A 288,358-nucleotide genomic window follows, 5' to 3' on the forward strand; every position below is an offset into this window, starting at 1 on the left:
CAAAGGGTAATTCACTTGTACTCCTGTTTAGAGGGGAACTAGCCTCAAAGTAAACGGCTCCTTGTGAGGTGGACAGGATCTGCTTCACTGGACCAGATTGTCTCTTCTGCTCCTCCCCTCAGCCGCTCTGGCTTCAAAGCGCAGGCACGTCTGCTGGCCTCATGTATGTAGGTGGCCTTCTGTGCTGGGCCATATATTTATATATGGATCTGAAACAGTAAAATGGCTGCCCTGCATGTGTGGACATTGTAATATCCGCCTCTTCAACAGTAAATGGGTGCTGTGCGACTTTTCTTTGTCACAGGTATCATATTTGTAATATTAAAGAATCTCATTCTTCTGCAAGCTGTGTCAGAACGCTTTCTGTTTCAAAAGGGAGAATCTTGTTAACTTTTCCCAAAACGTATGTCCGCCATCAATTATTTAAATTTCTTGCAAACCTAAAAATGTCCTTGGTCGATTGCATCACTTTTGTTTTTGTCTTAATATATAATCTTACTAGCACAAACGATTACCAAATCTAATTTCTAAATAAACTTGGTGCAAAGTCCAAATTATACCAGGCATTAGTTGCCCATTACCTAGAAGTCCCTCCAGTTTCCGTCACGGAAGTCCCCAAAGTAGACTTATTCTTAAGGAAAACAAAATCAGTGGTAGCATAAATCTGAATCTTGCATGTGGTTTTACCAAAAGGTGGCCACAAAACTAGAAGCCCAATAATCCGGAATTCTGGGGCTGGATTGAACACATTTTGGGGGCTTGTGCTTCACATGGTAGCACCTATCAGACCACTGATCACCACAAGGGTAAATAGCGCACTCCGACATCCTGTCACTGCATCAAGCTGTTTGAGAACCCATTGGCTCTGCTTCACTCGCCTGGTTTTCATAAGCAAAAGACAAACGCCAGACTGTTTGCTTTCCTTAGGCCTTGCGCCAGTGTAGTGGAAAGATGAGGCTGACCCCAAGGGAGGGCTTCTCGAAGAATAGAGGGGAATCACACTCTGCCACCATGCAGCTTTGCAACCTCCACTCCTCTTTGCTGGCATTGAGATTCAATAAATTGTCCAGAGCAAGATTGATCTCAGAAAACTCCAACATTAAGGAAGTGGGTTTCTGTTGCCCCGAGAGAGCTATCAAAATCTCAGATGTCTCCAGAGATTTAGGGGTACGATTCTCTACAAGCATAAGCTTCTTCTTCGTATGCATTGGCTGGAGATCTTATCCTCCCAACAAAAATCAGAAACAAAGTTATTGAACCTACTCTTATGCTTAGAAGACGGAGAGGACAAGTCAAACACTGGAGTGCTGGAGGCTAACAGCATCTTGCATTGGGAGGACAGACTGTCGGATATGCCCAAGGCTGACATGCGTCAAACTCAGAACAATTTAAGAGGCCTTAATTGCCAACAGAACCTGTGCACCATTTGTGTGCTATGTTTTGTGTGCACCATTAAGTTACATTATCTCAGCTGTAGCCGAACACGTTGGGTACAGGACTTCAGCTGCAACCGTTTGCAATTTTGCCAGCTTAATAACAAGGAACTGGTGCGTTTACTGTCAGAGCCAGTCGGCACAAACCACAAAAGGTCATTTGGCAATTTTGAGCTGCACACTGCTGAGTGTTACCTGATAAAATCACCAAAAGAAGTAACTATTTAACAAAGATTTGCAAAGGTCACTTGTTTAAAGAACGAGCCAAAATTGCAGCCAATTTCTAATGGTTTATCCTCCACGTTAACCTCCTTTATAATTGACCATATTAGAGATCCCTGTTTACATGGCATATTTACTCCTATACATAAATGTGATAAGACAAGTGCAAAGTACAATCAAAGCACATTCCACACTACAAAGGGCAAGTGCTGTAGAAAACTTAGAGCCCCAATCATCTCTTCCCTTGATGCTTAAAAACACAAAACAGTCTCTTGATTACAGATAGAATTCATCCTCCTGAGATCCAACACTGGCCTGCCCATTGCAGACACCTACATCAATGCTTCCTCCAGACAGACTATCACTGACATCCTCTTTGCAGTTCCTTCTTCTGACCTTTGGATTCCCCATATGGTCTCTTTCCTATCCCCCTTTTCTTCCTCACCCATTACTGGTGGCACCAGATGGGAAGTGCTCTTGGCTCACTTCAAATCCAAGTGCACCATTAATGTCTATCACAATGGCACTATCATGGCCCAGGACTCTCAGCCCAACCTCCTGCTTGACAGGCGTCTCCCATCTCTCATCCAATACAACCCCTGCAATCCTGCCATCCCTCCCCCCCCCCCCAGTGGTGGCACCCCACTGCTGTAACCCCCTCGCAAATCATTTAAAGGGGGCAACCAGCATCACTTAGCTACCCTCAGTTCTCGCTCTATCAAACACTCCTCTGACATCTGTCGCCTCCTTAAAGACCTTGACGTCCTTGCTCTCACTGACGTGGTTCAAGGCCAGCTCTGTCCCTACGTTTGACACTCTCCTCCGAGGGGTACAGGATCCTGTCCAATCCCAGGCCCTCCCTGCCTGCTGGCAGTGTGGCTCTCCGATCTTCCCTTAATGGGTTCCTGCCTCCATCATCCCCACTCAAACCTACTCATTCTTTGAAAGCCTAGTCTGCAGGCTATCTGTCTCGCCTACCTTCTCTCTCACTCACTACCATCTAGAGGCCCTCCTGGACTGACCTCACCCTTCCTCTCATAATGGGCAGACCTGTCATGCTCTCTTCCCCCAAAACGTATCTTCCTGGGGACTTTAACATCCATCTTGACTTTCCAGATGGGATGTATACGAATTTACCTTTCCACAATTGATCGCGAAATGAAGGTCATTTAGGACATATATGCAGGGGAAACCCCACGCAACCCCCACTCAATCCGAAAACCTCTTGCACCCCATTACACAATCCCATTATATTATTTATTACCATATATATATATATATATATATATATATATATATATATAGTAAAATAAAGGTAAAGGAAGATATTTAGGAAGAGAGAGTTGAAGGTATTTTGGCCCCAGGCCCCAGAAGGCCTTATGTACAACACAGAGGGTTTTGAACTTAATCCTTGCAGCCACTGGGAGCCAGTGTAGAGATTTCAGTCCTTGAGAGATACAGTCCCTTGGCTTGAGGCCAAGGACAAGTCTTGCAGTCCTGTTCTGGATGAGTTGCAGAGGGCGGAGAGTAGAAGCAGGCAGATTTAGATAGAGGCTGTTACAGTAGTCCAGCTTAGAGAGAACCAGGGCTCTGGAGACAGTGAGCTTCTGGGGGAAGGAGAGGAAGGAAGAATACCTCTGAGGAGGTGCAGCTGGTAGTGTGACTTCTTAGCGACGTCAGATATGTGAGGAGAGAAGGAGAGTGTGGAGTTGAAGATGACCCCAAGGTTTTTTGCCTTGCAGGTAGGAGCAGGAAGAGGGCCAAGAGAGGCCGGCCAGAGAGCTGCAGAGAAGGAGGGAGTGTGTGTGCCGACGAGTAGAATCGCAGTCTTGCTGGCATTGAGGCAGAGGTCATTGGCAGCACACCATTCCTGGACAGCAGACAGTCAGAGATGAGGGAAGGAGAGGTGGCGGCTGAGGGTAGCCTGAAAATGAGCTGGGTATCAGCCGCATACCACTGAAAGTTGGGGCAGAGAGCGGCGATGCAGTGGTCAAGGAGTGCCAGATACTGGTTGAACAGCCAGGGAGAGAGGTTAGATCCCTGGGGGACACCACAGGTGGAGAAAAAGATGTCAGAGAGGAAGGACCCCAGTTGGACCTGGGAGGGTCGATTGGAGAGGAAAGAGGTCAGCCACGCCAGGGCCTGACCAGTGATACCCAGGTTATCACAGAGACGGTTGAGCAGGATGGCATGGTTGACAGTATCAAAGGCAGAAGAGAGATCGAGCAAAATGAAAACACACGGAGTGTTAGAGTCAAGGTTGGAGAGCAGGTCTTCATGGATGTTCAGGAGAGCAGTTTCCGTGCTTCTGGCAGCTCTGAGGCCAGACTGATGGTCATGAAGACTACCAACAGATACAGCATGGAGATTAAGCTGGGAGATGGCCAGTTTCTCCAGGAGCTTGCCCAGGAAATGTGTGATGGAGATTGGGCGATAGTTAGCCGGGCAGGAGGGGTCGGAAGAGGGTTTCTTAAGAAGAGGGTGCACAAGGGAGTGCTTAAGGGGGGATGGGAAGACTCCAGAGGCGAAGGAGTGATTGCAGAAGTCAGCCATGGCAGGAGCCAGGGAGTCGATGTGGTCCTTGATAGTTTTGGAGGAACAGGGGTGAACCTGTTTTGACGAGACTTTCATAGATCGGACTTGTCTGGAAACCTCGTCAGCAGAAAAAAGGTGAAAGGCAGAGAAGGAGGGAGGAGAGGTGGCTGCAGAAGGGCCAGAGGAAGAGCAGGGAATAGAGGGAGGGAGGTGATAGGAGGAGAGAGGACAGGATGTCCTGAGTTTTTGAAATGAAGTGAGAGGCCAGTGCCGTGCAAAGGGCCTGGGAAGGCACAGGCGAGGTAGAGACTGCAGCAGGATTGGCCAGTTCCTTGCAGATTTTAAAGAGTTCAGCCGAATTGTTAGATGCCGCAGAGATGCGGGCTTGGATAAGGGCTCTCTTCTTGGTGAGAACGGAGAGCCGGTATTGCCTTTGGAGCAGGCGGTAGGCCAGTTTGTCAGAGGATGAACATGAAGCACGCAATTTCCTCTCAGCCACCCTGCACTTGAGTTTTAGGGTGACGAGATCTGAGTCATACCAGGAGTTACATTTGGCTTTGGGCTTCAGGTGGATTCTCATGACAGGGGCAAGGATATCAAGAGTATCAGATATAGCAGAGTGGAGAGGTCTGTGTCAGGGTGGGAGTCAGCCAAAGGGGGTCGGGGGTGAGAAGGTGCCGGCGAAAGCCTCAACTGACACGCGCTTCATGGGTTGGATGACCGAGAAGGGGGGTGGCAGTGATGAAGGTGGCTTTGCCTGAGGGGTAGGGAAGGTGAGGTGGGAGGAGAGGAGAAAGTGATCACTCCAGGAGAGAGGAGTGGAGAGAGGGACAGGTCTGAAGAGATCAGAACATCGAGAGTGTGCCCTGCAGAATGAGTCGGGCCAGATGGGAGAATGGTGAGTGAAAGAGTCGCAGAGGTCGCGAAAGAGTTTAGTGGGGGGGACAGGAGGCATCCAGGTGGATGTTGAAGTCTCCAAGAAGGAGGAGTTGAGTGGTTGAGGCCAGGAGTGAGGAGGAGAGGTCCGCCCACTCAGAGAGGAAGGAAGAAATCCGACCAGGTGGCCGATAGATAGTAACCACAGTCAGGGAATGGCTTGGCAAGAGAGAGCCTGCAGACGAGGCATTCAAAAGAGGAGTAGGCCTGCGTAGGAATGACAGAGGCAGGAATCCACTTAGGTAAGATAAGGGCTACGCCACCACCAGAGTGGTTGGGCCTGGGCGCAGAGAGGATCTTGTAGCCATCAGGTAGGAGTGTGCCGAAGCTGGTGACAGAGCTGGCCGTAAACCATGTCTCAGTGAGGCTGAGGACATCTAGGCCAAGTTCTTCAAGAAGGCGGCAGATGTCAGAGGAGTGTTTGACAGAAGAGCGGGAGTTAAGAGTGGCAATGTGGAGAAGGTTGCCCCCCTTGAAAGACTTCCGGGGAGGGGTACAGATCAGAGGTGCGCCCTGCGGAAGTGTAGAGAGCGCTCAAGAGGGGACAGAGAGGGAGGTAGAGGCAAGGTAGCCAAGGAAAGGGGGAGGGGACAGCAGGAGAAGAAAGGAAGTTGACAAGGTGTGGAAAACGTCCATCAAAGAGATGAAGGTTGGCCTGAGGGCCTTGGACCAAGACAGTCCCACTAGAGTAGACATTAATGATGACCTCTTGAGGATAGGAAGGAGGCCAGGAGGGAGTCCCAACGGGTGCCACCATTAATGGGAGAAGAGGAGAAAGGAGAGAGAACAGACCATATGGGGGGGTCCATAGATCAGGTGAAGGAGCGACAAAGAGGATGTCAGTGAGAGTTTCCTTGGAGGAGGCACCGATGTAGGTGTCAGCGATAGGGAGGCCTAGGTTGGAGACCAGGATGTCCTTTTTAAACCTTTTCCTACCAGACTTAGTGAGGAGAGCAGGATAGTCAATAGAGAAACAGTTTGAAAAGATAGGGGAGACAGAGAGCACCATAGAGTAGGAGGGAGGTCAGAGGGGTAGACAGACAAGACAGAGAGACAAGTGCGCAGGAGAGAGTGGGAACAAGACGACGGCACTAGGGGAGCGAGCATAAAAAGGCACCAGGCATACCAAGATAGGAAGGAAGACAAATCTAAATTTGAGATTCCTAGAGGGAGAAAAGGCCTAGGTTCCACAGTGCAATTATGTAGGTGGTACCGTTACAATTTACGCTGCCTAAATTTGAGAATCCTAGAGAGGGATAAAAAGGCCTAGGTTTCACAGTGCAATTATGTAGGTGGTACCGTCACAAACAATTTACGCTGGCTAAATTTGAGAATCCTAGAGAGGGATAAAAAGGCATAGGTTTCACAGTGCAATTATGTAGGTGGTACCGTCACAAACAATTTACGCTGCCTAAATTTGAGAATCGTAGAGAGGGAGAAAAGGCCTAGGTTTCACAGTGCGGTAATAAGGCAGGCGGAATTTGCAAGTAGAACAGCAGAGGATTACAGCTAGTGAGCAGGAGGTCGAAGGGAGAGGGCAGGCGCCTGGCGTCTCCTGCGGACACCTGCAGACACAAACAGGAGCCGCCCTTTGCCTGAAGGGCCCTTAGTTGTGGGGGCTCCGGGCAGGGGGCTGCCCAGGAGGGTGAGTTAAGAAGAAGAGAGATGTGCGAAACCAGGGGTGGGAGGGTGGTGGGCAGGCAGGGAGGCGGGAGGGAGGAGTGGACCAGGAAGTGGCTGCAGGGGTGTGGGGAGGGGGAAAATAACGTGCGTTCGGAGCGCATGAACCAAATTTAAACAAAGAAATTAAGCACTCACAGGACCCTGAGCATCGGATGGGGCCTGAATCTGCTGCTGGACTGCCGGCGAGCTGCTCTCTCAACGCTATGCTCTCAGAAGAGGCGAGCGGGGAGAGCAGCCGTCGGGTAGTCGAGAGACTATCAAAGGCACCAATCAGAGGGGGGGGGGGTGGGCGGGGAGGGAGGAGTGGACCAAGAAGTGGCTGCAGCGGTGAGGGGAGGGGGAAAACAACGTGCGCTCGGAGCGCAGGAACTAAATTTAAACAAAGAAATGAATCACTCACAGGACCCAGAGCATCGGATGGGGCCTGAATCTGCTGCTGGACTGCCGGCGAGCTGCTCTCTCAACGCTGTGCTCGGGACCTCTCTACATCCAGCTCTCTGTATCTAAATACCTCCCTGTCAGAGTCCTTCAGTCCTCTGGCTCCAACTCTCTGCAGTTCAAACGTTTCTCCAAGCAGAGACTGAGAGGTAGATCCCTCTCCTCGACTGGTTCCTCCCTCTGGAACAGCCTCCCTACCCCCCCCAGACGTAAGCTAGTTCTTCTCAAGTTCCAGAAACTTCAAGACTTTCCTTTTCTCCTCTTCCTTCCCCCTCTCCCTCTCATGCTAAATGCTCCCTCTGCGACTGGGACCTGGTCCCTTCAGAGTCATACAGGGGCCAGACCACCACCCTGCCATTCCCTCAGCATCCCCTGCCAGCACTTGCCCTCAGGATCCCTTCCCCGGACCAGCCCTAACCTGGTCCACCCTGTCCACCCCACTCGCCCCAACCTGTTCCCCCTCCCCCTCCATTTTCCCCCCTGGCACTTGCCTTCTTGTCCCCTCAACACAAGCACCCCACTCCTGCACTTCTCCCCCCCCTTGCACTTATCACTTTGCCTTGCACGGTTGGATTGACACAAGGCCAATATAACCGTTTTTGCTGCTTTGTTTACTTATGTAAATCCCCCCCCCGCCCCCACCATCCCCCATCCCCCACTCCACTTGTCTTGTGGTGCCTGGAAACACTTGTGTATAGGTGCCATACAAATGTTCAATAAATAAAATAAATGCATGTATCCAAGGGTACACCCAAAGCAATCACAACTTTGATGTGTGATTTTTTCCAGGAACCGTACAGTTGCAACATGGTAATTTCCTAGCTAAGAGAGTTAATTAAGTCAAGCAATACAATAAGCAATCCCCAGCATATGAATATGGATGCAAGCATTTATTATTCTGGTGATGCTGTACGGTATGGACCAAAGAAAAGTACATTCTCATACGTCTCAGGGTTACTTTTATCACACCTTCCATCTTCCTCCCGTTTTGCTGTAGTCATCCAGAGTGGGGCGGCTATGCACAGACGTGGGTCTTGTGCTTGCTAGGCCCAGAGATGTAAGCTACTCCTCACTGATGAGGCCCAACAAGGCTGAAACATGTTTGGGGATGCTTGTGATCTGGAAGGGAAAAGGGATGTGACCTAGCAGGACTGCCCCTTTTGGGTTGGGACCAAGCCTGATTAGCATATGGTTTTTTCCTTTTGTAATGTCTTGGCAGGCGAAGACTGATGGTCTGGAGGGTTGCCCACAGCAATGCTAGAGGTTGCAAGCCAAGGTAGCTACAGCTGACACCACTTTAGCCGTTTCGACACCCATACAAAATGGCCCGTTGACGGCATTAGAACGGCCAGCACCAGAATGTTTGAAATTCCCGCTTGCTTCTGAGCTGCCCATCTGTGCTGCGTTGTAAGAAGCTGTTAAGTAAAAGAAGAGTGACCGTTTTCAGTATTCGGTACAAAGACAATGTAATCAGAAAATATCAGTTCTCGGATCGGATGAATCTTGGGGTGCATAATGTCCGGAAAGGGTTAGCAAGGGTCTAAATCATTAATTTAAAATAGGTGTTAAACAGGAGTGGCAGCAGACACAGCCCTGGCACACCCTCTGCAACACCCAATAAAAGACTGCTGGGACTCCTTTGAGTCATACATTATCCAAATACTTGTCAACATTGCTCTCTTGACATATAGATTTTGTTGGTATAGATCAGGCTTGCCCAATATGCACCCCCGAAGGCCACAGTACGGCCAGTCAAGCTCTTTTCTCTGGCCCACATGAATTGTAAAACAAAGTAAACGTGATGTCAGAGAGGTTTACTTTCTGCATGTTCCACTACCTTACGTGTCGGTACCACATTCATTCATCACCCGGTTTTTTCCGCGGCATATAAGGGGTAGAGTGGAGAATAGGGACTAAATAATAGGAGAGGGAGAGTTTTGGGGAGGGTGACCCTCAAATAAAAACATTAAAACATTTGATTCGTTTTTTCAGGCAAACATTTTCGGCAAAAAAATGCATCGGAAAAAAAAAACTGGGGATGAATGAACATAGAACCTACAACATGTTAGGAAGTTATTAGCTGGAGCAGCAGAAAGCGCAGCCATCAACGAGTTTGGGTCTTCTTTCGATGTGCTCAGCACTGTGCACCGCATACCTCTGACTTCGTAACCAGTGTAGGTAATCGGATAGGTCTGGCAGACCCAATGGTAGTCAGCACTTGGCAGAGTCATGTAATTTAACTCTTGGCAGAAGGTGGATGGCACTTGGGGAACTTTGCATTTGATTTAACTGTGGCATGCATATGAAAGCATCTGGACATGTCTTTACTTATGGGGACTCTTAAGAGAAACTGTCAGAACATTTTCTGAGGCATTTGGGGCACATTACCAGGGTCGGAATGGGCCATAAAATTGTCTTGGGCACCAATGAAAAAGTGTCCCACAGTTGCAAATGGCAATTCATTCCTTTTGTGACACTGAATAGTACCCAAGGGGAAGTTCTTTGATAAAATGTGATGCAAATTGTGCATTTTAAAGAATATTTATTCAGCAACACTAGTCAAAACTACTAGGCTCAGTGAAGTAACTCAAACTGGCCCACGTTGGCCAGAAAAGTGGCCCAATTTGACTCCAAAAAAGTATTTTGTATGTTTTGCTTCGGCCATGGGCCTAGTGCCCTATAGGCCAGTTCCAAGCCTGCATAGCACTGCACATGTGGGAGGGGATGTACCGTACATATGATGACTACCAGGCATGTGACGCAATAACTAGCATATGGTTGTGTTCCTTGAGGTATTTGAAGTTGGACTTTGAATGTGATGGCGAGGGCTGCATGTGTGCTGGTGTCAGGATGTACCTTACCTCTGGGGATTATGCAAGGATTATGAAATACCCTGTCACAGGGCGCTTGGAGGTATTTGAGTCTACGCTTGGCAGTGCAACTGCACATGTGGGGATTTACTTTGCTTAAAATGAACCTAACAGACATTGGAGTAAATAACTGGCATTCGATGGCACTCACTGTGGCATTTGAGGTTGCACTTGACATCTGACTGACTACAGCTGCACGTGTGATGACCCTTACATATGAGTAATCTACCAGGGATATGAGCCACTGTCTAGCATTAGAGGATATTATTAGGGCATTGGAAGTTGGATGTGGTATATGTAGTGGGATAACTTGGCCCTGTGATGCAGTATAATTTTATTGTTGCTTTAACATTGTTTTTATTTTCGATTTTAAACCAAATTGCACTGCATTTTATTGTTGCATCCTGTGATATTGTGTTAAAGATTACGTGGCTTTGCTTCCTTCGCCAATAGTTAACTGGTATATTGTTCAATTGTGCTTGTTTGCCCACTTGGGAAAGGAATAATCATGATCCGGCCCCATGCTGAAATCGGTTGGGCAACCCTGATATAAAAGGTTAAACAAAAATATCCGCACCAACAAGAAACTTTGCTGTTTGCCACGGTTAACTGGCAGGCGATTGGTGCGTTCACCTCTTTTACTAAATCTAACAATGCCGGCAAACTGGCAACAGTGCGCTGCACAAGCCCACTTTGCATTACGTTACTTGAATAGTGACTGAAGTATAGCCTTCATACACCTTCAACTAGACATGTTTGAACACCATACCCTGTCCACTGCCTTAGTCTATATACGCTGTGGACGAATTCTTGGATATCTACAAATACTAGAGAAAGAGGCACTTTTTTTTACTATCACATGCTTATCCCATACAGCCTGGAGGCCAGTCCTATTGAACCAAACCCTTATTAAGAGTCTGCTTTCATGTGTGGCAATAAGACAGTGTGTTGCTCTCACCAAGGGTCAAGCGATTTAAAAGTAAGTGCCATAAATCTTCCCAGTGGGTCTAGGACAGTATCTGCCTGTAGTTTGTAGGGTTTTTCCCTCTTCTAAACTGGTATGATTGTAGCTCTCGGCCAGCATTCAGAAACATAATCACTAATAAGCAAAGCAGTTTGGATCCTCTCAAAAAATAGTTAAGTATTCATAGTTCTGATCGAGCACACTTCATGTCAATTGCGCACTCTAGGCCACTTCCCTGGAAGCCTGATGCACGAAAGCCTGGTCACGTTGCGCGATGCAGTCGGTCGGGCTTATGGGGTAACGGCCTCGAGAGTGTTGGTTGAGGCAGCAGTGGCTAGGGGAGTGCAGATGCGGAACTGTGCAGTGAAGGGGTAGAGATGGTCTTAAAATGGACATGGTGTAGGAGGGAGGTATAAGACCGATCTTGAGTGGGTGGTTTTCATAGGCTGCCCGCAACACCAGTCTTGTTTGCGGTCTTCGGACCCAAACCCTTGATTCACCAAAAATCTTCTGTCTTCTGTTGAATCCTGTTTGCAGGGTTGGTCAGAGCCAGTTAAAATGTATCGACTTAGATAATGTCCCCTGAACGCATCCCCTTTTGACACCCGTTTCCTCACACCCTGCTCTCCTTTTTCTTAGGTAACAGAAATCTTGTTAACGTTATTTTGGTCATATTTGACCGAGCCTCTGCTTGTATTGGGGTCAGGAAGCATCTCTGGCAGATAATCAAACGATACAGAAGTTGAGGATTAACTTCTGAATTGATATCATTTTAGTTAGCAGGAAATGTTTACATAGTGTTGGATCCAAGATACCAAGGGAAGCGATGAGGCATAGACAACAACTTCATGGAAAATAGAGTTATTTTTGGTTGGCCAGACACTGGGTACAGGTGAGTGAGGGGATATGGAGGCCACACATTTTCAAAATGATAACCAGAGATACAAGGTGAGCAAAGTTGGTGGTGCATGAATATAAAGAAAAGAGTACAGCTAGCGGCTCTATAAGCACACTTCAGAGAAACGGAGCTAGCACTGAAAACCTACCAAACAAAAGTAAGGAAATCAAAGCATACAACACAAAGTACATTTGTACAAAAACTTTATTAAGTAAAATAAAAAACATGAATCTCAGCACAGAAATCGTTTTTAGTTTCCGATTTGCAGCCAAGCAGTAATAGCAGGGAGATTAGATTGGTAGTATGGAATCAGCAGAAACTCTAAACGCACAGACTTTGCTTCTAAGAAAGTCTACAGCCTGGCTTGGTATAAGGCTTCATTGTAAAAATCGGGCTTTAAACACAAGAATCTGCCTACGGCAGGAGCCTACAGACTTTGGGTGTGCATCTGACCACCCCCGGAGATGGAATGTAGGACAGGCCTAGTTTGCAGAACATTGGAAGGACACAACAGGTATGCGAAAAAGTTGGTGGTTTCCAGTGGGTAATAATTAGAAGTTCTCGTAGTGATGTAGGAAATGGGCCTGATCCCGCTTGTTCAGCTGGCGACAGGCTTTTTCAACGTTCTTGGTCATCCCTGGGGGCCCACAACTGAAGACTCCAATCTTGCGCACCTGAAGGAGAAGACAATGTTTAGGATAAAGAGACAAAGAAGCAATGATGCTGCATTGGTCAATTTCATGGGTGATATAATGCACTACACTTTCCTGGCCTTCGCCCAGGTTACATAGTGGTCTTGTGAGGACGAAACGGTAGAGCAGACAAGCGGGATAGATATCAACATCCTTCACAGTGCAACCTTCTTTTGAAAGTCACTGGTACAACTACAAGAAATGTATTGTTAATCTCCTTGGACTCCAATGTAGCATGTCCTACTGTGGGCAACCACAGTCACTAATGCAATTACCTAGTAGGCAGACCTTGCACCTCACAGCTACTAAGCACTACTCCTTAAGTAGCTTCCCTAAAGAGCTATGCCAGGTTTCTTTTTGAGGTTCAGCAGACTGTGGCAAAGACGGATGTTGGTGTGGAAATCGCCATTAAAAACTACCTTGAGGCTAATGGACTGAACAGCTTTGGTCAACCAATTGTGTTCTCTTCATTTAAAGCTTGATTTATTTTCTCACTTTAATTTTAAACTTCCCATGGACCTTTCTTTATGATCCACAATCAGAAAATGTGCGAGAAACCACATGTTCGTTATCCATGCATCCAGTAACAATTGGCCCGAGAATAGATTTGGTGTGTTTTGAAATTTAAGAATCTGATTCATGGCTTTGAGTAGCTTGGCGATCACATTGAAAAGACAGCAGAAGGGAAGGACGAGGGCCATTGGTTAGAGGAAAGTTGGGGATAGACGAGAAAAATTGCGCGGGAGAGAGCAAAAACGAGAGCGAGTGTGAGAATAATCTGCGCCCACTTTGGGTGGTGAGAGTATAAGCAGACGGGCATGCCTTTGAGCAGGGATCTGCAACTGTTGACCCTCCAGATTTTTTGACTACAACTACTGTCAACCCTACCCGGCACAGACAAGGGTGAGGGATAATGACGGCCACATGGGATCTTGATTGCAGTAGCCTCGTGTAATTTATACGTGCACTCTTACTTTAAAGGACTGGCAGTGGTTCTTAAAACAAGCACGCACACGCGTGCATTACGAATTACAGTTGCACGTTCATTTGTGTGGTTAACATGCACAAATTTCATTTGACAGTGTTCTAAACATCCAGATTGACAGAAAGCACAACTGGAGCAGTAATTGTGGATTTAAATACAGAGCACAAACAGTACTGCCATCACTCTCCGCGGCTATCATTTTACACACTCAATTATTCATCCCCCTCGTACTAACTCTCTAAGCTCGCTCACTCACTCACTCTTCAGTTCCATGGTTCATGAGAGAAAAGCAGGTGGATTATCCAAGATTGTGAATCCATGGACAATGCCACTTTCTGTGCCAATCTGGAGCAACACGGATTACCTAGTCCCCTTTCTGTTTCCTTTTATGTTTCATCCAAACCAGTTAAGAGTTTCTTCCTGGATTTAAGGAGCACCATAGTCATAGTTCAGCCAATGCAGAGCATGGCCCACCATGACGTGTGATTTTTTTCACTATAGGCGAAGTCACATGTTGCCGACCCTCCCACTTAAAGAACGGTCTACAAGTGCTCTGTGTAAGATAAAAGTGGCTCCCCACTCTTGGTGCACCCTACAGGGATGTTTAATATTTCTGTGCACTGGACCGGTCCTCTGGCAAACCAAATATGAGCATGAGGGGAAGAGATCTGCAACACATTGCACCTGGGGCTATTTGACGTCACACTCTGTGCTACACTCGCCACTCTTGGAGACCTAAATGGAGGGGAATGGACTGGTTGAAAAAGCAGGCGAATGGAGCATGTTCCTGGATGGAGATTTACAGACTTTGTCCTGACAGTCTGCCATACTGACCTCAGGATGAACTTCCTGCAGAGAATCGAAGAACTGAACAAAGGGCGGCCTTCCAAAGTGCGTGACGGAGCGCAGCCCCGTGAACAAGCTCTGGTTGAGCACCTTCTGGAAATGGCGTTCACAGATGTACTAAAAAGATAAACAGTAAAAAGATTAAAGGAGGTGCCCAGGTGACATCCCACGTATGCAAGAACCACCTTGTTCCTACCTTCAGATGACTCAAATAGGTTTTGCTCCCCTTATCAAGCTAGATAATAGAACATCATTCAAAAGACCTTAACCAATTGGTTGTATTGTGTCTGTATTTTTAAAAGCTGGCCGATCAGTTGCCCGTTACAGCCATAATGTAGGCAAGCTATTTTAGAATTCAATTGGATTGTCACAATGGAATGTGAAAAACACAAAGGCTGCCTGTCCACAAAAGTTCAGACACAATATGAATACATATACCCCACTTGCATCCTCCCACCTCTCTCAAGGACTTGGAAGAGAGGTTCTGGTTGAATACCAATTGCCTGTTGCCTAAAACGCTACAGACCACTTAACTCTGGGGCAAACCCATTTTTACTAGCTTTGTATTAAACGAGAGGCTGTGATGCCACCCATGTACCAGCAAATGTGCTTAAGACCGTACACACTCATTTCAGTGTGAGACCTCATCCAAAGTCAATGAATTGACTTGTCTTACTTTGGACTTGGATTCAACATGCATGAGTGGAAGGCATGTAGCTAGCCTGTCAGCTCTGTGACACACTTGCTGGGTGGCATCTACACTCCTGTTATCGCTTAAGACCAGGTGGGGCTACACTCTCCTAACCCCTAAGCTCTATGTGTCACGACATACAGTTAACAGACCATCAAGTGTATGTTTTCAGATCATTGCGCATGAAAACCAGTTCATGAACTGCTAGCTCAAAATCATTGTGAGTATATTGGAGCCAAGAGGCCCTGCATAACATTAGTGACCCATTTTGTTCAGATCAGTATGAATAAGCAAATTGAATTAACATATGGCCACTGATATTCACATCCACATATACTGCTTGTAGCCATTGGTAGAGTTTAATGCAATACAGAAACAGTTATGACAAAAGTAAAAGCTGCATCTGTCCTAGTAGCCGACACATGTTTTCTACATAAAGCCCTTCTTCAGGGCTGGTCAGGTAAGCTTAAGCTGTGTCTCCGGATAGCAGAGTCTCCTTTGACTCCATGGAGGTTACCCAGCATCTCTAAAAGTTACTAATATCTACAAAGATTTTATTAAAATACACAAAAACGTGAATTGTATTGGCTTATATTACTTCGGCCATCCTGCATGCTTATGCCCTGGGAACAAATCAGAGTTAAGCTTTCCTTTAGCATATGGCGGCAGAAGCCATCCACTAGTAACAGCATTGACAGGCAGGATTTTAAATTGAAATGGGGCCTTTTAACAATGGTCACAGGCACATGAAACTGTTTTTTGGTATGACTTGCATTGCAAATAGCCTCACTGGCACCCACTGTCACTGATACTTAAGCCTTTTAACACGCCCAGGGCTCAAAGTTGAAATGCACAATTTGGTAAAACCGCCAGTTTATCCAGTCTCATCTTGCTTCTAGAACTAGTTTCCTAGTCCACACAGAAAACAGATAGAGAATTTTCTGAGGGTCAGGAATTGATCCCACAATCACGCACACTGGAAAAGGCCAGACACACCATAGTTATCAAACTACAAATGAAACAGTGTAGCTTCTTAACAGAAGCCTCCTGGGAAGGCAGGCGCCTATAGAATTTGACTAGGTACAGCAAAATTACAGCTCCCTGGCTTGACAGACATCGGGTAGTGTGCTTTTTAGGTTGACTCAGGTTGCATATAGTGAAGAGGTCCTAGTGCTAGACCCAAGCCCTGAAAAAGAAGGCTGTGCCATTAAGACTCCATGTTTTAGGCTTGTCGGGTCCTGTGCCAAGCCCGGCCTCACATCAAGCCTTGATAACTTTGGAAGCACCCTGCATGCTTATGCTTTACTTTATCTGAATATTTTGGTTGAATGGAATTGTGTTGCATTAAATCGTTTGACAAATTATAAGGTCAATCAAGAGCTTGTGCTTCCCTTTTTGCCCACTTTGGCATCAGTACCCCGATGCCCCGTTAGATCAGCCTACCAGCATGGTGGTTCGGAGGTCGAACTTCTCAGCCAGCTGGGTGATGTAGATGTGGACAGACACAAGATCATTCTTGTCGTTCTCTTCTAAATCTCGGATGATGTCTGCCAGCCACTCAAATTGGCGCTGCGTACGAGTCACCCAGATGAAGTAAACCTGAAGACAGAGAAGAGCAAAGATTAAATGCTAAAACACTATTTTCAACCATTGAGCCAATAAATCAGATCAGATCCCAGTATGTGAGCACTTTGTAAACATTTAGACAGAATATTGTAGATATTCACGGCTGAACCTAATGCTTGCCATGTTACTCTGGGTCCAATCATAATATCTACACATTGTCACAAATGACCCCAGCTTTGTTCTAAGACTCATTTTAAGACTCATTTCGGTACACAGGATTTTAGCATCAGTATAACATCCAACATTCGAGTCTTTGACCCACTATAATAGTGCTACATTTTTTTACACTGTCTTAGTATCATCACACGCCTACTTTCTCAAACAGTCTTAAAATCATGCTAACACGCATGCTTTCTCATAGACAGACTCATTAGCACCTGGGTGGTGGGAGCCAGCCAATCAGCTGGCTAGGAATGCGGGCTTGAACCACCGGTGTAAGCTCGCGTTCCAAGCCACCCGACAGCCGGCTCCCCCACTGCCATTTTATCCCCTGCCCCCTTTTTTATTTTTAAACCCCTTTCCCCCCAACTTACCTTATTGCAGCTCTCTGCTACAGAGCCCCAACTTCCCTTTCCATGGTGGCCATGTTGGTAAAGGATTTTCCTTCGTACAATGGGACGCTGCACGCGTCCCTTTGTAGGAAGGAAAATCCTTTTTTCTTAGCACCCATGGTTGGCGCTTTGGTAGCCCGAGGTGCTAATGGCCTTAACACCTGATTCGGCACACCGGATCTGGTGTTAACGACACATTCTACCACTCCTGCATCCTCGCAAAGCGTCTTGGAATCATTCTAGTTCTCCTGCCTTCTCACACAGAATCTAGTTTTAGGATCATTCTTGCAATCACACTTTCCAACACAATTTTAGAATCACTCACATTCTCGCATAGCGTCTTGTAAGCCTTCTAACACTCCCTTTCTCTTAGACGGAACAAGTTACTTACCTGTAACTGTTGTTCTCCAGCATGGGTCTGGCATGGATTCACATGCTCATGAATATCCCCCGTCAGGCTGGGAATCCTCGGTAAAGAAAAATCAGTATCAGTTTCGTTTCTGATCTGTCTTTCGTAGTAGTAACCAATCACTGATCTCTGCGTCATACTGACCACAGCCAATGACTGCCCTCTCCCTAAGCCCCGCCTCTGGCAGCCATCCTCAGATTTGGTAGCACGTGAAGCGGCAGTATGACCAAGTGAAGAGCCGCAGAGGGGTAGGCGGGAGGGTTCGCATGTGAATCCATGCCAGGCCCATGCTGGAGAACAACAGTTACAGGTAAGTAACTTGTTCCTTCTCCAGCATGGGGTCTGGCATGGATTCACATGCTCATGAATAAAAGAATACATAGCAGTACACACATGCACAACCACAGGAGGTGGCAAAGGCTCAACATTAAGCATTATATCCAAAACTCAACATTAAGCAATTCTTACCTCCTCACCAGGCTCACCTTAGGCGAACAGGTTGCGCAGCACTGCTTGGCCGACCCTGGACTCCTCCCTGGAATCCCGTGAAGGTGTGCGTCGACCTCTACGTAGCAGCCCTGCAGATGTCCAGCAAGGGCACACCAGATAGGAACGCCGTGGTAGCTGCGATCGCTCTGGTGGAATGGGCTCTCGGACAGCCAGGCAGCGGTCGGTTTGCCAACCGATGACAGTACATGATACAGCCGGAGAGCCATCTGGAAATGGAGGCCTTCGATAGAGCCTTCCCCTGATTGACAGGTCCAAAGTTCACAAAAAGTTGTGACGTCTTCCGAAAACACTTTGTGCGGTCCACGTAGAACTTCAGCGCTCTAGCCACATCCAGCGAGTGCAAAGTCCTTTCAGCCGGCGACGGGAAGAAAACAGGCAACACCAAGGGTTCGTTGAGGTGGAAGTCCGACGGCACCTTGGGAATGAAGGAGGGGTGCGTCCTGAGCACTACCCTCGTGTCGTGAAAAGTCAAGTACGGGGGCTTGCAGGAAAGGGCCTGGATCTCTCCCACCCGTCGTGCGGAGGTGATGGCCACAAGAAACGCTGTTTTCCACGACAAGAACTTCAACGGAGCCGAGTGCAGAGGCTCGAACGGAGGTTCCATGAGCTTGGTCAGCACCACATTGAGCTCCCACGCCGGGGCCGGAGCCTTCACCGGCGAGAACGATCTGAACAGTCACTTCATGAATTCTTTCACTAGATGAGACCACAAAGACGTCCGCCCCGTGGTTCTGGTGTATCGGGAGATCGCAGCAAGATGAATCTTGATGGACGCGTACGCCAGTCTAGCCTTGGCTAGCGTCAGTAGGTACGGCAGTACCTTGGGAGCCGTAATCCGTAGAGGGTTAATCTTCTGTGCGTGGCACCAGACAGAGAACCTCTTCCATTTGTGTCCATAGCATTTAAGAGTTGAGGACGCCCTGGCCTTTGCAAGAACCTCTGCAGTCGGCCGGTATGTCGTAGCCTCCAAACTCTAACGCTGCAGGAGCCAGGCCTGCAAGTTCAGCGACTTTGGGTCGTGTTGTAGGATGGCACCTCCCCCTCCCTGGAGAGAAGATCCGCGTCCACTGGCAGCTTGATTGACGGGGACGCTGACAAGTCCAGAAGGTCCGTGAACCATATCTGCCTCGGCCACGCAGGTGCGACGAGGATCATCCTGCACCGTGACCTCTTGAGCTGGTTGATGAGCCGGATCAGCAACGGCAATGGAGGGAATGCGTATAGAAACAGGCCCTCCCAGCGGAACGAGAAAGCATCGCCCATGCTCCTCGGCTGGGGAAACCTGCTGGCGAACCTCCGGCACTTGGAGTTCGTCGCTGTCGCGAACAGATCGATCTGGGGTGTGCCCCACCGTCGGAAGAGGCGGTCCACTAGATCCTGTCGTAGTTCCCAATCGTGGCACGAGCGCAGCTCTCTGCTGAGCGAGTCGGCGATGGTGTTTTTTATTCCTGCCAGATGAAACGGCAACAGAAACATCCCTTGGGCGACGGCCCAATGCCACAGATCCTGCGCCTCCTTGGACAGGGCTGGGGATCTGGTACCGCCCTGCTTCCTGATGTAGAACATGGTGGTGGTGTTGTCGGTGAAGATCCTCACCACCTTGCCCTTGAGGGACGGAAGAAAGGACCTGAGGGCCCAAAACACTGCACGGAGCTCCAGGACGTTGATATGGAGGGACTTCTGCACGCGAGAGGCCTTTGGCTTCCGACGGAGATTTTCGGTGTGCGCTCCCCACCCTTCCAGGGAGGCATCCGTGGTCACTGTCTCCTGGTGGCCGGGGGTCTGGAAGTCCATGCCCGCCGTCAGATGCGCGCGGGTGCCCCACCAACGGATCGCTCGTCGGAAACTCTCGTCGAGTGTGATCCTCTCCTCGAAGCTGCCCGTCGTCTGGATCCAGCGCGCGTCCAGGAACTCCTGCAACGGGCGCATCCGGAGCCTGCACAGGCGGATGAGATAAATGCAAGAAGACATCATTCCGAGGAGGGACTTGATGGACCTCACCCTGGCCGCGTCCGAAACCAGCATCCGCGGCACCTTGCCCAAGATGGCCCTCGTCCTTTCCTCCGACGGAGAGGCCAGAAGCGACACTGTCGAGCTTCGCTCCCAGAAACAGTGCGTCTTGCGCGGGCACCAGGTGGGACTTGGTGTAGTTTATGGAGAATCCCAGGTCCGTGAGTAGTTGGACGGTCCTTGCCGTGTGCTCCACGGCGAGCTCCTTCGTCTTTGCTCGGATGAGCCAGTCGTCCAGGTAGGGGTAGACGTGGATCCCCTCTAGGCGCAGCCGCGCCGCCACCGGTGCGAGGCACTTGGTGAACACCCTGGGTGCCGACCTCAATCCGAAGGGAAGGGCTCTGAACTGGTAGTGACGCCCTTGGACCACGAACCTGAGAAACTTTCGGTGTCCCTTTAGAATGGGGATATGGAAGTAGGCATCCTCCAAATCCAACGACGACAGGAAATCGCCCTCCTCCAGTTGATCCAGGACGTGTTGGAGGGTGACCATCCGGAACTTCTGTGCCTTGATGAATTTGTTCAGTCGTCGTAGGTCCAGGATGGGACGCCCTCCTCCCGTCTTCTTCTTCACGAGGAAGTATCTTGAGTAAACTCCGGAGCCCCGAAGCCTCTTTGGGACGAGCTCGATGGCGCCCTTCCTGAGCATCGCCCTTACCTCCAATAGAAGTTGAGGGACGTGATGTTCCTTCCTGGCCACAGGGGGGACGTGCGGGCACCTCTTTAGAAACTTGAGCGCGTGACCCTGAGCCAGGGCGTCCAGCACCCAACGGTCGGTGGAGATGGACTCCCACACGCTGACGAAGCTCGCCAGCCGGCCTCCCACTGGGGTGCTTCGGTGGGGGCCCGACCCCACGGCCGGTTCAGTCCTGCTTCGACGAGGCTTTGCCGCCTTGTCCTCCTTGGCGACGACGGCGGGGTCCGCCCGACTTGCCTCATCCCCTGTAGGCTTCCTGTGACGACGAACGGGCCGCTTGACTATAGGTGGAAAATCCGCCGCTGGAACCTTTGGAGGCACCCTGTTTGCCTTCGCCGCTCCGAAAGGGCGGCCGTCGTCGCAGGCGAACACCAAGAGCCCGGGCCATCTCCGTGTCCGCCTTGATGGCTTGTAGGGAATCGTCCACTGTTTTCCCAAACAGGTTGCTCCCGTCGAACGGCATGTCCAAGACTCTGGTCTGCACGTCCTGACGGAAGTCAGTAGCCTTGAGCCATCCACGCCGCCTAAGGCACACGCCGTTGCCCAACTGGCGAAATCCAGTGTCAGCAATGTCCGTCGCTATAGTAATGGCGTGGTCCGACGCCACTTCTCCTTCCTGCAAGATATCTAGGGCCTCCGCCCTCTTGTCGTCTGGTAGGAAGTCCAGAAGGGGGGCGAGCATGTACGACAACTCCCTGTCGTAGCGGGCTACGATAGCCAAGGCGTTGGCAGCCTTAATCGTCGTCGCTGCCGATGAGATGATTCTGCGTCCCATCGGGTCCAATTTCTTTCCCTCGCCGTCCGACGGGGAGGTTGACGTAGAGGCCGCGGCCCCCCCCCCCTGCTTTCTTCCTGGCCACCGCGGAGACGACCGAGTCCGGGTTCGGCTGTGCTCGAAGGCACAAGGGGGTCGTGTCCGGGATCCGGTACTTCTCGTACCGATCCCTTCTAGCCGGCGTTGTGGATGGGTTCTTGAGGAGGGAGAGACCCTCATCCCAGATATCGTCCAGTAGAGGTACAGCGAGGACCGTCTTCCTCTTGGTCTCGCGCCGTTGATAAAGGAAACCTTCCTTCTTCTCTTCCGGGCAGAGCTGGAAAAGCTTGGATGCCCTGGCGATCATGGCGTGAAACGATCCAATCTCGTCGGGCGGGGAAGCCCGGGTGGGAGGTGACGACGGGAGATCCTCGTCGTAAACCTAGTCTGTACCCGTCGCGGCCGTGTCAGTCCCCGTATCATCCCCACGTGTCGTGGACGGGGAGGAGGGCTGAGCAGGGCGCGATGGTTGAAAAGGAGGTGGAGGATGAATCCTTCTCTTAAGAGGAGGGCTCCCAGAAGGGCCTGGCTCCGGGTCCCCCCTCGGGAGCGGTTCCTCCGTTGGTGGTAACGGCAGTCTCGTCCTCATCTCCGAGCATAAGGACTGTATAGCCAACACAATGGCCGCCGAGTTGTCTTGCGGCACTGGTTGAGGGGGTTCCGACGGGCGATCAGGAGCCCCGTCGGTACCCTCGACGTTCTCGTCGTCTCCCATGTCGGGGTCCCTCCCGACAGGATGGTCTTCTTCCACGCTAGCGCCGTGGCCTAAGACTTCGATCAGCTCCTCCTCAGAGGTTGAGGCCGAATCCACGACTACCTCCTGCCCCCCCTTTTTCTTCTCCGTCGGAGGTTTCACGGGGGTCCTGTCGATGGGCATGAAAGAGTACTCCCTCCGCGGTGGCAGGGAGATTCTGGGCCCCGAGGTCGCCACCACTGGTGTAGCTTCCACAGGCTGAGCCAAGGCCGCCGCGACTGTCTCGATAGAGGCCTTGGCCGGATGGATCAAGGCTTTCACCACCTTAGGTGCGCTCACCGCCTTCTCCTTGGGGGGAGGGTCACCACCTCGCTCCCCCTCCGATGGGGCCTTCGAGCATGACCGGGGTCTCTCCAGGAGCTTCGCCGGGTGCTCGGCCTTCCTCTTACCCGAGCCAGAGCGTTGGCTCGTGGTTGATGGCGCCGGGGAGGATGCCCTGCCTGGCGCCCGTAGAGCCTGACCGTTCGGCGCTCCCGGTGCCAGCGGACTTGCGGTGCTTGGCCTTCTGTTGGACCCCCGTCGCTGGGGCGCCCTCAAAGGTCTTAGAAGACCGCTCGGACTTCTTCTTCTTCTTCTTCTTCTCGCCTGGCGGGCTCTTTCCTTCCAGCCAGTTGGCGAGACGCTGATGGCGGTCCTTCATGGTCCGCTCCGACATATTGCCGCAAAACGCACAGTCCTTCTCCACGTGCGTCTTGTCTTCATGCAGGCAGTAAAGGCAAAGGGAGTGTTCGTCCTCCTTAAAGACATTCTGAAGCTGGCATCCAGGGCAGACCCTGAACAGCTTTCCGGGCGTCGAGCTTCCCTTCTCCTGGGCCATGCTCGAGAAGGGCCTGAGAAACTTCTGGAGTCCTCCAAAAGCGTGGCTCGACGAAATCTTCACCCTTGAGGGGCGTAGAAGAATCCGACACGGGTCCCCGTTGATCGGATAAAGAAACGGTGGAGCTTGAGGCTCTTTTGACCAAAAAAGAGAACATTTTCTTAAGAAAAAGCGCAAAAAAAAAAAGCACTAACACTCGAGAGCAATAGCACGAGGATCCCAACACTTGAACGTGCAGTAAAAATCTGAGGATGGCTGCCAGAGGCGGGGCTTAGGGAGAGGGCAGTCATTGGCTGTGGTCAGTATGACAGATCAGTGATTGGTTACTACTACGAAAGACAGATCAGAAACTAAACTGATACTGATTTTTCTTTACCGAGGATTCCCAGCCTGACGACGGGGAATATTCATGAGCATGTGAATCCATGCCAGACCCCATGCTGGAGAATACTAACACTCTTGCTTTCTCACCCCGAGTCTTAGAATCATTCTAAAACTGCTAATTTCTTACACATCTTTGTAGTATTATAACTCACTTTTTTACACTGTCCCAGTATCGTTATATGACTAACCTTTTTAAACCAGTTCTTAGTATTATCTGAACACTCAAACCGTCTTTCACGGTACCACTTCTTATAACAGTCATTGCCTTACACATTATACTGGTATCATTACACTAGTCACATTTTCTTACAAAGAATTTACTTGTATTCACACAATCGTTTATGTACACAGGATTTTTTCTGTCAATATGACTATCCCATCTTTTTATACAGCTTGTATTCCGACACCCCTACTTTCTCACATGGGTCCTTGGCATCATAAGTCTTTAAATTTCCCCATTACAGTTTGTGGTATTTCGGTGGCAAATCAGCCAAAATACCACCAAAAGGAATTACTTTTACCACCACTTGGCCTTGCAGATTTAGAAATGGTGGCAGGCAGTGTAAGTCCCCATTAGGACTCCGGGGGGATTTCCACAATTGATTGATATTTTATTTCTATCGCGCTCGTACACAAGTGTTTCAGAGCGCGACAAATTACCCCTGGTGGTAATTCCGCAAGCAGGGATTTATGCGACTTTGCTGTTTAGGGGTAAGGTCGAGGATTTACCTCCAGCATTTTACAGGATGAAAATCCTTCCAATTTACCACCAAAGTTGTAGTACGGTAGTGCAGAAATGCAGTGGTAATCAAGTTACCACTGCATTACTACAGTTTTACCCTGCACAGCCATACTCGTAAGGAGGCCCTTGCCTTCAACAGAATTTAATGATGGCTGCTAGTTACCTCCTTATTGAGGATCTTGGCTTTGTTTACCACTCATCTCAGTGTAGAACATTTCATTTTCTGTATACCACGGTTTTCCTTTTCATGCAGAACATGTGTCATTAGCACACCATAATCATTTTACACAGGATCTTTGTAGTGCAAGATCACACTCTGCTTACCACATAGGATTTCATATCCCCCTCACCATCTTGCATATGTTCTGGCCTTCATTTGATCACACCCAACTTCATACAAAGCGCAGTGGTATCTTTATTCAATACTCACCCTCTTACATGGGGTCTTTATATCTCTATATCACACACCCCTTATCTCCAAGGATCCTTGAATCGTTATTGCACCCCTCTCACAGAGGAGCAATGTATCATCATATCACTCTCACAGAATCATTGCATCATTATACATCACTCTCACCATCTTGCACAAATATGGACGCCATCATACCAATCTTGCCTTTATTCAAGGGATCCTGGCATCACCATCTTGTATACAATATGGACCTCATAGCACATCCACCTTCATAGAAAGAACAGTCATATTTACAACAAACTCACCTTCTTACACATGATCTTGGAGTGGACTGACGATTTGAAAACCAGATCTTTGAGGATTGAAGCGAAAGGTGTTACCCCAATACCTCCACCCACCAGAACTGACACTCCAAACTTGTTCCATTCTTGATGTCCCTCCCCAAAAGGTCCGTCCAGGTAGATCTACAGAAATACAGCAAATACACATTTGTCAACAATGAGAATCTGATTTAAGGGTCTTACATTTGCCATCGCCACTGAATCTAGTTTTTCAGTTAGGTTTGAGGAGAATCCTAAAGGGGCGGGGTATACATATACTGCTATTGGACTAAGTTTGTCTAGGTGTACAATAGTCCAGATGTGAAAAATTCTGCTTGCCAGGTACTTGGGCAAGGACAAAAGTAAGACAGTATCCATAAAGTATTGTGGCAAATTAAGTGGTCACCAAATTTACAGGGACAATAACACATGAGTATACATAATATAAGAACAGTGTGTGCATAATGCACAGGTTAGGGGGGGATTCAAGAATGCTGCAGAACCACCAGCACACTCCACAATGTAGGGTTCATAAACTTAGAAAAAGAACAAGGGGGTGTAGATAATCTAGGAACATGAATAGGGGGCTCTTTAAATGTGGGACAAGAATAAAAGGGATCATAAGCAATTTAGAGTCAGGAAGAAACGGGAGGACAAGATGCAGATTCATAAAATAATGGGGCAACCCGAGTGTGGGTTTAAGACTTAAGGAGTAATTAATGCAACTGAATAAAGGTGGAAGACAAAGCAACACTTTGAATTACCTTGGGGTAAGCTTCCAACTCCTCCACGCTGTCGGGGGAGTACAGCTCTCGCAAACGGGTGGTCCAAGGGCCGGCAGCCCTGATGTGAAGGCTCAGTGTGTCTTCATGGGGGGCAGATGTCAGCGTGAATGGATGGTACTCGTTGGTTCCCAGGGAGAGGCAGGCGATTCTCACCCACTGTCCAGACTTGTAATCGAAATCCTCTGGCCGCTGGAATCTGAGATTGGTGACACCTAGGAGTTGAACAGTGATGATATCATGTCATGCGGTACTCAAGTGCCACGGTTTAATTCTGGGGTCTCAAGCCTGACGCTGCTTCTACGTTTGCGTTTGACTTTACCCATGAATGGCCACTGCCTAGTCAGCACAAAGCAGCTCACAGACCATTAAGTGCACAGACTAATGAGGGGCACCAGCATGATGCTGCCTGAAGGCCTCATAGTTGGTACGAAATTATGGCATTGCAGGCCAAACCACCCATCAACCTCAAAAGGGCACCGAGACCTGCACTTTGGAAGCCAAATGCTGCCAGTTTGATGTCTTTCCCATCAAGATGTACTGTTTGTCCTGCCTCTCCTGGTTTGTCTTGGACTCTCAAACATAGAAAAAGCCAGCCTTCCTCAAGCTCTATTCGGTTTAATGTCCATTCAGAATAGGATGCCGAACTCGCCTACCACGACCCCCACTTTTTGAAAGAGTTTCTGGCAAAGAATTGCCCCATCTTGTTCTACAGCTATTTTCTGGCAAAGAATTGCCCCATCTTGTTCTACAGCTATTTTCAGAGCGTGTGCATCTGAAAAATGCTATTGAGCCTCAACCTCCGAATTGGTTCAACCTTCCAGACCACATTCTGGTGAATAGTCCAAGCCTAAATACTGCTGGAGGTAAATACAGCTGGAAGTATTTCCTAAAATATACTCTTTTGAACGATTACCACTACCCAAGCAATACCACTTGCTTTTTAAATCATTTGCACCTTTATTTTGATGGTGGAAATGGATAACGTAGATTGGTGGGTTAAAACTGCTGTACATTTTTTTAAATTGTCAAAATGGTCAATTCGCACCCTTTCCTGCATTCATGGGACAGGGTGGTGAGGCGTGGAATGTGCCCAAGACAACAGATGCACCCCCATATTCAAGGGAAGCGTTTGCACCCTCCATTTGCACAGATTGAAAACTTCAAAGAAACTTCTGAGGACATTTTTCAATGTATACCGCCATCTCTGGGGGGATGGGGGGTGGAAAGGAGAGCATTTTCCGAGTAAAAATTACACTGTGGAATGTCGCAGTATTTCAAGGCATAAATTAGCTTTCAAAAATTGATTAGCAGAGTTTGCTAATTAAAATGTTCTTAATTAGCAAACACATTTATTGGATTAGCAATAGTGTACTGATCTTTTTAAGGTCTCCAGATGGTATTTGTACCCAAGACATAAAATGAGCAACAATATAGCAGTTGTGTATACCGCTGAAGACATAAGTGAGATGCGGGTCTGTAAAATGTAAATGTTAGCTGCATGAATGGACACAAGATCTCATAAAACAGCTCTGAAAACAGTTTAAAGTGAAAGGCTCTGTGTAACTGGGTGCAGTTGGTGTCGCGCAGGGCAGTGTGTGTATTGCCTGCTTGTCCCATCATTTGCTATGCAAGGAAAAGTTCAGAGGTTTTGTAAATCAGAAAGTTCACAATGTTAAAGGAAAGCCATAACCAGAGTATATAGTATGGTGTTGCGGCTAGCAGGGTAACTGTCAACTTCAGGTGGACAAGAGGGCCCTTGCCTTTTATTATATGAACGGTTGTCAATGTAGCATTAAATAACACTTTCAGGGGAGGGTAGGACCTCTAAAGTTCCTCAAGCCCAAGCCAGGCAAGCATGAGCACGGAATTCCAGCTCTGCACACCATTGAAAGCAGTATGTGTCACTGTTAGACTGATTTAGAGCCCCATCTGGGGTGCTGAAACCTTGGTTTGTTTTTAAGGGACCAGGCTTTGCAGAATTCCTGCTTCTCTTAAAAGGAAATTCCACATGTCCGCAATTGTAAATAACTATTTCCAGGATCTGGATGTGAGCCAGGAGGCAGGCATGCGAGTGGGCAGGGATGGAGGAGATGGAGAAGTCGAGGTGTGGCACTCCAGTGGAAACTTCTCCTGGGGCACTTCCTCCAAGGACAGGATGAAGGCATGAAAGGCGGGCAGCTAGTTGCAGATTCCACTTGTGTTCACAGCCTCTCCCGCAGGTGGTAATATATAATGTAATTATAACCATAGAGCAAAGTGAGCTCTTTAGGCTAACTACAGTGCATGGTATTGCATTAGATGTGTAGATGTACAGACTGGATGGAACGATTGATCACTATTTTGCATTACATTTAGTCAGCTTTGTATATTAATTATGTATGGGTAAAGTAAGAGTAAGCAGAGTGGATGGCATAGACTGAACTGAGAACATTAGGTGGCATATTGTAGTTTGCGGCCATCTCATTTTTGGGGTAGTGGGTATAAAGCAACAGGGTGGTAAGATAAAAAGTGAAGGAGTTTGGGTTCAGCTCCTGGGTGGAGCACCTGTTGCACAGATAAATGCAACCAGCAAGTCACAGAACTAGTTTTGCCATAAAAAGCATTTGGCTGCGTGATCATGTACATTTTCATAAGTGTTCACTCGTCAATATGATGCACCTTCGCCAAGAAAATAAAATTTGACAGTATGCGATTTAGCTACACTAACCAAAACTTTCAAGAAAAACAGACACAGCAGTTTCTTCCATTATCAATACCGTAATTATGCATCATGAATCAATTTTCATTTTTAGGACTGGAATTGCGGGAATATCTGTTAAAAAATAGGAATTGCAGGAATGTGTTAAAAAAAAAGTTAAAACATACTTGTCTTTGTGAAACAGGATAGCGTTAGCTTAATGAAAGTATCATCTGGATTACTTCCGATTTAAAATTGTTTAAAAAAGAAGTCACTTTTTTTGCCTAACATTCAAACACAGGCCTTTGGTAATTGTAGTGAAGGAGATTATTTCTGCTGCACTTGGTTTAGCCCCTTTGAATTTGCAGAAAGGAATGCAGAGTGACCCGTGCTTTCATTAAACGGTAATTTAAATAGCTAGCTCTGCTAGTGTCAATTTAATTAGCAAACCTACACAATTGCATACCAAATTGCTATGCAACACTGTTTATTTTATGCCTTGCATTTTCTGCTGGCAGCATTTCCATTAAATGCTGCCAGAGATATGTAAAACTCCAAACATGTAATTGAGAGGGAGTAAGTCAGCATTTGGAAAATACCCATGTTTCACCAGTGAGCCTAAATGGGGATCTTATTTTTTGTATATGCAGGGTATTTTAACCCTGCCCAAATGGCATACTTGCCCATTTCAGTGCTGATTATTTTTTGCGCAAGATGGCCCCCACCATTGCGCCTTGGTATGACCAGCATCTTTAGCTATCCCATTTAGGAGTAATTGGCCCTCATTAGGACTCCGGCAGAAAACCATGGTGCTACTAGCACCATGGTCGATATCGGAGTCCGCCATGGCGGAATGGGGAATTACCACCCCATTCCAAGGTTGGCGGGGCGGTAATTCCCCATGCCACCATGGCCCCTCCCCATTCCCATTTTTGCGCCATAGGGCATAATGGGAATGGGGAAGGCGGTAAGTACGGTACCGCAAATTGCGGTACCGTACTTACCTCGAGAGTCCCTTTGCGGGCCCCTACTTTAACGGCTGGTCTAGACCAGCCGTTAAGGTCGGGTCCCGCAAAGGGACCTCATAGTAAGGCGTTAAGGGTTTAACGGCGCCGACACCTTTTACGGCGCCGTTAACCCCCTTAACGCCTGGGTCCTAATGAGGCCCATTGTACTACATTTATGTTACACTTTGCAGTGGTATTGGGTGCCGAAGTGGGGTGACGATATGCTACACACATGTTAGAGCACAGAAGCTTGAGGAGCTGCACGTGTGCAGTTCTGGTTCAGCCTGGCCACCACAGGTGTCAGAGTATAGGTTGATTCTCTGGTGATAGTGGTCTTGAATCCAGTGGAGTTGGTTTATAATGCTGGGCAAAAGGTAAAGATCTGTACGACTGGAGATTTGAATGTCCTGTGGTTTTGTAAAACGGGCAAAACAATGGCTGGGCAGTCATTGTGCAGTCCAGCCCCTGTGGGAGCGCTCCGCCGATAATACAACTTACACCCCCCCCCCCGCCCACCAACCCCCACAATCGTATAGCATGAAACAGGCATTATTCCTCATTGCTGCCTCTTCCTCGTTTACTGCTGCCTGACTCTACACAATCAAAAGAACAAAAAGCAGGACTCATAAATGAATTGTCATCACTACACATTTAGAACCTACGCAACTGCAGCACACCAAGCCCTTTCAGCCTATTGTGCAGAAGCACACACTAATGTTCTGAGGCCACAGGGCGGTTCATGGTTCTGTGAGTAGGGAGGAAGATGTACCTGAGGGGAGCAAATCTGCTTTCACGACGCATATCTCCTGCTTCTTCCTGCTCAGGCTGATGAGTTTATCTCCCACGTAGAAGATGGCAGGGACAATCAGGTACAAGTAGAAGCGGGGTTGTTGGATCAGGGCATAGCTGCCATGGATTAGCGTCTGTAAAACAGAGCAGACTGCAGATTACATACAATACACATACAAAGGATGTCTGAACAGGTGCAGTATCAAGCCTTTGGGATTACAACAGTGGAGAGTATTTATGCTGGCAGACAGTGGCATGCATGGCATCTCACATCCATGCCATAGAGCATCCACAGTCCTCCTTGGCTTCCGTTAATCAACGGGCCAGGTGCGCTTTATAAATAAACAAAATACAAATATAGGTCACACTTTCCCTCCCAAATAAGCCTTTCTTTAAATTTGGAAAATCTGTGTAACAAATATGAATATCACATCAACAATACTTGATTGTCATCCAACTTAGTGGCCCAACTAGGTTTCAAACCTGTGCCTGCAGTTTGCACAAGGATCTCTGAAGCAAGAGCTCAACTCGCAGAGCGACCTTACATACAAAATGGTAATTATACTTTGGTGAGAGATGAAGGTGACTCAAAAATATAAACCTTCTGGTTCTATACACAACGTGTATTTGGCAATAAAATTAGTAGAGACTGTTTACGGGCATAGTAATGCTGTTCACATTACCAGAACATACAGCACCACATAAAGGTGGTGCGTCAACCAGAAACCACGGAAGCTTATGCGTCGGAAGTGCCGGGACGCAAAGACGTACATGACGGCCAGTACAACCAGAAGTAAGACTCCCGTCATTCCTGTAATGAAACAAAACATTTTCAGTTAAGTCATGTTTTCATCTTTTCAGAAAATCAGAAAGTGAGTAATCCAGGCTCTAACCGGAGTAGAAGCCCGCATTCTGTGATTCTCTTAACTTCCCAGCCAATCAGCAAGCTTGCAATGAAGGCTCTAACCGCCAGTGAAGGGTGCATTCCAAGATTACTTTTGTGATGGGCACTGGTCAAGGAGCCATGGATAAGCTAAGCCACAGCAAGCCCCAGGTGAGGTGGTATTCTTTTCCCGTTCACAGTTTCTAATATCGTTGGAGGCCTTAACAACGGGCTACATTATGTGCCAGGTCACCACCTTCTTCATTGGAGGACCTGGTCTTAGGCTCAGTACCACTTACTTGGCCATTGGTCACCTACCACACAATAGAGCCCTCTAATGCAGACTGCAACGGTTCATTGTTGCACACCCAAACTAGGGGACATTTTGTGAGGGATAACACCTGAGGAGTTGTCACGAAGTACTTACGAGGACTGGCATTCCCCAGTAACAATTGTGATTGCCAAATAGTAGCATAGGAGGCTCTAGGTTTTGGACTCTAGAATTGCCTTTCCAACAAACATTGCAAATTGTACTTTTCGTTGTCCCCTCGTTCATTGTAAACCCAACTGTTTATGGGGATCCCCACGCACCCTGTTTCACCAGCCTCTCCCATTACCCCCGCCTTCTCTTCCCTTACTTTTTAACTCTTTACACACTGCCTGATATATTTTGGGGGGCTGACAAAACTGGTCAATATTTTCAAGAAATGCATGTTTAAAATGGCGTTTCCCCCATGTTACGCTCGGACCATGTAGTGCCATTTTATTTTCCTAGATTGCATGAGTGGAAGGAGGTGCTCTGACTCAGTCGGAGCGTTTGTGAAAATTCCAAAATTGCACTCGGGTAAACCAGGCAAGTGGAGCCATTTCTGGAGACGCTGACCTCTTACCTGAAACCTATTGGTTTCAAATCTCACGTGGACTGGGTAGACTGACAATATTGCACCTCTTGTGAGGTCACCCAATAATAGTGGATGAGAATGTACCTCTGCTCGGATGTTATTCTTTCACACTGACAGTAGATGGTAAACCAAAATTAAGTTCAGACACCATTATAACGTGTTCAGGTAAAAATACGTGTGTCGCCTCAATAAGACAGTAAAGGACATTGAGTAGGCTCCCATAAAAACCCTTAATTACTAGTTAATAAATGGGTGCATCTCAACCTGAAAGCTTATTAAAAAGGCCTCTTCTGAAATGACCTTTGAGGGTGTTCTCTTGGCATACGTGGGCACAGTTTTTACAAATGGCTATGCTTTTTTATAGTAAACCCACTGTCCACTTAATTGGCTAATGACAAAGCATTGTTGTCCCCTGGAAAGTCAAACGGCCTCACTACACGTTTTGCAGCATTACCTTTGATTCATGCAACGATGGTAATGAACCAGAATATTTAGTTATTCCAGATTTTGCAGCCAAATTGGTCTCCGTTGGGGACATGCGGTATTACTGCTTACAGTAACACCATATGGGTCATTACAAGTGGAGGCAAGTCCTCCACTTAAAACCTGTTTGTTTTTATACACATAAGGGTTGCAAAAATCTTAACTACCAGCAGTATTACTGTTACTGCACAGCTCATAATGAGATATATATATATATCCAATATTGTTTCCCTTTGCAAAAAGGTAGCTTGCATCATTTTGGAAGGGGTGCCTGTCTACAGTTGATCACCCTGCCATTGAGGGCAATTTGAAAGGCAAACACTGAGTAGGTCTTTTATTTTCCTTACCTGGGACTGTCTCGAAGAACCACCAGTAGTACTTCTGCGGCTGGTCAGATCTAGAAAGGAACAAAATGGCGTCATTCACCTTTTGGGCTGCTAATTCCTGCAGTGGCTGTTTTTTTATGACTCCTGCAAAGATTCAAAGTGCTCCTGTATCTGCACTCAATTAAGAGCATTGCTAGAACCAGCTACACATTGGTTAGCTAAATTTTGTGTATGCTACGATGTGCACGTGCAAGCATTGGGCTGCGTGTCACTTAATTGACCCATCAGCATTGTACAGTTTAAATAGTTTGGGACATAGTGAGAAATCTGCATAGTAACATATTAAACAAATTCATGATAAAAATTAAATAATGAAGTTAAAGGGGATCCATTCTGATGATACCTTTAAAGCGACTAGACGCGCCTCGACATAGAATCAGAAACATGCAGAATGGCAGCATTGTGTTGCTTCCCATGTTCCAAAGGCAGCTCTTTGCTAGGCACACCGCAGTCAGATTTTAAAGGACAGCGAGAATGTAGTCATGTTCAGGGTAAGTGTACCCAAGCTGGAAAAACTCCTACATAGATTTCACTGCCATGCCCATGTATCCGAATCAGGGGTAGCCAATCTGTGGCTCTCCAGCTGTTTGGCCTATGACTTCCAGGATACATTAGTATTCACTAAAGGGAGTTGTACACATCGACAACAGGCTGCCTGTCGCGGACCTTAATGAAGACGCTTTGCTCAGGTCTAGATCAGTGGAAGTAGCATTCTGGGCAAAGCTAGGTAAATTATGTGCATTCCAGGGCCAAGGCCAGTGATGGCAGGTGCACTGGGAGTACAGGGATGCAGGGAATGTCATCGTTGGGTAGACGTACTCCATGAGATGCATAGGACGAACAGGGATAAATTGAGGCCACTGTCCACTATGTTACCTGAAAAACTGGGAATGCTCTATGGAATTCCCAGAGAGAAGCGGCCGGTATTCATGAAGCCTGTATTCCAAAGCCAATCCGTATTTAGCCAGCCATGATAACTCAGGGCTGTACAGAGTTTTAACCAGGGGTGCTGCATTGTGAAAACCCCCTAATGGATCCTTTGGGGAAGGAGAACAATAAAACCAAAACCACACCACTCTGCGCCCACAATGTGCAACCAGTTTATTTACTTTCAGCTCTTACCCATCATTAACAAAGACATTGGTGAACATGCAGGAGAGGAGGCTGAGGGGGCTGACAGAGAATATGTACACGTTGACCACGTGGCCCGCGGTGTGAAGAACTGCAGGACACAAAGAAAGACAACATTGCTTGTACATCAAGAAGTGCACAGGAAACGTTTACGCATGCAAAATAAAATACAAAATTGAAAACAAAGTATACGACTACTGATTGTCTGCACCCAGATTAATTTAGGTGATTTCCTTGGTTTACTCCAACTGGAGACAACCAGGTGACAGAAACCTACTTGAGAAGACGACGGCAGCCATGGCGATCCAGCGATGGAAGTCCACGGCCGCATCGAAGGGTATGTAGCGGTTCAAGAAGGTCTCGCGCAGGAAGGTGATGAGGTTCCGGCACATGGTGAGCAGGATGTAGGAGTACATGAAGGAGATGGTGGCTCCGGCACCCCGAGAGATCATGATACCGATGAAGGTGGTCTGCGAAATCCCAGACGTCGGGGACGCAAAGCCGTAATCTGCAGTTGAGGGAGGCAAGTTGGAGAGAGGTCATTGCAAGCACCGGTTCCAAGCACAATGGATCTACAGCTACAATATCTGCCAGGGAAAAGGGCGTTTGATTTTCTGGTTTAAAATTTGCAAAATACTTGGTGTATGATCTCCATTCCATTCAGCCTGGTCCAGCTCATGGGCTCCTCTCCTCAATCCCAGGTGGTTGATACGCGAGTGGAATCTCGCATGCTGATAGACGATATGCCCCCAAGTGACCTGAGTGCAGAGTGCGTTACCTGCCAGAAAAGAGGTACCCAAGCCAACTGAGTGTGAGGCAATCATTTTAAAACATACTTTTGTTTGGGTTTTAGTTGGATTTTATTTCAATTTTGAATGTTTAATGGTGGCAATAATGACCTGGGGGTTCATATTTTTCTCATTCCTTGATACCATGAGGCATTATGGTCAAGGAATTACCTCCCAGTTAGTCATTATTGCTTAAAGCAGCAGTGCACCAAACATCAGCCAAGTTGTCTGCTTTTTGGATCTATTTATCCATTGCTCCCCTTTAAGATGGTTCCTATTTAGTTTAAGCTGACCTCTTATTTTCTACGTGCACACTATTTCGAATGAAGAGTTAACTCAAAATTGAGTTAACACAATTTTGAGTCTCTCAAATTGTATTTAAAAAACACTTTAGAGCGTCTCTCTAAGTTGCTTACTAGTTTTGGAACTAGTTGTGGGCTCGTACGAATAAACACTGTTCTATATTGTGGCCTATATTTGATACTTTCTAAGTTACATCATTTTTTACCCATGTGAGGTGCTAATTTCATTTAAAATATTTAAAGGAATTCTGGAATCAGAGAGCAAGAGATGACTGTTTTGCTTTCATCTAATTTCTTTAGAATTCATGTTGGTGGTACTGCTGCTTTAAAGAAATGCCCTGTAGGTGCCGCTCACTAAAATAAGTTGCTGTATTATACGCTCTTTGGACTCAATGAGGAACGCTTCTGCCAGCACATTGCTAACCTAGGGCTTATTTCTGTGATGGGTGCCACGGCTTGCTGGTAGTACCAGGCACTGCCGTGTTGGGTGTGTCACTGTACCCGACAAGGGTGACAGGGCAGGGAGTGGGTTAAATGAAGAGATATGCCACTGTTGGCTGTCACAAAATGACTTAACGGGCAAATCTGGCTCTGAGTTTTAGGCACTATTGGGTGGTAGAACGGGGATGAATGAACATCTGGAGAAGCATCCCTCTGAATTAGTAGTAGCGCTATACAATACAGAAAGAAGGGGTTGGCTTATTTTAGTTGCGGCACATCTAGGGAACATTGTGTTGGTTATCTTGGGTGGGAGGTTAGTTTGCGGATTGTTAGAATTTGTTAGTATTCGTGAAAACTACAAGGATTGATGTGGAAGCTGGGATTCTATTGAAATTGGGAGGATTCAGAACATTACTGTGTCCTTGAAAGCCCGGTTGAGTGGGAAACCGTCCGTTACAAGTCAGATTTCGCCTAAGTTGGACTGGTGTTGTCACAGCCGAACCAGATATGAAGAGATCTATTATGAATATAGCAAATTTCCTATTATCCAGTCGACTTCTGGCTGCTCTATTTCCCTTCTTCTCCATAGCATCACAGGCAGCAGTATAAGCTTTCCCCACACCTCAACCATGCTCTGTACTTCCCCGGTCAAAAAGTGAAATCATTGTCCAGCCTGCCCGCTGAGCTGATTCTGGGACGTCCTGCCTAGACTACATGGTTACTTGGTGTCAGCATCATGGAGTATTTTTTGAAAAATTGGCCCTGGGGACAGAATGGGAAACACCAGAGCATTTCAGAAGCCCTGCTTCGAACAGCATCCTATGCCTCATACAATTCAGCCTAAATTATAGAGTTGAGCCATTCAGTCCCTGGAACACGGGCCATGCTTGGTGCGGATACCACCTCTAAAAATAAATATACATATTAGTGAAAGGTGTTTTACTCTGGGCAAGGGAAATAGTTATGAAACGCTATTTGAATATCTTTACATCACTTTATCAACAATTGATAACATTTCCTTGACTTGTTAATCAATTTGTTTCCTTCTGCACACTTTTTGTTGTAATTCAATGTTAAACCTTTTAAAAACTCAAATTTTGGTGCTGTTTGAACAATGTGTAAGCTGCCTCGGAGTAGAAAAAAAAAATGGAGGTGCTGATCAGGTACAGACTAGACAGCAAAACTATGAGGACATACAAAAGCCAATCAGGATCGAGGGCTTCTGGACAACAAGCGCCATTGTAGCCGTAGACCCCGATTGCTCTCAGGATTCCATGTGCAGAAGTTTTCAACACTGAAGTGGAGCTCTCAATTCTCTCACGTGCCACAACATAAACATAAAAAAGGACTCCTGTGGGCAGGTCGCCAAGTAACAGACATTCAGCAGCCATGTTACAATGACCTTGATGCATGGTTTTTTTTTCGTCTTTCTGAAACTACACTGTCTCCCTTCAGCGCCCGGCCCCACAGCCAGGAGCTAATATAGCTTTATAGACCTGCAGCGAGGGCCGTGCCAAGCGTTGTGGGCGCTGAAGACAGTTACACGAGGGCCTGTAACGAGCTATGAGGGACCATAACGCCCGGTACAGACCAGGCTGCAGGTCTATAAAGCCATCAGAACACTCTGTTTAATTAGAGTACAATAAATGAGAAATGTTTAAAGTAGAAAAAAAATTCAAAAATGATAATTATTTTTTAATATATGCAAATATAGGGCTGAACTACTTACAAATTACTCGCATGTCATTTAAAAATCAAAACTGTAATACAGCTATTTTACCCATATTTACAATCTAGCTGTAGCTTTTATTACCAACTGGTGGGGTACTTACATTTCTCCAGTGCCTTCGTAGTATTTTTCTGCAGCCCAACGTGTTTTTTCTTATAACATGGCTGTTACAGTGCAGCCATATAATGCTGTCGGGGAACGCTGGGATGAAGCGTTCTGAGGGGCAGAGTGAATGTTTAAAATCCCCACATTTCATACCAATGGGGGATGAAGTCTAACTAGTGCTGCTACTCATAACTGCCCGCTCATGTGGGTGTTCTAATGTGTTACAGTAAAACTTTTTTGGATTGTGACAAGCACATATTCACGGCCTTGCATGCTGCGAAGGCTACACAGCACACAGAAATGTAACTGTTTCAGTTCCGTGTGCCGTGTTGAAATCAACTGCTGCCGCCTCGTAGGTAAGCTTTGCTTACATTTTTCCGGGCTGTAATCAATCTGCGGGCTATACCAGTTCATATAGCCCACAGATTGACCAATCACGAATGTCAAACACCTTCTACGGTGTTCCTATTAAGCATTATTGCCTGGAGCCCCAGCAATACTGCTCGTTAAGAGCCCACAGCCCCCTCCCTTTAGAACCCTTGCTTCACTCGGGCCTATAAATCAGGCTTCCGAATGAAGAGTATGCCTAGGGCTTAGGCAATATTGCCTAAATATCATGGGTCTAGAACATTCTAGACTTCAAAAATAAATTTGGAAAAAGAAACAATTAAAAGAGCTCTTGATAAGGCAGACATACAAAATGGACAAAATATCTTGTAGCACAAGTCGGTAAAACGAGTGCCAATTAATCAAAGCTTATTTCTCGATGGTTGGCATTACGTTAATGGCACTAAAGAAAGGAAGCGGTAATGTTGATGTTGTCAAGTAGCAATTTAAATTATGCAATTAACTTCAAAACTTTTTCAAGTAAAACTATATCAATATGAGGATTCTGTGAGTAAAGCAGGGACTTGCATTAGTTCAAGAAGAAAGTTAACATTGAGGTAAGGAAATAAAAATAAAAGATTGAAACACCTGGAATATATATATATATATATATATATATATATATATATATATATATTCTTCGTGGGTATAGATAAAACACGTATATATGTGTATACATACACATACAACTAATACATAGCTAATATATGCACATTACATTTATTCATGTATGTACAGCAGGCAACATACTTTTAGATATCGGAGTTCTTTCAAAATATAATGAAATATCAAACATTGCCCTCCATTGCTTATGGAAAATAAGAAAAACTGGTTCTGTTTGTAGGCATTATTATTGCATTTGAGCGCTGACCTAGTTTCGAGAAGCAACAGAGCACTTTTCAGAGGCATTAACTCAGGCATTATCTGCATTTCTTTCCACGACAGCCACTAGACTTCATATTAGTAAAATATTTTTGTGGATACGACTGTGATGAAGTGTGGTAAGTCACTCATGTTTGATAAACAGATTGCGTGGTAGGAGGTTTGGGTTTTAGCCGTCCAAATCAGGACCTAAAATATATGTTCAATGTAAACTGTATGCAGACTATATGTAAATATATCATTGCACACTACGAAATAGATTCTATGTTACTATTATCAAATCCAACAACCCCCACCCCCCCACATGGGACTACGGAGAGATTGAGTGGATCCCTCTATTCCCTAAGGAATCTGGCTCCCTTTCGAATGGAATGCAATCCAAAGAGTTATGTCTATGAATCCCCCGCACCCGCTTGAATGTTTGGTCTGTTTAGGGGAACAAAAGGGTCACCAGTTTCTCGAAAATGTTTGAGGAGTTACAGCAATACAGCGTGACCACCAGGAAAATCCACATTGAAAGGAACTTGGTGCCAGGAGCCAGTGAGGTTGATGTATTTTGGTTGCAAGTGATGCCGCCATTGTGTGAGAAACATGGTGCACTGAAGAATATCAAGTTAAGAGCTACCCTGTAGCACTGTGGCCTGACTGGAGTGTGGTAGGGCAGAACACTGATAACAAATCACCAAGTGGTGCTTGACTCATCCTGCATTGGGATACAGAACCAATCGTACCCTAGTCCTACTGTGTACAAAATCTCATAGCCTGGTGCATGCCCACTGTGCTTCAGACCCCCTTCCTTTTATCTCAAGGACTGGCTCCCACCTCTCACCCTACTCCCCTTATGCTTACCCTAAAAGGACTAAATACTCACAGTAGGCCCGCTCCACAAACAGTCCTACGGAGATGGCATAAAACAGGACCACGCAGACAATATGGCGACGGTAGTTTTCGATAAAGCGCTTAAATTGCTGGATTTTTTGGGCCACTTTGCCCTTGGGATATCTTTCCCTCCTGGCTTCTGTGTATAAATGTGGCAGCTGGGAAGATTTCCTGGAAAAGAAAAACACATAGGCAAAGCAGATGAAAGGAGCAATATTCTGCATGGGCATAGTCAGAGAATGGTTGGAGGAGGCTGATAAAGGCGGGCAGATACTACATATATGCATGCAGCGTGGACTGGTCCAACAACTGTCCTGGATTACATCCACTGAATCTGCCTGGAAAATGTGGATTTAGACCAGTCCCACAAAAGTAGACTGTCAAAGAGGACGAAACAAGTGCCATGAAAAATAATTGTTGGTACATACTTTTTGGGGAACCGCTTCCTGATTTCCATGCCTTCCTGCTCCACAATGGTGCTTGGCATTTCTGGCGATAACGAATCTCCATTTGGGAATGCACTACAGAAAAATGAACACTTAAAGCCATCACGTAATGTAACTACAACATGATGTTTTACAAACATACTAATGCGTGGTAGGGGATGCTGTAGAAAAAAAAAAAGAGGGTAGGTACACTATCCAATAACTTCTTCATAATGAGAGAGGAGGTGAATCAATGGAAGCAACCACTCGAAGCGTTAAGCTTTCTATTTCTCTTGTGGGGCTTGGCGGTAATTCAAAACCATCTTGTATAGTTTGCATTTCCAGGAGACGAATAGTGCATTACTTGACTTTTATCCAAATAATTATAAAGTTAATGAAAGAGTAACATACAAATCTTGGGAAATGATGAATAACAGGGCCTTCTTGCACCAAGTGAACCCTCCCAGCCCCCCATCTTGTTTTATCTATGTTGCAAATAAGCAAAACAAGGTGCAAAGAGGTCCTGTTGCTCTTCCCATGCGGCCATATTGAATGTAATGCCCATAGTCTTTCCCACCAGCGACAAACAAGCAGAGGTGCATGACGAGCTGGATGCAGGATGTCCACTTAGGAATGTGATGTCAGGCCAGTAGAGGCTGACTTCCGAGCAACCCAGGTGCCCAGTTGTCCAATAGTGGCCTTTCCCCCACCACAGTGACCTTGCCGGTGCAGCTCCTGTCCAAACCTCTATCTACTGAAGATCCTTAAAAGTTAGAAGTCCGTAAAATGCATAGGTTCTTTAGTTGCCATCAAATTTGCTGAAGGAACCTAGTTATTTGTCTGAAGGTTCTCCTGCCACCAAGAATTCACCTTTCACGTATGCATTTTGTTTTTCAAAACGAAATAGCAAACAGGCAGTATGCATTCTTCAAATGATAACTTTATTAGGGGAACAAAGATTTGGTTTGTAAGCTCCAGGAACAACCGAGGCCCCTTCATAAATTAGTTCTGTGACATAGTGTCCTAAGAGAAATATCCAATCGTCTAATAAATGAATCATCCTTTCAAAATGGCTTCACACCTCTTTTCGTGTTTGTCTAGCTAAACGTGCACTCCATCATAGGTTCAGATTTGTGTTGCAAAGTTCTGAAATGCTTCCTTAAGTTGGTGCAAGCGGCGCGTGACGCACATGTAATATGGCACACCACATTTCCGAGCACCTATGCCCTTAACAGGGGACGAAGCCCAAGAGATTTATAGACGGGAGCGCAATTATGTGACCACTGAAACAAAACATAATGGTATCTATTTTTAATTTTGCCGCGAAATTGGCCGCCAAGTGTCGACATTTCCCTAAAAATGCACCGTCAGACAATCACACACTTTCCCCAAATCTAGGATTGGCAGTAATCTATAACTATACCCCTCCTAGAATATTTGGAGAAAGAATGCTAGGGCTACCTGGCGACTTTTGCACTGCAACATTATCACATGGAACCAACATAACCACTCTCAGGTACACGAGAGGCCTCAGTGACTTGTGCACCATCCCAGAGCACAACACTTATAATGACCTGTTTACAGAAGGCTTCAGTGACATAGGCGGTTTTGTTAATGGACATTTTGTAATTGTCCCTGCCTGGCAAATAAATGTTTGCAGAGTTATAAAATGTGACAAAGATTACACCATGTGTAATCCATAGTCAACCATTACAGGAGCCTAACATCAAAGCAGGGGGTAATAAGATACTCGGATGCCTGGCAGCTTACTCAATAGGAAGAAGGTATATGGATTGGTGGAATTAAAGCTGAAGGAGCATGCAGGTAACGAGAGTTGAAGGTGGGGATATGATTAAGAAAAACTTGACGGTGAACGAGGCTGTGAGCGAGAAAGTGGGCGTGGGAAAACATCAGAAGAGGGGAGCTATGATGATGAAAGGCATGCAACGAAGGAGCAAGACAATTTAGTTAGAAAGATGGATGGAAGGTTGAAGATGGGGAGGCAGTGAACAAGAGAAAATTAAAATGGAGCACCATGGAAAAATACATCTGGGAAATAACGGATAGTCAAGATTGTGAGTAATGTGGGATTTGGAAGAATGGCTCCTAGTGATTGCATCGAATGCAAACGTTTTGAAAAAATGCATTGAAAAAATGCATTTAATTTATTTTTTTTAAATGGGGGTTGCCGCAACCCCCGTTTTTTTACCCCTTAATACCGATCATAGTTAAAAAAAAAAAAAAAAACTTTACCTACAAAAAAAATGCGTTTTATCGATGCATTTTTTTTCAAAACGTTTGCATTCGATACTATGTATTTGATGCAATGCCTGGATACCGGAAAAATGCTGAGGATAGCAATGGGAGGAAGAGAGAAGTATGAGGAAAATAGTGGAGAAAACTCAGAATGAGGTACATTGCGAAAAAGAGTGAGGTGAAAGTACAAAGAGGAGTCAAGCTGAGGAGATCAAGGTTACAATAGGATTAAGACGAGAGTACAACAGAAGGTGCTGGTGAGACTACGGTGGAAGACCACTATGGCTGGAGGAAACACCCAGCCATGTCCAGCATCAATATTTTGCCAGGATCGATCCTACTAAATCAGACGCTCAACTATGAGGGTTTTCCTCATCATCAAGTTCCCCCTATTGCTCAACTCCGTCAAATAGCCCCTGCAAGAGAATATTGGATCCGTCATTGAACTCCAAGAGTACAAGACACTATGCAGCCTATTTTTCCACTTACTCCCAGAACATGCAAGAAGGGGAAGGGGCATATTCAGCAGTAACAATAGAACCAGATAGTCATTGCTCTCAATTACCTGCCATGGCAAGAAGTTGTTGGGCACAACTGTGCGTGCATCTCATGCCTCTGGCATGTTTCTGGCCAGCACAGAATCACAGCCGACTAGGTGGTTTGGTGCATGCATGGTTTGTACTGTGTTTTTTCGAAAGACAGAAAATACACAATAAATATGTTCAGAATCACCTGAAATTCAATTACTGTAGGTAATAGACTGGCCTTAGTTGTTTCGACACCTTACGTCAGTCCTTGGACTTTATCTGCAAACTAATCTCTCAACTTCTCAAATGTGGCTTGAAGTTATTTATCAATCGTTCTCGGTTTTGAAAGCTTTAGTAAGAGACGAGGATTTTACTTCTGGTGACACATTACTGTTTGTGTGGTTTTTTCATGTTTCACAACAAATAATGGCCAGACTTACTTGTTTAGAGGTAGGGCATTCTTCGATGTTGCCGACCTCACCCCACTGTGTTTGTCAACAGAAATATCACCCAAAAAACTGTACAGCTTCAATATTTTGTTTTTGATAAATTGACGCACTGGTAGTTTCGATCAGCTTCTGACATAGTACTATTAACAGTGAGTATCTTCTCTGCATACACAGTAGGCCCGTGCCATAGAGTGGAACGATGACTACCGCAGGCACAGGCATCCAATATCTTTGAGCCCCCTGCCGCAAAACAGGAAAGCCATGCTGTTGAGAAGCGCATAGGGCAGGGCAACTTGGCAGAGTGGTACTTACTCGGTCGAGAATTCATTGCGGCCTTTGTCGATGAACGAGACTCGGTTTATTTTTTTCTTGAAGAGGTCCTTGTTCTCAACCCCTTAAGAAACCAAATACATTAAATGTTAATGACTAAGGCCAAGGCCAGTTGCTATACACACCGCGCAGAATGAGAAGACAAACATGAGCGGTTAGGCTACATTAAACGATAGAGGTCCGAGTAGAGGCAGTAGCAGGACAACTCTGCCCTTTAATCCTTGTAACCCGTTAGCATTATGTTTTGAGTGACAGGGAAATTACCAACATGTCCTAGTGGCACTGCGTCATCCCACAGCACCATAGCACGATTTCTATGCCCCGTTAAGAATGTAATCAACCAGGTGTAGGCAGTGAAAGCCCAACCAGCTTGCCAGATCACATGGCATAGTATAAAACAATGTTAAGTGACAGAGCCGTAAACAGAAGATCTTACATTTATTTTTACATTGATCAAGTGCGCTTAACCTCGAGGCATCTGGGCGCTGGTTACAGGACAAAAGCATGGTCAAAACGAGGATGGGCTGGGGATAATATGAGAAGTCGACTAAAGAGTCAAGTTTTTAAACGTTCAGAGCGAAGAGTGAGTGGCAGGGAATTCCAGAGCCTAGAGGCAGTGACTGGGAAGCTGGAGCTTCCTACTCGTGTATGCTTGAATCTGGGAACCGTGAGGGAACGGCAGTGGATCTTTGTGACAAGTATGCTGGGGCTGTGTTGGTGAGGGAAAGAGTTTGTAGTTCAATGTGTTCGCAAATCGGAAGCCAGTGCAAATTTCTTCTGGCAGCTGAGATATGCTCATTTTTGGAAAGACCGACGGCAGTACAGAGGGTGTTCCTTTTAGTAACTTGCAATTTGTTGATGTTCCATTCAGTGGTGCCTGCAAGCAGAGCGTTGCAGGAGTCTAATTTGGACCCTATGATGGCTTGTGTGATGGTAAGGTGGTTGATGGAGAGCAAGGGTCTGCTGGCATTTATATGTTTTATAGTGCAGGCGGCAGGGGATGCAACAGCGCTTTCTTGACGTGTCATTTCTAGAGTGTCAAGTTAGATTTGCCAATGTTTATACTGTCAACAAGACTGGAATTGTGATTCCGTCTATCACAAAGGATCAGTAGGGCTTGGGTGCCTACAAGTAAGATTTCAGCTTTTTCGTCATTCAGGCAGAGGAGAAGCCATCCAAGCCTGGAAGATTTCGTAGATGGTGTGGAGTGTGGTGGTGTCCTGCAGGTAGTCTCCTGTGAGGGGAAGGAGGATGTGTGTCATCAGCATAGTTTGGGTATGTGATGCCAATGGCATCCAAGTGATAAAAGAGGTATCGTTTAAATGTTGTGAAGTATGGGGGAGATGCAGAAGCCTTAGCAGGATGCCGCAGGCGACTGGCAGACTCACCAGCGAAGACTTGAGTGGTTCATTCAGCAGGAAAGGAGGCAATCCCTTTGGTTGCACTGGGGAAAAGTTGGCAGCAGTAGTCTAATGGTGGCAGAGGGTTGGGGGGGGGGTTGTTGAAGGCAGCAGAGCAGTCTAGTAGAAGTAGGAGGGCCAGGTTGCCCGAGTTTCTGATGTAATACAGTTGATTTGTTAGACCCATAAAGGCTGATCAGTACTGTATCCAGGGCGGAAGCCCGATTGGTGGATGCTAAGGATGTGATTATGTTCAAGGTAGTCTTAGATCTGGAGGTAGGCTGCTCGATCTAGTTTTTAGGAATAGAGGGATGGCGGTGATGGGACGGTTGTTGGCAGGGATGGTGGGGTCGAGCTATGACCATAGGACCGTCATGCTCGACTAATTTGTCTCTCCCATCTACGTTTAGACCTAGGCTTCTCTTTTTCACTGTAACCATGTTCTCAATCAAATAGTCTAGCTTTACGTTTTAACTGCTCATAACTTTCCACTGCTTTAAAGCTGGAAATGGAGACGTGCCAAACAATTGCTGAGACAAAGTAACATTGCACCCCTGTGCCCAGCACGGGGGGAATCTTTGCTGCTGGTAGACACAAACTGACATCCCCTGCTGCTGGTGTCCTTGCCGACCACCTAGAGTTGCTAGAACTAGAACCACCCTTACACATGCGTCCCCAAGTATGCTAACTCATGGCATAAACACTTCAAGACTCTGCAAACTTACACACGCGGAGACAAAGACCCGCACCAAACTACTTTCTTGGGTGTTGAGAGACCCAGTCAGTTGCCCCCGAGCTGCGTGTATTTATTGGACTGGCAGGAATTCACGGTTAGCTTGAGGAGACAATCTGACCGACAAGAGAAGGCAGTACTGGAGGCCACAAATTCTCTCAAACCACAACATCCTCCCATGTTTACAGTTCCTTTCACTGGGTACTTGCCAATATTTGCAGCGTGCCTTCGTAAACATCTTGGAATTAAGTAGCCATGGGGACTTGGCCAATAGGAACTCATCTGTGGGGTATGTCAGCCTTGTAGCTACTGCATCAAAGCAGCTGGATTTGTCTTTAGGGGACGCAATCATGGTGATATGTACATCGAGAATACATTGGGTTCAGGTCCGCAAGTCACTTAAAGCAAACTCTCAAAGGTCTTGAAATGTAGCCTTTACTGTTTTCAAACTATCTGTAATTTGGCATTACTAATGGCAATATTTATTGCATCACCAGTTAGACCCTTATTAATATCAGTGTAATTCAGTGTGCTGCAGTTTAATGCAAAACAGTAATTATCTATCCATTAAATGTATATCCCAGAGTCAAAGTGTTGAAGTAAAATGTAGTGGAAAAGTGTTGCCCTATGCTATGCCCCCTTCATCCTGCTCCCCACTAACTACATACCCACCCTCACCCAATTCAAACCCCACACCTCGGATCTGCCCTTCCTTCAGCCCACAACGATGCGTTAAGACTACCAAGACTGAAGAAAACCGTGAAAGAAAATGCATTTAAATGATTCCCATTTGTTTTGGTCAGTCTCCCCTACAGCATGCAGGTTTATGCACCCTCCTCATTTCAATCACCCATCATTCACACCTCTTAAGGGACATTCCCAGGACTATAGTCACATACCTGTCACATGACCTGTACAGACAGCTGTGCCTGCAGCAATTCATGCTTAATTGCACAGATCACTACCGAGCCAGGCTTTGTGGCGGCTCTGGAATGGGCGTTATGTCTAAAGCCGTCTATTCAAATAAACAAAAGAAATCCAGCAATTGAGATAACTGAATAAGATGCAAAACTGGTGCATTACCAGCAAGGCCCAGGTTCGAGTCCCCTGTAGGGGAGAAGTTTAAAATAAAAATAAAATAAAAAGGGTACCCTACCCTGCCGTCTTGGAACAGTGCTCTGGGCAAAAACTGAAAAGTAGGAGAACTGTATACCCTTAGGTTCCCGCCCCCTTCGTCTCTGTGTATAGCACACTCGCATTGATCTGCATAGGCACATGTACGTTTTTGTGGGGCTGATAATTCAGTTATCTGGGGAAGTGTTTAGATTCTACTGAACAAATTCTGTGTGCATATTAAAAATAATGCAACATAGTAACCGTCATTTCTGAGGCTTGTGGAATCTGCTTAGATCACATGCTTCATATATCTGGGTACCTTTGTCCCCCTTCTAGCATTAATGGATGTAGAAAACCCAAGAGAGCTCACCCAATGTTGGATATCTGCCATCTGGCTGGTAAGGGCCTGAGGAGGTACTGGCCATGATGTGCAAGGATTAGTCAAAAGGAGTAATTTGTGGACACACTACGTTTATCTGAAGAGTGTGAGGGTATCTCAGACATACAAGGTCAGACCCTCCTAATGTAGACACCCTCCCAATATGTGAATACACTGATCACCCTCGGCATCACCCTGCCCTGAGATAGCAAGCCTGGCCTGACCTTGGATGCAGAGGGTAGTGCAGCGCAGCACATTATCGTGGTCCTTCAGCATGAAGTGGAAGTCCTCAGAGGTGAACTCCTGCTTGGTCTCAAAGCCGGCCCCTCTCAGCATGCAATCGATGGCCTGCTCGGTCTGCTCTTTGGTCAGGCCATTGTTGGACAGTTCGATGAAGGACCTGGAAGGAGAAGCGAAGCCTTGAGTGTCAGTGTCAAGCCAGCGTCAGTCATTCCCAACAGGAGATGTCTGGGAACAGCTAGGAACCCCGTATAGTGTTTTTACATGCCTCATTTCTTACGGAAGTAAGTGCACTGATTTGCAACTGTTTTATAATTTACACGCATTTAATTTACAGTTGGTACTGGAAAATTACATTTTCTTGTTGGAGACTTTCTTTGGGAATTCTGCCACTTGAAGCCTCAGTTTTATCATGGAATTAAAAGGCTCTGTTTGGGGTTCAAAAACTACGGCTTCAAGAACCTCAGTCCCTCCATTTCCAGTAACAATGACAATCCACTTTAAAAACCCTACATAAATATTAGGCTTTTTCCAGCTTCCAGACTTTAAGTCAACCCTTGCATGTGATCAGATAGAAGCAGGAGGTCAATGGTCTTTGCAACGAATATTTTCCATCAAGGGTCTTTTCCATCAAAAATTCTGCATCGAAAAAATTAGCATCGAATGCATTTTTTTTAAAATGGGGGTCCTCCCCCAAACACCCATTTTTTTCACCTTTTAACCCTGTGCCCCCAAAAAAAATAACCCTTTAAAAACATGCATTCGATGCAAATCCCTCGATGGAAAGTAATCTGAGGAAAAGTCCATCGATGGATTCACCAGATACCGAAGCAGGAGACCATTAGAGGTCGACAATTGTAATTCTGACTATTGATGAGCCATTAACAATGGGTACCAACTTGACCTTTGAGTCTCTTTTCAAAATCTAACCCAGTGAGGGGCAACCTGCAGCCCTCTAGGTGTTTTGGCCTAAAACCTCCATGATAGCCAACCATTGACTGATGGCTAGGGCTGATTAAATTCTAGACCAAAACGTCTCGTGGGAGTCAGACCACCCACCACTGAACCACTCTCCACATGTTTTGCAATTCTCTTGATCTCTCCATTCACTGTGTTGGCCAAGGCTGATGGGAGTTGGTTACAAAACAACTGGAGCAACAACGTTTGCAGACACTTTCCTTGGAGAATATGAATGTAAGTACTCAAGAGGCAAAGAGAAGCTTAGAGAGTATACACATGAATAACGAAAGTGAATAAAGCACTATGCAGAAACAAAAACACATACGTTGTACATAGAAAGAGAAACATGAAAATGAGATCTACAAGTGCACATTGGTAGACAGCAAAATAAACAAATTCAACAAGAGGCAGTTACAAAAAATACAAATAATCACAAGATAAAACAGAAAATGTTATATATCAAAGATATACATTGTGTGGAAAGACACCCAAGTAGTTGGTAGAAGCAGAACAACCAAAGAAACAAGTGATGAGGAGAAAGGCAAGGCGGGGGCCGACAACCAAGTTGGGATGATCATCAAAAGGGGAAATATGTGAAGAAGAGGCAGACGATCAGACAAAGGCAAAAGAAGGGAGCAAAGGAGCATATTCATGAAGACATAATGGCAAGAGCATGTAAGGTAAAGGGTAGGTGAACTAAGGAAGGCAGAAATGCTTAATGATTAAGATACAAATGAAGAGAAAAATCAAGGAAACAGAATTTGGTGATGCACGTAAAAAAGAATTACAACACGAATTGTGCAGAAGTCCTTCATAGATTTTAACATCCATAATGTTAAGTCTTCAAGTACCCTTAAGACGTATGTGTAGGTCTAAAGCAGTGGTCTTCAAACTAGTTATGCCAAGGCCCCCCTGAGCAAAAAATAAATTGTTCGGGTCCCCCCTTCCCTGCCCCTCTGTGTTGGGGTTATTTTTTGTGTTGGGGTTATTTTTTAATCAGACAGATGGCTGCGGAATGCGTGGTGTCCATACAAGAGCACACTGGAATGTTTTGTATATGTGACTGACGAGCATGCCATACTGTGCCCACACTTAGACATAAAGCAATCAAAGAAGTTGCCTCACATTGTAAATCCACTAGGCCAAACACCCCTTCTACACTGCCACACCATGCTTTTCACTGGCTGCAGGCCAGCAATAATAAGAGATGCTAATGCCAGCTCTGTTAGATAAAGCATTGGCCTGCTTTTTTGCCGAAATAACCCTAGAGGCCTGCGTAATATTGAGTTAGTGGCTGAGGATCTGTGGACCCTGTACCATGCAAGAAAACGGTTTTCTTTAAACCGTTTCATCAGTTTATTACTGGGCAGGCTAAAGTTTGTAAGAGGTACAATCCTTACTTTGTAGTCTTTGTATGCATGCTTTATTGTGTCTTTTGTACTGTATCCTGCCCTGTCTGTAGATATAATTCCCTAAATAGGTTTCTGTATTGGGGTTGGGCATGCCCACACTGAGACCCAACCCTTCCTCCTCTAAACTTCTTCAGAAACAAGAAGCAAAAGAGCCCTTGTTCCCCATTTGAGTGGCTGATGTAGCAGCCATTTTATACTTGCTTCCAAAAACGTAAGCCGTCCCAAAATAGCATGTATGGTTTATGGTTCCTAACATTTTAATGTTAGGGTGAGTATTGTGAACCGTGATGTGAGCAGCAAGCCATGCATCAGTTATGAATTTAGAGATTCACACATACAATGCTTTCATCACAGACTTGCTTATCAAATGTAGTGATCTCTAATCACTGCTATAGTCCAGAAATGCTCTGGGATTTAATGCAAGACATACAGGAATCTTCATTGGTGCCCTTTGTCCCCCTTCCCACTCTCAGAGAGGTATTTCGAAAGAGTACAATAGTGTTTGACTGTCAATCTTGGAATGATAACCCATCAGAAAATAATTCATATGGTTAGTCTAGTATTGCTCCTTGCGAAACACAAGTGAGGTGGTATGAACAGAACACCTGCAACAGAGGGCCAGGCCAGTGGACCCTCAGACCCAAGTAGGCTGGTCACACAGCATTGGGCCAGTACGGACAGTTTGAAACTGCCTTCAGGCAAGGCCTTCCCTAAGAGCAGGTGACAGAAAAACATTTACTTGGGCAGCAACAGCTGTGTTTTCACCTTAGAATTCTTTTGTAAAGAACTTGAATTACAATGTAATGGAACCAGCTTAATTTATAAAGCAATTATTTATTCATATTGAGGAGGTGTTTTGTCACACCACACAGGTGTAGTTTGGGAGGGATTTGTGCCATTCGATGGGTAGGTGGGGCGCATTCTAATGTTTGGCCCTGGGCAGCAATTTGGCTAGAAACTGCCCTGACGTTGAGCAGGTCGCCAGAAAGAGCGTGAACAAACAAGTGGCAAACGTGTTTAGCCGTTCACAATGTTTTTTATTGGTGTGAGGGTTAATCCTGCATTCCCATCCATCCAATAAAGCCTTACTTCATTAAAATGGCCTACGGGTTCACACTTTTATTACACCAGTAACCATTTATGGCAGAAATAAAGCCATTGCCTCTCAGTAGACTGCTTTGAAAACATACTGGCCTGCTAAGGTTTGACCTTACTGCTTCATAGAGCGAGCTCAAAGAGACCCCCGGAGGATGAGTGTACAGTGGGGAGGGGCCAACAGTGGGTGGAACGACCATGGGGATTAGCATGACCATGGGCAGTGAATGGGTTGGCATATAACCAAACACCCACAAGACGTGTGTCCCTCATATGCCATCTCCCTCCTACCTGTACTCGAAAATTCTGGGATTTGCAAACCCAGTTTGAATCAGCTGCGCCGCAGTACTAGACTGCCATTAGTTGTGTAGGAAAATAGTTGGTCTGAAAGCATGATTTCTTAACACCACTGATCAGTAAACATTTTTTAATTCTCAGGTGATGTAGGGGGTGGGCTGAGGGAGCTCATGTATTTAAATTTTTTAAAAAGGGACTGCCACCTGTTCAACTGTGGAATGTAGACGTGTGCTAAGAATGAGCCGGTATCCCATTTTCTATTGCCAGTCTCCCTGCTCGAGCACACCATGTGATCCTCTGTGCATCATTTGAACTTGTTGTGCTTTAGTCCCGTACCGTTTAAACTTGGGAGCACATTGTAATTGAAGAAAAACGCTAACATTTGCCATGTGATCCTGCACATAACATTTGAACTTGTGCTTTACTCTAAGAAGTGCGTTTTTAGATTTCCTTTAAATTGTAGACTTGATGCTGCAACACTGGGCACATGGGTTTTGCGATTCAAAATTCTAGGTGTGTACTGTAGCTTGAGAAGGTTGGTCTTCTGGTATTCATGATATTTCTCTGTAAAGAGTGAATCGCAAAGGAGTTTTTTTTTTTAAAGAGCCCTTTTCACATTCTTCCCTTGTACATTTTTTAATGCCATTAGTCTATTCTTCATGAATAGGCTCTTAATGGAGCCTGGGGCCCCACAAAGGGCCGGCCCCTTTCAAACTAAGCATGTGTGGCAGGGGCCGTGGATCGGGCTGCTGCTTGTTGATGAAGCAGCAGCCCGATCCTTTTGTAATGTGTCACGTTGTTTCTTTTTTTTTTTCAGGCTGTGCCGTGTGGTTATGGTTAAGGTGCTAATCCCATAGGAAGAGCACTTTTTGTGTGATTATATATATATATATATATATACACACACACACACACACACACACACTAATGTGCCCTCTTTACCACATCCCCAAACTCTGCCAACAGCTAGAGGGAGATTAATTGGCCTATTACCGTTCAAAATGTGCAAAAAACACCTTTTCCTCTTTCACTGGTGAAAGTAATAAAATGGCATGAAAGAAATGCTAGGGATGTACCTGAGCATTTGGACAAACTCTTCCTTCGAAAGGGATCCTTTCTCATCAATGTCATACATGGTGAACATCAACTGGCATTTTTCTTCTGGGGTGCCTGATAATTGACAAGAGACAAAACAAGTGAGATAAGCAGCGATGGTTAGGTGTCCTTCCTCAACACGACTCTCAGGATATGTTCATAACTCCAGCGAGCACAGGGAACCGGGATTACCTTTGTTTGATATCCCCAGCCAACAATCCTAATTTTTGCCCTTCAGAAATTCTTGCAAAGAAATAAACCCCAAAATCAAATCTCTAAATGGTAAACTATGAAAACCTTGGCAAAAACGTCACTATAACAATTGAAATTGCTGCCTCAAAGACATACATTATCAATTTTACTTCGGTTTTAAAGAGTTCAAGCTATATAACGTTAGCACATATTGTTAACTTTGTCATCTCAACTCCTTAAATAGCAAAAAAACCTTGCATAAATTATAAGGTAGTTTTGTTTGTTGCTAAAGTGTAATACATGTCAATTTCAGCAAATAATTCAATTTTTCAAATTCCTAAAGAAAGTGGTAATTTAAAAACTAATGTTGGGCTTGCTTGAAATTTTTTATATTTAACATGTTATCACTATCTAGTTAACATTTCAATTTATTAGTAAAGCGAACACTTTTGTATACCAAATTTCAGCAAACAATACCAACAATCTCGGCATCTCGAAACACCTACCACTTCACAACAAAGAAGCCCAAAGTTTTTAAATATTCCAAAACTTCAAAGCTATTACGACTTATTTCAATGGTTACATCTGTTTTTTTTTGCTGAAGAATGGTAGAATTTGACCCCGACTAGGAGCCTACACTACGGTTAGCCATTATGCCGCAACAACAATGGCCTAGTTCTTTAATAGTAGACCATTGTAAAGTTATTTCACCCCCAGCCCCCCACAAACCCCCCAGTTGGTTTTGAGGATTAGGAGCGCAACAATCAAGGGTAACGATTTGCTGAATCATGGCGTGCAGAAGCATGTACCGCCCTGCGTTGATGGAGGAACAGCTGCTATATCACTTTGGTTTTGCTTTCACCAGGCTTTGCTGAAAACCTCATTGTAGCAACAAGCTTCAAATCCCTCCGATTTCCAATTTAAAATGAGGTTCTTGCTTCTCTTTTAAAGTTAAATAGGCTGTATGTGCAGCGCTGGCGTCTTAATCTGTGCTGTTTTTAAGACCTTTTCTCAGATGTGGATTCCTTTGGGGCTTCTCTTTGTTTCCTCAGGTTTGTCAGGGTCACCTATGGGAAAATGTTGAAGGGACCAACAGTGAGCCTTGCAATCTTCCAGTAACCTATATTGAAGATGTGTTATCACATATCTATTTAAATGCCATTCGCGGCTTTCAAAAATACTACTGATGGGTTTAGTTTACTTGGAATTACCTCAAAGTACCTGCTCACATTATCTATTGTTTTCTGCTAGGACCCCAACTAAGGTTAACATTTTTCTTTTTATTTAACGTGGTTCAATTCTGAATGCTCTGCTAAAGTCGGTATAGGCCAAGTCAATGTCACTACTTTGTCCAACAAAATTCATATTTCTTGCACAAGCAACTGGAACCATTTGTCATGCTATCCTTTTCATAACCCTGATGTGGCTCTTGTGAAACAGATTACATGTGTGTGCGCCCTTCTAATTTCTCTTAGCCTAATATTCACATGTTCCATAGTTTTTAAATACCACATTGGTCCTTTTCCAGTCATCTACCTCTTTTTTATTGGGTATTGGTTTATACAATTAAACCTTTCACAATTAATTTATACATTAAAGAATAAAGCTTGCAATGATCAGCAAAATAGGAAAATCACACATCAACCCACAGTTAGAACAAACTGATCTTTACCCTTTTCCAGTAATTTCTTAAAATGGCTGCTTGTGGTTATGCTCATTTCCGTCCCTAACACTTAGTATCCTCGGATTTAGGTGACCTGGTTCAGGGGGTTTTACATGCTACGCTTTTCAATACATGTTCACTTTGTCTTTTTTTCTGAAAAGTCCTTCTTTTAAGCTCAATGTTCTTTGGTTTGAGGCTCAATGTCTTTGTTGTACTGTTAAAACTATGAAGAAAACGTATTCATAGTCTTGTCCTGATGCACTAAATGGGTCAGCCGGAGTTTCCCCTTAGGGAACTAACAACTGCTTTTAGAATGTGTCTTGCTTTACCTGTATCAATCAGCTATTTAACCAGATTGTCAAATCTCTGCCAAGCTCAATCTTTTAACTTTCCATAGAAATCATAGGCATTATATTTAACAATGCGTTTAAATATTGTTATATATTTCTGCATTATCTTATTTCATTTACAAAATTTCAATAAACATTAAATAGAAATACAGGCCCCTTCTATAGCATTCATTTGTGCTGAATATTGTATGCAGATAATTTGTGCCACTTTTATCTATTTTTTGCAATATTCCTCAGATAGGTTTCCTTTGCAGGGATTTTTTTTTGCTGCATCATGTGATCCACTTTTTCTGAAGACCGTAATATGTGGAAAATGTCTTAAAATGTCTCCGGTTTGTCAAACAATGCCCCTTTGGAAGACTTACCTATATGAGTCATTAATGTGACAAAGCCATAGGTTTGCGGTCTGATTGTGAATGGGATGATAACATTTTATGGACCAACATGAGTGAGATACTGATGTCAGATATATCTACAAGCTTCAATAATAATTCCGTGATTTATATAGTGCTGCATTCTGGAATCTTCCAATGTATATGCTCTTCAGTAATCAGAGCCACGATTTTGCCACTCATGGTACTCCATTTGACCATGGGAAGATGAATGGCACAGACGGCCCAACAGCGGCATCAAAACCATGTCACAAGGCACTGCTCCATTTCCAAATCTTAAGTGTTGAGAACTTGAGCTGTTGCCCCAGCCTTTTGGACGTTGCTACTTTTGATTTATACTTGACAATAAGTCCTCTGAGGTTAAAAGCTATGAACTATATCTTTAACATTGGTTTATATCACCTGAATATATCTAATAAAAGTCACCAATTCTTCCTCAGAGTACTCTACTTCCCTAGACCAACAAAGTGTTGAACTGCTCTCTCCTATTGGGACATAGATTCAATTCGTTTTTGTACATGTTGCAAGTGCCCTGTGAGTGAGTGACATTGACACTTAAATGGGAGACAAATTGTCACTGTTATCTTCTTTATCACCAGTTATCCTTCTTTGTATATCTTTATTTAATTGGTTACTCGTTATGTGGCCCTCCAGATATTTTGGAGTTCAACTCCCAGATTACGAGAGTTGTAGTCCTCATTTCTGTAGGGCCACATAATGAGTAACCAAGGTTGTTCCTAATTTCAATAGTTCTCATTCCTTTCAAGTAGGTCACTTAGTAGTACAAGCTTTTTCTGTTTTTGCACGAGTGAAACAGCAGCCAATTCTAGTCCGTTAATTTACAGCTTGAGCAATCTCCTTCTGAAAGCCATGCTGCAGACTCCCTTTCGAGCTATGGTCTGTGAGATAGTAGGACTGGTCGCTAGCGATCCCGGGACTATCTTGAAGAGAGCGCAATAACTTCCATTTCACTTGTGATCAACGCTTCCTGTTGCTCAGGATGGCGTTTGATGCTACTTGTGGCTCTCACCTTTCATGAAGATCACCAGGATATCCATGAACTCGCGGAAGGACAAATAGCCATTGCCATCTTTGTCGGCAAGCGAGAACATTGACTCCACAAACATGGACTGCGGCTTCAACCCCACAGACTCAGCAAACTCAGCGCGGCTCAGCTCACATTCCAGGGCCTCTCTGACTTTCTCAGAAGTTGCAGAGGGGAGGTCCCCAGCATCTGACCGGTCAATATCCAATACCTGGAGTGTTAGAAAAACACATGCAACGCAAAATCAGGGATGCAGCAAAGACAAACAGGCACAATGAAAAAGCCTAAAGATTCATCCTAGGAACGCCAATATCGTTCACCTGAAATGTTTGAGAAATACATGAGAAGCTGTGAGATTCACCCTAAAAATATGAAATTGGGAGAAGTTATTCCAGGGATATATCCTAGATATGGAGGATGTATAAGTAACACCCTCCAACCAAATAGAGGCAATGAGATTCATCCCCAAAACAAACCTACGTATGTACTTCTAAACTCAAGAACCTCACTGCCTTTGTGTTGTCACTTCTGATGGGCAAGAACACCTTCCAACAGTCCACTAACAAATAAGTAACTGTATAATTCAAAATCAATACATTTAGAATGTAACAAATTTTATTTATAAACATACATCAATTGATAAAAGCACTTCAAATCTAGTAAACATTACACATGATTTCGAACAAAGTGACAAGTGCATATCTTAAAGTGCAAAACTACATAGAAGTTAAAAAAGCAAACAATCGCTTACTCTACGGAGTCAATTACAGTGCAAAACTCTTAAACTGCGTTGGATATTGAACCGAGAACTCCTAGCATTGTTGATTGATCACTTTACTCTTGCTCTTAGATAAATGGTCGAGTCCTTCTCACATGCAGAAAAAGGTTCTAACAATATACATATCTTGTTGAACACTGTTCTACAGTTCAGCATTCTGTACACCCTAGCCATGCCAATATATGACCACTACTGAATTAGAGCGGCACATGAGAAAAGAACATCTTTAGCACGTCCTGGACCCATAGCGAGTGGGGCAAATGTGAGACCAAAGAACCTAGTACTTTATCCTAGACAAAGGAAATCATTTGAAAAAATCCTATGGATTATTCCTAAACTTGAGAGCTTTAAAACCCTTTGGCCATAAAAGATATGAGGTACCATGAGCCCAAAAGGCGTTTGTTCCAGTATTTTCCTCCACAGATTCAATTTGGTTGCACAGAAGGTAATGCAGCTGGTTGAGTTTATGTAATGTTGACTGCCCTGTGATCAGGATTTGCCTTTGCTAAGCCGTGCTCTACTATTACTGAAGCATACTGCAGTAGAAACTGGCTCCCTGTAGAGGTGTTGAACATTTGCAATAAGGAGGGGTCATGGATGTCCCTGGGACTTTCAGAGGCCTCACAATTGCGTTCAGTCATAGACCCAACAATCTGAATCCCATGGGGTTCTGGTCAGACTGAACCATTCCACTTTCAGGGTTACTCTGGCCCTCTTCCAAAAAGGGGTCTGGGTCATGCAATGCATAAGTAAGGTTAGTGTGGATGCAGACACAGTGAGGGCATCTGCACACAGTCACGCCACACCAAACATCTGTGGAGAGCCTGATAACTCCCACAAGGTCCGGTGCAGTCGTGGAGTAGTCTAATCAGAGGTAAGGGAGGACTTCTGGATGCCCTGGTAAGGTAGTGTGTAAAGGAGCCACTCCTTGTCAGTGTGCAGTGCACTGCTCAGCACATTTGATTGCATCATAATAAGCTTAGTTACTGCTCAAAGAAACTGGAGTCTTGAGCTGGTTTGTGTACTGTGGCCACCTGGCTCCCTAGCGAGAGGAATATATAAAATAGACATTTGCTCCAAGTATCACAAGCCACAGCATGTATGATTGCAAAAAAGATGATATTGAGGTCCTGGAAGTTGAGCCTTTTAATATTGATGAATAGGTGGAAGAGCTTCTTACTGTCTCGATGTATGAGAAAGCCATTTATAAATGCAAAGATGAAATTGGACAATTCTGGGATGTTTGGGGGTATTTTCTTGATGTTTATGGATAATCTTGATCTTTCATTTGGGATTATTGTGTCTGATTCTGTGGATTGCTATCATCTGTCATTGTTCATGGTTGTATACATTATACTTCTGATGCTCTTGTATTTGCTGTATGAATTTTTGCCTTCTTCCTGTTTTCTTGTTTCTTTTTTTACCTTACATTTTCTTTTCCTTGTGTTTCTCTATTCTTTTCCCTTTAATGAGTTGCTTAATAGTAGTTTATGATTTGTTGTTTTTGATACTGCTAACTGTTTACTTTTGCTGTTGATTACTGTTGTGAAAATAAAAGTTTTTGAACCACAAGCCACAGCACCCTTTCGACAAGCACCAGAGTAAACCTTAGAGGTTTCCCCTTGACCTGTCAGTCTTCAGCACTGGTTTGCAGGCACCTGAGTGAGAAATTACTTTAGATAGTCCTCCGAAATTTCAGACTTGACCTAACCTGGCACCTCCATGTGTGTCGCAATGACAATCCGTGTGTGGAGGAACCCTAGCAAAGACTGCATCGTCAATATCAACACCTATAAGCTTCTGGAAGACTTGATCTGAATCCCCAGGAACCAGGTCCCCATCACTGCTCTTCCCACTCATTCAAAAAACATTAATGTTTGTTTAATAAATAGAATTGGGGAAAAACAAAAAAGGCTTTATTGTTGGAATCTTCCCCAATTGCGCTTATAGTCAATAGTAGCATGGAATTTGCTCAAAAATACAATTCTCCTAAAATGTGCTTAATTGTTAGATGTATTTTAATTATGTTTTTTTAAGGTCTTTTACCTTAATGTAATGCACTGGATCTTTTTTTGTAAAGGCAAAAGCCATGCAAATGAAATATGACCCGACTTTCCAAATATTTTGCGGTTGAAAACCATTTCAAATATTTAAGGCATATTTGCCAAGAAAAATCAATAGTGGGAGACCTCTGTACAATGCATAATACAATAGAGCAGGAGTCTGCGACCTGTGAAATGTTTTGGAGTACAAGCCTCTGGAGTCTTCCAATCCCCCCTTAAGCACTCCCTTGTGCACCCTCTTCTTAAGAAACCCTCTTCCGACCCCTCCTACCCGGCTAACTATTGCCCAATCTCCATCACTCCCTTCCTGGGCAAGCTCCTGGAGAAACTGGCCATCTCCCATCTTAACCTCCATGCTGAATCTGTTGGTAGTCTTCATGACCATCAATCTGGCTTCAGAGCTGCCAGAAGCACAGAAACTGCTCTCCTGAACATCCGTGACGACCTGCTCTCGAACCTCGACTCCAACACTCCGTGTGTTCTCATTCTGCTCGATCTCTCTTCTGCCTTTGACACCGTCAACCATGCCATCCTGCTCGACCGTCTCCGTGATAACCTGGGCATCACTGATCAGGTTCTGGCGTGGCTGACCTCTTTCCTTACCAATCGACCCTCCCAGGTCATACTGGGGTCCTTCCTCTCTGACATCTTTTTGTCCACCTGTGGTGTCCCCCAGGGATCCAATCTCTCTCCCTGGGTGTTCAACCAGTATCTGGCACTCCTTGCCCACCGCATCGCCGCTCTCTGCCCCAACTTTACGTGCTATGCGGACGATACCCAGCTCATTTTCAGGTAAACCCTTGGCCTCCTCTCCTTCCCTCATCTCCGACTGTCAGTCTTACTGGCATTAAGGCAGAGGTCACTGGCGGCACACCATTCCTGGATAGCAGACAGAGATTCTACTCATCGGCACACCCACTCCCTCCTTCCCTGCAGCTCTCTGGCCAGCCTCTCTTGGCCCTCTTCCTGCTCCTACCTACAAGGCAAAAAACCTCAGGGTCATCTTCGACTCCACACTCTCCTTCTCTCCTCATATATCTGACGTCTCTAAGAAGTCACACTACCAGCTGCACCTCCTCAGAGGTATTCTTCCCTTCCTCTCCTTCCCCCAGAAGCTCATCATCTCCTGAGCCCTGGTTCTCTCGAATCTTGACTACTGTAACAGCCCCTATCTTAATATGCCTGGCTCCACTCCACGCCCTCTGCAACTCATCCAGAACAGCACTGCGAGACTTGTCCTTGGCCTCAAGCCCAGGGACCGTATCTCTCCAGGACTGTAATCTCTACACTGACTCCCAGTGGCTGCGGGGATTAAGTTCAAAACCCTCTGCATTGTCCACAAGGCCTTCTGGGGCCTGGGACCTAAATACCTTCAACTCTCTCTTCCTAAATATCTGCCTTCCCGAGCCCTTCGCTCATCCGTCTCCAACTCCCTCAGGGTCAGCCGCTTCTCGAAGCAACGAGCTGGGGGTAGATCTCTCTACGCGGCAGGGGCAACCCTCTGGAACAGCCTTCCTGCCCCCTGACAATTGAGGAGAACCATCTCCGGTTCCGGAAGCACCTCAAAACCTTCCTCTTTGCTTCTGCTTTCTCTCTCTCCCTCTCCCCTGCTAAATCCTTCACTGAAACTGCAACTGGGCCACTCTCACCAACCTCGGTCCCTGGCCCAGCCACTCTCCACTTGCACTGCCTTCCTGGCAACCCCTGCACTGCGGGACTGTCTCTGTATCCCTACAGCTCCCCCTTCCCAGCACTTGTCTGCACTTACCTTGCACTTGCCACCAGCTGGCCCTATTTATTTATTTTTATTCTACTTACCCTGTACTGCACTCCCCCCCCTCCCCTTCCCCTTGCATTTTTCCCTTCCCCCTACCCCTGCACTTGCGCGATCTAAATGACACCTGGCCTAGTAGGATCGTTGTCTGTCTTCCCCTTGTTCCCCCTCCCCTCCCTGCCTCTTCGCGCCTTGAAACACTTGTGTATAGGCGCGTTACAAATGCCATATCATAAGCCCCAGAATCGTTCTCTAGAGCTGGTAAAATGGCCCAGCAGGTTAAATGCTTGTTGCTGTGATCTGTCTGGTCTGCAGGTAGCAGGTTCAAATCCCGGCAAGGCCAACTCAGACTTCATCCTTACGAGTTTGATAAAGGAGTACCAATTGCATACCCCTGTAGCAAAGAGTTTGTAAATCAGGTGCGGAATGGCCTCCTTCATTGTATCGCTGAAGTACATTTCCTAAACATTGGCTGCCTGCGACAGATTGAAGGCTAGGGTTGCATTACACCTCATTGTGCCAAAAACCTGCCAACATTGATGATGGACACTAATAAGCTCCCAGTGCCATGTTGCATAGAATACAGACACCGGCTGCTAGATTCTGCTGGCATTTACTGAAGAATTACTGCTCTAGTTAGAGACCACCACAGGAAAAACCGTATGTATTGTGCTTGCGGTACAGACATGGTAACAGCGGGCTCAGTATGGAGGAGTCAGGATTATTGTGCGAGTTTAAGGACTCGTTGGTTCTCATCAAAGGCCTTTGGAGTGCACAGCTCCAGATGGAAAATGCAATTCCGCTCTTTCCACCCCATGCATACATCTAATGTACATTGACGTATGCCAATGTAGTGTCCGGTTTGTGAGAGGTTATCTTTGATGTGTGTATTAGTATGCCATACTGAACTATATTTTACAATCAGTGATGCGATGCGTTGTATGATGTACTCTATACGCTGGCGACATTGTTGCTTCCCACCTTCCGGAATGTAAAAGGGCTATCCCAGTAAAGCTTTAATTTGGAAGAAAAAGTAATTCGTGCATTATACACGTTTCATAAGGAAAGCTTGTGCTTTTTTCAGTGGTGCTCTCATACTGGCAAGTGGAAGAGACAACTGTTCTAAGATTCAGAATCAGCTGTGTCTAGTGAATGTCCAATACGAAATGCAAATGTACCCTGCATTTCAGATTGCAATACACAAACCCTATTTTTCAAGGCACTACAAGTGAGAGGGAAACATTTGTATATACATAAAGGGTGATGAGACATCATTGATAGCCAGTTTCTCAGCGATAGGGACTGAATGCGAGGGACACGTTTGAAATTAATCGGACAAGCAGCTGATCTACTAGAGAAATATTTGGACCTTTATATCCAAGAATAAGGAGGGGTTAGAATACTCATCACGTTAGATGTCTTGGTTACCTGCGACAGGGAGTGCCTGAAGAAGGTCTCAAGGATTTCGCTCCTCTGCTGTTTCGTGACTGCTTTCTTCAGAAGGTCTTGTTCCTTCAGCTGCGATATGCTTAACGCGAGGCCGTTTGTCTCGAAAAACACTCTCAAATGTCCAGTGAATTCTACTCGATCAGCTTCCCCTCCGAAAAAGAGCACCTACGGAAAGATAGAGGAGTCAGGTAGGACAAATTACGCTCGTCAGCTGTCTCCCTCTCCCTCTCCCTCCCTCTCCATCTCCCTCCCTCCCCCTCTCCCTCTCCCTCTCTCCTGACAGAAGCACGTATTGGAAAAAAAATACTGCCATCTTGACCATGGGGGTCACTATGTTTTTATGGTCAAAAGTAGATTAAGGCACTAGGGGTGAAGGAGTTCCCAGAGTTGGATCAGCGTGCACTTGAAGACACAGATTGTCATTGCACGGAGGATGCAATGTTTGTGGAGTGGTGAGGGGAATGGGGATAGGCTCTGCAAGGGGTTATTACAGACCTTGTAAGAGGCCAGATCATCAGGGTGTAGGTTCTTCAATTGTGTTGGATAGTGCATACCTTTTACAAAATAGTATTTGTTGCATGCTTTAGCAAATGTGTGTTAAGTAGCACTACCAACCATTCAGTGGCCAGCACACTAAATAAGCATTGCCTTATTGCTCACAGAAAATAGATTATACGTCTTTGGCCCTTTCCAAGAAGAAAGGGGATTTTCAGAGACCAAATGGTGTGTATTCCCAGAAAAAGAAGCTATTAAAAAATGTAGTTGTACCAACATTATAAACTAATTTTTTTTAAATGTATTTTATTAAGCAATTTGTTATCGAACAAATCCCAGATCATATAACTTTGGACTAACATTTAGTACGATTAAGTCATTCTTTCGTTCAATCACCACCAACCCCCAACCCCTACCCTTCCCTCCCCTCCTCCATCCCTCTCTCCTCCCCTGAGACAGGAAGAGTCAAGTTTAGCTCTTGTACAGCTAGGGTTTTACACACTCCAGTGAGGAGTCGGGCATCACCACAACTTATTTGTAGATATTCAGGAATGGGGGCCCATTCCATTTCTCTGCTTGGGGAGAGCTTGTGGAGGGCCCCCGTAACGTTCTCCACCTCAGATTTCTCTGGCTTTAAGGGCGCATGTTCTCTGTCGGAAGGTTCTTCAATTTCCAGTTCATTGTTAGGCATACCCTGGCTGCTTGCAACAGGAAGTGTAGCATGTGTGGGAGCCGTGAACACCGGCCTTTGTGTTCTTATTTTTTTAAAAAAAACTTTTAGAATTTCCAACAAGATCAAATAACCAACACAAGTATACATACATTTTGCGATACATGAAATATCCTAATAATCGTGGCAAAATTAACCATACTTAAAGAGAAACATATCAATTATTTTATCATAAAACTTCTATATACATTTCCCCCGCCCATGTTTGATGAGCACTAAAACAAGAAAAACGCACACATCACAAAACAAGAAATACTATAGACACGCCCACAACTCTCCAGACATACTAGTAACTCAACCCAACTTACATATGTTCGCTCTCCACAAACCACTCAAAAACTTGCCCTCTGCCATATAACTAGCTCTTATTAACATTTTATTATGTTCATTTCTGATCACTTCCAGTATATAAAATGTTGTCATGACAAGAATGTTATACTTCCTTTACGGAGCAAAGCAAATTATCAAGACCTAGACTAGCCATATCAATTATGTTCTGATGGAAATTCTTTGATTGTATCCTTTCAAAGCATCCCCATGATAAATGTGAAAGTGACAAATGAGTAAATAAAGCACACTGGGCTTGGTGGTAATTTAATTTTTCACAACACGGATTCTAATATTAAAGTGCTTGTAAAAATGTATATTCATGCGGACAGCATCAAAGTAAGGATGCAAAAATATAATGGATATCTGGTGGATTTTGGAGGTTCTCAGATTATTATTATTTTTTTTTTCTTTTTTGTTTTTTTAACAGGAAGGCTTATAGGGGAAGCTGTTACTTAAACATCCTTGGAGAATTACATAAATGGGTTGTTCGTGTCAGTGGATCTTTAAGATTAAAGGTTACTACCTATAAATAGGTGAATTCTAGAAATGGTTAGCATACCAAAATTAAAAAGGCAAAAACAGCCTAAGTGAAGTATTTCCTGAATGTAAAATCCATCGCTCTATAAGTGCTGAGGACGAGTATGCTCATCCTATTTGCATAGACGTGCATAATAGCCCAGCAGCTAAAGGGTTACATTGAACCTTAACTGACGCTACACCCCTGTCAGGAATTCAGCTCAACATTATTGGAGGAAGTGGAGAAAGTGTCATTCACGTTACCAACAATGGAACGCAAAATGGCGCCTTCTCAGCGACATCTCCACAACACACTTTACGCTGTAGTCTTTTTCCAACATAGCAACCGCATCTACCCATTCTATATCTCATCTCTATGGTTTGGTAAAATGCATCACTTCTGTTCGCTGCACAGTGTTTTGCCTGCGTTTCTCCTTCGTTCCAGCCACTTGCCTCCTGAGACTTTTCTAAACAATTCTAACCCTTTTTTCCGCACGCTCCACGCATTCTGATCCGTGTCCTTTATTGACTTATTCTACCTTACCTTGCTTCTAAGTCTTTTCTCCTCCTCTGGGTTTCCGGGAACTCTTCCCTTCTGTGTTTTGGTTTCCTTTTCTTCCTGCATCTTATCCTTGCTTCGTTTTCTCTTTTGCTCTCTTCCACTCCGGTCTGTTCCATTCCGGCGTAGACTCTGGCCGGGCTTCTTCCCGCATCTGCACTCTTACCTGAGTGTGTTACACTCCACCAATCCTAGCAGAATTTGCCTGCTTACTTGACTCCTTGTATCCATCGTACTTTTCTACCTGCGGATCTTACAGTCTTCTACAGCATATACCGGTGGACTTGGAGTCACCATCTTCCAGGAATTGGTTTTGGGTTTTCTTCCCAACAAGAGTTTCCCAAGGGTGCTGCCCCCCAGGGTGCACCGAGTCCAGTTTCTGGCCTCTGAACACCTTCGGGGACACACCCACTGCATCAGAATCGATTCTATTTATCTGCTGTTCCAGACAATCGTGAGTACTGTTCCAAATAGTAATAACCCCTCCTTTCCAGCACCTGCCTTAACCATAACCTGGACGGAAGCTACCTAGTTTTTAAAGCATGAACCAGTTCCAGGTCAGTGCTATGTGTGTATCGGAATTCGAAGCAGACTCTTTCGAAATATACGCCCCAAACAGTGTTTTTTGGGGGGCTTTATAGAAAACAGTGCCAAAAATACCAGTGCAACATTTTTAAAACAATATAAAGATTAATAAAACTTCACTAAATTTGCCATGAGAATTTGGATGTGGCCAGATTAGTTGCGTGATAAAGCCAAAAGATATAGAGGAACATTTAAAGTGTCTTCAACTTGTGACTCTCCAGACTACAATTCCCATGACCCTTCACCATTTACTATGCTGGTTGGGGCTGACAGGAGTTGTCAAAACCATCTGGAGCGCCATTTGTTCCAGACGCCTGAGCCCCTACCCCAGCACTAGAGACAGACACCTATGAATTCAGCCACCATTATTACACGCATTCATACCTGAAACCATTTCTCATCCGCTCACACTTAGGTCATCTCATTTTAACATTCACACAGCTACATATGGCATATATACACCCAAAGAAATAATTCCCCATCAATCCCTCAGATTTCTCATCATTCATTCATCAGAGCATCCATCCTTTGAGCATTCAGCAAGTCAATCGCTTGCATTGGATACATGTGCGGGAGCTGGAGTTAGAGGTGCATATGTCTGCAAGGCAGACTCTACTCTACATCCCGCCGAGCTTTATATATGGCGTATCATGAATATAGTTCATAATAATATCAATCATTACAACACCAACTATTAGCAGGGTTTTGGCAAGAAGCATTGTGTATAACCCTGATATCATCCATCCATCCATCCAAACTCTCCATTACTTGCCTATGGTTGATTGTGGTCTTAAAGGAGCACTTTACAATGATCTTACATACCAGGTCGTACTCTTTAGGGATCTTCAGCAGCAGGGCCTTGCAGCCTTTATCACTAGACTGGATCACCTCCACCTGTTGCGAGGGATGTAGGTTGATGCTTCGAATCACTGTCCACCTGCCGTCCAGGACTTTGATCAGATGATTCGCTTGAAGCTGAATAAAGACCTGCTGACTGGACACTCTTGGACCGCGCCACTCTAAGGCTGAGGGGGGAAAAAAGAGAAGACATTGGACCCGTTAGTAGATTGCAAGTTCCAGGAGCCTCCTACACGTTTCGTGCATGTCCTTACACTTTGTCTCCAGATTTATTCTTGGGGCCTCAGTCCTATTTCACCCCTATGGCCATCCCACATAGTTTTAATTCATTAGCATTTCTGTTGCTGCCACTTCTGCTGAAATGGTATTCCATGGCGCCTTTACTATGCGCACTAAATTATGTTTTTGAATAATGCTCGTAAACCTCCAGATTTTAAGGTCATATTCAGACTCCTAGTTCTTCTCATCTACTGAAAATATGTTGCTACTTCTATTGTTTTTGCATGCTTTAAGAGTTTGAGTAACTCTTGTCTCCAATCCCTAGACTTCATTAGGGTATACATATTTTTAATTCAAACCTCTACATGCACAACTTCCTCTTTAAGAGATAATTGCATGCGCCTTTCTCTGGGTAGAGCCCTGTGGAGGGGTGGTCTCCAGAACTACACACAAGCCATAAGGTGAGGCCTTGCTAAGGATGTACACAGTGGTAGCACAAACTCTTCTCCTGCTCCTCAAGCTTCTACCTCCTACCTCCAAAACGTACCTCGGGCTCTCATTGGTTACCTTTTGAAGGCAATACCAACCTGGTCAATTTTCAATTTGGTGATTTTTAGAGACTCCCCTCCCATGAATTACTTTTAATCAGGATCTCTCGGTTCTTATTGCATGTGTTAGACCTTTGTTATTTCGCACTAGAACAATCCTTTTCAGCTTTTTCCAGATCATTGAAAATGTTAACACTATCCGTATTACAATAGATATGGGTGTTGCCATCAAGCCAGAAACTCCCATGACCACTGCATAGCGTGGCCAATCAACCATTTGTAAACTGCAGTCGGAGGCGCAAGTATCCTCCATCTACAGTATGTCACATCTGCCCAGCAACACAAAGAATATAGAGAATAGTCCATAAGCTTATTCTGTTCTATAATATATGTTATTTATAGCGTGCTTAATACCCAGAGGTTTCTAAGCGCGGACACGAGGATCGAACATCTGTTGCTCCGTGTTGTCTTGCTTCCAAGGCGAGCACGTTGCCGCTGAGCTATCCTCCCGAGACGACAAGTGGTATAAAAGTATAAAACACGTTGTAACTCGTTACCTTCCACTCCATCGGAAGATCCCTGTCGCTTCACGCTTTGTTCCTTCTGCTTCCTCTGCATCTTCTTGAAGTCTCTTTTTCGAGATTTGGCAACGATCCAGGCGACGAGTAAGCTCACTGCAGGAGACAGGGAAAGCTACAACAATCAGGGCACGAGGTCTCGGTACGGGTGTGCAACGCTTATAAAAGCGACCTCTGATGGTGAGGACCTTGTCTTACTTAGCCATGCGATTGTGGTCAAGGGCAGCCCACAGCATTACCCCAGCACAGTTAGGCCAGAGATCACGGCACCATTCTGTGGTAGCCAAGATTGGGCCCCTTCCCAAGGGCCTCCTCAGCATTAACCTCAGCGTGCAGCAAATAAGGAGATTAGAAACAGGCCGATGGTAAACCAAGCTTCTTGAAATTAGATGGCAAATACAAAGCATACAGAGTGGGTAGCTGATAAGCAGGAAAATACAGCAAGACAAGTGTCCAGGCAGTCAGCACATGGAGCTCAGAGGGTCCTTCCCTTAGAGCACAGGTTATATAACAGATCCTAAGCAATTACTTATATATTATACCGGTTTCACAATGTGGGGTGTTCATTGACATGACATTGCAGACATTTGGCAACCTTGTGACAAAACCATGTGGGTACATTGTGTTGCAACATAGATGAGCAGCATTCGCAGAAACAATATTGTTATCTTCCATATATGTTGCTCACGATATACCTTCAAGAGAGCAAACGAAGATAAGGTCCGACATGTCCATTTGCCTTGCTACAAGGTGTCTAATCTGCACCAGGCGGGATTTGGGCATGTCAGAGGAGCTGGGTGCAGACGGAGGCAGAGGATCTGAGGCCTACATGTACGAAAGAGAGCCTAATGTAGCATAGCATCACATCCTGCCATATCAAAACAAATAAGGATGCCTTCTTCCAAATCCACACACATTGCAAGGTTAAGTCCAGAAGCGCTGGATCAGACACAATAAGAACGTGTAGTATATCCGGGCCCTGAAGTGTAAGCAATAGAAAGGGAGGCATCCAGATGCCCATACGCAAATGTAGAAGAGGAATGGAGCATGTGCTGTGCCAAGTATTTAATCTTTGAATAATGACTATAGGCCTCATCACTAGTAAGGCGGATCAGTAAAACGCAGTGGTAACGCTATTGCCACCGCATTTTCTGCTCCGCCCCAATCTTGAATTGGGTGAAAATGTGTGTTTTACCTCCAGCTTTATGCTGAAGGTAAAAATCAACATTTTCCATCTGTTTTCAGCACCATTAGCACGGCGCTAATGGACCCAATGGGAATAGAGATTTACTTCCGCACTGCAACTCTGGATCTGGCGCCGGACTAAGTTGCAGTAACTGAAATCATTGCGCAGTATACGGTGGAAATTAGCGCCGGGATACTACCCAACCCCTGATGAGGCCCACGCGCCTCGATAATGATCGAGAAAACTTGCTAAAGGACACTTTCATTTAACTGCTAGAGCCGGCTATTTATTTTTATTGTACATTTGTATGGCGCATATACACAAGTATTTCCAGGCCCAAGGCAAGGAATCGGATATGCTGTGCTCCGTTTCATTGTAGCAGAAGAACACTGAAATCACACGATTTAGAAGCGCATGCAGATGGGTGCTTGGTGGGAAGTAGGCGATTGAAAAAGCATAGTTTGGACAGGGAAGGTAACAAGTACACTGGATCTGTGAAAGTTGTATTCTTGATCCTCAACGAGACCCATAACAAGTGAGATAGTTGTGGGTGAGGCTGGAAAAGAGTCCAGGAACTGTTAGCACCAATTAACCATAGATAAGAAAACAAAAGCTGCCATTATTTATTGCTTGCATCGCATAACTAGCTTGAGAGCAGCAGAGCGCCTTGCAATAGGAGAGTGCCAGTATTAGGCTGGTCACTGTGTACGTTAGCGCAGTACTGTTGCTGGAAGAAGAGATTATATTTGTCTGGCAGGTATTGTAGAGACATGTTTCTGGTGTTTTTTGGGGAGGCCATTTCGAGTGTATATTGGGATGGAGTTCTATATGGTTGGGGCATGGCAGGAGAGGACTGCTGCAGAAGGGTAGAGTTTAGCTTCAAGTATGTTGGTGTTAGATTTGAGACTGCTTAGTGGGTGAAATGTGCAATTTTTAATAGAATCCTAATGGGGAAGGGGAGCCCAGGAAGCTTGTGCAGTATTCAGTGTGGCTTAAAGGCCAGTTATGGGGGCATTTAGCCCCACTGATGTGAGAGATCAGAAAGGCTTGAATAATTGTGCAGAAGTCAGTCACCTGGAGGGATGACAGGTTTCATATTGTGGTGTGTGGAGCTGTGTAGTCACATGGTTTGCACCTTTTTTGGCTATGTGCTTTTGGAAGGAATAGCTACTGTCAGCAATGAAGGCCAGAGATTTGTCAGAGTTGGACAGCTGGCGATTGAATCCTTCCTGCCATTGTTGCATGAGTTGATGTTTGGTGGGGGGGACTGATGCAGACATTCAGTCTTGGTGGGGCTCAGTTTGTGATGGGCATTTGAAATACAAGTTTGGATGGTAGCCAAGTATTCTCAGGATGCAAGCATTGTCCTGTGGGCCACTGACCGTAAGTTACAGCTGAATAATGGCAGTGTACTGATGGACGACTATGTTGGAGACATTTAGGAGAGCTCACAAGGATTCCATGTATAGAATGAAGACAATTGGGGAGAGGATGTAACCTTGGGTGGCCCCACACGTGATTGGCAGTTGGTTGGACCTGAAAGAGCCCATCTGTACAGCCTGGTGTCTGCCAGATAGGAGAGATGCGAATCATTTGAGGACGGTCCCAGAGAAGCCCATCATATCGGCCAGTGAGTTGTTTAATGAGGGAGGCCAGGAGGAAGTCGTCCATGTAGTGGTAGGTTTCATGTAAACAAGTGTGTTTAAAAGATCTTGAGAGGTAGTTGAAGTCGATCCAGAAGAGCAGTGCCCAGGAGAAATGGATAGCGAGGCTCCATTTGGTTTTGAGGCATCGATTGATCTGATCTTATCATTTTTGTTAAGGTATTGTGTCACATTTCTCTTTTGAAGCCGGCACCTCGAGGATAAGTGTGGGCTTGGTGCAGTGCTGGACTACTTCGAATAAGGCTTTGCTGCATCAGAAACTGCCTCAATGGTGGCGGTGTACTTCGCTGACTTAGCGTTGGAGAGCACATGTCTGTGTTGGGTGCATAGGGATTGGAGGGATGTGCGATTGTCTGGGCTGCGTTCCTTGAACCGCCTGTTTTCAAGGGTTCTGATCGAGCGGTTGCATAATGTACATGCTAACACTATGCGTTTACTAATGGGTCATGCAGTTGCCACTGAAGAGTGGTTGACCATCTGCATTCTGCGGTCTGATAACCTACCACCACACTTCTTATGTGCCCTTTACGGTACTCAGGCAACATTGATGAGCTTTAGGGCACTGAGGTGATCACAGGCCCTTCTCATCCATTTACCTCTGCTTTACTCCACCCACCCTCAATCTACTTTGAGATCCTTGGGAGGTGCGACTGGATTGAAAAAGCACTGATCAACCGAGCACCAATTCTATCCAGTCTTCACCTCGCTGCCACTCCAAACCACAAGGAATTCTCACGGTTATGGCATCACAGTTCATTACAGGGGAATTGATCACGTTTCAGGTAGCTGTATGTTCTGCGGATATCTGAATTTACAATTTCCCAGATTAAAACCTCCCTTTAACCAGGCTTTGACACAATTATTCATGTTCAACCACAAGATTTCAGAGGTGATAGCCGGGTTGATTTTGGTCGGACTCCTAGCGGAAGAGGGAACCTGGAGTACCTTTAAATGGCTGCAAAAGACACCTCTGAAGTGTCATTTCCAGGACTTCCATGTCATGCTGCACGTGCCCAATGTCAGGTTTCAGTGGAATTACACAACGTCCCACCAAACATTTGTTTTTGTTCGTGATCTTGATGAATTTGCATTCTTTGACATCTAAATTCCAATTTTGTCAATGTGGAGCGGTTCCTGGCATGAAGTGTGGTGGGAGTGCATAAAGGAATGGGCTGGAGGAGGTTTGTGCGCTCGAGCCTCAGTGAGGTTCCTTCATCAGTGCAGAGCCATTGTTCTTGTATAATAGGACTGGAGCACTTGCAAGATATAGCAACACTGCCAACCCAGTGGTAATATAATGTGATTTTTTTTTTTTATTGTTGCTTTTGTGTTTTGTCCGTGCTACCAACTATTACATCAGATCTATGCGAAAACGGCAGTATTTATGCTGGTGGTAAATATTCCAGTGTGCATTCCATTTTTTGTTTTACAGGGTGGGGTCACTGCACTCTACCGTCTCAATCCCTCCATCCCTCCCCCGCCCCCCACCTCCATCTTTGTATACGGGTGTAAACATAGATATCACCACTGGCATCTTGACTCTGGCATTCTGTTGCCGGCATGAAAACCATCAATGATTGGATCATTTGGCTTCCACAGAAATGTCCCAGTTCGATTTGCAGCAACCCCAGCATTCTCCTGAACAGTCATTGCTGTTGAATTCTAAAAGTTTGGGCATGCATTTTAGCCCTGAATAACTGCATGCTTGAAAGTAAATCCTGGGGATTAGCGGAGCACTACCTCCAAGAATTGTTTTTACCAATGGGTCAAAGTGGGGAGATTGTGCAGCACTGTTTTCTGGAGAAATTGGATTACAAGCCATAGCATTTACAGCCAGTTTTGAATAAGGGGATCTGGGGGACGTTAGGGAGATATTCCAATACTTTGATAGCAGGTTGCAAACGCATACTGGAGTCCACGCCAGTTTAAACAGTGCCATGCCACTGGTGCCCAGGAAAACAACGTGGCATAAGTTTCCACATTACCCCCAGAAAATGGCCTCGCCAGTTTCACATTGTCAACAGGCCGCAAAGCTCATACCCAAAAGGTACTCATTCTACATTCTCAGGAACACCAGTGTAGAGGTAAGCTTCAAAGAAGGCAGCTTCAAGTGCCATCTAAACTATCATAATATTAATCCAGCAACCAATTAAACCTCAAGGCACACAGGAGTGTAGGGCTGTCGAAAGATAGCTTACCTAGAGGGAAGCAGCAGATGACGATAATTAGGATCCCAAAACCAGCACCACTGCCCTCAAAGTAGTCTGTGACTGTGAGCGGGGTGCAGTTAGCAAGCAACTCTGCCCTGATTTGTTGCGGTTGACCACATGGGTCACCTGGAAGTGAAAGAGAATCGGGTTACATAGAGTACAGGCAAGGATTAACGGGAAATGGAGTTGTCCATCTTTGGGTTGGGGAGGAGCTGAAGGATTGGACTCTGGTGCATTAAAAAGTTACCACAGAGCTGTTCACGGACACCTCTGTCGTCCTGGTGTTATTTCACGTGTAGGCACGCCACAATCCAGTCATTTGGTGATTTCATGGTCTCTGTACTTTAGTTCCGACCTGTAGCACTATCTTACCTCCATTCGGTGGTCACATGCAGAGGGCTGCACCATTTCTAAAAAGGGTCTCTTAACATGCACCTATAACCAAATCTGAAAACACCAATTTTTTCCAGATAAAATATAACAATTCTCTCAATTGACTTTAACCCTTGCCAATCACAATCTATCGTCTTATTTATGGCACAAGATTCAAAGTCGTTCATACTTATTTCCTTTTACACTTCCTTTCTCCTGTACTCTGAACTCTCTATCACTTTCTGCATTTTATTTCTTCAGGCCACAGGTTCTCAAATGTTTTGGCTCCTGATGTGACAACTTGCCCGGATTGGCAACAGAGCGTAATCTCCCATGTCTCCGAGGCCTACTCTGCTTGACCCACTAGGTGCCCACATCCATGCCCTCTGTGCCAATACATTCTGACCAAATGTACTGTTCCGGGTACGTCTTCCTAGTACTCACCTGCGACCCATTTAAATACGTTGGGCTGGATATCATTAGCGGTAAAGGAGGTCACATTAACCAGGACATCGAGGAGAGATGTGGCTCGAATCTGTTCAATTTCATCTTCAGTGAATAACCTAACAAAAGAGCAGTTAAAAACAATTAGAAAATGTTAATAAAACACTACAGATGCACCATGAGCTTTGGGTTTGAGGGCAAGAGGAAGTGTTCATGTATGAGAGAAGAAAGGTTATGGTTTTGCTGGTCATTTGGTTTTAGTATACGTGTGAATACTGGTAAACTGGATCCTCCCTAAATTGCAAGAAAGCATTCTGCACATATTTTTTGCACACATTATTGAAGGACAAATACATCGAATTCGTCTTCGCAGATACGGGTCGCCTATTTCATGGCGAACAGACTGGCCTGCACAGCAAACAAACGGTCAGCGAAAGAGCAGTTCGCTTTCTATAGCCAGTCTTCGCTGTGTAGGCCAGGAAGCGGAGCGTGGTGTGGCGATGACTGAGGTAAGGAGATCAGCATCTCCTTACAACCTTGCAGGTTGGCATGGGGGAGATTGTTAGGGGGTATGGGAATAGAGGTAGGGGCCAAGTTGGGTGGGGAAGTGGGCTCACAGGTCATCCGACCGCCAAACCCACAGAGCGGTGGGGTAGACTACAACGGATTTAGAGGGTGGGATCAGTCAGAGGAGAGGTACTTGATGGGCAGGATTCGACAGGTAGAGGATTCAGGGAGCTGTGGTTTGCTAGAGTCACATAGAACCCAATGAAGAATGCTTTCTTCATGGATCTGATCCATAAGGCCAGGCTTTTGACTTCGAATGAGTGATCACATGTGTGACTAGGCGTAAACACGCAGATTTGGTCTCTCAGAACGACTGGATGATTCTCCATGCCATTAGGTGAGATTGAGTAATTCATGGGCAACATAACTGTCACTGCTGCATTTCCAGCTCTGTAGCTTAAAGAACAATTCCCTTGGTGAAGCACCACAATGTAATTCTAGGATGCACCAAGAAGGGACAGTGTGTAGCAAAGTAAGGCAGCCGAATGCTACAGGACAGGTTTCCAATGGGAAGGAATTAATCGGTCTGTTGAAAGTGCTTCCTCCAGTCATGGAGATTTGGAAGAAGCTCTGCCTGCCATGTGCATTTCTGCCAATTTGAGCTTATTTGGTTTCCTCAGTCATGATGCTTTGGAAGCAATCAAAGCAAAGATCCAATTAAAGCAATAGCAACCACATGTGTCATTTGCCAATGTTTGCTGTGTGACAGGATTTTGCCCATATTTGGGTATTAATCCAACAGAAGCCTGCATACAGTGGCACTGATTTTTACATTCTGAGAAAAAGGACATATTGTAGCACAAACCTGTGCACATGCCGATTTTTTTAAAATTATTTATTCAAACTAGTAGATGACTACTAAATGTACAGACGGCCATTGATGCTGCTCTTGTGCCTCCGGATTGAAAACAAGCCCTCACAGAAGGGGGCGGTCATTTACCTGATGTGTGGGGTTTTGGTACACTGGAACTCTGGGCATAGGAGTTCAGAAATTAACATTTCTTTGTCCAGCAGACTAATTAAAATGAGTGGCAGATGGATAAAATGCTACTTTGTCAAGTGACATTACAGAAATGTCGCAGCATAGAATTATAAAATAAGGAATTTAGCATTTTTTTGTTAGGAGCGCACATATTGCCATAAACTGTATGGTCCGTGCATTACCGTTTTGCGGCATGAAGGTAAAAACCATTAAGTAGTAATGACACCAACTACACCCTCTCAACCTTACCCCGCACGTCACAAAAAACAGAGCATTTACCCGTTTCTGTCATTTTCAAACCAGAACCTATCGCCGTCCCGCAGACGCCCAAACTGGTCTTTGATGATGGCGCTGAACAGTTCTCCAGGGTTTCCGTCACTCTCGGCCATGGCTCCTGGTAAGAACTCCAGCTTCGATATGTCATTGCCATAAAGGGTCTTCAGTTCCTGAAAGCAGTAAGGCAGCTCATTAAGTCAGGTCAAGTCTAAGGCCCGGAAATACAGACATGCTCCAGAAGCTCACTTGGGACCGCTATCGATCCTCTTGCTAAGGGCACCATGACTCATGTTTTAACTGAAAATTGATCACATCCTGGCTAGGAGTACATCCAAGTTTTTTTCCTAATCCATAACTATCAAACCACTGTGCTTGTGGTTTTAACCATCACACTCACCTTACTGGGAGTGGATCATTTTCACCGCCATGACCCACCTTGAAGAGCTCACTTAAGTCCTTGTTCTACCACCTTTCTAAATGGCGTGTCTTAGGCATACCTTGCTCTTTTGCGAGTGCTTTGTGGCATCTTGTCCGTCAGGAAAGCCAATCGGACCCCTTCTTCGAGGGAGGCCTCTGCTCCGGGACGTAATCTGTAGTCATCGCGGTCAGGGTTCTTCCTCCACCGACTTTGCTTGACATTTCTTTGCTTGTGACACCACCATTATTTTCCTTTACATCCCTTTATGATCCATTCAAGCTTAGAAACCTCTGGGTATTAAGCGTGTTATAAATAACTTATCATATCATAACCTATCACATCCATGGCTAAAATTAGTGTCCGTTTTCCCATATTCAGTTATATTTCTGACCAACTCTTTGTCCCAATTCCACTCAACAAATATAGTCTCCAATTCTTATCATTTTTTAAAAGTGTTTCCCTTCCATCTGTCCAGTGCACTATGCTGCAATGTCTTTCAGTTTCAGAATGCTGAAACTGTACCATTTAGTCTTTCTCCCCCCACCTGGTAGCCAGTGATTTAATTGCGGAATGTGAACCACACATTTTTCAGTGCAGGATGTTCATCACAAGAAATTCACCTACAGTATTTAATAAGGTAGAGATAGTAAGTATCTCAAAGGGGATCATCTTTGTTTGTGTTGGAGTTTGGTTATGATTTACTGGGGACAGAGCGAGGTTTCCCCCGCATATGCTGCTGCACTGAATTGACAAATTGCGAAAATTCAAACAATCATTTGGGGAATGGAAAAAATGGTCACACATAGGACCTCACTCCCACTTAACCATCTACCCCTGCAGCAAATATTTAGGTTTCCCACAAGGATCCTGTGATCCTGGGTCTTCCTCTACCATGTCCTGGCAGCATTCTGCATGTTGGCTTGAGTGAGGCAATGCTGCTCAATACTAGACTTTAAAGCTTATTACCTATTTGCAAGAATGCTTTGCACCACCTGTGTATGTGTTTCAGAACTTGCAGAAAGTAAGAGAACATGGGGATTATTACAAATGATGCGGTAATGTTAAAACTGGCATAATTTCCGAATATCGCCAGCCTAATAGCCCAGCAACCTTACAGTCTTGGGAACCTATGCATTCGAAAACCGCTGGCTCCTACATGGAGGAAATACTTCTCTGAACTTTGGCTGTAATGGTCGAGGTGTAATTACTGCATGCAATAATTCAATTGATCCACAAAATAACGCATTTCTCGCGGTATTGCAGCATAGTGGTATTTGCACAGCTAATACCAACTCACGAATCAGAGCAGTTAATGCTAGAATTCCTTTTTTAGATGAGAACAATTACCGCGTGGACTTTCAAGAGCCAGACAATTCCAGGACACTTTTAGGCTTCATGTTATTGTTGAGCACATGTTTGATATGGAGTGTCAATCATTTTGCAAAAGGGTGAATTCTCCTGTGGGGGATCTCAATTGATAATGTACTTAATTTATTTCGTAATTAATCAATACGTTATTGGCTGGTCAGTAGTTGTGTCATTTGGGAATTGTCTAAAGCTAGTGCCCAAAGAACACACTTTTTTCACTCATATAGTTAACTGAGTCTGCCTTCTTGAATCGTACTATACCGCAGATAGGAGATACGCTGACCAAACTGGGGCTGCCACAATGAACCAGGGGCCACTGTGGCACAGAATGCGACCCACGTTTGCATCCCAAATGCATATTCATTTCTAAATTTCTCTTTGGCAACACAGCATATGGAGGAGTTATTAGGCCTTTTAATCCAAACAATTTTGACTTTGTTTATTTTTTTAGGTTTCAAATGCTATTTCATTGACTTTCAAGCAGCCATGATTTGCAGAATTTTTCACCCCCAAAGACTAGCCCCTGATGTCAACAGGAACAATCCCCACTCCCACTGAGAACAGTCCGGTACTAGAGCGGCATTTCATATAGCTCTTTTTGAAATCTAAGTATGAACATCCTAGAGCTTGGAGCAGTTTCACTTACTCTCCTGAAAAGTATTGTGCACGTTTAGGGAAACGCCTTGGTCGTAGACAAACCCTACTGCAATTTCTTTTTGTAAAAACACAAGTGAGGAGTGGTTTTGTCTCCTTTTCAATAAAACATGTTCTAATCAACATAACACCAAATGCATCTCATTGTAAATGACTAGAAAGGACAGGGAACAAGCAAAAAAGCTCCTTTCTGCCACAATGGCAAGACAATTGCTGTGGGAGAGATTGTAACCCTGTGTCCACCAATGCTTGCACCCTCTTATCTACTTATATCAGGTGAAGACCTCAAGCGCCCCATATAATATTTAATGGTAAGCAAGAGACCAACCTCTGTCTGCATCAGGCCTTTGAAACACCAGAAAGTTCCTCCCTGTCCATTAAATGCCCAGGTGCAGTGAATCAGAAATTATGCTTCTTGGCTCACTAGACCCGGTGCTGAAGTCTCTAGTGCTTCCAGCTCCTCCATTGGCAACCTGATTATCTTTAAAGAGTTTGGAAACCGAACACTAACTAAGCACGTTAGAACTGGAAGAGGTTTTCTATTGTATATGCCTCTACATCTTAATGATTTTGTTTAAGATTGCGGTCCCACCCCAGGCCTTATATTTAAAATGTTGCAGTTTATTTATCCAAGCTTTCTAATTATATATGTTCATTGAAAGACTTATGTAGTTGTTCTGTAAAAGATCTTCAGTAGTTTTTAACAGTTCTCCAGAATGAGTTTCCTTTTAAGGATCAACCAATTAACTCATGGAATCTAAACTTTGTTTTGAAACGGGGGGATATAACTTCCGGATATGAATCTGTATGGTTCATTAAAGCTCCTCGCCATTAATACTGTTTCTTGATGGCGCCATAACTTGGGAGTAAGTGAAAGGCAGGCATCTTCATCATAGCACCCCTACACTGTGCTATATCTGTAGGAGGTAGTCAAAGAAATCTCTTCCATTTTACATAGTTTCCAATTTCAATGTTATTTATTCTATTTCTCTGCCTGTTTTTCCAATCGGAGCTTCACCACGTTAGTAACTAAGAGTGCGACATACACATTCTAACATAACTAAAGCAGTAACAACAGCTTTTCACAGTCAGTCATCCCTGTAAGACTGGCTTTTGGAACGACATTCACATGTTCAAACCATAAGTGTGTTGGCTGTCACCAGGCCTAGAGGGCATTTTGGGAGAGCATTCCTTCAGAATTTCTTATATTGAAAGCTCTCAACTGTGTATATCGATTTGCTAGTACTGCTACGGTACTCATTACAAATAGTGCAAGCTGATAAAAACCTAATGGTTGTTTAACAGATGCGTACATCCCCATTTTCCCACTACTGCGGTTGCCCTCAGACCCACCCATTCTGCCCTGGTATCTCTCTATAAGCCAATTAACTTGATGAAACCGTGTAATTCTGGACATAAGCATACATACTATTTTAGTAAGATGAAGTTTTTCGGTTTTCCAATGGTGGTCACCACATCTATCAGCGCCACTGACCTCTTTTAGTGAAGTGTTGAGGTCGTCGAAGTCCTTCGATGTACTCAGACTGAAGAACTGGCGTGCTCGGTTATAGGTGGGGAGCCCCAGATCCCGCCCTCTCTGGATTCTACTTGCCACGTAGTCCATGCGGGAATACTTGATGGATCCATACCAGTAGTCTGTAAAAAACAAAGGAAAGACAAGTCAAATAATCTCTTGTAATTAGTTGGTGACAGCATAATAGTCCCAGCAACATGTTTGCCATCGAGACTACTTAGTGATAAAGTACAGCATTATTCATGTATGTACTTGTTTTGTTTAGATTTCTGACAGTAAAATATATCTTCTAATTTTTAATACAAATATCACAGTACTCCAAGTTGCTATGTCTTTGTAAAGAAAATCATTGACTAAAAAAATCATCTCTTTCATATCGAGCGTGCATCTTAGTTGCTCCTTTCTACATCATAAGTACCGCTAGACCGACTGCCCCAAATGTTAGCATATGGAGGCAATTATTGACGTCAATTAGAATGTTCGGAGCGCAGTCGATGACTACTACTATTGACTGCATTCTGACTTCTTAAGCAGACTTTTTTTCCGCATTCAAGAAACAGCAAATCACTTTCACAGCAACCTTTTCTTCAGCAATGAGTGGGTAGGTGGTCGATCTTTTTTAGCAACCATTTGGCCTTCCGGCGCGCACTGAAAACATCTGTTCCAACTGCTATACCACCCGCCTTTAAACCCTAATACATCTCCTTCTAGCGCCAAGATGCTTTGGCGATTGTGTGCTTTATATGTTCAGTTAACATAACAAGACGTTCCCTCTTTGGGAGGATCATTTTTTCACTGCAGTGTCCAATTCTGAAACTGAAACAATGAAAAATGTGTTCACCGTCTTCGACAAACCGTTTATTTGTAGTCACTTCAACTGTTATTTAATTACTACAAAAAATACATTTAATTTTCTAACTCACTGTCTATTTACTTTACTCGCTATTAAGCTAATGTTTTTTTTCTTCATCATCATCAAAACTCCAAATTCTGTATTGCTATCACCGCTATGTGCTAAAAGCTTTCTAAACCTTGGTGGGACATCAAGTGGGATAACGACCCTTCCCCAATTTATATCATTATCCTGCCTTAAAGACCACTCCCTCAATCTATAAGGCTATTTTATTTCATCATTTGAGTTTTGTATTGATATTCCCTTGGATTAAAATGGCAGCCATTGAATAGTTTGATGGAAAGACATCAGTAAAGAGCTAGCTGTACAGATTGTCCTAGTAGAGGACTCGAGTTAAAATCTTAACAGTCGGTTCTATGTTGCACCCCTTGAAATACCAGCAACGTAATTTCCACATTTTTTAAAAGCTCCTTCCACACCTCACTATTCCTTTGCTCCCGTTTTAGGGTGGCACGCTTCTGCAAGCATTTTTGACAGCATCATACAGTTGCCTGCATTCAGAACCCACAATGCTTTGACATGTTTGTGACATAAGCTTCTCCTAAACAGGATGCAACACTGAAGGATTTCGTACATGTGTTTCAGCAGCTTTGACCTAGTTAAGAGTTCGCCCAAAAACCTTCTTGTCCAGGCTAATATTCCTTATATATGTAAAGGGAATATACAGTGAATAATGTCACAATAAGTCATCTGCACAACCATCATTACCCTGAGACTGGGCTAACATTTTGCACATGGAAAGGAAATATGTCCAAATGATCTTTGGATACAAAGGGCATATCTGATGTTGCAGCTATTCTATTCTCACATGCAAAGCATGAGGCAATCCAAATCAGTATAAAAGCTTAAATGTTACAAATATCTTAATGTTGTGGTGAGTGTTTTGAAAAAGGAAATGAGCACCATGCTTGGTGTGCATAGTGATTCATGCACATAGCCCTTTTATTATAGACATGTGTCAAATATAAAGATCTTTTGTTCCCAAAATGCTCTGTTTTTATGCAAAGCAGAATGGAGCTCACATTGATGCCATTGTCCTCTTCGCCTTTGTCATAGGGGTATTTTGACAGTAAGACACAAGAGTGTCTAAGACTGCCCAACCTTCAGTGATATCACAAGATAGTTTATATGCTCTTATTAGGACTAAAATGTAAATGATCATTAGAAATGAACATGGTAGAAATTGCACAAAGAGCCAGTTTACAATATTAGTACAGTTACATAATTTCCTTTCTTTGCTTTTTTAAATAGCTGCTTTGGCAAAACTAAACAGGGACTCCCATCCCTCTCAAGATCTGGTCACATAGCCAGCAACAGGTAGGGTGGCTCTAGCAGACATGCACTTGATAACGTGACATTTGGACAAGAGCGAGAAAGAGGGAAAGAGAGGGGTTGGGGGGAAGAGATGATACACTAGGAACAGCTATGTGTAGGTATTGCTGCTGATGATGCATGTTTGAGTCCAGACAACTGAAATTGTTTCTTTTCACCACCTCACCCTTTTTTAAATAGTATTCCTGTACAGTTGATATGATAAATAACTGAAAGATGTGTGCACTTTGTTTTACTTACACTGAACCATAAAGTATATATTACATTACTTTTTGCTTCATCCAGCCTCATCTATCTATTCTTTAAAATAGTGCATGGATGTGATTGAGAACTCACTAATCATTACTCAACAGCAAACAGTTACTCTTATGAACTAGAGATCATTATAACTCACTGTTTATGATTAGAGGGCTCTTATTACACTATGCAGTCTGCACGTGCACATATTGTCGTGCACATATTGTTCTTAATGCCCAAGTTTATGGAACTCTACAGATAGTACAACTTTACATTTTTGTGTATGTTTCTGTGACAGGAGAAAGTTACGTTTCAAGAAAACTGAGTGTAGCGTTTTAGCACCATTGTGTTTCGGCTAAACTATTTTTTGTCAGCTATGTGTTTAATTCTTAAATTTGGTTTAAAGAGGTTCGAATTCCATTATTTTTTTATTGTTTTTAACGTATTGTTGTTCAAATTGCTCAGTTAGTTTTGAAACGGCAATACACTTTATAGCATTCTTATTCCTCATTCTCGCACTAAAATTCGCCCCAACACAGACTTAACCAAATGATTTTGGTGTGGATTGGTTTTTAGTTTCCAGTTTGCTATTCTAGGTTTTCTTCTACTGTGATTTATTTATATTTTCCCTTTTGGGAAACTTTACAAGCACGATCAAGACATGGCAAATATCTTAGTCTTCACATTTTACCTTTCAATGGTTGTGATATCACGGTTCCCTATTTTATATCCCCTTACGCAATCACGCAGTTCTCCTAATGATCTGAAAATGGCAGTCTCCCAGATTTGTTGTTTTGCACCTCCCTCCACTTTATATAAATGCATCTTATACTTGACAAAGTACCCTCAAGCGCTGAATGACAGCTACTAAACCATCTTGTGATTCAGTTAAAAAACACTGTCTGGGTGACCTAAAAGACTATTGCGCTTAATCAGTGGGTTTTATTAAATCCATCAGACCTCCTATTTAGTATGTCATGTGGCACTCATAAGACGCAAGGTCTACCACTTACAGGACTTCTTGCCGCAGATGAAATCCTCAGATGGATTAGCAGATCATCCCCTGTTGGTTGAGGCATTTGCTATGAAAAGATCCGCTTAGCCTTAGCTGGGTTAATTAAGTCTCTGCACTTATAGGCTGGTAGGTTTGTACCAGAAGTATTGGGTCATGTCATACTCTTATTACTAAGCCTCTTCGTACCAGTTTGATCTACAATTCTTTTTGGGAATTCTGGACTACAGAGCTCTGATTTTAGGGAATATCTCGACTGGTTGTACCACCAGATCAAATATATATATATTTTTTTTATGTGAAATATTTAATTTTTGGCTCTTTCTTCCTTATTATGGTGGTATTTCCTTTTTTATCTTTTTTTATCTGTGATGTGCAACAGTTGTTGCTGATTTTAATGTGGTCTTCTGTTTGATTTTGTGTGTTTTGTAAAGGTTTGAATTAACCAAATACAAATTAAAAAAAATAAATCCTCTTGCAGATAGTTGGGTTTTTGTTAAAGTCTTCGTTAAAGTCTCAAAATAAAATTGTGATTGGGGTTAATTGGATCATGACCCTCTGCTCTGTACTCTTTAGCAGAGTTGCATGTTTCCCTATAGAGGGAGCCCTGCATGGGGGATTTGGTTTTAGCGAATTTACAGATAACAGGTATCCATCCTGGTGAATGAACGCACCTTCCTAGAAACCACCTTCAGTTTACTCTAGGGAATGTCATCTCTAGGCGGCCCTCAAAGTCAGGGAATCTGCTCAGTAGTAACAACATAGTCCGGGGTCCTCCAGGATGATTTAGAATTTGGATTAGGCATATCAGACATTGCCTCATCAACTCTGCCCCCTGCAGTGTCCATGCATCCAGAACTGTTACTGTCCACTTATGGCCTGCTCTTATTGGCCCCTCTCCCGGCCTTATTGTTTTCAATTATTATTAACTATGGTAATATCCAGGAATATTGTTTCTACTCACACCCACAATCAATTAAATACTGTGCCAACTGTCCTTGCCCTTTTCTCTGTTCATCTTGCACCGGTAGTGTGCATTCCCACTTTACTCACTTCAAAATGTCTATTCTGTGATTTTATGATATACAAAAGAATGGGACTCATAATGTGGCTGTGTTAATGTATACTGGCATGTTACTGCACTGGCCAACTACGAGTTTGCCAGCGAGGTTGCAGAATTACCTCTAGCTAATAGCTGGAGGGATGGCGTACGTTACCTGTAATACAGTCAGAATTCCCCATGGAGTCCAATAGGAATCCATGAAATGGGGATTTACAGAGTCTACCAACACTCGTAATCCAGTGGTAATACCGCTGGACTGAGTATGGGTAACGGTAATACAGTTTGCCGGTATTCTGGTGGATTTACCGCCAGAATGCCAGCAAACCTTTAATAAGCTTCAATGAAATTAAAAGAAAATAAAAATACAAAAGAAATACAACCGTATAAAAATAAATTAGAAATGTATGGACAGGCCACCTCCTTCTAAGCTTCAAACACTTTTCTGCTCCTATTTAAGGTGCATATGCATTATTGCATACTAGAAGGAACCTAACAGAAGACGTTTACTGGTGACGAGTGTCCCGTTTGATCCGCTTTGTCACAAATGGAACTTGTGCGATCCATAGTCAGCAAATAAGTGGTAGAAAAGCTTGACCATGTTTTTACCTCTTAAGTCTTCTACCACAATGTTGTCCTCCCGCTCAGCAATTTGAGAGGCCATTCCCAGTAGCAGCTCATCCGTGTCTTTGGGGTTCTTCAGGTTGGGGTTCTAAAATAAACGCAGGCGTTTAGACAGGTAAAAAGTATTATTTTTCTCATTAATTACTTCTGAGAAATTTCAAATGCAGTTATGCTGCAGGTAATGTTTTTCACCTCACCTCAACAATTTGAGGACCATGACTAGTTGGTCATGTAAAGACAGTTTATGGGACATGGTACCTTGTAGATCAAGGACCCATACTGTGTAGCACCCTGACTCCACCTTCGGGAGCAAAGCCAAACAAACCAACAGCTCTTCAGAAAAGCCCTTCAGTCCAGCAAGCCTTTGACTGGATTTTAAACGACGAGACTAAGCAATACATTAGTGACAGATATACAACCACCACAAACACTGCTCAGATTGTTATGGTCACCAATCCACTCAACATGAAGTACTATTTCCCATACATATCAACTATTCCTTCTCACTCATACTGTTATGCCAGACTTAACTGATCAACTAGTACAATGTATAGCAAACTGACCACCAGGCCCCTTGAACAGGAAGTTGGCAATTAAAACCTTCATGTGGGAGGAGACAGGGACCATACATTACTACATTATAGTTGAGGGCAAACACTCAAATTTATTTAAAGAATTTTGTTGAAGACGCAAGGCCACAGTGTCCAAGAACCCATTGAACTATAGCTTGCCCTTAAGGAGAGAAGCAAAATTACAGAGAAATACAATGGTAAGAGAATTGTTAGAGTTAGACCATTTTAAATTATGAAGCTTTGAAAATTGGTCTTAATGTTGAGATGGAGCAATAGCAAAGAGATCAAGTAGGTAGGTGCTTAGAATGCTCTGCTTGATCAGTTTTATGTCAAAATACAAAGTCAATAATAGACCAGTTCAGTGGAAAGAACTATAGCCAGAAACAAGCCAACAATCTCAAAAGAGTAGCAGTGTCCGATCTGGAAGAGGTATCCCGAGATAAAAAACGGGGAAGGATGTCCGAGCAACATGGTGGCACTTCAAACGCTTAGAAAGATGGCGTAATAATGCAAGCCTGTGTCTTTGCCTTCCATTTTCATATCCGCATGAAGCTGTCCAAACAGGCTTTCACTTTAGATATTGTTCACCTACTGAGTCAAGCGAGCCAGCCAGGGGTGAAGTCAAGGGGGACTCTTACCTCTCTGCTCCAGAAGTTGTTGCAGACTCGCATGGCTGGCGAGAGGCTCCCATCAATATTTGTAATGTTCCGAAACTCGCACTTTGTATTTCTGAAATCGAGGCAAAAGCACAAATATCAACACATCAGTCTCTTAATAGGGTTTGCGAAACTTACTCAGTGAAGCTCGCTCAACCAACCCAAAGCAGAAACTTTCTTTTCAAAGCGGCAAGACCACTGTGTTGGAAAGCAGAAGCTCTGTGACCAAATCAAGAGGGCAGTGGGCAGACAAGAAATTAAGACTGTGCAGCCAATTAGTACATCAACGATCATAAAACAAACAAAACTCAAAATGTAAAGCACGTCAGTGATCAATCCAATCGTAGTTGAAACTTGGCTGGTCCTTCATTCCTGTAGTTCTTTTGAGACAGTCGGTCACTCAAACTTTTTTTTCACAGCTTTAGACATTACAATTTTGATAAAATATTTTTGGGTTCGATTTTACAATACAGAAAACATGTTCCTCCTTTACATTTAGTAAGAAATGGGATCAGTAAAGTATGTAGATTTGTTAGGTGTCTTGGAATAATAGGTTGCTTAAAGCAGGTCTGGGTCAAGTCACAATTCTCAACAGTTATCTGGAGCAGTGTTTTTCCAATTGGAGGTGCTAAGGGCACCTTGAGAGGTGCCAGGAGGTCAAATCCTTTGACTGTACGCTTTGCGAGGCGGTAGTCCGCGTTCCTTGCAAAGCGGGACTTGGCTATCCAGAGCAATTTGCAAATGAGTAATGGGCCGTGTAGAAGCCCTATGCGAACTGCCCCATCTGCTTTATGTACAAGCCTCTGCTTCTTGACTTTGTTTATGCCCCATAAACTCCTAAAAGAAATGTATAGAATAATACAATTCATAGATCAGTTCGTCAGTTACAAGACCTGCCTTAAGAGCGGTGGTTCGGCCCACTTTCGTAACTGCCCAATTCCTTCCTGACAGGCCGCTTTCTTGGAGCCGTGGCCTGTTGGGAGTTAGTGCATGTGCCTTTCATGCATAACGAAAAACAGGCAGGTGGGGAAACCTTACAAGAGGGGGAAGTGATGTAGTAGGAGAGAGGACTGAGGGTGAAGTGAGCAGGACAGGTGGGAGACCGGAGGTTGTGGCAGTGTCCCCCACGTGAGGAGTGCTTGGGTTTTGGAAAGAGGGACGTGAGCCTCAAGAGCTGCAGGTGGTGTTCCCCGCATGAGAGAAGACAGGTGGGAGCAGACATAGTGAGCCGTTTTCCCCGGAGTGCCAAAGCCGGACCCGGCAAATGGGTGTTCAGCAAATACTGCCTGTGGGGAAATCTCAGATCCGGAGCTGGGGTAGGTGCAGCCAGCTGATTTTTCAGGCTCACCAAATAAATTGGTGTACGGATGCAAAAAAAGGCTTGATTGCACATCGACACAGCAGAAAGGCAACCTATGAATAGAATTCTGTAAAAAAGTGTTCGATCAGTGTCATTTCACCCACTACGATTCATCGAAATGTAAACTCAGTGCATTAATCTCACTAAATGTGTTTCAGTGAAATGGGGTTTCACATCCGTTTCACCACAGTCCATTGTACTAACATTTTTGGTTATTATACTACCTTAAAAAAAAGGTAATATTCATCTTTTCACTTATACAAAACAGAGACCCTAGTACCGCCAATAAATAGGGCTCCAACCTCAGCATCACCCATCTTCAATCTTATTTCAATATGTTTTACCCCCTTCATGCTCAACTAAATCGATGTGCAGAGGAATGTATTTGCATTGATTTGCATATTTGCGACTTGTATTTCGTTGATTATAATACATACATTTTAATATTAGGTATTTATTGAGCACCAACCAAGCTTCGTGAAGAGACGCAGTGCTTACAATCATAGCGGGAAGAGCACTGAAGGAAGCAGAGAAACAGGAAGCAAACAAACACATTGATATGGCAGGCTAAATTGAGCTTTTATATCGCCGTATTCAAGCCCGGGACGCTCTGCTTTGGCTTGCTTCCAAGACAAACGTGTTGCCCCGAGATACCGTCCCTGCGCTTGGTGGATGCACGCCAGCGTCGGAAGGTATGCACAAGTTGAAGGGCTCTCTCAAATTGAAAACGGAGGATAACATCCGTCAAGCGCTTCAGAAAATCAATGTTTTATCAATGAACCAGGCAAAAAGTGCATTTAAGGCACAACACATACATTTGGTGAAAATTGAAACTTTTGGCTCACTTGCAATGATCGCTTGCAGTGTTTTAAATGTTAAATATTTATTTTGGAGAAAATAAAAGTAACTGCTGTCCATTCATTTTGTTCTTTGATGTCCCTCATAAGAACTAATAATGTTTAGAACACTTCTTGCGATGCCTTAGATTTCATTTTTGGTAAATTTTCTCAGATAAGAATCCCAAAGCTCCTTAGAAGATGTAAAATCACTCACTGACTGTCACGACTCCAGGTCCACCTGTCCTCACCGAACCCCGGTTTCCATGTGTTTGACTCTCGCCCGCTTATAGGTCAGCTGCACAGCCTTTTTTTACTCGTTGGAAACTGTCCAGGAGGTTGCCAAGGCAACGTTGTGCACCGTCGAGACTCGCACGGCAACACTGTTCCAAGACCGCCTGTGGTCATGTGACATGGCACGCTACGTCCCTGGATGTGTTTAAAACAAGTCCCGTCACTCGTCCCTCGATTTCTGGATCGAAGCTTTGTTGTTCCTCGATTCTGTTCCGTGCCGTGCCTTTTTGCTGATCCTTGTTGGACTACCTGTTGCCGACCTTGCCTGTATCTTGGAATCTCTGCTATCTCTTCCAAATTGCATTGGTTACCACCCAAATTCCTTCGACTTCGGCCTGTCCCTGGATACCTAGTTTACTGATTTGGCTTCTGTAGTACGACCGCACGGTTCCGACCTCTGCCTGCCTCTTGACACTGCGACTGCCTCCTGATCCAGCTCCTGGATTCCATTCCGAGCATCGTGCTCAAGGAACACCTCCCGGCTCCTCTATCAGCAGCATTCCATCTCCTCCAGCAGTCCTAAAGCGCATGCGATTACGCTGGAAGAAGTCAGGTACAACCTTCTTCTGCTTACTGCACAAGCGCGCCCTGTTCCCAACTCCATTTCGCAGCATAGCAAGGCTGAAGTTCTGGAAAACAACACAGTCTCCTGAGCCTCCATCAGTATCCTCTGAGATCCATTACCTCTTGATACCTGTCCTTCCCTGTCACTGCTTCTCCTCCCACTCCCATTGTTCCCTGTGCACAGGACTTTGGACGCTCTGCTGATACTCTATTGTGCATCAACCCGAAACCAGTGCGTCCCTTGTGCCGCCCGGGTCCTAGTCCCTCACTAAGCTTCCCTTCCTTCCTCTCCCTCCTAATAACTCTACTTGGACACGTTATTGGACTTCCAAAGCGGCCCTAAACGGTAAGAGTTCCTATTAGACATACATTAGTCTAGGGGTGGTAGAAATACGCTGTGGACCCTCACATCCTTATTACTTGCTTTGCGTTTCCTAGGGAAGACCCAAGAAGGAGGTTCCACAGAAACACCCATAGAAGACCTGTTTACATCTACACCCAGTTTAGTGAGTTTTGCATAATGGGGGCTATCATAACCTTCTCACCCAAGACCTTACTGATCTGTGTCGATCTTATTGTTACAGCCGGGTGTTTTCCCCGTGGTATTTCTGGATTCTCACCCTTTCAAATGATTTACTCCCCTAGCACATTGTTATTAGTGAGGTGTATCGTAAGGAAGGTCTCCATCTGAGTGAGGAGACCCGGACTTTTCAGGGTCCAGGTTGTTCTACACAACCAGAGAAGTTGAGGTATCTTACACGATCCCTGGTGAGTACTTCTTATATCTGGTCATTGCCCTGAATTGAGACACGGACAATGTTTTTCATTTCATGTGTTGGATGTATTGTGCAAATTTTAAAAGCCAAACCGGTCATCCTTTGTGCACTAACATTTTTGGCACTATCTTTGCAGGTCTCACTAAAAAGCTTTTTATCTTCCTCACTAATCACTCTCAATATGTGATGTTTTACATATTAATTGCGAGAGAATATTAACAGTTCTATTATTTAAGAGGTGGCTGACAGGAAGTTCAGATTTGGAAGCTAGCCCAGGACCCACCAAGAGGCCTGGTAAACCCCTACATAGAAGTAGCAGCTTTCTAAGGAAATTCATTTGTTGGAGTGGGTGGCCTGGCATTGGCTGGCCTGAAGCCCAGGCTGGCTTCTGATGCACTCGGGACCAAACCAGCTTTGTTAATCTCCGCATGCAAAGTTTGCAAACCAAGTGTCCTGGAAGTTTGAGATTTCTCTGGTGCAATGATCTAAAGAGAGCATCAAAATATGCATGCACAGAGTACTGGGGGGTGGGGGGATATATCATTCAAATGCCTTTTCTCCAAGACAGATTAACTCATGGATCTCCCTCAGCGATACAGGTTCCGTTTGACACCAAACCAGTTATTTGATTCTACTTTTTTCTTGTTTTACTTTTATTGCCTCCACTACTCCATTCTCAGATCAAGGTCGGAAGTCATCTATACACACGTGAAAAACGAAGGGTCACATTAAGAGTAGGGCAGTGTGGGGAAAATGGCAGTAAAGTGCTGGTAATTCCATTGCATGTTAGATAATAACAGTTTTCTTGTCTTTCGATGTAATCGGTTTGGTATTTTGCAATTTGAATATGCTGGTCACACCATTTTCACTAACTGCATGCTCATGGTTTAATATAACGTCACAGGTTATGTATTTAGGGAGTGATTTTGAGAAATGAAATATATATATATATTCAGATTTTATTTTAACTGCTGCATTGCAGAGTACTTTTTTTCTGCATCTAGGATATTGAAATTCTCTTTATGGCACAGATATGTTTACAGTCATATGTGTTACAACTTAAGGGAGTTGTAAATGTCAATTTTCATTTATGCTTCATTACTAAAGAATATTGATTTATTTCATGTGACACCACTTTGTGTTTTTGTTTGTTGGTAAATCTGTTACTGTCGCCTAACCACTGCATTAATGCACCGCCAGTCTAGGACTTTTGGTATTAAGGTGGAAGATTGCCCTCTACTAAAATTGACTCCCAAAACACCACCATGCTGCCACTTGAAATCCGGGGGGTATGCCACGTGGCCAAATGGCAGTAACATTAAACTAATTTGATGGCAAATTAGCGGATTTACGACAAAACTCGTAAAGAGGCCTGAATTGTTCCATTAGCGAAATTACTTGCATATCATGTAATTTTCTGGCATTCTGTTCACAGAGGACTTCTCTGAATATGTGGAAAGTAATGGCACTCGGACAGTGCCTTATGTATGGGGAGATCGTGGCCACCCTTTCTTCCTTACCCTCGCGAGAGTTTTCTTCTGCCCCCTTAACTCGTCTCTTCCCTGCCCCATGTCACTTGGCAGTCCTGCCATGCCCATCTGTCTCCTTGACCATTCACAGTCCAATCACCCTCTCCTAAAGCCCCTCTCCCCCCGAACATAGTTTTGTCATGCCGCCCTGCCCACTTAAAAATCCTTCCACACCCCTTCCTTCCTGCATCTTTGTTCAGTATCTTGTCAATTGATGCGTGCGCCGAAATTCATCAGTGATTGGGCTGGATGCCATGCATACATGATAATGGTGACATACTAACCCTGGTGGTTGGCCAAACATCATAGTTCTTACAATTGTTTGTTTCTACAATCAGATACTGTCCAGTCGTGGGTGATGTAGTTTGGAGATGGCAGACACCAATTTGGCAATGCACACAGCTTCAATGGTACTGCCCTGGGACCAAAAGGAGATAGCTAAGAGTAACATAATTTAAGTCACTTCAGTTCTAGGTATTAACATGTGGGCAATCTGAAACATCTTCGTACTACAGGCGAAACACAAGTTATCGTTGTATCCTGGCTAAGAAAGCAACCATACGCTTGTCTCAGGCATTTTTGCTCAGACCAGAATTTGAATATTTCAGTGTAGGTTATCTGCTCATCTTTGCACCGCCTGAGACAGGACATGTTAAGTTACAGACTTTACAAAACTCTAAAACGAATACATTCTTCCTGGTATGTTTTAAAAATCTTTAAAGGGAGCCATGCCACATTAGTTTATGCTTAATTTAACACTATTCGATTATTTGGTAAAAGGTCATTACATAGCTTCATTTTGTAGAGCACCGTTGCAGAAAGAGCCTTTGTGGCCCTAAATAGAGTTCATAGGGAAACGTTGGAGGTGTGCAAATTATGGCAAATAGAAAGGTGGTGCGAATGTATCATCTAGCGACCACTACAAGGTTCATAGTTTCAAACAGAATATCTGACCGATTAATTGCATCATGTTTAAAATGGGATTTAAATTGCATCCCATTAACAGAAAAACATACGCTTTTTGCATTTTTAGCGGCTGCTACGACAACGGAAGCAGAATAATTCCTGAATTGGTGTCATTAACCATTAACATTCATTATGTTTTAGGTCAATTAATCGGTGAAATGCTTCCGACAATGTTCTCTCTCTTCAGTGAAAAGAAGTTAAAGAGCTATTTTATGTGCAATAGGTCAGAGGTCTGCAATATATTTCAGAGGACCTCACTTTCTAAGTATTAAGGTTGGAGTGCCTGGCGACCTCACGGAATTAATGGTGCGTATTGCAGAATAGCTTTAGGGTCGTATGAAGATATACAATGGACAAATAGATATATGGCTGCATATTATTTTACAGCAGAATAACTTACAGTACCAGATTTCTTCCTGGGTTTTTATTACAAGCACCCATCCCTCTTCATGCATCGATGCATAAATATAATATGAATACTGATATTTAAATTTACATAGTTAAACATATGTTTGCAAAAAACGAGCAACGTGAAGTACAAATATTCAAGAAGGCGGGAGGTAAGATTTAAGCAAAGAATGAACGGATGAGACAGTAGGAGCAGAACGAACAGGGAAGGGACGGCCATTCCAGAATTTAGGGGCCAAGAGTGAAAAAGAACGAAAACGAAAGCCTACCTGGGGTCTCATAATAGCAAATCTGGTATTTCAGAAGTGGCAAGGGGGACTCATTTGTAATGGTGAATGCACACCCTCTACATGCATTCTTAAAGGGGCCTTATCCCAGTTGCTTGCGGCTGGGGTTGCTCACTGTAAACTAGGGGATCCTATTGCCTGTGCACATGCCTTAAATTACGGAAGCTGTGTGCGCCAGTCGGTGGTGTTAGACATGCACGGTGAAGGTGGACATTGGAAGGAGAAAAGGAGGCTCTGGGCTGGGCTACCATGGGCTGCAGGTAGAGACTGCAACCACTGTTGGGGGCCCTGGTCTCCTTACAATGCACACTCATGTGGGCATGTGCTCATGCTGACAGAGCAGCTCTCGCCGGACTTACGTCATTAGCGCATGTCAATACAGGCAGCAACCAAAGCATGCTGTGTTGCATTCTTGTACAGCAGTGCTCTACACCTGGGGCAGACCAGGATTTCGTGATACTATCCCTAATATGTCCAAGTCTATTCCTCTGGTAAAACCATAATCAGACCGTACTATCTAGCCCTGCCTTTGGCATAACAATAGTGTTCCCTAACAAGATATTTCTTTTGAAATTCTATCACTGTTAACCTTACCACTACCGCTGGGGGCAGTTCCTTGCATGCACGGTGCTCTCCATGTAGAAGAATATACCTAGGATACGCCTGAGCATTCCCCACTCGTTATTTGTCTCCTGGTTCTCATCGAGAGTCCACCTGATTGACTCTGCTGCATCTGTGTCGCAGCCGCCCTGCAACATGGAGTAGGCTCAGTTAAAAGTGTCCACCCGATTGACTTTGCTGCATTCTAGAGGCAAGTGTTTCCTAGTTTGTATTACCTACATCCATTATGTCTTTTACACGTACTCTTGATGCAGCTCCCTGCAACGAGGCGCGTTTAGCCAAGTATGCAGCTCCCTGCAACGAGGCGAGTTTAGCCAAGTATGTATACACTGCACTAATAATGTCTATGTTGGGGTGGGGACTAGGGGGGTCCCCCCCATCGGGAGGTCTTGCACGGGGGAGGGGGGGCAAAATGTTGTTATGCCACTGGTCTGGAGCCGGAGATCGCTGGCAAGAAGCATTCAAACCACCTTCCTGACACATATTCGCACCAAGACCACGGAGTCCAGACTGCAGGCTGGCTGAGCAGAACCTGGGGGCTGGAAGTCACAGAGAAAGAAGCGCAAACAGGTGCAGGAAAGCACCATGAAGCTGAGCGGAGTCAAATCTTGTGAACATCACAGTGACCATGTGACTGGCAGAAGAGTTGTGGAAGTGGTAAAGGGAGGCTGTGTCTCTGGAGAGGATTCAGACAATATTTTGAGAGCGCAAACCGAGCTTCATGGACTGAGGAGAAGACCATGTCTGGAAGGCTGCACAGTGAGGAGAGGTGTCCTGCAATTAAGAGACAGAAGGGAAGGCAGGTGGGGGAATCTCACCTAGCATATGGTCTGAAATTAGATTCTCTCAGCTTCGCCCAATCCACAGGGATTATTTTAAACAGATATTCTGCCATCAATGGGAATAGCATGATCAGGGCATTTTTTTTATCTAATTGAAATAGATTTTATAGAAACAATCCTGTGCTATACAATTTAGTGCATATTTTGCCCAAAAGTAATAATCAGCTGAATGTGCTACCGGGGTATATATCATAGTGGCACTGCTCCTTTCATCATGAGGTAAACCACTTGTGATTCTCTAAATGTTTAATCTTAACACTCCCATGATCACTCTATTGACTAATAAAATACATTTAAAAAAATTACCTTTTAACTCAACTGGTGGGGGTTCTGCAAGACAGACTTACCTGTGGTTCGGTTTTGGACAAACAAGGTAAACTTCAAATGCTAAAAAATTACATTTGCAATAAGGCTTCTGGCATCTGAAGTAACAATTCAATGATTCTAATAATTGAATGAGGGATTGAGGGGCGATCAGGAGATTGAAAATCAGTTTTTTTTCTTTATAATTGATGGGAGCATTATATAAGGAATTATTTAATGCATTATAAGATGCATTATAAGGATGCATTATAAGCTGATATATTACTCGATAGTACACATCAAGATTTCGATTGTATTACACAAGCATTTCATTTTATAAACGAAGACAGACATTTTTTAAACTAGGTAATTCAGATAAGGAAATCATAATGCCTTAGTCTAGAAATAATAGTACATTTTGATGTTAAAGGGTAGCTCAGTGTTAACCCACCTTCCTTACATTTGCATATAGCATACTATACGTCATCTCTAGTGCTCTGGGGAATTGAACCACACCGGCTTCCAAACCTTTGAGGGCCACCGCATAAAATACCTACGTTTGTGAGCCCAACACCTTTTTCACCACTGCCCTGCATCACTCGCTTCTCAACACTGCGAGTTTCCATTCCTATACAACACGTGACATCTGGTCATTTACTTAGTGCGGAGGTCCTTCAGTAAAGTGCCCCTCAACTCTACTGAAGTCCAAACTCTGGCAAATCTATTCGTTCCTTTTTCCATTTCATCCTGTACACTGGACTCTTGCGGTCCTTTCAGACCAGATGTGGTCAGCTTCCTGAGATTTGATCACTCCTCAATGTACTGCACGTTGAGATGATGACGTTGTGTCACCCGATTGTTGCTAGGCAGAGCAAGGGGGTTGGTGCTTCATGTGCTAAGTAAACAGACCGATTTTCCTACCTCTTGTAAACCCCCGGCGGTACCAGCGTGGCAGTGTACTCCAAAGCTGCAGTCAGAAACTCTGGAGAGATGCTGGGGTCCACATACTGCAGGTAACCTGGAAGTGAAAATCATGGGAGATGTGTAAAGCACAGAACTGGGAATTGAGCTGGGTCTTCAGACAGAATTTGGGAGAACAGTTAGGAGGTCATGGTGATGTCATACACTATCCAAATCAGAGTCGGGCACAGATGTGCAAGAGGAAAACCTTCAAACTAAAAGCCCCATCACCTCCCTTGGCGGAATAAAAAAAAAACACCCAAAAAGCCACTATGGTACGAATAGGCAGCACTATTCTTAGGACTCCTGCTCAACCCAGTATCTTGATCCCATGGTGGCAGAAACTGCAGTGGCTCCTCCCAATACTTAAGTGTGTTGGTCTCTTTCCTTTCAAGTTGTGCCTCTTCTTCTAGAGACCACAGGGAAGGCCTGTTCAATGTCTCTGGAATTGCATCAGGCTACAATGCCGGCGGCTTTCCATCAACCCCCATATTTTCGTTAGAAGGAAAAGGGTTTGGGTGGTGAGGGAAGATGGGGTAAAGAGAGTAAGGGGGGGGTTCCACTCTGTAGACAAAAAGTCAGAATGCCGCCAGCATGGTTTATCTGCGTCATTCGTACACTGGCATTTAGACATGGCACCCCCTTTACTAATGAAGCTTAGAAGCTACAAAATGAAGTTCAAATCAAAATTAGGGGGTAGTTTTCAACTTCATAAACAGGTTTTTAAGGCACACTGCTTTTTCAGCAATGGAAGTGTTTGCCAGGGATGACTATCAAAATCACTCTACATTTTTGCTTTTCAGGATGTTCATCGTTTCCCCTATTAATTTGTTCGTTCATTCGCTTGTAAAGAAATACTCTTCTCTCGCATAAATGGAGTGCTTATTTTCAAGTGGAGTTTTCTAAAGTATCATGACATGTTCCACCTTCCGCAATCGATTTACTAAGGCCGTTCATAATGTGCGAACTGGATGCAGAAAATGGACAAATGTTGCAAAGGCCGCCATTTGAGAGGAGGCTAGGGATGAGGGATGCTAGAGACCCTGCCCTGTACACCGTGGCCACATGCACTTCCACCAAGGGAATGCATTTGTTGTGTAGATGTGGATGGGAGGAATAGATTGCGATGCCAGTGCTGCCATATCACTTCCTGGGAGCTGTGAGGGATTCTCGGAGCATGAAGAAATACGGCATTCAGCCAGACTCAAGACATTGTATAGGGACCTGCTCAGCCAGAAACACGTCTTGGCAGCCTTGTTCCTAGACAGCCTCCCATCAGTCGCTAGCCTCGTGCTCTTTTCAGGATCTCTTGTCTGTGCAGAGAAGTATTACTAGGCCTCTCAGTAACGGCTCATTTGTCATTAGGCTCTTTGCTACTGGAGAAGCGAAGGCTAAATACACATTTTTATTTCTTTGTGATATGATTTAAAATGAAACCTTTCACAGCACAATACAAAATCCAGACTTTAATTTTAGAATGCAGAATGAAAACCGAATTAAAAAAAAATGCAATTGGCAAATGGCAGTAAGAGTTCCAGAAAGCCGAGGAAAAGCTTGCGACTATTAGCCACCATTCTGGTGCCTACAGTGGAGTCACTGGAAATGCTCTTTCCAGCAGTTTCCACAACTCTTTGCACACGACAGAGACGGATCAGAGTCACCATATGCGTGCAGTGCAGGACACAGAATCACAGGACCACCTAGGTCCCTGTGTCATGCACTTTACACATGCAGTAAATCTGCGGTAATCTACTTAAAGCGCGAAGGTAACGATGCAGCTCTGCGATGACGCACACCATTGCAAAAATGGTGGCTGACATTTCACCATGGTTCAAAGGATTAAGTATGTTTTTTCCAGGTGGAGAAAAAGCAGGACTAATCTGGTGGAATTCTCCCATTCTTGGAGGATTGGAACGCCTGGCCCTTGCAGCATGAGGCATTTACGCACCAGCGTGAGAACTGAAATAGCAGATGCAGAGAAAACCTGGGTAATCGATCTTTTCCACAGCTTTTCTGGCAAGACCGGAACGCAGATGGCAGTAGGTTCTACGGGTAGATGCATGGTAGGTAAATCAACAATTTATTGTACTGGAGTCCTTTACGACACATGAACCCGTATGCCACTCACAAAGAAGCATCATTTTACATTGTACCTTGAAGGATATCTGTAGGCCTTTTCGACCATAGCCTTCTAAGGATGACCCATTCTAAATGCACTCTAGACCCTGGATTGAAAACCCCAGTCCTTACCTGAGTAGTCGGGCATCTTCGTGGATAAGAAGACAGGCAGCCATTTGTAGAACACAATATTCTAAAGACACAATGGATAGAAACGTACAGTCAGAATAACAGGAGGAAAGTTATGCAAACAAAATAATAAAGTCGTATGATTTCCCCACCCCTACAAGCGTTTGTCATATTTAGGTGTACAACTCGGATACAAAATGTTGTGACGAGAAAGGTCACAGGTTTAGGTTACAATGCCTGCCCACAAGCAAGCCCTCTAAGAAAAGGCCTCCCAAAGCCACTGCCTAATCTGTCCAAGACGAATAGGTTACTTACCAACAGCTAACGTTCTTTCGACTGGATGTTCCTCCAACGTATTCCACATCTTTAACATGTAATGTCCACAGCTGTGCTGCTTCAGAAATTTTTTCGGCAGGGGGCGTCCTGCGTCGATGGCGTTGGGTCGATGTCCCTCGAAGGATGTTATAAATAGGACGCACGATGCCAATAGCTTCAGTTTGTTTTTTCCTCCATAACGTGTAACATGCTTGTACACAACTGCTGCTTGACTGCACATAGCCTTGCGGAAACGCAATCTGCAATAGCATAGGAAATTCTTCAGAGGGGCAGGCTGGGAGGGCGATGTGGAATACGTTGGGAGGAACATCCAGTCGAAAGAACGTTACCAGTTGGTAAGTAACTTTGTTTGAATGGATTGTGTCCTCCAACATATTCCACATCTTTGGCAACAGGCCCCCAAAGCAGTATCAGTGAATGGAGGAGAGAGAAGAATTCAGAACACCCAATCAGATGGCAGAATAAAGCACCGCTTTACCAAAGGCCATATCCTGACCATGGCGCGCATCCAGGGAGTAATGCTTGACAAAGGTGTGGATGGAAGACCACGTTGCTGCGTCACAAATATTCTTAATCATGTACTCCCCGCTGTAGATGTAGCCACACCCCTAGTGGAGTGAGCTTGCAATCCTTCAGGAGGGTCCTTGCCCGCCAATCTGTAGCATTCAGCAATGGTGAGGATAACCCACCTGAACAAGGTCTGTTTGGTAACAGCCTGGCCCAATCGGTGTCCAGTGTACCCCATAAAAAGCTGGTCGTCCACTCTGATCCTGGACATCCTAGAAACATAAAAGCTCAAAGATCCCCTAGGGTCCAACCTATGGAGTCTCTCCTTTTACTTACCAGGATGAGGGAGAGAATAGAAAGCAGGAAGCACCAATTCCTGGCTCTGATGAAACTCACAACACTACCTTAAGTAAGGACGGACGTACCTCCAGTAAAACCCTATCCTTGTGGAACACAGTAAAGGGTGGCTTAGACGAAAGTGCCTGCAATTCACTCACTGTGCTAGCAGATGTAACTGCAACCAAGAAAACTGTCTTGAAAGACAACAGTCTCAAAGGGAAGAGTGCAGTGGTTCAAACAGAGCACCCATCAGGAATTTAAAGACCAAATTCAGATCCCAAACCGGCACCTGAAACGGGGACGGCGGGAACACATTCGGGAGCCCTTTTAGAAATTGGAAAAAAAAAAAAAAATGAAGGAATCTTAAAATAAGAGCATTCTTCAGACGAGCGCTTGAAAATAGACAGCGCCGCCAGGTAACCTTTAATGGTGCCCACTTCAAGACCCCTGTGGGCCAATGAAAGCAAGAAAGAACCATTGGAATGGAACACTGAAAAGGATCGACATTGTGTGCTCTGCACCAGTCGCAAAACGTATGCCAAAAGGTACAGGGATTTGGTTGCCGGCCGCGTGGCCGAAAGCAACACCTCCATCACGTCATCTGGGAGGTCCAAATCCTTATATCTCAACATTTCAGGAGAGAGAGAGCGAGGGAGAGCGAGAGAGAGACCTCTGTGAGGAAGACTGCGTGGAGGGCAGATGGACATTCTAGAAGGTCCAGGTACCACGCTCTCCTGGCCCAATCCGGCACAATGAGGATCATGTGGGATCTGAACCTCTGCAACCTCGTTAGCACCTGAGGAATGACAGGGACCAGAGGAAACACGTACAGAAGTCGGAATTACCAACCCCTGACGAATGCGTCCCCTAAGGCTCCTCTGAGGAAATTCCCTTGAGCAAAATCTCACACTTCCAGTTGCCACTGGTCGCGAACAGCTCCACTTGAGGGGATTACCAAAGGGCGAAGATCTCCAGAAGGACTTTCTGAGCCAACTCCCACTCATGGGAGACCGTTATCTGCCTGCTCCGAGTGTGTGCCACTGCATTCTCCCATCCGGCTAGATGGACTGCCGAGAGTGATATTCTTTGCTGTATCGTCCAGACCCAGAGCTGCATCGCCTCTCTGCATAACGTGAGTGACCCTACCTCCCCCCCTTTTTTGTTGAGGTAATGCATGGCCACTGTTCCTCATGATCAGGACACTCTTCCCCCGCACAGGCGGGAGAAGAGTCTTCAGGGCCAGCCTGATGGCCCTCAGATCCAACAGGTTGAGGTGGAGTTTGGACTCCGACAGAGACCAACGACTGCTGGCGGTCAGATCGTCGGCATGAGCTCCCTATCTTATGAGGGAAGCGTCCGTCACCTCTGGCCACAGTTGCCAAAAGGGCTCCCCCTTCATCAGATTCCCTTCGCTGGCCCACCACAGAAGACCCTGCGAGACCGAGAGTGGAATCTGAATGGGATCAGACATCTTGCTTGAGAATTGCGATCACTGCATCTTGAGAACCCACTGAAGGGATCTCATCCTCAGTCTGGCCTCTGGCACCAGAAAAAAACAGGATGCCATGAGGCTGAGCAACCCTAAGAATTCGAAAGCCAGAAGACTCTGGGCACGTTGAAATTTGTTGACCATCTGTACAATGTGGTGAGCCCTCACTTTGGGAGACTAGCACTTCCCCAAGGACGTGTCCAACACAACCCTGATGTACTGAGCTGTTGGGAAGGTATCATATGCAACTTCTTGAAATTGGAGGGAGAAGCACAGCTTGTGAAGCGAGCGGCAGGTGAGGCTGAGATGATCCAAAGCTTGTTCAGGAGAACACGCTCGGATCAACCAGTCGTCCAGGTAGGGGTAGATGTGAAACCACCCCCCCCCCTCGCCTGAGATACACTGCCACCACCACCATTAGCTTGGTGAAGACCCTCGGGTGGAGGTCAATTCGAAATGGCAGGATCCGCAACTGAAAGTGCGAGGTGCCAGCCGCAAACCTCAGGTATTTTCTGTGCTTTGGATGAATCAGCACATGAAAATAAGCATCCTGTAGGTCCAGAGACACCAACCAATCCTGAAGTCGAAGGGCCTGAAGGACCTGAGAAAGTGACCATCTTTAACTGGTCCTTCCTGAGGAACTTGTTAAACCAACGCAAGTCCAAGATGGGTCTCTGTCCCCTGTCTTTCTTTGGAATCGAGCAATATGGGGAATACCATTCCTTGTTCCTCTCCGCCACAGGCACTAGTGCTATAACGCCTTTCTCCAGCAGGGTCAAGAGTTCCTGCACAAGGAGCGGATCCGGAAGCTTCAAAGAGAGATTCCCCGGTTGATTGTCGTGAGGCTGCTTTAGGAAGGGAAGGCAGTAGCCATGGGCCACTGTATCCAGAACCCACGCATCCGAAGTAATAGCTCGCCATTCTTCGAGATGCTGAGACAGTCTGCCCCCAACCGGCGAACAATGCAACATGGCCTCATAGCTGTTTTGGAGCGGCTGTGGCAACACCTGAAGGCAAACAGTCAGCTGCCTGAGCTGCTTCCGCACCTCTATTTCCCAGTCCACCACGGGTACCTTTACGGTAGACCCTTTGATTAGCGGCTCCTCTCGTTCTACCAAAAGGGGAGTAGTAACGAAAGGAACCCCCCCTCAACTGTTCGTCCCCTAGGACGAAAAGGAAGAGGTTAAATCACAAATCCCAAAGATCTAGCAGCAGCTTTTGAGGACTGCAACCTCAAGGCTCTCGTCAGCCTTGCTGCTAAACAAATGAGAGCCATCAAAGGGCATGTTCAGAAGACAGGCCGGCACATCCGGAGCAAAACCAGACTTCCGCTACCACCGAAACCTGCGTATCACGGTGCTCACAGCCATGGACCACCTACCACCATCAGCCGTGTCCAACCCAGACTGAAGGGATTCACACATGGCATCCTTGCCATCCTGCACAAGAGCAAGGAACCCATCCCTTTCTTCCCCCTCTGGGATATGCTCAGCTGCTAGAGAGACGAGTGTGTGAAAACCTTGCCAAGGCACAAGTGGAATTGTTCGACTTCAGCTGCATACTCCCAGCAGAAAACCCCTTGCGTTCCCAACCATCAAAGCACTTGTCCCCATCAGGAGGGGGTGGTAGGGTATGCCGCCTGCCTCGAGGTGGCTCTAGCCGCCTGAACCACCAAACTCTCTGGAGTGGGGTGAGTGGATTGGTAGCTGGGGTCGCTACTGGATGGGCGGTATTTCTTAGTTAACGACTTGTTGACCGCCAGAAGAAAGCCTCTGGGGTCTGACAAGTAGCCACCACCATTTTTTGCAATGCCAAATGAAAAGGCTACACTGGGTCAGTGGACGGACCCTGATACAAAATATCAGTCAGGTCATCCTGATCTAATGCAACCAGAGGACCAGACCACCCGAGATATTCTGCAATTCTAGACATCAACCTCCTATAAGAGGATTCAGCATGAGTCGCAGGCTCTGGCCTACCAAACTCCACCTAAGGAGGTGTATCAAGGCCACTGTCCTCATGCAACGACTGACGCAACTCTTCCAACTGACCGACCATGTCAGGAGCCTCATACTCCATATCTGACCACTCCTCATCCTCAAATATCATGCAGAGAATGAAGTACTCCTTCCTAGGGACAGGAGCGGCCCTGGAGTCCACAACAGGCCTCACCGTCTTGGATAGAGCCTTTCTCTGAGGATCCACAGTACCAGGGGCCTCCACTGTCATAATTCTGGCCAAATTGCTCAGAAGGCGTCGATGGCTTCAGTGTCGACAACGGCACCGAAGGCTGGGTCGAAGGCAAAGACCCAAAAGCCATACTCTACGGACACAGCGCCAACGCCGACCTCGAGCCCTTAACAGATTTCTGCTGTTTCGCTGGGGACTAAGACCGAGACCTGGATCTGGATCCGGCACGTCTCTGGCGATCCACCAGAGTCTTGTCTGAACGGGACCTCGAAGGTTCCCGATGTTTATTGCGCCGAGTGCCAGGGCCCGAAGGCGCATGAGCATCGGACCACGACCGTTCCCCTGCCAGCCTCTGCCATCCATGCCTTCTGATCTGTGCCCTGGGATTGAAAAATCGCCAGCATTTGCTCCCTGAATGCCTCCCATTCCACAGGGGTTGAGGATTTAGTGGGACAAGCCACTTTCCTCTCGGAACCATCATCCGACAAGGAAGGAAACCGGTGACGCCGCTTCCGGGAGTGCCGAGACAAGGACGAGTGGCAGGACCCACTCCGGGATCAAGATCCCGGGACTCCTGATGAGGAGAGACTCCCCTCGAATAGTCGATGGGAATACCAGCAGTTTTTGGGGATTTTAGGTTTAGAAAACCGACCTACCTGTAATTTCCCCTTACGCTCCCGCAAGGCCTTGGCAGTCAAAGACTGGCACTTCGAGCAGTCGTCTGTATCATGACTTTCGCCCAGACACCACAAGCAGATACAGAATGGGTCCGTAATGGACATTTTGGACACAGTCCCGGCATGTCTTAAAACCAGACCATGTAGTCGTAGGGGTAGACTATGAAGACATTTTCTTCGAAGAAGATCACACAAGGCGTGCCGAGTTCTCGAAGCAAACACGTTCGTGGAAAAAACAGAACTGGGGCTATGTGCACTGTGCGTCCTATTTATAACATCCAGTGATGTCACCTTCGACGGAAGCCTTCAAGGAACATCGACCCAATGCCGTTGACGCAGGACGCCCTCTGTCGAAAAAAAGCACAGCTGTGGACATTACATGTCAAGGATGTCGAATAGGTTGGAGAACACAATCCATTCGAAATGCCATCTTTACCTTCTCCTGTACAGCCCCTGTTCGTTACCATTAGTGTTGAAGTGTGCGTTTGCCCCACCTCAGCCTGTGTGGTGGAGTAGGACATGTCTACGTGAAATGTAAATGACAGGATGAGCACATTTAAAAATGTCACTTGCCAGGATTTACAAAGACGATATTTCTGATTGCGCAACTTCAGGACAATTGCCAACACTTTAAGTCAATTTCTGGCAGAGGTTGCTCTCCAGTGCCACGTGGATAACATGACTGATGCTACAGGAACCAGTGCAGTCCTATATAGTTAAACCTTGTAACACATAATGCTGGCTTGATAAATCACATGTGCATACAATTCAGCAAAGTTGTGAAAGTCCTCTAGTCCAAACAGTTTTTCTTTTATACGTCTGTACAATATATTTTCCACGTGGCTTATACAAAACGGTTAATCTATATTGTATGCTTATTTTAATAAAAGAATATCCTGGACTGTTTTGTTGGTTTTATTATCTCTATACCCAATCCCAGTCAGGATACTCTCATTCTTATGGGTGTACATGTTGAAGAATCATTTTTAGGTCTGCTTCACAGATTAATGTGTCACACTTGGACTGTTGGGGAAGGAAATGCACTGCTACTAACTAACCGTACTAAAAGCCCACCATTCTGCATACCCACCCTCAAACTCTCACCTAAACATGCCCATACTACTACCGCACCACAAACCGCACGCACTTCCCAACACCCAACATGAAACCAAACCATAGAAAAAGAGGTACGGGCGCCCCTCCGCGAGAACGAATATGGCCTAATGACCTCTCGAGTGGGTACCTTCCCATAGAAAAGTCAGCAGCCACGTTTTAGCTCAATGTACATTTTGCATAGGAGAAACCATACCACACCATACACAAACAGACCTCATCACCACACAATGGCTACTGACCAAAAAATGATCAGTAACCGGTTTCCCCCAAACCGAAGCTGCCAACAGCACATCAAAGCTCACTTGCTCTTCTCCCACTCAATCCGACAAACAAACCCCACCACCCTTCTTGCATAGTAGATCTTCCAGAGCGCCAAGAGACCACACGGGTGGCAACAGTGCACGGCACAAGAACCTTTAACATAACATGTTTTGAGGTTTATGTAAATGTGCACCTGCACAGCAATTTATGCACATCTTATGTAGTAAGGTTTACAGAAACGTTTGTGGAGTGCAACAGAAAATGTGTAGGATTACTCAAAATGCATCCTATGTAATTGGTATGTTTAATGTGGTGTGTGAAACTAGAATTGTGAAGACTTCTACATAAAATCTAATGGTTACCACAGAACATCGCAAGAGGTCTTTTCTTAGATGTGATTTTTGGTGGCCCACATGCTTCATATAGAATGTGTAAGCCTAAAATAGATCCACTTTTTTGTATACGTTCTATGGAAATGCTATGAGACTTCTGCCGAACTATTCCAGAAACCCACTTCTAACATGGGCATTTTATAAATGTCCACGTCTACAGTGCCACAGAAAATGTTGGGTAGCGAAGGACATCGCCACTTGCTGAGCCTCTCCCCAATCAGTCTTTCTATATGTACCACACACATGACCACTAACATCGACGTCTCAAGTACTTGACCAGGCGAGGGTCACTGTTATCTTACCTGATAGGTGGCGATCACCCACTTGCGAGCGTGCTGGAACAAATCCTCGTCTGACCATGATGGATTCTCCTTCGCAAACTTTGATGCCAAGTGATTGTGGTAGCGGAACCAGACAATGCTCATAGCCTGGATGAAGGGGTTCTCGTTGGCTCGGGCGTTGCCGAAGTCTGCAAGGAATACCGATATGACACGATTTAACCAAATGGGCCAGAGAAACACCAATGAATGTCCAGCTGCCATTTTTTATTAACTTGTATACCTCACAACGAATGATGACAGTTTATATATTTTCATATAGATGGACATATGTGTACATTACCAGTTAGACATACGAAAGGGTCAAAATTAATGTATGTATTAAGGACCATCGGTGCGGATATTGTAATACTTAACACATTTTGATGGTAATTACGAGAATTTCAAAACAATAGTGTACATAATGTCTGTTGCATTAAAAGAAATCTGTCGGGGATGGTACAAAGAGGTAGAAGTTGTTTTTGAATAGCAACATTCCAACATAACCAGAAATGTGGCTTACAGCTACATTATAGAAGGACAATTGAACGATTTGGATGTTTGCTTACATTTAGTCATTTTTGCAAGGCTATACTCCAGTATCATTCCTGCAATATTTTATGTACATATTGTTTATTTTAAGCAAACTTGACCTCTCCATTAATTCCTTGGAAATTTAAATACATAGAGCTATTATATAAAAAAAACACAACTAGATCAGTTTCCTGCACATATTTTGTTTCCAATGTAACTCTTTCAGCAAAATTAATTAAAAATCAATAACTATTTGGTAAGGGAAATTGAAAAGAAATCAATTGATCACATGTAACTGAATTCAAACGTGAAACGTCTCTTAGAACAAATCAGTCTTCACAGGATACCGGAAATCAGAATTCGGGAGATCACTTGGATGCCCAAGGGGAACACATTTCAATATACATGTCCCCATTAGAGAAAAAAAAACTCAATCTAGTCATACACGATTTCACCCAAAGAAAATGGGTTAGCTGTTTTGTGCAGACCATTGGCGCTCCTATAACCAGTACTATCACTAGCCAGTACTATCACTAGCGTTCATGGAATGTGAAACTTCGAGAACTTGATTTCTAAAGTTGTCTAGAGTACCAAAACTAAAACAATGGAAGGAATACAGTCCATTTAGATTATAGTGATATTACACTTGCCAAAAACCTTCAACATTTGCAATCTTCAGAAAGACTACAACATTTAGTGGAAGCTTCTAAATAGTTCACACTAATTCACATTTGTTTCTCATAAAATACTTTTTGGATAGTTGATGCCCAAAACGCCAGCACCCCCTTGAAACTGATCGGGTTTTCAGGCTGATATTTCCCATTTGGATACATTGGCTGCAAATCTATCTCCTGTATATTCATGATGAATATCCTGAAAACCTAACCTGACTGCGGATTGAAGTTGCGCACTCTTGGAGCAACTCACTCTAAAATAACTTGTTTTCAGTCTGCAAATGACGTAAAGACATGAGCACTATAATTACCCCTGTTTTTCAGTTATATTTCCTTATTTTAAATTAACCTGCCTACTACAGCTAGTTACGGAACGATGTACAACCTATCTCGGGGGTGCAAGGTGTTCGCGGGGCGGCTCAAAGCTGAAACTTAGAAGGATGTGTGCCCCTTCCTCTGAACAAATATAAATCTGCAACTTTTTTTTGCAATTTGAAGGATTTCCATTTATAGCATCACATGGCATCTACTAATGCTCACGTTAAGTGACTTTGTGAGAATGCATCTAAGGAATTTTGACTTGTTTTGAGAAGAAGGGCCTCTGTATCTCTAATTGGGGCTGCAGGACTTCTTTTGGGGGTATATATTAAGCGTCCTTTCGACCATTCCCATAGTTGGTAAGCTAGCTTAGTGGGCTAATGCCTCTGCTGCAGAGAGACGGGTCACATGCAAGTTCGACTATGTACGTTGACATAGCATGTTGTCTTTTAAATGCAGATAAAAGGAGTGCCAGTAAGGAATAGTAGCAACTGTTATCTATGGTAGAAAAGGCCTGGATGTCTTTAACGGCAAGATCTTTATACTGCGTTATTTGTAAGAGTACTTCTGTGCTTACGTCAATTCAATATTCTAAATAAAAAGGCTCATGCGTTGCTCAGTGCATGCTCTATCTGCTGTCGTGGAAATTTGTAACGGGATGGCAGCAGTACATGGTTATAAAACATCCAGTGGCCCTGTTCGGGCATCCTGGAGTCGGATTCCTCTCGGCCTTTATAAGAAGTATCATAAGAGGTATTCTGCAATAATAAACGGAAGCTTTGCCCCTTTTTTCCGAGGGCACCCTTCAAGCAACAATGCTGCTGGTACAAGCGAATTAGTGCAGCCTCTCTAGGATAAGTGCATAATCTATTGCTCTCAAGGTTGATGGGCTATCCACCCGCACTGCCAATACAGGGCTCAGACAGCAATCTGCGTGACGGCATTATCAATGCAAGGCCCAATGATCACAATTAATTAAATCGATGGCACTATCAATGTAGGACCCATTGTACACAGGGACCCTTAGATGCCACTACCAATGCAAGGCTATAAGGAGACAACCGTCTGATGGCACTATCCATGTAGGACATAATAGAACCAAGGAACCATAAGATGGCACTGCCGGTGCAGGACACAATATACACAAGGAACCGTCTGATGGCTCTTGCAATGTAATGCCTGTTGGACACAGGAACCTGTAGATAAACCATCAATGCAGGATCAAAAGGAGACATGGCAACATCGGATTACACGAAGATTAAATAGATACAAGGAACCATTGGATGGCGCTATCAATGTACGACACAATAGACACAACTAACAGTCTGATGGCACCATCAATGCAAGGCCCACTAGAACCCAGTAACTAATGATTAACTATCCATGCAGAGCCCAGGTCAGATAAAGAACTGTCTGATGGCTCCATCAATGCAGGGCCCTTTCTACTTACCAGGAACCACTGATGGCACTTTCACTGCTACATCCAATAGAGACAAGAAACTGTCTAAGACCATGGCACTTATTGGCCATCCAGTTTTTTGGGGGGGCGGGAGGGGTGGGGGAACAAGTGAATGCCAAACTCGTATTCCTCTAAATCTTGGTTACTCATTGTGGGACTCCAACCATTTTCCAAAACATTTGGAAAGATGAGAATTGTATTCACTGAAAGCCCATGTTTGCATATGATGGACATTTTAAAAACTCTCTATGTTCATCCAATGAAAGTTCTGTTAACTGCTTTGATATAAATGTATTCGACTTTATTGTGAACAAAGCAGAAATGATGGTCGTTCTACAAAGTAGAGCAACTAGGGATTTCTGTTCGTTGATCACAAACCAAGTACGCAGGCCATGCACATCCTCTTAGGTAGTCAAGGGTTGCATTTTGCTAACTTGTGTTACTGCTTGCAGACATTGTGATTTAAAGTAGGCTATAACATTATCTACAGATGGCTCCCTTCCACAATCAGTCTAGGCAGGTGTAGCGTAAATCAGGGGGTCTGCAACCTTTGGTTTGCAAGATGCTTTGGGCAACTACCATTAGACCTGTCCAGTATAGTCAGTGGTGAGGGAGGAGGGGAGTTGTAGTCTAAAAGGTCTGACGAGCCGCACATTGTCGACCGCTGTTTCAAGTGTCCATTGGTCAGTGACTCAGGAGGAGCAAACCAAGTGGGTAACCGTGGGTAACCGTTTCAGACACAAGTCTGTCAAAGCCACAAGCGTCCTTCAGTTAAATTTGCCAACAAGACCAAAACATGAGTGGGTACCACTGGGGCTATTAGGAGGGTCTGTGGGCGATGTACCCAGTGATTCTGAAAAAAAGGACTAAGTAAGGCAAAACTCTGGACTGAAACCAAAATGCAAGAGAACCGAGACACATCCTTATTACCATAGAGGCCTTTGGAACCACGCTGTCCCGTAGAAGGGTCTGGTGCATTCCACATGAGAAGGTTCCCTCGAGTTTCCTTGGGCAAGAATGGGTCGGATCCAGATTGTAGCTGCCCACCAGAGAAGCTTCTTAAGGCATCGCTCCAGGAGTTGGAGCAGCCATATATGGTGCTCCCGTCGAGCCAAGCTGTCACTGCGTTCACCTGCAGGGAGAGGAATACCGGAGTGTAAATCTGTGGTTACTAGCAATGCCTTAAAGGGTGACACTTAAAAATTCTATAGTGAAAGAAACTGCCTTTTATTGACATCACTAAAGTACCAATATCCTATCATTTGTACACCACTGTATAGCTTGACTTGGGCGGCTATCCAGTAATAGCGATTTCTTCATAATTTCTATGCTTTTGCAAATATTGCTTCCTGTTTGTAATTTACTTCTTCCATTTTTCTTTTAGGAACTAATTGCACATTAGAAAAGAAAAAAAGATAGGAAAAAAAAAAAAAAAACTTTGTCCAATTTAAAGAGAAGGCTGATCAAATATGTTTCTTTCACATTACAATTTGTAATGTTCTTACAATGCCATCAGCTTTCAAAACTCATTGCATAGATACATGCCTGGTCCTTAACAATTTAAGATTTTTCAGAAGTTCGAGTGGCCAACAAATTCACAACAACTGCACCAGCTGAACTCGGCTTGCATTTTCCAGAAAGGTTTCATTATGTTAGGGCTGCAAGGACCTTCTTAAAGTGCACAGATAACCCAACGTAGAATTCTGCAATCCCTATTTTTACCTGAGCCCTTGGGTTGTTCGTATTTCTTCCAGTTTCAGGCGACCATTGGCTTCGCTGCAACGGCAGGACTACGTGCCCGGTGCTCTCAGGATCAAACACCTTATCTCCACGAGGGATGCGAATGTTGAGGAACTCTGCCGGACATCCTACTTTGTCTGCACCCAGGACCTCAGAGAACACATGGTAACCTGGAATACCCAAGGGCAAATGAATGGTGACTAGAACAGTTTCTGAAAGAGAACATCTGTCAAGAAGCCCAGCAAGCCCATGTGGTGTGATTAAATCTCAAAGGCTGACAGTGGATCAACCCGATAAAGACACAACCTTTGACAAATGCAAAGACTTGTAGAGGAGGAGTGAGGTAATGTTTCTGCCGACGTGTAGCAAATTTACATGGCTAGTTAGGACAGGCACAAAGTTGGTAATCATGCTCACCCTGTCTGCAAGGTCAAAGTATATATCATTCTATCCCAATCCATGTTCATCAAGGCTCAATTAATACTACATTGGAAACTGGCATAGCCCATTCATTCTCATGCCACGTTTCATACTTGACCCGTGTCCGCTCTCAATGTTTTCTTTAGGAGTTTTCTATAGCGCCTTAATGTTGCCCTGTGACTGCCTCTGATTTTGTACATGATTAGATAAAGCTTACATATTGGTCAACAGCGCACTTTGGACGGTGATTAGACCAATATTAATCTGAAAACTGGTTCAAAATATTACAGCTGGTTCAGCTGTTATTTATTTCAGTGTCTGATATGACAAGAGGGGTTATAGGCAGAATAGGAAGAGAGAAAGGCGAGGCATTGTGAGCGATACAGGGGTGACAATCCGTCAGTGTGAATGACTGTTCTGGTCTGGCCAGGTTGGCTTTATAGTCCGTCACCATGTGCTACATTCATCAGTCAGTTCAATGCCTCAATGAACACTCCGGTTTTCAGCATCTAGCTGAATGTAAAATGGCTTGGTGAATTGTTGGTCCTATACTTGTAGTGTTTCACCCCCATTTTCAGTTCCTTAAAGATTTAAGGATATCGTTTTAAGGTCTTGTAACTGCACATTCCAGTGTTACCACCATGAACAGGCCCAAGTGTGCCACTTGTCTTCTGTCTGTGGTCCAGAGCCCCAATGTGAACTAATGCCTCTTCCCATGGTCACTCCATTCCACATACAACTTCCACGCATGCAGCGCCGAAGATCCTAACATTTCTTTTGCACATCTACATCCAATCTGTATGTTCCAGGTCTAGGTCAGGTTTGCAGAAAGAGTAACAGTGAAGTATCAGCTAATAACATTTAAACCCCATTTTATTTACTGGGCCACTTGAGACCCTATTTTGTCTAATGGGCTACGTGAGACCGTGGCATTGTTCATAGTTGGCTCAACAATTACTTTAGCATTGAATTCAATGATAAGATATATCCAAGAAAAAGAGCTGTTCAGACAGCCTTGATAGGGTAATGCACCTGCCTCTCACTTCCAAAGTTACACATTGAACATAATTATTGCGTCAACCATAAACAGTGCCACTCTGTCACGTGGCCCATTAAATAAAATCGGGTTTAAATGTACACATATACCTGGGTAGACTAGGACCGTAACTCAGACAGTAGTGGAATAGGCTCATTGAGCGTCCTAATGGGTCATCAGGTAAATGACTTCCTTGTAAAATCGAGCCACTAGTTATCAAGTTTTAAGTTAGAAGCATATCTAATGTCAGGTTAATTAAATCTCTTTTTTTTTTTAACATTACAGGTCAAAAACATGCGCCACGAATTATGGTCGTATTTAACAAACAGATGGTGTAACTCCAGAAACAAGAAATATTCTCTAAAACAGGGTAAGAGCTTTTTTGGGGACCGGGTGCTTTTAGATAACCCCTCCCCTCCCACCGCCTATGTATGCCAATTGCTTAAGGAAATTAGAACTCAACCAGCGACAATTGTTTGTCAAAAAAGCTTTTACAGAATTCCACTTGCACCCAAAGCACAGGGCCAGTCCAAAGACACTGCATTAAGGACTCAGTGTAGCAATAAGATTTTGAGCATATCCACTAGATAAATGTGTTAATCAAATTGTATTCATACAAAATATGTAATCAATTAAAGGTTATGGCTGTAATTATATAGACGTTCAGCTATTAAGCCAATAGCAAGACAACAGATGTCCGACCAGCAATGAAATAAACTGTCTGATCAATGCTGTTAACGCGATATAAATTCTTAAAATATTCAGTCTTAAACACCACCTCATAAACCAGTAAACCCTAACAAGTACTAAATAATATTTACTTCTATGTTGGAGCACAGAGCAACCAACTTGAGATACAGGGGTTTAGAAGATCACTGAATTGGGCCTAGGGATCGCTGAATGGTCGCCATAATGAGACTCGAGCTTAAAGGCATGGTCTAGTAAAAAATGTTATTTAAAAAATAGATAGGCAACATAAAAAAAAATACTAGCATTCTCTTTTTTAAAACTTCCTATGTAAACTTTTGAGCTATTCAAGCTCAAAATTTGCAAAAGCAAGCACATGGGCGCATCCATTTTGTGAAATGGATGCCCTCCTGTGCTGGCTTTTGCGGCACTAATGAAGGAAAAGCCAGCCAGCTGTAGTAAACAAAAGCTACCGCTGGGTGGCTTTCCCTTCATTAGTGCTGTACGCGGAGGACGGGGAACGGAGACCAGAGCAGGAAAGCTGCAGCTGAATCTCGGTAAGTGCTATTAAAAAAAAAAAAATAAATAACCACTAGCTGCGTTTTTTTTTCTAAGTTTTCCGGGCTGGAGGAGCACGGAAAACTTAGAAATAAAACCGCAGCTTTCAAAACGTTGCATTTATGTTTGCGGTCGCTTTTGAAGCGACCGGAAACATAAATACAACGTTATTGTGTTGGAAAACGCTGTGGTTTTTCTTTCCAAGTTTCTCAGGCTGCTCCGGCTCGGAGGAGCCTGAGAAACTCGGAAAGAAAAACCGCAGCATTTTCCAACACAACCGCGTTGTGTTTCTGCCTGCTGTGGCTATCACTTTGGGTCTCCGGTGCTCCAAGCACCGGAGACCCAAAGTGAAAGCCAAAACAGGCAGAAACACAACACGGTTGTGTTTACATGCCGCAGTGTTTCTGCCTACAGCTGATTTCCCATTTGGGGCTGTCGGGCTCCCCACGGGGGGCCCCCCCGAGAGCCCCAAATGGGAAATGCTAAATGTGCGTTGTTTCTGCCTGAATCTGCTTTCCCATTTGGGGCTCTCCGGGGGAGCCGGAGAGCCCCAAATGGGAAAGCAGATTCAGGCAGAAACAACGCAGTTATTTTGGAAAACGATGCGGTTTTTCTTTCCGAGTTTCTCAGGCTCCTCCGAGCCGGAGCAGCCTGAGAAACTTGGAAAGAAAAACCACAGCGTTTTCCAACACAATAACGTTGTATTTCCATAAATGCAACGTTTTGAAAGCTGCGGTTTTATTTCTAAGTTTTCCGGGCTCCTCCAGCCCGGAAAACTTAGAAAAAAAAACGCAGCTAGAGGTTATTTTATTTTTTTTTTTTTTAAATAGCACTTACTGAGATTCAGCTGCAGCTTTCCTGCTCTGGTCTCCGGTCCCCGTCCTCCGCGTACAGCACTAATGAAGGGAAAGCCACCCAGCGGTAGCTTTTGTTTACTACAGCGGGCTGGCTTTTCCTTCATTAGTGCCGCAAAAGCCAGCACAGGAGGGCATCCATTTCACAAAATGGATGCGCCCATGTGCTTGCTTTTGCGAATTTTGAGCTTGAATAGCTCAAAATTTTATATAGGAAGTTTTAAAAAAAGAGAATGCTAGTATTTTTTTTTATGTTGCCTATCTATTTTTTAAATAACATTTTTTACTAGATCATGTCTTTAAGTACACCCACTTCAGACTTAGGATGTTTGAAATGACCAGTGTATGGAATACCCAAAGGGATTTTTTTAGTTAGTTTTGCCATTGATAGGGATAGTATCATTTGCCAAAGCTGGGTTTTGATTATGTGTCCTCTGTCTGAATATATGTGCAGCCTTGAAAAAGCACTGATTGAATGTGAAAAATGTTGACCGAGAAGATGGTTACAAGAAAAAGATAAACAAACACTTTGGAATTGGAATGTTGAAGAACATTGACATTTTTTTGTGCACTGAAAAAGCATTGAAACTAAGGGGTCAAATGTATTGCAAACCTGCACTCGTGTGTAGGATGGACTTATCGTTTGGAAACCTCTAAAACGTCCATCCTCCCTCTGATTCCAAGGGTTCCACACACTAGGTACTACGGATAAGAACTCTGATTAACATGCTACAACTCAGTTGGATCCCAGCTACACATGCAATTTAAGGAAGGCCCAAGGCGCACCATAATCCATTTATCCAATAATTATTACACAAAGAAATACCAAAATCCAAAAGGCACAACACGCTACACTGTACGTTAATATGTGTTTCTGAACTTATAAGAATTTAAGCCAGTCAGTTAAAAATCAAAATGGCTGCCCTCTTCTTACAGAAGTATAAACATGGGCGACAACAAATACACGTGTTGACTATAAAGAACTTTGGCACACTTTTGCATCCCAGTCCTACCTTTAAAAAGATATCCAAGACAAACTATGACTAGAACATGTGCCAAACAGCAAGTGGCAGAAGCAGATATGGAATTCGGCCCTGGCTGGCAATCTGCAAAACCAACTAAACACCTGAAACTGATTACCCTTAGAGGAAGGAGGAAAAAATGCAAAAAAAGGCAACAGCTCTTATTACCGAAGAAAACACTCAGCACGGTTTGGTTGTGACTCGAAGGATGTCCAGAGATCCCCTTGGCCACGACATCACTCAGCACCCGTGGGTTGGGGACCAACGGTTCCTCCAGGGCTTGGCCGACACCATCAGCATAGTGAGCGGGTACGAGGCGTAAAAACTGGGAGCCTGTGGATGCCAAAATATGAACATGTCAGTGAACACAAGCATTGCCGTCAAATGCAAAATAACCAGATAACTCAGAATGGCTGTCTTTAGATGTCATTTTGTGGAGCTGGTGGGGGTCAGAGGTGCTTACATATGTGCTGCGTAGCGAGGAGTCAGCAGAATGGGATCCATAAACCCACTCCTCTTCAATACCCTCTCCACACCCCCAATGGTTGCTGTTTTTTGGGTTTATGGTGAGCAACATTGGATCCAGGAACATTCTGGGTGTACAGTGTCCCCTGTTATAGAGTATTCAATCCGCTCTGACACCTACAATAGAATTAGCCTCTAGATTCTGGCACATGCCAAGTCTTTTTTTCGATGCACCAGATTGGTAAATCACTCACTAAACCATCACCTGCCAATGTCCAGTAACTTATAGGGCACCGACCTGGAAATCGCCAGAGACCCCCATATCTGTCACTATTCGTGAAAGACCATCAAGTGCTGGCCTCGCTATTTGTTGGCAAATATTCCAGGCTGCCTGTGGGTATATTGGCATCCCACCATGGACATCATTTAGGTGTTTGCCAGGGGTCCGACCCCTGAGGTCTCCCTTGCTACTGCTAAAAAAGAAAAACATTTTAAAATGGAGATTCCTGGGCCGTGGCCAGCAGCATGTGGCTTTGTTTCTGGAGTGGCTGGTTATCTGATCGCTATAGCTGTCAAGATAGCTCAGTTGGTTGTGCGCTCGCTGCTGCAAAGTGCGTTTGATCTGCAGGTTGCATGTTCGGCTCTCGGCAAGGTCAACACAGCCAGTCATCCTGCTGAAGTTAATAAAAGGGTACCAACACAGGTTGGGTGATATTGTATGTATATTTGTTCTATATGAAGCACTTAAGCGCAAGTTCCATATAATAACACATCAGTATTGTTTGGCCTTGGACATATGCTTGCAATCACAGTAATTTGGTAAATGGGCCGATACGCGCTAACAATACATGTGGTGATCTATTATTGTGTGAAATGTATATCACTTTACAGTGATATCGGAACCATATTTTTTGTAGTGTACTTAGAAACTATGTGATGCCACTTCCTGTTTTGTCAAGGGGTGAAAGGTCGTGTTCCATCGCTTCCTGTGATGTCACTTCGGGTGGAGTCAAATGCAATAACTTCCTGTGATGTCAGGTTAAGGGGCGTGTGATGTCACTTCCGCTACCTCTGCCATTTTGGTAAAATGACATCCCTGCATCCCACCTCCACGTGCTTTCACTCAGTTTTCTTTTTTGTATTTGAGGTGGAGATATTGCTACTAGCACAAACACTATACAACGTTGTATATGTACGTAGCAGAGCATTCCCATTGCTGCAGGGATCGAAGTGAGTGGGAATGGTCAGGAGCGGTGTTCCACTACTTAAATTTTTGTCCATTTACCATTCCTCTACTTTTTACAACCATAAATTGGTCCATTCATGGCCCTTTGCAAATGTAAAGTTGTACTAGGAGCCTTAGTTACTAGTCACTTAGACTATTGCAATGCCTCGGCGGCAACACTTGTCACAGGTTGCACTATGCTTCCACTTACCCTGTCCCCTGGAGAGACCACAGTTCCACTACTTTTTGGTACACTTCTACCACTGCATTGCTGGGAAGAATATCACGAGCCGAATGGCAAAGCTCCTAAAGCAGCCTCCATTAGAGAACGAATTCCAAACATTCTGACACGAGAAGATGCCTGAAATCATTCACTTTCGTTTTAAGTTGCAAACCTTAATGTGCTAATAGTCTTCCAGGCTTTGTGATCATTATTTGGGATAATGACCTTTCCCGATCTTATATCACCACCCTCTTTCGACTTAAAAGTCTTCATTATATCAGTGTTAAGGCAATAAGCACTTGGTAATTAAACGATTACAGCCTGTGAACTCAAAGTCTGAGATTAGATAGGCAACTTGGCAAGAAATGTAAAAAGCTGTAGTTTATCAGGCAGTAGAGCAGCACCCAAGGTGCTGAACAGTCGCAACAGTGCCCCCTGCAGGGCATCCCACACATACCTGCGGCTCCTCTGCTGTGATAGGCCAGATTGTTGAACCATCCATCGTAGCGCTGGACCTCCCAGTCAATATTGCCTTGTGCCCCTGCAAACAGACATCCACAGATAATATATTTACAAAGGAGTAGGAACAAAGAAACAAGTACATATGAAGACTGAGCATGGGGCAGATTAAAGAAAGTTCAACTCTGCACCCAAGTGTGTGTGCCATTTCTGTAAAGGTATACTTGGAAAACGTGGGAATCCACTGTGCCCTCACCCACCTACATGACCTGCTCTAATCCATACTGCTGCTATCTAGAAATTGTTTTGATACCTTGAATATTTTTATTAGAGCTGGATTCCTTTTATTTTTTTGTAACCTGTTAGTTTTCATGTTTTCTCTAGTTATTTATAATATGTACCCCAGAAAATGGTAACATACTGGAAAGGTTGTCCCCCTCTTCCTCGAAGTAACAAATGCAGACTGGTGACCCAGCGCACTAAGTATTTCATACAATACCTCTTACAACCCCGTACTCCACCACCCAGGCAAATCCCCTTCCATTGGTACGTCAAATAGCCTCACCGAGCTTGGGTCCTCAACATACAATTCTACGCCTGTCCTTTGATCTCCTCCACACAGCATCTTCCGTTGCCATTCGTCCACTGGTAAAATGTACTTACTGACAGGGGAAAGTATTCCGGCCACGAAGAACAGAAATAGGGGCAGTGTCCAATTCTTGCTCTTCGTCATTGTGGATGCTGGATTTCCTGAGACCCTCTCCAGCTGGAGTGACTGCAACATAATAGAACATCTGCATAAATAAATGGGTATTATGGTACCGAGGGGTGTACAAAAAAAGCCTAGCGATTAGCTTTGACAAATACCATCAAGTAAGCCAGCAAGAAATGCATACTCCCATCAACATCTTGTATCCTGCAAGTGCGACGCACTATCCCAAATGAGAATTGCCATACAATGGCAAATCAGTTCAGTCAGAATCTCCCCCGACTAGTAGGTGTTAAATTGCTGCGATTGGGCTCAAACCTTTTAGGTAATACTCTTAACGTGCACTCTACTGCTGATTTTAGGATCGCATTTTCAATTTTAGGAGAATATTGTAATTCCCAGCAAATTCATATTGATGACAGTCCCAGAAAGTGCCTCCATACCCATTTACTGTTACCGGTCAAGTGGCACAGCGAGTAGAGCGCTCGCTTTGACACCCGTGCAGAGCCTGTTAACGCAGGTTCGAATCCCGGCGGGGCCAAACTCAGCCTTTCATCCTTCCGAGGTCGATAAATGAGCACCACACACCGTGGGTAATAATAAGCAGCGCTCGGATACCTGAGGGTTTGTAGCGCTATATAAAAGCCTAATTATTATTATTTAATGCAGTGAATAAGATTGCTTGCGCTTATCTTGTTCCCCATCAACCAGTTATTGGTCAGTCACTTTGCCTTCCTACCTTAGGATACACAATACTTTCCATGCACTTTTCCCATTCCACTCACTCCCATGCACTTGCGCGTTCTCAATGTCACTGGGCCCAGCAAGATCGCTTTTTTTCTCCCCTGTTCCCCTTCCCTTGCCGCGGCTCTGAAACACTTGTGTATGAGCGCGATAGAAATAAAATATCAATTAATGGTCCCTCTCTGCAATGTCTCCAAACTGAAATGCCCAGATGTGTGTATATTTTACAAGTTAGCTTTGTCTGATCAAATAGGTTTCATCAAGTACATACTTCTTTGGTTTCTTAACGTTTCATATGTTGAGCTGCCTTAGACTGTTTGGCAATGTCTCGTGCTTTGTTTTTTTTTATGCACAGTAATGGTTGTTGCGGTTATCTGAGCCTTCATCAGAAATCTATAGTTTACCTTTTAGGTGGGCCGGGAGAGGGCCTTTAATCCAACGTGGTATGCAAGATCTAAGGCCATTATTCATTTCCAAATACCTTGACCCCAAAATGTGCACCGGTCTAAGTGTGAAAGACTTTCTGATCAAATGCACAAGACAAGCACTTTCAGTTTGAATAAATAAACAATTTCTGTAACTTGAGAGGAAAATGAAGAAAGCAAATATTCTGGTAATTAACAATTTTAATGTGTTTTAAAATTCTGCAGCACTGTCAAAAGTGAACAGCGGCTGCTTACTCGCTGCATACCCAGAGTGAGTGCATTTTTATAACAATTGAACACATGGTCACGTGTCTTTTCCACACCAACTCCTGTGCACAGATTCCACAGTGTCCCTTTTTACAGAGACCATTTGCCGAGATGATGAGGAATCAGGATATCAAACATTATTTACCATACTTTGTTAATATACAGTGTAAGCATCCTGTTGATATTGGCATGTACATAGTTGCCGTTGCCATGAGGATTTTTGGTGAAACACTATATGCCTCTTATTGATGTGGGACCATCAATGCAGCACTCCTATCTATTTGATCGCTTTTATTATCTGTTGGGATCAGGAAAACTGCATTATTGCATGAATAGCCTTGCCATCTTCGACTTGTGTTATTGCCATTGCTCGGGCTAATGTTATTTGCGACTCAGTTGTAAGCTACACCATCTGTCTTCAGTTTCCTAATTTTAGGTCATCTTTCTGATATATTTATTAAATGTGTGCATTCTTTGGTATTACTTTGTGTGTAGCGTTCAGTGGCAGATTAAGTTCCTCCAAAAGCAGCACCAACACATGTTTTAGTTGTCTAGATAAATCATTTGGCCCTGAAAGTGCGGGTTCTCAGAGTTAATTGACTAAATATTCATGAACCTTATTTGAATCAAAACATTTGTTATTTGAAATAGAGGCTACAGTGGCTTCCTTTCTTCAGTCCCCCACCGTGTTCACCAAATGCAAGTGTCACTTGAAAATGGGCTGCAGGGGAGGTAACCATGCATGATACTGGATGCCATATACAAGAGTTTTGCAGCAGCCAAGATGCTATAGGAGAGTAGCTTTTTGGCATCAAGTAACAAAAAAAACACTGTGTTCTAAAGGCAATCTGATTTACATGAAAGTATAATTCACGTACAACCTGTTACAATCATTACTTATGGTCTTAGAAGTGTCCGTGACTCGCAACACTACACAATGCCTGGTGGTGTTGCTGGCATCGCTTCCTGGACTAGAACGCTAAACCATGGATCTGTAACCTTTGAATTTCGAGAGCTTTTGGACTACAACTCCCATCAGCCTTAGCCAGCATAGCCAACGGTGAGTGACTGGAGTCATGGTTAAAACATCTGGAGAGGTGTGGCAGACCCAGGCTCTGAACCTTTTGGTATCAGTGCAGTCAGTGGTGACATATTTTGGGTTCCAATATAAACTTGCGGAGTGACCTGGAGTGTTACCGTGTGGAATCTGTTTGGATCTGGTGCAGTCTTTGTTCCTCCTCCAAAGCAGTAGAGAAAGAAAAAAATCATACGAAGCCTAATTTGTTGAGCGGAGTGACGCCGAGTGACCTGGAGTGTTTTGCCATGTGTTGGGGAGAGGTGGCATCGTCCAACCCCTCCTTCCTCATTCCCGCACCAAGCAGAACACGTGTAAGCAGAGGGGTTTGGGGGGGAGGGGGCGAATATCTCCCCGCCCCCTCCCTTTTATATTCGCACAGCTTAACATCGACCTGTATGCATGAAATGTAATGGATGTCTCCATTTTGTGTCCTGCTTGCTGCCATCTTTTACTAGGCCCAAATTCAGTCCATTGAGATGTCAACTCTCCCTTCCTCTGCACCTTGCACAGACAGCCCACAACACCTCCAACCCCCTCCCACTCCCGTCAGCCCCGCGCAAGCCTTGTTCTCACGCAAGTCCAGCCATTTATTGTTACAATTAGCTAGTATCAAGTACTGACAGAATGCGCTCGCAGGAAAGTGAGAGACCGGGGCAAGCTCCGAACCCTGCACCTATCCATCTCCACTGACCTCATCTTGCCCTCTCCACCCCTCCCTGCCAGGCCATGGTCCACTGGCCCCCTGCCATCTATTCTCTTTGAAAGAGAGTGCCTGCAGGACCCTCCCAATGACTACACTAAATTGCCCTCCATATACTTAATCCTGTGCAGAAATATCTTCCCCCCTACCGCCAATAACCGTCTATATATTAGTTTGAATTGTAGGCACCAGGAAGCCTACATTACAGATCAAACCCCACAGATAAGGCACCTGGGAGAGGGGCCCTGTGCCAACCTACCCCCATGAATGCCAGGTTCGAATGCCAATATTTCCATTTATACTTTTCAAAGGTCCCCCCGCACCCACATCATGGGTTATGCCTGCCATTATTCTTTGTATGCCAATGTACGTTTAGTTTAGATTAGTTAGAAATGTACCTTTTCTTCAACCGACCATCACACCACAGAGATGAGCCCAGCTGACCCACGTGTGTCCGGAGCGAAGGGGAGCAGCGTCCAATTAGCATTGAACCTCCCCTATACTATCCAGTATGGCATAGGCCTTCCCCCAATCAAGTGCAAAGATTGTACCATATTTTGAAATGTTATGACTGACGATGCGTGTCCTTTTAATGTGCTGACCGTTTATGGTTTAGCAGAGCGCGCTCAGGCAGCAGAGTTCTCTGCTTGCATTCTTTATCTCATAAATTTGTTTTACTTGCAATTTATTCTCCTGGTCTCATTCCCTTGTGGGGTGTGTCCTTTATTTTGGTCTATTGGATATTACATGCATTGTTGGGGACGAGCCTTCACATGTGGAATCTCTGTTTGGATCAGCTGGTGCAGTCTTTTCCTTCTCTATTGCTTTGGAGGAGGGACAATCACAAAATCTCATCTGTTGAGCTGAGCGACGCACAGTTACCTGGAGTGTGTTACCGTGGTCTCTGGGGGGGGTGGCTGTGAAGTAAGCGTTTTCTCGGTGCGATTGACTGAGAATCTTATAAGATGCTCCAGGCTTTATTACCAATCACTGACTGTACATTCTCATGAGCTTCTGAACGCATGCTGTGTGCAGAGACTGCAGGGACAAGTCCCTTTGATCTACACACACATGCAAGCTTATTCGAAAACATTGATCCGTTCTCACATGCTCCTGAACACGCTGTGTGTGCAGAGACAGGTCCCTTTGATCTGCAGACATGCGCGAGCTGATTCGAATACACAAGGCATAAAATAAGCAGTGTTGCAGAGCAATTTGCTGTGCAATTATGTAGGTTTGCTAATTAAATTGGCACTTGTGTAGCACAGTTAACTATTTAAGTTACCCTGTTCTATGAAAGCACAGCTCACCCTGCATTCCTCCCTTGCCTTCAGTGCTCTCTCAACCCTCTTTTCTCCATTTACGGCAAGTTAAAATGGGATAATGGAGAGAGAGTGCAGCAGTAATCATCCCCTTCATGTGGCAAAAGGCCTGAGAGAGTGCTATGCACATTTTATTTTTATTTTTCAAATAATTCCAAACCATAACTAACCGGGCTAATACTGTTATTAAGCTAACTTATTTTCTTTTTAAAAGGCTTTCAATTCCTTTTCTAAAAAGGAAATTGGTTACATAATGCGTAATAACAGTATTACTACTGTACAAGACTGCATTGTCTCCATGCTTTACCGTGAAGTGCATCTAAATCTGTGAAAAATAGATTTCATTTTGTTGGGGAACACCTTTGAACATGTACATGACCATGCGGCCAAATGCTTGGATGGAAAACCTAGTCCTGTGGCCTGCTGCTTACATATAGCTTGCAAATGGTGCTCAACCCATGAGCTCATCCCATACTCCTTGACATTCTATCTTTCCATGTTGGTTTATACCCGCTACCCTGAAAGTGAGATGGCCGCAAATTACAATATTCTGCCTAGTTTGCCCAGTTCTCTACCTGCTATGCCATCCACTCTGCTTAGTCTTTTACATAATTAATACACAAAGCTAAAGTGATATTTACTTAAAGTAGCGATCAATAGTTTCATCCAGTCTGTACATCTACAGACCTACTGCAAAACTGTACACTGTAGTTGGCCTCTGGAGCTCACTTTGCTCTATGATTATGATTGCATTATATATTTGCACCTAGAGTGTGCTGACCAAACTGTTTTAAGAGCCTTTTTATCATATAAATTTATTTGTGTCCATTCATACAGCTAAACTTTTTGCAGACACTCATCCAGGGTTCGTAAAATATTTTCGCCCACTCGCATAGTCGAGTAGATTTTAAGAAGGGCCAGTACCATTTGCAGGGAATGTTGGAAACCTTCATTTAAACTTTACTTTGTTTGCAGTAAATGTCAGATAAGTTTCACTGTGCATGGCTGGCCTCTGGGTGGCAGCAGTGTGCCAAACTAAAGTGGGTTTGTGGTGACATGCACGATTTTACCAAAAGAATTTGCAAGGCCTTACTGATTTCACTAATGTCTTACTTCAGCGGTATATAAAACTGCTGTATTGTTGCTCATTTTATATCTTGGGTACAAGTATCTTCTGGTGGCATTAAAAACATGAGTACACAATTGCTAATCAAATGGGTTTGTTTGCTAATCAAGAAAAATGTAATTAGCAAACTCTGCTAATCAATTTTTGAAAACTAATTTATGCCTTGAATACAGCATCCAATTTAATTAATACTGCGATCTTACCCGTGCCCGTTGCCCCTTGCGACTGAAACACAGAGTGTACTTTATAGTGAAGTGGTTAACATTGGAATCTTTGTGCAGATTTCATGGGCTAGTGGCAGTCTACATAACTTTGTAGCCAAAGACTTTAAAAGCCACAGAAGAGCCGAAGAACGTGGAGCGGGAGCTGCCGTTCGAGTAAACTACGTTTGTGAACTTTGCTCCTGCTAGTCGCCATCAGCAAGAAACCATCTCGCTGATTCAACCTAGACAACTGGGCCACAATTGAACGCGGATTCTTGCTTAATCCTGAAATCAACAGTGACAAAAAATTACAAAGCAGGTTCTGACGGCGTTTCATTAGTAAATTGCATATAATATCGTTACAGTCACTGACTGAAGTGATATGGCAGTGTGCATGGGGTTACGCAGCCAAACAGGAGTACTGGGAAAACCCACACCATCTGCACAAGGAAACATGGCTGTAACTGGTTTTCTAGCCATTCCCAAAACAAACATCATTGAATAACAAACGTAATGGAATTATTGGCATTCTGTAGATTAATTGAATTTGATAAAGGAAAGAAAGTATCCCAAAAGATCCCTTCGTCAATCACAATGAACAGTACATACATCACAAACAGAAAGCAAACGGGTCGGAACACGCCCTAAATTAAGAAAGATTCATGCCTACAGAAAGGTTCCGTGCCCATAGCTCTCCAGAAATTAGAAGATGTCAAACTTGCACCATACCCATAGAAGTGGATGGATGAATACGACTAACATCACCAACTCTTGTCAGCCCTAAATGTGGTTCAGAGTTCCTTTGTGACCCTGTATGACAACATCTGGGATGAAGCGAGGGTCCATTCCATCATGTTGGCAAACATTAGTGTGAGGGTCGATGAGCTAACTATGCTGCAATACACTATGCAGTGGACAACACAAGACACAGGTGAAGAATCCTGTGTCAGGGTCTCAAAAAAAAAAAAGCTATTTCACCACAGATGCCCGACACCATAGAAGACCCAGAAGAAGGGGTAGCGAATAACCCATCAAGAAAAAACCAAGTCAAGATAATTGTTCGGCCACCAGCCAAGTTCCTCAACTGGTGAGTAGTAACCGCCCCAACGAACCTCCTAAAAAGAATAAAGGGTATTCAAACGGAGGGGGAAGCACAATGAAACCAAAAAACCTAAAAAAGCAGTAAAACTAAGAATGCACTAAAGCAAACTTCCTTTCGGAAATTGTCTCTAGTGGCTTTCAAGGGATCTGTAAAACACTACAGATCTGAGAGAAAGGGAGATGAGTAGAAAGTAGCAGTAGGAGAACAAACATTGATTATGGAAGCACTGCCACTATAACACAATATGATGCCAAATACAGTTCAAAAAGACTTTAGCCAACAGAAGGTGGACGCTCCAAGGGAAATAGCGACACTGCGGGAAAGCATGAAGCGACCAGACATCAAAATTATAAAAAAGACACAATCATGGTTCGACTAGTAATCCACAAACTAGCATGAGAGTCTCTATGTAGACCTGAACAGGATTGGATTTGTGCAGTTTGAACGGCCCCAAAGGTTGGTCTCAACCAACTCTTAAATTACCATCCAAAACTGTGCTGTTGCAAAGCCATAACATGGAACTGGGAGGGGACACTGGGAGTGAGGAGAGAAATATTACTACTGAACAAACTGTATGTATGTGGAATAAAGAGTGAAACAGGTTGGTCATAACGATACAGTGCAAGACCTGGGTCAAGGAGTGTAAGAAAGAGAATGAGATAAACAAAGGCAATTGCCCCAGGAAGAGTTGATGAAAGAAAGATGCTGATAGATCTAAACAAAGATTATTAAATGAAAGCATGGCGGGAGCTGAATCTAACAAAAGAGATAGATGGCTAATGACTTGGGAAAGATCTATGGAAAAAATGAAAATAGATGGGCAGGACAAATAGGAAGGCAACCAGAGCTACAGATGAAAGAGGACTCCACAAAAAACACAAACATGGGTAGAAAGACTCGAAAGAAACTCTCAAATTGAAAAAGCTCATAGTACAGTTAAATCAGCAAATGTAGGTGATTTACTAAAACAAAGGTACAAACCAGCTGAGATGGTAGGTATGAACAGATCCAACTCTGAGACACACTTATCACAGTACCAGAGAAACAAAAGGGAGCCACAAGAAAAGGTGAGAAGCGTAATGAAAGAAAGATACCACGCATGTACTTGACCAAAGACAGTCAGAAACCATTAAGGGTTGTTGGGTAAATAGCACCCAACTGATGTTTACTCACACATTTGGGAAGAGTAAAAACATGTCTAAATAGAGGCAACATTTGACTTCTACCAGCAGAGATTACAAGCCTCAGAATGATATGTACAAGAGATATATATCGAGAGTGGAATTTCCAGATAAACAGGATTTCAATTGCTTGGTAGTGCACTTAAACTCTGACTTGGTATTGGAGTTGGTCATCTTCGAAAGAGAGGCTGAGGAACCAAGGGTCTATGATATCTTCAATTGATCTTGAGAAATTGCAAAAGTGGGAATTACTGGGAGGCGAAAAAAGAATACCAAAGTCTAGTTCAAGATGAAGTGTCCCACTGAAAGAAACCAGTCACATTGATTGGATTAGAGTAGCTGAAGCACTTTGCCAGAGACGGAGTAGTGACAACATGACTCTGTAGCTCTAGTTCCTTGAAACCTGCAGTTCACCAGCAGTCCCTATCCTTGGTGTCATGGAACATTAGGGGCTTTAGTAAATTAACAAACTAGCACACATTTAACAGACCAAAACTAAAAGATTTTCCAATAGTATGTCTACAAGAGACATGTGCGACAGAAGACTTAATGTGGGATGGTTATGTGAGTTTCAACAAATGGAAGATGGATCTAATGCAGGCCACCCATCCGGAGGTTTATGTGTATTCATGAAACAGGGAAGGGGCATCGCTGGAAGTAGGATCTCCAACGACCAAAAAGGTATTCTAGCGTTTCCAATTGATTTACAACAGAACTTTGATAAAACAAATGTTACTGATAAATGGCTATTGGCTTAGTACTCATTCTGATATTAAGGTCATGATGGGGGCACTTGATATGATTATAGAACATTTAAAACGAAGTATTCAAATGTTGAAGTGCTTATGGTGGGTGACTAACTCGCATAGTCTACCCCAAACCCTCCAAATTAGGCGACCAGTGGAATGGCGGAACGCTCCATGCTAGGTCGCAAATTAATCTAGAGTCAATGTGGAGAAAGTATTGGGAAGGATCGGGAATGTCCATTTTGAATGGTATTACATTTGGCGATATACCCACAAAACCAACATGGCATGGAAAAGAGCTTTAATCTTGGTTAGACTATGCCGTGGCATCCGTAAAGCTAGCCCAAGTAGTTTCAAGATTAGTAGTGAGTAATGTACCAAGTGATCACGATAAGATTACGCTCCAAATCAATCTCATCACTATGCCCTCTACAACCTGTTGCAAAAATCTGGCCTTGAAGATTGGAAAGAACAGATTAGGTTGAGTGAGAAAGGTATGAATCTGTTGAATAACCTCATAAGAGACTACTGTGTAAAAACAACGCTAGAGATGAAAAAGCAATTGGGAGTAGAGACCTTCCCAATATTTGTGGCAGAGAAAACAGCATAAAGTGCCGGGAGTAAAAAAGGAGGGTCACGGTCCAATCGCCCAAATAGATATGATAGACACGTACAAGAAAAAAGAAAAAAGGAGATGGGAAGGGCAAATAGCTAAATAAAGATTGTTAACCTCATAGGAATTGAAAAAAGCAGAAATAAAAAAAGTCAACCAGACATTCAGAAATTGGCTCAAAAGTAATTACCTTCTCTTACAGGGAGACAGTGAAGCAATGTTAGAGGCAGTCCTGACCAATAACAGTAAACATTTCTGGAATATTGTAAATCAGAAGAAAGAGAAGGACTAACAAGCAACACAAAATCTGGACCCTGAAGAGACCTGGGTGAGACATTTTGGAAAATTATATAGTGCAGTTTCCCCTAATCAGAGTGAGCAAGGTAGCCAAGAATGGGATCTAGATCTCAATAGAATCTCTGGAAGTAATTATAAGAGCTGTCTCGAACTCCCGAGCGCCTGGTCCGAATGGCCTATGTAAAGTTCTTTTGAAACAAGAAGTGACAGCATGGGCAAACATAAACCACATTGGGTTTATGAACATCATACACCGTAAGATTATTCCAGCAAGTTGGTCGGTCAAGAATAGTCTCAATACATAATTTATTGGATCTTTACGATTTCCTTTTTTAATCGCCCTATAGCCCTTATGGAAATAGAGAGCAGGATTTTCTCTCGCTGCCTACTCAAACAAATAAAGGAGTGGTCAAGAGACAAGGGCATTATATTGAAATTCCAGACAGGCTTTAGGCATTAAACAGGGACGGATGCAAGTGGCCTACTCATTCAATCTTGCATTAATCAGGCTTGTAAGACCAGGGAAGACCCAATATATGTAGCTAGCATAGATTGGAGTCTAGCTTTTGACTCCTAGAACCAGGCTATGGAGAAAGCTTGCAGACTGAAACATGCCAAAACACATCTTAGAAATTCTCCTCAAACTCCATAATGATACAAAAATGAAAGTAAGATTAAATAATTGAGGTGATGTATCCGCCCCCCACAAACACCTACTGTGGGCTGAGACAGGAATATGTGTTGGCGGCATGCCTTTTCAATTTGTATCTGGCTGATTTGTGGGAATTCTTGTAAAGTGCTTCTTTTATCACACCAAAATTAAGAAGATAGATGTTTCTGCATTCCATACACCGATGACATACTCTTGGATCAAACGCAGGTGGGACTACAAAGACTTAAGATTTGAAGAATATGCTAAATGAAATAAATAGTCTAACAATCAATCCAAAGAACTCATGAATAATGGCTTATAAAGGCGAAAGATACAAATTAAACTCTTTCAAATGGGTAACGAATGGCGAACTCCTGATTGTGAAAAACGTCAAATATCTGGGCTTCTTCCTATCGAGACCAAAAGAAATAAAGATCTATAGAGAAGCACTACGGGCAAAGGGACGTCAATTAGCGGCTCAAATGTTGTACATTTGGCCACTCATACAATTTTACCACTCAAAAGCCATCCCATTCTTGCTGTATAGTCTAGACATTTATCCCAGGCTTGACAATTTAGAATTAGAAAAACTAGAATCCTGGATATGGAAGAAAGTACCAACACTACCCAAGTGTATCCCCATAATAATACCTTTTGAGTTGGGGTTGACATCCCTTCTGGTCATCACGTGAGAATTGTCTTACTATTCCGCAAGATGGCGTTGAGCAGAGATCATTCGCTTTATGACATGTTTAAAGAAATGGAAGATGGCAATGCAAAGGGCCCTTTGCCAGAATTTAAACAATGTGAATGTATATTGGAACAGAATGAGGTGGATATAGGACTCGTGTGAAAATCCAGGTGAGGTCAAAAAGAAGATTACAGAAAGAGATTGGATCATGACCTGTGACAAAAGAGCCCAATATAGCCTCTCCAGAGAAACCAATACTGAATGCAAAAACAAAGGAATTCTACAGAAACACCTAGAACAATCGCCAGATAGTTGCTACAGAGACATATTTCTAAGGTTTCCGACTTCAATACTCTACGCACTGGATTGATTGAAGTAATACGTGACATGCAAAATGCTGGTCTGTGTCGACATTTCGGAACAGTGGTCGAAACCCTGAAGCATTTGATGATTAATTGTATTGTCCTCCCGAAGCTCGTAGAAGAGGTTTTTTCTGCTTTTGTTCATTCCTTAGAGTAGTTGAATTCAGAATACTTCTGGAAATATTTTACAAGGTCGCACCTCCTCCATGGTTACTAGAATAGATAATTTTAAAAGATTAACATTGTTTGAATGACTGAGAAATGTGTCGAATTAATGAAGAGGGAGGTAACTAACATCAGTGTGTAATAACGACTTGAGAAAAGTTTATGAACATTCTAATTAATGTACATTTAATGGATGTACCTTTATACGATCACTTGATCGAATTATAATGTTTTGAGTAAAATGTATAAGGTTTTAAATAAACCACTTGGGCAATAAAAAAAAATATATATATAAACTTGCTTTGATCATCAACTTTAGAGCACACTAATTTGTCTACCGTATGTTTCTACTTGCAAAGCATTCTCATTTTGTAAACCAGAATGAAGAGGTTCCTAAAATGCATCTTATTTTGTTCTTGCGTCTGAATTTATTTTCCAGCCCACTATTCCCAGGAGGAGAATTTTGTTTGCAAGCGTGACCCCTATTCCACTATTACCAAGACCTTTAACAGTTAGACCTGCAAACACAGGAGTAATCAGAATTTCTTCAGCCTTCACCCTCTGAAATCTTTAAAGAGAATTTCTATCGGTGGACCGTACCATCTCATTGTTAGAGTTTGTCCACCATGGGAGAGAGCGCGGTGAAGAATATTGTAGTGGGGGTGTTGAGGGTGGTGTTATGAAACTAGTACAAGGGGGGGGGAAATCAACCTTCCCTTGAGAGGGCCATGGTTGAATTTTCCAGGTTCCTATGTTTGTGTACGACTGGTCACCAACATGTGTTAAGGTGGGTCTTTGTCATGTTGTCGGATCGAGTACGTCTCCACCTATTCTAGGAAAGCTGGACATGGAAGGCCAATTCTGGAATTCTGAAAAAGGCCAACTTTTGGCCATTTAAGTCGCATCTTTCAACACAAGAACGCACTTGCCACATCAATGTGTAATCTTGATACAATCCATGGATCCATCTTCGTAAAGGACAGAGAGGTTAGCAGAACAACTTGGACAGCCAACAACAAGCTGCTCACTGCTTCGGTCTAGCCGCCATCACAAAAACAGCAACTTTGTTACTTCATAGGTTGGGTCTTCAATATTAACGTTAATTTCTGCTATAAAGCAACATGGAGCAAAAGTGAGGATCCAGCTACAAAGCGAGTAGGCTTCTTACTACTAGTGATGGCCTTTGCTTGACCAACTTGCTCCATCTGGTTTGACCATATCTGTGCATTCTATCAAGGAGTGGGTCCTACTGATCCAATGACACTCACTGAGTTATATCCCAAAACCAACACTTTGTTACATTACTAGGGCTACTCCCAGGGCCTGCAACTTGTGGCTACCCAAATGGTTTGGACTACAGCTCCCATAATATCTCACTATTGACAATGCTGGTGTGGCTTACTGGAGAGCCAACGTTTTCAGACCCCTGTCCTATGCGATCTTGGGCTCCAGGAAGTTGGCAGTGGCAACCAAGAATAGCCTTTTCTGCTGCTGTTGTAGAGTTTTTTTTCATGCAGTCCCAATACTTGTTTTTGATTTAATGCTTGTTACCATAGTCCACTGTATTTGTATTCCTATAAATAAAAAGGTGTCATTGGTAATCAACTCAATGCCACTCAGATGCGGAGTTGACCTGATTGGACAGATCTCTTCTGCCCATGTGTTAAACTATAGATCTATTTATTATTTGTATTTCGTTTTGCCTTGGTTTATTGGCGAGTGGTTCAATAAATGAACACTGCATATGGTCCAATCAAGCAAGAGAGACCTGGAATTACCAACCAGTAGCTGGAGGCACGTTGATAGTCATTATTACAGCTCGTGTAATAGCAGGGCTCATCCAGAGCAGTCAATGCTTGTGGGGATGTGTTTAGAGAGAATACACTCATATGGGTTATAATAGATGGTCATTGGGAGCTAGTATGAAGGAGCAAAGAGATGGGCCTTAACTGGAGTGTTGATGGGAACTAAACAATTTGAATTGGTGGGTGGCATCGTGAGCTCTAGTGATTTTGAGGGAGTCAAGTGGGCACCTGTGTTAAATAGGTTGAGATTACTAGAAGACGCTTCTGGGTAGCGCATGACATACTTGTACAGTAAGGAATTTGTAAAACGCTATATGCTTCCCCGTGAATGAGGCTGTAAGATGTTGAAAGACATGGCAGCAGATGTTGTGTACCTGGAGTGCAATTGGCAAAGTTTGACATGTTTCTCAAGAGGCTAGAGTGAGTATTTTGGAAGCCACAAAAGGTGACCAATACAGTTGTCAGGTGTGCTTGGTACCAGGTAAATTGTAATGGGGTTGGCTGAGTCAAAGATTAGGTGGAATCTAGCTTTCCTGAATCATAGAAGGTGATGGCGGACCTTTGTGGTGCTAGAGGCAATGAGGTGGAACAGAGACATGACCCTCTTGTAGAGGATACCAGACTACAGGTGGTGGGCGAGTGGAGACTTATGTTCCGAGAAAACAGTTGGGGCAGTGTAAGAGGGAAATTTCATTATTTTCTCAGTGAATAATTTGCACGGGTCCCTTTTAAACTCTGTCCTGTAGAGTTTAGGTAAAAGAAGGAAAGGGGTGAATGTGTGTGGTAGTAACGAGGGGGTAACTAGTTCAACATATGGATGGCATGGCTAGAATGGGGGTCTGAAGAGCCAAATCCACTTTACGATTTCAAAGTGACCACATTTGAATAGGGTGAACTTGCATGTGAGTTTTTTTTTTTCAAAAGCAAGTAGTTACACTGATTGGCACCATGGTCTGGCTGCGGCTCTCCCAAGAATGGGCTTTGGAGGTGCCTAGATGTGTAGGTCGTCAAATTCAAAGCTCTGCGGGATACCACGTTTGAGCGGGTGGGTTGCGAGTTGAACATGATTGCATCAGTTAGCATGGAGGAAAACTCGAGTCAGTGTGTGTTTCTTTTTATTCCCACTTTAAGACAGTGGTGCTGTGGATGTTGGAGGCCCAGTGGCATTACTGTTCTGTTGTCCTCTTTGGAAATCTCTGCCAAGGTTGAGGATTTCCAATAGAAGATAGTTGATGTGTGAGACAATAGTATAAGGACCTTAGAATATACTACGCCATGAGGTCTTTGCTAGTCTTTATCCTTGTGGGCTACCTAGGAAATTAAAACATGAGCGCATGTCGACAGTTTACATGGTGAAATTTGAAGGAAAGAAGGCTGTGGTTATTGGTGAAAGGACAGGCATTAGGGAGTAAATGGTTTGGCGCGAGACAAAGGCACTAGTCTCAAGTAACGTTAGAGTGCTAAATTCCCACACGTGTTGAAAGCTGGGAAAGAAAGATGCGCGAGTGCGATGGGTCAGCATGTGGTCGGAGGCGACCAATAGGTGGTTTCTGCAAATTGATTGGGTACTGGATTGTGACCAATTCAAATTGAAAACCGTCAGAGAGCTATTTTAATTGCGCAAATGGCCACACTTTAAACTGCACTTGTGCCATAGTGCTCGACTACTTGTCTTTGGTTTTGTAGATCCTCTGAAACTAGTTTCATGTGATGTGGTGCAGGCCATTCCCAAATAGATGTGGGTATTGTGTATCCAGTGCCACAGCCCCGAGTATGGTTTATCCCACCACACAGATTTACATCCTTTTGTAATCTCAGGTTAGTTTGTATCCAGTGCCCCAGCTGACTTAAACATTGAGTATTCAGTGGCTAACTCTTTTTGGTTAATGGGAACCCAGTGCCTCAGATTTCAGTCATTTGTTTTCTGGGCCTCATTTAAGTCCATCATTGTGAACCCGGCAGCTTAGCGGACTGGGGCACTGTAGGTCTGTCCCTCGTTTCCTCATGGTGGCACGTAGTTTGTTTCACCTACCCTCTGCCCATTCATTTATTCATTCACCCACATCCCACACTTTTGTCCAACATTTGGAAAGCAGGGAATGTACTTTCTCCCGCGGTCAGCATTCATCTATTACACAATATGTTCCTGTAACTGTTTGCTGCATGCTCATTGGGGAGTTGCCAAATGCAGATGGTGCGGTGCCAAAACAAATCTGGTTAAACTGGAATACACACACACACGTGCTGCAAACCAGCCACCCATCTAATAATCCCTTACACAGCCGCTTGTGCCGCTAATCAAAACTCTCGCCTCTTGTGCTTTCCAGCACTCCTTTAATGCCTCCTCTGGCCGCTGCCTCCTCACTTGAATCACCCACAATCTCCCTTCAAAGCCCTGCACTCTGCAACTCCTCGCTACATAGGTTTCCTTATGTCCAAATAGGCCCAGCATAAAGGCCCTTTGCAGACCTCAAAAGGATATCCATTTTCAAACTGTTCTCCAGAAGCTGTGGACTACAACGCCTGTTAGACCTAACCGCATAGTCAGTGAAGCAGCACCATGGGAGTCTTAGTCCAGAACATCAAGGGCCGCTTAAGTTTGCAGACCCCAAAGACCATTCTAAATTGCAAGTTAGCCCAATCCCATCCTGTGTGTTAATTAATCTTGCCAATGTTTATGCTGACCCAGCAGGCCCCTTCCTCTTACGAATATCTACCCTTCAGAGTGTTCAGAGGACATTTAGGAGGTTTAGGAAATGTAAATGCATGCAATCTGGTAATGGCATAATAATTGCCTGTGCCACCATTCTAAATAGATAGCAGTGGTAGGTAGTGTAATGTGTGCACAGGGGGCTGGGTTTCCCGTTCTCAAATTATCCGAGTTAGTTAATGGATTATGTTTGTTAAGAGACTAAGAAGAGTTGAGCAAACATTTATCTGATTTATAAAAGCGTGGTGTATGTTGCATCCAGAGGATTGCTTAATCCCATTTCACTGACTCAACCAGTCTTTGAGAACAAGGGAGCGTCCCTGATTGGTCGTCATTTAGTTAGATTTTGTTGTATCCATTTGCCATTATTCACTGCGGTCTTCCTCAATATATTTCTGAATACACAATGTAGCAATGCCAACTACTTTTGCTGGGATCTTATCTTGACGTAAATGACACTGAGTCAGAAGTGATTGAACAACTGACTTTTGGTCTGCGGTGAAACCCTCCTATAAAGGAGGGGCTAAGAGCGAGAGAAACCCTGCTGTGAAATCCTCTTTAGGTATTGCTTGCTTCCGTAACATTGTCTCCTTCTCCCCACCCAAAGGGTGTTACTGGCAAAACAAAAAGGTAAGGCTAAGAAGGAGTGGCACCCTGATGTGTCCTATGATGTGGCTCTCCAACTGCCGTCTCACCAAATGTTTTGGATTGCAACTACCATCAGCCCTAGCCAGCACAGTCAATGGTGATGGATCATTGGAGTTCCAGTCCAGAACATCTGGAGAACTGCAGGCACCTTCTCTATGAGATCCTGGTTAGTTCTGGGGTTGCTTATGTGACATCTTGTCCCCAACTTTCAGCACTCCAGCATCTACAGAGCAGGGCCATGCTCCAGTGCTCTGGGCCCTTCCCAGCGGGATGCATTGTGGTGCCCAAACATTACAAGGGCATGTGATGCAGCATGAACAGTGTGGCGTCTTCTCAACAAGACTGGGGATTATCAGTATTGGTACCAGTAGGTTTGTATTTAACTTAGATAATATATTGCTTCTAAACAGAAACCTGCTCTAGGGAAAATAACAGTAAGCATACCAACTCTGCTTCCAGGCGCTTAAGAATAGAAGGTTAGTGACTATGAATGGACATTAACCCATTGGTGAAGCAGAAGTAGTAACATGAGAAGGGGGTGTGGCATTTGAAAATAAATATATTTACAGTATGTACAATAGGGGCCTATCGTAATATATTCATTGGTTCGCCGTACAGAAGAGAACAAGATTGGTTGTCACAGGAGTGGGGCGATGGCCCTGCAGGCCCCCGAGCTCCTTCAAGTGATAGGATTTTTGTAGGGTGATCGTATAGGTCGGAATGGTGGTACTATTTTTTTATTTTGTGGGGGATAAAGAATTCCAGGGGTAGGAAAGCAGGAGAGGGAAGGACCAGAGAAGGACAGCAGCAAATGATGACTGAGTGGCAGGGAGATGGTGGGGGTTTGCAATTGATGAAAAACAGGATGAGGCCAGGGCTGCTATCCGAGAGCCCAGAGAAAGATCAGATCAGTAAGGAAGCAGCGGTTTTGTATCTTATTGGGAGGACTGGAGCGTTTCCAATGGGTTCGGGCTTTGGCTGGTGGGGCCACAGATTGGAGTTCTTTCGGGTCATCACGTTTAGCTTTAGCCAGTCCAGATTCATGCAGGTGTACGCTTGCGCAAAGTTCCCAGATCCCCCATCGTCTCCGATGAGAGTATAGGCACCATCCATGTCGGTGTAAGACCATGGAAAAAGCCGGAGAGCGCAGCGAGCCCGCCGGGGCCCTCAGTTGACCAGGCAAAACAGCCGAATGTGGAGGTGAAATATTTAAAAGATATTTCTAAATATTTTGACACATCCATCCTGCTTATACGTCATGAAAAACAGGGTGGGTTATATGGATGCCTTTCAATCCCTGCACCAAAAACCCAGGAGATGTGCGGTATCAAGATTAATATTTTATGTTTTCATGCTGTGGATTTGGAATTTATTAGCAGTCCATTTGCAAATTATAGCCTGATCAACTGTTTTCTGCTTTTTTCATTTTTATTATCTCGCAAATTCACCCAATAGAGATTTTAAAATAAATAAAAAAAATAGATTATGTAAAAGCCTAAAAGAGGGATATGACTGTTAGACTATCCTTTGTTACTTGTCTGATCAGTTTATTGGACATTATAAAATGTAAAACCAGCCATAATAACCACAATGATTCGTTTTGAATGAAAAAAAAAAAAAAACACCATTTCATTTTCAAAATTATTACATAAAAATAAATCGGCATTAAGATGTAGAACATGCAGGAAAGTCACCAGCACAAGAGCTTCAAACATGAACTTGAGAATAAGTCCGATATGTTTGATTCGCGTATTAATGATGTCAGGTGACACTTCACATGGAGGGGGTGAGCTATACGATTCCTTTGCAGTCTTCGATTAACAGTTAAGCATTTGTCCCCTTCATAGTCGGTGGTCCCTCAAAGGACCCCCACCAAAGTGTTGCCCTTAGGAGTTGGGGGTCATTCTCCCTCAATAGGTCATGTCCAGGGCAGAGCATGGGTGGCAAAAGAAAGGGCAGGGGCGGACCGTCATAATAGTAGGACGTACGCGGCAGCAGTCAAGACTACTTCACACGGATCATGTAGGAAAACATTCGAGGAGGAGACACTTGACCTCAAAAGGAATTGCTCCGGAAGTGATTACTCCCAGAAGTAATGCATTTTTCTGCAATAAGCAGCTTTAGGTCAGGCTAAATGCTGATAAATTGGAGGATCACCTATGAGCCAACCCAACCAGCGGTTCCCTGTCTGGGCGAGTGATGCGTTTTTCAGTCTGAGTCATGGATAATTGGGTCATATCGTTCAGCATTTCCCGTCACAGGTTGCGTGCTTCACTGTACGTACAGCCCTCTGTCTTTCCTTGGAAACGGACCGTCCCCATGCCAGGCTTATCCATTCCACGCCCTTATTCTTATCACTGATTGAATTCCCGATGCTTTGCAGAGTAGTTCACTATCTTTGAACTGATATTGCGTGTACCTGATTTATTGTTGTGTCTTTGTTTGACTTTAAATACCCCAACAAAAAAAAAAATGTCACATATTATCCAGGCGTTTCCTGGTTCCTCGTTTGAGTGTGGTCTTCCTGGTTCCTTCTATGAGTGTACACAGAGAGATACAGGGTGAGTCCACGCTCTCCTTCACCTGAAATCCCGTTGGTTGATAAAACTGACTAAACTTCCTTTTGTTTGTAAGGGCCAGCATCTGGACAGGTGCTTCTCCCTGACCAATCTTGGTTGCGCAAAGACAGAAAGTTCCTGGTGATGATAGTTCTTTCTTGTGGATCTGGAATGGCAACTCTTGATGCGGTCGCATGCATGTCTCTTGAAATCATGCTCACCGTCTCAGCAAGCAACGAGGGATGCTAAAGAGAGCTTCCATCGGTTTTAAACAAATTTTGAAAAACAGCAAAGCTGCTGGCTCTAATGCAGGAGCAGGCAGAGCCCTCTGGTTTAATCACCTGGGAAAAGTCTAAGTAGGTAGGGACTTAGAAAACCAGGACTCTGTTTACCTTGGCAATGCCTTGCAGTCGTCTATCCTAGGTCAGGGGTTCAATTCACCAACGAGTGACATCTGGTGGGCTGAAGGAGCCTAAATAATTCCCTGGTCGCAGCTAGGATTCTGAAAAGGCCATTTCAACAGATACTGGTCTGGTTGTGAATGAGTTCAAAAACACTCCAAATGGGAAACGTCAAGTCTCCAGCAATGTTGGCCAATGCCAAGGGGGCCTACAGTGCAGGTTGCACACCCTTAATCTAGCACAAAGTCTAGAAAAACATCAAGTCTCCTCCATGGATTAGTTCATGGAGTACTGCTGCTTTTGCCTTTTTTAAGCACATCTGCTCTTACCAGGAGTGCACATCTGACATTCTTTTGCTATACACTGTTTTATATTTAAAATAGTTTTTTCTTCTGTGATAGTTTTTTATTAATGCATTTGTTGAACATTTTATTTGTACGTAACTTTGATCACTTATCCCTTTTTTTCACCCTTACTTTGTTTATTCATCACCTTTAAATATCCCGTAATGCAGTGCAAGAGTGACAGCGTGAGAAAAACATGGAAACAGAAAAGGGCTGGAGAATATTCTCTTTTCATTGTTTATACCCGGTGCTGTGCACATTTCATTGACTGACTAAACCATCAGGTCCCTGAGGCTGTGTGCATCGGTCTTCTTTTCCATCTGCCAGTTTCATGTCCAGACTGCAGGATCTTCTGGCATATGCCACAGGGCTAACTCCCCCTTCCTGTTCTTCCTTCCAACCCATAGCAGTAGAGCCATCTTCTTTTCTGAAACATCAATTTTTTTTTGCTGCTTTGTTGTGTGTGTATATACTACATTTGATTGTGTAGATGACAATCACCTTTGGTTGAAATTGAGAACATGTCGTATTAATAGAAAACGTCTTCATATCATAAATGTCCTTTAGACCGAAACATGAGTCAAAGTGTTGTGTGTCTACCGAGGCCTAACACTAGGCTTCTGCTTGGCACCATTACTATTTAATAGTATGTCAGATTTACAGGAAACCATAAAATCGGGGAGAATGTTGCCCCAAACATTGGGGTGGAAGGGTGCCAACATTCTGACATAGGCAGATGACATGTTGCTCATAGACTGAATGCCAGGAGCCTTCAGCAGGCCAACCATGGTTTACATAACTGTCTAGATAATTATCTAATCATTAACTTGGATTAAAAGCTAAAGTTTATGTTATGGGCAATTTGCACAGAAACAGTTGGAGAGGGTTTCCCAACATTATTTGTGCTTATGGTTATGCCCCTCCCATTAAAACCAGTGATAAAAGCCAATATCATGTATTATTGTATGAGGCACAGATATGATGCAAAAATAAAATACAAATAAAAAAAGGATACTTGTAGGGCTTACACTATGGAAAAACTTGCTGAGAATAAGGAACTCAACTATTGAGTAAATTAGCTTCTGAGGAGTGTCTAGGTTTGGTTGGTAATGATAAAAGCGAGATTTCAGCACATCCAGGCCGGCGCCAAATATTAGGAAAACATTCCCCTAAAAGAGGCCAACAGAGTTTAAGAACAAGAGAAACTTCGGCCAGTGGGTATAGATATGCTGTATGCACTGGGCGTAATGCCCATCTACAGATTTGGCAAATTACTTGCCCCGTATTCAGAGCCCAGCTTAGAATTAAAAATTGGTGTCGGCAACACACCTGGAATACTTTAGTCTAAAGTTAGGGAACAAACCGGATACCGGATAGAGGGGCAGGAATCACATGTTTTTAGTTCTGCCACCAATGCATACTGGAAGAGATCAGGGCGGCCAGGCGAACTGTAATGGAAATGCGTGCTTTCCGCCATTCCTAAAATGAATTCAATCTGCAGGCTGCGTAGGGGCAACGGGGTCTACAAAACATGCAATTCTTCCTTGTCCAAAAAGGCCTCAAGAACAAGGCATCTTAAGGGACATCTGCCCCACTACAAGTTTGACAGAAAATCTTCTGATTTACCACCAAGACTGTTTACTGTTACCGCCACTCAGTCCCGTAGCATTTTCACAGGATTATGAGTCATGGTATGGGTGGTCCAAACGTACATTGTTTAGTCGATAGGACTGCATGGGCTTTTTTGGCAGATTTACTGCGAGCGGTAATTCTGCATAGTAAATATGCGGATTCTTTGCTTTATAGTGGAGGATTTACCTCTGGCATCAAGCTGGAGGCACATTTTCCAATTCAAGAACAAAACGTAGAATTTGGCGGTGCGGCAGGTAAGGTTAATATGAAAATGAAGGAATGTTAGGTTAAAATACTATTGTTTACACGTTTCAAGAGATTTTTCAACAAAAGGTAGCAGAAAGAACATGGTATGATAACCTGTTCTGAGTTCAGAGTTTGCAGCAGACGTTTTTTGCTCACTGTACCTGGGGGCGACCAGACGTGGACTCCCTGCTCACTGTACTCAGAGGCACAGCTCCACCTCACTGATGAGGCCCAACAAGGCTGAAACACGTTTATGGGGTTGCTGTTGGTACTCTTGTTCAGAAGGGAATTGCCATAGCATTTCGGTGCTGGACTGCCCATGTGGGCGGGACAAACACTGATATGCAAATGGCTATTTCCCATCTGTGAAAGGTACAGGGAGCAAATTGCAGATGGCTGCAAACTCTCAAAGTGGTTAAAAACCACTGAACAGGCTGTCATGCCGTGTTCTTTCGAGAGAGGGGTGCCTGCTACCTTTTTTTGCATGCTTGAAGAAATCAATGGTTTAACCAACTTTATATCCCTGTTCAATCAAATTCAGAGTTTCACATTCAAAACTCACCAACACCACCTGGTTGTGTGGAGGAACTTTCATCCACAAAACTGTAGGCTATAATAGAGCAATCCTCAATGAAGCCCAAAAGGTCTACAAAAATTGGGGTGGGGGGGGGGGGGGGTAAATGAGTGGTCTGGCTCGTTCATCGGCAGGTGGCTACAGCGTGCGTGCCCCACGCCCACGGTCACAATGCACCCACCCTCTTACAGTACAGGAAGCACGCTCCCGGATATGCGTTCTTGAATCGGAGACAGGTGGGTGCTTGCACTTTGCCTCCAGGAGATTACAGCGCCCAGAGGTCATTGGTTTTGCAAAGACGCCATATACAGGTCTCCAGGCAATGATTAATACAGGGAAACAGAGCTCTGGGTGCACAAACGCAAATAATGTTATTTATTCATCAAAGCAAAGAAACACGCCACCGAGCCGCAAATTCGGGGACCTGTTTCAGGTTATGGTTGGAACCTTTAAACATTAAAAGGAGGGCGGGTGGGGGGGGGGCAGCAGTACGCACAAACGTTTTTAAAATTCCAGAGCTCGGAGCAAAGACAAGGCACAATCACATGTATGGAGGGTCATGTTAAGTAGAGAATATCTAGCTGGCATGATAGCTCAGTGGGTTGAGACACTCACTGCAGAAATGTATGTGGCACAGTCGAATACAAATCAGTTGTTTGTGCCATGATCATTAAATTGGCAAATGCCCAGGGATGCGTTAGTAACCCGCTGGGCACACGCATGTCTCAATTGGAAGACTCATCCTTTCACCCTTCTAGTTGGATAATATTAACATCTACCAAGTGAGCAGCAGCTCGTGAGTCATGAGCTCAGGCTTTCATCGTTCTGGCGTTATTAAAATGGGCACCAATAGGTTGGATAGTAATAACACCCATCACTCGAGTCTCGGGGGGAGAACCTACTATTTTTAAATTGAACTTGGCTGTGCGACTCTGCCCTTTATGACAATAAATTAAGCACCACCTGAGTTCCTCGTGGAGCCTCCATCATCAGCATTAATCTGCCGGTAATAGGTTTGAATGAATCCCGTTCAGACACCTCAGCCTTTCACATTTCGTGAGGTTGATAAAATGGGCACCCACTGAGCCGGGTGATGTGATCACCTACATTTTAAAAGCTCGATGTGCATTTCCGTTCGTGGGTGTGCTGAATGGGTCACTGTGCTGCAAGGTGTCACTCTTCGTCAAATACCGAAGGTGATCCCAAACAGAGGAAAATCTGACCCCGGCAGCAGACCAAGCGCACAGATAATGATAATGAAATATGATTTACATGTATTGAATAACTGAGTGTCATTGGCTTACACATTGGGCAGCAAAAGAGGGCGCAGGCAGTCCAAGTATACGGTTCATTTACATTACAGCCATGTTGCATGGAATGACGTTAATAGCAGGGGTCTGCAAACTTGCACCCCTCCTCCCCCCGTAAGGGACCACGGGAGTTGTAGCCCAAAACATCTGGAGAGCAGCAGCTTGCACACCTCTGAGGTATAGTGTACGAACATATACTAGGGGACAAGGGCTGGAGGACAGAACAGTATTTTTTTCTGCGAGAGCCATGGGCAAATATTTTCCATTCAACTAAAATCCTTTCATTCGGACCCACATTACATTTCATATCCATTTTCACACACCTTCTAAAAGTCGGCAATGGAGGTGAAGTGCCACAGTGCTGTGCCTTTTACAGACCTTACATGACACTTCACAATAACCTGCCCCTGGTCATGCAGCGGACTTTCAGGGAACGCCTCTGCACCGTTTTACAAATAGAACATGGTCCCCTTGCCCCCCTCCAGAAACGATTACACTGGCGTTGCCTACGGCACAAAGTAACCAGGCGTCACACCCGGTCCGTCGGGTCGCATCAGGCACGCCAGGACAGCCTCCTATAGGAAAGGAGCCCTCTGCCCGGCCACGTACAAACAAGAGTGGGAAAATCCAACACCCCCCCTCCCCCCCGTTCTCCCTCTGCTGCTGAGTGTCCAAAACGAAGCAGTCCCGCCTGCTCTGCCAGAAAGAGGGGGGTGGGGCAGTGGCGTCGTCAGGAATCAAATGGGGGAGGGGCACAGAGGGGGGCCAAAGACTAAAGTAGGGGGACACCTGCCTATTAAAGTAAATGTGTGACGTCACAAGCACGCCTGCAGATAAGCATTTGTGCACACCAACTACCAACCCCAATTGCACCTCCCCTCCCATCAGAATGTAGGCCAGCCAAACCATTAAGTCATTAATGACCCATCATTGAGAGTTTGGCACGCATAGAGTGCAGTGAGTAGCCCATCTGACGTTGGGAGCCCCAGGATTTCATAGGAGGGGCCCAGGCCCCCCCCCAGAGACGCCACTGGTTGGTTGGCGGGGGAGACTCATCCTGTATGATTAGACTCCACTAAACTGATGGCCATGCCCTTATCCACACACCCTCAGCGTTTTAAAACGTGCTCTGAAGTGACTGCGAGGCAGCAAGAGCACTTCACTAAAAATGTTAAGAGAGAAACCGATATTGCAAATGCACTTATATGCCATTGACTGCCGCTCAGCCCCATTTGTTGGGGTGGTCTACTACATGTGTGTAACCGAGAGCAGACATGTCTCCTCGCTGTTGCCCCTCGCCCAATCCCCTGGAAGGGGGTGGAGGGCATGGACATCCACAGGGATAGCAGTAAACCCGCGGTGCTTCCACTACATCCGAAGCATGCCTGCCTTCAGGTGTGTGTTGCCCGCCTTCACAACGTGCTGTCTCTAAAACCAGTCTTCCTTCCCACCCATGCCAGTGGGACTGTGGCACTTTCGGGTCAGCTCTAGCGACAGCCAATGCGGCTTGCAATCTGTGGGCACAGGGAGCAGCCCAGCCATGTCCCTTTCCACACTCCGGGTTGAGCAACACTGAAGGTGCAACTGAATTGCCCATGTAGCGGCAGAGAAGTGGTGGCACAGACAGTTTTACCTTCCAGTGGCAGAGAGACGCCGTCTCTTGCTGTGAACAGAAGGGGCACGCAGCATTTCCTTGGCTGCGGAACTTATGGGATGTTCCTATTGGCACAGTACTTTCAGAATTGGATTGCTCCTTACTGTGCCCCAAAGGCAGTGGCACAGATTGGGTATTTGCCCCATTGTGCTAATACTTTAAACCCAAAGCAAGGAAATTCCATCAACGCCACTAAATTAGCGGCACAAGTGGAATTTCCCTCATCATGCCACAGAACGAGAGGCAGTGGCTGACTTTGCCTAGTTGTGGCAGGGTAGCAAAAGTTAGAATGTGGGATTTTCCTTGCTGTGGCACGGTTGGAATCCCCCTGTTGGGGATTAGAAGGAGTGCCTCACATGGAATTCCTCTCGCTTAGTTAGAGAAATAGAGGCACGTATGAAATTCCAGTTCTTGAGGAATGGAAGCAGTTGCTTGGATGGAATTCCCCTCATGAGGAATAGAAGCAGTGCCACGGATGGAAGCCTCCTTACTTAGGAAAAGAAATAGTAGCACAGATGGAATTCCGCTTGCTTCCTTACAGAAAGAGGCACGGATGAAATCCCAGTTCTTGTGGAATGGAAACAGTGCCACAGATGGAATTCCGCTTGCTGAGAAAAAATCAATTAAAAAAAAATGAATATAAAAAAAATATATATCACAGATGGAATTCCCACTGTTGGGGATTAGAAGCAGTACCTCACATGGAATTCGTCTTGCTTAGTTATGGAAATAGTGGCACAGATGGAATTCCAGTTCTTGAGGAATGGAAGCAGTTGCTTAGCTGGAATTCCCTTATGAGGAATAGAAGCAGTGCCACAGATGGAAATGTGGTATTCCATTTGTTGGGAAATAAGTGGCACATGTGGATTTCCCCTTGTTGAGGAATAGACATACTGGCACTGGCACAGATTAAATGTCGCTTGTGCAACAAAAGTGGTGTCACGGTTGGAATTTCCTATGCTGTGGCACAAAAGTAGTCACGCAGTTGGAATGCTACTTGTTCAGGGACACAAGTAGCTTGACATGTGCGATTTCCCGAGTTATGATTCACGGGCGGTGGCACAGAATGGCAAAGAGACATGTGTTGTCCCGAGGACTGTTTAGAGGGACCCGCACATTCGTTTCTGTTCTCCTGTGTGCCACCAGGAGGAACATTCTAGCTTCTGTGCAACCGAGCTAACCATACTGTGACTTTCGTAGGAGAGAGATTCTCCCTCCTTGCTACCCACGCAGCAGCAGTATGAATGTTCTTGCGTGATTTTCACCCTATATGGCCTTTCTGCAAAAGTTCAGACTAAGGCTTTAAGTAGGCAAGGGCAAAGCCCCCAGCAGTCGCCAAAATGTTATATCGAGTACCCCCCACCCCCCAATTTCCAATTAGAAAAAAAATGAATGGCTGGGGCACCAAAAAGTAGGATAGCAGTGCCCCTGCTTCACCTTTTCTTTCTGAATCAGAAGCACCAAGCCCTTGTGCATGCATTTGGCCAGGTTAAAGGGCTACCCGTGGACTTTGGCCTCTCTGATAAAGAAACAAAGCGACACATCTCCTTTTTGTTTCTTAACAGGCTGGTGCCAGGCTTGGACTGGCCAATAGTGCAATGCCCGAACCAAAAACACAAAATGCTAGTGTGGGACCATTTTTTGGGTCAAAGTGAGCCACTATCTTGGCCCATGTGGGCCAGTTTGATAAGTTAATTCACCATGTGGCTAGTTTTTTGACCAGTGTTACTCAATAAATACTCTTTGAAATGCACAATTTGCATCTCACGTTATCAAAAACCTGCCTCTTGAGTACTACTCAATCTGTCACAATAGGAATGATACAGAGCTCAAGTCTAGGATACAGGCGGGGGACAGAGTCCACCCACTTTTTTCAGACTGTGGTTGTGTGCGTGTTCATTTTATGAAAGGCAAATGCCATTCGGCCTGTGATATTTAATGTGTTTATGCAAAGCCAAAGTAATGAAATGTACATATTTCACCTTTGTATGCTAATTTCTGGCGACGTCACATCCCATTGCGCTTGTTGACTTGACCCATGAATTGCGATTTGCAACTGTGGGACACTTGGTGCCTGAGACAATGTTATGCCCCATGCAGACCAGGAGTACCCCAGCAGGCTGGTTGCCCGAGGGGGTCGGAGCTTAAGATTAAATGGTATTGATGACCGTCAGCCGGGTTGCCAGAATTTGAACTTTTACATTTGGAGGTTGAAGTGGGGCAACATACTACATCGAGTGCTTAATTCACTGAGCTACCTAACCGGCAGTACTACTTCTAGGGCTTACTGCAGCGCACACATGCTTTCTTCAAAGATCGTGGCACTCCACTTGTAAACACGTCACACCTAGAGGGAATGTAGAGCTCTGCCAGATTCATTCCGTCTCCCAAACTCCGCCGCCCCTGCTGAGTTTTGCGTTTGTACCGTTTCCCGGTTATGTCGTGTTCGTACTAACTAGTCTGGCGCTGTGCACGGCGCCCACAATTCAGCGCCAGGGCCTTTTGAATCTCGCGCTCTTGGTGATGCATGGGATCGCTTGATGGACAGGCGATGGGGAGCGGGCACTCTAGGAAGAGCGCGCCCACGTGGTCTGGGCCAGCCCGGGAACCGGCGACACCCAGGGCAACTGCCCGCGCTCCACATTTCGCCTCCTCAATGAATACTACTCTTATGACTGGGAGAGATAGCGGCGCTATCATAGTGCTACTCGTCAGACAGGGAGTTGGCCCCAGTTAATTAATTTACAACTTCCCAAGAACACTTCCAGCGCAGATAAGAGCATCATTCATGGCTGGACGCGCCTTGTATGTCACACCACTAGACAAATCAAGCCTAGCTCATTACATTATAAGCGTCAGCCTGACATCTGGTGGCCACCTTTGGAACTACGTGTGCCACAAGAAGTTCAGAAAAAGCAGACAGGTACGACGAGGTTTATCGACTGTGCCTGGAACATCCCAAAACATTTCTCAATTACTTAACATAACAAAACTCGCTCAACCATATTATTTCGAGAGCAAAAGACAACCGACATACACGGAAAGCTCTAGAGTACGCAAAATAAAAAAACAAAAGCCTAAGAAACGTAGCCTCTGTGCTCTGCATATCCCTCTCAAACACCTGGCAAGACATCCCAAGAGTTGCCAAAAGCAAGACAGAACGGATGCTGACCTGCGCGTTGTGTTGTTGTAGCAGAGTCTGGGGTGACTGCGCCGCTCCCTCCCTCTCCACCTCTTCACCCGAGCTCAACCAGCACACACTGAGACTGCAGCCCTTGGTCCCAAACTCCCTGAGCGCACAGCAAGGAAGTTCCCACTCACCGGTGGATGAGTAAACTGGGCGGGGCAGCGGACTCATTTGCATACCAGGATTCAATCCCAGAAACTTTTGGGAAGTTCACACGATGTAGAAAATGAGTGACGGGGTGTGTGACGTTGAGGCTTGGCCACTTCTCCCGCATCCTAAATGAGTATAAAAGGGCCTTGCTGGCTAATGACAGCACTTGAGCCAGCAGCGAACCCTGCAGAACGTGCTGGACCTTAAAGGAATCTTGGCCAGCTGCACAGTAGCTCCTTCTACGCACAGGTGAGTTTGCAGCTTGCCGTTTCTCATTTGCCTTTATTTTTGGAGCAAACCTAAAAAGTACTTTCAAATGGCAGATCGTGGGCAATTATTTTTGTGGTTGTGAATGTTATGGTATGCTATACTGCTTAATCTTTGCACTGTGTTGCGTTATGCTGTTACATGCGGTACGCCCCAGTGCAACGCTCAATGCTGCTTTCAAACGATGGTGGGAGAAGGAGATAGAAGTCTCTGCTGTTTTCTCATCGATCTCCATTTGGGAGGAGGGGAGTCCTGGGTGCCTTCTGCAGCCCCGACTTCTCAGAAGCATAAGTGCGAAGTATATGATGAGGAATCGAGCTAACCAGCAAAGGCAGGTGTTGGCTCTTCTGAAATGTGTTCCGCGCTGAAACGGAGCTAGCTAGAAGTCTGGTGCCTCAGTGTGTGTGCACACATGCTTTGCAGTTCCTGCTCACAGTATGCCCAATGTCTCATCTATCTATAGCAGAGTGTGTGTGTATACTAGAAATACTGTGAGCGCAACAAGACTTCTCTTGATTACAATACAGTGCCTTATCGATTGTTGATAGCTTGAAGGCGCCATCCATTAATGGACACCTGTATACGTCTACGGAGTACATCTATTTTCTCTACATTGCCAAATCTGAGAAAACCATGCTGTTATTCATTGTTTTGTATAACGCTTTCTAGCTTCGCTGTTATTTCAATGCGTTATAAATAAGGACAGACCCGGGCGCTCGGTGTCATTGTATTTGAAAGGATGAAAGGCTGTGCCTGCCTGTCAGGCTCAGGACCTGTTAATTCAAGGGGACACACAGATCACAGCAGCAAGCAGTTAACTCACTGAGCTATCCAAGTGGTTGTCTATATAATGTGCCCATCTAGAGAAGGAGTTTACATGTGTTGTGTATGCATATTAACAATGCATCACATTGAGGGATTACTAAGCCCAGTTGGCTATATCACTTCAACACTGGACTTTCCACGAGTCCCCCCAATAGCCCAAGTAGTTGGATTTTCAGGGTTGCAGCAGATCACTCTGGTTTGAATAAAAGCCAATTTCGTTTGTTTGGAAAGTTGTGTTGCTAGGTTTGGCCAGCCTGCTTTACCCAGGCTCCCCGAGATATACTAAAATGACAATTGGGGATTTTAAACGGTGTGCTGATAGGTTGACGCTGCCCCTTAAGAAAAAAAGCACATTACACATAGCCAGTAAATGAAGGGTCTTTAAAAAGAAATCCCGTGGCCTTGCACATTACCCTTGGATCTCCTTGAGCTAGCTCTCTCATGCATGTAATGTCAGGGTTATTTCTAAGCAGTTAATTGTAAATGTAAGTGCACTACTGATGTGATACCGATGTCTACAGCAAGGGAGCCTCAGGCCACTTAATTTATAAGCAATATGTGGGTTCTCGCATCTGCTCCTCGCACTGGCGTCATGTTAAAAACAAGCTTCGGTAATGCCAACAGGTGTGGCTAGTGTATAGGCAGTAGGTGGGCATTACCCAGCACTGACATAGGCCGGGGTACCCACACTGTTTTCCAGTGTTATCTTATGGCCAGTTAGTAACACTATGAAAGGGTCAGGGGAATGCTTACACAAGCGCCACCATGTTGCCCTTGCTTGTTCATCAATAATTATATTAAATCCAGAATACACCCAAAGATGGGGGGTACAGGCGGGAGAGAAGTGGAGCATTTGTTCAAGGTTTCCATTGTGCCGAATTGTCCTGTTGAAGAGTCACATTATCTGCCACCAAGGCATTCCTCGAGCCCTACACTTCATCCCTTTCCATGACAATTCGGAAGGAATCCCGTCACCTATGACCTGATGGTGCAGCGGCCTCTGGCCGCCGACCTGCACGAGCGACAGCCAACAAAGATCCAGAGCTCCCGCGCGGCCCCGGCTCGCCAAACGCCACTTGAAGTGTCTGTGCATGCCATAGTCGCCATGTCCGCGGTATTAGATCAACGCCTCGGATTTGATCGTACAGGAAGGTGCATTTGTTTTTCACAGTGCTCAGTAGGGGCGTTCCGCCCGATCCCTAGAGAGCCTTGTTTTTGTAGGTGGCTGAAAGACGCACAGAGAAAACGCGACTGGCCCAGGATCACATCTTTTCCAGTGAGGAAGCGAGGATTAGAATTTAAGTGTCGCCTGCACCTATTGTCCTGAACATTGACAGGGATGTAATGCAGTCCGTTTCAAAATAAAGGGGCCTCTGAATATACCTTAAGTCTTTAGAACGTCATAATAATTTGGTGATGATTACGGCTCAGGGCCCCCCCCCAATCATTTTGTAAACTTGCCACTCACCCATGCACCAATATGTTATTGGATCTTATCAGAATCTTATAAGATCTTAAATCAATCCTACTTCAAGTTTATAAAGGTTTTAAGAAATCTATAGAAAGTTATTATTTTGTTCCCAAAATCCCACTAGTTTCTTACAAGTTCTCATAAAGGTACTTATAAGAATCTAATAAGTCATTTTTGCAAGGGCATACATGCGACTCCCAGAAATCAGGCTACGTTGCTCACACAGACAAACCAGCCAACAGAAATCAGACAACTTACAAAACACAGCTCAGGTAAGGTCACACTTTTTTCATGAGCCAATGGGGGACCAGTTGGATGACTTCGTGCACTGCACAGTCAGTATTTTCTGCGGGATGTATACGATTTGGCCGTAGTAGAACTGTTTGCGGCTGAATTCAGTGTGGTCAGTTCGGCCGCAGAGGCAATTTTGACACCAAACCCAACGCGCCCCCTGCCAGACGCTCCCCACCCACCCCCTACTTTCCTATTTCCCCATCCCCCGCCTCCAAACCTCCAGAAGTGGGGGGGGGGGACCCCCGCTACCTCCAAAGGCCATTGCTAGCAAACATGAGGAGTGGGGGACACTCCCGCAACCGTCACTCCCCACGTTTGGTAGTGATTACCCAATATGATCATTTCCAAACGATCGAAGGGTACTGGCTGAATTCTGACAGATTTACCATACAATCAGTTTGGGTACTACCGTTCTTTGCAGCTTCTCTGGCACAATGCGCTTTAAAATGCAACGCATCGTGCAAAGTCCAACGTCTTCAGTTTGTCATTAAAAAGGTACAGAATGTGATTTGTGACTCTGCAACTTTTTGTGCCCAAGCCTATGTTTTTGACCAGGGCCAAGAAACGACAAGAACAGAGAGTACTGCGTGCTTTAAGCACAAGGAACAGCACAGCAGAACAGCCAGCAAAGATGCGTTACACTGATCAGCCAGCAGTTCATCTGCACATCAAGGCATGATTTTGCTTTATAATGAACACCCATGTGGTAGTACCCATGCCCACAGAGGGCACGAGTGCTTCTAGGTGCTCGTTATGAAGCTACCACGTCTTTCGCCCTTCCTGACCCATATGAGAGCCATTTGGGAGAACTTTGCTCTGCAAGAAAGACTTGTTGCAAACTGAAATGGATCCTATTGAGTCGCAACAGACACACGAGACAATGGGAAAAGCTCCGAATAAGGGCCGATGTAACTATAGTGCCGATCATGGAGACTCCAGGTACCTGCAATGTGCACGCCCATATCCCAATTCACATTCTGGTGCCTTAAAAAGGAACTCCTCTCACAGACTCCCCATTGGTCCCCCAACACCCTACCTTATTGGCTTATTGCTGATGCCTTGTATTGCGATATAAAGACCATATACCACAGAAACAGCCCAGAGCCATGCATCTGTAAAGCGCTGCATACCTGAAACAGGCCTCTTGGCTGCCACTGCGTAGGCGTCTTCCAAATCCACGTGAAATGCGAAGTTACAATCTCTGAAAAAAAAGTAAAAAGACCAGGGAGCGAGGCTTTTCCAACTCTTCACTCGGGCTCTAACAAAATCCCCTCCTCAACCCCCACATTCAACGAACCACTTCTCTGCTGCGCCTCTAACGGAACTGAAGAGGAAGCTTTTAAGGTACACCTCATTCGCGACACACCATAGCCCCTGCCGCTCCTCCCATGCCACACTCCTGCCCTCGGATGCCCGCCTCTTCTTTGGTGGCACTTTACACGGTCTGCAATCACGCTCAGTCCATGTGCACCGCTGCTAATTACGAGGTAATACCTGTGCCGGATGCAAAACCCATAAGAGTGCAGAGTGGTAAAACAAGCAAAATTCTGAAATAGTGACGTTTCACTGCTACTACACAACTCACAATGTAGCCCCTTGACTCTTTGCACATAAGTGCCTGTTCTGACCCGAGTCAATGGTCCCGGCCTTACAAACTTACAAGGCAATCGCCGATCCACGCGCTGCTACAGACAGCTGTTTGGCACCAGGATGGCTGGTTCTCAACACTATCACGACATGGCCCTCAAGCTCACCATGTACAACTTTACCAAGCACTTCCATGTAGGTTTGCTTCGGCAACTGGAATAGGACTTAAGCTTTTCTGAAAAGGAAATCTCCTCTTCCCATTTGCCCGTATCTGGTCTGTCTTGCCCTCGTTCCTCTCACCACCCACCCCCCTCCCAAATTACCACTGTGCCTTGAAGCAGTAGCGCAATACGACTATATGCGATTGCGTACCAGAGCCCAGCCTCTCCACCATCAACCCCAAGTGCTCTATGGTAAATTGCAGTGGCAGACTTTCCTCTGAGCCCCGCCTTATTGCTCTCCAAAGACCTATAATCATTCCGGCTTTTATTTAGAGACCCAGAAGGAGTCACAGCTGCAAACACCTGCAATTTCCTGCCCTTGGACGAAATCTCATTATGCAATGTGTAAACCCGCAGGCGTGGCCTCGTGCTCTGAAATGCGAGGACCACATCCTGCTCTGCAAGGAGTCAGCTCACCCGAGGACCTCAGGTTCATGCACCGTTCTCAAGAGCCCGAGTCTGACCATGAAAAAACATTAGCACCCGGCCACCGCAGCCAATCAGTATGCTTGATTTTGGAGGCTGAATATTAAACTACAAGCCCACGTTCCAAGCAAGCTGGAAGCTGATCACACCCGCCCTGGCCTCTTCCCCTCCACCAACCCATTTTTTTGTTGTTGCAGTAGGCACCGGGCTCCTGCATGGTCATTCATTTGTTTCAATGAACTGGTTGGGGGAGCGTGCAACCCTTTCATTCAAACAAACACACATTGCTATCGGCACCTAGTTTAAAAACCCCAGGGTGCTAATCCATATTAACGCCCCCCACCCTCCCTCACCCCCCCCCAAGGGGAGCCAGGGAAAACTGCCTGCATCGCTTAAAAAACTAGGAGTATGATAAAACTCTGACTTAAACAGCCGTGGAACACGTGTAGAGAGTGATGAGAATGGCTACAACAGTATACTATTGCACTAATAAAATGGAGATCATTTAAATGAGAATGTGAAGACCCTTTTTTTCAAAGACAACTTGGAATGGTACTCAAGAATTAAAATTGACATTGGAATGTCGCAAGTGGAAATGTAAACATGTAAACATTTGAAAGTTCATGTGAAGGTGCTTATTGAGACTGGTGTTGGCAATGTGATCGTTAGGGGTTTAATGCTTAATCCCTTGGTGTTTTGGACACCGAGACAGGCGGTGTACTCAGCACGCAGCTGACATCCTGCATAGGGTGTTGCAGCACAACCCTAGGGAGGGCGTGGTGTGTTTGTGAACTCTCAGAATTACCAAGGGAAGCTTGAGCACGTGTTCCAAGCCACAACAGTGGTACTTATCTCTAACCATCATATGGATCTCAAACTGTCTTTTTAAGGTTGACCCCTATGTTTCGGTCATTAACGATTTCCCAAGTACTCACTAACACCCCGGGATAAAGTTGGGCGCTTGCAACATGAACTCCCATGAAACTACAAAGCTGTTAAGTCCCTCTCATCCAATGTTTAGTCACCCCCCCTTCCACAAACAACCTCTTGTCAGTTCAAGTAAAGGACGCTTCTTTCTTCTTGCTGACAGATTTTCTCCATCAGCAGTGATTATTTGGATACCGGGCTTGAGCCTCATTACTCAATCCTCTCGGGTTGAGTGTGTAGTCGTGGGTTACATTTCTTCATGATCTGTGTGGACTTGTCACAATAAGGCTGGTTTCACAGGGTCTTCATCGTGATGGGCCGCGGGTAGCGGTCAAAAGGGTTTGCAGCGGTGGCACAGAGTCTTCTGATCAGAGGGTTAAGGTTCTGATCCAACCCTTGGCAGCAGTTCTTGCTCAGTTTCAATTAAAGGTCTCCGACTGTCGTCCTCTTCGTCTTCTTATCGCTGTGGGTTATTGCAGAACAGGAAGTCCGTCCCTCATCAGAACAGGAAGTTACAACCTCTACAGAAATGGAAGTCCCTTTTCCTAGCAGAGATAGTCCAAGCCCCTCCCAATAACCTTTCAACCATGAGACGAGGGGATAGGGGTCACAGTTGTGTTGCTTCATGGGTTTTAGTTGTTGATTTCTTTGGGAGTTTGAGGTATGGTCCAAGCAAGTGAACTGAACTGACCGGGTAGCCTTGTCTGGTAGCCTCCAGTGATTAGCTTTGCTTGACTCTCAGTAATCACGATTCCAAGTAGGATTTCAATTTCAGGGAATATATAATTATCTCATAGTATCACATTTACACTAAGGAGTGAGAAGATGGGTGTGAAGACTGTTTTATTTGGGTTCTGTTGTGGCGCACGTTTTTGGGTCATGCAGAAAAGAGGGGGAGAGGGGTGGTGTCTGAACCACACCAGGTCATACAGCAAAGCATGTACATCTGCTGCTTGTGGAAACGATTCCTGGTGTAATCGACATTGCATTAGGAAGAATATGGTGACTGTAAGCAACAGGCAGCACTGGTGCAAGGATTCGTGCCGCAACATGCATTGCACAATATTGGTGCCTTACCCTCCCACACAGCTTGGGGATATTTGATGTGCCCCTCTGATAGTTGAAATATAAAAAAAAATCAGGATGAGAGATCCTATAAACAGCTGCGTGGTTCTGAACATGTAAACTTATTTCAAAACACAGGATATTTTTCTTGCAGATAAATGTTCTATTATTTTACAAAACTTTAGATAAGCACAAAAGTGACAATGGACAAGTGTGATTATATACAGTGGAAATACAGGTAAGTATCAACCTCTATAATGTAGAGGTACAAACTCCACATACGGGAACAGGCACACAAAACAGTAGCGTAGACCTATAGTTGGACAAGGTGCTCCCAGGACGGAAAATCGTCCGGGGTGATTGACACAAGAGTGTACACAACACTTTCTACAGAACATACACAAAGGGGTTTATACAGTTGTGTCACAGGTGATTGACACAGGAGTGTTTCGGCCATGGGAGCTGGATTCAAGCTATGTTGGCCTTCATCAGGATGGACGCAAGAAGTGGTACTGTCCGTTTTTTCTGTGGGTGAGATAGAGGCTGTGAGGATCTCGAGATATTTCAGTAATTCACGGATTAGTTAATAATGGCTGAATGGTGCCATGATGATACATCAAAAGGTGTATCAGTATACAGCTTACCTTCTGCTAGTATAGCAGTGGTGATGCGGTGTGTGGACAATCCTTTACTGGTTGCTGGATTGTGGGTGCGTATTGCACTCTGGGGTAGCCATGGGTCCCTGATCAGTAGAGTAGTCTCAGGGTCACGGATGGAAGAGGGCCGGTATCCGGGTGCTGAAGTATTCTGGTGCTGTTTGTGGGCATGTGTCAATTCCTCTTGTAAACTGCCCTTACATGACCCTACAGCATCCAAAGATAAATAAGAGAAAATGGATCCAACACCATCAGAATGATCTCAGGGGGTGGTGCATGCTTTTTAATGCACAGCTAAAATAAAAAGGTGCACTCCTTTATTCACAAACAGTGCGCATATTTAAGAAGCAAATCCAACAGTTAGAAAGCAGCTGGGGAGTATTTAATTAAAAAGAGACCAGAATAAAGCCACACAATCATTTCCTCGCTTTGGCTATACAGCTCCTACTTTGACCTAAAGTACTTTACCAGGTATCGAACTAGAAAAGGTTAGTGCTGAAAATGTGGACCTTCCTTTTTTGTTACTGCAGTTGGCAACGCCAAAGCCTCAACCTGGGGCTCTCTACAAAGATCATGTCAGCCCAATAGATTTCAAATATAGGCGGAGGGATAGAGGGGGGGGGAGAAGCAGAGTATATGTCATAAAATGATACATATTTGGCGTTTTATATTAGCACCGCATAAACAGTCCATTTTCAGAGCACCCACATTTGTGGTTCTGGATTTGGAGCGTAGGAAGTATTTAGGCAAGAGTTGGCTGCAGGGAATGGTGCCACTCTTGTCCGAGTGGCAGCTTCTCCTGGGAGACACGTGCACTGTGGAACAACTCACGTTTGTGCTATTCAAAAACCATAAAATAAAAAATGAAAATGTACAGTGCAGGCAAAATATAGGCACTCCTTCCTCTTGAAAAACAAAAGTAGTGATGGCTGGAAGGTTTAGGATGAATCTTAACCTCTGGCATCGCTCCTTCCTCGTGGTCACCCATGCCCCATGTGTGTGTACTTGCAAGCAGTGCTTTAAATTGGCCAGTACTATCCAGCCCTCAGTACCGTTACTTTTTATTTTGTGCATTTGAGTACCTGCACTTTGTAATGCCTGAAAGAGTACCAGTACTCAATGTTGCAAAGTGAAAATGAAAGCTTTTCATTTTCCTTTATCGACACTTAACTAAGCTTCTGCAACCTTTGCTGGTGAAAGCAGTGCCTTCTCCCTACGCCTCTCCACCAACCACCCACAGTGCCCATAATGTCTCCTGCAGGGCCTATTCTAATATGTAAAGGTTTAAGTAATTGGAGTTGTGAGGGAACGTTTTCTACCGAATTTATTGGGCAATGAAAGCGAGCAATAGTAAACCTCCCCTTCTAGAGCTTAGTTTACAGTTCTATCTGCTCATCTGATAAGCAAAAAGTCTCCTTTAGTACATTCAAACTTTAACACAATGCATAGAAACAAACTGGAAGTTTGTGTGGGCGGATCTCAGATGCACTGCTTTACCAAAGTGTGTGCTCCTTGCATCATTTAATCTGACTGGCCATTGCCTGCAAAGGTTGTGTCCAAGGTACAATGCTGAAGCACTGCGCCAACATGCCCACTTTCTTAGCCTGGCGAGTACCTGCACTCTTTTTCCCCCCCTTTAAAAATCTGCTTACGGGCCTCCATACAGCCTGCCTAGAAGGACCCTGTCCTGGCTAGCACTCGCATGTTCGCTGGAGTGGAAACACCCTTTGCCCCGTCGCCTCATGGAGAGCGTTCCTTGGTGGGCGGCCAATGCGTTGCACGGTTGCGGCCTTACTGACATACCTCAAAGTCAGGACCGAAGGTGGGTGCCCGCCTCGCCCATTCACACAGTGATCCTGACGCAGGCGGCTGCGAGCCCACTGCACAGCGGCTGGAGGTCCCGAGCACACCTCCCGGCCTCCAGGGAAGCATGCACGGGCGTGACACTCCCCTCTTCCTCCACTGAACCAGAGCAGAGCGCGGATGCCAATGAGACTGGAGCGTGGAAGTGACCTGGACCTGACCCTTAAACGTAGCTGGTTGCCATGTAAAGCTTAGAAAGCTGAACATTCGGGCTCAAACGAGTTGGAGCAGAAGTGGAGTCAGACGATATAAGGCAGCCTGCTGCTGGTGTCCCGACCTGAAAATGCGGCCTTTTATCCTGGAAGGCCATGCAGGAAGGAGGCTGTGGAGCCTTTTGCACAACCTCCATCAACTGGTAAGAGAGCCTAGGGGTCCACCAGGCCACAGTGTGGGCATATCTAAACTGAGATCTCACATGGAATATTTTAGCAGTCATCACGTATCAGTCATAGCTGGAGATCATATTCTGGCAGCCCTTGCTACAGTGGTGGTAGCCTGAGGTGTTGGGCCGGCAGCTTCCGATTCAACTAATAATACCGGCATGTCAGCCATAAAAAATAGGATGCTGTGGTACTAAACTAAAGGAGGCCTCTTGAAGATCTGTGTTAACCCTACCAGAAAGGGTTAGCAAGGGAGGGAATCCAGAACATGTCTTGACATTCAAGGAGAACGTTTTATACAAGGCTCTCATTTCTCCTAGGGTACTGGGATCAGAACCTGAGCTCCATGAAGAAATCAAGTTAGATTTCCGACCGCTGCTGAGCACTTGGCAAATGCCTACGTCCTAAGCGGAGAGCAATGTGAAGGGAGGTGACCGGAAACTGGGAGCCGTCTTCCTGGAATACCCTGGGCCACCTAGAAGATGGGCAAATCGGAATGTAGCCACATCGACATGCAGGCAAACCATTATGGATAGCTCTTCGAACAGTCTAACATGGAACCAGACTTGTAGCCATCTCTAGATGCCAACTCACAGGGCACTAGCCTATGTCGGGTGCGGACTCAAAAAGAACCAGTTTTGGCAAGTCTATGAGTCATCTTTGGATGCCGACTCATGTCTTGGTAGGTGTTAGGGCTATTTTTAAATGTCAGCTCATGGGGAACTAGCCTTTTAGGTCTTAGAACTGTCTTTTATATGCCAACACATGGGAAACAAATCTTGGAATGTCTTAGGGCTATGTTGGGTTGCTGCCTCTAAGGAACCCAAGGTCTTATACAGACCTTTGGATGCCGACTCACAGGGAACTAGTTTTGATAAGTCTACGAGTCGTCTTTGGATGCTGACTCCTGTCTTGGTATGTCTTATTGCTGGCTTTAGATGTCAACTCGAAAAGGAAGCACTCTTCGTAGGTCTTAGAGCTGGCCTTCTTTACCTGATGTACAAGGTAATATTTCAGGTCAGATTTAGAAATGTTTAGTCTCATCTACATATTAGAAGCATTAGTGTACGAGTTTAACATGCATCTGCTGCATGTCTATATGCCTTCCTGAGTAAATGACTATTCAAGGCTCTAGATGTGTGATCTGTGGCTAAGTTGTACCAGCGCTCTCCATCAATACCCTATTTTCCCCACTAGTCCGTATAACTATTCCCCTTGGGAAATAAACAGAATGGAGGTAATCATTTGGGGGCCATGTGGTTTTCGACAGAGCCTTTAGCTGAATAAGATAGGTCTTTTTGACCTACTGCCGATTTCATGAGGAGCTGTTGCCAGCCAAGGGTAGCCTATATTGTCACAACTACAGGTTCCCCGTTTCCTACCATAGCCTTCTGGCAGTGTAGCAACATGCAGATCAGTAGACTGCACAATCTTAGGCGTGCTTAACAAATAAGTCCCTGAACTTTCTCAATTGGCATTTCTCTTCTTCATTGATGCAAGCATCTGTGGCCTGGACATCTACCATTTTAGAAAATTCTCCCACTACCATTTTAGAACATTCTGGAAACTCCTCAAAAAGGAGAAATTTCTGTGCTTCTTACTGCGTGGCAGTATCTCTTTGAAGAGGCGCCACCCTCAAGTATCTTGGCACTTCAGCCTCCACCTCAATGTGCTGCTTTTCCTCTTGTCTCATTAAAAACATGCCCACTCCAGCAAAGAATTGAAAACCAACCTGGAAACACCAAGTAGAGTGATATATGGGGGCTGTTCATGTGTGGGAGTTGACAGAGGCCCTTTACCCAAGCAGAAGCTGCCTGGCCCTATCCAGTGTTCTGATATATTCGCCCTCAGTATACACTTGTTGCAGCTTTTTCCTTCCGATGCCTACCGAGATCAGGAGCGAGTGACATTGGAAACTCAATGTACCATATCCGCACCTTTTTGTTCTTGTAGGTAATTGGAACACATATGCAATGCTGTGGCCATCTAGTAAACTTTTTTTTGTTTAGTTTTCAGCAGACATTGGAACAATGACGCTTTTCGATGGACTCTACCCATTCTACCCCCAAAGAAGGAGGCCGTTCGTCTTCGACGTCGAGCTCATGGTCATCATCATAGTCTTCCTGACCTTCGCTTGCTCCTTCCTCCTGATCCTGCCGGGGATCCGAGGCCGGGCGGTAAGTGGCAGTCTCATCTTATCCGGTGCTTTTCCCCAGGTTGTTCACGATTCCCATGTGGTAAGGCTCTGCCAGGAATTAGAGCAGTGGTCGTCCAACTGTAGGGCTGTCCTGAAGGATGTCCATTGAGGGGGTGGGGGGTGCGAGTTGACTGGTTTTAATAGAAATTAATAGTCACCAGGGGTGGACTGGTAACTAAAAGAGGCCCTGGAAATAATTACTGGGGACCAAAAGGGGTCCTGGAAATAATGTTCAAAGTGGCCCCATATGACACCTTTTCAGTAAGCACAATGCTTTTCTTATGAGAAAATTTGGAAATACCACACAAGGAGGACCAGGGTGTAGAGGCCCACCGGGAAATCTCCAGAGTTCCCTGTAGGCCAGTCCACCCCTGGTAGTTATGGTTTGTGGGGGGTGGGGGGGTGCTATAAACAATATTTTTACTCAGAGGGGTATCGGAGCTCAGTATAAGAAAGTTGGAATACTACTGAATTAAAGGGACGATAGGTGATAAGTAGCCATCTTATGACACCCCAAAAGTAAATATATCCTCTCGTATTTTTAATTGGCACCCCTATGCACCCCACTAAACATTCGACATGTCGGGTGTAGGCTCATGAGCGACATATGGAAATTCTTTAAAAGAATTAAAATAGGCCTTTGACAGACATTTGTGAGCCCTAGTGCAAGAGCAAACAGAGTTGGAGACTGCACAGTGGTAGCGGGTAGGAAACAAGCATGTTGGTTCAGTGCTGTTATGTGTTTGCCGGAGCAAGGTAGGCACACCTAGGCTGGGGAGGCCTTGATCACAAGTGAGCAAGAGTGAAATCATCAGAAACCGGTTTATGAAGAAAGTTGGGTAGGTACATGCCCCAGCCTGCAGGCAGTTTCGCGTGCTCCTGAGCTGCATAGTGTTTATGCCTTTGCCAGCCGCATTCCTGAATGCAGGCTGCCTTGTCCAGGGAAAGGAATAGGGGGGAATTCTAAAGGAATTCAGGAGATTTAACACCCGGTCGTGCACCTTAAAAAGGCAGGCAGGACTGGGTCTAGCCAGCCGCATGTCCGTCCAGTAGGGTTACCAGTTTTATCCTCATGTCACTGGTACACAATACTCTACTCCTAGGATTTGGTTTTGCATTAGTGTCACATTGGTCATTTTATTCAATTGAAATGAACCAAGACTACAACTCCCAGAATGCAATTGATGGAGCGGGGAATGATTCCCCCAGTGATAGGGAACCGTCTGGTAACCTGAGCCTTCAGGAAAAAAGGGATGAATGAGAACCTGAAGTCTAGATTTGGCTTTTGAGACATTGCAGCATAGCATTGCTTCTAAGGGTGGGCCTCTGAAGGATGGAAGGGATTCTGGGTGTTTATCAGGGTCTAGGACCCACATTTTAGCATGATTCTGCAGAGAGGCCCTGGAGTACTTAGCATCAGAGGTGTAACAGCAGTGTGGAGTGTCAGGTGACCTCTAGGTCTCGGGCCACCCCTCCGCATTTAATCCACTGCATAGGAGATTGGCAGCTACTCTTCATGGCCATTGGCAAGTGTCCTTCATGGCCCTCTCCTTACCAACATCAACCAGAGTACGTCATGGGAAGCGGCCGCGCTCACCTGCACTTTCTCTAAAGTGAGTATGAAGGGCGATGGCACGGGAGGATCTTGCCCTGCCCACTTTAAGGGCGTCCCTCGGCCTTTGTCAAATAAGAGGACTGATGGCGTAGCCCAACAAAGTGAAACATGTCAACAAGGCTCCGCCCAGTCAGAGGTTGAGGCCAGACAGTTGCACTGATAAGAAGGCACTACTATTGAGAAATGGAACAAAAAAGATGCCAGTCCGGGGATGTTACGTTTCGTGCATCAGTCACAGCTGTGCTTGGAGTAATGCCAAGGAACTGTCTCTGCACCTTTGTGTCGCGGGTGCATTCTTTCAAACGGAAACATTGTAGAGCCTGTAAGCAGGACCGGCTGAAGATGTTTAGGGCTGGTGTTTGGGGGTTCCCCTTTTCTTACAGCTGCGAAACAGTCAGGGGCACCAGCAAGGTGCTTAAATTATAACGAAATTAAAAGGATGCAGTGAGTTGGTAATGGCGTAGATCATGGGGAAGACAGCCACCTGGTAGCTTAAACACTAAAACAGCTATTAATCACTGACAGCAGGGACCAGGGGAGTTGCTAGGTCTGGAAAAGACCCGGGGCTAAGCTGATGTCGGAACTGTTGGGACTGGGGGCTAACTAGTCTTTTGGCTGTAGCTCCTGAGATTCTATCCGGGGCTACAACCAAAAGACCAGGGGCTATAGCCCCCTTAGCGCCCCCTAGCAACGCCCCTGGCAGGGACGTTGCTGGATACTGCAAGAGGGCGGTTAGTGTTAGGAATAGTGTTTTGTTTCATAGGATGGCCAACATGGATTGGGGGGGGGGGTGCTGCTGCTCAGGGCCCACCCAAATCCCCATGGCCCATTTCAACGACCCTGACGCCATGAGAAGTGACTTTATTCAGTGCATTACATAGACTGATTTGTGGCCATGTTACAGTATGGATTTCCTTGCCCTCTGTTGGTTTCTGCTGCTGCCCACCATGCCACCCTTTTTCAACTGATATTGGGCGAGCCATTGGCATCTGAACCCCTTCAGGGAAGGCTCCGGTTTTCTAAATAACTCCCCTCAAACACTCCTTTGGCTGCTTCGCAGCGACTCACAACCTTTGTCTCATTAGGAGTTAGGCATTAGTGGTAAAACAGTATCTGAAAATACCGCCTGTTTAGCCGCTCAGCCTCATTATGGGTTTTGGGACCCAAACTGCCTTCTTTAGTATGGGGTAATGGTTCCAGGAAAAGCAGCGGTAACTGTCAGTATTTCCGCCTAACCCCAGTGGATTGCAGTGGGGGCTCCAGAAGGGGAATGCCCTCAACAGGAAATCACGCCGTAGTTTATCTATGCAAGTTTGAGGCAAGGAGATGCAGTGACAGGTGAAATGGTAAAAGTAACAGTAGCTGAACTAGTAGTAAAATAATGGTCATGGTAGTAACGCGAGTAATAGCAGTAACTTTAGTGCAGCTCGTAGTTGCACTTGGGGCCAAAGAAATGGAGCGCTTCATTGCCACTTTGAATCGGCAAAGCCTTTGGGGCCGTGTGAAGCCAGGCATTTGGGCACTCGAAAATGTCTTTCGGACCAAGCCCCTTCCCAGTCGTTTTGAGGTGAGTGGCTTAAAGCCTTTAACGAGTGAAAGGGTCCGTTTCTGCCTGGGGGGGGGGGGGGGGGAGAGGGGGAGATTGAGGAGTGGGTGGGGTGCCGAACAATACTTGTTTTTAGTTGCTATTACCGCGGGTACCCATCAGAGGGCTCGGTGTCTGAATCGAATGTCACAACTTTGCCCGCGCATGCGCTGTTTGGTGGTTATTCTGTTAAACCGCTCTAACGAGACGTTGTGTTCTTTTCCCGCAGAGGCTGTTCTGGTTTTTCCGGGTCATCATAAGTCTTTTCATCGGCGCAGTTATTGTCGGTAAGAATTTCCACTTGTTCTGAATTCTGATTACTAGTGAAGATCAGTCCCGCTTCTATCCGCCCCCCCCCCATTTGACCCCTCTTGCCCTCGACACCTTATTAGCAGCAGATGTTTGCCGTGTCTGTCCGCGAGTAGTGGCACTATGTTCCCTGCAGTCCTGCCCACCGCCATCGACAACCCCCATCGGCACGCGCAATCCAAACAGACACCTGCCATTTAAGGGAATGTGCAGTGCATTGCAGGTTTCAACTTCTTCCTACACTTTTATTTAAAAACTAAACCATTCGGGAATGTTTTCTTTTAAAAATAAAAGTATAACAGTAAAAGTTTAAAAAAGTTGAGGAGCACTGCTCTGTCCACTTAGACCATTGCCCATCTAAGATCAAGCAATGCCAGTGGGGCAAAGAGTTGAAGCCAAAGTTTCCCCCCTCTCCACAACTGATGAAGCCAAAAACGGATGGTTGGCAATGCATGAGCAGAGCCATTTTAGATATTTCCTCTGTGCCATTAGAAAAGGGAACCAGCCTTATACAAACGAGGATTCGCCCTGCCCCAAAAGACAGCAGTTCAGCATGAATCGCTAGGCTACGTCCATGTGATCTCCCTATATATAACCTGAGTGTGACGGTGCTAGGAATATCAATGTGCACACGCGGTCCTAGTGCTTGCTGGACGCTAATAGACGCCGAAGTGCATGGGCCTTCCCAAGGGCTTGAAAGTTGAAACCCTAGAATCGTTCTTATTTGAAACATAAGCAGGGCTCATAAGGAGGCCGATTACCTCCTTCCCTAATACATTTCATTTCTCAGACAGGGTCTTTGCGCGCAGGAGATTGTGGTTAGGCTCAGGTTAGACAAAATGGCCGATCCTGGAATGCTACTCATGCAATAACGACCGCGCTAGGCGACTTCATCTTCCATGTTCTCAAGCTTTTTCTTTCTTCACAGCCGTTAACTTCACCAGCGACTGGGAGACTGCGTCCGTCAGTGCCAACACCACCTACAAATCCTTCAGCAGTGCTGTGGTGAATGCAAACATTGGACTACAGGTTGGCCTGTCCGGGGTTAACATCACACTCACAGGTGAGGGCTAAGGAATGCATGCGAGTCACTAGAGCAGATACAGGGGACTCCCAATTCGGACCTCAAGAGAAATCCACACCATGTTTTCAGAATAGCCATAAAATACAGTTGCATTCAGTGAAAGCAAATAAGAGCTATCCTAAAATGCTGCACCCAAGAGTGATAACAGCAGGACCATACTCAACCAGAGCCAAGAACAGGACTGATGGATGCCAGCTAACAAGAACATGACCATATTCAACCCAAGCAAGGATCAGTGCTATGGGTGGAAGACGATGGCATGACCACACTCAAACTCTGCGAAGAACATGGCCATGGGTGGTAGCCAACATCATAACTATACTCAGCCTGAGCCAAGACATAGGCCATGGGCTACCAGCCAACAATGGCACGACTATACTTAACCCAAGCCAAGAACAATGTGGGGTCCCAGCTAAGAATAACATGACCGTACTCTATCCCAAGCTAAGAACTGGGCTATGGGTGGCAGCCAACGATGGCATGACCATCCTCAATCCACGCTAACTACAATAGTGGGCAGCAAATTACGTCATGACCATACTCAAGCTGAGCTAAGAAAGATGGTACGGGGTGCCAGCCAACAATGGCCTGACTTTACTAAAACAAGCTAAGACTAAGTCCTAATCTGCTGTACTAATGCTACATAGGGACCGACCTTATTTTGACTTAATAAATGAAGGTCGAATTGTACTGACCTCAATAATTCTTGTACATGTAGGATCACGGCGAGTCTTGTGTCGGGTAAATCAAACAAATATTATTCAAATTACAGCAGCCTTTAACAATTTGTCATCTTGAGGCCACTTTGTTTTGAGTGGACTTAAAATACTACCAGTTGCAGTTTCTATTGTCTGTTGCTGTTATTACTCGAGACATGGCAGCCAAGAAACATTCCTTCTCCATTCCAAGAGCAGCCAAAAGTTGAGATAACATGTAAACTTGTTTTAATACATCTGGTTTGCACATGTCAAGTAGATAACCCTTCTCAGATTGGTTTTCCTTTGTTTCTTGGGACTTGGAAAGTACCACAAAAGTGCAAGTGAATCCAGCCCAGGTTGACCTACCTGGAAGAACTCGAGAGCTCTAATTTAAATCGGGATATGTGAATCTCATTAAAATACATAAACACGGATGTGAAACGTCAGAACACAACTGAGCTACTGATCCGTCCAATCCATGTTCCAACTCACATTTCTGGGATCCCTGAATGCCATTTCAAGCACACTTTCTCAGACTTATAATCAAGCTTTGGCTTTAAGCATAGTTTGGATTGAAATGCTGCATCTGATGCAGAAATAAAAGCAATGCGAATGAGGAGCTGCGACTACTATATTGCAGCTTGCTTAGCACTCTTTGGCATTGCTGTTGAACTAATTGATTTGCTGGACTGCTCATATGTGAAGGCTTTAAATTAAAAAAAAAATCATTACACTAAGCAGATGTTGCCTGGGATTGAGAGTGAACCAAAGAGAAGGAACAACAAGCATCTTACACTGGCAAAACATTTCATAGCCATAATAAAACTATGAATTAACCTAAAAAAAATGTCAACAAAATATCAGAACAAAAGAAAGGTACAACGCCTACAAAATGATCTCACCTGCCAAGACCACATGGGTCAGGCTGGTGGGAGAAACGAACATTCGTTTTATCTCAAAGAAGAAAGGTCTGGCCTAGGATAGCCAGTCTCAGGCCATCCGTAGGTTTTAGCCTACAACTCCCATGATCCATTACCACAGACAATGCGTTTTGGGGCTCATGGGAGTTGTAGGCCAACATATCTGGAGGATTTGTCATTCCTAATCAAAGGTTTAGGAGACCTCATTTTTCACAGAATGGTCATCTTGTGACCAGTAGGCCAAGTGCACTGGTGCAAACGAATGAAGTCGAAAACACATGTATGTTAATATCGAACTGCATTCTTCATTTCTTTCCAGGAAACCCAGTCAATCAGATTAACGAGACCATTGACTACAATGAACACTTTGACTGGAGCTTCCAAGACGACTACGACGACTACTACTTCGAGGGTCTCAGGAAGGGGCTCCCAAACCCCATCATGTACATCGCCGAAAAGTTCACCTCCACCAGCCCCTGCGGACTCTACGCGCAGTACAGACTCTCCGGGCACTATGCGTCAGCCACCATGTGGTAAGAGCCGCTCCATGGTGGGCTGCCTTTGCATCGTGTTGATGCTTTTCTTTGGGTGCTTTGGGGCCTTTGCTGGAGTCTGGACTTCAAGAATTATGCAAAGTGTTTTGAGGATCTCCTTGAAATAAATGGGATAGTACACCTCAGGATACAATGCAGTGTACTTTTGCGATAAAACAATTGTACATTCCTCTGTGGTCATAGAGGAGCCACATAAGGAGGGATAGTGGGCAGTGGAAGAGAATGTGGCAGAGGTGCTACTAAAAGAGGTAGACAGGGCGGGGGGTGTCTCTTCTGAAAACAAGTTAGACAAGGGAACACATTTGACATCCCGCAGTGGACTCAGTCAAGATGAGCAATCCAGACCCATCTTGAGCACTGTAGAACAGAGTCCTGTTAATTCTCTAGTTCCTATGCAAGGAGGGCATTCACTGGTTGTCATGCCAACCCCTGAGAAAGCTGTAGTGTAATATCTCCCAGGCATGTCATACTGTTCTGCCAAGTCAACTCTTAGCATGCTTGTCCTTGCGTATAGCTTCTTGGAATTACACTTTTTGCTGGTGGTGGGGGACGGGAGAGTGACCAGAATTTGAGAAAGCCAATCTAAAAGTGTCAGCCACCCCAAATGCAAACTCATGTGATAAAGCTAGCAAAGGATTGATGGGACCTTATGGGTCCCGTGTCCTGTGTAAGCCACAGCTTTCAGGGGTTGCTCCATGTGGAGGTGGGCCAAAGATGGCTCAGTTCTTAAGGTGGTTGCTGGCTGTTTCTACTTGCAGGACTTGGCGAGTCCCATTGATAGTTCTTTACACTGGGATCCCACGTCTTGCAATGATTTGGGTCTAATGGGCTGCCTAATCACCCAAGAGGTATTCAAGGGAAGCTGAAAAGGTGGTCCTAGTTTATATTGTAATTTTCTCCCAGATTGACGAAGATCCCAGAAATAATTTTCCCTTTCCTGTTGATTTCTTAGAATTCATGTTTTCCTGTGACCCATTCCTAATTACTACCTCTGCACTCCAGACCACACCTGCATGGATCCTGGCAGCGGGCCAGATGCACGCTCCTCGCCCAGTGAGGTCACTGATCTTAACATGGGACTGAAAACACTCAGTCTCTCGGAGACTGCAATTAGAAGAGAATTCTTTAGGGATTAGTGTTCGCACACCTGCGACAGATGAACATCTCCAGCACCTGAGGCTGATTTCCATCTTGTCAAGGGGACATTCCGGGGAGCAGGATTGGCCTTTTTGATAGGCCAGTTGACCAAACCGCATGGGTCTTAATGCAGCACATGTCTGGACAGGCTCAGTGGCTTCAAGCAGTGCCTCATCGAGCCCTGTGGTTTAAATCCACCCATGGTTGGGAGTTGCCGAAAGTCAATCATCCAGTGGTTATTTTTTGGCCCTGTGTGGTCTCAGCTCAGCTGCAAAAGAGCATGTGCCAATTTAATAAAGTAGTAATCGCTGCTGGCAAATCTACTACTTGGTACTTGTAGCCTTTTCTGTAGAAGAGTCTAGGAAGCAATCAGCCTGCATTGAAATGATTGGCTAACTCTGGTCCCCTCAGAACGTCCTCTCCCCTGTATCGTGCCATACCATCACCTGCTTCTGCGCATGTTGCTTCAATACAGAGTTTCAGCAGCGAATGTGCAGTTTGTTCTAGAAGGTGACATGAACTGGAAAGTATTGTGAAGAGATTGACTTGCACGTGTAGTTTATGTCGAAATCTGAAATGATTGATTCTCCAGGGATCAACGCCGAGTTGCGCTACATGACGTTAAGCGCATGTCAATCCAGTCTTGTTTTTTTTTAAGCCAACAGCACTTTCAATGTTGGGACTTGTAGTTCAGTGCTCATCAGCCATATGGGCCTACAAAACTCAGCATTCCTAAGACTTAGCAAACTGTGGCCAGATACAATTTGTGGCCTTTTGTAAACTATGAATCCTGATTGGCAACTGTTCATTTGCACTAATGGCTTCATAGACAGTCCTCTGATTGGACACACAAGCTGCTAGAAGGACATATTACACATAATAGGAGTAGGCCTGATGAGGAAAGCCAGAACCTCTTCATTTGATATGATATGGCATTTGTAACGCGCCTATACACACACGTGTTTGAGTCCCATGCTAGCTGAGCAGACGAACAATTCTAAATGGGGCTGGTTTTTAAAATGTCTAGATATCCTTGTGCTCCTGGTTGAGTTTAGTTGGCTCTGGCAAGCTTGCTATACTGGTGGGACTCGTAGTCCCTTGGTGAACTTGCCAGGCGATGAGATTAATGGTTTCTTTGCATGAGTCTATGCATGGGTCTAATGGTTCTAACTTGCTCCTGGTGTTCTCTGCTCCTCACAGGGTGGCATTCTGTGCCTGGCTCATCTCGAACGTCCTCTTCGTCATGCCGGCCTTCGTCTACGGGGCCTACATGATCTTAGTGACAGGTGCCTTCATGATCTTCTCGATGCTGTCCTTTTCCACCATCAGGAATGCCAGCATGTGCCCCATTCACTTTGGGCACGCGGTCCTGCGCCCTGACTTTGGCGCCTCCTTCTGGATCACTTTTGCAACAGGTGCGTACAGAATAAGATGAGGCCATTGACTAAATGGCCACCATGGTGGGACCATACTCTTTCCAATTCACCAGCTACATTTCCCAGAACGTCATATCTTGCCAATTCTTCCCTTTGGTCAAATGTACTAGTGTTTGTGGGAACATTTCAACTCTCGTGTGGAACTCAAAGCATTGCAAGCAAAGCTCCCCCCCTCCCCCAACACTGGCATGCTCCTAAATATCCTCCATTGCGATCATATTAGATGATTCTTAGCCGTGGTATCCGGCATCATACCTTGAAGTACCCATGAGTATCACTTTCAAGAATAGCCCCCAAAGTGGACGTCAGCTGTTTCCCAATGGGGAACGCTTTTAGAATGATTTTTCACCACGCTGCCATAGCTGTCAAAAAGTAATACAGACTGGTGTCTGGAAGTGACATCGTTCAGCTGAGACTCCAACCTGCCTGAAAGTACAGAGCTACACTGCATCACCCCGCTATGTAGTAGACAATACAACTTAAAATGAGACTTCCCGCTCTGTCCCTCCCTGTCTCGCTCTCTGCGTAAGAGAAACAGACCTAGATAGACCGTTATATTGTCTACTTCGTAGTGGAGCAACACAATGTGGTCCTATGCTCACTTTCAGACAGGAAGTACTCTCAGCTGTACAATATCACGCTTCTAGTTATCGATGCATTCTTGTTACTTTGTAAAAGTTGCTGCAGAGGGGCAAAGGTTAATTCAATAATGGCTGCCCACACCCTTAAACAGGAGTACACTTGAGTGTTCATTTTAGGAGCCAATTTATATATCCATGTGCGGTCAAATATTATTCAACCGGCCACCCATGATTACTTCAGTGGTTTGGGAGAAATATGATGGACGATGCCCAGGCCCGGCTGAAGATGTCTGGGGGTCCATTTCAACATGATGGTTCGCCCCCCTCCACCCTGCCCCCAGCTTAGAGCGAACACATTCTGAGGCACCGGTGGGGGTGCATACATTACATTGGCGACAAAGATAAGGTTAATAGTTGCAGATGATCACGTGATGGCCAGCCAGCAGGTACACTAAATGCCCACTGAAGAGCTATAAACCCCTTGTCCGCAAGTGGCTGATGTGGAGGAACACGTGTTAGAAGACAATGAGGCGATAACAGCTGAATATCCCATGGGAAGGGATGGCCGGAAAGGTTCCAGGAAACAGCTTGTAATGTGAGCCCTGCAAATCGCACATTTTAAGCCCCATAACCAAAATAGAGAAAGGAGCCTATTGCCCTGTTGCAAGCCCATTGACTGGCAACATGGAGGCAGTTGCTGGAGTGTCCCTTTCTTTCGAAAGGGTTGAACTGGCCCCGACGCCATCCCTGGTGATACCACTCCTTTACCTTGGCACACAGTATCTTTGCTTAGTTTTTGCACATCTGCTCACCAAACCAGACTTCATACTGCAACCACATGTCCGTCATACACATACTTCTCAAACCAGTGCATATTTTGGCATCCGTTCATCCCTCTGTGAAACCATTAACCTGAAGCAAACGAGTGTGACATCGCTGTGCGACTACATGTTCTGGTTCCTGTGAGCTGAGCTGAGCTTCTTGGGGCAGCTCCATAGACCAACACTGAAAATGAAACGCTTCAGTTTATTAGAGCTGACAATATATATATATATATTTATTAAAAAGGCGCAATAAGCTAGTGGTCGACAGTCCCTAGTATCCAACCCAACCACATTTATTTAACTTCTTACAACCCAACTAGACCGTTTCTGCGGGCAACTGGGAGAAAAGCACAATAATGTCATTTACAGCCTAATTATCTGTGTAAAAAGTAAAGTTGGAAAATCTTGTTAACACGCACTCAAGACTAATGAGATTTCATACAGAGATTTGGCACATGTGACCCGAGTCTTGACACTGGCCCTGAATGGCTCTCAACCCTGCGGCTCTGTTTTGGACTGCAACTTCCACAATCACTCTTCATTGAATACTGGCTAGGGCTAATGGGGGTTGTAAAACCTCTGGACTTAGACAGTACTTGATTGTAGGAGAAATGAAATTACCAAAACAATGCATTTTTTTTAAATAGTAACAATTGATATTTGGTAACTATTTTTCCCTTTACAGCTTTTGGATCTAACCATACATTTTGTGTCCGTTTGCAGGTCTGCTCTGCTTTCTGATTGGGGTAATTATTATCGCAATGAATCGGTTCATGCCCAACACATTGAAGGCATTTTTCAGTTTGGAGGAGGACGAGGAGGAGTTCCTCTTGGTACAAGACTACATGAACCCCCACTTTGCCCAAATCAGCACAATGCAAACCCCTCCGGACATCAGACTAACCATCAAGAACATATAGGGAGTGTTTTGAGGACCAACATCACGATGTTTGTAGGACTTGAAATAAACTTTAACTCCGTGACCTTTTTAGGGTATTGTGTGAGCCAAGGACAAAGAAGAGGCTTTTCCTTCTTCAAAGAAGGCATAAGACCACCACCCTTGATGAGCCTGGAGTTAAGCGACTGGACTCCACCCAGAAAAGGCAGATACTTTGGACGCATCCATTTTGTTTTTACATTTCAAGAGGCATTTGTGGTCCATCCTTTAGACTATAAACGGGAGCCGGGAGGCTGAGGTGCACTCCCAGCTACGAGACAGACATGTGCTCTTGGGCACACCACTGCAGATCACTTTACTCAACAGCCGCAGGAATTATAATGATCAAGACTATGATGAGATGGCATCCACTGTGGTTGCATTCCGTCTGTACAGTTGTATATTTATTTATCTGTTGTAATTTGTATGTATTTCTATGTATTTGCACATGCATACTGTTGGCTGACAGTGGTCGAGGGAAGGCCTGGCGGCCCCCGTTGACTCTCCACCAACGCTCAAGACAAGGAGGACCATCTCCTGGGGTTTCTGCAGCTTCTCCAGCCCCCCTCACCCCACCCCCACCCAAGCAGCACTGTAAGGGTAGCCATTTTATCAGCAAGGTAGTGTAATGGTACCCAGCATGCAGGGCTGTATGCGAGTCCGACGGAGGTCATAGCAGAGGTGCAACCTCCCCACTACCTGTGGCAGTTAAGATCTAGCTTTGAGGAAAAATGCGAGAGCCTTCGTTCGACTGGTCAGAGGCATTAGCTTCTGGAAAGAAAATAAATCCGAATTCAGTGGGCGCTTCCTAACAAACATGGAGGCTGCCTTAGAATAACCCATCATGAGCCAGAGAAATGGTAACAGTAAAACTAGTGATTTAAAGCACCCCGACGCCACACGATTTTGCCTGGAAGCGCCATGTACCATAACTCGTTATTTTTTGTACCCAATTGAGGTTACCCTCGAGCGTGAGCATCAACCAACTACAGGGAAATCTCTCCTGTCGCAGGTCATTCTGCACCCGGTATTGCCCTCCCCTAACCCAAAAGAAACCTTCTGCGATTGACAAATCCTGCCACTGCGAATGCGCCGTTAACTCAACTGGTATCCAGTTTATTTATTACTTGACGTGTAGTAAAATCAATATGATCAATATTGTATTGTAGTTGTATGTTCAACGAGCAGTGTTGCCTTTTTGTAAACCAAATGCACCAATAAATCTGTGAATGCTATCCTAGCGCCTTCTCCGTTTTATGAGCATCTTCCTTTCGTGCATGCATTCATGGATGGATTGATGGAGCTGTTTTTAGAAGTAGATACTGCTCTCCCGTTCTCTCTTCTTCCTGCATAGTCCCCATTCTCCCAACCAATCCTGCAAGTTTGGTGAGTTTCACTTTCCATTCGATGGCCCCGAGAGGAAGACCTGACACTTTGTTAACTTAGCTGTCACAGAGAGCGAGAAATGAATTAAACATTTATAGGTGCACAAAAGAGCCACTAGGTGGCACTGATGTAACAAGTTGCGCACGTTCTTGGTTTGTGGTTGACCTGTAGGACTAACTGTGCATTTCCATAGTATGCCTAGTATTCTAGCCTTCGCATACTCCGTTGCTATTTAACATGAGCAGATCATCCGAGACATGTGTTCTGTTCAGTGCGTTTGCCCTGTCGCTTCTAATATAATCTTTGTTTTTGCGTTGTGTTTAAAAGCCTCAGAACACGGTGTACTGTTATACAGTGCTACACATTTCACCTTTTAAATCAGCCAGAGTCATTTAGGTCAATTAAAAAACCTTTAAATTAAGATTCTGCTAAACTGGTTACAGTACAATACAGAACGGGCAGTTTGTACATGAGCGGGAACACGTTGTCTGGAGGGCTGTGTCTAAGGCAGCTTCACACTTTGCATTCTTTGTACTTTTCGTGTGTAATCTTATTACAGCCCCCTTGTTCGTGCGCCTGCATTTGCCTCACCATCCTGTGTTTGTGTGGCTGCGCTTGAGGCTATGTGGGTATTTGTTGTCTTTTTTCTTTGGGGTGCAGGGCACATTTACAAGGTACACAGCATCACCAATCAATAGTTTGTATGTTGCGTTATGTTGCGTTACTGCGATGTATACTGCACACTGTTGACATTTGAATGGTCCCTAGTTGGTTTGGCCGATCTGAACGGTTAGTTGGGAAAGAGGGAAAGTCAATATAGCTTTGCTGGTGTGTGCATGTCTGCGGTTTGGACGTATTCGGGGACTGTGTGCAGGTCTGTTTCAAAGGGGTCTACGTTGAAGGTACACAGATCTTTTAATGCATTTGGGATTAATGTGCAGGAGGTATGTAAACTGGTTGTAGAGGTGCAGAGTTGTGGTTTGAAAGGGATTTTAAATTGCTGTATGCCGGCGGCATAGTTGGCCTTTGCATTGTGTGGTTGTGCGTGAAAAATTGAGTATCATTGATGGGCCAAACATTCATACCATGGTCTTTTAGGATTCTAAGGAGCAGAAAACAGAGGCCCAACAATTCAAATAGGCCCAAAAATTCTAGCACCAACAATTCAACTAGGAAAAAAAAAAATCATACAGTAGGGCAACAGTTAATCCCTGACGCTAAAGAGCAAAACAGTTGGGCCACAACCAAACTAGGGCAAATAATTCAACTAGGACAAACTATTCATATATTGGGGCAGCAATTAAACTAGTGGAAACAATTCAATAGTTAGCCAAGGATTCTAATGTGAGGTTATGTGATTGTGAGTGTGCACATGCACAAGTGTACACTTTTGCAAAGATAGTTCAGTAGTTTCATGTAAATAGTATATTCTTGAGTTTTGGGGTTTTCTCTTCCACTAATAATTCGAAAATGTACAGACCCATACCCGCAGAATCCCAGAATGATTGCCATTTTATGAAAAAAGTGGCACTCCAATTCGACCAAGGACCAGCATTGGGCTGAACTTTCTCCGAGACGGTAAGGTAGCTCAATACATTCCATGCCTGCTCAGAGTTGCCGCTTTGGGTCCCAGGGGGCCAACTCAGCTATTATAGGTTGATAACAGAAGGCCGATTGTTATAACAAGAACATTGTTTGAGTGCATGGACACAATTCAGTTTGTGGTGTGTGTGCTATATAAACAATCAAGGAAGGGGAAATGTTTATTTATTAACATCGACATTTTCTAGCAAATTAACATCAAGTCCCACAAATAGAATCCCGCCTCTTACGAAAAAGTAAGACCCAGCATCAGCGATTTGTTAATGCCTGCAACCGATCAATGTGTAACCAGATCTCCCTTTATCACCAAAGGCTCATGCTAATAACCAAGATACTTTAAGCCAAGTAATTGTGATTGACCCAAAAAGAAGCTATGAATGTGGAGGCAAACAATCCCAAAAATGCATAGACTGAGATCAAGGGGCTGTGGTGGTGTGGTGCTTTAATAATGGTTGCTAGCATCTGAGTGTTGAGGGGTTTTCTGGTGGTAAACTTGTTGAAGGGGTGCAAACCCATTTACCAAAAATCAGAAAACCAACAAAGATGGCTGCCACTAAATCAGCAAAGGGAGCTCTTGGGCCCCCCTTCTCTTTCCATGGCGGCCAAGAAGAGTCATCAGAAAGAACGTGAGCCATGAGCGACTGATAGTGAGGAGAACCGACACTAGATACGTTTTAGAAAGGGGCAGCAGATGGTTAAAGGTAATTGCTGAACGAGCCATACAAAAGAAAGCTTAGAAAGGGTCTTGAACACATAGCCTGAGTTTCGACCATTCTGATTGGCTGCTGCTTCGGACCAAAGTGTTTATTTGTTATGGTCTACAAATAAAATGCATCTTGGTGACTAACTCCATAGTTGGATGGTCTACTCAGTCTTGTAGATTCGCTTACTTTTTGGAATCTGCATTTGTTAGTGTCAAGAGAGCAACCAATTGGCCATATACTCTGGGTCTGCCATGCCGTAACTAATTCTACCGGACTTTGAGAGGCCACATGGCCAGTCCCCAGTCTTCAGAGGTTCGCATGCTTGCAGCTGGGATGGCTTCACATTGCTTCTATCCATTAAAAACAGTACCTCTCTCATTACCAGGCAGTATGCAGTAAAATGAAGGACCCATAATCTGATTGATCAACCCTGTGTTTCTTGCTGCTTGCAAATGGATTGGGGCATTGGAAGATCGCTAAATAGAGGAGTATGTGGTTGCCTCCCCCAGCACAGCTCAACCCCTTCCAGGTTCCTGGGCACTATTGGTGCTTGTTGCCTCAACCACAACCTCTCTATCAGAGAGATAATATTGTGTTCATAGAGATCATACCAAATTCCTCCCGCTTCTAAGCACTGTAATAATAGGTTTTAACACCACCTACTGTAATGATACTTGGAAGGATGAAAGGCTGAGTCGGCCCTGTTGGGATTTGCGCTCATAAAGAGCTAGATGACCTAGGTGAGCATTTAACTCATGAGCTATCCGCAGTCTACAATCATTTTCCCCTCGCCCCAAATTTAGTCTGTTCCTCCCTCCATTCCAGGGTTCCAAACCTCAAACATCTCGTCTCCTGCACACTTTTCAAACCATGCCCTCAAACAACTCCTCCTCCGCTCTAGGAAACGGATCCTTGCTTCCCTTGGCCTGCGTCTTCCAGCACCTTTCCCACTGCCAATTCAAAGGGTTTTTGCTGAGAATTCTGTCTGCAAACTTACTTCCATAACCTTCCCGAAACATGGCTGGCTGATCCATGTGTCCTTATAACCTTGGAGATGCATCCCCTGTGTGAAATATGCAGCACAAATTCCACAACTCGTTAAGTAGTTTCAAGCTTCCACTATTACTATTTACAAAGTGCTAAGGCGGGACTGCATGAGGGCCAACCTAATGGGAGACCCTGGTCTAATCCTCATTCTCCCATGGGTTACAGCCTCCCTAGCCCAGACTTCCCTTCTTCCTAGATGTTGCCCATTACTAATGCCAGGTAACCCCTACTGTCGAATGCTAAAGTGGACCACCAGTGGGGGTCTAAAGGAAGTCTCTCCCTGTCTGTCTCTCTCCCCATCTTTCTCTCTCTCCCATTCTTTCACTCGTTCTTCCTCCCTTCTCCACACTCAACTCATTGAACTCTTTCACACTTGGTGGTACACGGTCTCACATGCAATATCTCACCTGCACGTTATTCCATACCCTTCAACATGCACATAGCACTCCGCGGCTTGTCATTCACCTGGTCTCACCTGGCACCTCTCTTCCTGACGTCACCTGAACACCCTTCAACCCTTTCGAATGGATTGTGTCCTCCCACGTATTCGTCATCTTCGATATATCCTTACCTTCAGCTTTGCTGGTTTTGAGAAAAAAATAAAAATTCTCCACTGGAGGGCGCTCTGCTCGAGTCCGCAGCGTCGATGTCCCTTGGTGGTATCTGTCGAGCGCCAACTCACCCGCTGTATAAATGGCTCGCGCCACGCCCTTCGGCATCAGTTCTGTTTTTCCGATAGCTTTCGCTTTGTATCAAGAAAACGGTGCTTCAGTTCTCGGGGAAATATCGTCATCGAACCCTTCCATGCCTAAAAGTGGCTTAAAAAAAAATGTCAGAAATGCGGGAAGATGTCGTTAACAGATCTCCATCGAAATTGCCTCTGGTGCTTTGGTCCCGACCATCGGATAGAGTGCGGTTCCTGTCATTTGATGACAAAGCACAAAATCGAAGAAATCAAGGGCGAGGAGTAGATCTAGGAAGTAGTTTTCTTTAAAAAAAAGTCGAAGAAAAGGAGACACCGGTCTCCCTCTTCCGTGATGTCTTCAGAAGAGTTTATCACCTGCCCTTCTAAATACGATTCCCCGAAGAAGTGGGAGGCCTTCAGAGCCACAATGTTAAAAAAATCTTTGAGAATGCGGCCCAGACCCCCTCAAAGAAGTCTAGTGAAGGCCATGTCCCTGCTCATACTAAAAGTGACAGGAAAGATCTAAGACAAAAGGATCCGATGAAAAATTGTCGAGGGAGTCTTTGAGGGGGATCCCCCGACGCCTCACAAGTAACGCCTCAGTGCAAAAACCAGAGGCAATACTTGACAAAATGGCACCGATACTCATCCACCATTTAAATAGTCATCGAAGGCTTCCTCAAAGCCTCTTTTGAAGACTTGAGTCCAAGGTGTCAACAGGCCACTCGAAGATTAAGTTGAGTACTCCGACGGTGTTGAGGGTTACTTCGACGGCATCAATCGCTCCTTCAACGATATCGAAGGCTCCGTCGACTGTATCGAAGCAGTTATCGATAACGTCGACGCCATCAATGCCCTTGTCAATGTCTTTGTTGATTCCTATTACTAAATCGATTTCTGTGTCGAAGGCAAAGTCTATGCCACCAGAGAAGATTTCATCCGGAAAATAGACAGCATTTTTTCAAATCCATGTTCTACATTTATGAAGAAAGATCTTCAGAGGAGGAGGATGTTTCACCGGCTGGTTTAAAGTTTGGAACAAGGGAAGTGCCTGAGGAGTGGATTGATCCTAAATCAAAAATGGCAGACGTGTACGAGTGCCTGCAGACAGCAAGTGGTCTGGATACATCTGGTTCAAGTTTGAAAAACCTGACCCTGCTGATCATGCAGATGCAAGGTACAGGAGATTAATGAGTAGGGTAACAATTTATGGGATGAACAGAAATTCCCCTACTTACCAAGAGGATGACATGACAGACATCCTTTCGGGGGGTGGGGACCTCAACAAGACCCCATACTTCCTTTTCACATAGCTTTGCAAAGGAAAGTGATGACTGCATGGGAAAACCCAGAGTCAGCTCCTGCAGTTAATAAGAAATTCATATCTAAATACAGGCCCTCTTCTTCAGACCCTGAATATTTAAGGAAAGACCCATCACCTGAAAGTCTAGTGGTTCAGGCGGCCACGTCTACTAGGAATGCAGCATACCTTACAATTCCCCCAGACAGGGATGATAGATGGATGTATGGTCCCGTAAGATTTTTTCTTCGAGTGGCATGGCATTGAAATCTACAAATGTTACTTGCACCCTTTCAAGATTTACATACACCGTGTAGGACTGTATGACAATGGCAGCTGAGCATATCCCTGATGGTGAGGAACGGGAAGGTTTCCTAGACATAGTAAAGGAGGGAAAGGAGGCTTTTGGGGGAAATGCCTCCAATCAGGTTTGGACACTCCGCTGACAGCATCAGTAGGTCCATGGCATCTAGTACTGTGCTACACAGATTGGTGTGGTAGAGAAAGTCAGGTTTTGCACCGATGTGCAGGCCAGACTTCTCAATATGCCAACCGACGGCTTGAGGTTGTTCAGCAGCGAGGTGGATGAAAGTTTGCAGACCTCTAAAGCAGCAGCAAAGTCACTTAATGCCGCAATACAACAACCTCAACAACGCCCCTACACAGCCTCATCTTCCAGGAGGGGTTGTCCCTTTTGATTTTATTCCTCATTTGGAAAAGGAAGGGGACAGGACAGTCAAAGAGGACAAAAGGAAATTCCTCGGGGGCGAGGGAAAGGTGCTAGATCTGCCCCAGCAGCGGCAACTTTCCCCTCAGCCGCTACTTCGACTGCCGCAAAGCCACTCTGAGGTTTTGACCCACAAGACCACAGTGGGAGGCAGAATCTCTTACCATCTGGAAGAATGGCAGGGCATTACTTCAGATGCTTGGGCACTGGAAACAGTATCCCAAGGCTACTGCCTTCCCTTTCAGAAGAACGCAGAATCACCCTCTGGGATACAACTCTGCCAAAATTTCAGACCCGCTTCTGTTGCAGGAAATCTTAACCCTGCTAGCAAACATGTACCTGTAGCGGAGTAGAACAAGGGTTGGTACTCCCCATACTTTCTCATCCCAGAGAAGGACAGAGGATTGAGACCCATCTTGGACTTAAGAAACTTGAACAAGTTCCTCAGGAAGGACACGATGGTTACCCTTTCTTAGATCCTTCAGGCTCTCCAACTTCAAGACTGGTTGTATCATTGGACCTTCAGGATGCTTACTTTCATGTGCCAATCCATCTCAAGCAGAGAAAGTACATGAGGTTCGCGATTGGCAACAATCAGTTTCGAGTTCTGCCATTCAGGTGGACTCGGTCCCAAGAGTTTTCACCAAGCTGATGGCAGTAGTGGCAGGAAGTCTCAGGAGAGGGGGGAATTCATATTTACCCCTACCTGGACAATGGGTTAATGGTAATGTGTTATTTATATAGCGCCTTTATCCAAAGCGCTTTTCAGAGTACATATTTACATACAATATCACCCAACCGAAATTGGTACTCATTTATCGACCTCGGTGGATGAAAGGCTGAGTTGGCCTTGCCAGGATTCAAACCTGCGACCTGCAGATCACGCTCAGATCGCAGCATCAAGCGCTCAACCCACTGAGCTATCTTACCAGCTTGTTCTCCAGAACAAGCCCAGGAAATCTAAGCAAGACCTGCCACATCCTACACAGACTGGGCTTCTCTCTGAATTTCAAGAAGTCAAACATGATATCATCACAGAAACTCCCAATTTATTGGAGCAGTCCTGGATACTTTCTCTGGCAAAGCCTCTCCTCCTGAAGAGAGCTCACCACATTCTGCAAATGGTAGCAAAGTTCCAAAATGCCCAGCATCTGCCGGCCTTAGATTTTCCAAAGATGCTCAGTTTTATGGCATCCTGCATTTTTCTGGTGCCAAAGGCCAGATTGAGGATGAGATCCCTACAGTGGGTCATTGGGACTCAATGGTCCCAATTTTAAGGGGAAATGTCAGATCTTTTGCAAGTTCCGGCCAGAATGGCACAGGATCTTCGATGGTGGGCTTGCAACGAACATATCCTCAAGGGAGAATCTTTTTTGCAACCATGGCCAGAGATAACCATGGCGATGGACGTCTCGCCCACAGGGTGGGGAGCCCACACCAGCGATCTGACAATCAGCGGTCGTTGGTCTCCATCAGAGTCCAAACTACACATCAACCTGTTGGAGCTGAGGGCAATCAGACTAGCGCTGAAAGCCTTTCTGCCCTCTGTACAGGAAAAGAATGTCCTGATAATGACAGACAACACAGTGGCCATGTACTACCTCAAGAAGAGATGAGGTGTAGGGTCCCTACCACTGTGCAGTGAGGTAATGCAGCTCTGGTTCTGGGCAATACAGGAAGGAATCTCTCTAACGGCAATTCACCTAGCCGGAGAGCAGAACACGGCAGTGGACAGTCTCAGCAGGCAGAGTACAGAATCCCACGAATGGGAACTAACTCAGGAAGTGCTTCAAGAGATCTTCGCCCTTTGGGAAACCCCTCAGTGGATCTGTTCGCGACCGGTGCCAACCGGAAACTGCAAACTGTATTGCTCAAGGGAATTTCCCCCAAGAGGAGTTCTAGGAGATGCGTTTGGGGTGGACTGGGAATTTCCACTCCTGTACGTGTTTCCTCCAGTCCCCGTGATTCCTCAAGTAATCAGGAGGTTAAGAAAGTTCAGGAAAACCATGATCCCAATTGCCCCAAATTGGGCCAGGAGAACGTGGTACCCGGATCTTCTAGACCTGTCCATCTGCCTTCCAATACGTCTGCCACAAAAAGGACCACCTCTCGTGAGAGGAGGCTCGGGATGTCCATCCAGATGACAAGACCAAGACACTCAGCCTTCATGCATGGTTTCTCAGAGGCTGAGATACAAGGATTGGGACCTTCCGGATGATGTAATGGAGATTTTGCTTTTGGCCAGAATGCCAGCAACTAAATCTCTGTACCAGTGCCATTGGAACAGGTTAAGTAACTGGTGCAGATATAAGAATAAGACCCTTTTCAATGTAATATTCTTACAATATTGTCTTGTTTTACATTTCGCCAATTTGGGCTCCAAGTTGGCACGATAAAGGTTAAACTCCTACGTCCTGTCCCCTTTCCTCCATACTTATGGACATCTCTCCGTCCTGTGGGACGGGACCGGAGCACTTTGTAAAAAGCATCCAAAAATGTTTTTCAAAAAATGTCCTCCTTTCTTGCGCGGGGCCCGGCACGCGGCTGCAACCCCGCCCATCTCGGCTCCGCCCTGTGCATCGCCCATCAGTCCTTTTCTCCATTAGTTCAGGACTGGACGCACTTGCATCCGCAGAAGATTTTCTTCCCTTTTTTCCTCTCTGGCTCTCGCTAGTGATCGTGTACTAGTCTGTATATGTCGTTCAAACTAGACTTTCCAGATTGTTCATCGTGTCACCGACGCTTCGCGAGGGCGGATCCCCATCCTCTTGGTCTAGAGTGTTTGGGTCCGGATCATCGTTGGGACTCCTGTTTTTACGGTGACTCCCTTTCGGTCCGGGCACTTCAACGTCGGTTGGAGGAGGTGTTCCGACAAACTCCTCCTTTGCATTTTCAAGCGTTTATCGACGAAAAGAAGAAACGCCTGGTAAGTTCTTTACCTTTCAGAGCACCCTGGCCGGAGACACCTTCCCGGGTTCTTCCCGAGCTGGGAGGGGCGTTGATCGCTTTGTCACCAGGGATTGCCCTGAGGTGCCTGATGGGCCTAATAATCGTACCAGAGTTTTCTCAGAGGGTCTCCGTAAGGGGCCTGTGGATACCGGAGTACACTCAGAGGCCCCCTCCTGTGGGGGCTGCTTGTAGACCCAGTTCTGAGTCATGGGGTACCCGAGCTTGCTCTGAGGCCTCTCTATTGGCTTCCCTCAAAAATAAGATCGGGTTCGCCCTGAGGCCTCGGTGGGGCTTGGTGTTACCGAACGGATGTTTGAGGCCCGCGCTAGTAAGGCTGTTATCGGACCTGGGTTCGAGGTCCCTCGTACAGAGGCTAAAGTTACCAACATTTCTGAGAGGCCTGGCAAGGCCTTATCGGTGAAGGTTGTTTCTCACCGTTCCCGCTCTGTTGAGGGGGCAAAGGAGGAACATTTTTCTTTTACTGGCAGTGCCGAGGTCCTTCCTGGGAAGGCTAATTTGGCTATTGGTATGTCGCAGAAACATTCCAGGCCTCATAATACCGGCTCAGCTGAGGTTTAAGACCCCTGATCCATCGACGGGGACCCCTGCCTCACTTACTACATGCCGCAGTTCCCCTCAGGTGATGACAAAATGGCGGCCGTTCCTGCCACAACCACAGCTGCCATTTTGGGCGCTACCCCTACAACTACGCCATCAGCCTCAGGTGTAGGGCTTGGTTTTGTGGGTGAACATAGAGTCCCTTGTGCGCATCCTTTTCGGCCAGTCTGACTGGAACGCTTGGATGCCCCTTCCGCACAATGTTTCATTGCCTGTGGGGCAAAACCTTTGATTTATGTGGTTACATCGGGAGATGGGCAGTGTGGCAACCTTCCCCGTTACATCCCTGGAATTATCCTCCTCATGAGAGGCCTCCTCCGGTACCAAAACAGTCCCTGGAGGACACCTTTTTTGGCAAATTTCAGACGCTCATGCGTACCGACCCCATGAGGGAATATTTCAAAGGGCTTTTTAGGGAGATATGTCCACCCGCGTCTCCAGCTCCACCTGTTCCTCCGGTGGTTCCGCCGGCGCCTCCCTTGCCTATGGTGCCTTCCCGACTCTTCCGCCTTTGCCCCCATTGTCCCATGTGGACAAGGCAGTGCCCGACACGGCTCAGCAGGATCCTGACCTGTCGGATGATGCGCAGGGCGATCAGGACAACGAGAACCTGCCCCGCTCCATTAGAGCTTTTCATGACCGGGTACTGGAAATTGTGCTTTTTGGATGTTCTGGTGCCTGAGGCACCCGCTCCGCAGGAGGGTGTGCTTTCTGGGGCATTCTCCTTTGGAGCGTACCAGCCTGTTTTTGCAGAAGGACGTTCTGGTCGAGGTTCGCAGGGTCTAGGAAAAGCCACACTCTGGACTTTGTCAATAAGAAAATTGCTGGCGATACAGGCTGCATTCTTCGGAAGAGGTGGCCCTGTCTTCTTGTCCGCCCCCCCCCTCCTCCACAGTGGTGGCTGCGGCTACTTTACAGTCCAGGCCTGCAGCATCCTCTTCTTCGACGGCTACTCAGGTTCTGGGGAAGGTTCTCCCTTGGGAGAAAGATTTTCGCTAACTCAGCCTTGCAGCTCCGGCAGGCCAATGCCGAACTGGTGTTAGCGGGGGGCTAATATGCGGATGTGGAAAGGTCTGTCGGAGTTTGAGGAGTTCATTCCAGTCGAGAAGCTGGAAGATGTTCAGGCGGGACAGTCCGACGCCAGGGTCTTGGCCTAGGATCTCCTGGAAACTGCGGCTCACCATGTAGACACCTCGGCTCGGGGCCTTATGCTGGGGGTTGATACCTCCCGACAGGCGTGGTTGCATGCCACCAAATTTTCAAAGGAAGTACAGGGCAAAGTGATGGACCTTCCGTTTGACGGTAAGGAGCTGTTTCACTACAATGGATGTGGAGCAGACCAAGACGAAGGATAGCATGCAGACAGCTAAATCCTTGTCGGTTCTAGTTAAAACTCCCTTTAAAACCCAGAGGCCGTTGTTGCAAAGTCGGCCCTCTTCTGGTTTCAGGGGCTTCCTTGACCAAAAATCTCGTAGAGTGGATACCCCTTCGGGGAATAACTGCCAGAGACAACTGACTGTTTTTCTCCCGCTCCTCAGCCTCCTCCTCCCCCTCAGGTGGCAATACCACTGAAAAACCTACAAAATGAGGGTTCTCTGCGCTCGCACGAGACCCCGGTGGGAGGACGCATTGCGTCTCATTGGGAGGCGTGGCAACCATCACCGAAGACAGGTGGGTCTAGTCAGTCGCTCGGGCAGGCTTCCGCTTACCCCTACCCCCACTCAACCCTCCTTTCCAGCTGTCGGGATCGCCCTCCCTGATTGCTGAGGTTCAGAAACTTCTGGACCTCAGAGCTGTGGAACCAGTTGCCCTCGGGGAACTAGGGGATGGCTTCTACTCCCAGCCGTTTACGGTGCCCAAACCCAACCAGGCTGGCCTGCGCACCATCCTAGACCTTTCCCAGTGCAATCTTTTCCTACCCCAAGAGAAAAAATTCAAGATGATCCCAGCCAGATACGGTCCCTCCTTGTAGATGGTCGATTGGCTCAGCGTGGTGGATCTTCAGGATGCGTATTCTGATTTGGAATCCACACAGGAGATATCTCCGTTTCTCTTTGGGAGAGGAGCACTTCCAGTTTCGAGTGCTTCCTTTTGGCCTCAGCTCGGCGCTGCGTGTCTTCACGAAGATGTCGTCAGTGATCGCGGCCCATCTTCGTCTGGATAGTGTCCATGTGCATCTGTATTTGGACGACTGGCTCTTAGGCAGCCCTTGCCCATTGAAAGCCGCGTCCAATCTTCAGTCTCTCTTACAGCTCCTGTTCCATCTTGGGCTGTCAGTGAACTGGTGGAAATGTTCCACAACGGTCTCGCAGGACTTGATTTCACGATCGACTGCAGAGTGTACCTGACCGGGAACAGAATGGCAGATCTGTTAGCCACGTGTCAGATGTTTGCACAGTCGGAGAGCACGGCCTGGTGGTTCCAGAGGCTTCTGGGCCTCATGGCCTTGTGCGTGTTGGCTCTTCCTCACTTCAAGATGAGGAAGACTCAGATGGCTCTTCGAAGTTCTTGGAGTCAGGCTCTGGATCCGGACTCCCAAGTTGATAATGATTCCGGCTTCCATGAGAGTGGACCTGGAGTGGTGGTCCTCTCAGCAACCTGTCGGTGGGTTGGTGCGGGGTTTCAGGACCCAGCCCCTACGGTGACTGTCACGACAGACTCCTCCCTTCTAGGGTGGGGTGCGATGTTGGATCTTCTTCAGGTCTCGGTACTTTGGTCGCCTCTGGACAAGCTCCTCCACATAAATCTGGAGCTTCTGGCGACCTTCCTAGCACTCAAGGTGTTCAGACTGATCATTGCCAACAAGGTGGTCCGTATACGCACGGACAATGTGGTGTCGATGTATTACACCAACAAGCAAGGGGGAACAAAGTCTCCCCCCCGCCCCTCGTGGACCTGTCCATCCAGATTTGGGAGTGGGCTGTTCTTCATGGTGTCTGGCTGCTTGCAGTACACATCCCGGGCCAGCTGAATGTCACAAAGATGCCCTCAGCCGGTGGACAATGGTCAGCTACGAGTGGGAGCTGAAGGCGGAGGTCCTCTCATGCATTTTCCTGCGTTGGGGCACAGCAGAAGTGGCCATCTTCGCTACGACAGTAAACAAGAAGCTTCCTCAGTATGCCTCCAGAGGCGGGCTGGGAGCCTCCTCTGGGGGATGCTCGAGATTCCATGGCACAACATGAGGGCTTACGCTTTCCCGCCTCTGCCTCTAGTTCACCGAACAGTTTGCAAATTGAAGAACTCAGTGAACTGTTCTCTTCTACTCATAGCCCCGTGGTGGCCGGCCTGGTTTTGGTTCTCAGAACTTCAACACCTGTCTGAGTATCCGCCGATCAGGTTAGCGGTGACCCACGATCTTCACTAGGGGAACAGCAGCTGTGGTGTGGGGAGGCACCTCTCCCCACAATCGCTTAGCCTGGCAGCATGGTGCTCGAGTTCAAGTCTTTAGAACATCTTAACTTGTCTGCGGATAACATGCATATTATCCAGGCAGCCAGAAAACCCTCGACTAGGTCCCAGTACAGAAGCAAATTGCTCAGGTTCTGTCATTGGTGTTTAAAAAAGCGAGTGGACCCAAGTGGGGTCTACAATTGACATGGTACTGTCCTTTGTATCCTTAGCAGAGTCAGGCATTCACGTTCTGTTATGCAGAACTTATCTTTCAGCGGTTTCCTCTTACCTTTCTACGGACTAATGCCCTTACTCTCTGTGTAACCCAGTGGTTAAGAGGCATTTTGCAGGCTTGGCACGCCTTTATCTTCCAATTCGTAATCTGCACCCGACGTGGGATCTAAATGTGGTCCCAACGGCGTTGTGCCATAAACCTTTCGAACCGATGGCCACGGTGGACCTCAAGTACCTGTCCTGGAATGTGTCCTTTTTGGTTGCCGTTAAGTCAGCAAGGCGTGTGAGTGCGCTCCAGGCGTTGTCGGTGGAGCATCCCTTCTTGGTCTTTCACAAGAATAAGGTGGTCCTACGGACGAATCCTGCTTTCCTGCCAAAGGTGGTATCCGAGTTCCATCTGAACCAGTCAATTTCCCTGCTGGTCTTTTTTCCGAACCCTGCCTCGGAGGCAGAAAGGGTTCTGCATTGTCTCAATGTCAGAAGGGCTCTTAAGTTCCATCTGGACAGAACATCGGAGCTTAGGAGTTCTTCTCAACTGTGTGACCTTTAGTAACCCACAAGGTAAGCAGGCGTCTGAGGTGACTATTTCTCGGTGGATCGCCACCTGCATTACGGAGTCTTACACCGTCTAAAGGCTGAAGCCTCCTAAAGGTATTCATGCACACCTGGTGTGGGGCAAGGCAGCCGCGGTTGCCTTTCAGAAATATGTCCGCTGGGAGACCATTGTGAGAGCGGCTACTTGGGCCTCCCCGTCTGCTTTTTGTAAGCATTATTGTCTAGACATGAGCTCAAGAGCCGAGGCTCAGTTTGGTCAGGCTGTGCTGAAGAACCTTTTTCAATAAGGGTTTTTTTCCATCCACCCATAGTTCGTGTAAGGAGTGCTTGGGAATCTCCCATAAGTATGGAGGAAGGGGGACGGGACGGAGTATAACCAGGTTACTCACCGTAGTGACCACCTTACTCCTTGTCCTTTCCTCCATACGCCCGCCCGCTGTCCCCTCTAATAAGGTTCCTCTGTTATAGTAAAAGGTCTTCGACCTGGCTATGAAAAGGACTGATGGGCGATGCGCAGGGCAGAGCCGAGATGGGCAGGGTTGCGGCCGCGTGCCGGGCCCCACGCAATAAAGAGGAAGGACAACATTTAAAAAAAAAAAAAAAACTGGGATGCTTTTTACAAAGTGCTCCGGTCCCGTCCCACAGGACGGAGAGATGTCCCATAAGTATGGAGGAAAGGGGACTTAGGACTAGGAGTAAGGAGGTCACTACAGTGAGTAACCTGGTTATTTGGCTGCGCTATCCATTTTTAAGCGTGCCTCAGAGGCAGAATCTTATTTCAAGATACCTTTTATTGTACAGTTCTTAAAAGGGCTTACTAATGTGTTTCCTCCAATACCCTTTCAAGCACCTGTGCGGGATCTAAAATTTAGTGTTGAAATTTCTCACATGTATTCCATTTGAGCCATTGCATTCTTGCCCGTTAAGGCTCCTTACTCTAAAGACAATACTGCTAGTGGCAATTACCTCAGCCCGCAGGGTGAGTGAGTTGCAGGCACTTTCTAGCAAACCTCACACCAGCTTTCACAAGTTATTCTTAAGGTCAAACCCTCTTTTCTACCAAAAATGGTCTTAGATTTTCACTGGTCACAAAAGATAAAATTGCCTGCCTTTTATCCTCGTCCTCACCCGAGTAAGGAGGAAGAAAGATTACACAGATTAGATCCCAGGAGGGCTCTTAGTTTCTATATATCGAGATTGGCTAAATTTTGTCAGTGTGACCAACTTCTTGTGGGGTATAGTGGCCGTAAATTAGGGCTGGCAGTGAAATTGTCCAGATGGTTTATTTGAGCTACAACTGAATTTTATAGATTGGCTGGGAAAGATCCCCAGATGGGCCGAGAGCTCATTAAACCAGGGGCCTGGTGACTTCAATAGCTCTTCAGAGAGGTGTCCAGGTACAGGATATTTGTGCAGCAGCCACTTGGTCATCCATGCACACATTCGTAAAGCACTACTCCCTAGATTCAACTTCTTCACAGGGGGTAGGGGTCTCTTTGCAAAATCAGTACTTCATACTGTGCATGATAAATATTTCTGGTACTCCCTCCTCCAATTCAGACTGCTTTCGGAGCCTATCAAAGATGAGGAATACGTGGGAGGACAATCCATTTGAAGAACAAGTTACTTAACAACTTAACGTTCTTTCGACTGGATGTTCCTCCACCATATTCCTCATTGACCCTCCCAGCCTACCCCACAGTACAGTTTACACTCAAGGTTCCTTTAGAGCTTTTGGTCAAAGGGACATGCCTCATTTACTAATTATGGACTACAATATACGAGAAAACAGAACTGAGGCCAACGGGCGCGGCTCGAGCCATTTATACAGCGGATGACATTGACGGATACCGTAGAGGGACATAGGTGCTGCAGACTCGAGCAGAGCACCCTCTGGTGGATTTCTTTTGCCAAAGCAGCAAAGCTGAAGGTAAGGATATCTAAGTTGAGTAATACGTGGGAGGAAAATCCAGTCGAAAGAACGTTAGTTGGTAAGTAACTTGTTCTTCTGGTCCTGCTGGTTTTTTAAATGTGTAGGCACACTGTTTGACCAACCCTTCTCCCTTCCTATTGACCCCTAATTACACCTGACTAATCTGACCAATCTTGGTCTTAATTTACCTACGGCCGGACAGCATGTCCCACATCTTCAAAACCCTCTGAGCCCCACAGCTTTCTCCCACAGTGGCATCTTCAGGGTTACTGTTGCCACACCCTGGTTCTTCTGGCCGCTCGCGTGCCCATGCTGCTGCCCCCCAGGAAGTCTGTTCTTGCGGGCATCATTGAGGTGGTGTGGGGAGCAAGAGTTAAGGTAGGCGTCGGTGTTGCTTCTCACATTGCTCTCTGCATGGCTGAACTGCGTTCTGCAGCTGGTAGTTCAGCAGGAGACTAACAATTTCTGCTAGACATAGGGCCGCAAGGCATTGTGTAAAAAACAATGACAGTTCACAGGTACGCCTGGCACGATAAAGGGATTCACGGACTGAGCACTCCCAAACACCCTCATGCTGCCTCTGGGCTGGGAATGTTCTGGTATATGCCTCGATGGGCTGCCTGCCCCAGGCCAGAATGGGTCCCTATCCCACCCAGATACGATCAAGTCCCTGACCCTCTCATATACCACCACCAAGTTCCTGTCTTCCCCTTCCTGACTAGCTATTTGGGGGTATCTGAACGAGAATTCAACATTTGCTCATCTTCACCAAGCTCGAAGTTCAATGTGAAAGAACTGCAGCTTCAAAGCAAGGCACACCCGAGGATATTGGCATTGCTTTCTTTGTTGCGGTCCATCCCCACTAGGGGTGCATGATCACTGATGAGCAGATAGTATCTTAGACTGTACTGCTCACTTTACAGCCAGAGGAGTCAATTAGGAACTGTTGTAATGCAAATTCTTCAGAGAAGTTGGGCATAATCAGTACAGAGCTGTTACATATGCCGTCAATTGTTCAAATGCCTTCTGAGCTGGGACATTACAAAGGATAGGATTTGGTTGCATTTTCTTCAGCTTGTGCTCCAAGGGCAATACCGTAAATTGAAAGTCCATCTGGCATGTCAAAGGCTGTTTTCCGCTTTGTCTCTGGATCCAGGGCTATTTGACAGTAGCCTTTAGTTAGATCTAATGTGGAAATCAAGTTGGTGCTGCCCAGGGATTTCTACCAGCTGGTCTATGCGTAGCATGGTGTATGCATCAAATTCTGATGGTTCAATTAGTTGCCTAGAGGGATGGAGAATGGACAGCTTTGAGGAGGCTGAAGTACCCCCCCACACACCCACACCACGGCCCTTTACCTTGCCCACAGGGACGAAAGGCGGCACAAGAGCACACTACGAGCAAGGCCGAACACACAAGAGAGCTATTCCAGACTGCCAGTTCCAGAGGAGAAGAAAAGCGGCGAGACTTGAAGGGATGAGAGAGTTGCCCTTGCCAACACAAAACTGCAAAGTTTCCGATAAAGTAATTACAAGACCGGGGAGTACAGCTGGTGTGTGGTGTGACAGGCGTCAACGGTGCACAGAGAACCCCCCCTCCAAGGATAACAAGAGGGGGAGGCATGCTAGCCAACGTGGTACGATCCTGGACTCCAGAGGCAAAACAGACCAGCGGGTTCAACACAGCTGGTGAGTCTGAGAAAGCGGATAGCAAACTGAACTGTGTTGAGCCCAAGGTTGCAAGTGGCAATATTATATGTGAAAAAAGAACTTGTGTATTGAACTTTTGAGAAAACCGAGAGAAGGGCCAGCTGCAGAGTGGTCATGCGCCGCAGGAGTGCTCATTCGAAGGACTCTGGCCGGCTCCTTTGTTTTGTCATGAAACTACAAGTCCCAGAAGGCCCTAGGAGAGGACGGCATGAGGGTCAGTGGTCCTACAGAGGTCACATAAAATCCTCTGTACAATCGAAAGTCTGACCCATTGCTGGAAGAAAGCTAGGGAAATCTAAACCACGCTTTTCAAAAATATGAAGTAAAACATGAACTGTGTTAACGATGGCTAAGTGAACCTGACGGAGGGAAAAGCCAAGAAAGTAAATCCTGAATGTGATAAAACAAAGTGAAGTGTGAAATTGGCTAATGTGAACCCGGTTAAGGGATGTCTGCAAATCGGGGTGAGATCTGATATACCAGAGAAGATTGTGTTAAGAGTGAAAGGCCATAGTGAACCCGACGGAGGGAGGCCCAAGTTGCAAGAAAAATCCAAGCCCGAAGCAGGGAGATCCAAGCGGCGAAGAGCAATCGCCCAAGGTGAAAGATCACTGCAGGAACTTTTGGTTTGTGTGTTATTTTGGTCTAGCCGGCCTTCTAAGGTAAGAAACTTTGGCCCCTGAAGGTCCCGATATCGTTGAATGGAATAGTGAAGCTTGTGCTGGAGAGGCCCAGGAGTGTGCTGTGCTCAGTAGTTCCGCCTTGTCCCGTGCTTAAGTGTGGGGAAGGGAGACCCCAGCCATACCATCCTGACTTATTTTGTGAACACTTCTTTCTTTTATGGTGAACATTACCCCTCACTCATTTTGAAACTTGTAAGGATTGGCTCTTTTTTTTTTTTAGTATAGGCCCTTTTTGACGAGACGCCACTAGGACTGCCTTATTATTTAATGGTCGTAGCTTGCTCCCATCTTAGATTTAGGTTTAGATTAGGTGTTTTTCTCACCCATTCATACAGTTTAATGAACACCCTTGAACTGTTATCACTTATGTCGGACTTCACGGTTGCCACCATGAGTTACTTACACTTCCCTGCTGTTATTTTCATAGGGAATGGTTACTAATCGCCTTCCAGGCCTTAAGATTGTTAATGTGAAAGTTGGGATGGTTTCCTCCGCTCAGCTTGCTCAACTCTATAGGTTAGTCGGGATGCCACCTCAGTAAGGATGTATGAACCAACCATATTTATTCTGGGTTGTGGGCAGGGGGACCATCACCTTGCGTCTCCCAGTTTGAAACTTCATAGTTTTACACTCAGATGATTTGTCTTGCGTGCGAGAACTGAAGATGGAATTTCACCAGCGCTCTGACTTTCTCCATATGTTTGTGTTTTATATCAATTGGAGGTCACTTGTGTGCCTATTTTCTGGGTCTTCCCACTCCTCTCGCATCATGTCTTGTGGATTCTGGCAATCTACAGCTTGAAAGCTGATAATCTCGTGGACAGTGAGGGGACCTTCTGGATGGTGCAGAGGGTCCAAGGTATCAGGCCATCCCGATTCTTTCCTCCATTATCGACTTTTTCTTAGGATCTTTTCCACGGTCCAATTAAACCTTGCGACTAGTTTGTTGTCGGGTGATACTACTCTGTTGTACTTGGATGTTCATGAACTCCTTCATATTCCCCCCACCCCCCATTAGCCTAGACATAAAACTGCTGCTTGATCTGTTTAAAACCCCCTGAGGGAAGCCAACCCAGGTGAAGAAAGGGATCAACCAACACCTTCAGAATTGCTTTGTTGGCCGTGCTCCTCCACAGGAAGGCCAACATGTAATAAAGCTGCAACCCCCTGCCTTCAATGGAGCTGAATGTGAGGTAAACTTCCTTGTAAGATACAGCGCCTTGACATGGGGAGAAAGTCTGTAGCATGATCATACACCATCCACCATTCCATGATCATTGAATTATCCATTATTTATTTTAGCAAAGTGCTATTGGAAAGTGCTTTTCTGCAGGACCCGCTGTCAAGAACCTCACGGAAATTTGGAATTGCTACTTGTGGTAGACTTTAATCATGGACCTTCATGGAATGTTTTTGTTGTGGACCTGTAATAGTGGTAGTCTCTTTAATCTGTGCATGTAGTGTATGTATATCATTCCATTTCTGCTTTATTTAGGTTTTTGGTGACAAGCTCCGCCTCTTTTCCCAGAAGCTCCTCAAATACAGGCACACACGCACATTTTAGCAAAGTGCTTTTGGAAAGTGTTGCCGTTAGTGTGCTGTGGATGTGTAGATAGGCAGTGCCGCACGTTATCCCCGTCAACAATTCTATGGTGAGGATATGAAATTCTGAGTTGCTGTCCATCTGTACGTGTTCTGCGAACAAGAGTCCGATTACTAGACAAGCATTAAGTACGCTGCCAAAGGCTTTCAGACGCAGGGTGAAGACCTGGTGGGCTCTTAAGTGTGCCGTAACGTGCATGCCATATATGTTTAAGGAAATTGTATCCTAAATTGACACATAGCGTACACATTTTTGTCATTCAGTGATCTTCCATACTATGCCGGGTACTGAAAGTGCCCTGTATGTCATATAGTCATGATGCATTGTAGAATCATGTTCATGCATGCTCTGTCATATGTAGTCAGGCATGCTGTATCTGGCAGAGCCACTTATGGCTATATCATAATGTGCCTAATCTTCAAACATAGCTCAGCAATGCTTGTGATGAAACAGCATTTATGCCACTACAAGTATAGATATTGCATGCAAATGTATCTGATGCACTAACATGGCCTATTCTGCCCCTGTGATAGTCTGTCCCTGCAATATTGTGCATTATGTCAAAGCGCCCCTTAATTTACTTCCTCCCGCACCAGGCCCAGATGACATTCTAAACCCCCAACACGAAGTCACCTGTGTAACTGATATTACCCTATAACCAATAAAATACAAGCAAACAGTTGGTAAAGCCCCAACATACACTGCTCAAATAAGTATTGCCTGCTGGGACACCAGGCAACAGGGACTATTAACCAAAGAAAATAACCTATTACCCATTAAACCCACGCGACTGGACAACATGCAATCAACCAGTGATAAGGAATACATCCATCCCAATCCAAGGAGTAGAGGAAGGAGGGAGGGGGGTTGTGGGTTCGGGGGGGGGGGGGGGGGGGAGTCAAGCAACAGAGGACAAGACAATGCATCTGAAAACAAAAGGCTAACCAGAGCCAGTTCCAAGGAAATCAACAAGAACAAGTAAACCAGGATCTAGTGCTCAATTTATCCAAAAGATCAATTTCTGAGGATGAAAGAAAACATTCTCACCATCGGCAAGACTCAATGACATTAATATTCATATTGATTTGTTCAAATTTATCATGAAATTAAGGCTAAAAAAATGTTTGCAACCAAAGCCCCAGACGATTACAGAACTCGAGAAGTACCAATACCCATAAGTGACCTGACAATACAGGACATAGAGGATACGTTTGTTCTGAGATCCCTGGTGGAAGACGAAGATTTTGACATGCATAATTTACTCTATGAACTAAGGATAAAACCAGACCTTCTGACCGTCAAAGAGTTGAAAACAAAATCAAAGTTTAATCCTCAACTATCGTCTGACAATATCAGACACTTTCTACAAAGTGGTGACACAAGACCTATATAACCTATCACAAAGCAAACACTGAGATCTAAATCAACCAAATGAACATAACCTGACCAAGGGGGAACGTAAAGCACTGAAGACCTTATCATTGGATACCTCCATAGTAATCAAGGAGGCCGATAAGGGAGGCAATATCGTAATAATGGACAGAGGATTACTTACTCATGGCTTACAACCATTTACTAACACCTGGTTGCTATAAAAAGCTTATTCGAAGGGATTGTGTCCTCCGACGTATTCCTCACCTTTGATATAGGTTTCCAGCTTGCTGGCCTCGGAAAGGTTTTCTCTGTAGAGGGCGCTGCGCGTCGACGTCCGCCGAGTCGATGTCCCTCGACAGCCACCATATTGGCGCCGACGTCACCATGCCCATAAATAGACATGCTCTGCGTCCGTTGCTCAGTTCCGTTTTTCCGCGCTTCGTGGGGCCTCGGAACGTCGTTGCTCAGTTCAGTCAGGTTTATCTAAATCTAGTTCGACTAATATTCCTTATCGTTCTCGATGGCTTCTTCATCAGAACCGACGACGCCGCGATCCGGCTTCAAGAAATGTCGAGACTGCGGTAAAAAAATGTCAATAACGGATCGACACCGGGTCTGCTTATGGCGCTTGGGGTCTGAGCACCATTGTTCGGAGTGTGAGGACTGCATGTCCATGACGGCGAAAGCCCTGAAGGAGCGAAAGGGGAAGCTCGAGAGGTAAGTCAGCCAAAACCTCCTCGAAGGTTTCGTCGGCCGAGTCGAGGCATTCGTCTCCTCGCCGTCGAAAACACTCCCATTCTAGATCTCGAAGCAGCTCCCACCATTCGCCGAGATCTAGACACTCAAAAAAGAGACGTTGAAGGTCCCATTCCTCGGCGTCTTCGGTGTCCCCAGAAAGAGTTTCCTATCCCACCAAACAGTTCTCAAACTGAGTGGGAGGAATTCAGAAAGAAAATGTTAAGCATCTTCGAGAACGCGGCCTCGACCCCCTCGAAGACAGCTGAGGGTGATACCCCGGGTGAAAAACCCAAAAAATCAAAACGCCGCGAGTCGCAGCACCCGGCTAAACATTCCACCCGAGAGCGCCATGAGCCATCGGGTAAGAAGGCACTGTCTTCGATGCCGTCGTCGAGGGTTCCTTCGACGCCGAAGATTCCCTCGACGCACGGGTCGGCGCCATCGACGCCGTTGTCGAAGGGTTCCTCAACACATCGGTCGATCGACGTCGATGCTGATGAGAGGACCAAGGCTCCACAGCCAACAGTGTTTTCAAGGGCCCCCGGCACAACGCCGAGCCAGTCGTCGATGCCCTCGAGTAGGATCCCGATCCTCTCGAATTCTTCGAGGCCCCTTCCAGTTTTTTCAACGCCATTTTCGGCGCCTTCGAGGCCGGTTACATCGGCGTCGACAACTTCGACATTTTCTCGTCCAATAACGACGAGTTTGCCTCCTTCAGCCCTAGAGATGGTCTTTACTCCATTCCAGATATCAGAGTACCCTGGTCTTTCTTCAATTTATGAAGAAAGAAGACTCTGACCAAGAAACCTTTGGTTTACAGAGATCCTCACTGCCTGCTGCAGAGGGTTTCACCTCTGAAGAAAGGAGGCTGAAGGAACTACAGGACTCACTTCATGGAGGCCAGTGGACTTGACACTTCCCCAGAAGTGGAATTTGTAAAGCCAGACCCAGGGGAACATGCCGAAACACTATAAAGAACCCTGATGGCAAGAATAATTGAATTTATGGGTTGGTCTGCGTCTTCATCTGTTTTCCAACAGGATGATCTAACGGATATATTGGACAAAGGCCCACAGAAGGACCCGGTGGTCCCCTTCCATGCAGCCCTACAAAGAAAAATTGCATCCAATTGGGAGACTCCCGAAGTCATCCCAGCAGTCAATAAAAGACTGTCGACAAAGTATAGGGTAGCGGCTGCTGACCCAGAATACCTGTCAAAACACCCGACCCCAGAGAGCCTGGTGGTTCAAGCGGCAACTTCATCCAGCAGTAGGACTGCTTACCCTGCTGTCCCACAGGACAGGTATGACAAGAGGTACGACTATGGCAAAGAAAGTCTTCTCTGCCTGTAGTATGGTGTTGAAGTCCATCAACGCCACCTGTACGCTCACCAGGTTCAGTCACACATTATGGGAGTGTGCTTCATCAGCGGCTGACTGCATACCCGATGGAGAGGAGAAGGAAGCCTTCCTTAACATCATTCAAGATGGCAAAGATGCCATGTGCGAATCTCTTCAAACTGGCATCGATTCCGCTGACAGTATCAGCAGGGCCATGGCGGCTAGTACAACAATCCGCAGGCATGCGTGGTTGCGAAGGTCAGGCTTTGCTCCAGATGTACAGGCCAGACGTTTGAATATGCCCTTTGACGGCTCTTAAGGCTGATGACAGTCTGGAAAAGTTAGACTTCTAAAGCAGCAGCAAAATCCTTAGGAGCTGCTATCCGCCAAACTCCTTTTCGCCCCTCAGGAACCTCTGGGAGAGGAAAGTCCTTTCGCCATTATTCCGCATTCGGAAAAGGCAGAGGACAGCCGGCGCAAAGAGGCCAACGAAGATCCACCCGAGGTGGACAGGTCAAAGGTACTAAGACCGCAGCAGCAGCAGCAGGTGCCTCTTTACCCTCGGCATCTGCATCAACCGCCCCCAAACCACTCAGGCCTTTGCACACAAGACACCTGTAGGGGGCAGGTTAACTCACCATCTGACAGAATGGCAGGCTATAACGTCAGATGCTTAGGCGTTGGAGACAGTTGCCCAAGGTTACTGACTACCCTTTCTACACATCCCTCCGAGTCATCCACCGGGGAACAGCTCCCGAAAAGTTCCAGATCCGTTCCTCTTGCAGGAAATTTTGGACCTGCTAGAGAAAGGTGCCATAGAACCGGTACCTGTAGCGGACAGGAACAAGGGCTGGTACCCCCCCTACTTTCTCATACCAAAGAAGGACAGAAGACTGAGACCCATCCTGGACTTAAGAGAATTGAACAAGTTCCTCAGGAAGGACAAGTTCAAGATGGTAACTCTCTCAGATCCTTCAGGCCCTCCAGCTCCAGGACTGGCTGGTATCTCTGGACCTTCAGGATGCTTATTTCCATGTGCCAATCCATCTCAAGCACAGGAAATACCTGAGGTTCGCAATTGGCAACGCTCATTATCAATTTCGAGTTCTGCCATTTGGGCTGACCTCCGCCCGAAGGTCTTCACCAAGCTGATGTCCGTAGTGGCGGCGAGTCTAAGGAGGGAAGGGATCCACGTCTATCCCTACCTGGACGATTGGCTGATCAGGGCCGTATCTTCGGAACAGGCCCGGACCCAGCTAGATTATGTCTGCCTCTTCCTTCAAAGACTGGGCTTCTCCCTCAATTTAAAGAAGTCACAGATGATACCATCTCAGAGACTCCAGTTCATTGGAGCGGTCCTGGACACTTCCCTGGGAAAAGCCTCGCCACCAGAGGTGCGGGCTCAAGATATTCTGCAGATGGTCACAAAGTTTCAAAATGCCCCACGTCTCCCAGCCTTCGACTTTGAGGTTGCTAGGCCTGATGGCATCCTGCATCTTCCTTGTGCCAGAGGCTCGCCTGAGATTGAGATCTCTTCAGTGGGCACCAAGAAGTCAGTGGTCACAATTCTCAGGGAGAATGTCAGACCTCCTCCGGATTCCGGACAAGGTAGCCCACGACCTTCAGTGGTGGGCCTATTCAGAGAACATCTTGAAAGGAGAACTGTTTTGGCAACCATGGCCGGAGATAACGGTAGTCGCAGACGCCTCGCTCACAGGGTGGGGAGCCCATGCCAACGACTTGACCATCAGCAGTCGTTGGACTCCATCGGAGTCCAGACTACATATCAACCTATTAGAGCTGAGAGCGATCAGACTAGCGCTGAAAGCTTTCCTGCCATCAGTACAGGGGATAAATGTCCTGATAATGACGGACAACACGGTGGCCATGCACTACCTCAAAAGAGGAGGCGTAGGATCACTACCACTGTGCAGAGAGGCAATGCAGCTCTGGTTTTGGGCAATGCGGGAAGGAATCTCTCCATCGGCAGTCCATCTAGTCGGAGAGAAGAATTTGACAGCGGACGCTCTGAGCAGGTAGAGCACAGTCTCCCACGAATGGGAGCTAGCTCAGGAAGTCCTTAAAGAGATCTTCGCCCTTTGGGGAACCCCTCAGGTGGATCTGTTCGCCACAAGCACCAACAGGAAGTGCGATCTGTTCAAGGGAATTTCCCCCGAGAGGAGCTCTGGGAGACGCGTTCGTAGTGGACTGGGAGTTTCTACTCCTCTATGCGTTTCCACCAGTCCCTGTTATTCCTCAAATGATCAGGAGGTTGATAAGATTCCGGAAAACCATGATCCTAATTGCCCCGGACTGGGCCAGGAGAACGTGGTACTCGGACCTTCTAGATAGGTCCATCTGTCCTCCAACCCGTCTTCCACTCAAAGAGAATCTTCTCTCGCAGAAGAGAGGTCAGGTTCTCCATCCAGACATCAGAACCCTCAACCTTCACGCTTGGCTTCTGAAAGGTTGAGGTACAAGGATTGGGATCTCCCTGATGACGTCATGGAGGTGTTGCTTTCGGCCAGAAGACCAGCAACAAAGTCTTTATACCGCTGCCGTTGGAACAAGTTTTGCAGCTGGTGTAGGGAAGAGAATATCGACCCTTTTTCATGCGATACACCAACGGTGCTATCGTTTCTACTCTACTTGGCAAACTCAGGCCTTCAAGTTGGCACTGTAAAAGGCTATTTCACAGCGCTTTTTATCTTCAAGCGCACTGCGGAGGAACCATCATATTTCAAAATTCCTCTAGTGGTACAATTTCTCAAGGGTTTGACTAATGTTTACCCTCCAAAACCATTCCAGGTTCCATTATGGGACTTAAATTTAGTCTTAAACTTCTTAGTGGGCACTCCATTCGAGCTACTTCACTCTTGCGCATTAAGATTTCTAACACTTAAAACGGTCCTACTTGTAGCACTAACATCGGCTAGGAGGGTGAGTGAGCTACAAGCTCTCTCCTGTAAACCCCCACATACAATCTTCCACGAGGACAAGGTTGTCCTCCAGGTGAAGCCTAATTTTCTCCCATAGGTGGTTTCTGAATTCCATATTACTCAGAAAATTACCTTGCCTTCATTCTACCCTCCTCCCCATCCGGGGAAAGAGGAGGAAAGGCTGCACAGGCTGGACCCTAGGCGAGCTCTCAGCTTTTACATCAGCAGAATGGCTAGAATCAGGCAAGCAGACCAGCTGTTTGTAGGATACTCAGGTCACAAATTGGGACTACCCATAACAAAACAAACCATCTCCAGGTGGATTATCTTGGCAATCCCGGAATGTTATAGACCAGCAGGGAAAGAGCCACCCCAAAACCTCAGGGCTCATTCAACCAGGGGTATCGCAGCTTCTTCGGCTCTCCAGAGAGGGGTACCGGTCCGGGACATATGTGCGGCTGCTCAATGGTCGTCCGCACATACATTCACAACATTTTACAATCTGGATTCCTCCACTGCTCAAGAGACCAGATTTGGCAAAGCCGTTCTACACTCGGTCCATCCCTAAAGGGATATATAACACTATCACTCCCTCCTCCAATTACTTACCACTGCTATGCGAGTCTATCAAAGATAAGGAATACGTCAGAGGACACAATCCCTTCGAAGAACAAGTTACTTTCTTACCTGGTAACGTTATTTCGACGGGATGTTCCTCCGACGTATTCCTCATCGCCCCTCCCATCCATCCCCGCAGTGATAATTTTCCTTGTGGTTGCAGCTTTTGCTCCTTCAAGGTTACTAACCAATTCAGGCATGTCTTTCTTATACTACAAAACGGAACTGAGCAACGGATGCAGCGCGTGTCTATTTATGGGCATGGTGACGTCGGCGCCAATACGGTGGCCGTCGAGGGACATCGATTCGGCGGACGTCGACGCGCAGCACCCTCTACAGAGAAAAATATTTCAGAGGCCAGCAAGCTGGAAACGTATATCAAAGATAAGGAATACGTCGGAGGAACATCCCGTCGAAAGAACGTTACCAGGTAAGAAAGTAACTTGTTCATCTGGCTGATCGTCAAGTAATTCTGAATCAAACTGAAGAATCAGTAGCCAATTGGCACAGGAAGGGCTTGATCACAGATGGAGAGAACCTATTTTCTCATCAAGAACCCGATAACTCCAACCATGTACTTTCTTCCGAAGATTCATAAGAACTACCATAATGTACCTGGAGGACGTCTGATCTTAAATGGTATTGGTTGGGTTTCGGAGAACCTTTCGGAGTACCTGGATAGCATCTTGAAACCACGAGCCAGTCTAGTAAAGTCATATCTACAGGACTCTTCTAGTCTAATTCGAATACTTGAATCATTTGTCTGGCAAGATTTGTTTACTTTGGCCACATTGGATGTCAAGGCGTTCTATACGTCAATACAACATAAATGGGCACTAGCATCTATAGATTACACCTTCAAGAATGATTCTGCCTCATTATTTACAAATTGACATGATCAAGGAAATGCTGCAGATCACATTGGATTCGAATTTATTTACCTTTGATAATTGTCTAGATCAGCAACTCAGAGGAGTGGCAATGGGGACAAAATATGCCCCTGCCTTGGCAAACATTTTCATGGGGATGTTAGAAGATCTTACGGTATATCAGGATCCCGCATTCAATGACCAGGTTAAACTTTGGATTAGATACATAGATGACATTTTTTATAATTTGGGAAGGATCAGAGAACTCATTTCTTGAATTCATCAATAGGTTGAACCACAATAAATTTGAGATAGAATCTACTGGAGAGCAAAATCCCAAACAAATTAATTTTCTGGATTTAACGGTTAAAGTACAGAATGACCATTAAGAAACCTGGACTTTCCGTAAACCAACAGAAGTGAACCCAATACTGCATGCACAAAGTTGCCATCAACGCTCAACAATTCATAATATTCCTCTTGGGGAGTACATCTGTGCTAGGAGAAATCGTAAAGATGATCACAATTCAAAGAGGAATGCCAACTTTTGAGGAATCGGTTAATAAAGAGGATATCCGAAGAAATGTTTACAAAAGGCATTTGAAAAAACCAGGAATCTCCGACAGGGAGATACTGTAACCCCAAAGAGTGTGCCCGAGACTAAACAGATGAAAGTAATGTTCATAACCCAATTTAATAAAGTTCATCAATTAATTAGGAAAATTCTACAGAGACACTGGCACTTACTTCACCTAGATGAACATGTATAATTTCATTGATGACAGACCTTCAATTATTTTCAAAAAAGCTAGTTCTTTAAAAACAAGAAAGATAAAACGGTCACCTGGCTCGCCAGGAATGAACCTGGCTTCAGGAAATGTGGTTATTGTACAATGTGCCCATTTGCATGGGACAAGATTAAAGAATTGTAAGGCCCAAATGGCAAATTATTTAGGATAAAACACACATTGAATTGCAGAACAAAGTATGTTGTGTATGCTATTATATGTACGTGTAACAGGATATATATAGGTAGCACGAAGAGAGAGATGAGGATTCAAGAGCACCTGTGTAAAATTGGTAGTCAGGATGTGACCCTTCCAATTTCAGCACACTGGCAAAAAACCCACCAGGTTGATGAACAGCCAACACGGATGACTGAATAACCTTCCAATATGGGATTAAACTCAACACAAACTTAATCTACGAGGCCCTGATTTGTAGAAGGCCATTTGGTCGAAACGCGTGTTATCGTAGATGGGCTAATACTAACAAAATACATTTCTTACCTTATTGGGCGCAATCTCCTGGATTTCTTCATCTTTTTGAATTATTTTTGACAGGGTTTCTCCCCGGCTTACCGTCAATCCAGTGATTTGCGACCAGTTTTCATGGGATTCAGCAAGTGCAGGGGTCCCCTATCCCAACACCACACTAACTTCTAAAACTTTGAATTATTCGAATTTGCTTTACTAATTCACAAGTTGCCAACCAGACCAGCTGTACCCACAAGCCTGGATTACTTTTGCAATTTTCAACATTCAATCAAAGTCTGCGTTGTCTTTTATGGTAGGCTGTCTAGGTCTTCAAACGCTATTCTAATTTTAAAACCCCACCAATTCAAACAAACGACAACCAACAAGCTCTCAACCCAACAATAACAAAATGCCATGCTCCACGAAGACAGACACAAGAAGGCACCATGAAAAGGACAAACCAGATGGAAAGACCAATCCTCTCAACCTACCACAACATGTTTCTAACTAGCACCAAGAAATTCTGCATTTTGTGTCCTGGCAAAGGGGCTCTCTTCCATAATCAAAATCATGTGATTTGTCACGCTACCTATCAACAAACAACCCACTTCAAGAATCAGCCCCCCCCAAACACCCAAAATTGAACCAAGTGACTTCAACACACCAAACAGGTGATGGAACAAGCCCCATCAGCATGAGCAGACAACTCCAAAGACCACATCAACCCAAAACTCAACTTTCTAGAGCTACTCAAAGAAATGGAAGCAACGAAAAACTGCCACACAGCTTGCACAGCAAAACCCAATGTAGAGTCAAAAGGAAAGAAAAACCAATACCAAATCAAGTCACCAACACCGCCTATAAGAGACAAACAAAATTCTGGCAACAAAATGAGTCACTGCAACTTAGTCAATGCCAGGTTAATATACAATCTCCTCAGTGATGGTGGAACAGACATCCTATTCCTCATCGAAACCTGGCTAACAAGAATTTAAGGTACTTGCACACACAGCCCTTCCCAATTACTTTAAACTGAAACAAATTAACAGAAGGATCACAACAGCACCATCTCTAAACATCCCAAACTGTCAATCACTCCTCCACCTAGTAATGGACCTCCAAACCAACCCAACCTTTTGTTCCTACTCATCTACAGACCGTCGACATGCAACCCTTCACAGACATTTGTAAACACTATTACCGACATCTCAATCAAATATGACCACCTGATCATACTAGAAGATTTCAATATATAGTTTGAAGAAGAAAACATTAACGCAGCTTAAACAGCAACTTCTCAACTAGCAACAATGCTTCTGCACAAACTGAATGTCACAAGGCCTAGAAGGATTGTTTGTTTTGTCCTCTTTGCTCACCCTCCCTCTTGTTGCACCTCAAAACACCAAAACACATTGTGTAAAGGCACATTATAAATACCCAATAAATACAATAAAGAATTCTGTATTTTTAGGGTACACCCTAAATGCAATTTTCAGCAAATGAAAGCTGGTTACAACTGCATCCCTAATGCAGATTCTCCCTGCGTGACAACCTCTTAATACCCTTTGTGATCCACCACCGAACATATGCAAGCCAACCATCTAAAAAAAAAAACTCCAATTCAGAAAAGAACTGGAAATCACTAAACACCATGGACCTCAACACCAGACTAGAATCCACAAAACCACCAAGTGACGTCTTAGAATCAATCCAGATAAAAGAAACAGACAATACAAAAATGTATTATGAAAACACTAGACTATATTGCACCACAAAAATTCACCCGTGCGCAAAAGAAAACAGCAAAATGGTTCACAGATCACCTCGGATAGCTGAAGCAAAAAACAAACTGCAATTAGAATGGAGGAAAAATAACGACAGGCAGAAAAAAAAGAATGAATATCACATATCAAACAGACAACTATACAAAGCCAAAACCGTCAAAGCAAAAAAAATAAAAAAATAAAATACACCAAACGCATCACAAAAGCAAGCAACAACCAGAAAGATATGTTCAGCATCACCAACCAGCTAAGAAACCAACAGCCTGCAACACACCCACTCCCTCCTGTAAACACTAATGACCTTGCAAACCATTTCAAAGACAATTTCAAACATCCAGCAAGTCATCAAGAGTATGCCGAATAAGACAAACACCTTCAACCAGCCAACTCTGAAACTAACCACAAGACTAAAGTACTTCTGTCCAATTGCAACAGAAAAATACACCAACATAGTCAAAGCAACAAAGCAGAATCACAAGCAGACCCCTGCCCACCAGACATCTACAAAAATATCCTCACCAAAGAAACGCCTGCAGAATACTTCAAAGTGGCATACATTAAACCACTCCTCAAAGACCCTGCAGGAAACATAAAAGGCCTAACAGACTAATCTCAAACATCCCTTACTAGACCAAGCACAAGTTGGCTTCAGACCCACGAGAGGAATGGAAACAGCACTACTATCCATCTGGGACGACCTGAAAATTACCACTGACTCCAACATCACCTCAGTGCTAATACTAGTAGACCTATCAGCAGCCTTCAAAACAGTTCACCACAGAAACCTCATCAAAAGACTGAGAAATAGAAATCAGCAACATGGCTTTATTATGGTTGAAATCCTTTCTAACATCAAGAACGGAAACAACCTGACCAACCCCCTTCAACTCTGCACCACACACACCAACCTGTAGAGTTCCACCGGGCTCATCCCTCTCGCCACTACTCTTCAACTTCTACGTTGTCCCACTAATCAATCTCAAAAGGACATGCACTCACCTGCTTCAACTACGCAATTGATACGCAAAGCCATCTATAAAACCAACACTACTGGAGAACCAGACCAATCCCACATCAACTGCCTCACAGAATTAAATGAGTAGATGAGCACCAACAGCCTTAAACTCAATCTGGACTAAACAGAAATCATGATTGCGCCCAACAACCCATCATGGCCTGGAGAAATGGGAATCCCACTGGAACCTTTCAAAGTAGTAAACAATCTCAGAATATGAATGGACAACGAATTAACACTCGAACCACAAGTCAATGCAGTAGTAAAAAAGTGCTTCTTCCACCTATGCACAAACTAGCTACGTTTCCTCACCTTCCCATAAAGAGCACACGCCATTAGCCTAGAAAAGACTACGCCAACAGCATCTACCTGCGAATGCTAAACTACCTCACTAAAAAACAGCAAAAACAAAACAGAGGCAAGACTGCTCCTCAGACTCACTAAGAGAGCACCTCACACTAGCACTGAGCACCCTATAATGGCTACCAGTCAAGAAAATAATCTTACAAAATGCTTTGCATAATCCACAGAGCAAGCCAGAGCCACGGAGCAGAATTCATACAGGAAACAATCTCCATCTCCAGCCCAAATCGAACCCAGAGATCACACAATGCCATTCGCCTCGAACCAAAGCAATACTCAAAGCTGAAATTTGGTGCATCAGCATTCTCCTACATCGAACCAAATCTGCCCCAGCCAACAAAAGAAAGATAATAACTCCAAGCACCATACAAGGACCTAAGCCCAGCCAAACCAAAGCAGCCCACAAGAAAGCACAGCCCACTCTCACCACGAACCCTACAAAAACATTCAATTTAACTACAAACTCACCTTCAACTGCCAAATAAAACACACGCACACACTGCTACCACGGCAAACTCAAAATCACACAAAGTGCACACCATCTACAACACCCGACTCACCAAACGCTAAACCCCCACAGAAAACCACACCAGACACCTGAACAATCCCATATGCACACAGAGCACACCACCAAACCCACATCAACTAAAAGCAAACCCAACACATTAATCGTTTTTTCCGTACTGAATCTACCAATAGCAAAGCTCTCGCTTTCTCCCTCTCCATCCCACTAAGCCAAACAGTCCTTCCCTTTCAGATCCACCTGAAGACCATGAAATTGGCAGCAGTGCACAGTATAAATCTCAATAACATGGTGACATTAACATTATTATTATTATGTATTTCGTTGTTTACCACACCATTGTAATGTATAAGATATTGAAAATCACATGCTACATGATTTATAGTCATGGATGCCAAGCCAATGTGCAGACTGCATAGACATGACATGCCATATTATATAATGTACAGCCACTGCATAAAGCATCATGTGAAGACAGCTTTCCAATGCATAATGTATTACCATTGTATGATTGACATCCTGTGAAAACATAGCATGCCGATGGGGATGATACACAGAGAACATGACAATTTATGTAATGCGAGTATCTGGGCGTCTAATAGCAGTGCCTGGCAAAAGCTTAAAACCTATGCACAAGCTAAAAATGTTTGCTTTGCCAATGCAGGTTTTTTAACAGGACTCGAGTGAAGGACACGCAGAGTGCTTATAAATCGAGTGGCTGAAGGCAAGCCTGGTAAGCAATTTTTATTACACCAGTAGTGAGTTTACAACTTCAATTAAGTCATTAACTCTCAGAAGACTGCTTCGAACAAACACTGGCAGGCACTTTTAATGGAATGATGAGGCTTGAGTAAAGCCAGCTCAAAGAGTTGCCATGAGGAGGTGTTTTGGGTGGGCAGAAGCAGGAATGGGCTTAGGAATTAGAATGGCTGTGGGCAGGCAATGGGTGGGCATATAACCAAACACCTACAGACCATGTGTCCCTCCTCATGCCATTCCTCTCCATCTGTACTCCAATAGTTTTGGCTTATAGGTGTTGCAAGTGGGACATGCTTGTTGCTGTTTGATTGGTTGCATCATTTATTTGGAATGCTTAGAAATGGCAAGGGTGGTTATGTTACACTTTGTTATGCTATGCTATAACATGCTTTAATGCTGGAGAAACACGTTGTGTAATAGTCTGTTGGGATCAATGTGTTCTTTTGCCAAATCTAAATGAAAGTTAACTAGAACCCACGAGTGTTGCTGTTTTTCTTACCTGCATTTGTATGTACTTATTCACTTTTGGGGGGTTTGGTGAGAGAATGTGATGTTTGTTTCCTTTTATACTAGCTGATGTGCTCATGTTATATTATGTTGAGGTTTCATTATATTGTTTTGCTTTAAATGTCTAATGGTCAAGTGCCTTGAAGTAGCCATAAGGCAGCAAGTTGCAACACCCACAAAAAAACACAAAACAGGAACAAAAAAGGTATGTGATGAATCCTGCAGAGTCATCACAGAATCCCAGCCTAAAGTCTGCTCTATGTGGCCTGGGGAAGGCAGAAGCTACCCGATTGTAACGCTGGCAGTAGCAAGGGGAAGGATCACATGAGGTGGTTACGGGAATGTAGTGACTCCGTCAGGAGATATGCAGCATTTGTTCTCTTCTGAGGGTGAGGGTCTCCTAATTCCTAAGTATTTGACTGCATGTTGCCACAGTAGGACCTGCCCTCCTGAAGGTAAGAAGTGTGAGATCCTTTTTGTAAATATGAACAGGACGTATGTAGGGAACAGGGAGAGAATGTAACTACTTTTAGTGGTTATGATTTTTCATTAGGTTTGGATAAACCCCAGAGAAAACCATTACCTCCTTTAAAATCTTCCCATAAAATATATCATATAAACCATATCATATAAACCAAACAGATTGAATGGCCCATCAACCACTAAGAACATTATCGCCGTCAAGTACCATAATGCTCTTCGTACTGAGACGAAGAAGAGGGGCATAGAGTCACTAAACCATACTAACTGGTCTAGTTGTTCTAATGAGTCACACCTGAGCGGGACCTTTAAATACTTAATGTCTGCTAGGTTCAGGTCAGTAGAAAGCCGCAGAAGGAGCAGCAGCAGGAGGTAGCAGAGGCTGGAGCCGCCGCATTGCCATGACCAGACCAATGCAGAGGACCCTCAGTGGAAAGCAGTGTGAAGACCGGCTATCCCAGAAGAGAGAAATGCTCAGTGTCCTGCATTGCACTCTGGTGAAACCTTCTCCCTGAAGCGCGTATGGAGCAGCGAGTGCTCCACTGACAGCCAGCGCAGGTGGAGAAAAGCTATCTGGAGCTGTCAAACGTCAGAACGGCCTGATGTGGAAAAAGCATAAACAGTGAGTCCAACGGAGATGCCAGGACATACCAGTGAGTTGGTCTATTCGAGGTAACCCCAGGGCACTCCGAAATAGCCTGCTGGGCATACATAGACCTTTAGAATACCACATTTTTACATTAAAGCGAACAGGAGAATATTGTAACCTACATGCCAAAGCTAAAAGTGGGCAATAGCTGAACAAAGCGAATGTAATCCCCCAAATGGGAGATATCGAATCAGAGGCTATATTAACCCGCATTTTCCAGGACAAAAGGGGACAATAAACAAGCATAGTGAATATAACTTTCCAAAAGAGGGACATCCAATAAAGGGACAGTGTATTCTGCATTGCCAAACTCAAAGAAAGCTTAAAGTAACAACAAGGCAATTTGAATGCACCAGTCCCATATATCCTTTGGAAGAAAGTTGTAACATATTGCCAGCAGCCAATAGATTGTACAGAAAAATCAAAGACCGCACAAGAAACCCCCCCCCCCCCGTGTAGAAGGAATCAAGGGGGAGGTAACTGACCTGCATTGCCTAGGGAAAACAGATCAATGCGAGAATCATTGTCATTTTGTACAACAAGTGTGTGTGAAAGAAGTTGTCCAATTGTGCTGCAAGTTAAAAAAGACTTACCCCAAGAAACAGTTGTTGGTTCAACTCAAAATTGAAGAGTTAAGTGTAGAAAGTGTAGAACAAACCTCACCACAGAGTACAAATCACAGTAGTAGGAGCTTTATCCTGGCAGGCAAGTACACCAGGAAAGGGACAAATAGTGGTTAGTCCTGGCAGGCGATTGGACCAAGAAAAAGATTTGAAGTACTGTGATAGAAGGTTGTGGTGGAAAAGAGGTGGCAACTCCACTACTGTGTTTTGATGAACTGTGGTATAACCATCCTCACTAAAGTATAACTTACTGAATGAACCATACCGATTACAATGTTGCTTATGAAGAATAAAGGAAATGATAGAAAGTAATTGGTCTTTCAGAAAACAAACTCTTTACATTTAATTCTCAACTTGTTCTAGAGAGAGTCTTTTGTGGTTCAGAAAGTTGTGAAAATTTAAGAGTAAGAAGCCTTGGAAGTCACTTTGCCAAGTGAAAGACAGAATGGATGAAAAGAACTGTATTCTACCTGAAGTGGAACTCTGGACGTAAACATTACTTTCCTACAATTGAACTTTAGTTTGAAACATCCTGAATTGATCCAGGGGGAAGGGGATACAACCCTGGTCACAAGGATTCCTGTTTTCTTTATGGTTCAATTTATGTTATTTTATGAAGTTGAAACCGTCATACAATTCCTGTAGGAGTTTTGTTGTATGTATTTGTGTGAGGGACAGAAATGTTCTAGACACTACGCAATTCTCTTTGGTCTTCATTTGTTAGGGAAAGTCAGGCGTTTGTCTCACCTTTATTATTTAATAAATGGCGAATTGTGAGAAAAAACGGTCTCCAATGTCTGACTCTAGACCCTGCACCCCCTTTGACGTAACATTTAATTGAATCCTTCTATTAACAGGACATAGAAACTGCAGCCCAGATTGTGGCAGCTAGTCAAAGGCTGGGTATATTAACCCCCAAAAGCGCCTGTCCTCCGCCTATGAGGTTTCCTGCCTCACACACCACTATAACCATTCCCATAAAGTTCCTAGCAGAACTAGGGAACTTTCAGGAAGCCTGGCCTGCTCAGAGGGAATATATAATACAGTAAAGAGTAAGATGATTCTTTTTCTCCATTCACACCCTCCCACCCAGATTTAGAAGCTGTGTGATCTCCCAGCACTTCAAGTCCTGAAAAAATGGACTGCGTGCTTAGATTACCCTACAAAAAACAATATTTATTCAATGCGTTTCGAAAAATATTTTTTAAAACAACCCTCACATAACAGTGCTGTTTCTAATAGAAGAATCTAATTCTGAAGAATAAAAAATAATAAAAAAAATTCATACAAATTCACAGAACACAAAAGATATCACATAACAAAACAATCTCAATGTGTTAAAATATCAATCCCAACATGTTTCTGTTCTTCAAAACCCATCTAGGGAGAACATTCTTCAGGGGATAATTTAAAACATCCAAAAATCTCTTCAACACAGTGTTGACTGGGCTGTTTCTGGCACCCTCAATGGCAAAAACACCGTGGCCTCCGAATGGTGAACCTTCTGTAGGTATCTGGGGGTGACAAATTGCCTATCTCTCGCCAATGGGAAACCAATAAATCAATGGGTGTCTCAGTCCGCCAACATATCGCAACACCTCCACAGATGACGGAACGGGTGCTACGAAGGAAAATGCACCCAATGGACCAAATCCAAATAACACTATTGCCAAATCCAGTGTCATTCTGTAGCGCGGGCTCACTCCACCGACAATTCAAACTCTAAACAGCGGTAGACGGCCGTAAACCATATGACCACGAGTACATCCGAAGGAAGCCATAGTTCCACCCTCAGTTAAATGTGCCCATATTTCGTCCAGCTTCCCCATTGATAGAACCTGGCAGTTCATGGCAGTTTCAGGGTTTGGGGGGGGAATACGTTGAAGGGCCTTGCCATGTGTGCTTTCTTGGGCATGGTTTTTCAACATGCCACAGCTCATCATGACACTCGGGGAAACCTCAAAAGCCTGACCACAGTCGAGCCAAAGACAGTCTTTGTCCCTAACCACTTTGTACAGAGGCACAACTCTAGGGTTTGGTCAAGAAAAAAATAAAACAAGAAAAAAAATGAGACAAAAACACAGCAAACCTTGTGGTAAGCATGACAAAATGCGGGCAGCATTCATAATTGGTATTCTGGTGGAGGGTAGTGTCATTGTTGAGGTAATCTTGCCTATGAGAGTCCGCTTGCTGGTTCGGCAGACTAAATGAATCTGGTAATGCGTAGGATGCCTGTCTGGCCCTCTGATCCATCGTAGCTCCTGGCAGCTTCAAGGTAGAAGCACCATCTGCCTGCGCTAACATCACTGAGCATTTCCAGCAGCTCCAGGAGTGTAAAAAAGCATCCATTTGTGTTGGCCTAAGATAACTCATTTAAAGCATTCGCAACTCACGTTCAAACTACATTTTATTATTTTATGCGGAAAATAATTGCAGCATGAAAAGATAGCAGACGTGTCTCCACGAGGAATGCTTAGCTAAATGTTTGTCAGCTTCGAGAGCCATGAACAGGCCAGCACGAAAACAGATACCAGATAGTTTGGATTCCTGGCTCCTGCTTTCCAGAAGCTAATTTACACGCAAATGTTTTTAAAAACATAATGTGCTATGCACTTTCTGAAAATACAGAATAAAGCAAATTACTGAGCCGAAAAGCAGAATGACCTTTTGAGCAAAGACAAACCTAAATAAAGATATGCAAAGAAGGTCTCCCTGTCCCTTGCACCAAGAACTGCGTGAACTGCGCTGCCCTGAAAAGCAGTCAATTGTACAGACATGACGTGGGGTGAAATTCACTGTGTTTTCGGGGAAAATGCATACATAGGTTGCAAATTATCTGTAATGCAACAACCAAAATGATTCCTAAAAATGTACATAAGGCCGACTGGCCGCCATGTAAATGGCTCAATTTCTCTATGACTGCCTGTCAGACACACAAACCTGAGACCGCTTAAGTGAAATAAACCGTTATATATTTGTTTGCGTGACTGTTATTTTTTTGCAGTAACTCAGATTTGGGACTAACAAATGGCGCCCAAATAGGGACTACTTCCAACGACAACCCATAGTTTTCCGAGGACAGAGTGAACTGACTGGGACCAGCGAGTATCGGGGGACCCTGCAAGAAGACTGTTTCTCAGAGTCTGCTACTCGTGATCTTCATTCGCCTAGGAAGTAGTCACAGCGAGAATCCTGGACCAAAGGCAGCGACTGTGTTTGGCTTTCTGGGAGGACACGAGGGGTTTGTTCGGTTTGATGAGGGATTGATTTTGAATCAGGTGAGTTTGTTTCAAACTGAAACTGTTGGGATATTTGTTTAGACATTTTGAGCAAAATATTTGCCAGGTGATAGTCATTGTTTTTTTAAAGTATGCCTGGTTTCAGTAAGTTGTTGACTTGTTGGGCAACGCTTTGTTGCAAGAGAAGACAGCAAAATGATTTAGAACATAGTCAGCCGGCCCGCCGGAAGGGTCACCTGCCTATGAGATGTACATAAAGTTTGGGTTAGGAGCTATAGTGTTTAACAATATTTGGCACCACCAGACCAGACATGAAGTGGAACTTCAGTGGCTTTCTAGAATACAGAACCTTGAGTCAGTACTATTGAGGAAGAAAGAGGCCTGCGGCTTTTGACGCAATTAGGGACTGGTGCAAGGAAGCTACCAAACACCTCAAAAGTAGGGAGAAATTTGCACGTAGACATTACCCAAGCTGAAAAAGCTTTCGCACGCGATCGACAGAAACAAGAAGAGGTATTAAGGGAAATGGATAGAATTCAAATTAGAGGAACAGAAAATATACCCATCAAAAGAATGGCATGCATCTGATGAATTAATAGACAAGCTGCTGAATGTAAGGCGAGCGCAGCCTTCAGCACCTCCTCCCTATGTTGCACCGATGCCTGTGCCAGCATCACTGCCACTACCAGCTCCAGACACACGCTTTGATACATGTCCTCTACCTCCTAACAAACAGGAGTTGCATCAGCACTTGCCATCAGCAACCCCTGGCACTGCCAGTACCCCTCTTACGCAAGATACACGATCCCTTAGCATCCAGAGGAAAGGACTTCATAGCGCACTAACAAGAAAAGTAAAAGGACACTTAGAATTGAAAGTGGAAGAATATATGTTAAAAGGGGGGGCAGCTACTCTTAAATCTTTGCCCGACTTTTATAAGGATGAGTGGAGACATTTATTAGAACGCTACGGAGATGAACTTGCCCAGTTATGATGTAACTCTGCTACAGCGGTACCCGCTGACTTACAGCGACTTCACTATTCAGTTTGCACCCTCACTACATTGGAAGGAGCACGACACCACGGATCCAACTTATTTTCTTTTAAAATAAAATGACTTGTACCTAGTCAGATCTCGTCCTACATTTAATACATTATATGTCCAGAAAAGTACCCTCCCCACTGAAGAGATGTGCATCATCACTAAAGATGCTCTCAGATGCATCCATCTCCCCTATGGAGATCCATGACACTTTAAGTCAAAATTCCCTGAGCATTCAAAAAAAAGGTGTTACAAGTTATGGCTGAATATTTACAAGACAAGTGCCTTAAGAAAAAAATGGTGCCGCCCCACAGATTAGGACAATACACAAACACACGTTTTCAGATGACACCTCGCTATCCTCACTATCCCTCGACCTAGCTTTACACCTTAATAAACAGTCTGAGAATCCCACTGCGCAATTGCCCATAAGAGAAGTCCCCTACACTTGCGGCCCAGGAGGAAGCAGGCGTAGATGGTGGGGCTGCAACAATTACCCCATCGTATTACATTTCGCAATTTGTACATGTCCCCTTTTCAAAACAGGAAGTAAACACTCAAACAATCCATCCCCGACATTAGGAAGAATCCCATATGGTTCTATAAGAAAAAAAATATATAAAAATAGTGTTTTGAACGCCTCTGTTTTTACTTTAAGGGACATACACTTGTTATGCCCGGTCATCCTGCCGGCAGATTTATGGCAACAGGTTAGGTCTGTAGACGATGTACCTGTCATGGGTGATAGATGGGCTGCACTCGAACTAGCTGATAGGTTGAGAAAAGCAAAAGCTGGCAAGAAACCTCCACAGAACATATTAATATTACTGAATCACATTGTAGCCAAACTTAAGACTTTGGTGCCTGAGAAAAGAATCATTTGGGATAAATTGACCTCCTGCATGCAAGGGAAGACAAAGGAAGCCACAGAGTATTAGTGGCCAGGATTTGAGTTCCGAACCAGGAAAGAGTTTTGTTGATACATTTGTACGTGGGCTATTTCCAGACATTCAGTCTCAAATCACTGCCTCTGAAAGTGCATGGCATACTAAGTCACAATCCGAAATTCTACATATGGCCCATTATTATGAGAATAGAAGATTGAAAAGAAAAAAAGGATTGACTTAAAGACTAGGGTACTCTTGCAGCAAATTGCGAGAGGACCACGCAGAGGGAATGCTCAGAAGACAGTTTACCGCATTACAGGGACTGGGAATATAAATCAATGTGCATATTGTAAGCAGGAGGGCACTGGAGGGCACAATTTCCGTTCCTCCAGCAAAAAGCAAATGGAATGCCCAGTAGAAGAGAGCACATAGCAATGGCATGCAAGGGCCAAATAGGAATCAGTTTTCCCAAAACCAGCAATATGACAGCAATGTAGGAAATCAGAATGGGCAACAGAATACTAGGAGCGTGAACGTTTTCAACAACGCTACACACACATTTCACTGATTACTTTATATCCAGCGACATTTGAAGCAGGATCTGGAACCTACTCCTATCCCTGTAGACCAGAAAGGACCCTATATAGAAATTAATAGTGGGATAGGGCGCACACATTTTTGGTGGATACGGGAGTGCAAGAATGCTCTATTGACCACTCAAAGGTTCCAGATATTCCCCTGCCAGGGCAACAAAACGTTATCAGTAGGGTTCTCTGGTACCCCAGTAGGAAGACCGGTCTCTAAACTGGTGCTAATTTCTTTAGGACCTTTCATTGACTCATGTCCATTTTTACTGACAACCAACTGCTGTGAAAATCTGCTGGGATTGAATTTATTGAAGAAATTGCACGCAATAATTTACTTCTCTCTAGATGGAGCATATGACCATTTCCCCCCAGCAGAATTCCACCTCACAATTCATGGCTTTGCCTTTACCTAGTCAGTTGCACCAGGTACCTACACATCTATGGGCAGTAAATGACAATGATGTGGGAATTCTAGATGTTGAACCAGTGCAAATAGTTCTAAAAAAAAAAAAGTATTACATTGCCTTGCATCCCACAATATAAAGTTTCAGTTGATGGAGAGCATGCACTTAAAAGTATTGTCTGATGTAATGCAGCAAGGTGTAATAGTAGAGATCTCTGGTAGTACATGTAATAGCCCCGTTTTGCCTTTATACAAGAAAGGGGACAATGCTTTAATCTACCGTTTTGTTATTGATCTTCAAGCGATTTACAAGGTAGTAGCACCACAGTTTCCCATTGTTCCTGACATCACTACCATTCCGACTAGGATTCCCGCAAAGGCCATTCATTTCTCAGTCATTGACCTGAATTTTTTTGCCATCCCCATCCACCCAGATAATAGGTATTTGTTTGCTTTTTCCACCCTCAGGGGACGTTCCTTTACTTTCACACGAATACCGCAAGGGTACACTGCGAGTTCTAGCATTTATAGTAGGGCCCTAAAGGAACAACTAAACATGCTGAAATTACCTTCCACTTGCACAATGCATAGATGGCTTGCTTATTGCTGCAGATTGAGAAAGCGCTTGTAAGGAGGGTACCATTTTGTTACTGAAGCATCTAGCGGACAATGGTCAAAGCATCTTTGAAAAAAAAAAATTCAGTATTGTCAACAGGAGGTCGCCCATTTAGGCTAATATCCTGTCGAAGGAGGCTAGGCGCCTTGCACCTGAAAGAATACAAAGCATCTCTGACATGGCGGTACCAAATACATAAAGATATTGGGGCATTTATCGGAATGGCTTCTTATTGTAGACAATGGATTCCGAATTTTGATTAAACCTTAGTTGACAGTCTATCTTGGGATACAGATTTTCAGAAGGCTTTTGATGTGCTCAAAACGGCGCTATGTTCCGCACCAGTATTGTCAATATGGAAAAATGAACACCCTTTATTTGAATGACAGACGTAACTTGATGGCCGTGGGCCAACCGTCTTATGCACCGAATTATAGAAATATAGACTATTATGCTTGACCAACAAGCGGCCATTTTAAACGTAGCAGAATCGCCATTTTGCTGGTTAACCATTGCTCATTGCTTTCTGTCTAAAAAACTGCTTTGCAGCTTGCAATTCTTGCGGATTCTGCTTACTCTGCTCAACTGTTAACATGGTTGTCTGAATATGAAAGGACAAGGTCGCGGGACTGAAGAGTTTGCTGAACTACTCATGAGTAGCCCAGAAAGGAATGCCCACGCTCCCTCTCTGTAGCCTTGGGAGGACGCTGCAGGGCATTAAATCACTTCACAGCTGCCAGCCAGTCTCGTAAGATGGTAGACTGTTAGAATAATACAGTTAAAGGCTTGAATTATGCTTCTCTTACGGCCCCCCCTTTGCAAAACCCCTTAGAACGTGTCGGCTCCCAGGACACGAATAGTACCTCAGATAGTAAAGCTTGGAATGTGGCTCTTCCCCCATGTACAGATTGCTTCCAAGAACAGAACCACTGTGTTCTAAAAGATGCCTCCGCACTTTCTAAATTGCACATTGTTACTAGAATAGACATCGAAAGCATTATGATCGTCGTATTCGTCGGATATGTCCATCGTCATCCAGAGTTCAAAGGAACTTAGTACAGAGGGGTGTTGAACATGACTTTGCTGATTGTATGATATGCATTTTGTATATATGTAACTGATGTACGTAATTCGCTCTCTTGCGTCCCTCGAGGTCTAGGAAACTCACATCGCGGGGCGTGAGATCAGAATTGACCAATTGATACTATCTTTTGCTTGCAATAAACCCTAGCATTGGGATTTTGAAACCTCGTGTCTGGCGCATATTTTCGTGTATGGTCATTGCCTTGTCTCCATAGCACGAGGGACCCCTAGGGGCCCCTTTCAGTATTGGAAACACCAAATTATAGCAAGGAGTTTGTGTTTGTGCATGAGAGAGATGGCTGTGCTTTGGCTGTTTTGACACAGGAACATGGAAGAAGGAACCGGCCATGCGGCTATTTTTCCTCCACGTTAGACCCTGTTGCAAGGGTGCGGCCGCTGCCGCCGTTAAACAGAGTGAATGCATGGTTTTGGGTCACTCCTTAACTCTGATGGTGCCTCACTCGGTAGATGTACTACTGAATAGAACGCAAACTCAGCATCTCACATCTGCCCGGCTCATGAGATATGAGCGCATTCTATTTGCACCCCACATCAAAATGTTCTTTGGATCCGCCCAAACTTTAACCTCCTCTAAATGAGGACAGTACTAACTATACTACCCATGATTGTCTTTATGTCACTGAACAAGACACCAAAGGGAGAATTGACTTGAGTGACACCCTTCCCATCCCCGGACGGGGATGGTTTTTGTGTCAAACTCCCAGACAGCACTTATACTGCTGCCTACCCAACCACCACCTTAGACAATTATCGAGAGTAGGGGAATTACTCACATTCTGCCCAGGCTGCAGAAATAATTGCTTGGACTAGACCTTGTGAGATATCCAAGGGGCTCGGAGTAAATAGACAGCCAGTACGCCTTTGGAGTAGCTCACAACTTTAAGACTATGGGTCGAGAGGGGATTTTGGACTTCCCATGGTACTAAAATTCAACATGGTCGCTTGATAGTACAACTATCAGCATTGGCTCTCCCTAAACTAGCCATAATTAAATGTGCAGCACACCAGAGAGTGACTGACGATATTGGGAGAGGGAATGCATTCACAGACGATTTAGCCACGCAAACTGCCACAGAGACTCAATCAAGAATGTATGTGTTGGACTCTGCTAGATGGGTTGCAGAGAGCGGGATGATGGGAGAGGGCATTAGTAGCATGAAAGAAATTCAGGCCGAACCCACAGCAGAGGAAATTAAACTATGGGGTTCTCGCCCAGCAGGGTTGGATAATGAGGGTTGTTGGGTTGATCACAAAAAGCAGAGATGGATGCTGTCCAACACCTCTGTAACAGCTGTAGTTACTATGGCATATGGGCCAGCTCATATCATTGTGAAAGTTATTTGTAAACATCTAGACCCAGTATGGAATAATGACAACATACCCAACAATTCAGATCAACTAGTTCAGAACTGTATGATCTGTCTACAACATACAATTGGGAAGGGAAACCAGCACCTTCTTCCATGCCATTTAAAGTGATTCATTTTGACTTCATAGAGATGGAGTGATGCCAAAATTACAAATATGTATTATTAGTGATATGTGCATTCAGCAAACGGGTTGAGGCTTTCCATATGAAAGAATACTGCCATGTACACTGTGAAAGTCTATGGTCCGACAATGCACCTCACTTTATTGCTGCTATCACACTACAGGTATTGGAGGGTCTACAGATTAAGAAGCAATTCCACTTGGCCAGACATCTTCAGAGTGCCGGTCTAATTGAGCGCCATAACTGCATTCTTAGTAACAAGCTAGCGAAGGTGTTTGCACATACCAAACTGAAATGGCCCGACGCCCTACCTCTAGCGCCGCCATCTATGAGAACCACTGCACAGGCAAAAACAGGACTTTTCCCACTATGAAATAGTGATGGGGAGATCTACTAATGTATGGAATGCACCCAGGCCTAAGAAACTGATATTGAAAGCCCATTATTGGTGGATTACTGTGATCAACTGACTCAAACTTGCATTTGATTCACCAACAGGCTTGTGCAGCATTGCCAGAGAACTACATGGGTCCTGGTCACCGCATCCGACCTGGCGACTACGTATTCGTGAAAGACTGAGCGGATGTCCAGTCTTCCCGCTCGTTGGAAAGGACCCTTTCTGGTGCTACTGCCAGACGGCTGTAGAGTGGACGGGAAGAAGCAATGGATTCATGCAGCACACCTGAATTGAGTGCCCTTGCCTTTACAAGGGACAAGGAGGGGGGAAAAAGATACGTAAAACAAGTGCGTGCCTTTCAGTGAGGGCACATACTCTGATCCTGAACAGCCCAATTGTTCACCACTTTCTCCACTTCCTATGGATACTGATCCTTTGTTTACAGATCACTCTGTGCCTGGAGTGACCAGATACAACCTTCGAACACAGAATTAGTTGGAGCATGACATTTTGTGGTTAGGAAAGTGTGGTAAGAATACTACACCCACAAGAAACCGACATTATTTCCCTCTATTCCCTCGATAGGCGCTTGAAGGATTGGAGCAGGAGGGCTGGGAAGAGAAGACTAACAAACATTGATTTGACTACAAGACGACTACATCAAGATTGGCCACATGGTCAGGTGCCACCCACAAACACTTCAGTGTGGCTTCTTAACGCCCACTGAAAAACTATGCCTCCGTTTGGGGCACGTACGAGCGAGGACATGGAAAATCTTGTCACTGGAGAGTCCAGCTCTAAAGGACTATGGTCCGCTAGGGACAAATGTATAATCATAATTCTTGTAGCATGCATTATGCTCATACTGATACCTGTGTTATGGTAGAAAGCTCTCACCCCTCAACTCAATGTTGCCCACGGGCAGCTCTATCACCTCGTCTCCTCTTTATGTGCACTCCCATACCCTTCGCCCTCTTGATCTTGGACACCGAGAAGGGCATTTTAACATCACCCTCATACGAATTATGAGCGACACACGCAATCCTGACCAGAACAAATTGCTGGGTATGTTCTCACCTCCCACAAAACAGTGAGAAAGGTCTATGTTGGTACATATATCCACGTTCATTGTCAACAGCTTGTTCTGCTTCTTTTAGAGCTCTATTCTTTGGTAAAAGGAATGATAGTACCACTGGTAACTTTGATGGGACCAACATAAATTAATCTGATCAACAGGTATTACTGCCTATAGGATGCTCTGTCTTTGCTAACGGAAGCACCACAAATGTTGCTTCTACCAAACATACAAATAAAAGATCTAGACCCTACCAATCCATGATATCATTTTGGATGTCACCAGTAGGAAATAGGGAAGCAACTCCCCCATCTTACACCATGATCCTGATAAAGTACCATTTTGTTTAAATAAAGAAGGTTCTCGGTATAAGAGTACATATGACAAATTTATGCACGCTGCGGTTTTGGTAAATGAGACAAGGCCCTTATACATTGCGGCTCCATCTACTTTGTCTGTGGGAAAAAAAGCGTATCCATGCTTACCCAAAGTTTGGCAGGGAACATGTTACTTGGGGATACTGTTGCCAGGGGTTTACATAACTCACTGCAGAAATATGGAAAACATCGCCCTAGGAGGGGGATCGATGACGCCTCTCCAGATATTAGGGGATGTAGCAAAATCCACGATTCCCTTTTGGGGACAAATGACAAAATCAAAATATTAGAAATTTACCCAGAGTATTGGAGGAAACAATTAATGAAACTACTGCCAATGTTTAATATGACGTTAGAACAAAGAGCTATTTGGTCAGTTGCTCTTCAAATAGAATGGTCTTAGATGTCATGTTAGCTGAGCGTGGAGGAGTTTGCAAAATTGTTGGGTCAGTATGTTGCGTAGATATACACACGCCGCCGCCTCCTACTGTGTTACAAGGGTATCAAAAGAGTACATATACTGGGTTCTAAAATCCATGTTGATGAAGGTGATTGGGACATTGGCTTAGAACCAGTTTAGAACCTGGGTTGGAAGATATTCTCTTGTCTTGCCAATTTCGTTGAAGCAATTTTGTTTTGCTGCTGAAGTATACAATGTTTACCAGCTTTAGGTTCTATACTGGGTAACTGCTGCTCTAGGGCTCTGGTGTAACTGAAATCTAGACCTTGTCCTGATGCAAATATGACTAATGCATTGATCATGCAGGATCTAGAGGTCAGAGAATTTATGCCCATTGATATACACAAGGAGGTTTGACTAGGAATGTGTTCGTTTAGGCTAAAAGTAGGGTTTGTGAAAAAAGCATCCATTTGTGTTGGCCTAAGCATTTGGAACTTACGTTTTAAACTACATTTGATTATTTTGCTCACTGGATCGGTTTTCATTTTACATGCGGAAAATGATTGCAGCATGAAAAGCTGGCAGACATGTCTCCACGAGGAATGCTTAGCTAAATGTTGTCAGCTTCCAGAGCCTTGAACAGGCAGGCAAGAAAACAGATCACAGATTGTTTATTGGCTTCCTGGCTCCTGCTTCCGAGAAGCTAATTTACACGCAAATGTTTTGAAAACAATGTGCTGTTCACTTTCTGAAAATACACAATAAAGCGGAATAACGCAAATTACCGAGCTGAAATGCAGAAGAATAAGTTACTCTTACCTGGTAACGTTCTTTCGATGGGATGGTCAGACGACGTATTCCATATCTATGACAGTAATCGCCACAGCTGTGCTGCTTCAGAAAATCTTTGGCGTCTGCGTCCTGTGTCAATGACGTCGATACGGCGCCCTCGAGGACCTCCTCCGACAGCTGACGTCACTGGATGTTATAAGTAGGACGCACGACGCCCGTAGCCTCAGTTGTAGTTTTTTTCCCAGAACGTGTGCCACCAGTCTTCTGCCAGTCTGACACACAAAGCCTTGCGGAAACGTAAGCTGCAATCGCATAAGAAATTCTGTAGCGGGGGAGGTGGGGAGGGAGCGATATGGAATACGTCGTCGGACCATCCCATCGAAAGAACATTACCAGGTAAGAGAGTAACTTGTTCTTCGAGGGGATTGGGTCCTCCGACGTATTCCATATCTATGACAGACTCCCAAAGCATTAGCAATGCAAGGAGGTGGGAAAAGAATTTAGAAAACAGAAATTTAGCATGCCCAATCAAATTGCGGAGTAAAGGACCGCCTTGCCAAAGGCCAGATCCTGCCCCCGGATGGAATCTAGGTAGTAGTGACATACAAAAGTATGTACCGAAGCCCAGGTGGCTGCATCACAGATGTTACTAAGAGGAACACCCCTCTGCAGGGCAGTAGAGGCAGCCATACCCTGGTAGAATGGGCCCGTAAGCCGACCGGTGGGTCCTTACCCGCCAAGCGGTAACACTCAGATGGCCAAAATAATCCAGCGAGACAAAGTCTATTTCGTCACAGCTTGTCCCAAACGCTTCCAGCGTAACCAATGAAGAGCCGATTGTCCACTCTGACCCGGGACATCCGTGAAATATAAAAGCTTAACGCTCTCCTAGGATCAAGCCTATGGAGCCTCAACTCTTCCTTACCAGGAAAAGAAGTACAAACTCTAAGGACAACCCTGTCCTTATGAAACACAGTGAAGGGTGGCTTAACTGAAAGTGCCTGTAACTCACTCACTCTGCGAGTGGAAGTGACCGCAACTAAAAATACAGTTTTAAGAGTTAACAGTCTCAAAGGGCATGAATGCAAAGGCTCAAACAGAGCACCCATCAGAAACTTGAGAACAAGGTTCAAATCCCAACCGCGCACCTGGAAAGGTGACGGAGGGAACACATTAGTGAGCCCTTTCAGAAACTGAGAAATTAAAAGGAATTTTTAAAATAGGAACACTCTTCAGACGAGCGCTTAAATATGGACAGCGCCGCCAGGTAACCTTTAATGGTACCCACTTGAAGGCCCCTGTGGGCCAAAGAAAGCAAAAAAGACAGAACCATGGGAATGTCACATGCAAAAGGATTCACATTCTTAACCCTGCACCAGTCGCAGAACTCACGCCAACGGTACAGGGACTTAGTTGCGGGCCGTCTGGCCGAGAGCAACACCTCCCATCACGTCTTCAGGGAGGTTCCAATCCTTATACCTCAACCTTTCAGAAACCAAGCGTGAAGGTTGAGGGATCTGACCTCTGGATGGAGAACCTGACTCCCCTCCCGTGAGAGCAGATCGTCTCGGTAGGGAAGACGACGTGGAGGGCAGATGGACAAGTCGAGAAGGTCCCGGTACCACGTCCTCCGGGCCCACGCCGGAGCAATTAGGATCATCCGGGAACCAAACCTCTGTAACCTCCGCAGTACTTGCGGGATGACAGGGACTGGAGGAAACGCGTACAGCAGTGGGAATGACCACTCAACCACGAACGCGTCTCCTGAGGCTCTGTTTGGAGGAAATTCCCGTGAGCAGAACCTCTCGCACTTCCGGTTGACACTGGAGGCGAAAAGATCCACTTGAGGGGTCCCCCAAAGGGCCAAGATCTCCAGGACAATTTCCTGAGCCAACTCCCACTCGTGAGAGATCGCACTCTGCCTGCTCAGAGCATCCGCCGTCTCGTTTTCATCTCCTGCCAGATGAACTGCCGAGATCGAAACCTCCTGCTGGATTGCCCAGAACCAGAGCTGCAGCGCCTCCCTGCACAGAGGAAGTGACCCGCCCCCCCCCCTCTTTTTGTTGAGGTAATGCATGGCCACCGTGTTGTCCGTCAGGATCAGGACATTCTTTCCTCACACAGTCGGCAGAAAAGCCTTCAGGGCTAGCCTGATGGCCCTCAGCTCCAACAGATTGATATGGAGTCTGGACTCCGACGGAGACCAACAAACGCTGACTGTCAACTCGTTGGCATGAGCTCCCCATCCCGTGAGGGATGCATCCGTCACGATAGTCACCTCCGGCCAGGGCAGCCAAAACAGAGCCCCACCTCATCAAATTGCCTTTGTCGGCCCACCACAGAAGGTCCTGGGCGACCGAGAACACCATCTGAACAGGGTCCAACATCCTGCCGGAGGACTGAGACCACTGGAGCTTGGGTACCCATTGCAAAGATCATCTGCAACCTGGCCTCTGGCACCAAAAGAATGCAGGATGCCATGAGGCCGAGCAGTCTCAAGAATTCGAACGCTGGGAGAGTCTGGGCAAGTTGAAACTTGTGCACCATCTGCTGAATGTGATGAGCCCTCACCTGGGGAGGAAAACACTGCCCCAGGGATGCGTCGAGCACTGCTCCGATGTACTGGTGCCTCTGAGTTGGTGTCAAATGGGACTTCAAGTTGAGGGGGAATCCCAGCTTGTGGAGGGAGTGGCAGGTGACTGACAGATGATCCAGGACTTGCTCAAGAGAGCGCACCCTGATCAACCAATTGTCCAGATAGGGGTAACCGTGAATCCCCCCTTTCCTGAGGTGCGCTGCCACCACTACCATGAGCTTGTGAAGACCCTCGGGGCGGAGGTCAATCCGAATGGCAGGACCCGAAACTGAAAGTGCGAGTCACCAACCGCAAACCTCAGGTACTTCTTGTGCTTTGGATGGATCGGCACATGAAAATAAGCGTCCTTGAGGTCGAGAGACACCAACCAGTCCTGAAGTTGAAGGGCCTGGAGGACTTGAGAGAGAGTAACCATCTTGAACTTGTCCTTCCTGAGGAGTTTGTTCAAACCGCGCAAGTCCATGATGGGTCTCAATCCCCCGTCTTTCTTGGAAATCAAAAACTAAGGGGAATACCCTCCCTTGTTCCTCTCCGCTACAGGCACAAGTTCTATGGCACCGTTCTCAAGCAGTGGTTTAAATTTACTGTGCAATGAGCGGATCTGGATTCTTCAAAGAGATTCCCCGGTGGATTGTCTTGAGGCCTCTGCCAGAAAGGAAGACAGTAGCCGTGGGTTATGATCTCCAGAACCCACACATCTGAAGTAATGGCGCGCCACTCTGCAAGATGCTGCGCCAGCCTTCCCCCAACTGGCGAACCATGGGACATGGCCTCATGACTGAGCTGAAGCAGCTGCGGCGTTGCCTGATGGCAAAGAGGCAACAGCCCGAGCGGCATTGGCACCTTGAGTACCTTGTTTTCCACCTCTGGAACTCCTACAGTGGCCCCTTTGACTGGCAGCTCCTCTCGCTTTACCAAAGGATGAGTAATAACGAAAGGAACATCCCCTCCATTGCTGTCCCCTAGGACGAAAAGGCGGAGGTTGTCGAACTGCAGCGCCCAACGACTCTGCTGCAGCCTTTGAGGTCTGCAACCTCTCAAGGCTCTCGTCAGCCTTGCTGCCAAAAAGATGTTCCCCGTCAAAGGGCATGTTGAGGAGCCGGGCCTGCACATCAGGAGCAAACCCTGACTTCCGTAACCACGCAAACCTGCGTATCACGGTGCTCGCCGCCATGGACCGGCTGACGCAATCTGCCATGTCCAAACCAGACTGAACGGCCTCACACATGGCATCCTTGCCATCCTGAACCATGGCAAGGAAACCATCCCATTCGTCCCCTTCAGGAATATGTTCAGCCGCCAAGGAAACAGTTCCACAGAGTGTGCGTGAAATGAGACAAGGCACATGTGGAGTTGGCCGCCTGAAGCGCCATACCCCCTGCAGAAAACACTTTCTTCGCCCAGCCGTCAAAACGCTTGTCGTCCCCATCAGGAGGGATGGTCGGGTACGACGCCTGCTTTGCCGGGGCCATAGCCGCCTGCACCACCAAACTCTCCGGAGTAGGGTGCTTGGACAAGTAGCAGGGGTCGCTACTGGCTGGGTGGTATTTTCACGGCAAAGACTTGCCCACTGCCGGGAGACTCTCTGGAGCAGTCCAAGCCGCCGCCACCCTCCTCTGTAGAGCCATATGAAACGGCAGTACCGGGTCAGTTGGTGGACCAATGTCGGGGCTATCCATAAGGTCATCCTGAACAAACTCCCCCGGGGGAGCAGACCATCCTAAGTACTCTGACCCTTGACATAAGGCGCTGGTACGAGGAATCGGCATGAGTGCCAGGCTCAGGCCTACAAAACTCGACCTCCGGAGAGGTGTCCAGCCCACTAGCATCATGCAGGGACTGCTTCAGGTCCTCAAACTGGCTATGGCCCAAGAGAATCTCATCTGGCACCGTGTCAGGCACCATGCCATCATCAGAGCCCTCATCCACCTCTGAAATAAACTCCAGATGGCGGTAAGAAGGTACAGATCTTGAACCAAAGCCATGCTTGACCTTGGCCAGAGCCTTTCTAGGGGGTTCCACCGAGCCATGGGGTACCCCCGTCAACAGCCTCGAAAGGCGTCGAGTAAAATCGGCATTGACGCAGAGCGCGGCGTTGACGGCACCAACACAGTCCTCGAGGCCAGGGCCCCGAGCGTGTCCCTCGACGACTTCTTCGAAGGCAAGCCATCGAAAGAGTCAGTCGACGACCTCGGCACCACCGGCGTCGACGTCTTCCGTTAAGACACCACAGGTTCACACGGTCTTGAGCGCGTCGAGGACTGGGACCTGGCATGACGAGAATGATTCCCCTGTCCGAGCGGGACCTCTCCCGCGAATCGTGACGACCACCCGAGCCTGAAGGAGTGCGAGCAGTGTCTCTCGGCTGATCACGACCGACCCCACTTGGAGGTGCGGATGGACCAGTAACCTGCGATTCGAGAATCGCCAACATTTTCTTCCCGAAGGAAGCCCATTCCTCCGGCGTCGCCTGCTTGGTGGGGTAAGCGACCCGCCGACGGGCGGAGTCCTCGGATGAGGACGGGGAAGGCGACCGATGATGGCGCTTCCGGGAGTGCCTTGAAGAGGTAGACGAGTGGCGAGACTGACTCCGGGACCGAGACCCACTGGACTTTCGACGACGCAGATAGTTGCCCCTCGGGTCGTCCGTCGAAACCCTGGAGATCTCGACTTCCGGGGCTTGGACACCTTACCTACCGATAACTAACGGACATCTAGGACCCACAGTCCCTGCACTTAAAGTGCAGACACGGTGTGGAAGACGAGGTAGGCATCTTCACAAAGAAAGTACTTCACAAACACCAAACAGGTTCGAAGAACCAAGAAACAAACTCCAAAGAGTCGAGGCACGCCGATATTCCTGAAGCGAACACGTGCGCGGAAATAACGGAACTGAGGCTATGGGCGTCGTGCGTCCTACTTATAACATCCAGTGACGTCGGCCGTCAGAGGAGGTCCTCGAGGGTGCCGTAGCGACGTCATCGACGCAGGACAAAGACGCCGAAGATTTTCCAAAGCAGCACAGCTCTGGCGATTACTGTCATAGATATGGAATACATCGAAAGCCCTTTTGGCCAAAGACAAACCTAAAGATATGCGAAGAAGGGCTCCCTGTCCCTTGCATCAAGAACAGCGTGCACTGCGCTGTCCTGGAAGTTTATACATTGTACAGACATGACGTGGGGTGACGTTTCCTGTGTTTTCCAGGAAAATAGAGCAGTAGGTTGTAAATTATTTGTAATGCAAGAACCAAAATGATTGCTAAAAATATACATAAGGCTGACTGACCATCATGTAAATGACTCAATTTCTCTATAACTGCCTGTCCGTCTGCTTAAGCAAAATAAACTTGTGTTATATATTTGTTTGCGTGACTGGTGTGTTCTTCATTTATTACATTTGGGACCAACATGACGCCTTAACATCAGACTCTAGCAGCTTGCCTTGGCTACAGGTTACTGCCTTTGAGCATCTGCTCCATGCCAATGTCCCAGCCCAACCTATAGAGGGCTTACGGGTTCACTGGCAGGCTGAGCTGGCCCGTCTTAAGGCCTACGATTCTTGTCTGGGCCTCCTCATCCATGTCAGCTGATGGCAGCTTCGAGATAGAAGCACCATCTGCCTGGGCTAACATCACAGCATTGCCAGCATCTCCAGGATGCAGCATCAGACACCGGCAACCGCCTGGGCTACAGACTAGTGCCTTGGAGCGTCTGCTCCACACCAAGATGGCCACCATTGAGCATCCCTATGCGACGTTGCCATCATCATGCTACCAGTCCTCTGAAACAGCGGGACCCGGCCCAACCTACACCAGGCTTCCAGGTTCGCTGGCAAACTGAGCGGGCCCCTCCTCAAGGGCTGCACTTAAGGCCTGTCTGGACCTGCCCGGACAGAAACCGCTCACCTCACCATGTCCATCTCATCCTTTAATGCAATGATCAATACCACAGAGCCACAGTACTCCCCTCCTCATGAACCCAATTCATACCAGTCTGCCTCCTGCCCATGGACCTCTGCACAACTGCATCACAGCTCCCACCAGCCCTGGGAGCTTGCACAAGGTAAGCAGCCTCAGTATGCTTTAAGCCCACATTCAAATTCATCTGCCGCCTCGACTTTGGGCGCCTTCTTAGCCTGCCCCCAACCGCCTCTCCTTCTGGCGCTCCAATGTGCACCACCCCCACCAGGCAACTACCGGCTTGCAAATTTCATCATGCAGTGCTGCCAAAAACAACAACATCTCTTACCATGCGCTTTTGGTATTACCTTACCCCACCTCATGCCCCCCCCTCTGATTCCTGCACCCCCTCTCCCCCCTACCCATGAACACTCTCCCAAATCAATACCTGGTATCTCACAGAGGAACTTCTTGCGCCCACGTTTCAACAGTCACCATCTTCCGTCCAACTTAAGGATATAACCCCAAGGCAATAGGAGCCCATTACAACCACGCCATCCAGCTCACCCTAGATCTGCATGCCCCTTTAAAAACAAAAACCCATATACTAGGGAGGCTTGCAAACCTCTGGTTCTCAGACAAACTCATTCCTTTCCGCAGACAGAAAAAAGCAGCCGAGCACAGGACGCAAACACCCCACCAACCTCAAAGCTTTCAACACTTCAGCAAAAACATACAAAAATACACTGCTGGAGTCCAAATCCAACTCCAAGTGTAGAGGAGGAGCAAAAAGCCTCTACCGGAAGTCCCACCCCTAAATTGCCTATATGTTGGGAACCGGAAATAGAGATCAGCATGACACCTGTAATGATATCCATAACATGAGCAGCCTTTGAAGCAAGGTATCCATTGGGGAAACCATTCTTTATGTATCCACGAAAAGCGGACAGCCTCTTGGGAAAGATCCCTGAAGAGACTGGTGATGTCACATGAAAAGTGACACCACAGAAGAGATTCCAAGAGAAGATGGAGACTATATAGAAGCTGATGACTAAGTGAGAATCAAGTAAACGTCTGCATGCGGAATAAAGATCACACGTGTGAAGAGCATGGAAGAAAGTAAAAACCATTTTATAATTGTACAGATGCAGTAACACAAGTAGACAAAGTAATCATAGGGATGGCTACATAGTGAATAAATTGCGGCAATGCGCAAAGATATACATATATGCATAGGAATCTAAGTTCCACATCGTATTTGAGCAAACTGAACCCTGTGAATACGAGGGCTGAAAGTGTGGTGCAGATGAAAAGCCTGACTCGAGATGGAAAACGACTCAAGGAGGCCTGCCTGGGCCAGTGTCAAGAGATGAGGCAGCCAAGAAGCTAGAATTATCATGGAAAGATAAGGAACAAGAAGACGAGAGCCAAGCTCCTGTTAAGGTACGACGGACAATGAGTGCCAAGTTTTATTCATTTAATACCATTCAATATCATGAAGTAGCACACAACATGGTCTTCAGTCACATGGTCAGATGAAAATAGACTTTGGGCAAGTTGCACCGAGACCAGAAGATAAAGACATGCTCACACTCCCTTTTATTCCCAGAAAGCAGTGATACTTGCAAGGACAAGTTCAAACGATTATCCTCATGGCAGACAGCTTGAGTGATGGTGGATACTGTGTTAATTGGGTGGGGAGGCATGGTCATGCCCAACCTTGCGGCACCTGGGGTACCAGCTTGCATGTTGCTAACGAGAAGGGTGCAAGCGTGCCAACCAATTTTAAAAGGGCCACGTATCAAAGAGCCCTATAGTTTAGAGACCCAATAAGACGTTGTGTATTTGATGATGCTCACAATGTCTTGCACTGGGGTGGGCAGAGTTGTCCGCCTGACAGAGATCCAATCACCACACCAACCCCCATAGAAAGTATATATGGATGTTTTCCATTAACCAACCAGTTTCACATTAAGCTTTAAGTTTTCCCAAGTAGCATGACGTTTTTAGTATAAGAGTTTTTATGAAATTTGTCAAGAGACCTTACTGCTGGACATTGTTGAGGTCTGTTGAACTCCTTGTTTTAGATCATTGTTAATAAAACAGACAGGGTCTTTTTGCCAACTGCCCGAGTCAGTTTGATTATTGATGTTTGAGTACTCTCCCATCCACCCTGTAGAGTGTTACCTCATCTTAAAGGGCCCTACTAGGGTTCACTAGGATTGCTGAAGCCAATTCTAAGGCAACTCTTTACCATCCTTAAAGAACCCATCTTACTCCCTCCCAATTCCGCAAGGACAAAGCCTGGAGCACAGCTGTCCAAGCCACCCTCGCTGAGAACATCGATAACCTGGGAGCCAAAATCACCAACCAAAAAAGCTAACTTGCCTTGAAATCCAATTACCTAACCACCCTCCCCCAACTACCCACACGCCCCATATTTAAGTACTCTCCAATCTCCACAGCAGAGAAAACCAAATGCATCCAATCTCTTCAAACCTACAAAGTGCAGTGGGGACACTTGCCCAGGCCACATCAAAACCTGTGCCACCACCCTCACCCCCATCATTACGGACGTCATCAGCACCTCATTTTACACCAACTCAACCACATCCAAAGCAGCCCGGGTCACCCCTTGTCTCAAGAAACCATCCTTGGACCCCTCCTTTCCCACCAACTACCAGCCCATAACCACGGTGCCCTTCCTCAAAATACTTGACAGAGTCGCTTATTCCCAAATACAATTATCCCTCAAATAACATCTACTAGGGCTCTGCCAATCAGGATTCTGCTGAAAACACAGTACTACTTCTCAACCTCAGTGACATTCACCCATGTCAACCACAACATTCTCTGCATCACCTTTTCACCAGGTTCCACTTCCCCAAAGACACTGCCCAGTGGATAAAGTCCTAACTGATTGCACCTCGAAAATGCACTCTGGTAAAGCGGCAGCTGATCCCATCCCTGCCCCCACTGGGAGTAACCCAAGGCTCCTACATCTCACCCACACTAACACTTATACCAAACCCCTATTTGACCACCTTGACACCCTCAGTGTACCATACACCAACTTTGCAGATGACACCCAAATCCACCTGCCCATCTCAGGAAACCACTCGGCTGAATCAGCCTCCATCAATCGCATCTATGGCATTATCCAAGATTGGATGGCCACCCACAACCTTTGTCTAAATGACGACAAAACTGAACTGCTCATTGTGCGCTCTCCCGCCCATCTCCACAACCTAGATCCAGCATATTCCTACTTACTCATCAACCGCACTACGATCCCAGTCTCTAGGCATCTCAAGACCCTAAGTGTCCATCGAGACGCAGAACTCACCATGTCTAAACACATTAACATCCTGGCAGAGTCTACAGCCTACACTGCTAAACTGATCACCGAGTAGACAGTTCCTAACAGACAATTGCCTAACACTTGCAAGAGCCATAATAGGCAGTCAACTGGACTACTGCAATGTCTTACTAGTGGGCACCTCCAACAAGAACCCAGACAAGCTCCAGCTCCTGCAGAACAAAGCCCTAAGAGCAGCCCTGGGGCTTAAACATTCTGACCACAACTCTGACAAGACACAGCATCACTGGCTCCCCATCAAGGCCCGTGTACGTAGAGTTCAAAATCCTGACCACTGCTAACTGCTGTGTGCACAAATGTGCCCCTCATTACCTCACCCCGAGCATTTCCATCAAACCTGTGGTGCGCTCACTGCATTAGTCTTTGCATCTCACACTACAAAACACCTAGCTACAACTGTAAACGGGCAGGCAGGGCTAGCTTTTATATCACAGCATCCTCATTGTGGAACACACTCCCCCTCCACATCCACAATAAACCCTCCTACACACTCTTCAGAAAGCTTGTCAAAACCTGGCTGTTCAACAAATAGGATTAACCGCCTTGCCCGCTGTTCAGGTGAGAGCCATGACTATGTCCAAGGCAGCGTATTTCACCTTTGTGCCTCAACTTATGTACTATGACTTTATCCTCTTACTCTTTGATTGGTACAAACGCTGTGATACCCTAGGGTTTGGGCATTACACAAATATAATACATAAAGGGTAAATGGATGCTGCCCTAAAGGAGTAGTTAATGGATGTTGTCATTTAGTCACTGAAGGAGAGGTGATCTTACTGTAATGTTCTATGGATTCTTCTCCTGCAGATTCCTCATCTTGATAGCAGAGCTGCGGAGGGATATCTATCCAGATGAGGAATCTGCGGGAGAAAAGCAATCCACTGAATCGGCATTAATGAGAAGGCAACTTGTGTTTCTGGGTATCATGTGTGTTGGAATTTATCCTGTAATTATCTTAGCTTGAGCTATTTTTTTATGAATGTATTTTATTATGTTAGTGAATTTTACCTAGTTTATAGATTACAGAACCTAATATTAATGGACACGTCCATCATGTCTCATCTTTCCCTCCCCTATGACCTACCCCATGTTCTCTCCAGCCATAATTCTATACATGTCCAACTCTTGCCACCAAAACTCCTTTCAGCTGGCTTGGCAAACCCACTGCTCTCCTTTGATATAGGCATTGTTTCTTACAAATCAACCTGGTGAAAGCCTCCACACTCCTAGGGCCTACTTGAGCACCGTCCATCAGGCAACCGCTCACCATCCAACTACATCTAGTACCATGCTTCGCCAGTTCTAGTTGTTGCCATCACAATGCAACTCTACTCTAAACCAAGCTGTACTCTCGAGTCCTATACTCATGCTTTCCAGTAACATGTTTGAGGAACATGCAACGCATATAACTTCAACAACCATATACCCTCCCACACATCCCAATTGTTTTTCTTCTCCGATTTTCGTTATTCCATGGTCTAGTTTCCCTTTTCAATCAATTATTCCAAAAACCTCTCCTTTTCCACAGACTAAGGTCTTCGGGACAGGACCAGAGCACTTGTCAAAAAGCATCCAAAATTAAATGTGTCCTTTTTTAAAAATGTTTACGCAGGGCCACAGCACGTGGCCATAACTCGCCCCTCCTGAGCTCCGCCCCGCCCATCACCCTTCAGTCATTTTCTCTGCACGGTCAGGGTCGGACGCACTTCGCATCAGTGGGAATTCTTTTTATCCTTCCTTTGTCCTTCCTTCCTGCTCCGGTTCCACGGTCATCTTGTCCTCAGTCTATGACGGAGCGTCTGGGATTTGTGTCCTGTTCATCGTGCGAACGGCGTTTCGTGAGGGGGTGGATCCCAATTCTCTTCACCTAGAGTATCTAGGCCCGGAATACAGTTGGGACTCATGCTTCTATTGTGACTCCCTTTCTGTCCGGGCACTGCAGCGTCATCTTGTCAGGTGGGAGGTGTTTCAATGCGTTCCTCCACGGCATTTGCAGCTCATTGACGAGAAAAAGAAACATCCGGTGAGTTTTCCTTTTTAGGGCACCCCAGCCGGGGAACTCCTTCCCAGGGTCTTCCAGGATCGGGAGGTGCTCAAGAAGCTCTACTAACAGGGATATCCCCGAGGTGTCCCGCAAGGGACCCAATAGGCACACCAGAGATTCCTCTGAGGGCCCCTGCAGCAGGCCTGCCAAAACCAGATCTTCCGAGGTTCACCGTTTTGGGGCCCAGTTCTTTGACACTGTATACCAGGGTTCGCCCTGAGGCTCCTGCATCTGGAGCTAACTGCACCGAGCCTCGGCCTGAGGTTCCCCTTGTTGGGGCTAAGTCGAATACTAACAGAATTGAGGGACCCTCATCGAAGGTCCTGGCTGTAAGGTACATCCCTCAGCTCTCCCACACATACAGCCATGGTGATACCGGTTCTGTTGAGGGGGCAAAGAAGGCAGTCACGCACCACAGGCCTTCCAGTACCAGCTCTGCAGAGGATCCTCTACTAGAGGCTGATTCTGGGGCAGTCCCTAAGGTGTCAAATAAACAACCTAAATCTGCCAGTACTGGCTCAGCCGAGGTTCCTTGTTTCAAGTCTAAGATGTCACACAAGGCCCCCGACTTCCCTCAGGAGACCATTCTGTGACGCAGTTCACCTCAGGAGCTGACAAAATGGCACAACCTCAACGGACCATGGCAGCCATTTTGACTACCTCCCTTACACCGACGTTCACCAAGGCTGGTGCTGGGGGTGGGGAGGCTCCTTTTGGGGCAGAGCAGCCCTTTCCACGCTTTGTGGATAATAAGAACCCGTTCCGCCCTCCAATGGCTTCGTCAGGTTAACACTGAGCTTATCCCGACAGCTTCCAATGTCAAGCTACGGAGGTAACTAGCAGATGGGCTTGAGGACTTCAAAGTGGGTTTGGCGGATGCCAGAGTGCTGGCACAGGATCTACTGGAGGCTGCGGCACATGTGGATACTTCCGCACAAGGCCTCATGGTCAGGGTCGACATCTCCCGCCAGGCGTGGCTCCATGCTACGAAGTTCTCAAAGGAAGTCCAGGACAAGTTGCTTGATCTGCCCTTTGATGGCAAGGAGTTGTTCCATTCCTCCATGGACGAGGAACGAAGACCAAGGCAAGCACTCAGACAGCCAAGTCCATCTGTCCTGGCGAAAACTCCAGCTAAAGCTCCTTATGCCCAGAGGTCAGGCCCCAAACACAGTTTTTCTCTGGGTTCAGGGATTTTCAGGATCGTTGTGCGTGCCAATCTAATGCTCTGGCTGGCGGGCCCGGCATAAGCAGCAGCTGCAGAAAGGTGGTTGGTTTTCCTCTCGACCAACAGCAGCCTCTTCCGGCACAAGTAGTCTCCCCGCCGACAAATCATCCAAATGATATTTTTCATCGGTCGCACGAGACTCCGGTGGGGGGACGGAATTAGTCTCATCTGGAGGTATGGCAGACCATCACTGAAGACCGATGGGATTTGTCCATCGCTCTGGCGGGCTTCTGCTTGCCCTCCTACCCCACCCTTCAATCCTCCCTTCCAGCAGACTGGGTCGCCCTCCCTCAGAGCCGAGTTACAGAACCTTCTAGACCTCAGAGCGGTGGAACCGGTTTCCCCTCAGGGAACAAAGGGAGGGCTACTACTCTGGTCTGTTCAGTGCCCAAACCCAACCAGGCTGGCCTGCGCACTATCCTCAATCTTTCAAAGTTCAACCTCTTTCTCACCCCAAGAGAAATTCAAGATTACGCCCTAACGGACAAATTCCTCTCTCCGGAAGGGTGACTGGCTCAGCGTTGTGGACCTTCAAGATGCATATATGCATATTCTGACTCATGTACTTCCTTTGGTATCAGCTTGGTGCTGCAACAAAGATGTCGGTCATCGTAGCATTCCCCAGACTGCAGGGGTTCATGTATATCCATACTTGGACGATTGGCGCTTCTTCAGCTCCGGTTCCATCTTGGGCTGTCGGTGAACTGGCGGAAATCATCCATTATTGTCGCTCAATACCTGATCTTTCTGGGTTTCCGTTGGGATACTGTCAGTACCAGAGTGTTCCTAACAAAGGACAGGATTACAGATCTATCAACCACGTGCCAAATCTTTCTCTAGTCCTCTCACACGACAGCTTGGTGGTTCCGGAGACTTCTGGGCTTCATGGCTTCTTGCCCGTTAGCTCTACCTCTGGCACGCCTGAAGATCAGGTGCACTCAGCTAGCTCTTTGGAGCTGCTGGTCTCAGGCTTAGGATACGGATTCCAGTTCCATCCTGAATGACGGCGGATCTACAATGGTGGTCTTCCACCAACAACCCTTCAGTGGTGACCTCCTACCAGGAGCCCTGCCCACAAGTAACGGTCAGTACTGACTCCTCCCTTCTGGGCTGGGGAGCAACACTGCGCCACCTCGAGGTGTTCGATTTGTGGACACCTCAAGACAGGCAGTTCCATATCAATTACCAGGAACTTCTCGCTGTGTTCCTGTCGCTCAAAGCTTTTCAACCGACTATCAGCAACAGTGTAGTTCCTGATTGCACTGACAATTCGGTGGGAATGTTTTACATCAACAAGCAGGGCGGCACAACGTCTCCTCTCCTTGTGGATCTTGCCATACAAATTTGGTACTGGGCCATTCAGCACAATGCTTGGCTTCAGGCTGTACACATCCCGGGCCACATCAATGTGGCCACAGATTCACTCAGTCACCAGCCAGTTACGAGTGGGAGATGAACAGCAATGTCCTATCCAACATTTTCCATCAATGGGGCATTCCAGAGGTGGAGCTCTTTACAACTTCAAACAAGAAACTTCCTCTTTATGCGTCCAGGGATGGCTTGGAGCATCCTCCCTTGGGCACGCCCTCAGGATCTTGTGGGACAACATGAAAGCTTATGCTTTTCCTCCATTGCTTCATCCATCGGTCGCTCTGCAAGCTCAAACTGCATTCGGCTGTTCATGGCTCCTTGGTGGCCAGCCAGATTCTGGTTTTCGGAGCTGCAGCATCTGTCGGTACACCCCCCCCCCCGATCAGGTTGCCGCAGATTCCTGACCTGCTTCACCAAAGCAGTCACCAGATGTGGCACAACTCCCCACAATCGTTTAGCTTCGCGGCCTGGTGCTAGAGTTCAGATAGTTAGCACAGGTCGATCTGTCCGAAGACAATATGTGCATTATCCAAGCAGCTAGAAAGCCTTCTACAAGGGCTCAGTAAAGGAGCAAATGGCCCCGGTTTTGCCATTGGTGTTTAGCTAAATAGCTCTATCCCAGGCAAGCTTCGGTCGACACCATTCTATCCTTTGTGTCTCATCTGGCCGGTTCTGGCATCCATGTTATGTCATGCAGAACTCATCTACTATTGCGGCCTACGTGTCCACAGACAGTTGCTCTTTTTCCATTGACTAATCCAATCAATTGACATGTTGCAGGTCTTCATCTCTTCCCGCCGTTGCGTACCCCTCATCCCAAATGGGAACTGAATGTAGTCCTCACCACGTTATGGCACAAGCCATTTGAACCCATGGCCACTACTGATCTTAAGTACCTCTCTTAGAAGGTTGCTTTCCTGATCGCAGTAACATCGGCAAGGTGAGTAAGCGAGCTCCAAGATCTTTCTATGGACCATGCATTCCTCACTTTCCACAGGGGTAAGGTTGTGCTTCGCACTCATCCTTCCTTTCTGCTTAAGGTGGTTACTCATTTTCATTTGAACCAATCTATATCCTTGCCGGTCTTCTTCCCTAACCCGGCATCTGATGCTGAGAGAGTTTACATAACTTGGACATCAGGTAAGCCCTGACGTTTGACCTCGATAGAACGAGTGTACTCAAGTTCCTCACAACTCTTTGTCACATTCGGAGACGAGAGGAAAACAGCTTCCAAAGCATCCATCTCCCGCTGGATTGCCTCATGTATTTCAGAGGCCTACAAGATTAAAGGCCTTCAACCACCGGAGGGCATCCATGCACATCTAGTCCATGGCAAAGCGGCTGCTGTTGTCTTCCAAAAGTATGTCCCTTGGGAGTCCATCGCCAAGGGGGCTACGTGGGCTTCCCCATCTGCTTTTTGTAAACACCTGAGCTCCAGGGCAAGGCCCAATTTGGCCAGGCTGTTCTTCAGAACTTATTCCAGTAAGGGGGTTTTCCATCCACCCGTACTACCTATGGTGTGTGCTTGGGAATCTCCCACAAGTATGGAGGAAAGGGGACGGGACAGGAGTATAACAAAGTTATTCACTGTAGGCACTACCTTGCTCCTAGTCCATAGTCCCCTTTCCTCCATACGCCCTCCCGCCATCCCTTCCAATAAGTATCCTCTATTAGTGCTTATATGGTCTCAGACCAAGGACTGAAGGACGATGCATGGGGCGGAGCTTAGGAGGGCGGGGTTACAGCCACGTACTGTGGCCCCCTTAAAAATAAAAAAAAGGACAAAAATTAAATGTATGATGCTTTGACAAAAAAGTGCCCCGGTCCCGTCCCGAAAGACAGAATGTCCCACAAGTGTGGAGGAAAAGGGACCATGGACTAGGAGTAAGGTAGTCACTATGGCGAGTAACTTTGTTAGTGTGCACGACGATTGGAATAATGAACAACTATGTACAAAACAAAAGGCATTGCATCTCTTATGCACCATTACCCCCATCAATCCCTTCTTCCTCATCCTGGGAAGGAATATCGGCACACTCCCAAATTAAAAATCTGTGCGAATGCTGGAGCTCTAGGGAAGGAGCAAAGGAAGACTGAACATGAAGTAAGGCTGGCGTCTGCAACCAGTGGCTCTTCAGGTATTTTGGACTACGGCCCCCATGATCCATCACTTTTGAATAAGCTGGCTAGGGCTGATGGGGAAAGACCATATGCAAATCAGACTTGGCCCCACCAAGTCCAGCCCAAACTGCTTGGTCAAAGCCCTCCTGCACGAAATCACAAGCATCCCCAAACAGCAAAACAATGGTGGGACCAAGCCTGATTTGCATTTGGCCTTTCCCCTTTTGTAATGGCGTGGCAGGCGTTGACTAGAGCAATGCTGAAACATGTTTAGGGATGTTGGCGTGGCAGGCGTTGACTAGAGCAATGCTGAAACATGGTTAGGGATGTTTGTGGTCTCGTGCAGAAGGGATGTGACCAAGCAGTTCCACCTGGACTGCCTCTTTTGGAGTGGGACCAAATCTGATTTGCATATGGTCTTTCCCCTTTTGTAATGCGTTGGCAGTTGAAGAACGATGTTCTGGACGCCAGAGTTTAAAATGAATTGTAAACCTTCCAGCAATCACCTGTAGACGCCCAAAGTGGGACAGGTATGCCCAGATTGTGGGTCCTATGCCTGCTGGGCATAGAGACCCAAGCAACTCCTCACAGATGAGGCCCGAAAAGGATGACACATGTTTGGGGATGCATGTGGTCTCGTGCAGAAGGGATGTTATTTTGTTTTGCTATTGTTGGTGGCGCAACAGTGAGTTTTCCGATTACGACCCTGATCCCTCATGTGGCCATTGTAAATTACATCATGAGAGTGGAAGTTATGGCATGATGAAAAAAAGCGTGGGCAGAGTGTCTCAGAAAAGTGTTACGGTTGTGCTAGTACAGGTCAGCACTACTCCCCACCGTATGTATGCACCTTGCATTGAAGAGGTCCATAATTTATAGTTCTAGGGGATGATTGGTGTTGCAGTACTATAATGACTTCCAAGTTTTGTAATCTGGAGTGTTTTATCATCTTCACTTGCTACTCGTGTCGGTATTCCAACTATAGGAAAGGGAATGTTTTAGTGCAGAGGTTTACTGTTAATAAGGCTGTATTCCAGTAGTGGGTGCTATTTAAGAAAATGTTTTCAAAACGCTAGTAAGTGGTAAAAAAGGCCTGTGCCCAAAGACATCATAAGGGTAGAATAAAGCTGGAAATGAACAGGGGTACTCCCCTTCTATGTGCGTCATCTGGTCCTTTTGACTCTACCCAAGATTGCTGCCAACACAATCGGAGACAGGATTGAGTCTACCACAGAGCCAATCACCACGTTCATCCTCTTCGCAGGGCTCCAACCCTTGGGGGTTATGGAGTAAGCCTGAAGGATGAGTGGAGGTGGTCAGTTGGAGTTACAAGTTGTATATTAAGCCAACAAAGACACCCAGTCTCCATTGAGTAAATCAAGTGACGCAGACTACAGACATTGCATGTTTGGACCACTTGGCGATGTCGCGTAGACCTTTGTGTATTTATTGTGAAGAACCTGAGGGCATCCTCACTTTTCCCTCTGGATCCTCCCCTCAGAGGGCCAGGGAAAGGCCATAGTTTTTGTATCTCGACCCTGGGGGTGGATGTGAGAGAGGATCACATGGGTGGAGGGAACGTTTGCAGTGGGAGGGGACGTCCTTAGATGAGACATGGCATCCCCTTTTCAAAAAACCCTCTGTCCCTCAAGACTTGCAGGCTACCGTCAGCCCTTTGTCTATTCTTCCATTCAAACTGTCCCCTAGAAACACTGCATTAACACTGGGAATAGGGAGAGACTAACTAGGAAGGCACATCCTCATATGGTTGGGACAAACACATGAACCAAATTATATTCAAACAGAGACCGGTCAGCCTCTTTTTGTTAATATAGACACTTATGAGCTTCAGCTGTGTACTGGGACAAGGAGGACGACAGCACAAGTAAGGCAAAACTAGAAGATTAGTGGTCTAGTCTTTTCTGCACTCTGTATGGTGGCGGGCACTTTAAAACCCAGCCTCGATTTGGAAATGGAGGCAGTTGTGGAGGCAACTTGAGCCATGGAGGCCGAGGTAGCAGCTGCTGCAGCAACTCCAAGGCAGTGGTGTGTCAAGCGAGCACTCGAGACCCATTAAGAGATGCAGAGTTCATGCAGCATGAAGCAAAGCTGAAAGCCGGTAATGGACTGCGTCAGGGAGACCGGCGTGAATTATGCGATGGTTCCTGGACCTTCAGCCATATTATTTCACAGTGGAAAACCGGAAAGGGCTAGAGCAGGGCAATGTCGAACTTCTCCTGCTTTCCCTGTGAAACATCCAGCCCCAACCCACATAGAGGAAGCGTATGTGAGGGACCCACGGACGTCCTCACGTCTTTCCCCCCTGGATCCTCCTCTCAGGTGGCCGGTGAAAAGACATTGCTTTTGGATCTTGACTCTGGGGGTAGATATGCGAGGAAGGATCACCTGGGCGGAGAGCACTTGGGGAGTGGAAGTCCCTAGATGAGACATGGTATCCCCTTTCCATTTTCAAAATGAACCCTCTACCCCTCAAGCCTTTGCAGGCTACTGCCCGCCGTTTTCTTCCCTTCAAACTGTCCCCCCAGAAACAGCACATTAACAGTGGGACAAGGAAGAGACCAACTAGACAGCAACATCCTCATTTGGTTGGGACAAACCCATATCAACCTCATTTTATTCATGCAGACACCAGTCAGCCTCCTTTTGTTAATACAGACACTTACGAGGTTCAGCTGTGTAATGGGACGAGGAGGACGACAACACGAGTAAGGCAGAACTACCGTTCTAATGAGCAGTCTTGTCTTTTCTGGACGCAGTATGGTGGCAGGGACTTTAAAACCCGGCCTCCGTTTGGAAATGGAGGCAGCTGTGGAGGCAACGTGAGCCATAGAGGTCCAGGCAGTAGCTGGGGAAGCAACTTCAAGGCAGTGGCGTGGCAAGCGGCGCGCCCAAGACCCAGCGACAGATGCAGAGTTTATGCAGCAGGAAGCGAAGCCAAGCCAAGGAAAGCTGGAAGCCCAGAACGGACCACGTGAGGGAGACCAGTGTGACCAAGCAAAGCGGTCGCATAAGTCCTGGGCTGCAAGTGGAGCATCGCTAGGAAGCAACGCCGCAGAGAGCCACTGTGCGGAACGAGATACCGCTCGGGTAGGCAAGAACCCGGAGCGCCCGAGATCTCACATCGCTGTAAGCTCTGACCGGTGAGTGAGTGGGAAGTGCCGGGCTGGCAGGCGAATATACATGCACTGTGGTTGTTTTGGATAACGAACGAGCTGAAAAGTCATTTTAAAACCTTTGAATGCTGAAACAAGTAATTTTGAATTCCGAACAAGCAAAGTCATAAGCACTTTTAAATGCCGAAAAGAGTAAATAAAAGTTTCAAGCACTTGGAGAGTGAAAGAAATGTGGTACATGTAACAGATACCACGGAATGTATTGTACGAAACAAGTATTGGCAAAGTCAAGAGAATACCAAGAAGGGCATAAATTGAGAAATTAAGTATTGGCCCAAAGCTAAAAGGGTTCAAAGAACAAAAAGTTGAGAGGAAACCTGTATTGGCAAGAACCAGAAGAGTACAGAAAAGTAACAAAGTGTTGGTGGCCAACCGAGCCACGATACAGTGCGAGTGTGACACTGGTGAAGCAACTAAACCTCACTGTTGAATGGAAGCAGTGGTCAATTATTGACGGGAAGCAGCAAAGAAGGGGCATCAGTTGCGTGACATGTAATGGGGGGACAGCGTGGTCCGACAACGGTGCCTAGAGCGAGTGCCCCCCCCCAGTATTACAAAGCCAGTGAAAGGATCCACAAATAAGATTGTGTTTTGCAACAACCTCTTTTGAAGTAAAGAAACACAACTGTTCATGTGAGCTAGTGAAAAGTACCGATATAAAAAGAGCTGGGAAACATCCCAAGGAACTGCGTTTTGAGAAAAAGGTAGAAGATTTGAACTCTCGGGGGAAGAGAAACCAGATACCTTGTGAACTACTTTGAATTTGGGAAAGGGAAAGCTTATTACAAGCCAAGAGCTAATAAGCTCTGAACTTTATTTTGTACACTATTCATTTTGATTATCAGTTAGTTGTGAGGGCAAGTACAGGTTTCGGATACAGACAGACATTTGTTTTGGACTTCCTGACACAGAGTATCTTTAGTTTTCTTCAGGTAGGGAAATCCCACCTTAGCACAGGTTAAGTTAGGCCTGATCCATCCTGCATTTTAAGTTAAAACATTTGAAAACCTATATAAGTCAGCATTTGGGCAGGCATCTTAACAGTAGCGCAGTACTGCAGGTTGAGGCCTGTGCCTCAGTATGTGTGTCCACTGGATGGTCACTGGTCAGGTGTTGAAAAATCCATGTTTTGAGAGATTTGCGAAATTGGAGAACTGTGCAGGCATTCCAAGCAGACACCAGAATTTAATTCCAGAGGGTGGCTGCGTGACAAGAGAAAGATAGTTTGCAGGACCTCTCTGTGGATGAGTTGCGAGTCAAGCCGGTTGGCCAATATGCTGCGCGAGGAGCGTGTGCCACCAGATATTTTGTGTGGAGCTTTGCCACAAGGTATGCTGGTGTGCTTCTTGTGACTGCTTTGTAGATGATAAATGCAGTGTTGAACAGTATTCTAGCCTGTAGAGGAAGCCAATGTAATTTGCGTACAAAAGGGGTGATTTGGTCAAATTTCCATGCACCCGTATGTGCTGCAGTGTGGTGAACTGCTTTTAGGGGAGCCAAATGAGCAGCTGGGAGCCCCGTCAGGCTGGCATTCCCCCCTACCCCCCCACATCAATGTGCTAGACCACAAAGGGCCTGCACTATGGTCTGGAAGTCCTGAGGCGGGATGAAGGGTTCAATTTTGTGATGGGTGGAGATTCACAGCCAGGCTGTTTGGGCCTTCTTGGCTTTGTGTTTCTGGAAGGACCGGCTGCTGTCAATGGTGAAGCCTAGGATTTGCGGAGTCTGAAAGTTGTGGATCAAATCCTTCTAGGCACATATCATTGAGCCATTGTTGGACAAGTTATTATTTAGAGAGTGGACTGATGAGGACGAATTCAGTCTTAGATGGGTTTAGTTTGAGGTAGGCAGTTGACATCCAGGATTTAATGATGGCTAGGTAATTGTGGAGACGAATGATGCACGTGCGCTATTTAATCATGTAAAACTTAGTATCATCCGTGTATTGTGGATAGTTATATTGGGGTCTTTGGACACTCCTCAAACGCTCCATGTAAAGGTTAAAAGGGATTGGTGAAAGGGTAGTACCTTCAGGGAACTCTGTAGGAGGCCTGGATTCAGAACACAGCAAGTTTATCTGGATGGCCTGATGTCTGCCCGAGAGGTTGGAGGTGAACCAATTCAGAACAGTGCCAGAGAATCCCATCCCAAGGAGGGAGAGTACGATGTGGTCGACAGTGTCAAATGAAGCTGAGAGGTCAAGGAGGACGAGGGGACATCCATAATTTGGAGGACATCTTCCACTACCTGGATGGTGGCTCTCTCAATGCTACACTTGGGGCAGAACCATGATTGATAGTAATTTAGGAGGTGAAGTTGTTAGTTTCTAGCAAGTAGTTGTGCAGCAACTACATTTTACAAGACGTTGCAAATAACCGTGAGGTTCGTAATGGGCCGGTAGTTGGCCAGGTCGTCTGGATCTAGGGTGGTTTTTTAAAAAAGAGGTTGTATGAGACCAGTCTTGAGGGTGTCCGGGAATGACCCTTCTGTCAGGGAGGCAATGATACCGAGTAGGCGTTGAGCGCCGGGCCCGTCAATTGTTTAATGATGGAGGCCGGGATGATATTGCCAGAATAAGAAGTAGGTTTAAGGGAGGCAATCGTTTTTACGAGATCGGGGGGGTGGGGGGGAGAGGAGAGAATTTGGTTCAGAGGGGCAGTGTGTGTGCCAGGGCGCAGGGGACACCAATGCTGTGGGAGGTTGATTTGATGTCTCTCGGATTTTGTCTATTCGATAAATCATTTGTTGATTCCATTGCATTTTTCCTGATTTGCTGGTATCTCAGTTTAGGTGAGGATTTGGTACAATGCTTTACTACTTCAAAAGGAGGGCTTTGCTCCTGTTAGAGACTGCTGAAATGGAGGTGGCGGAGTAAGCAGCTTTGGCAATCAGAATTCTACAGTTGGTGCAGAGATATTTGAGGTAGGGGAGGCCTCCAGGATTATGCATTTTGTGCCACCATTTGTCTGGGACTCTGATTTACGGTTTGTGGGAGGCAAGCCCGGGAGTGTACAAAGGGGTATATGGTTTGGTCTTAACATGGCTGGTTTTTAGGGGGGCATGAGTGTCCAGTTACATAGCAGAGTTGTTGAATAATTCTAGGAGGCTCGAGGCATTCTCTGTGGTGGGGAAGTCTGTAAAGTTTGCTTCTAGTTCATTTGCCAGGAAGGTTTTGAATGAGCGGCGTTGAGTTAGGGGACATGTAGCCTGACCTTTGTATGCTGTAACAGAGTAGGTGACTGATAGAGGCATGGCAGCGTGGTCAGACAAGTCGAGTGGTATAGGGTCTGCGCAGGTGATGAGGATAATGTTAACTAATGTTGCCTTTGTTGCACGTGGGTAGAGCACAATTTTCTTAAGGTCCATGGAACCAGTCAGTGCATAAAGCGTACTTCGAGTGTGTTGGATTGTGATTCAGGGATGTTAAAGTCTCAAAGACATAAGAACGTTCAAATTTGGCAGATTGTAAGTTATCATGTTGACAAGGAAAGAGTCGCTCAATTAAGGTGGTCAGTAGATGAGGTAGAAGCTGATGGATTACCTGTGTGATAAACGGAACCAACAGGTGAGTGATTCAAAAGAGCTTGTTCTGGGAGAGGCGATTGAGCATGTACATAAAGCTGCTATCAGCATTGCTTGCTTAAGAATACTTCTGATGCTCCAACACTGGAACTCCTATTTTATACATTGTGTGATCTCTCGAAGTCTGCGACTTCCTGCCACCCATATTTTGCATGAAAATAAATATTTCTAGAATATAAAAAAAAATCCAAAACAGACCCAACTGAAGCCCTGAATGCGGTTTGCATCACAGTTAAGAGTTTTCTTTTTCAAAAATACTCTTTGTATAGAGCTCAGTGCTAAGCACACCGGCCCCATTTCCTGATATAACCAGGGACTTCCAGTGCCAGGAGTAGAGCAGGACCAGTTTGTTACCAGGAAAGTCATGGTAATGGTGGCTTTGAAAGAGCATTATGTCAGGAACATCAGCCATAGGTGATGAGATGCAAATAGGTTTCCCTATGGGGGCTTAAGGGTTTCAGAGGTCAGGTTCAAAGCACACTGAGCTATTAAAGTTGGTCAGTACTTGGTACAGTATACATACCTTTCTGAAGAAGTTTGAGACTCTGTACACCCTCATAATTGTTGCTTATTACCACTTGAAATGTATTTATGATGGTCTGAATAACAAGGGCATTTCTCTTGCAGGATTGGCACACTTGACGCTGCATTAATACCAATCAGCAGGTGGACTGCAATACATGGAATGGGGGAAATGGGGTTAATGCGATATGTATCAGCTGTGATGAATCCCTAGATGTCGTCGCTTCTCCCAGAGGGGGAGGCCCTTCCCATAAGACCAGGGAGGTGCGCCCGCTACCCAATAGTCCCTCTGTGAGTGGTGTCCCCCCTGGGGACAAGGATGACCATCTAGGAAGAATGCGGTATAACCACCTCACACCATCACCACTGACAAACCCCCAGACTGTACAACCCAACACAATAATGTCCCAATGTATGTGTATAGGGCCATCAGTCTAACATCTACTGGGAGGAGGAAGAGTCCTACCCAAGAGTGTCTGGTATGATAAGGACTGGGATGAGGAACTACCCCGTTCAATGATATCAAATAAGGGGTTACTGAATAGGGTGGGCCAGACCAAAAGCTTCTATAAACCGACATTTCAGGTCATTAAATTAAGCCAAAACGAAACACCCCTCGATCTGGGATCCAGAATTCAGAATACTCTTCCAATGGCGGGTAAAAAACCCTTACCCGAGGATATGGAAAACCTTGCCTCTTTTTTACAACGGGCAGTTAACAAAACCCATATTAAACATCGCCACTGAAACTGCACAAACCCACGCAGAGACCTCTAAACAATTAAGATCTATGCTTAAGGCTAAGGATTCAAAAAGATTCAATTAAATCTTAAGGCCATACCTCATAAGGAGGTAAGAACCCCTATCATCAAAACCAACAAAATGAGAACCAGAGAAATAGAAAAGAAGCAAGAAAAGAAGCCTTTCACCCTCCGAGAGAAAAGGTTCTTGAAGTCAGAAGAAGGGAAGGGCCCAATAACCCTGTCCCCCCCCAACCCCCACCTTCCTGTGGAGCTAGAGGGCATATGGCTAGTAAATGCCCCAGAAATCCAAAGGAAAAGCACATGGCGATAGGCTGGATGGTAGGAGAAGACTGGGAAGAGCTAACAAATCCTGAAGAAACAGACATGGAAGTTACTAGAAACTGTCTCTCCACTCCCTTTCAAGCACACAAATCTATTAGGGTTAATTGTATCAGAGTGTGGCCCTAATAGATTCCAGCAGTAAACAAATGGCAGTGAGAGCCCAACTCATTTATGCTGACCCAATACAACCGGGTAGACCAGTCAAAATTACAGGCGTCTATGGGGACCAAGAAGTCTACCCCAGGACTCGTGTCACTCTAACATCAGGGGTAAGGATAGCATCAACACGGCAGTAGTACCAGGGCTACCAGAACAAACAATTGTAGGCACTGACTTTCCCACGTTTAAACATCGGAAAACTGAAATCGAGGAGTAAGGATTTAAGGTGGTAGAATCCACTTGGCAATGGACAAACACCATCCAAGCTGGTCAACAACAAAGTCATTCAGATGGGGAAGCCAGCGGCATTAGGGGAAGGGTATGCGACCAAATTCTAAGAGACAGAATTCAAGATTTTGACACACAAAGGTGGACTCTTATTTACAAGGACATACTGACAGAGCCATTAGCACTCTAGTTGAGACAGGGAAACCCCTCAAAGAGAAAGGGCAAGTTAGGTTTTCATTTATTTTCTCAGTGAATAAAAGTCGATAGCAGCCACTATGTCACCTGTGTGTCAGTCTCCTCCTTCTGCACCCTCACACAACACCTGCAACACTCTTAAGATGCATTATTGTTTCTGATCATTGTAATACATCTGCATTAGTACCAATTAACAGTCAGAATGCAATACATGTAATGAGGTAGTTCGGAAAATGTATCAGCACACTGTAGAGGAGCAGGTGGACACTTTCACTAGTTCCCGCCCCCTCACCTGTCATATTGGAACAGTAGAAGAGCAGTAAATGGCACCCCCTGTATCTGTTCCTATACTGCATCGAGTGTATGAGAGACATTATGCACTCAGACAGCCATACAGAATGTACCGTCACACTGAAAGTGTGGAAGGATGCTGCATGGAAGAATGTCAGCATGCACTAGTGAAGCTTGACGAGGGCTGAGTGATGTCATGAAGAAGATATATAAAGCCATGCTGAAACTATATGAGAATACTTAAGTAGCAATATAACAAGCACTAAGAAATATGTACCCATGGCTAAAGTAATTGTGAATACAAAAGATGATAAAGTAACTTACTTGTCAATAACTGTAAATTGGCAGTAACGCAAGGTAGAAAGGAAATCTATAGAGGATTGCTATAGAGGAATGTATAACATGGCAAGTATGGCCTTGATAGAAAAATGGACACTGGCTCGTGTCGAATTCAACCAAGCTCCCTCAGAAACAGACCAAGGTTGCAGAATCAGGAGAGGCTGGAAATCTCTGTGTGCAGAACAGAAAGGCTATGTTGGCCCTGGACCAAGGATGCTATTTTAAGGAATATTTGCAAGGCACAAGGGGAGTTAACCAGGATAAGCTATTAACTAAGGAGGCATCCCTTTTCCATTAAAGAGGAAAACATCTGCAACGGCCAAGGGTATGAAGTCTGTGCAAGGTACAGTGAGCAAGTCTCTAGAGGCCAAGAGGAGCAACAGCACTCTGAATAATTGAATCAAATGGCAGTAAATAAAAGGCTGAAATTGACACATTTGTGGTCTCTTCACATGTGACTCAGAGGTCGAAGACAAGTGCTTTTCTTTAGAACCTCAGACAAAGAAAGTGTTCATGGGCAGTGAGCAGGCTGAAAGGTCAACTACAGACAGATGACTTTGGCTTATGGCTGACCGGTTACAAATGATGTTGTAAATGGGGAGTAGTCTGACTGGGTTCAAACACCTAGGTTTCATTTCACGTACATGCTGCTAAAGAGCCGAAAGTCTAATGTTGAGATAGCATGCTAACCAGCCAGTGGGTCTAAGGGGCAACCCAAACTACAATGTTGCATATACCAATCTACTGTCATTGTGTCCGCTATAATCAGTATTTAACGTATTTAGAGGTAGTTCGAGGCATGTCCTACAGAGAAGGGCAGCAAATTAAGTACTAACCCATATGTATTCTATATGCAGATATGGTCTCTTAACCAATCCCTACCTTGAGTAGGTTTTTTAATTTGCCACATAGAATGACATCATAGATGATCCATATTGGGGTATCAGACCTCTATGTAATCAAGCTGCTGTGTGATTGTGCATGCATCAATCCCATGCCTGTCCGTTCTCCCTGCTTTATTAAATGAGAATAAAGTAGTACTTTGCCATATTCCTCGAGTCTGTTGGATTATTTGGTCTGAGATTATTATTTGTAATTCCATCTAACACAAAAGACGCTTCATGGTTCTAGAGCACATTTTGGTAGCAGTGTGGATGGTTATGGTCTAGTCAACCCAGGCCAAATTCAGACCCTTGGACATTTGGCTGCTCCCGCCATTACCCAGAAGACTACAGAGCTTCCTGTGGAGATCAGCGTGAAGAGTCACATGCAAGAAGATTTGGTTGGCAGGTGCCCCTTTGATGAAATTCCTGTCCGTTCCCCGCAAGTGCCCAGTGGATGGAAGGCAGACTGGTTGGTTGAGGGAGAGTCGATGCTGAAGGACTTGTGCCGAGTCACGGAAGCAAGTAGAACTACGAAGGTGGCAAAAATAGGGGGAGGGATTTTGTTATAAATAATCTGTATAAAAAGTAACATGATACCTCAATTCCTGGTTCCAAGGGGACAGAAGGGTACAGACTAAACTAAAGACTCCAAATATGGCTGTTAATGATTCCCGAGGCAAGGCCCACAGTAGAGGGCGCATCAAACTCCAAAATAGAGTGAAATGAAGAAGAGATACATTTACTAAAATAGTAAAGGAAGTCGTACACAGTAAAATTGAAAAAAGTGCACATGTGGGGTTATAAAAATATAAAGCTTTTGTTGTGTTCAAACTAATGAATATAAAACGATAGTAAACAATGACATTGGTGAACACTAGAGATTCACACCAAACAGGAGGGTACAAATAAGGAAAATATATAAAGAGCATCTTAAAATAATGAAGAACGAGATAAGAAACCTTGATAGAAAGTGTAAATGAAGGAGCAAACAGAATATCATTGCATAGATTTTTAAATAAAAAGTATGCAGTTTAAATATTTCTTTTTGGGATTATAAGCAGTGATTGATGGTGCCTGTGCCAACTGATCTCTGGTATATTTGATGGAATAAAGAATTGAATGAAAGGATGGGTAAGTATGGACAGTCGAAACTGATCAACATCGGGACACTCCTCTTTTACATCTGTAGGACATTGCCAAGATACACAACGAAGATAAGGAAATGTCATTCAGAATGGGTCTGAGGCACTACTAATAAGACGCTCATGCCCTGGCCTCAGGAGGGTTCGCTGTCGAAAACCATAATGTGGCATATGGCAACTTATTTGCATGCCACATAAGGAAAAAAAAGTTACAGAAAGGTTTGGTCATTTTAGAATTATGGAAGATGCATTAGAGCGAGAAAGAAGATCCAGCCAAGAGGAAGTGGATGCTCAATCAGCATAAAGGGGAGGATAAAACGCCTGTGGCTCCCCTTTTCCCTCCTGAAGATAAGAGCGTAGATACAGAGAAGGGATTTTACCCTTTAAATGAGTTAAAAGCAGCAGGGTATGTGAATCCAACATATGCGCCCCTGCTTATAACAGCGAAGGATCATTCGGAAGAGCAAAAGCAGGGAACGCAAAGAAACTAAACAGCACGATGAGAGAAAGGAAAAGGCAAGACAGAAATGGAGATAGAGGGAGAAGCAAAGATACAGTAGGACAAAGGATAAAGCTAAGGGAATAACCATAGCAAAGAATGAATGGGAGAATATTACTTAAGCTAGACAATACGGTCATTTATGAGGTTCAAGAAAGAGGAAAGAAGAGCGGGAAAAGAAAGAGAAGGAAGAGGAAATAGCATGCAGAGGAGAGGGATAAAGCATGCAGGCCAAGGGAAGAACAAAGGAGATATGAGGCAAGGAAAGAAAAGGAGAGAAAAGAACACAGAGATAGAAGCCCAAAGAATGAAAGTACTTAGGTTGCAAAGAAAGCGAGAGATGAATTAAGGGAGAAGAGAAGAGGAAATTAACATGAGTAAGGGATTGAAAGATGTCTAGATAGAATGTTTATGTCATAGGAGCATAGTGCCAATTGATGCACGACAAAGATTGGAGTATGAGAGGGCCACAACACCGTAGGGAACTGCAAGGAATGCTGAGATCAGCATGGGCAGGACACAGAAGATATAGCGCAAAGACTTGGGAATTTATACAGGCAAATAAGGGATAAAGACTGGCATAAAACCCCAAGAGAATGCAGAGGGATCTCCATCAAGTGGAACTGAAGGTAGGTTAGATGACGTCATGACAGACAAGTACGGAACGTTGTCTTTGAACAGGTTAGATCTTGATAATGCAGAGAGGGATAACAGCCATACAAGTTGGGGCATAATGATGTTAGACGAAGAAAGGGACGATAATGAGAGGGCGCAAAGAGGCCCCATGCAGGTTTTTAAGAGAATCGAGTGTAGGAAAAAAAGGGGGTAAAATGGTCAGACCTGGAGGACCCTAAAGAAAAAATACAAGAACCAACACCATATACTGAGCTACCACAAGCACGATTGTGCAGTACAGGGGATATATCCCTGCCATATGTAAGAAGATTAAGATTACCAGGAAGGAGACAAACAGGTGAGACTAACCCAGTTTGGAAGACAAGAAGTTTAGGCAAGTATGTTCATGGACCAGGATTTTCACAATTCATTGGTGAAGGTGGTGGGAGGAGGGGGACAAGCACAATATATACCGTGGGCAACGATGGGTAAAAACAATTTAAGATGTAAATTGCCAAGTTTGTCTTCTGGTGCGTGATAATTGATTTAGGACATCAGGAATGACGCTAGTAGTAGGTGATGTAAAAGGTTTGCTAGCAGCTATTGTAGGGGAGAGAGCTGTCGACATTTGGAAACTAGCAGGATATGCAGGTGTGACTGCGCACCACACGACACAATGGAGCGCCATTTAATTGCAGAGCAGATGTATGGCAGGCACTCAGAAAGCAATACCCAGATACAGACATGGGTGTGATTATGACTAAGAAAATGGGGGAGGATGAAGACTTACTTCTATTCAAGATAGATTGCATCAGGAGACTTGTGAACCCTGGGATAAAATTGTAGCATTTTTCCACTTTTTTTGTTTTTTTTTTTACGGCTGCCCGAACCGGTGCAACAGCAATTGAACAAACAGGTGGAAATGGTATTGACAGCGATGGCCAGAAATACAATTGACAATCTTGCATCACTGCAGATTAATGCAGGAGAATAATAAAAAGAAAGCAGAGAATAGAAATCAGGAGGAAGCGAAGTTAGTCCAGACAAAGTTGTCAAAAATAGCCATAGAGGAAGCGGTATTGAGTAATGAAGGAGGGGTGACACAGGAGATGCAGTCAGGGCAGCAAAATAATGCAGGGTATCCCACAGATCAGAATGGGTACAACCTTTGGCCAAGGGTAAGAAGGAATGGACCTAGAGGATTAGAACAAGCTGGATTTCAAAATCCGCAGGGAAGAGGAATATTTAAAGGCAGACAGCTGCAAAAATTCTGGAATTGCAGAATAGGACACATAGGTAGGACATGCAGAAGCATAGGAGGCATGCAAAAGTATAGGCAAGCTCCAAGAGGGGAGATGGGCTATGATCCACAATATAATGCAGAATCACAGGAATATTGTGTCCAAGATCACGCGCAGGCTCAGACATACGCGCTGCAACCCCAACAAATGCAGCCAGTACTGCTGCAAATGCAAGTACCACAAAGGCAACCCCAACAAGTACCCATGCAAGCACAGACACTGCAGGCAATGGTACCACACTGGAACATGACCCCAGGAGCCCAACAAGCACCCACACCTGAATTAGGGAGGGTGACTGATGGAGTATGTTGCTTACCTGTAACTCCTGTTCTCCAGCACTGGTATCTTTCATGGATTCACATGCTTTGAAAATTCCACACCGACAGGCTCAGTAACATTTTATTAGAGTTCTTAAACTCACTTTAGTAGCCCATCTATGTCCTTTTGGGTGTATTGTGCCTCAGCTAATGGGACGTCGGGTGATAAGCCCCACCCAGGAGGCCATCTTCAGATTCTAACCCCAGAGAGATGGGAGTTGACAAAATTTTGCCTTTCTCCCATAGGGGTGGTAGATGAGCGTCTGTGAATCCATGAAAGATATCAATGCTGGAGAAAAGGAGTTACAGGTAAGCAATATAATCCTTTTCCAGCATTGGATGTTTCATGGATTCACATGCTTTGAATAGATTGCCACAGCAGTAAACATCTTGTAATAGGAGGTGTAATGGGAGAAGTAATACCTTAAGAAACAAACATTGCAGGACGGCTCTGCCTACCTTTGCTTCAGCCCCTCCTTGTTCCTCCATGCAGTAATACTTCATAAGGGAGTGCGAGACTGCCCAGGTTGCTGCCCGGCATATATCCGACAGCAGAATCCCTACCCATGGCGCTGCTGTAGACTCCCACTGCTCTAGTGGAATGAGCATTAACAGGTCCCTGTAGCGACCGATTGGCCTGGGTGTGTGCAGTGGAAATTGTGTTTGAGACCCATCTATCAATACCTTGTTTTGAAATAGGCTGACCTTTGTTAGGGGGCCCAAATGCCACAAATAGTTGAGACGTGCGCCTGAAGTTCTCGGTTTTGTCTATGTAGAACTGGAGAACTCAGAGGTCTAGCGAGTGTAGAGACTGTTCTGCTGGTGAGGATGGATGTGCGAAGAAAACTGCCAGAGTAACCTCAGTTTGTAAGTGGAAGGTGGCTAGTACCTTGGGAATTAACACAGGGTTTGTTCGCAGAATGACCTTGTTACTTTCAAACCTGAGATATGGAGGTTTAACAGATAGAACATGCATTTCTGACATTCATCTGAGAGACGCGACTTCCACCAGAAAAGCTGTTTTCCAAGACACAAACTTTATGTCTGGTCGCCATTGGTTCAAACAGAGGTTTCATTAGAGCAGACAGCAGTGTATAATCTACACAGGTAGTGCTTTTATCTGAGTGGGATAGCTGTTGAATAGGCCTCTCATGAAGTGCTTTATGATGCAGGCTCTACAATTGGGAGCTTTCCTTGCTTTCAGGTGTATCTAGAAATTGCCAAATGTACCTTGGTGGATGAGTGTGATAAACCATCTTTGGCTCCTTTTAACAGGTACGGTAGGAATTGTTGAGGCTCCACACAACGGTTGTGTATTCCGCCCTAGCAGCCTTTAGGATAATTCTGCACTCCTGTGTGATTGGCCGAACTCGTTGACGTCAGGAGCCAGGCCTTTAAGTTGAGCACCCCTGGATTGTGATGCCACACCTATTGGTTGATTGGGGTCTTGACCCAGAGGAATTGGACAGTCCTGGGACAGGTGAACAAGCTCTGAAAAGTCCATGTTGGCGCTATGAGGATGACCGCGCACTTGTACCTTTCATTCATGTGTAGGACCCTGCGTATGATTGGCATTTGAGGGAATGCATACGCAAATATTCCCTCCCATGATATTGCAAACACGTTGCCTAGTGATTGATGGTGCAGATATCTGCTCACAAAACAGCAGGCATTTCTTGTTCTCCCATGTGGCAAGGTCAGTATTCCACACCTGTTGAAGATCTGTAGGAATTTCTTGTCCGCCAGCTGCCACTCGTGTGACCGGTTGTTGGCCCTGTTCAGCAGATCTGCACTTTCGTTTGTTTCCTGGAAGGTGAAATGCTTGTAGTTGCATGTTGTTCTGGATGGCCCAGTGCCACAGCGGTTGGGCTTCTCTGGAGAGGGTCCTTGATCTCAGGCCTCCCCGTTTTCATACAGAATACATTGTGTTTATATTGTCTGAACACTTGTACCACTTTGCCTTTGAGCACTGGCTGGAATGAGCGGAGGGGTTGAGACACTGGTCAGGTAGGGGGCATGGGAAGTGTGTGTGGCGGATCCCTGAATGTGACTTCCTTGGAGCTGTGGGATAGTATGAGCCACCACTGCAAGCTTGTGAGCTACTTTGTTACTGTCGGCTTGTCGTTCCATGTTACCCTTAGCTGGGACCACCAATCCGCTAAGGATTCTTTTAGCGGCCGCATTTGTAACCTGCAATGTTGTACTAGGGGGATGCATGACAACATGGTGCATAAGAGTTGCACGACAGATCCGATTGACCTTGGCCCCCGGGCAGAACCGCCTGATTAGGTGGGGTATTGATGCCGCCCTCTCTATCGAGGGACGCACTGCCTTTTGCTGGTGTTGAACAACTGAGCCCCGAGGAACACTAACGTGTTTGATGGCTTGAAGCAGGACTTGCTTGAATTTATTATGAAGCCGAGGCGTTAGAGGGTGCTGGGCACCTTTTGTTTCTAGACATATTTGTTGAGATTTCTTAAGTCCAGAATTGGCCGCCATGAGTCGTCTGGTTTCATGACAAAGAATCTGGAGAAGGTTCCTTTGTCTCTTTGATGCTGAGGGACTTTTTCGATTGCTTTTTTCATGAGCAGTTTCTCCACATAGCTCCAAGATGTTTAGGTGCGGCTGGTGTTGAAATATTGGGGCATTGGAGGGGGTGGGGGTAGATCCCTGGAATTCTATGGCGTGACCGTTTTTTGTGATGCCTACCACCCACATGTCCATTAACTGTTGCCACTGCTGTAGATGGTCCGACAGATGTCCGGCTTGCTTTTGCTGCCTGCCCCTAGAGGCTGAGGTTTGTCGCCTTCTTGAAGCTTGCCGATAGTCTTTTCTTATATGGGTACGACTGGCGAAAGCCCTGGTAGTACGCTTGCGAATATGAGGATGTCCTTTGGTATGCCTTTCCTCCTCTATTTGTCGCTGTAGAACGACCAGAGGCCCCTCAAAAAGGAAAATTGCGCCTCCCTGTCAGTGTGGTGAGCGATCTTGCTGCGTCAGTGTCTGCTTTAATGGCTTTTAGGGCGTCATCAATTTTGGGACCAACGAGTTGGTCTCCCTCAAAGGGTATATCTAGCACCTTTGATTGCACATCTGTTCTGAAGTCTGTGCATTTTAACCATGCCTGTCTTCCAAGTATTATTCCATTACTAATGTGTTTAAATCCTGTTTCCGCTATGTCAACTGATATGTTGATAGAATGATTTGTTCACCCTCTCGGAGGATGTCCAGGTCCTGTTTTCTTTTGTCTTCTGGCAGATATTTCAACAGCGGTGTGAGCGTTTACGCATCTCGCAGTCATCGAGATTATTGCAAGCGAGTTAGCCACTTTTTCCATCGTGGCTCCTGTGGCTAGGACTTTAATGAAAGTATCTTGCTTCCTGCTGTCATTCTCAGGTGGTGCTGCACATTTTTGACCTTGCCCGTTTGACTTTCTACACACTGCTACTACAGAGCCAGGTGTCGGCTGGGATGTAAGACATTTAGGGGACACTTCAGGTGCCTTAAATTTCCCCTCTAATCAGCCGTTCAATGCTGGTTCAGAGTAAGGTTTTCTCATGAGTAATAACCATGCCTCCCAAACGTGGTCTAGGTTGGAAGTGGACATTAATGCCTTTCTCAGATGGTTTTAGGCCAAATTCTTCATAGGCCTTTTGTACAGTATTGTAGAAAGCAGTTATGTCATCCGGTGGAGACTGACGCGATGGTTCTTCAGATTCCTGGAGCAGGCCCAAGTGTGTATCCTCATTTTGAAGTCGAGGTATCGTTGTCAGTTACCTTCCTCATCGTTGGTGTTAGAGGATTGAGTTCTCCTTCATCTTGACTGTAATGGTGTGGTCCTGGTGAGGCCCCTTGTGTTCTAATGGGGCTGCAGGTCTTGTCAGGTCGTCTGTGCCTCATAGGCCTGATGGCCGGTACCCTTGGTTTGTTCTCCCGGTTTTGGTCAGACCTGGCACCTCGACGGGTGTCTGCGGGAGGGCTGGCTTACTGGTAGCCTGGTCTCTAGAGGTTGAAGTAGGTTCCTAAGAGTAGATAGTACTTGTAAAGATAACAGGGACTGTAGGTCGAGTAGCGGTTCTGTTGGTTGTGTAGGAGCATCCAGTGTTGGTAATGTTGGTTGAGGTAACTTATAGCCTTGGTTACACTGGTGTTCTCTGTGGTGAATATTGGCTTTCTTCAGATGACTTCAGTGAGAAACCCTGTTCAAACTCTGAATCAATGTGGTGCGCCAGTATCTGGTCTGGAAGAATTGATGAGACCAGCGACAGTGTTGGACCCTTGGTTGCTATTGGGTCATCAGTGTTCCCTTCGGGTGACGGAGGTGAAGAATGTTCCCCAACTTCTGTTATGTCATGCTCGTCCATGATAGGTGAGTGCAGATGCTGGAGAGGCAATTTTAGGACTATCGGATCTTGTTGGTCCGGTGCAGAGATCTGTATTTGCTCTTGCTCCTTCCTATTTGGCACACGTTTGTCGTCCGACTTGCGTTTGTGCTTTTGTTTTTCTAAACCTTTATTTTTGAGATCTTGTGTGTGCCTGTAGACACCTTAATGTCCCTTTTCACCCCCCCCTGTCAACAGCGCAGAAAGAAGAGGTGGTGACCATCCATGTACCCTTCGTGATGCTGCGCTGTTTCCTGTGGACGTGACCACCAGAGAGGAAGTTGTCAATGGGGCGAGTGTCCACGGACGTGTGGACGGTATTGTCATTGACTAAGATCTGCTAACACTTCGATGATTATGGTCTCGTCGCCGATGGCAAGGCCGCCGGCTATGGTTTTGTGGCCGACAATGGTTTGATGTTTATCGACGATGTGGCCGACAAATGTTTTACCGTCGATTTTGTCATGGATGGTCGGAGTGCCGTCAGTGGTTGTTTCTTGGTGGCCTTCGTTGATTGAGCGCCTATTGCCAACTCCATTGCCGTTTGTCGTCGGAGGGTTGCTCGTCGGCGATATCGAAGGACGGACCAGTTTTCCCGCTTTTCCTCTTGTGGGTCGCAGATTAAGAGAAATATGTCATTTTCTCCTCTGATCAGCCCCTTTTAGAAACTTTTGGACTATCTGGTTTGCCTTCAACCACACTGAGGATTCTACCACTGAAGGGGTTATCTGGCTTCATTGAGCCAAATGGCCAATCTTGTCTTCCTATCCTTCAGGGTTTTTGTGCTAAAATTAGCACATATTTCACAATCCTCCTGAATGCGATTAGGCTAGAGGCAGTACATGCATTCAGAATGCTTATCACCCTCAAACATTCTTAATGCCACATGACTGGCATGCCTTGAACGGAGCCTTCAATTTTTCCTCCATATGATGAAAATAAGCACTTATCTGTCTAGATGTTGTTGGTTCTTGACTTTTTTCTCCAGGAGAGAAAGCCTTGAGGACTCAGCACAATGTGCGGTTAGAATCTGAAGATGGCCTCATGGGTGGGGCTTGTCACTCGACATCCCATTGGCTGAGGCACAATACACCCAAAAGGACATCGATGGGCTACTAAAGTGGGCTTAAAAACTCGATTATAAGCTATAATAAAATGTTAGAGGATTCCCAGCCTGTCTGTGGGGAATATTCAAAGCATGTGAATCCATGAAAGATCTAATGCTGGAGAAAGGAGGAAATCCTTTCTCCCAAGAGGAACCAAGGGTGAGGGCAACAATAGGAGGCAAGACATTCATTTCTTGTAGACACTGGAGCCACTGTTCCTGTTTCAGTGCGGGAAAATACCCAATGTCAGGTACTGCCATGAATGCTCAGGGATTCTCTTGGGCGATGAGTTTATTTCCTTTCACAGACGAATTGCCACTCTATAGGAGAACACGATATGTCAATGCCATTATTATATTCTAGGCAGACACCAGTTAACAGATTAGGGCATGACCCAATGACAAAGCTTAACATGACAATATATTTTACTGATCAAGGAATAGTGGGTTCTCCAGGGATACGCTATATGAATGTGGGAGAGTTTATATTAGCCTGTACAGACCAGAAAGCATTACGAGGAGCTCCTTTAGATCCAGAGGTATTTTTGTATGGAGTGACCATCTTATTATCATGGTTACCCAAATTGGCAGAGAAATATTAAAAATACCTGATTTCTTGTTTAGACCAGAGATTCCCATGGATGAGGAATGGTCGATTATTCCCTTAGAGTTCGAAGTAGCAGTGGTTACAGAAGAAAGGGTGGTGCTTCATTGGTAAGAGGATGGAGAACAGTGATAGCCCTTAGTGAAGGATATAGGCGGACAGCCAAATAACTGTTGAGGACTACTCTGATGATGAAATAGTGTTTGTTTAGTCTCACTTACTGGATTAAAGCTGAGAATATAGAAATACTACAGATAATGGCGTTAGTGAAAAGACCATAATTCTTCCATGAAGACTTACCGTAAGTGCCAAAGATTTTATGGACCACTAGCCCATATGATGTGGGTCTATTAAAAAAGGCATAGGTGCATTTAAAATTAAATTAAAACCAGGAGCCCTTTTAACTCGAGCAAAGCAATATCCCATGGCCAGTTAGGTGGATGAAAGAATATTAGAGACCATTTCAGCTTTCATGAAACAAAGCATATTCGTTCCATCAAATTCATCATGTAACACGGCTGTGTAGCCTGTGAAGAAATCAAAAGGGGATGGGGGGCCGTGGAAATGTATATAGGACCTTAGCCCCCTGAATAATATAGTCTAAGCTGATGTTCCTTTAGTTCCAAATCCTATAACAATGCTGTTTAACATCCCACCTAAGGCCAAAAATTATACTGTTATAGATTTTTTAAAAATGCATACTTTTTGATTCCCCTTCATGAAGACTCAAAAGATTTGATTTCCTTTCCTATAGAATGATCCGCCTGAAACATACTCGTTTGCCCCAGGGGTACTGCGAGCCGCCTTCAATCTTGAGTCCTCCAGATGAACCTGTGTAATGTCCAATTTGAAAATGCAATAATTTAATACGTGGATGACATTTTGGTGTGCAGTGCGAGAGAAGACTCAGTTAAACTCATGACTATACTCTCGGAGAATGGATACAAGGTAGACAAAGAAAAGTTACAATACTGCTAGGAAGAGGTCTTGTACATAGGACAGTTGATCCTCATTTAGGGAGAAAAGGGACACCTGAAAGAGCAGAAGCAATCATGAAAACAGCAGCACGTAAAACAGTGAGGGAAATGCAACTGTTTGCAGGCTTATGCCTTACTGCAGAGCCTCGGTTTACGATTACAGTACATATATTAGATCACTTTTAAAAGGATTTAAAGAAGCACAGTTGGACAAAAACCCAATACCATGGACAGATGAGGTGACTGAAGGATGTGAAGAATTAAAAAAGGCTGTCAGTACAGCCCCTGCGTTGGGGATCCCAGATGTCAATGACACATTTTATTTATATTTCCATGTAAATGGAGAAGTTATGACTGCAGTCCTCACACAGAAGAAATTAGGACATGGACACAAACCTTATTTTAAGGCTTACTAGAGTGGGATTTTAGATCCAGTTATGAAGGGACACTATCCCTGTGAGCAGTCTTTAGCTGCAGCATTCAAAGGCTTCAAGCATAACAATGGGATGCCCAATAATGTTATTAGTAGAGCTCTAGAGCATGCATTGTGATTTTAGAGAAAACCAAAAGTACATTGACCACACAAAGAGCATCTGGGTATGAGGTGATTGTTTACAGCCCTGCAATCACAGTTGTTAGGTGTAAGACAGTAACTCCAGCAACGTTTATAGCAGAACTAGTAGGAGAGGATGACTATGTACATGATTGCATAAAATAATGAATGCTATAATGATATTCCCCAGGCTGGAGAAAATGCCCTCAGGATGCAGGGGGTTTTTGTTGACGTTTCCTCACACATTGACCAAAACGACTGGGGAAAGGCATACTGGATCAGCGGTAATAAAGCTGAATCGAGAAGGTGAATTTGAAGCAGTAACGGGTATAATACTGTCTTTGAATTATTCAGGACAGGCTGAAGAATTAGTGGCACTCATTGAAGTGCTGCAGATATTTGATGCAGAAGTGATGGTGTACTCTGACTCCGGTTATGTGATGCCAACTGTACATAGAGGTTTGTGGTGAGAAGGTGAGTATCTGAGATGCCCATTTTCTTTTACCCTGTTTGGGGGTCCCCCTACAGACTCACTTTGAAGAGGTTGCACTATTGCTGTTTTTTGTTTTATCATTTTCATCACCATCTCTTAGGTGGAGGGAAAAGAATGGGGACATTTTAATCAAGCTGTATTCAGTGAACGTTTTACCGAACAGATACAGTATTCGTAGGAATACTAGGTGTGGTAATTACCTGCTGACCTATAATTCAATGTGTTGTAAAAATGTATATTATATACAAAAAAAAACATGTTTTTACCTATGCCGCTACACTCATAAATGGGTGCATCGAGATCTGAATAGTACACCCAACGCAGAGACCTCCTTTTCTATAACCTAATTAAGTCCACAGCAGCTGGTCCACTTAATCGAGCCTGAAGGATTAAAATTCTCACCATGAATCACCACTCATCTCAGTAGTGGATCCCTTACCACATTAATCAGGTTCGCGGTTGCTCTTCTATGGGTTTTATTGACTTATCCTTGGCTTCATTTCCACAATATCGTACATTGGCCCAAGTGGAATGGTTGCAAATAGGAGTATAGTAGACATACAAAAATAACATGAAAATAACATTCGCTCTTTGGCGTGGACCAGGTTGATCTTGATGCCAGTTTCCATCCTGCTGGTCGGTTCTAGGGCTGTTCCCTTCACCTTTGGTAATAGAATCTTCCAGAGTCTTCAAGGTCGATGATGGTACCTCACTGGAAGAGGTCTTCTTTATAGCGAATGCACCAGGAACGCGACTGGCATGCACATTGTCCACATACCCAGCGACTTGACAGGGATAATTGGTGAGGGGGCTTTTTAAACATCGCTCTGTGGACAATAACTAGGAGCTAAAAAAAGCATAGAGTTATAATACTTTTTGGTCTTGCAATACAAATTATTTTCTTTGCCATACAAATATTTCTACTGTTTCCTCTTGATACCAAAAACAATGTGACAATTGTGGCAAGTGCACATCGCTCATGCCCAACAAATGAGTATCCAAGCGAAGGAGATCGGTAACAGAATGGGGCATTAACATGATTACCCAAGACGGGTTTGTCCTCAATAATTCAAAATTAGGTAGACTCTTTGCAAAGTTTTTATTTTGTATTTTTATGCATAACTACGAAGTACATCTTGTATAAATTCCCCAATATACAAGAATACTAAATTCCAACTCATTGAATTTGAGTAATTAATACATAAAGTTGTAAATATGCAAGTCCAACGCCCTAAACGCGTGTGCAAGTACAGGTTGGAAACTTTTTAGCAAGGTACTAGGCCCCTGATAGTGACGTAGCCGTCACATGTTTTTTGTGGTTTGACACTGTATTTAGGGTAAGCATAGTTTCGCCACGCTTGTGGGAGTTTTAAGATTGGTGATGCACAGTAAAACATGTGTAGCAACGCAATTCTTTCCATTCCTTTTGCCACACTTCTATTAGATGAGTGTGTATAATTTGGATATTAATTATGTAGATTGAGCTTCATTAAGTATAGTTGTTAGTTATTGCAACGATCAAGAGGTCTGCCATGTTAGAATAGGTCGATGTTAAAGGCTGCAGAATTTCCATACAAGTGTGCTAGGCCACAGTTATTTTATTTTGTTGCTATTGGGCGGAAACCTCCAAGCAGCTAAGGTCAGGATGCAAAGGGATGCTGCAGTTTTCAGTTAATTGTTGCGAGGGAGGACGTTTTCAGGGGTCTGAAACGAGGCAAGAGAAATCAGGACACTTGCTGCAGTGGTAAAAGGGCCTTGGTAACACAAATAGAAGAAATACATGGGTTGTAACAATGTCTGGACCTTGCTGATTTCCACTCACTATATGATTGTTCCTTCTCAGTGGGATGCTATAGCCCGATGTCAACAGTGGGACGGCACACCTGGACGTCTACGTCGCTGTAGGAGGCTTCTGAAATGGAGTTATCAACGAAGAGCTCTTCAGGGGCACCCTTCTTAAAGAGTTAAGGTCTGTTCTGGGAGTTCACCACCTTGGTTGGACCGAAGAAACAGTACCAACCAGAACAGCGTCCTTCCTGCACAGTCCTGGAAATGGGGAAAAAGCCAGCAGGCACAAACAAAAAAACAGGAAGTTCTTCTGCTGAAACAGATGATTGAGATAAAAAGTTCTGATGAGGGGCGGTAAGGAGGATGGGCTGGCGGAATCCAACGGAGCAACTAGAACCTAATGATGTCCACTCTTAAAAGAAGCCAAAGATGAAGCTTGGAAGGGAAGGTTGTGCAGATCAGTCTAAGCAGGCATGACTATAATTGACCCCAAGTTGGTCAACAAGAAGGAGACTAAATGAAATACACGCAACAGAAGCAATGAGTTCCAGGTAGACCGAAAGGAGGGACCAGCCAGCAGCCGGTACTTTCCTCATGGAAGGAAAGGCTGCTAAGGTAAGTAATGAACAGGGAGGTCACAGAGCATAAGCAGAGCATAAGGGAAAAAGAAAAGGAAAGTCGTAGAAGGCGGAATGCAACAAGAGGAAACTGCGAAAGAGCGAGATTTGCCGGTTGTGTGTGAATGAAAACGCACTGCGAACTGACAAACACTTACCCAAAGCCGAAAAAAGGAGGAGTACCGAAAATGCAGTAATGAAACAAGAAAGGATGCCAGTAGAGGGAAGGGCGCGAGGCGAGACTCGCAACCGGAAATGAATGACTCCCACAGCCAAAACAAACCAACAGGAGCGGACAGGGCTGAGAGGAGAAAAAAAACACAAGGGCTGAACTGGAAAAGAAATAACACTGCAGCGATTAAGGAACACAACCGATGCTAAGAGGAGCAATAGAACTCCTAAAGTTGCAACACACCTGTGGGTGGGGCTACCAGGCATATGAGAATCCTGCAAGAAAAAGACTAGTATGCTGCCAAGACAGCGTGATGTAACGTCAATGGTGAAACTTCCACCAGGACCACAGCTTCCAGGAGCCTTTCCCTCATGACAGTATACTTCCTTCTCAGGGTTGCCGCCCCTGGTTTGCCCAGATGGAGTGTGAAATCTCTAAACAAATCGGTGACAGATGTTGGAAACCGGTTCCCAGGAGTCTTCTGCTGGAGAATAGCCCTTCCATCAGACAAAGTATTGCAGCCTACCTCTGAAATGCAGGGAGTCGATCTTCTCAACCTCATACGTCTGGTGAGGGATCCTTGACGGGTGTTCAGTGGGTTAATCTTCGCCCATGTTCATTCGGCATGTAAGACTTCAGTAAAGATGAATGAAATACCAGATGGATGCGCTGTAAGGGCTTAGGTAGTTTTAGCTTGAACGCGACAGGATTTATGCGTGCCAATATTGTAAAAGGACCCAGGTACTTTGGCAAAAGTTTGGAAGGTCGTGTCCACCTTGGTAGATATTTAGTGGCAAGCCAAACCCGATCTCCTTCCTTCCATGGAGGAACTGGGCTGCAGTGTTGATCTGCTTGTTGCTTGCATCTCTTGTGACTTTCTTCTATATTGGAGATAGCTAACTTTTGTGTTTCAGATTCCAAAAGGGTGTCAAATCGTAGGTATATTTGAATATGGGTAAGGTAATGCTGGGAAAGACTGTGGGTGTCTGCTAAATATACAAAAGAAGGGAGACATCTTTATAGCTGAGTGGGTAGAGTTATTTTATGCAAATCCTGCCATGGCCAAAAGATGGAACTAAGTGTTTTGTTCTGCGGTTGTATAGCATCAAAGTTATTGCTCCATGGTTGCGTTCAAACGCTCGGTCTGACCACCAGATTGTGGATGGTATCCGGATGTCAGAGCCCTCTTTATGCCCACAAGATCACACAAGTTCTTCCAAAACATCTAAGTAGACTGTGAATCGCTGTCTGACATAACAGACTCTGGAATTCTGTGTAGCCGCACTATATCTCGGAGAAAGATTTGTGCCATCTCCAGGGTGGAAGGAATTTTCTTTAAAGGTGACAAGTACGCCATCTTACTGAAGCGGTCTATGGTTACCATGATAGCTGTATAACCCTGAGACTGGGGAAGACAGACTACAAAATCCTTTGAAACATGTGACCATGGTTCCTTTGGCAGAGGTGGTTGTTCTAACAATCTGATCAGTCTTGTGATGATGGGACTCTTGCTTCTAGCACATACAGGGCATGATAGTACATATCACCTTATATCTGCTTGCATGGATGGCCAGCAAAAGGTTTGATTGACAAGATCCATGGTTGCCGTCACACCCTTCTGACCCGCTAGCTTAGACTTATGGCTCCATGACAGCCTCTGATCCCTTTCAGGAAAAAACAACTGCTTTGGGAAGAACCACAGATCATGCTTTTCCGACAGGCAATTGCGCACTGTAGAAGACAGTGGCTGGAGTGCTGGAAGTGAGGCCGATTTAATTTCTTGTAGGAATCTGGTGATGGTTCCTATAAGTCTTACGTCTTGGAACAAACGGTCCCCTTGAAACGGGGGATTGTGGTAGACTGCGGGATTCCTGGATAAGCTGTCTGCAACATTATTCTTACTGCCTGGTAGATATGTAAATCTATTGTGCAAAAGAAATACGCCCATCTGGCTTGGTGTGTGTTTTTGCATTCCATTTGTCCTAGTAGCTTAAGGTTGCTGTGATCTGTGCAGATCTCGAAAGGATATCTAGATCCTTGCAAAAGGTGACGCCATTCAGAAGAGGCTTGCTTTATGGCAAACAGCTCCTTCTCGATTACCGAATAGTGATTTTCACTGAGAGTGAGGGCTCCGGAGAGATGCCACCGGGTGTTCTACCCCTTTATGTTCCCGTTTCAAAACTGCACCCATGGCTCCAGCGGAAGCATCTGTTTCTACCAGGAAAGAAAGTTGTTGATCTGGTTGCTTGAGGATTGGAGCAGAACAAAAGGCTGTCTTTAAACTCTGGAAGGCTACTTCGGCCCGAGAATCCCATACAAATGGTACTCCCCTTTTGAGTAACAGTTATGGGCAGAACACAGTCTGAGAAGTTGACAAACTTCCTAAAAAAGTTTGCTAGCCACAGGAAGGCTTGGATTTCCTTTACCGATGTAGGTGCCAACCACTCAAGTATCGCAGAGGTCTTCTTCAGGTCCATGCCTATTCCTTGAGCAGAGAGTATGAAGCCTAGGTAAGGCACAGAGCTGTCCCACAAGGAGACCTTTTTCAGGCTTGGCAAAGAGGTTATGACGTCTCACCACTTGGGTGAGATGTTGGTGAAGATTGACGTGATTGGAGTATACCACAATGTCATCCAGGTATACAGTGACGTTAACAAACAATAGGTCTGCAAATAAATGGTCCATAAACCGCTGAAACAGCCGGTGCATTAACCAACCCAAACGGCATAACGCAGTACTCAAATAGGCTGAAAGGCGTACGGAATGCCGTTTTCCCATTCATCGCCTTCATTAATCCTTAGAAAGTGGTAGGCTCCCTCAGATCAAGTTTACTGAAGCCTACCGCTCCTTCTATGGCCTCCAGTATGTCCTTAATCAAAGACATGAGATACCGATCCCTCGCTGTTACCTTGTTCAGCCCATGGAAATCGATGCACGGCCTAAGTTCATGTGAATCTTTCTTCGCAATGAACACCAATGACCTGGCTGGAACTTAGAATGACGAATGTAGCTGTTTTGAAGATTCTGGTCAAAGTATTCCCATAGGGCTCTTTTAGGGATAGTTGGAGAAATCCTCCGTCCAAAGGGAGCAAGTGTATTGGGTAAGATGAACAAGAAACTCTTACCTGGTAACGTTCTTTCGATGGGATGGTCCGACGACATATTCCATATCTATGACAGTAATCACCACAGCTGTGCTGCTTTGGAAAATCTTCGGCATCTGCGTCCTGCGTCGATACGCCGCCCTCGAGGACCTCCTCCGACGGCCGACGTCACTGGATGTTATAAGTAGGACGCACAACGCCCATAGTCTCAGTTGTAGTTTTTTTCCCCAGAACGTGTGCCACCAGTCTTCTGCCAGTCTGACACACAAAGCCTTGTGGAAACGTAGGTTGCAATCGCATAAGAAATATTGTAGCGGGGAAGGTCGGGAGGGAGCGATAAGTCGTCGGGCCATTGCATCGAAAGAAAGTTACCAGGTAAGAGAGTAACTTGTTCTTCGAGGGGATTGGGTCCTCCGACGTATTCCATATCTATGACAGACTCCCAAAGCAGTACCAATGCAAGGAGGTGGGAAAATAATTTAGAAAACAGAAATTTAGCATGCCCAATCAAATTGCGGAGTAAAGGACCGCCTTGCCAAAGGCCAGATCCTGCCCCCGGATGGAATCGAGGGAATAGTGACATACAAAAGTATGTACCAAAGCCCAGGTGGCTGCATCACAGATGTTTCGAATAGGAACACCGCTCTGCAGGGCAGTAGAGGCAGCCATACCCCTGGTAGAATGGGCCCGTAAATCGACCGGTGGGTCCTTACCCGCCAAGCGGTAACACTCAGATGGCCAAAATAATCCAGCGAGACAAAGGGGGTCATTCCGAGTCCGGCGTTAAGGGAAAAACGAGGCCGGTAAAGGAATAACGACTTCCTTTACCGTTACGGGCCATTCTGACCCGCCACACCGTTATTTACGCCATCGTAAACTACGATGGCGTAAATAGCGGACCAGTGTCGCGCGCCCGACACACCATCGCGGAAATAACGGGAAGGCGTAAACCATCTCCGATTCCAAGCAAAGCGAACACGGAAAGAACGACCTCCACAAGGGCGCAAAGTACCTTACCGCCATGGCGTTAATACCGGCATCGCGGGTAAGGTGTTAACAACCCTGATCAGTGTTTGGAAGAGGAACAGGTGCACCCAATCAGCACAGGTGGAGGCAATAGAGTCTGGCACAGCACAAAAGGAGCACACCCACACACCACACCCCCTCCCACACCAAGATGATACCAATTGTAGCAGCATTCCTGGAGCTGGAGGCCCTGCTTGCAAGGCAGCAACTACGACAACAGCAACCACAGCCCCCACCACAGAGGATACACAGGAGGAGAAGGAGGGTGAGACAGGGCCAGCATGCCCTACCGGTGCAGCCACCATTACCACACCGGCAGCCCCCAATTCCCCGCATCAGAGCCACCCCCTTCAACCTCACACCAGAGCAGATCCACACCCTGTACCGGCTTGACTGGGACACCATAACCACCATAGTGGCCCTGATACATACCGACATAGTGAGCCTCATAGAAATCAGCACTGCCATCCCCCCTCTACTAAAGGTAGTGTCCGTGCTCCACTTCCTTGCCACAGGCACCTACCAGCATACAGTGGGGCACATTCATGGCATTTCACAGCCAATATTTTCCCGGATACTCAACCAAGTGCTGGATGCCCTCCTCAAGCACAGAAGGGACTACATATGCCTCCCCCGGACTCCACAGGAGATATATGATACCAAAGCTGCCTTCTATGCACTTGCAGCCATGCCAAATTGCATAGGTGCCCTCGACTGCACCCACATAGAATTGGTGGTTCCTCATGCCATGGCAGTGCCGTATCGCAACCGCAAGCAATACCACTCCATCAACGTCCAGATGGTGTGTAATGCCAGTAAAGCCATCACACAATGCAATGCTCGGTACCCCGGATCAACTCATGACTCCTTGGTCCTGCGGAACTCAACACTACCAGGCTACATGGACCGACATGCCGGACAACGTACCTGGCTGCTTGGTAAGTAACCGTAATGGGCCATGGCAGTGCATTGGGGCTCTGAGTAGGTTGTCAGCATACCCCACTGTGAAAGGGGGTGGGGGAGATGCATACTCCACCCGGGAGGGAAAGTGGGGGGGGGGTGCATACTCCACCCGGGAGGGAATGTCAACGCCATTGTACGTTGTGCACCTCACAGAACACTGTGCCCCATGACAAGTGGCACGCCACATTACCACCTAACCACACAGTTGTGAATACGAGCCAACACCTAATGGTACCTGACAAACAGTTACCCTGGCCAAAGACCACGACACATGCACCACACATCGGTGGACCTTACACATCGTAAGGTCATCGTGCACCATGCAGTGCAATAGCACCATGTCGCTGACTCCTGCATCTCAACACAAAGGACAGTCATCCATGGGAGTGCATGGAGGTTAGTCTAACAGGGATCCTACTGCGTGTGACTGGTTCGGCACCTCCATAGGATAGCTGCCAATCACCATGATAGGGATCAGTGCTGAATGAAGGGTATGCTACCAACTACTACCAACACACCCTTACAGCAGGTCTTACGCAAGGCATCAATTAATGCAGTCCAACACTGCTGCATGCATAAACGATGCACATGCAACAAGACATGAGTGCGCACCATGACCCATCAGGGAGAAGCTACCCCCTCCATCATTCCATTGGCCAGCACACATGGCCGGACCAGTAATGGGTTGACTGTATCCAGGGACATGTGTGCATGGCCAGTCATCACCCGCTGCAATGTAAGACTAGCACAGTTCTCCACCATGAATGTACTAACACTTATATTCATTCCACTCTCATGCAGGTGATGCTGGCTACCCTTTGAAACCGTGGCTCATGACCCCGGTCCGCAACCCCCAAAACAGGCAAGAGGAGGACTATAATAGATCTCATACCCGTACACGGGTGGTCATAGAGCAGGCCTTCGGCCTTCTGAAGGCACGATTCCGTTGCCTCAGCCGGTCAGGTGGTGCCCTCATCTACAGCCACGAGAAGGTGTCCAAGATCACCGTGGCATGTGTAATGCTGCGCAACATGTGCATCCGTCGGAACGTGCCACTGCCCCCTGATGTGGGACTGCTACCACCAGATGAGGAGGAGGTGGAGGAAGGAATGGCAGAACAGCAACACGGTGCCGATGCACGGGAGGGACGTTCCGTGTGACAAGCATTGATCGAGCAATATTTCTGAATCACAAGTCAGCTGAGGGGGTGAGGATGACAGGGCATTGGGCACTGGGTGTGGGGATACATGTACTACATGCACTGTGAGACATTAAAAGACATGCACAATAATGAATGTCCACTCTGTATTGTAGGATAGACCAAACTGTATTGTATGATGATGTCCAAACGTGTACAACAGATCCTTCACCCTCACACCCCCCCCCCCACTCCCACGCACACCCTCAACCCTCTCCCCCTCCCCAACTCCCACACACACCCTCACCCTCCCCCCACAATGTTCCCATCAGTGCAGCATTGGCCACATGTGTGTGGCTGCACGGTCAATGGGCACTGCCAGAGCCTGGGGCATCCCTTCCATTCCGGCGCATCGTGCGCAGTGACCTACGGACCGGGCTGGTCTGCGTGGAGGCGCTCTGGGAGGGTGGCACCTCCTGCTGGGGCTGTGGTGTGGGGGGTGCTGCCTCCAGGGCATCAGCAATCCTGCCAAGCATCTCACAGATGCGGTTTGTGCTGGTACTGATGATCACGCCCAGAGCCTGAAGGTCATTATGAAGCACTAACCCCGATTCCCGGTTGTCCCGGAGAAACTCCTCTATCATGCCCGTGAGGTGCTGGCAGCGCACCGTTTCTGCAGCCGATGTGGTTTGCAGGCTTCATGTTGTTGTGCCTGCAGGACTTTCAGGACTTCCTGCAGGGGAAGTGGGCTCATGACAGACAGGTGTATCCCCTTCGCCTGTGAGCCCTGGGCCCTCACTCGACCCAGGGTCGCTATGGGCAACCTGGCTGTACGAGGGAGTGTCTGGGCTCTGTACATAGTCATTGGGCTCCTCCACGTTGTCAATGGTGTTTGGTGATGTGCTGCCTGGCACATCGAGGATGCACATGGCAGCATTCTCCCCTGACGCACTCGATTCCTCATGGTGCAGCGTGGGGCATGTGTCCCGCAGAACTTCAGGCATGTCCAGGGCCGCGGATGGGGGTTGTGTACCCTCCATGGGGGTTGCTGGGGCAGGTGGTGTGGCATGTGCCTTCTTCCTGCTTGCAGGTGTGCGCTGTCCCCTGCCTGTGCCCCGGGAGGTACTTGTCCAGGGGCCTTCCTGGTCCTCACTTTCATGACCGGTGCCTGTGGAGGGCAAGAGACGGCATGAGCAATGATCTGGGGGTCATAATTACTTCCAGACAATGGTATTACAATGGGATAGGAGCGTTTTGGTGACATTTGGGTGCTGAGTGGGACTGTGATCTTTGCTTGGATGGGAAAAGCATACTGTCGGCAGGGTCACTCATGTTGGCGGAGTACTGTGGTGACTGACATTGACCAGCTTTTTGTGTGGCATGCCCAATATGGGTGTCAGCCTTGCACCTGACATCATCCTGGGTCCCAGTTGTTACGGCATCATTGGAGGGGAGGGGGGGGGGGGGGTTTACCCAAACATGATGTGACTGCTTGACCAGCCCTTGACAATGACTTGCATTAGGGATGCATGTACTGTTTACACTCATGGCACTCACCTGCGTCAGCTGATGAAGGATCACCGCAATCCATATCGCTGACACCTTCGATGGCTTCTGTGCCCATCATCTCCGCACATGTTTCCTCCCAGGGCATCATTTTTATGGGTGACGCTGGGCCTCCTCCTGTCTCTAGGGCCAGATTGCGGTTTGCTGAGAGGATGGCCCGCACCCTCAGACGGAGGTCATCCCAGCGTTTGCAGCAATGCGTCGTGCTGCGGGGGGTGTTTCCGACAGCGCTCACCCTCTGCAAGACCAGTTCCCATATCTCCTTCTTCCTGAGGATGGTGGGACTGCGCATGTCGCTGCTGAAAACAATCTCAGCATGTTCATGCAGAGTATCGACGAGTACCTGGAGCTCATCCTGGGAGTATTTCTCCTTCCTGATGCGCGCAGCACCCTTTTTTAATGCTTTTGGCATGATGCTGGTCTCTGGAGTCTAGTTTGCCTATCACAATATGCCCACGAGTCCTGTATGGAGAGGATTGCAATGGATTGTGATTTTAAAGATGGTCGCCATGATGCTTCCCGTTCTGTTCGATGACGTAATTTCCGTCTACGGGTTTTTACCGGTGCCCGTAATTTACGGTCATCGTTAATTACGGGCACCGCTATTTACGCACTACGTGGAGGGCGATGGTGTTGGTTACGTCTCGGTTGTTGTCGGTAAGGGGTTTGACGTGCCCTTTACCGGTATGGCACTAGGGGGTTTACCGGCATGGCGGAAAGCTCGTGCCTGCAAGGTCGGAATATGGTGCTAATTACGCCCTGCTACCAACGCGGATACGGTATTTCCGCCATGCCGGTAAAGTCAGAAATTTAACGCGAACCTCGGAATGAGGCCCAAAGTCTGTTTCGTCACAGCCTGTCCCAAACACTTACCAGCATAACCAATGAAGAGCTGATCGTCCACTCTGACCCAGGACATGCGCGATATATAAAATCTTAACGCTCGCCTAGGATCCAGCCTATGGAGCCTCTCCTCTTCCTTACCAGGATGTGGAGGATAAAATGCCAGAAGAACAACCTTCTGGCCTAAATGAAATTCCGATACCACCTTCGGAAGAAAAGAAGGGCGAACTCTAAGGACAACCCTGTCCTTATGAAACACAGTGAAGGGTGACTTAACTGAAAGTGCCTGTAACTCACTCACTCTGCGAGCGGAAGTGACCGCAACTAAAAATACAGTTTTAAGAGTTAACAGTCTCAAAGGGCATGTAAGCAAAGGTGCAAACGGAGCACCCATGAGAAACTTGAGAACAAGGTTCAAATCCTAACCGGGCACCTGGAAAGGCGACAGAGGGAACACATTAGTGAGCCCTTTCAGAAACTGAGAAATTAAAGGAATTTTAAAATAGGAACACTCTTCAGACGAGCGCTTAAATATGGACAGCGCCGCCAGGTAACCTTTTAATGGTACCCACTTGAAGGCCCCTGTGGGCCAAAGAAAGCAAAAAAGACAGAACCATGGGAATTTCACATGCAAAAGGATCCACATTCTTATCCTTGCACCAGTCGTAGAGCTTTCTGCAACGGCAACGTTAGAGACTTTGTTGCGGGCCTTCTGGCCGAAAGCAACACCTCCATCACGTCTTCAGGGAGGTCCCAATCCTTATACCTCAACCTTTCAGAAACCAAGCGTGAAGGTTGAGGGACCCGACCTCTGGATGGAGAACCTGAGCCCCCTCCCGTGAGAGCAGATCGTCTCGGTAGGGAAGACGACGTGGAGGGCAGATGGACAAGTCGAGAAGGTCCGGGTACCACGTCCTCCGGGCCCACGCCGGAGCAATGAGGATCATCCGGGAACCGAACCTCTAACCTCTGCAGTACTTGCGGGATGACGTAGACTGGAGGAAACGCGTACAGCAGTGGGAATGACCACTCCACCACGAACATGTCTCCTAAGGCTCAATTTGGAGGAAATTCCCGCGAGCATAACCTCTCGCACTTCCGGTTGACACTGGAGGCGAAGACATCCACTTGAGGGGTCCCCCAAAGGGCGAATATCTCCAGGAGAATCTCCTGAGTCAACTCCCACTCGTGAGAGATCGCGCTCTGCCTGCTCAGAGCGTCCGCCGTCTCGTTTTCGTCTCCTGCCAGATAAACTGCCGAGATCAAACTTCCTGCTGGATTGCCCAGAACCAGAGCTGCATTGCCTCCCTGCACAGAGGAAGTGACCCTGCCCCCCCCCCCCTTTTTGTTGAGGTAGTGCATGGCCACCATGTTGTCCGTCAGGATCAGGACATTCTTTCCTCGCACAGTCGGCAGAAAAGCCTTCAGGGCTAGCCTGACGGCCGTCAGCTCCAACAGATTGATATGGAGTCTGGACTCCGACAGAGACCAACGACTGCCGACTGTCAACTCGTTGGCATGAGCTCCCCATCCCGTGAGGGATGCGTCCATCACGATCGTCACCTCCGGCCAGGGCAGCCAAAACGGAGCTCCCCTCATCAGATTGCCTTCGTCGGCCCACCACAAAAGGTCCCGGGCGACCGAAGACGGCACCTGAACAGGGTCCGACATCCTGCCGGAGGACTGAGACCACTGGAGCTTGAGTGCCCATTGCAAAGATCTCATCTGCAACTTGGCCTCTGGCACCAGAAGAATGCAGGATGCCATGAGGCCGAGCAGTCAAGAACGTGAACGCTGGGAGAGTCTGGGAAAGTTGAAACTTGTGCACCATCTGCTGAATGTGATGAGCCCTCACCTGGGGAGGAAAAAACTGCCCCAGGGACGTGTCGAGCACTACTCCGATGTACTGGAGCCTCCCAGTTGGTGTCAAATGGGACTTCTTTAAGTTGAGTGAGAAGCCCAGCTTGTGGAGAGTGGCAGGTGACTGACAGATGATCCAGGACTTGCTCGGGAGAGCGCGCCCTGATCAACCAATCGTCCAGGTAGGGGTAGACGTGAATCCCCTTTCCTGAGGTGCGCTGCCACCACTACCATGAGCTTGGTGAAGACCCTCGGGCGGAGGTCAATCCGAACGGCAGGACCCGAAACTGAAAGTGCAAGTCGCCAACCGCAAACCTCAGGTACTTCTTGTGCTTTGGATGGATCGGCACATGAAAATAAGCATCCTTGAGGTCGAGAGACACCAACCAGTCCTGAAGTTGAAGGGCCTGGAGGACGAGAGAGAGTAACCATCTTGAACTTGTCCTTCCTGAGGAGTTTGTTCAAACCGCGCAAGCCCATGATGGGTCTCAATCCCCCTACCCCCCCCCCGGTTTTCTTGGAAATCAAAAAATAGGGGGAATACCATCCCTTGTTCCTCTCCGCTACAGGCACCAGTTCTATGGCACCTTTCTCCAGCAGGGATTGAATTTCCTGCACAAGGAGCGGATCTGGACTCTTCAAAGAGAGATTCCCCGGGGAATTGTCTTGAGGCCTCTGCCGGAAAGGAAAACAGTAGCCGTGGGTTATGATCTCCAAAACCCACACATCTGAAGTAGTGGCGCACCACTCTGCAAGATGCTGCGCCAGCCTTCCCCCAACTGGCAAACCATGGGACATGGCCTCATGACTGAGCTGAAGCGCCGTTGCCTGAGGGCAGAGAGGCAACAGCCCGAGCGGCCTTGGCACCTCGAGTACCTTGTGTTCCACCTCTGGCACGCCTACGGACCCGTAGGACGAAAGGCGGAGGTTGTCGAACTGCAGCGCCCAACGACTTTGCTGCAGCTTTTGAGGTCTGCAACCTCTCAAGGCTCTCGTCAGCCTTTCTGCCAAAAAGATGTTCCCTGTCAAAGGGCATGTTGAGGAGCCGGGCCTGCACATCAGGAGCAAACCCAGACTTCCGCAACCACGCAAACCTGCGCATCACGGTGCTCGCCGCCATGGACCGGTTGACGCAATCTGCCATGTCCAAACCCGACTGAACGGCCTCACACATGACATCCTTGCCATCCTGAACCATGGCAAGGAAACCATCTCGTTCGTCCCCTTCGGGAATATGTTCAGCCGCCAAGGAAACAGTTCCACAGAGTGTGCGTGAAACGAGACAAGGCACATATGAGTTGGCTGCCTGAAGCACCATACCCCATGCAGAAAACACTTTCTTCACCCAGCCGTCAAAACGCTTGTCGTCCCTATCAGGAGGGATGTAGGGTACGATGCCTGCTTTGCCGGGGCTGTAGCCGCCTGCACCAAACTCTCCGGAGTAGGGTGCTTGGACAAGTAGCAGGGGTCACTACTGGCTGGGCAGTATTTTCGCGGCAAAGACTTGCTCACTGCCGGGAGACTCTCCGGAGCAGTCCAAGCCACCGCCACCCTCCTCTGTAGAGCCATATGAAACGGCAGTATCGGGTCAGTTGGTGGATTAATGTTGAGGATATCCGTAAGGTCATCCTGAACAGACTCCCCTGGGGGAGCAGACAATCCTAAGTACTCGGTGACCCTTGACATAAGGCGCCGGTACGAAGAATCGGCATGAGAGCCAGGCTCAGGCCTACAAAACTCCACCTCCGGAGAGAGGTGTCCAGCTCACTAGCATCATGCAGGGACTGCCTCAGGTCCTCAAACTGGCTATGGCCTGAAAGAATCTCTTCAGGCACTGTCAGGCACCATGCCGTCATCAGAGCCCTCATCCACCTCTGAAATGAACTCCAGATGGCGGTAAGAAGGCACAGAACTTGAACCAAAGCCATGCCTGACCTTGGCTAGAGCCTTTCTAGGTGGTTCCCCCAAGCCACGGGGTACCCCCGTCGACACAGCCTCGAAAGGCGTCGAGTGAATCGTCGCCGGCGTCGAGAGAATCCGCATCAACGACAGGCGCGGCGCCAACAGCATCGACACAGGCCTCGAAGGTGGAGCCCCTAGCGTGTCCTTCGACATCCTGGGCGCCAACGACTTCCTCAGAGGCGGAGAGAGTCCTTTCAATGGCCTCGGCGCCACAGGCGTCGATGTCTTCCTCGAAGACATCACAGGTTCACGCGGTCTCGAGGACCGGGACCTGGACTGGGCATGCAGAGAACAATTCACCTTGTCCGAGCGGGTCCTTTCCTGCGAATCGTGACGACCACTCGAGCCCAAAGACGTGCGAGCGGTGCCTCTCAGCTGATACGACCGACCCCACTCTGAGGCGCGGACGGACCAGTGCCCTGCGATTCGAGAATCGCCAACATTTTCTTCCCAAAGGAAGCCCATTCCTCCGGTGTCGCATGCTTGGTGGGGTAAGCGACCTGCCGACGGGTGGAGTCCTCGGATGAGGACGGGGAAGGCGATCAATGACGGTGCTTCCGGGAGTGCCTCGAAGAGGCAGACGAGTGGCGAGACCGACTCCGGGACCGAGACCCACTGGACTTCCGACGCCCCTCGAGTCGTCCGTCGAAAGCCCCGCAGACCTCGACTTCCGGGGCTTGGACACCTTACCTACCGATAACTTCTTGCGTTCCCACAAGGCTTGCGACGTGAGCGACTGGCAGTCGACATTCATCCGTGTCATGGGCCTCCCCGAGGCACCAGAGGCAGGCGTTGTGCGAGTCCGTAACCGACATCTTGGACCCACAGTCCCCGCACTTCTTAAAGCCCGGACGCGGTGTGGAAGACGATGTAGACATCTTTGCAAAGAAATATCTCACAAACATCAAAGAGGTTCAAAGAACCGAGAAAACAACAGAAATTGCAAAGAGTCGAGGCGCGCCGAGATTCCCGAGGCGAACAGAACTGAGGCTACGGGCGTCGTGCGTCCTACTTAGAAGATCCAGTGACGTCGGCCGTCGGAGGAGGTCCTAGAGGGCAGCGTATCGACGTCATCGACACAGGACGTAGACGCCAAACATTTTCCGAAGCAGCAAAGCTGTGGCGATTACTGTCATAGATATGGAATAGTGAGCAAGGGGTCCACGTCTGGATTCCCCTAGTAACTTAGGGTGAGACTCAAAGTTACTTAAATATGTAGATTAACAAGGGGGGGTAGAACAAATACTGATATGTTTAGGGTATTTCTTCTCTGTGAAAGATAGTGAGCTAAAGACTCTGGGTAAGTCTCTCGTAACTAGGACTAATGTCTGGCAGAGGGACTCCCAGGACCCCCCCTTGTTAATCTACATATTTAAGTAACTTTGGGTCTCACCCTAAGTTACTAGGGGAATCCAGACGTGGACCCCTTGCTCACTATTCTTAGAGAGGCACAGATCCACCCTACTGATGAGGTCCAACCAGACCGAAACACGTGTCTGGGGTTTCTGTTGTACTCTTGTTCAGAGGAGAATTGCCTAGCATTTCGGTGCCGGACTGCCCCAGGGCAGGACAAAGACTGATATGTTTGGGATATTTCTTCTCTGTGAAAGATAGTGAGCTAAAGACTCTGGGTAAGTCTCTCGTAACCAGGACTAATGTCTGGCAGAGGGACTCCCAGGACCCCCCTTGTTAATCTACTGTCACAAGCTTTCACCATCTTTCTCAACATGATGTTCTCTGCCTTGAGCCCTGGCAACTCCATTGAAAGTCCTTGGATGGCATTAAGCAGTTCTTGCACTTGTTCAGCGGTTGCCATCTCTGGCCGTTGGAATCTAACAGTGGGATGGCTCACCTGGACGTCTACGTCGCTGTCGGAGGCTTCTGAAATGGAGTTATCGATGTACAGCTCTTCAGGGGCACCCTTCTTGAAGAGGTAGGGTCTGTTCCGGGTGTTTGCCACCTTGATTGGACTGAAGAAACAGTACCAACCAGAACAGTGTCCTTCCTGCGCAGTCCAGGAAATAGGGAAAAAGCCTGCAAGCACAAAAAAAAAACACAGGAAGTTCTTCTGCTGAAACCGATGATTCTTGAGACTAGAAGTTCTGATGAGGGCGGTAAGGAGGATGGGCTGGCGGAATACAATGGAGTAACTGGAACCTAATAATCTCCAATCTCAAAAGAAGCCAAAGATGAAGTTCGGAAGACTTGGAAGGGAAGGTTGTGCAGATCAGTCTGATCAGGCAAGAGGATAATTGGACCTGAGCTGGTCAACAAGGAGAGTATGTGAAATACACGTAACGGAAGTAATGAGTTCCAGGTAGACAGAAAGGGACTGGCCAGAAGCCAGTAGTTTCCACACAGAAGGAAAGGCTGCTAAGGTAAGTAATGAGCAGGGAGGTCACAATAATAAGCAGATCATAAGGGAAAAGAAGAGTAAAGCCGTAGAAGGCAGAACGCAACAAGAGGAAACCAAAAAAGAGCAAGCGCGAGTGAGAAATTTCACCAGTTGCGAGCAGATGAAAAGGCACTTCTAACGGACAAACACTTACCCAAAGCCTAAAAAAGGATGAGCACCGAAAATGCTGGAATGAAACAGGAAAGGATTCCGGTGGAGGGCAGGGGGCGAGAGAGGCAAGACTCGCAACCGGCAATGAATGAATCCCACAGCTGAAACTAACCAAGCAGAAGTCAGAAGGGTGCAGGGCTGAGAGAGGAGAAAAACACAAGGGCTGAACAGGAAAAGAAATAACACTGCAGCGGTTAAGGAACACAACTGATGTGAAGAAAAGCGATATAACTACAAAAGTTGCAACACACCTGGGGGCGGGGCTACCAGGCATATACGAGAATCCCGCAAGACAAGACTAGTATGCAGCTGAGACAGCATGCTGGAACGTCAATGGCGGTTCTTCCACTGGAACCACAGCTTCCAGGAGCCTTTCCCCATGACACCCCAGCTGGCTCAGGCGTCGTAGCTTTTTCAATAAATAAAAAAGTGCCAACCAATTAAAATGATGCATTTTGTGCGGACCATGAAATTAGGTCATGTTTGAGAGGGGTTATTTTGATGGTCACGAGAAAGGAAACCACCAATAATATTATATAATGTATAGTCTTCTTTAGGGGCTCAATGAAGAATAGCCGAAGGAAATGTTAGAATAAAAAGTAATGTTGCATTTGTAGAACATGTTCATTTTGCAGTGTGTTGCTTTAAACTTTATAGCCCCGAGTAGGCGTGTTGAGATAGTCTTCAGTTCCACAGAGCGGTCTGATTCTCCCGGCCATATTTTGTAAATAAACAGTTTTTCCTTGCAATTTGTGCACTCTATTTTTGATTTCTTTTGCATTCTTTTTGGATTACTTTGGGAGTATTTTGCCTTTAAATTGGGAGGCCCTAGACTAGAGAAATCGCCAGTGCCCTCAAAGAGCTGGGGTCTTCCCGTTGCACCACTTAAGGCACAGCACTGTTCGGCAGAGACCAGTTTTTGTGCGCACAAACGGAGGAGGTTAGCAGACACCGAGTTACCTGAAGGGCTGCCTGATCCCTTGGGCAAGCATCCAATCTGGGTGGTGCAGGCAGTTGAGACGGGAGACTCAGCATCAAGGGTACTCAGAGTTCCCATATCACGTGAGCGCACTCTTGCATGGAAGCGCAGTATTCTGGATGTTTTTTGTTGGTTTAATTGGTTATTATAGTGATTAGTAGATAAGTTGAAGGGGAAGTCCTCTGGTATGGGGAAATATGATGTCATAAGTAGAGTTGTGAATTAAAGTGGGATATGTGAATAATCCAAAGGATCCCTTACTGAAACCCTGCCTAAAGCCTCCTCCCAGGTGGCCAGGTGAAGGCAGACAACTCCTGATCCTGGGGATGGTGTACTGTGGGAGGATCACCTAGGAAGAGACAGGGCCCAGGGTGGTGAGGAGATCCCGTGGGATGAGATGCAGTATTTGTCCTCTGAAAGTAAGTGCCTTTCTGGGTTGGCAAAATAGGTAATGGCATATTGTCATCATAATGTCCGTGGTCCCCATATAAAATCTCTAACCCGTGGTACAAGTTCTGTTAAAGCTGAGCAAGCCTTATTAACAAAGATCTTTCAGAATAAACACCTTCCTTACTCCCAAAGTTATAATGTGAAAGCTTGTAGAAGTTGTTCGTTGAAGATGAAATACAATGGAAATGTAGTACTTGCGTATAGCATGAAAGTCATTTCATTCACGCGAGAAGCTAACGCTGCTTAAACCCATTGTTCAATCTTTGAAAAAAGACTGTTGTATACGTTTTATTTGAAGTTGTGTAAAAAAACAAATATGGTTAAGTTACAATTAAAAATAAAAAACAACATGCTGTCTGAAGGAGTGGTCGCGTGCCACTAATTAAGAGGAGGCATGCTACAAAGACCATTACCAAATACATAACCTCGATAACACCATTGTTGAAACGTTTTAACTTGTGACAACTACATGAAGTGGTCACGTGTGCCTAATTGTGATTCCTAAAGAAAGACTGAACTCCATTGTTCTAATGTGGCATACCTTTCATATATAAGAAGTTAAAGAGTATATATTACTGAAGAGAACAAGCATTGCCTAAGCCAAGAGCCTCCCCATATTAATAGTGAAAACAGCCTTTCTCGAAGTTAAGAAACAATCTAAATGTACTGTGAAGTTAACAGTTTAATTGGCATAAGTTACAAGTATTACCTGAAGCTAGGAGAGTGGCGCTACGGCTTCTGTATAATTACCTGGGCTGATAATTGGGTAACTGGCAGAAAGGAGCGGGTAAAGTTTAGGAAGGGAAACTGGCTGCTTGTAAATACTATTCTGGACTCGACACAACCTGTAGTGCCAGACTGTGGAAGACAGTACATTTTAAAGGCAACACCAGGTTGTTGTTGTCGCAGACAGACAAGTGAGGCGAAGAGGCAGCCCCTTTTGAAGAGGGTTAATCAGAGGAAGAGTGCCTTGCCTACTTGAAGTTGTTGAAGTACTTTGAAGTGCATTTAGTCGAAGCCTGTTGTCAAGTACAAATCACTGAAGCTGTGGTAGTATATATGGTTATCAGTAGAGTAACATTGTAGTAGTCTAAACAAAGTGGAGTACTGTGAGACAAAGGTGACTGTTCTATCAAGTAGTAGTGAAGTTGTTGAATTAGAAGCAGCAGCACTGAGAAGTCATCCTGACAAATATACCATAGTGAATTCGAAAATTGCTATTAACTGTTTGCCACGAACTCTGTATCCCTGGCAGCTGTGGATGTTGCATTTCTTTTGAACTGTGGTACGTCTTCTTGAAGAGGTGACAAAACATGGTGGGATTACCATGGTGCTATTTGGTGGCAGTGGAAAGTGGATATTTCACCAAGTGGGAAGAGATATGCCATCATTGGAACTTTGGTTAACAAACGTTTACATTGACTTTGAACCATCAAGAAATGATTTGAGACATTTCTTTCTTTGGTTAAACACCAACAGAATCGACCTTGAATCCTGGGGAAGGGAAATCACCCAGAAATTATGTTATTCAGAGACTGTTAATGTTGTATTGCCATATATTTTATTTGTGTATTTGTTGCTTAGTCTGAGGGCCAGTTTTCATATGCTAGTGTATCCCCTTAGCTTTGGTTAGGGAGGGAAATCCTCAGCAGAGTAGGAATAGTGGGGAATTTCGAATACATTTCCTTTAAGAATAAAATGGCATATGGCGATTTATCATCATACAGTTGTCTGCCTCCCATTACTGACCCCTCACAGACAGCTCCCCTCTTATAAGGGGAATAACAGCACTATGTAGAGATTAGTGAATTTGCTCGCCTCAAGTGAAGGGGGATGAGGAAGGATTTAAGTTATTGTTGGAGAATATATATGATACATTACTCCCCGTAATCGTATTTCTGATGCGTGTATCTGCTTAGATTCACATGCTATGCATAGGCCGACATCTAGTGGAAGCTGCAGAGTATTGCAGTTTTTTTTCGAAACTCAAAATGGGACGTCGACAGGGCATGCCAGTAATACTATCCCTAGTGCGATGTCCACTGTACCCATGGTCCTTCATACGTTGAGGTCACTCAGATTGATTTGTTCTGACATGAGGTAGCATGAGTACAGGTGTATCCAAGCAGATAAATATCAGAAAAGCTTATAACATATATGCCCCTTCTCTCAGGGGAGGAAGGGTGGGCGAATGTGAATCTAAGTAGATACATGCATCGGAAATACGATTACGGTGAGTAATGGATCCCTTCTGAGGCTTGTGGAATCTGCTTAGTTCACATGTTATGCATAAATTAGCGAGGAGTGTTAGAAGGTGGTGGGTTGTGAGAAGGAGTAGCGGCAAATAGATGTTTTAGAACCACTTGTCCCACTTGAGTATATGCTTTGGATTGAGTGTCAATGCAGTAGTGCTGGGTGAAAGTGTGTACTGAGCTCCATGTAGCTGCTTTGCTAGTTCTGTCCAAGGGGACATTTGCGATAAATGCCAGAGTAGCTCCTGTGCTCCTTGTGGAGTGAGCTCTTGGTGTGAAAGGCAGTGTCTTGTTTGATAAAGAATAGCACAGTTGAATGCATCCGACTAGCCATCTGGCGATGGCATTTTTGGAAATGCAATCTCCTCCTCCGCTTGGTGCTACGGAGACAACAGTTGGTCTGTTATCCTAAGCGGTCTGGCCTTGTTTACATAAAGGACCGCCCTCCTTACATCTAGCGTTTGGAGTTTTACCTCAGCTGAGCTAGTTGGATTCTGGAAGAAGGCCGGTAGTTCAATGGATTGGTTCATGTGGAATTTGAAAATGAATTTAGGTGAGAACCTATGATGTGTACGTAAAACCAATTTCGCCTTTGTGTATGACAAAGAAAGGGTCCTGCACTGACAATACTTGCAATTCACCAACTTCTTATGGAAGTAACAACCACTAAGAAGGTAGTCTTGTATGTCAGGTGTTAAAGACTTGACTTATGCATAGGCTTGAATGGGGGCCACCATGAGATTTGAGTGTACTACAGTGAGATCCCAGCCTGGCGGTGGGTTGGACATTGGAGGGTGGAGTCTCTTTACTCCCTCCATAAATGCTTTAATGATTTGGAATTTTCCACCACAATACTTTACTCTGAGAGGTGGTGTACGCTGATAAAGCCGCCAGGTGGACCTCTATGGAGTTGAATACTAACCCTAAGTCTAAGTCTAATAAGTGGAGCATATAATTTAGAATGTGGGAAGGAGTACATTCTATGGGGTTTGTTTAGACTGGCACCAAATCACAAATCTCCTCCACTTGTCGAAATAAGTCTGGTGTTTGGTTTACCAGCCTCCTTGAGGATATCCATACACTGTTGTGGTAGATTAAGGTGTCCGAACTCTATGACCTCAGGAGCCAAGCTGCCAAGTTCATAGAGTGTGGTTGAGGATGTACGGTCATTCCCCCGTGTTGGGTCAATAGATTAGTCTGGCAAGGGAGTTTGATGGAATCGCACATCGCCAGTTTGCGCAGATGTGGATACCATGGCCGTCTTGCCCACATGGGAGCAACTAGGATGAGCATCATCTGTGACTCTTATTCACTACCCTGCTCATTAAAAGGAGTCAGGGGGTTAAGGGGGGGGGGGTGAAGCGTAAGCAAATTTCCCTGACCAGTTCATCCATAGGGTGTTCCCCCTCGAGTCTGGTCATTGCGTGTTTTCTCCTGTAGCGAACAAGTCTAGCGTGGGGTAACTCCACTGAGAGAAGATGTGGTCTACGACACTTTAGTCTAGTTGCCACTCGTGTAGGGGATCTCTGCTCAGGGGGTCTGCTATAGTGTTGAGTACCCCTAATGTATTGGGAGGGTAGTGACATCCCCCGTTTGCGTGCCTATCTCCATATTCTCTGTGCCAGCTTGGACAGATTGAGTGTGTGTGCCCCCCTTTTGTTCATAGAACATTGCAGTGGTGCTGTCTGTTAGAATTTGAACCGACCGGTTCGTCAGCTGCGCTTCAAATGCTTGAAGTGCTTTGAATACTGCTAGTTATTTCAGCAGGTTGATGTGATTCTGTGCAGTGGTGCAAGTCCACAGATCATGTGCTGTGTGGTTTAGGTAATAACCCCCCCCCGCCCCCACCCGGAGAGAGTGATGCGTCTGTTGTAACGATTTCTTGCGCTTCCGGATCGTGAGAGTTTTCCCTTTAACGGGTTTTCCTTTGTCGACCAGAGTAGTTTTTGAACTAGTGTTGGCGAAACGACCACTAGATTGTCCCACTGACCGCTTGCCTGAGACCACGGTTTCGCCAACCATTCCTGCATGGGGCGCATGTGCAGATGTGCGTGTGGGACCAGGTATATGCACGACGCCATCATGCCTAGTCAAGGCATTGCTTTGCGTATGCTTACCTATGCGACTGGCTTGATACTGAGGTATTTGCCGTAGCATGTTTTGAACTCTTTTCATGCATGGAAAGGCCAAGCCCGCTTCCGTGTTTAAGACAGCTCCTAGGAACTGTTTTGTTGTGTCTGGCACAAGGCTGGACTTTTTCTCGTTTATTGAGAAGCCCAATTGGTAGAGAAGGCGGTTCATTGCATGCTTTGTTTGCAAAGATTGGGTGATTACCCTGTGATCAGCCAGTCATCCAGGTGGGGTAACACTGGGATTGCCTCCCTGCGCAGGTGCACTGCCACCACCGCCAGTACCTTAGTGAATACCCCTGGAGCAGATGCTATTCCGAAGGGTAGCACCTTGAATTGTTAATGCTAAGCAGAATTCCACAAACCTCAGATACAGATTATATATATATATATATATATATATATATATATATATATATATATATATATATAAAACATGTTTTTAGGGTTGTTAAGTGTGGATGATTGGTTTGGTATGAGAAATGTTTGACGGAGAAGAGTAGAGGTTGGTGTGAGTGAGACTATTGTATTTTTTATAAATTGGTTTATTGACGTGACAGAGGTTTGGGAGTATACAACGCAGTTGGAACAGTGTCGGTAGATATTAAGTTAGGAGGGGTGGGATTTAATGACATTATGGATATTCCATTGGTACATATGTAAATATCACTTTCACAGTATAGGGATAAGTACCACACAGAGTGGGTACAGCAGACTGCAGGAAGAATGTTTAAACAATGGTCCGCACAAGGCATGCAAGCAAAAGACGTTTTAGAGCACATGCACTCATTTATTAGCCACACAAAGGGAAAAGACAAAAGCATATTGGATTTGTGGAAAGAAGATGATTACGGTAGCATCCACTGTGCCCCCTTATTGGTCCTTTCCTCTACTGCAGGCTATACCAATCCTGGTTATGTACCTGTCATGGATGGTAAAAAAGAGCCAACAAAGAAACCAGCAGATGCTACTAGGAATGCAACCCCAACAGGCCCTGTTACAAGCCTGTTACTTACAGAAATATACGTGAAGACAGACGCGTTGAAAGAAGCAGAAGCACAGTTAGCAAAGGTGACATGTGAGAGGGGCGGTGCACAGCAATACCCACTGACCAATGGAGAGCAGGACAGATTTGGTTTAAAATAAGTAGTAAAACTGTTAAAGACCAAGACGTGCCCACCCTTGAAGTAATAGATCGTGACTCGGTAAGTAGGGACGGAAGTGGAAACGGACAATAAAGTGTGGGTGATGGAGGACAGAGCACCGGGTTTCATGGGCTGACCGGCTCCGGAGATGACCAAACAGAATAGCGGTAGCATACAGTAAGAGCGGGGGAGGACCTTGCAACCTGAATAATGGGGAGCGGAGTTACCCCTATTGCAAAAGGGCTGAAAGGGGCTCTCAGTACATACCACAGCGAAATATGGATAAGAATTTAATGAGCAGCCTGCAGGGGCTGGCAAGTGGATTTATGTTTTCAAGAAAAAGACAGCAGGGATTACCATGGCTGTCATGATATGAAGAGTTTGTTCGCTTCTTTATTGGGTGAACAAGCGGACAGGCAGGCATGATATGACAGGGTAACACAGCGGCAATGCCCATGATGGCGCGTCATTCAATAACTGCCAAGCACACGCATGGAAAGTTCTAAGAGAAATGTACCCAGACATGCAGTCTATTCTAGCTCATACTGCGAGACCAGATGAGGACCCCACCCAGTAAATCCACCCAGTACATTCAACAGATACAGGAAATGTGGTTAGAGATGCAACAACCATAGGACAGGAACATCCCAGTTTTTAGTGCATATTGTCAAGGGGTCTCCCCGCAGGCATACAGACAGAACTGTGGAAGGTGGTAGGCATTGGGACAAAAGGATGGCCCAAGATACAAGCACACTGTACACCGTTGCAGAGTGAAAGAGTATAAAGAGAGAAGCAGAGCAGAGAAAGCTCAGACCCCAGCAGAACTGTAAGAAACGACTGGCGAGTATGAATATATGAACTAAACTTATACCAACCTTCAATCCCTACAAGGAATAATAACTGGAAATCCTTTTGGGAACCCTTGGAATTATATTTGTGGACTTCCATAATTGAAATAGGGTGGAAACTGAGTAATCTAATAACATCCCCTTAAATAGGAGAGGAATTTAACCTCTGATACTCAGTGGTTTTGTTCAAATGGAAAGTTTTTTTCCTTTCTCGTTTCTTCTAATTTTACAGTTTTTTCTTTCTTTTGTCTCATTAGTCTTCAACCATTATTGTGTTTTATGGTCCATGATTTATTCAGATGTTTGTTGTTTTGTAAAATGTTATATACTTGAAGTTGAGCCTACTTTAAAAGAAACATTGCCAAATGCTGTTGAGGCTCTTGAATAAAAGATTGTTTTATGCTTTATATTAAATAATGAAAAATATTTTTGAATCCTCTGGTTAGAGCCTATGTTTAGTTAAGCGGCAAAACTTAAGGAAATGATTTTTGACAATGATATATATATATTAGTTTGGACAGATAAAATCAGGACACCATCTGGAATTACGGATTAGTCCACTCAGAAAGCAGTGATCCTTTAGTCTGATACACTTATTTGCAAAACCCTTTTGCTTTTTGGGTTCAGAGAAAATGAGGTGTGCATAGGTAATAGTTATACCGTATCACTGATAGATTACAACCTGTGGAGACATACTTTGTTGGTTTTTGAGAAAGCTCAGAAGGCAGAAGCAAAATTGGTACAAAAGAAATTAGCTCAATTGAGCAAGGACGGAGCAATAATTACAAACACCACACAAGAACAACACAAGCACAACTCCAAGTGGGGGGGTGGGGGGCGCATCTCCCGCAAAGGGAGGAATCTTCGACAAGGATAGTATTTGCCAAAAACGAGGGGTGGCTTTCAGAGAGGTAGGGGGACTATATTTGGATTTGCACGACCTAAGTTTAGAAAGTAATGTTGGGTTTGCTGGAGATTGACATTTTGCACCTGAGTGCAGGAGCAGAAATCAAGTAAAATATTGCCCTGGTGGTATCCCAATGTATCAAACTATCACCTATCCTCCACAGATGCTACTCCCACTGGTGAATCCCCTCCAAGCACAGGCGCAACCCCCTGCTCAGAAATGGGACAAGAATTTGTTACCCCAGGGTTCAATACCACACTAAACAGGAGTGAGTGTTGGGAGGTAACCCTTTCACATTCCAAGGCACAGACACAAATTCCCAATAGGATATCCCACATGGGCTCCAAAGTGCCCAGTCTTCGGTAACTGCAGACCTGGATGAGGAACCACAGGTTGCAGTGAAGATAGGTGACGGAGCATTTTCATGTGACGACACAGGAGCTTCCAAGTCTTGTATTAGGAAAGAAAGATTTCCTTTGTCTGACAAAATAATGTACAGACAGATTTTCTGGGGCGGTTGTAATGGTTCCTTTTACTGAATATTTACCACTTACCATAGGCGTACGAGAAGTTGTAGCACCATTGTTAAATTCAAAACAAACACCAATTAACAAATCTTATGGGCAAACTAAACATGAACATTTTAAACGAAGAGGGCATAGTGTATTCCACCCCAGGAGTGTATTACACACAGGCTATTGCAGTTATACAGGTATTCTGCACTAACATCGCTTTGCAAGGTGTACCACTTTACCCTGAGTTATTCCTTTATAGGGTACAAGTAGTGTTAGGATGGGTGCCCAGGATGAAAGACCAACATTTTGATTGCCACAGAATTCTTATTCTGACCAGCAATTCACAAGGAGGTAGCACCAGGCACCGCTATTCTAATACACTTAGAGGCAGCAATCCCAAGATAATTTAGCATGGTGCACATGAAGATGCCATTAAAGGCGTCTTATTCATTAACCGAGCACAGCGCTTGACAGACTTCACGGAGAGCTTTTCCAGGCTGACGAAGGGGTAAATGGGGTTCCAGATCTGTACAGCATGTCAAGTTAGTTGTGCAGCACAGAGAGGTTCCACCAAATAGTATTTCTTACAAAGACACTACCAGCACACTTACAAGATTTGGACAGGGGGCATAAAGATATATGGAAAAGTAGTTCATGATATGTCTCTTGAAAGAATAGCGGCTGCCTGCATCAAGCTAAACCCAGGGGCAATATTGCCCCAGGTCACAGTATCCATGCTACAAGAAGCGGACAAGGGAATATAGGACACTGTTGCAGCATTATGGCAACAGGGCATCATTTAACCATCAAAAACCGCCTATAACAGCTATGTACTCGGTGAAAAAGGCAAAAGGGGTCTTGGAGAACACAGGACCTCTGCCCTTTAAACAACACAGTTGAAGCTAAATTTCTGGTAGTGTCAAACCCATCCACCATTTTGTATAATATACCCATGGGAGCAACTTATTTCACAGTAGTTACCACACGGGTAATGCAAGTCCAAGTATTTTTAACAGTGTTACAAATGGACTTCGGAAACTTCCAATCACAGAGTAGAGATGCAGTATGTGGATGATCTCTTGGTATGTAACACACAGAAGAACAGTGTAGAACAATTCAGCGACACCTTTGACAGAGATAGGTACAAGATTGACAAAGAGAAACTGCAATACTGCCAGAAAGATTTTGTGCATCTAGGGCAGATATCATCCACGGGGAGACTGGTTGCCCCAGAAAGAGCAGCAGTACAAAACACTGCAGCGAAGCAACATTTCTTGGACCTGAGCAATTGCTGCTAGTCTTGGATCTTTGATTATTCTACTTATTACACCAAGCCCCTTCCACAAGGGTCCTTTAATTTGGACACCTGAAATGACTGAATCATTTAAAGAATTAATAAATGCAGTCATTAAATGTAAACCCCGACTATAATAAGCAGTTTTGTCTGTTCTCACATTCTAAGGGTCAGGTGATGACAGCTGTCCTCACCCATCACAAGGACAAGCCTTTGGCCTATTACAGTGGTCTTTTAGAACCATTCATGCAGGACATTTTCCATGTGAGCAAGCACTTGCAGCAGCTACATTTGCCATCCCAAAATCTTCCACCATTGCTATAGGCTGCTCAGTGAAATTGTGTGTGGAGCATGCAGTGTTTGCTATCCTAGAAAAATTGTAATCTACCCTTACCACCCAACGAGTTTCTGGGTATGAAGTAATTCTATCAAATCACTCAATTAACAGTGAGGTCTCACATTGTTAATTCAGCAACATTTATTGCAGAGCCAGGTGAATATATACACAATTGTACTACATATCAGGAGATATTAGGTGACCTAACCCATGTTAAAGTAGACCACTTAGGGGAAGGAGAGATACTTTTTGTTGATGGGTCATCCGACGATCGGTCAGAACACCGGCTAGAGACACACTGGCGGCAGTGGTGCTCTATGAGCATGGGTCATTGAGGTCATATCAAAAGTGAGACTGCCGCCACACTATTCTGCCAAGCACGAGTCTGTGGCATTAATTCCAGCAATAGAAATATCTAAGGATTTTGTGCCACCATTTATTCAGGACAACCGTGACACATTCCATTCATACATTCATTCAGATTCTGGGTTGGCCAGATGGTAGAGGAGTTAAAAAAAAACAACAAAAAAAAGATGGCACGACGTTACAGTATGTAGATTTACTTTCCAGATTAATAGAAGCGCTGCCCCTTCCATCAGCATTAGCAGTCATGAAGTGTGCAGCCCATACCAAAGGTACATATTTAAAATCTTAGGGCAATGATGCTGCAGACAGCAGAAAAAGTAGTAGCATATTTACCACACATCACAGAAAATGTTCCCATGTCGATAAACATTGCAAGACAAAGTACAAATAATGCCCTGCCCGTGGCCGAGATAATAAAGTTACAGGGACGCGTCTCTCAGCAAGAACACACACTCGGGACAAAGAGGGTGTTCCTTAGCCACTACAGATTTAATATGTAGACAAAATATTTCAGGAAAGCCTGTTATACCCCCGGAGCGGTTTAAGTTTGCCCTGGAGCAACTGCATTACTCAGCACACAGCCAAAGA

At 45.7% G+C, this 288,358-nt stretch overlaps 2 protein-coding genes across 4 annotated transcripts; one reads left to right on the forward strand and one right to left on the reverse strand.

Moving 5' to 3' along the window:
* Positions 1-12,165: 12,165 nt before the first annotated feature.
* Positions 12,166-146,643, reverse strand: LOC138504305 (dual oxidase 2-like). 2 transcript variants are annotated; one of them, XM_069624712.1, is made up of 35 exons: positions 146,443-146,643; positions 117,669-117,780; positions 117,004-117,087; positions 114,802-114,966; positions 110,039-110,226; positions 109,247-109,448; positions 105,317-105,483; positions 97,711-97,771; positions 95,422-95,518; positions 85,697-85,787; positions 84,472-84,574; positions 79,270-79,430; positions 75,338-75,504; positions 73,510-73,628; positions 72,682-72,819; positions 67,613-67,729; positions 66,253-66,455; positions 62,195-62,380; positions 56,137-56,362; positions 52,491-52,584; positions 47,635-47,810; positions 43,765-43,846; positions 40,224-40,316; positions 39,788-39,966; positions 34,920-35,060; positions 34,560-34,790; positions 34,274-34,373; positions 33,113-33,162; positions 31,181-31,308; positions 30,478-30,631; positions 26,004-26,236; positions 25,225-25,383; positions 16,637-16,792; positions 14,491-14,619; positions 12,166-12,653 (listed from the first exon to the last, which is right to left on the reverse strand). In XM_069624712.1, exons 1-35 carry the CDS (start codon positions 146,632-146,634, stop codon positions 12,531-12,533), a joined length of 5,007 nt encoding a protein of 1,668 aa, XP_069480813.1. In that variant the 5' UTR covers positions 146,635-146,643; the 3' UTR covers positions 12,166-12,530. The 2 variants fall into 2 exon arrangements, with proteins under 2 accessions (XP_069480813.1, XP_069480814.1); XM_069624713.1 differs by lacking the exon at positions 34,920-35,060.
* DUOXA2 (dual oxidase maturation factor 2) lies at positions 146,594-171,701 on the forward strand. Of its 2 annotated transcripts, none has more exons than XM_069624715.1 (7): positions 146,594-146,856; positions 158,599-158,766; positions 162,216-162,273; positions 163,224-163,358; positions 165,317-165,530; positions 167,889-168,103; positions 170,253-171,701. In XM_069624715.1, exons 2-7 carry the CDS (start codon positions 158,620-158,622, stop codon positions 170,447-170,449), a joined length of 966 nt encoding a protein of 321 aa, XP_069480816.1. In that variant the 5' UTR covers positions 146,594-146,856; positions 158,599-158,619; the 3' UTR covers positions 170,450-171,701. The 2 variants fall into 2 exon arrangements, with proteins under 2 accessions (XP_069480816.1, XP_069480815.1); XM_069624714.1 differs by lacking the exon at positions 146,594-146,856 and adding an exon at positions 156,457-156,564.
* Positions 171,702-288,358: the final 116,657 nt, after the last annotated feature.

The sequence above is a fragment of the Ambystoma mexicanum genome, chromosome 11 (genome assembly GCF_040938575.1).
Source record: "Ambystoma mexicanum isolate Mex_15411 chromosome 11, UKY_AmexF1_1, whole genome shotgun sequence".
In the NCBI taxonomy this organism is placed as follows: domain Eukaryota; kingdom Metazoa; phylum Chordata; class Amphibia; order Caudata; family Ambystomatidae; genus Ambystoma; species Ambystoma mexicanum.

What these genes read in the sequence shown, in the direction of transcription:
- DUOXA2 (XM_069624714.1), top strand. Translation starts at nt 156,493, where the DNA reads ATGCGGCCTTTTATCCTGGAAGGCCATGCAGGAAGGAGGCTGTGGAGC. An exon ending in CATCGGCGCAGTTATTGTCG is followed by an intron (nt 162,274 to 163,223) that starts GTAAGAATTTCC and finishes CTTTCTTCACAG; the next exon opens with CCGTTAACTTCACCAGCGAC. An exon ending in CTGGATCACTTTTGCAACAG is followed by an intron (nt 168,104 to 170,252) that starts GTGCGTACAGAA and finishes GTCCGTTTGCAG; the next exon opens with GTCTGCTCTGCTTTCTGATT.
- LOC138504305 (XM_069624712.1), bottom strand. Translation starts at nt 146,634, where the DNA reads ATGCAAATGAGTCCGCTGCCCCGCCCAGTTTACTCATCCACCGGTGAG. An exon ending in AGCAGATTTGCTCCCCTCAG is followed by an intron (nt 26,237 to 30,477) that starts GTACATCTTCCT and finishes TTCAACTCCTAG; the next exon opens with GTGTCACCAATCTCAGATTC. An exon ending in ACCTCCGAACCACCATGCTG is followed by an intron (nt 14,620 to 16,636) that starts GTAGGCTGATCT and finishes TTATCTTTTTAG; the next exon opens with TACATCTGTGAACGCCATTT.